This window comes from Phasianus colchicus, chromosome Z (genome assembly GCF_987193195.1).
Source record: "Phasianus colchicus chromosome Z, bPhaCol1.hap1.1, whole genome shotgun sequence".
NCBI classification, from domain to species: Eukaryota; Metazoa; Chordata; class Aves; order Galliformes; family Phasianidae; genus Phasianus; species Phasianus colchicus.
In genome coordinates, this window is record NC_143476.1 from 69,810,051 (window position 1) to 70,098,408 (window position 288,358).

The 288,358-nt window shown below is 41.3% G+C and overlaps 7 protein-coding genes and 3 long non-coding RNA genes across 26 annotated transcripts; 3 read left to right on the forward strand and 7 right to left on the reverse strand.

Annotated features, from left to right (window-relative positions):
- Nucleotides 1–27,104: 27,104 nt before the first annotated feature.
- LOC149913064 (uncharacterized) lies at nucleotides 27,105–31,890 on the reverse strand. 2 transcript variants are annotated; one of them, XR_016462258.1, is made up of 3 exons: nucleotides 31,709–31,890; nucleotides 28,210–28,297; nucleotides 27,105–27,265 (listed from the first exon to the last, which is right to left on the reverse strand). It is a non-coding gene; the product is annotated as an uncharacterized LOC149913064 (long non-coding RNA). The 2 variants fall into 2 exon arrangements; XR_016462257.1 differs by lacking the exon at nucleotides 27,105–27,265 and adding an exon at nucleotides 27,349–28,081.
- A 13,171-nt stretch (nucleotides 31,891–45,061) lies between these two features.
- On the reverse strand, nucleotides 45,062–56,048 carry MTX3 (metaxin 3). Of its 4 annotated transcripts, none has more exons than XM_090130876.1 (9): nucleotides 55,876–56,048; nucleotides 55,240–55,309; nucleotides 53,703–53,779; nucleotides 52,032–52,124; nucleotides 50,886–51,068; nucleotides 50,671–50,747; nucleotides 49,679–49,836; nucleotides 49,173–49,261; nucleotides 45,062–47,729 (listed from the first exon to the last, which is right to left on the reverse strand). In XM_090130876.1, exons 1-9 carry the CDS (start codon nucleotides 55,954–55,956, stop codon nucleotides 47,655–47,657), a joined length of 903 nt encoding a protein of 300 aa, XP_089987002.1. In that variant the 5' UTR covers nucleotides 55,957–56,048; the 3' UTR covers nucleotides 45,062–47,654. The 4 variants fall into 4 exon arrangements, with proteins under 4 accessions (XP_089987002.1, XP_031466019.2, XP_031466018.2 ...); XM_031610159.2 differs by having other exon boundaries at nucleotides 45,065–47,703; nucleotides 53,703–53,776; XM_031610158.2 differs by having other exon boundaries at nucleotides 45,066–47,703.
- Nucleotides 56,049–57,842: 1,794 nt separating this feature from the next.
- On the forward strand, nucleotides 57,843–99,571 carry THBS4 (thrombospondin 4). 3 transcript variants are annotated; one of them, XM_090130875.1, is made up of 22 exons: nucleotides 57,843–57,928; nucleotides 64,934–65,137; nucleotides 69,683–69,930; nucleotides 70,921–71,026; nucleotides 77,829–77,911; nucleotides 78,344–78,395; nucleotides 79,756–79,928; nucleotides 82,830–82,967; nucleotides 83,355–83,432; nucleotides 86,126–86,278; nucleotides 87,706–87,810; nucleotides 88,028–88,135; nucleotides 89,042–89,201; nucleotides 89,844–89,962; nucleotides 90,706–90,758; nucleotides 92,817–93,010; nucleotides 93,266–93,444; nucleotides 94,390–94,438; nucleotides 94,538–94,734; nucleotides 95,202–95,374; nucleotides 97,306–97,445; nucleotides 99,365–99,571. In XM_090130875.1, exons 2-22 carry the CDS (start codon nucleotides 65,119–65,121, stop codon nucleotides 99,424–99,426), a joined length of 2,589 nt encoding a protein of 862 aa, XP_089987001.1. In that variant the 5' UTR covers nucleotides 57,843–57,928; nucleotides 64,934–65,118; the 3' UTR covers nucleotides 99,427–99,571. The 3 variants fall into 3 exon arrangements, with proteins under 3 accessions (XP_089987001.1, XP_031466024.2, XP_089986999.1); XM_031610164.2 differs by lacking the exon at nucleotides 57,843–57,928 and adding an exon at nucleotides 61,077–61,217; XM_090130873.1 differs by lacking the exon at nucleotides 57,843–57,928 and adding an exon at nucleotides 61,979–62,862.
- A 2,677-nt stretch (nucleotides 99,572–102,248) lies between these two features.
- On the reverse strand, nucleotides 102,249–144,737 carry SERINC5 (serine incorporator 5). Of its 2 annotated transcripts, none has more exons than XM_031610187.2 (12): nucleotides 144,583–144,737; nucleotides 129,799–129,966; nucleotides 122,957–123,135; nucleotides 122,607–122,689; nucleotides 120,057–120,150; nucleotides 118,672–118,883; nucleotides 117,674–117,769; nucleotides 113,416–113,542; nucleotides 111,792–111,858; nucleotides 109,723–109,762; nucleotides 108,928–109,075; nucleotides 102,249–108,623 (listed from the first exon to the last, which is right to left on the reverse strand). In XM_031610187.2, the coding sequence occupies exons 1-12, from the start codon at nucleotides 144,607–144,609 to the stop codon at nucleotides 108,476–108,478; spliced, it is 1,389 nt and encodes a 462-aa protein (XP_031466047.1). In that variant the 5' UTR covers nucleotides 144,610–144,737; the 3' UTR covers nucleotides 102,249–108,475. The 2 variants fall into 2 exon arrangements, with proteins under 2 accessions (XP_031466047.1, XP_031466048.1); XM_031610188.2 differs by lacking the exon at nucleotides 144,583–144,737 and adding an exon at nucleotides 132,046–132,215.
- LOC149913065 (uncharacterized) lies at nucleotides 132,351–138,451 on the forward strand. 3 transcript variants are annotated; one of them, XR_016461900.1, is made up of 4 exons: nucleotides 132,351–132,512; nucleotides 135,722–135,896; nucleotides 136,577–136,623; nucleotides 137,202–138,450. It is a non-coding gene; the product is annotated as an uncharacterized LOC149913065 (long non-coding RNA). The 3 variants fall into 3 exon arrangements; XR_016461901.1 differs by lacking the exon at nucleotides 136,577–136,623; XR_016461899.1 differs by having other exon boundaries at nucleotides 132,428–132,512; nucleotides 135,722–136,623; nucleotides 137,202–138,451.
- A 1,327-nt stretch (nucleotides 144,738–146,064) lies between the features above and the next one.
- Nucleotides 146,065–187,651, reverse strand: CDK7 (cyclin dependent kinase 7). Of its 8 annotated transcripts, XR_016461897.1 has the most exons (13): nucleotides 186,913–187,651; nucleotides 186,736–186,795; nucleotides 185,621–185,654; nucleotides 183,910–183,977; nucleotides 181,809–181,877; nucleotides 180,007–180,117; nucleotides 178,438–178,556; nucleotides 177,322–177,421; nucleotides 173,972–174,058; nucleotides 172,162–172,311; nucleotides 170,433–170,580; nucleotides 153,946–156,430; nucleotides 149,167–152,613 (listed from the first exon to the last, which is right to left on the reverse strand). XR_016461897.1 is itself a non-coding variant. In XM_090131754.1 (12 exons), exons 1-12 carry the CDS (start codon nucleotides 186,970–186,972, stop codon nucleotides 149,125–149,127), a joined length of 1,041 nt encoding a protein of 346 aa, XP_089987880.1. In that variant the 5' UTR covers nucleotides 186,973–187,651; the 3' UTR covers nucleotides 146,065–149,124. The 8 variants fall into 8 exon arrangements, 6 of the variants coding, with proteins under 6 accessions (XP_089987880.1, XP_089987879.1, XP_089987882.1 ...); XM_090131754.1 differs by lacking the exons at nucleotides 149,167–152,613; nucleotides 153,946–156,430 and adding an exon at nucleotides 146,065–149,159; XM_090131753.1 differs by lacking the exon at nucleotides 153,946–156,430.
- A 2,503-nt stretch (nucleotides 187,652–190,154) lies between these two features.
- Nucleotides 190,155–197,428, reverse strand: KGD4 (alpha-ketoglutarate dehydrogenase subunit 4). Its single transcript, XM_031610179.2, has 4 exons — nucleotides 197,320–197,428; nucleotides 196,762–196,825; nucleotides 191,532–191,734; nucleotides 190,155–190,292 (listed from the first exon to the last, which is right to left on the reverse strand). The coding sequence occupies exons 1-4, from the start codon at nucleotides 197,356–197,358 to the stop codon at nucleotides 190,275–190,277; spliced, it is 324 nt and encodes a 107-aa protein (XP_031466039.1). The 5' UTR covers nucleotides 197,359–197,428; the 3' UTR covers nucleotides 190,155–190,274.
- Nucleotides 197,429–197,518: 90 nt separating this feature from the next.
- On the reverse strand, nucleotides 197,519–205,297 carry CENPH (centromere protein H). The gene is made up of 9 exons (XM_031610152.2): nucleotides 205,163–205,297; nucleotides 204,966–205,060; nucleotides 204,687–204,729; nucleotides 204,217–204,288; nucleotides 203,493–203,549; nucleotides 201,180–201,243; nucleotides 200,862–200,913; nucleotides 199,717–199,877; nucleotides 197,519–198,259 (listed from the first exon to the last, which is right to left on the reverse strand). Exons 1-9 carry the CDS (start codon nucleotides 205,261–205,263, stop codon nucleotides 198,158–198,160), a joined length of 747 nt encoding a protein of 248 aa, XP_031466012.1. The 5' UTR covers nucleotides 205,264–205,297; the 3' UTR covers nucleotides 197,519–198,157.
- Nucleotides 205,298–206,195: 898 nt separating this feature from the next.
- SLC30A5 (solute carrier family 30 member 5) lies at nucleotides 206,196–229,805 on the reverse strand. The gene is made up of 16 exons (XM_031610153.2): nucleotides 229,579–229,805; nucleotides 229,275–229,397; nucleotides 227,670–227,736; nucleotides 226,636–226,721; nucleotides 225,230–225,317; nucleotides 223,226–223,313; nucleotides 221,945–222,021; nucleotides 219,508–219,678; nucleotides 217,635–217,923; nucleotides 217,052–217,260; nucleotides 215,296–215,453; nucleotides 214,523–214,652; nucleotides 213,109–213,334; nucleotides 211,476–211,702; nucleotides 210,083–210,211; nucleotides 206,196–209,547 (listed from the first exon to the last, which is right to left on the reverse strand). Exons 1-16 carry the CDS (start codon nucleotides 229,650–229,652, stop codon nucleotides 209,377–209,379), a joined length of 2,313 nt encoding a protein of 770 aa, XP_031466013.2. The 5' UTR covers nucleotides 229,653–229,805; the 3' UTR covers nucleotides 206,196–209,376.
- A 3,672-nt stretch (nucleotides 229,806–233,477) lies between these two features.
- LOC149913066 (uncharacterized) lies at nucleotides 233,478–238,785 on the forward strand. The gene is made up of 3 exons (XR_016461720.1): nucleotides 233,478–234,958; nucleotides 235,635–235,685; nucleotides 238,206–238,785. It is a non-coding gene; the product is annotated as an uncharacterized LOC149913066 (long non-coding RNA).
- Nucleotides 238,786–288,358: the final 49,573 nt, after the last annotated feature.

Below are 288,358 nucleotides of genomic sequence, written 5' to 3' on the forward strand. Positions count from 1 at the left end.
CATCCAGTGGCTTTCAGAGTTCCCAAGAAGGACACCTCACAGCTTCTCCAGGCAACTTTGTGCCAGCACTTCTAGTGTCCACCAGAACCCTCAGGCCTGTTTTTGCAGAGCTGTTTTCCAGCAGCTGGCTGCTCCTCCCCAGCTGTAGGACTCTGTACTTCTTGTTGAACTGCATGAAGTTCCTGTCTGCCCACCACTCCGTCCTGTTAAGGTCCCTCTGGATGGCTATATAGTCCTCTGGTGAGTCAGCCAGTGTCCCCACTTTTGTGTCATCTATGAATTTACTGAGGGTGCATTCTACCCCATTGCCCAGTCCATTAATGAAGAACAGTAGTGGATCCAGTCCTGACACCTGGGTCACACAGCTAGCTACAGACTTCCAACTTGACTTAACACTACTGATCCACCTGTCAACAAATCTTTCCTTCCTGACCCCTTATGAAAAACAACATTATTATAAGCTATTGCAGTAAAACTAGCACATCTCAGTGGGATGTTTGAGCTTCACCATGACATTCTGGTGAAGCAGATCCCCTAGATTTTTGTGGAGATCTAATGCCCACACAGCTACTGCTTAGCAACCAAGTTCTTCTTCAGGAGAAAGCAAATCTTTTCAGCTGGGGAGATGGTTGCTGTGACGGTCATGCAGGAAGGAGGAGGAGAGTTGAAACTGTGTGAAGTGAGTGGCTGTCAGCACATTCATCCCTGAGAAAATACCAATGGCATTATTCCTCAAACTATAATCTCTTACTATCTGTACCCACTGCAGCTCAGAGCCAACCACTGTCTTGCAGAGCCCCCTGGTGCTCTGAGAACAGAGAGCTCACCGCTTCTTTTCTCTAGAAGGTTGTAAGAGGAGTCCTGCTATATTCATTTCCTCCATGCAGGTAGTCTTAGTCCATCTTGAGAAATGGTCCCCATGCACCTCATGAGGAAATAGAGCCAGATGAGGCTCAGTACCTGCTTGGTACAATGTCACCCTCACAGTTAACACAGGAGACTGCTCTTACTGTGCAGCGTCTACAGATTTTCATCCAGAGCTCTTGAATCTTGCAAGAGAATCAGACTAAGGAGCAATTGCTAAGCCACTCTAGGAAAAATGGCTGTTTTCTAGTTAGTTTTGGGCACATGCATTGGTGTCTGACACAGTCCTTCAGAGAATGTTCCTGTTGCAGGATCACTGGAAAAGAGAAGCAAAGTACCAACTTGAGTCCAACTTCAGGTAGGTTATCAGAACTAGCTGAAGTTGGACTCAAGTTATACTTTGCTACTCTTCTGGAGCATAAAGAATACATGCTTTCTCTCATTCCTTATTATTACAGCCTTCTAAATCTTTCCCTGCGAAGAAAGTAAGACACTGTATATGGGGAGGAAAAGGGAAAAAAATATCCTTTGTAGCTGTGTTTCAAATGCTCTGTGTAAAAGCTGACTCAGTTCTAATAGAATACTATTTAACATCTCACACTCTCCTTTTTTCTATCATTTTCATCATCTTTTAATGAATCCATTCTGATGTGTGATTCAAACTGTCTGGACACTACTTTGAGTCCTTTCTGTAAATTTTAATAAGTTATCCTGGAGTTCCTTCTGTAAACATTAAGGCAGTGTTAACCAGCATTTCATATGGTCTCTGTGGCAACATTTCAGAGCTATTTTTAGGCCCACAGTCTTGAAGATTGGTGTGCAGAATTCATCATCACTTTGCTCCAGGAGGTTTTCTTGTCCAATAAGATTTTAAATTCTACAACCTCTCCGACAAGCAATCTGGTACTTGATGTTCCTTATGACTCCAGATTTTTAACTTGTGCCAAATGTAAATGTTCCTTGCTATGATATAAGCAATGACCTTTCTCACAAATGGCATGCAGAAAGATCTGTTTCCTTCTAGTTTGCAGATTTGTTTATTATTATTTTTTTTTACATTACTGTGCTTCTGTTCAGCCTTTTCTTCACCTAAGTCTGATTTTTATTCTGTTTTCCCAGAAGTCATGTTTTCAATACATCTGAATAGTCTCCTGTGCCTCCTCTGGATGCTCTCCATGCTCTTCAACTGGTCTTCTCTTTTCTTTTTTTTTTTTTCCCTGACATCTATTATATAATACAAGAAATGGATATTGACTAGTACTGAGTCAAGAGGAACTTTTTCTCTAAAGAAGTCTTGATATTGTTTATGTACTCCTATAAAATGTTATGTACTCCTACAAAATGTTTGCCATTTTTGCAATAGCACAGTGCTGCTCAGCTTATGATTGGATAACACCTAAGGAACCAGACCTGAAAGATTTCTGCAAAAACAATTGTTCCTACCTTACATGTTTTACTTTATTCTTGCTCAAGTCTGGAGTATTTGTACTTGTTCTTTAGGAACTACATGCTCTTCCTCTTGTCAAGGTTACTTTGGACTCTGCCTTCCAACAGTTCTGTGTCATCTGTGTCATTCCTGAACTAGTGTCATTGGTCTCTTGAGTAAATTCCTGTTACAGCACCCAAGCTACTGAAATTTGTCTGGAACAGCACAGGACTAATAATGACTCTCCAAGTCTTGCTTCTTACAAGAGTTCATGTTCCATCTAGATATTTTTGAGATGAGAAAGGTGTATTTTTGAATTAAAATAAATATGTATATAAATAACGTGAAAGTTTTTTGTGAGAATCTATTTTGTTGCCATTTCTGGTCACCTGCTGTCCATAAGGGGGCAATATATGGCCAGAAGAACTGATCTCCTGAACTGCAAGAGGGTTTTCAGGATGCAAATTTCATCTATCTTTGCCTTTCCTACTAGAGCACCTCCTCATCACCTGAGACTGAATGTGAAGGATTCTAACCCTGCAGCACTATCGTTTTCAAAACAGCATTTTTTTTTTTTTTATGACTGCTGAGAAGCTTATTTCATTTTGTACAAATTATAGTTTTGATTGGGGCAGTGGTGCTATATTTAGCTTTTGCTTTCCTGTAGAGGATGAAGAAAACAAAGGGCAACAAATACTGTCTTTCCAACAAGTTGCATCAAGAACCAGTATAAAAATCCTGTTCAGTTACAGTTATATAATTTCAGTAGAATACATTTATCAGAACTGAATGAGATTTCAGGTGGAATCTCCTCTCAGTGGTAATAAAGGTGAAATTCTAGATTGGCTTACCAGCCTCTATGCACCTTTGCACTCTCACAGTGGCACTCTGTACAGTTCCTATGTGACTCTGTCATTCCTTGACAGAGAGATTAGGCTGACCCTTCACACAAGGTGAAGAAACCTGGTAGCCAGTTCCTCCAGTGCCCCCCAGATGGTATTAGCCTGGATACGATGTTATGGCCACAGCCTATTTCTGTTACCTGTACCATGGTCTCAAAGAAGGATATAGCTGTGCACTGCCAACAGCACTTAGGGCTTCTGCTTGTGCTGGCCATGGTTTTTAGGTTGTTTTTGGTGTGGTCCTATGCAAGAAAAGACACTGTGATGTAAGACAGTGAAGAAGGAAAGTTCATGCAGAGGAGGTCCCTGCAGTCTCACCCTCTTTTCTATTAGGCACCATCTGACAGATGTGACTTATAAGTCAGTCTCCAAACAAGTCACTAAGCTGAGGACAGTGAAATGGAAACCAGGAGTTGCAGCTATTGAGCGAATTTCTCAGAATCTTTGGTAAGCTCCATATTCTACCATATGAAAATCCACTTTAAACAGGTCGTACTATTTAAGTATCTTGGTGGCATGGTACTGTTTCTGCACACACACCAGTAGTAAAAAATAACTTCACAATGCTGGTGACTAAAAGTCATTATCTTCTATAAAGACCAGCTTCCCAATATCATTCAAACACCAGACTATCAGAGTCATCTGTCAATATTTCTTTTGGGGAAATGAAACACAGCATGACACAGGAATGGTGTTACAATAGTCTTTCCATGGAGCTCATACCTCGGTATGTGCCATAGCACTGGTTCCCTGGGCCTGGGATGGGCTATCCAGCAGCTGTCAGTTTTATGCCCCAGGGATTCAAGAATGTAAAAAAATATTTACCTCCACAGTGTATCTTATCCTCTCTGTACAGCCTCAGCCTCTTTTTCTGCTGTACTCCACCTCCTTTCTAAGCAGCAGCAATCACCACCAGTGGAGTTCAAACTTACTGTATGTGACTTTTCTCTTACTGCACTCATTTCTGAATGGTCTCAAAAAATCAAATTTTAGCTGAGGCAGGGGGTATACTCTGTGCTGGCAGAAATTGAGTTCTGTTGTGATTTTGGCTGAGATAGTTTTCTTCATAGTAGCTGTTACAGTGCTGTGTTTTGGATTTATGAAGGAAATAGTGTTGTTAAGTTGTTGCAGAGCAGCACTGCACAGAGCCAAGAACACTTCAGCTTCTCTTGCTGCTCTGCCAGCAAGGGACTAGGTGGGCACAAGTAGCAGGGAGGGGACAGAACCAGGACAGCTTACCTAAACTTGCAAAGGCATGTCCTGTACCATGCAGTCATGTGGAATGATTAAAAAAGGAGAAAAAAAGGAGGAAGAGGGCCTCTTGAAGTGATGCTGTTTATGTTCCAAAGAAATCACTAGGCACCATACTTTCCTGAAAGCACAATCTCTGCTGATGCAAAGTAGTAGCCTTGCTTTGCTTTGCTTGAATATGTGCTTTAACCAGCAAACTGCCGTTATCTCAATTCAGGAGTTCTTGCACTTTAACCTTCCTGTTTCTCCCTCATCCCACTGCTGGCAGTGAGCGAGCAGATGTTGTGCTGAGGGGCCTACCAGGGCCAGCCACCAAAGCCCCCAGGACAAGATGGGGATTTATGTTCTCCTGGCTCAGTCTGATCCTTTAGCCCCAGTAAAATCCTACGCTGGGAACTGTTCCTTCTCAATGGGCCTCACACCTTTCTCTATCTGCACATGGGAGTCCAGATGTCAGGCCTCAGGAGTGCTTGGCCTGAGATTTCTTGACCAGCCCAACATGCTGCCCCTGCTTTGGCTGCAACAAGCCATAGCAGATGCTATGCACAGCACAGAAGATGCTTTCAGCATCTGAAAGTGTGTTGTTAAACTCTGATGTGAGTACACACAGTTCCCTAAGTGGCCTCATAACTCCTCACTTCAACACACTCTGACCTTTAGGGTCAAACATGGCTTTAGAATTAGAGTTAATAAGAAGACGACTAAGAAAAGGGAAGAGGGAGATAGAGTGATCTAAAATTCTAAAACTGAAAAGACTCTTCCCTCATGAATTTGATATGCAAGATAGATGATTCTCAAAAAAAAAAAAAAAAAAAAAATCAGATAAAAGAAAGTAGCCTGGGATGAGTCTGTAGCCTGATGCACTAGAACCACAAGCAGGTGAGAAAGGATAATACAATTGATTATTCTGCCAAATAGAAATGTCCATCCTTTAGTTGTGCTGCTTGCAGAGAAAACAGCTGTTTTTTTGTTGTTTTTTTTTTTAATCAGAGTTCCTTTTTTTTTTTTTTTTTAAAGTCAGTAACCAGCATGACACAAATTGTACTGTTTTTTGAACTACTCACATTATGTGATACTGAATAACCCAGCCAGTAGAAAACCACAGGCTGACTTCTTAGGGAATGTCTTCATTATTAATCTAGACAATTTCTCTCTAAAGAAGTTTATAATGGGATTGTTCCTCAAGTAAAGCAGTGAAGAAGGCAAGCTGCAAGACTTCTTATTTTCTTGACCCTAAAATATATTATATTCTCATCCCTCCAGACATTTTTTAGCATCACAGTGTGGTTCTAAACATCTGAATTGTTATTCTCCAAAACTATCTTGTTAAGGCTCAGTTGTTAAGTAAAAACTTAGCCTCCTAAATGCAAAATTATCTAAAACCTTAAACTCCTAAGTGCAAAATCCACTGAAATCTATTGCGTTTGACTTACAATAAATTATTTACCTGCTTCAAAAAACAACTATTTCTCTCTCCTGTTCTCTAACAATGCACAAATGATAACTGATGCAGTTATTCTATGAAATCTCTGCTAAACTTTTACTGAAGTCAATGTACTTCCTGCCTTGATGGGCACCCCAAAAAATAGGTCAAGAGCCAAAACCACCTTGTCCTCTTATTCTTCTGTATTTATTTATATATAAATATATATGATGTGGAATACCGATAGCAAACATTTTAAACCAAGACAAGTGTCCTCTTAAGCTGCTTTCTAATCACCTGTGAATCATTCTGGAAGTGGAAGCCAAGTAAGTGGCTTTCATGTCACAATTTATTTCACGTAATAGGGTTATTAGCAATTTATGATATTCTTGATCTCTCTTCATTCTTCTGTGGCAGGCCTATGCCACTGTATTTACAAGGAGGGTTATTTCTAGATCTAACATATAAAACCATTTTAGGTTGTATCACTTAAAAGGTTAGTGTTTACCAGATGCCAGAATATTTTGAGAAATTTCCTCCCAAAGAAAGCTTTGGCCCCCTCCATCACACAAATCAAAAGATGCCTCCTCAAAGAAAATGCTTTCTACTCTGGCTTTGGTATTACATTTCATATTCTCCTTTCCATCTGTTTCACTTGGCATTACTACAATTATAGGCCAGCCATGAACATATGTTCAGCTGGGCCAGAGCACAAAGGGTAAAGCATAAGTTTTATTGAACTTCAGGAAGCATTTTCATGAATGATCATCCTTGTTTCTGGCCTTGAAACTCAGAGAAATGACAAGGCACTGTTTTTTTTTTACTACTTCTGAGCCACGTGGACCGATCACTGTCATTTTGAGGGGAACAAAAGAGAAGAAGCTCATTTCAATCACATGGCAAACAAAAGAACGACCTCACAGTTTCATCCAAGAGGTTCGTCTTTCAAAATCAGACTGAAGCCATTAGAGAAAGAGCTATTCAGAAACTCTTCCCTCTCCTGCAGAATCTGTCCTCTAATTGCTTGTATCTCCTTTAAGCCATAGTAAGACCTTGATAATAACAGACTAGACTAGCTCCTGTTCTAACCTGGCGTCAACAGCACTCTATTCCCAAATGTTCAGACATTCAATGTCTACAGCAGGCAGTACAATAATATTAAACTATGAAAATAGTTAGGAAGTATCCTACCAGCAAGAGCATTTCTTTGAAGGTAGACAAGTCTGGCTTTTGCTGAAGAATAGCTTCTGTATTTTCTGTGATTTTTACCCTTTAGTCACTCCAACTATCTGTATGAAAAGGGCCTTTTCACTGGAAATGGAGTGTTCAGAAACTGCACTTCAAAACATTATCACAAAATGTTTCTGTATACTGTAAACATTTCCAACCCGCATACATACATGCTGCTGCTCCTGCTTTGTAATAACTTCTGCATGAGGAACGCCCATTTTTGTAAATAAAAATAACACTTGCACGTGAAAAATATTTGCTATTTTTTAGAATATTTTGATTTCTGGAAACAGACTCCCCGCTGCATAGGGCCTTCAAGTCTCCTAGCTAACAACGTCTCTCTCCCCTTGGACTAATTTTAGCTATTGTCACTTGAAAGTTTTAATGGGTTTCAGCCACCTACTGCCTTAACGCAACTTTTCCAGCCCCTCTTTACCACTCTGCCTGTTCATACATCTGAGGAATATAAATAGTTTTATTTGGAAGATGGTCACTGGAGATGGAGGTGGAGAGACTGGAATCATCTGAGAGTAAATAGATTGTTAATTCCCTTCTGAGCACTGAGCTGCTGATTCACTCCCAATCAGATCCCACACAGCCCGGTCTGAGTCAGCCCAGAGGGTGTTGAATAGTCAAGAGCAAAGACAATTCAGAAGATAATGGTTCTGCAAAGACCAAAACAGCAAAATGATTCAGAAGGGGTACTAAAAGAAGAAAAACATATACTGCAGAGAGGGGGAAAAAAAAAAAAAAAAGGAAATAAAAATGGAAAAGCATCCCCTGTGCTGCCGCCCTGGTGTGGGAAACAAAGGTGTTCATGGAGCTCAAAGAAGAAACAGGTGAATGAAAGGAGTGGATGGAAGAGGAGAAAAGACAGAAATAGTGTTAGAATGAAATCATCAGGGAAGAACCAAAAAGGAAAAAGAGCGTTGGCAGAAAATGGGCTCAAAGCAAGGAAAACTTCCAGGTGTCCTCAGTTTAGCCATCAATTTCCTTTTCACATAAACATGCACACAAAAACTCATAGCCAAAATTGTTGTAACATACATGTCCATGGGGAGGAAACAGCAGATGTGTGGCTCCATGGTCAAAGACTTTCTAGCCTTTTCAGAGCAGCAAGCATGAGATAAAAAAAAAAAAAAGTCGAATCTCATATGAGAAACAGACACCCCAGAAAGCACATTCACCCAGATTAAAATCAGTCTTCTCCCTTTGTATTTCCTGAAAATTCAGCAGGGAGTGTAAATCTCCTGACTTGAATGCTCTGAATCAACCTGTGGGACACTGCCACAATGTTTGGCAGCTGTGTCACTTCCCTCCCTCCTCACACCTCATTCATGCAGAACAGGGTAAGATGCTGCAGTGCCTCCTGCGGCAGTGAGCTCGTGCCTTGCTTGGAGCACATCTCACATCTCTAGTACACCCTGCCACAGTAACACAGCCTCTCTAGAGCTTCCCATTTTAAAATAGTTTGTGTATATTTAATCTCCTTAATTTTAAGGAGACCATAGTGAAGGTCTGTCAACAAGAAGACAGAAGCAGATTGTTAAAGAGAGAATATATTGACTTGCACCCTGCAGATTCAACACACAGCAGTGGTTGAAATATAAGCACATGTTAGTGGTGCTGATCCCAGAGACTGAGGACAACATAATTTAAAATTATGTCCCTGGGTACTATTGTCTGTGCAGAGCTTTATGATGATGCAAGGCCTATATGACCAAAGTTCTGAAGCTCTCAGGTACACGTGGGAAGAGTGTAGAAAAGTGGTTACCAAGAGGATAATTCAGCTTTCAGACCTCTGTGTGCTCTCCTCAGTCTCCTCAGTGACCAAGGAGCCACCACACTTGCCTCCCAGCCTTTTCTCCTCAGCTGGATGATTAAAGGTAGGAGGGGATGAGCCCAAGTCTACATCCTCAATTTAATCTGAAATAGGTGTTCAGGTTAGGTTGCATGAGCTCTTCCAAGTGTACATATTAATCATTTATACTTGAACACAAATGGCAATTTCAAGCAGTGGAGATGTGAATGCCTGCATAAAAATTAATCTCACCTCATTCCTCTAGGAAGCTAAGATAAACTAAGCATCACATCTAAGTCTACAGCGTACTGTTCTAACACCCCAAACTGATGGAAAATAAAATTACAAGTTCTGGAATAACATACATAATGTCATCCTCTTTGACAAAGTTTGTTCAGGTGAGACTGTTCTGCTTTGTTTTTGCTATGTATTCCCATTAGAAGAGGCAAACTCTGCTCTTCACACTTTGAACCTTGCGATGGCCTAGACCTCCTCATGACTGAGGAACAATTTCTAGGGTCTCACCCCAGCTTCTGTGGAAGAAGTATCTTGTGTAATGGAGAGAGTTATTAAATCACTGAGGCTCCAAAGTAGGCATCCAGAAGGGATACTGACAATCAACAAGCTTTCTGTGCCACCAATACAGTACCTGCCCTCACGCACATCTGTGTTTCTGAGGTACGATTCTCAGTGGAGGGAGTTAGTAGCAGGGAGAAAGAACGTAGCTCTTCTGAGGCGATCCTAGTGCTCATTTCATGGGACAGTCACACCTAAATCATTCAATATCTTTATCGATGACATAGACTACAGAATCGAGTGCACCCTCAATAGATTTGCAGACAATACCAAGCTGAGTGGTGCAGTCAACATGCTGGAGGGAAGGGAAGCAATCCAGAGGGACCTGGACAGGCTGGGTAAGTAGATCCACGTGAAACTAATGAGGTTCAACAAGGCCAAGTACAAGACGTTGCACTTGGGCTGGGGCAATCCCAGGTATTTATAGAAAATGGGGGAAGATCTCCTTGAGAGCAGCCCTGCACAGAAGGACTTGGGGGTCCTGGTAGAAAAGAAGCTGGATATGAGCCAGCAGTGTGCACTTGTAGCCCGGAAGGCCAACTGTGTTCTGGGCTGCATTAAAAAAGGGGTGGCCAGCAGGGAGAGGGAGATAATTTTCTCCCTCTACTCGGCTCTTGTGAGGCCCCATCTGGAGCACTGCGTCCAGGCCTGGGGCCCCCAGCACAGGAAGCACATGGAGCTTTTGGAGTGGGTCCAGAGGAGGGCCACTGAGATGATCAGAGGGCTGGAGCACCTCTCCTATGAAGAAAGGCTGAGGGAACTGGGCTTCTTTAGCTTAGAGAAGAGAAGGTTCTGGGAAGACCTCATTGTGGCCTTCCAGTACTTCAAGGGAACATATAAACAGGAGGGGGAATGGCTGTTTACAAGGGTGGATAGTGATAGGACAAGGGGGAGTGATTTTAAACTAAGACAGAAGAGATTTAGATTAGACATTAGAAGGAAGATTTTCACACAGAGGGTGGTGAGGCACTGGAACAGGTTGCCCAAGGAGGTTGTGGATGTCTCATCCTTGGAGGCATTCAAGGCCAAGCTGGATGTGGCTCTGGGCAGCCTGGTCTGGTGGTTGGCAACCCTGCACATAGCAGAGGGGTTGAAACTAGATGATCAGTGTGGTCCTTTTCAACCCAGGCCATTCTGTGATTCTGTGAAATAATCCTCTGAAGAGAATTTTTTGGGATTCATGTTGTTCTGCAAAAACAGAGGGTGCTGGAGGAACAAAAGATTTGAAATAATGCACTGCAGATATTGGTGAGGAGTTTCTACTGAAACACTGTCATTGTCTGTGACATTTCTGGAGGGTGAATATTGGTGCAAAGAATTGAAATTCATAATTTGGCAAATAAGGGCTACCATCAGTAGCTTCACAACTCCGACATGTAACAAGCTGTCAAGGCCTTCCCTCATCCATCACCACCTCCTGTGCTTGAGGAAGTCCACACCTATACATGTTACTGTTCAGAAACTACAGCACCAAATGACTGCATATATGGAGCCTAATGTTTTGAGGCTGGAAGAAAATTCTGGTGTGGGATATGCTAAAGATGCACAGTGAAGCATATCCGCCTAAGAATAGAAAGACTGAAATTGTAGGTGAGTTTGGGAAAGCATGGCATCTCTTAATTGCTTCTGGCACACGTACACCCATTGCTAGCCCTACTGATGGAGACAGTGAGTGTGTTAACTGCAAGGAGCACTGTTCCTGATCCAGCAGGGTTAAGAAGCCACAGTGGAAGAGGTCTACAGATGTCAGAAACACTGGGCAAGTGTCCAGACAGTGAGGTGCCATGGAGCACAGGCACTTGCATGCTTCAGCCACTTTGGGGAGCAGCCTTGTGCTTGAGTGCCTTCAGAGGCTTCATAGCCTGCCAGAGAGAAACACGTGGTGAACTTGGTGATGCTATATCTTGAGTTTTGCTGGGTAAGTGGAGGAAAAGCTGTCCACAGATTTAAGGGGTCAAGGAGGTTCTTCCTCTCCTCCCTCTTCTGAAAATGAGTGAGACAATGAAGAGTGCTTTCAGCACAGTAGCACAGAGGAAACTACTTTTGATTTTAGACATCCTATTTTTACCTCTTTCTGAGAACACCAGTTAGATCAAAATTACTCCAGGGGATACAGCAGTAGAGACAAATTTTCCCACCCCATAAATATCAAGGTGAAAAAATAGAGCTAACACAAAAAAGACACAGGAAAGTGCAGGACAAGTGGTAAAAAAAAAATTTTTCCCTCTAAAAGATACTGATTTTCACTGGCATAAGAAAAGCATGTTTAAAATGAGCTATTTTGTTCAAAATGTCTTATTGTGCTCACATGAGTATTTCTGGCAAATTAGGGCTTTTAAAACAGTGAATTCACTGCACTTCATCTGGTATCATCTAGTAAGTGGCTGATTGGTACAATGAAGGAGAACACCAAGAAACACATGGACCATAAAAATCTCTAATACAGCAAATATTACCTATTTTTACATGACTGCTATTGCTCGTAGGCTGGAACCTGCCAGAATTAATCACTCCAAGGAGAAGATGAAACATTTCAGCTCCTCTTCTTTAGAAGAAAGCAACAGGAGCCTGCTTCAAGCAGTTTTCACAAGAAAAAGACACACAAAGGTGGAACTGCCCTCCTTGGCTTAGGACTGCTGGCTGCTGGTGTGGTGTCACAGAAGCCCTCCAGGCCATCATGCTGCCTGTGTCTGCAACAGACAGAAGGGCAGCAGATTGCTGCTTGTCTCTGAATTCAGATAGAGATGACAACTCTTTGCAGACTACCCTCTTCATGCCTTACTGCTCTACAGGCCCCGTGCAGTCCTTGCTTATCTTATATGGATGGCTCAGATCCACAAGGGCAGTACAGGGGCTCTAGTGGTGCCTGGGCACCTCTCTCACAGTCACATTATATGCTTTGCTCTGCTGCCTAACCCCTTGCTCCAGGACCTGAAGAGATTTTTCTTGGATGCTCTGCCTGCAAAAATCCTATGCATTCACTCACTGTTAAATACAACTTTGTAGCTGATACAGGAAAAGAAATGGAGGTATGTGAAGCTTTTGAAAATTCTACAACAGAAGGAAACACACTTGATTTTTTTTTCTTTGCTTCAGAGTGCTTTTGGTTCTACATTTCTTACATTGAATATGACATCCATTTTGTAATTTACATGCACAAACATATGCCTTACTTCAGTGGACTGTTTCCACTAGAGTTTTATCTGTGCTTTAGCGAGTTGCTTAATCAGTGGCTGAAGGTTAATACAGAAACACTGATTCATTATATAAAAATAATCACTAAAACCTTAGCAAACTAAGAAGCTGCTAATTGGTTTCTGCCTATTTGCGCAGATAGGATTTAAGACAAAAACTGTATATTTGCAAAACATTTTGCAATTATTAAGAAGAAATGACTGGACTTGCCTTAACTTATTATGTTTCACTGCAGAAATGATGTTTGCCTTTACTGATGTTGTAATTGACTGTGTCCAGGTTAGGTGCAAAGATTTTCCTGGCAGTAAATAGCTTAATGTGTTGGCAAAACCTTACAAGCATGATTTTCAGCAGCGCACAGTTTGGTGACATAGTTTTAGTCTGTGTATATGCTTGACAGATGTGGACCTGGAATATTACTGAGTTTTTATTTGGAAAAAAAAATATTAAGAAGGAATAACAAGCAGATTTTTTTATATATATTCTGCCCAGAAGGCAAAAGGATTTTGTCTGCTAACAGCATTCATTTTCTGAATCAAAATGGGCTGCCTCAGGAGAGGACAGGAATGCAGATACCACGTGTAACTTGAGAAGCTTGCGCCTTAATGTGAAGACAAGTGGAGATCCAACTAAGGCTTGGAGGCAGGAGAGGCAGCAGAGAACTCTACAGGAAAAAAAGAAAAAAAAAGAAAAAGAAAAAAGGGGGAAAAAAAAGGGAGAGAGAAACAGGAAATGAAGGCTCAATCAAGTTCATAAAATTAGTGCTTTGAGAAAAATCCATATCTATTATGAGCCTTCATCCAGAAAAGGCCAATCTCGAACATGTAGTCCAAGTGTCTCTAGCTTGGAATTTTAGTTTTGTTGCACTGATTAAATCCATTATACAGGGAGGTTGTCTTATGACATGAAGTAATGCTTTACATACCTCTGGAAAGCAAATGATTGGCTTTTAGGAATCTGAATCCAATAGGTGCAAGACATTTGATCATCTAGAAACTTCAGTAGAGAAAAGAAAGACAGATTTCCTTCCTTCTACTGTATAATATTTCAGTATGCTGGATACTTCTCAAGGGAAGATACTCAAGGTTGGTGCTATTTCTAGCAAAGTATACTGGTTAATAGGGCAGTCTCAAATGGGAACACTCATGGCTCTTGCTTGTCTCTCATTCCTGCTGGTGCTGCTGGTCCTAGAAGATCTTGCTCTCTGCTCCACAAATGTCAGCTCTCCAACATGCCTCAACTCTGAGACAGGCACAAAAGCTGCCAGTGCAGCTCTTGCTTGTATTTTCAGCACTGTCTGTGAGTGCTGAGCCACTGTGCTGCAGATGAGAAGGGAAGTCCTCATCTCCTATTAGATGGGGCTCCCTCACAACTTCGCAATCACTGGAAGAACCATATGCCAGTAAGTCAACAATAGAGCTGCTCCGAGATGTATTGTGCTCTCCCTGCATACATGGAGCATGGGGAGCCAGGGGCCACTCACAGGCTGTCCCTCCTGCTAATCTAGTTGCACAGATTATGAGCACTGCCACTTTTCCACGCTGTTTTTCTTTCTAGTGGGATGTTTGGCGTAGGAAGCACTGTGAAGAATCTGCGTGGCTTTGGAACAATTCCTTCTTGCAGCAATTTCACATCCAGTTCCAGCTCTCCCACTGAGATCAGCCAGCTACCCCACATAGCCTGAATCAGGTTCTAATCCTGCCACATCATCAGTCTAAATGGGGAGAAAAGAACACGTACTGGATTGGCTAAGCTGTCAGTTGAAATAGATGGAACACTAGAACATTACAAATGTTTAAGCAGTAAAGTGAGGACAGGATAAAAATGGTTTTAGAAACCAGTGCTGAGAGAGAAAAGGAGCCCTTAAAGAACCCCAAGAGCACAATACATCATATCTACAAGGGAGAAAAATAAGCTCTAGGAAAGGAAACCATTTCATCACAATGATAAAAGCAACTGCATTAGCGTGATTGTCTGCAGACTTCAGCATCAAAATTAGGCCAAATCATTTCTTCTACCAGGACTGTGAAAGAGTAGTTTCCTCAACAAGAAGAATATGTTTACCTAGTATTCTTTTGTGATGTTCATTAGTGAGCCATTACAAAAAAAAAGAGCACTAATTTTTTTTTCTTTAAAGCCAGCACTTGCCACTGTAATAGCTGAAGCCTCCCATGAGCCATCAATTAGGAGGTCAGCACATTAGCAGAGAAATCCAATTCTTATAGTCTGGTAATGCTCCTGGGTTTGCAGAAATGTGCAAAGCATTTCCTCTTCACTTGTGTTCCCAAGTGGCTAACCTTCATAATATATGTTACAGGTTGTTGAGAGCTAGGAATTTGTGCTGGAAACTGAAGTTGGATCCTCTGTAGCAACATGGGGATGTAGCAGCCTCTAACAGCTCTCTCATTATAGGTCATGGGATTGTAGCATCCAGATGAGATTCCTCAAAAGAAAGTGCATAAATAATTGGTTCAGGAGACCACTGAATAGCCCCTGCCCAGCAGAGCAGACTTTGAAGTCTAGACATAAATAATCTGGATAGCTAAATGATACTTAATACGACTGGATAATCGTTTGCATGTGTACAGCAGCTCAATATGTGGATAGCTTTTACTTTCAGAAAGCAGTCTGAATGTACCAGAGCTTCTGTACCACATGCCAAGCAGTGAATAGATAAGGCTGAACAGCTGTAAGGACTGAGAAGCAAATGTGCTTGAACTCCACCAGCTCCTGCTGGTGGCCACCCAGGAGGACACATCAGAGGATCCATGGGAAGTGAACAAGGAGAAAATGCCTGGCAAAGAAGTAGAAATATGATAGTAAGTGTGTTTCACACAAGGAGGTTAATATGGTTAGTTGTGAGTTCTCTGCTTTACCTAAATCATCACATTGAAATGCTGTTGCATTGAGCAGGACTGCTCCAAACTCCTTACTAAACCCCAGAATTGCTCATGTTTTTACCCCCATAGTCTGGCAAAGCTTTGCAAACAGTAGAGCTGCTCTGAGTATGAACCTCTCCCTGCATACACGGAGCATGGAGAGCTTCCTCACATCTCTCCTCATTCTGCAAAAATGCATCTCTTCCTCCTTGTGAGTTCAGAGGTTGATTTTGTTAGTTTGTTTTCCTTTCTTTCTTGTCTCTGATTTGCCCGAAGAAAGACACTCTTCTGCTGCAAACCTCTTTGTGCCTTGGATACTACTGTGGATTATCATTTTCTTACACATCCAACTAAGCCAAGCAAAAGCAAGAACTGAGGAATGGGATCATACTGACTTTCTCTACTGAGTCACGAGGAAGCAGTGACACGGCTCTTTTAGATATTAGCCATCTGCTTCATCCAAAGCATTGATTTTGGTCTTTTAACTTAATTTCCCTGTCCATGATTGGAAATTTTTCCAATCCATGATAGTGAAATACTCTTGCAATAATTGAAGAGGAAAATAGAATTTCAGTTCTTCTTTCAAACAGACAGACCACATGCATCCCCTTTTGCTTCTGCTTCTCTGTGTCATGGCCAGCAAGTACTATTCCACTCGGAAGCCGTGCTCTGAGCACAAGCAGGAGAAAGAGCCTGAAAACTAAAAATTTTACAAATCTTCATACCATGGAAAGGGCACCAGCCCAGACTCATTATAACTAGAATATGGATTAGAACTGAACATGCCTTAAAGTGTTAAGATCAGCATCTTCTATTTCTTGTCCATTTAGGACAGACATAAATTTGTTTAATGTCTACAGTTCAACATTTTGCTTCCAATTTTTGAGGGCACATTACACAAATCTTTTTCTTTAGGAATGCATCAACAAATTCAAGCCCTATGCCTTCTCTTAATTCGCTCCCTACAAGAATGTTCTGGGCTTTCAATTATTAACTGGCTGTTGGCTGGATTTCCTATCTGTGTCCTTTGCTTCTTGCCACATAAAATTCTCCCTGATTGTGCACCTGAAAAACATTGTGCTCTGCCAGCTCACAGAGAAAGTAAAAACATAGGAGAAACTAGCGACTTGGATTTACAAGCCAACAGAGAGAGATGATGAGAAGATACTTTAAAGAGATAAACATCTATGCAAATAGTATCATGGGCCTAAAAGATAGATGGATTTTGTCTTCAGTAGCAGCTGATCTCAGTTTTCATTCAAGTAGTTGGAATTGATAGTATGGAGAAAGAAAATTGGAAGGACTAAAAAACATGATTTTTTTTTTTTTTTTTTTTTTTTTTCAGTTTGGGCTTGTAAAATCTGTAGAGGGTATCAGAAAGATAAGGAAGAGGAAACATTTTGCACAAAATCAGTTTTTGTACCAGACTTGAGATAAGACCAGAATGGTGAAGAGAGTCTATATATCAAGAATATGCAAGAGTTCCCCAGGAGCTGAAATTTAACTGTGTAAGTCTGACAGCAAATAAAGTATGTCCCAGAAATGACTGTGCTAAAAAGAGCACCAGTGAGAATTCCAGATACTACAAGATGCTAGAAAAATATGTATCACTATTCAGGCTTAAAGCAACAGAAGCTGAGATTTTAAATCTGGATATCCTTTCAGAGCCCTAGGCTTTACTGATAGAGACCTAGGGGAAAAACTGGGAGGTTATCAAGACTGTGGTCTGGAACTGTGCTATGAAGCTTAGCCATAGTATTTCCTACTTCTCGGTAATAATTGCAGATGTCTGTTATCCACAATGGCACTTTATTGTAAACTATGGGTGCAGTTAATTCAGTTTTATTTGTTTCTGTTGTCACAAGTCTTCATCTTTTGGATTATAGAATATCCGCTATTTTTAATACAATCTCTAGAGATTCTGTTCCTCTCATAGCACACAAATATTGCTTTTAAATAATTTTAACACAAATGCTGTTCTGTGTTGGAAATATGAGAACAGACACTGGTAATCATAAATAAACTCACAGCATCCCAAAGAAAGTTTAATGAGTGTTTTCTACATGCAGAATCGTTTCCACGTCTCTTGAGCAAGACAGTTGTTGGGAAGATTGTCTGAACACCTTTCTGCAAGTTCCTAGGAGTCAGGCCATAAGACTGTCAGTACACTTTCTGATATTTTATACCCATATTTATGGAGCTGGACACATATGCTGTCCAATAGGAAGTAACTCTACTGGTAAACAAGAGGAATTCTCTGGATTGCTTATTTTCTCTTTTAAAATGGACACACATTGCCCTCTGTAGCAGCCCCTTTACTTGTAGGTTAGTAGAAGGTTATACAAGATAAGTACAGCTTCTTGTATCTAAGCTGTAACTTTCATGTATCTTCTAAATTATTCATTCTGTAGAATTTTTGTGGTCTGTTAGTGATTATGAAGATGCTGAGAAACTACACTTCTTTATCAAACTGAATTTTCTTGAGCGCCTGTTGCCCAACCAAGCCTTGATAGTCATCCCAGCAGTTTGTTTCGGGCACCCATTTGTTTCTGAATAATGTGTACTGAACTATCACCTGCTGACACCTTCTGCAATGGCTTTTGGCTTGGGAATGAAATAAAATACAGCTTGCATAATGTGGTCAGGAGAAATCCTCACCGGCTTTTCTGGGTCCTCTTTCAAGAAACTATCCTGCAATTATGTTAGTTGTGGCATTCCTCTGCATGTGTGTCAGATGGGGGACTTCTTCAGTCCTGACATACTGTTAAGGGTGACATTTCAAGTTAGTGCAAATTTACTTTTATATATTATATGCCCTAAGAATTGCAGCTGGCTTCTCTGATTATGTGCATTTCTTTGATTTGACTGCCACCAATTACAGAATCACAGAACCAGCAGGGGTTGGAAGGGACATCTGGAGATCATGTAGTCCAACTCCTTGCTAAAGCAGGTCCTGTAGAATAGGTTGCACAGGAAAGCATAAGTGAACAAACTGCTGTGATAGGAGCATTTGGTATGAAAATCAAACCTGACTTAGCAATTGCCACCAATTTGTGTTGCATCCAAACCACAACAGGCAAAAAAGTATCCTTCCAAGTTTCAAAAAGTGTAAACAGTTCATGGAAGATGGATTACTGTGGAGATAGTAATCACACAATTTATATTTTCCCAAATATATCACCATTACAAAGGAAAATCACTGAGTGATAGAAGGTGATGGAGGCACAGGCTGGAGCCCAAATACATTCAGTGATGGATGGGCTGTGAGGTTGCCAACCAAGGGGTTGTGCTGTCAGATGACAGTGACCTTGCTGATCCCCAGTGTATAAATTCAGATGCTGACAGAGTCCAGTGTGGACTTATGCCTGGACTCCAGTTCAGCATATCTGCAAGACATGGAGAGCCAAACAAGGCTTTGTTGAGTTGTGTTGTGGAGCTGCTGGCAGCAGTTCTTGGTGCCCATCCCACGGCAACACCAGCTTTTCCCCAGCCCTGCTGGCTCAGGCAACTGGTGCACTTTCAAACACAGAGGTAAGTGGTGTCGAGACATGGCCCTGGTCAGCCAACAGGGAGCAAAGACTAGAGGGGTTTGCTGCTGAGAGACCAGGGCAGCAATGCTCTCTGCCCCTGGGACAGTTAGTGGCTATGGCCTTTCTCTCTTTTGCAGTTTGTAACACATTCTGTCCACCACAGCACCGGTGAGGGGAGCAGCTTCCTACTCAGTTCTCCCCTGCACACCTCACAGCTAAGGTCTGTGGAGATGCCATCGGTCTGAACTTGCCCATCTGTGGACAGTCAGGATGATGTGGTGTACATGACCTCCTGTCTCCACCAGCATTGCTATGGATGCATGCTCTGGTGGGCAAGGAAGAAACCGAGTTGTGCCATATGCAGGCAGCAGATAAAAGATCATCTGGTACTCAGTGAGATCAGACAGTGATTAACTCCAGTGTCCTGTCTTATGATTCCTTTCCAGATTTTCATATGTATGCACGTAGGCATGAGCATGTCCTAGAATTGTTACCCTGGAAGCATGGAATAATTCAGTATCATTTTAGTATGCAATGACCTCCACAGTCTTAGGCAGGTCTGAAAAAGAATCTCATGTAGCTCAAAACATAAGTTATTGGACTTGAATGTTCTCAGTCCTAAGGAAATGTTCTGCAAAGAGTTCTGGTGCCCACTCCTTCAGCTAAAAGGGACTCGCTTATGCACGTGAAGAGTTATTGTGGTTCCATTATTTTCAGTTTATTCTTGGAGGCTTACTTTTCCTTGTTTGATATTTCAGCAGTCATTTTCTCTAATTTTACCGGAGCTGAACAGATTTAAGAATATGATCCATACTGTGCACTGTGCTCACCTGTATGCTGTAGTGGATAATGCCTCACACAGCCATCATAGCCCTTTGTCCTGTGTTGTGGCTAAGTGCTGATACTCTCAAAAGCTAATCTGGGGGACATGAAGCTGATGTCTCCAAGCTCCCTTTGAAGATGGATTCTCCAAAAGGCAATTCACAGCATCCGCTGTGAACTGAACCCCAAGGTGACCACAGAGAGAGCTAAGAAGCTGAGCAAAGCTGCAAATTTTTCTGCTGCCTGCTCCCCCATCCTGTATCTCCATTATCCATGTCATTATCCAAGAACAGAGGTTTATTCTTTCTCAAATGTCACGAGAATGAGAGAGGCAATGTTTGCCATCATGGGGCTAGCTATAGAAACAGAAATAGGAAAAACTCATAAGCTCATGGCTGCTCCTCTGCACCATGCTTTACTCCAGTAGGGGCTGTCCTGCTTACAGGATCTTTTTCTGCCACTTTCCCCTTCTCTAGAGCCCTGGGCCGGAAGAAGAGAACTTCAGAGGCGCCACTAAGCCATGGGAGAAGACTTCTGCTGGGACAGGGTACAGCACTTTATTTTCCCAGCTCTTTGTCCGATGTGGAGAACACCAGCTCTCCAAAGAGGATTCACTCCAAGCTGCTGTCATCAAAGCCCTTTCTTGTACATGTGTCTTTTAACCATGTGTTACAGGTGTGGTAGCTTCCCTTACCTATACATCATGCATGCGGAGTTCCAGTTCCTTTTCACAATTTCCTTTGAAATATTTCTGAAGCTCATTTGAAACACAGTAGAAGGTTATATACAGTGTTTCTTTTCTGGGTGCTCCTGTCAAAAACGCAGAGAAGCACAGTTAGGCAGTGACAAGATATCCCTTAAGCTGCTGTCATTCACTGTAATACTGGTATTGTATACCACTGCTGTTCATACTGTATATGTAATAGTTAATCTCAGTTCTGTTTCATTGGGCCCATTTAAATCTGTACAGATATCATGCAGGCCAAAGCAGCTTCTTACCTTTGTCTCTGTCAAGGGTTTTATATCATCTTTGGTCAGTTATCTGCCCTTTCATCTCCTGGAAAGTGACCTTAAGTCATTCTAGCCATGGGCTGAGGTTCTTCATTGGGCAAGTTTCCAAACGTACTGTTAAATCTAACAGGAATAAGCTTTCATTGAACATAAAAAAAAAGTATAGCAGATGCTGAACTATAGAGGCCATCACTCATGAGTTCTGAAATTAAGTAATGACTTCAGGAATGGGGCATTGCTATCCTTTCCTAGGGAGTTACTTTCTGTGCTTTGATTTACCTCTTCTTCCACTGAAAACTGTTCTTATTTTTATGGTGATACGGCAGATCTCATCTTTCTCTGGCTGTTCTTTTCCATAATTCCCTCTTCCCTGGCCACAGATTCAAAGCACTTCTCTGCATACGTCTCAGTGCTAAGTGAATTAGATCCCAGACACTTCCTCTCCTAGATCCCCCACCACCTCCTCCAGACTACCTGCCCCACTGTCAGCAGAGACATTTCTGTTTATTTTTCTGAACTATGGCATTTTTCCCATTTCTTTATAAGCCCTTTTTTCTCCACCTTTGTACCTCCAGACCAGTAATGAGATACATTGTGCATAAAGTTTGGTTTTTGGCATGTTATTTATTCTCATTTCATTCAGTAGCTGTTTCCATTAACTTCAGGAACACAACTCCGTGCTCTGGAATCTTTTCTCTGTTATTGCAGTAACAGTATCCCACCCTGTCCCCTCTCCAACCTCTTCACACTGTGAAGCTGACTTTTCCCTCTAGCTGTTTGTGTTGGCACTTCAGGCAATGGCATTTCAGCCCCAGCATTCTTTCCAGATCAGGAACAGCAGGAAGTTTTCCTTCTGACTGCTTCTGGTAATTTTGTACAAGGTGAAAATAGAAGAGAGTGTGCTCTGAGCTCCCAAGCCAGCACCAGCACTGATTTACATGCTCAGAGTTATAGGTATAGACAGTCATTTGACAAATAGCATTTTGAAAATGTAAATATGCGCTTTTTTTTTTTTTTTTAACCCACCTTCTGTCATCTTTGAGACAAACAAAATGTCTCACAGGTGAGAGCTAGATCCCATGGCCTCTAGGTACATTAGGCTGTCAATCATTGTTTTTTGACATCTGCTGGTGAAATGTCAGTGAAAAAGACAGCTACCTCTTAGCAAAACATAAGGGATGGGCTCCTTTAGCTGAGATTCCCAGATTCCCAGCTGTAAATTAAAGTGTTATTTACTGTGTAGGATAGTAGAGTAACAAGATAGTGCACAACACTCTGAAATGGAATTGGGAATTTATTTTGTAGGCCTTGAAGCTGTTCCTATCCCAGCACTCCCACATGTGTGTATTCCAAAGCATCAGGATGTGTAGGCAAGTTTCCTGATGACTTAGCTTCCCAGTTTTGTGTATCTTTGCAGCTTCAGGCTGTTGTCCTGTTGAGAGAGTTGGAAGAACAGTGGCACATGCACAAGATAGTACTTCTGTTGTATTCCTCCTCCTACCAGAGAATGGGTCTTCAGTTGATGAGTCACCTGCGATGCTGTGGCTTTATCAGAGCATGGGATCTCTGGTATTGTAAACAGCACGTTCCTCTGTTTTTACCAGGTCTATTACTTACAGTTGTGTCCTCGGTTATGGATACAGGACACTCTTTTGACCCTTGCTCTATTGTTTCTTTGCATGTTATTGCAAGCATGTTTGCATTAACACTTCATCTCAGAAGTGTAGTGTATTTCTGTTACAGATCTCTGCACCTGTCAGTAGGTATCAGGATAGTTTGAGGGCAGTGATTTTCAGAAGCAACCATATGGTAGACTTTCTTGCTGCCTAAATGTAAACCCATGTCACATGCTAATGCAGCCCTCTTCTATTTTCATAAAACACTAAGTAGTATTTTATATTCTTTAAGAAGCCATACAATCTTAATACTTGTAGAAGGTGCTATGTCTGGAGAAGGATGGTATCCTCTGAACAATTGTCAAAAATTAATTTGGAGTAGTACCCTATTAGTAAACCACAGTTCTTGCTGGTCCACTTGCTGTGAAAAGCCAGAAGTGGCTTCTCTGCTGGGGCTTCACCCACAGTATAAAGCAGACATGTCTGCCTTTGAGATGAGACATGCCTGTACTGAAACCAACAAAACTCATTTCACATGCATACATAAGCCAGTAGTCCCTAGAGGGATAGGCACACTGGGCCATATGATGTCTCCAGCACAACAAAGGAATGCAATCATTTTCAGCAAACAGAAATGCCGGAGTACTGCAGTGAGTGGTAATACTTTCAATCTGTTAGCAGATCTTTCTTCATTCCTTAAGAAGATCCCTCTTTTTGATCTTCTGCTTTAAGCTTTTGGGAATTGTCACTAGGCCTCTCTTTATCTGAAAGCTGTTCCTTTTTTGCTGGTTTGTGTGTAAAAGCATATTTCTCGAACACTGAGCTCAAAAGACCTCATCTATTAGCTGCCAAGCTTCCAGAAAGTTTCATGATGAAGTCCTTGTGAGACATATGCTCCAAAGACCTTACACGAAAGATACCTGTTTTCTTTTACAACAGATAAAGGTTGTAGAATAAGTACTCTGACATTAAATATAGTGTAAGTAAATGAATTGCATGCAAAAAGTTTATAGAAATGTCATATTTTATTGTTTTATACAAAAGCATATTATCTTTATTAGTTGTAAATACAAAATTAGAATCATCTGCAGGATTTCACAGTAATTCATTTAATTTCCTGTTTTCTGTGTTATTTGACTTCTGTAGTACGACTATTAAAAGAGGGAAAAAGCATCAACTGCTTTTCTTTGAAGATGGTACAAGAAACTCAGGAAACTTAAATTTCAAAGATTTGCCAGTTCATAAGGGGAATATATTTTACCCAGTCCATCTACATTCCAAATAGTGAACTGGCTTTCAACAAAGCCATGGTGACAAACAGCCACAGTCTTTTTTTTTTTTTTTTCTTTTTAAAGGAAAGAAATAATGCTCTTTCCTTATGTTGAGGGCCAGGAAAAAGCAATACGTAATATGATTGTGTAACAGTGTCAGAAAATAGGCACCTGGTACCTTCAGTGCATCAAAATAGTTGAGGCTTTGCCCCTTCCCCTGCCACTTTCTTCCAGTCCCACCTCTACCCCAAAGTAAAGAGCAGGTCTTCATTGGTGAGTTCTCCATTAAAACACTGCAACAGTTTTACTTCCTCCACCCAAAATCTAGAGCAAGAAACCTTTTCTGCAACGAAGCACAAGTATGTTACAAGGGGCAGTGAAGCCATCATGTCAATTTTGCCCTCTGAAATATAGGAAAGGTTTTAGCTTGCAGCACAGAGACCTTCAGCAGTTCTGCCCTGTCCATGTGGAGTCCTTGGGCCTGTACGAACCATACTCTCACCCCATATAACACGAGATTGGGATTCCAAACATGCCTTTCTCTGGCTTCTGGAATGCCTCAAAAAGGAGGCAGTATAACTTCATTAACATGAACATCCATCCTGACAAAGCCATTTATATGGATTCCTCTTAAGGGCTGGATCGATTAGATGTCCATGATACATATGGCTTTATTTCTGCATTACCTGCTACCAGGGCCTCAGTTTTGTGATCCACATTTCAGAGTTAGGAAATAAGAATATGAGCACCATCTCACAAATATCATTCAGCTCCCCTCCATCTGCATAACAGTTTCAGCAACGATCCTAAGTAAAGAAAACCTTTCAGGTGCTAAGTCAGAAACTACCCAATATTGTCACAGCTTGGGATGTCAAGGAAAGCCCTAGCTGCCCTTTTCAACAAATGCCAAACTCTTACTCAAAACACATTCTTTCAGTGTGGGCCTTGTCACTGCTCCTGGAAAAGTAATGAAGGAAGGGGAAGTCTCCACAGAGAACAACTTTTATCTAACCTCAAAGACAAAAGCTTCACAAAATGAGCTCATTAATAAATAAATTGCATGCAGCTACAGACAATAGCAATATCTGATTTCAGAAAACTATTTGATTCCTCTCTTATTTGTAGGCCAGATCCCCTGAGCTGTCTAACACTGTACAAGGCATCCAAGGTCTTCTTGGACCAATCCATAATTGTATGGCCGAAGCTTAGACCTGGCACATGCAGATGAACTATACTTTCAAAAACGTTGATAGACTGAGCCAGAAACAAGTGTCTCTGCACTGAAAACCCAAAAGAAATGATGTGACAGAATCAGAGAATTTCTAAAACTTGGAGAAGGGTCCTGAGTTCATTTCTGCTCGTGTTGGGAACTGACCAGTTGGAAATACAACCCTCTCAGTTTTACAGTTCCATCCGGGTGGGACCACCACAGCATTGCAAAGAGGTCCCAGGAATTAAATATTCTCCCTGTTAAGAGTATCATGACATACTTCTGATTGAGTTTGTCACACTTCAACATCTGGCTGTTTTATCCAATTACAATTTACTGCCAGAATGATGAAACTTTTAATATCCTGTTTCCACGCCCCTGCTAGTATTTTTAGACAGTTACCAATGAACATCCAAACCACTTGTTTTTGTTGAACTGCATGGTTGATCTCCTACAGTCCCTTATTAGGAAGCATATTTTGAGCTTTAATAATTTTCTGATTCTACTATGACAGCCCTGAGTTCACCAGCATCTTTCTTGATCTGTGGGCATCAGTGAACTGTAGAGCACTCCAGGATTTGCACTGACATCAGGCAGGCATGCAGCAACTTCCCTTCAACTTGTTGTAGAAGCATTTTTACGTTCTGCTTTAGCCTTTGTGGTACTTGTGTCCTATGGGGAGCTCACAATCACCCAAGTATCTGTTGAACCCACATCCTTCTTAGACCTGCTGGATGAGCTCCTCTATCTTGCAAGCCTACAATCTACACTGTATTCTTCAATGGATCATTTGCCATTTATCTGCATTCTAATGTACTCTGCTTACCCTACGCAAACAGCATGTCTACATTCCACATGGTTGTATCTTTATTTTGCACTCCTTTCCATTTGGGAGTATTTTTTACCATCTGTGCTGCTAACAGGCAGTGTGATAAATATAAAAAGAGTATCAGTTATTCAGTCCAGGAACAGCAGGGAGAGTGACTACTCTTCAGCTCCCTCCTTTCCTCCTTTCTTTTGCTGTCTCTAGTAGCCACTGCCATTTTGGCTGAACATAAGGACTATCATAAAAGAGGACAGAGCATGGCAATGCAAATTGAGGAAACAGTACTCTAGATCACATCAAAAGTAGACACAAGCATATGGGATCTGCTCCAGAGCCCTCTCCCCTGCACTCACCTCTGTGAAGACAATGAAGGAGGTTATGGATGGACATGGGAATGATGGCATTAGCCAACTGCAGCATTTTAGCTTCCTTCCTCCACAGCCACACAGGAACACCTAAGCTCATTTTAAGCTCTCTAACAGATTATCCCCTGCAGCCCTGTATAACATGGGCTCAACACTGCCATGCTTATCCAGGCTTACTAGCAGGCTCTGTATTGCTACTGCTGTGCTCACAACATCCAAGCCCATCCTTGCAACTGGCATGCTCTCAGCTGTATTTTAAATACTCAACTTACTCCAACTTGAGTAATGTTTTGTTTTCAAAGGTGCTAAACATCTTGCAGAATTAGAGCCTGTACAATATACATCTGTGTATTTTTTCGTTTGCCTTTTGACTAACAAAGGAATCAATATCAACATGAATGTAAGAATTAAGGAAAGCAGAACCAGTTATATGAACTTGATCAAGTCTCTTCAGATTGCAGAGGGTTAGAGGCTGTTATGTTCTCAACAGAATTCTTCCAAAAGCTATCTTTCCTTTGCTTCTTTCAGAAAGCTACTACCCCTGTGTGCTTAAAATGATACTGTGGATTTGTTGTTCATCTGAGCTAATTAAAGCCTGTGGGCTAACAGGCACATTTTGCTCCTTTTTCTATCAACAAATGCTAAAGAAGTGTTATGTGCAAACATGTGTAAGAAATCTTGGGGATATATTATGATAACCTCATCTGCATAAAAGGGAGAGCTCTGAGCTGGTACACTCTGGAAACTGATTTTAAACATCATTTTTTATTTTGATTTTTCAGTAGTAACAATTTAAATTCAAGGAATTGGGAAGGAGGAACACTTTTCAAAGTATTTCTAGTCTTACAAAACTGTTAATTTTTAATAGGTCTATGTTAAGAGTTGATTTATTAACTCTTCCAAATATTTTCTGTCTAGCTCTTGCACTAATTTTTTAATTAAAATCTCTTTCAGTTATATTTGAAGAATGCTTGCCAGGCATTTATTGCATCTTGGCCTTCAAAATCTCCAGTGGCTGGCTGACTAGATGCATGGCTTTGAAAACTCTTCTTATTCTGCATAATGATCTATTGAGTAAGCAAATAAAATAAATGAGAAATCTAGTCTGGAAAGTGTATCCTTATGTACTGTTCTCATTTTTCGTGGTTGTCACTGCCTTCACAGAATACTAATATAAGATTGCAACAGTTTGAGTGGAAATACATGTGATACATACAGGCTATTTTAACAGCCAAACCCAGAATGCTGCACAACCACGTTTCTGTTGAGATTTAAGGAAACTGCTCCTTAATTTTTCTTGTGTTTAAATATTGTTCTGCCTATGTATCTGCAGTTGTGTACAGTTTGCCCTGTGGGCTGCAGTGCCTTTTGAAAATAAAGTGCTGTTCTCTGTGTGGAGCATGGATCAAAGAAGGCTGTTCTCATTGTTTAGATTAAGACCAAATTGAAATGAAATGTCTGCGTAACAAATCAGATTTATAGACAGATGAACAAGTTAGGCAAATAGATGAACTGGATAGTGATCCAGTCCCAGCTGACAGATGTTGAGTGAATATTAAAATAGCTGTGTTAAACCATAAGGTCTTTGCAGTGTGTATGTTGACAGGAGACAATGAGTGAAGAATGAAAGTAAGCATTTTTCAAAGCAAGCTAATGAGACAATTTCTTCAGTGATGATCTCCATAACACAGAGACATCTGTATCCTGAAGTAGACAGCATTTGCCATTCAGGAACACACAGTAGCGGTACAGGTTTTCCAGGTTATCTTGTAAATCCAGAGTGAATGGTAAAAAGATGAAGGAGGCCGTTGTGCAGAAAATCGCATTGCTTCCAGTGCTGAGAGTAACTGCTGTGGTTGGAAGAGATCTTCCTTCTGCCCTGGCTGAATGTGAAGGGTTGAGACAGGTGGATTGAAAGAGGTGCCACAGTATAGACAGGGTTGCTTGGCACCAGCTGTGGGAGCAAGATGCATGGCCACATAATAATGCTAACATCACTACAAGCTCTTACCTGTCTGAGGAACATGTCTTGTTTCTTTGTTTCAGCTGGGATGGAACTGTTTTCTTCAGAGTGTTTGGTATGATGCTGTGTTTTGGTTCTAGGAGAAAAACAATGTTGATAACATATCGATGTTTGTAGCTGCTGGCAAGCAGTGTTATACAGAGCCATTCCCAGGAAAGGGCCCAAGGAGCTGGAAGGGAACAGAATTAGAACAGCTGAATTAAATTGGCCAAAGGAATACTCCATATCATATGACATCAAGTGGAAGGAGTTTTGAAGGGGGTGGGAGTTCATCTGGTTCTTTTCCGCTGCTTGAGGGGCTCGCTGAGCATCAGTCGATGGTTGTGAGCAATTGCTTGTGCATTACTTGTTATATACATTCATATATATTTATTGTCTTAGCTATAATCCTTTTCCTTTTCTCTGTCTTAGTAAATAGTTTTATTTCAATCCATAAATTCTAATTTTTTTTTTCCCAATTCTCTTCCTCATTCCACAGGGAAGGGAAGGGAGTGAGTGAATGACTGTGTGGTGCTGAGCCACCTGCCGGGTTAAACCACAACACTCTTTTAATGAGAATCTCCTGCTGGTACAATGTTATTCACAACATCTGCAAGGCTGGGGTTCTTTTGCACAAGGCTGTAGCAAATTACAATCCCAGGGATTTATAGCCCTCTCCTGTTGTTCTCAAGGGGAACTGTCAGAAGGTGTCAGTAGGAATAGTAGCATATTTTGCTGTATCAAAGCATGGATGTCCTTTGTATTACAGCTCTCTGATACTAATGCATTGTCTGGAACTTAATATCAGTAAGATAGGAGAAATCTGTGATGAAAAATAATCAGTGGCTATGCTAAGGAAAAATTAAAAGCTAAGGAGCAGAGCAAGAAGCAGTAGATCTCTGAAGATAACCTTAAAATACTGGAATGTTTTTGCATTGATTTAATAGGACTGTAAAGAGTTTCCATCAGTAAAGGTTTGGATCTTGAATATCAATTTTTCTAGAATAAAAAAGAAACAAAAACAAAACACGAGAACAAACCAAATACAATGAGCCATAAGTCATAATGAATAGTTTTCTGGATTTGTAATGCACAAGCAGTATTTGTTATCCATCATTTTAACCACACTCCAACACTGAGCAGGTTATTCCCTATTTTCCCTTGCCCCAGGATCACAAATCAGATTTAAAAACAGACCTACATTGCCATTTGGGTATTTTACAGACATCTGGTGGTGATCAGAAGGCTCTGTGCCAGTCAATCCAGCTCATATTTGGATTAATTCTAAGAAAAATAAATATCTTCCATGGCTATTGGACTGTTGAACGCAAGAAGCTGGCTGAAAGCAAAGAAGATTCTTATTAAATTATCTCCTGTCTTATCAGCTGGCTATGCCACACAAAAAGGACAAATTCCCAATGCCTTGGCTCTAGATGAATGAGGTGGCTTCACTTGGGCTTAAGCACTCAGCAAGTGCCACATCACAGAGCACTTGATAGCCCAGAAACCACTTCTGCTGCACATCATCATGCTCATGTAACCTTTCTACACCACAGCACTGCAGACTCTGGAGATAATTCTGGATCTAAGAAAACAGGGAAGACTTACAAAGAGCAAAACAGAAATCAGTACATGAAGGACAATCATCACCCACAGGAGAAGCAGATTTCTGAGGCCAGCCATAGATTAATCTTCTTGAAAAAGCCAAGCCTGGAGTGAATGAACTTGAATGCTGAGCTATGAGAACGACCTACCTATAGCTGCCAGATTTGAGTATCTTCTCTGGATTATACATCTTGGAGCAAAACATCTGGATGGCCAGAGGAAGATGGGATCTCCACACTGAGCAGTTATCAACTGTTATCTCAATGGTGCTTTAGTACTACTACAACAAGAGCTTAAGATCGACTTTGTGAAATGATGAGGATTTCTCAGAACTGGTTTTATTCTGTCAAGATGGAACTAATACTGGGGTGGACTTGAAAGGCCTTCTTAGTTTACAGTGTCAGTCTTACCCCTTGCATCATTTCCTAGGAAGAAGCTCAGCGTTGATACAGATGATGTAAAAATGTGCACCTAATAGCAGATGAAGTAAAAAGCAGCTAAGTGGAAGAAAATGGGGAATTACTGTTGACTTTGCTGAAGTAGCCACCAGGAACTTCTTCTAGTCAATGCCAAGAGGAAATTTCAGCAGAAGAGGCATGCACTCACTTTCTCAAGGCATCTTGATTATGTGACAACAATATCAGACTACTATTTTTCAGTCTATTTCATACTGGAGAAACTCTTTAGTACAGTACAGACAAATAAGACACAGCATGCAGAGTTGTTGAGAAATACAAGCATGACTGAGAAAAGGACATAGCCCAGTGTAGGTGACTTACTGTGCACAGGTGTATGTTTGACTTCCTAATGCAATTTCCAAACTATGGGGTCATGAAGCAGCTTGTTAACTCAGGAGATGAAAATACTTAAATGCTGGTGTTGATGGAAATGATTGTCATGTAGCCATGTTGACCTATGGCTTGTAAAATCTAAGATCTTTTATTTTTGACTGTCTCTATGCAGGGTTTTAACAACATGAGAGCTAATTAGAAGCAAATATGGAGAATTTCTCCATCTGCTCATATTTTAAAAACACAGTTTGTCAAGCCAAGCCTTCTGAATTTGCAGTAGGTTTTACTCTCTGCTAGGTACAGTACAGTTCAGCTAAAGCCCTGGGGAGAAGGTATGCAGGAGGAGGCACTGAAATTGATATAGCACTGATCTCAAACCCCAGTGCTCCTTACAGCAAGATGAATGGCAGGTTAAATCCTGCTATTGTGAGGGTGTTTTCTGGCAATGAAAATTGAGCATCTCTGCTGTAGGAGGGGATGGGGAGCTCTCAGCTGGGAATGAAGAGATGCATGTGGTGCAGGAAGAAGACTGGTGTTAGTATCTGCAGTCACAGCCAGGCAAGACAGGACACCATCAAGAGATCTGCCACGTCACCTTCCTCTGCTGCTGAAGGACTTGCTGGTGCCACATTTTATAAACTCTCTGCAATGGCATCCAAAGCAGTCCGGACTTAAAAAGGAGTATTTCCCTTTCCTTAGTTCAGCATCCTATTAGGTTAACTAGACTGGAAATATAGTATTGTCCTGACAAATACTGACCTGTATTTCTGTAAGAGAAATGATAAGGGTTAATAATGCAAAGTCATATACTAAAATCACCTCATAAAAACACTTTCGTTCCCTTTTAAGTTAGTGTTAACTTTCCAGAATTTTTTAAATTGCTGATGTTTGAGAAGTATGATGTTCTTGCCCGAGGCAGGGACACAGCTGAATGGTTTTGTTTACAGGAAGCAAAGGGTTTTTGTCAGAAAATGCTGAGTGTTTATACAACAGTCAGCCCTGCTCAGATGGCACATCTGGTTTTTCAGATACTGGCAGAAATGCTGTCATAATATCAAAATTTTGTCCCATGGAAAAAAAAAAAAAAATAAAGCCCCAAAGCTAGTCATTACCCCCATCTGGAGGGAGGCGGCTGCCTGAAACAATCAACTCTTCTGAGGCTAGGAGTCCCTTCCAGTCCAGGTCTCTGCAACTTTGTTCACATGTAGAGCATGGCACAGATCACTGCAAACAGTTCCCAGAGCATGAGGAAGTGACCAGATAGACAGAAAGGAATTGACCGTGTTGGCCAGGAGAACCAGGAGAGCCAGGGATTGTCAGTTTCAGTTGTGATGTCATTTGGGCCTTAACTAGGTAAGGAGTATAAGCAAGCATTGTGCCAGTAAATAACAAATAACTTCTAAATGCTCTGAAAGATCTCTGGTTTCTAAAGGATTTCAGTAGTAATGGAGCTTCTGTGTTCCCCAAGCACACATCTTTCTACTTGATAAATTTTTCTCTATTTCTTTTCTTTATTGTATTTTTTCCACTCTTTTTAAGTCTACAGGCTGGCATAGCAGTAGTGTTTATAATTTCCCACCTAAGCACATTACCCTCATGGGAGTTTGAGCCCAAGATCCTGCAAGCATATGTCAAACTTTGCTGTGCTGCAGACTGTTTTGCCCGGGGTGGGGGGGGAGGTGGAGGAGTGAAGCCCACAGACTAGTGTTAAATGCTTATTTGCCACTGAAACATTCCTCAGTCTACATAAAAAAGGGTGACTAGGGATGCTATTTGGTCAGAGGCCTGGTCTGGGGAGGATGGAAATCCCTGTCAGTCAGAACAGCATCAGCTGAAGAGAGTTAAAGAAAAAATTCTTAAATTGCAATCTAACGATCCATGAAATGCATCTTCCTGTAACTCACCAGGCTACCCATGCCTTCCTGACACCACAGGCACTTCCAAATGATGGAGCTGGGCCTTGCAATGAGGAATACACATTCTGTGCACAAACCAGCCAAGTTCAGTAGGCAGCTAGGTTAGTGCTTGGGTGAACTGCAGCTTTTCTGGGAAAAGCTCAGAGGAAGATCAGTCCTTCATCTCATATCCAGCTGGGATGACACACTGTTTCTAAGGAAAACATGTTGCAGCGCTTTGTGTGCTTTCAGAGGTCCTCACCAGGGAGATGCCAGGAAGACTGCACTCTGCAGCGAAACATGAACCTTGCTATTTTCTGCCTCTGCTGTCTTGAAGGGGATCACTTTTCTACTTGCCTGAACATTTTTAGGAGTTTGGAGGCAAACTGAGAAGCTGGAGAAGTGTAGGAGGGACAAGAGTCAGAGATACTGCTTTCATTTCCCAGAAGGAAGTCTACAGAATGAACTTCAGTCGTGCCTTTGCACATGTTATCATTCATAATATTGTTTTGAAATACTGTGTGTCAGGGCAGGTTGGTCACTTCTCTGAAAAAACAGCTGTGCAGACTGGAGGCTCAGACTCATGGAGGCGCATGTGATGGCTGGGTGGCCTGAACTCCAGTAGGAGAGATTCACAGTCTGGATTGCAGCTGCATACACAGCACCTGCCTATAATTAAACAGCAAGCCCAAGCTTTGCTTTTCCTATGAGACAACCTCCAGAGCTTACCAATACCTCAGCTCCCCTGTACTTACAGTGTGTGTCTTGTGGCTCTCAACCATACATAGAGTACAAGCCTACTGCTTGTGTGTGCTGTCATGGCTATCATTTAGTTTTTTTCCACTGCTGGTGGGGCAATAAATTTAGAATCGAGGTTAGATGAAGATGAAATAATAACCAAGAGACAAAGCAAGAGCATCTAAAAACACATATTGCAAATTATTTTAGCTGTGTGCTTGAAGCCACCTCACATAGTTGGCAGATTGAACATAGACATAATGGACAAGAAATTACTGTCCTTGTGGTTTCCAGAGTATAATGGGGATAATGTAAGCAACTTCATGGAAAGGGATCTCGGAGTTCTGGTCGACAAGAAGTTGAACTGAGGGCCAGCCATACCCTGGTGTGCATGAGGCCCAGCACTGGTGCTGGGCAAGAGCACAGGTTTTCCTGCTCTGCTCTGCACTGTGTGTCCTCACTTCCAGCACTGGGTGCAGGTTGGGCATCACAATATAAGGAGGACATAAAGCTGCTAACAGAGTGTCCAAAGGAGGACTGCAAAGATGGTGAATGGTCTAGAGGGGAAGATGTATGAGGACCAGCTGAAGTCCCTGGGTGTGCTCAGCACAGAGCAGAGGAGCTGAGGGGAGGCCTGATGGCAGCTGCAGCTCCTCACGGGGAGTGGAGGGCGGCACTGAGCTCTGCTCTGAGTGACAGCAACAGGGCCCGAGGGAACGGCATGGAGCTGTGCCAGGGGAGGGCAGCTGGGGGTTGGGGATGGGGTCTGCACCAAGAGGGTGGTTGGGCACTGGAACAGGCTGCCCCGGGTGGTTGGCATGGCACCAAGCTGATGGAGTTCAATAAGCATTTGGTGGTCCTGCGTGGAGCTTAGATGCTATGATCCTCATGGATCCCTTACAACTTGTGATATTCTATGATTCTTTGGATTTGGAAGACCACTGGTCTAACCCCCGTGCTTAAGCAGGGACACCCACAGCTAGTTGCCCAGGTAGCCTCCTCCTACATACAGACTTCCTCAGGTAGTGCTGCACCCAGGGGTTTCCTCCTCCTCCATCTTCCAGACTGGGAGCTATTAGAGTCTGAAATTTCAGCTAGATTGCATTTATGCAAGATGGTAATACTTATGTCAACAGCAGCCACACTCCAGCATTTGTCTTCTGCACAAGAAGCAGGATAGTATTTGGATGAGGTCTCCAAGGATGACCTGTATGTTGCAGGTTTTAGTGGCATTAGCTAACTAAGCAAAGTCAGCTTTGAAGTAACATGATGAGAATGAGAAGCAAGTGATGCCAGTTTTGACATAAAGAGTGAAAGAGAAGCCTTCACTGCTTATTGTTCTCATTTCAGGAATGGTTTTCTCTCTGAAGGAATGGGCAGCTAGTAAAGCTTTTGCATTAGGATGTTAACTTGGATTTACTGAGTAGATTTGAACACAGGCTATTACCATTTACCTCTGCAAATTTTTCATGCTGCTTCAGTTGACTACAGAACAATTTTTCATGTCATGTTCAAATCTGATTTAAATAGTACTTCAGACACTTGAACAATTCCTTTATTCCACTCTTAGTAATGAAAGGATGCTACGTAGCATATACTTGTATCAACTTCAGTGAAAGCTATTACCACCACTACTGAACAAACTATTGTCAACACTGAACAAATCCATTTTTAAGGGAACAAGCCTGAAAAAAAATTATTTGCAAAACTTTGCGTAGAGCTTACAGTGTCCTACTCAATATACCACCAGATCCTGACAGAAATCCATAGCAACTCCAATACTTTATTAATAGTAAATGGGTAGTTCCTGAAAAAGTTACTTGTTCTTACGCTTACCGTAATGTGATATCTCTTCCCTGAAGAAAAGACAGTGAAACACGTAACTTAGTTTCCGTGACAGTGTCCAGAACTCATTCTAGATGCCTGCATTTTTCTGATACCCTGAGAGGCTCCTTCTAAGCTACTTCATTTCCTTCATTTCACCAAGAAAACTTTTTTCATCTCTTCTATTCCAGTTGTTCAAATTCGTCCGCCACCCTCTGCTCAAAACTATTTATCTCTTTTCCTCCCACTTTTCAGAACTGTCATGGTTATCATCTCAGAAATGTGTAATAGATTCTGAAGATCTGATGTCATCTTGCTTGGCATATGTTACTCCCGCAAATAAGCTGTTGTGCTGAATAATGTACCATATGTATATTTGGAAGGTCGTCCTAGAATTGTGAAGTCATATCGCTGCTCTAATGGTGTGCTTTTTGGATCAGGGCTTTTGTCCTTTTAGACCTTCCAAATATGATGCTACCAACTGAAATAAAATCCTCAGTTCACCCTCTCTTCTGTGGAGCATACTGCTCTGCCTGTCACACCCTGAAAATATGTGCTGGGAAAAACCTACTGTGATGATCTGTTGAGGAAAGAAATTTTGCTTGCTTGTAGACGCCCACTTGTGCTGTAACACTTGTGTTTTTTTGTGTGATGTTTTTGCTTACATGTGGTGCTTGAGGGTGTAGGACAGGTTGGGAGGTGTAGTAGGAAGAAAATACAGCAGTGATTTCAGCCTTCCACAGGAAACTCACCAGAAAGAGATTAAAACTCCACATGGTCTTCTTGCAGGGGTTCAAATGGCACTCAAGGAAAGCCCCTTTCAGAATACAGTGCAGAACTAGATCACATCACAAAGAAGAATGTATAGCCACTACCTTTGAGGCTCTTGAGGACTTGGCTGGATACAACTCTATCTGGCCCATCATCAGCATCAGGCCTTCTTTGAGTGAGAAGACAGACAATACATTTCTAGCAGTCTCTTCCAGCCAGCACTATAGTGATGCTGTGTGCTGGAGGAGTCTGTCCCCCCTGGTCCTGGAGGCTGCAGCCCATGGCCTGGGAATGAGGAGAGAACGAAAGAGTGTCCAGGGCACATAGGGTGGTACCTCAGTGATTTTGTTCCCAATCTAGGTAATGGTTTCTCCACCTCTTAGAGAAACTTCTGTAACATCTTTTCGTGACAAAATGCAATAATTAGGGCACAAAAGAAGCACTCTCCAATTGTTAGTGAATAGGAGAATCAGCTATAATGAGCCACTTTCACTTTTCAGCCTTAATGCTTTTGCATGCATGTTACCTGCATTGTGTGTTTAACTGATTCAATTTTAAAGACTTCAAAACCATTAAACTGAAGTTTGATCACCATTGTGGTTTCTGTTATAGAATTAACAAAATGTTATTTTTTCTAGATCTCATTTGGGAAAACACTAGGAACAGATGGTCTACTATCCAGATTTTACAAGTGGTTCAAACAGGAGCAGGCACCCTGCATGCTGCAAACATTTATAGAAGTTAAGCAGTTCTTGCTAGTCCCTGCCAGCTGCATTAATTACATGAGTGATGAGTATGGGGAAAGAGCCTAAGGAAATATAGTTTTATGAACATATTACATTATTTGATGCAGTATTTAAAATCACAGCTGAAGAGATGACATAGATGAAAGACTCTCACATCTAGAGCAGAGAATTTAATTTTTATGTTAGATTATTTACTGATACTGATGTGTATCAAAATAAATCTTTGGTTTCATTTTACCTTGCCAGTGGGAAAGGCTTTTACAACAGTTGCTGGAATGTTTTTTATTATTTCTGATCAATTAGTAGAGAGGGAAAGTAATGGCAAGATTTTGTTTGCACAGTAGTTCTTTGGGGCAACTGAAAAGAAGAAAGTGTTAGTATTCTTGCTTTGGCCCTGCACCACTTAAACTTTACACCTCTTAGCTCAGTCTTCTTGAGCAAGACTCTGAGAGACATACTGTTCAAGATTTATAAAGCACAAGCCTGTTTGCTGATAAGGAAAATTAGGACTCATCTTTGACTACACCTGAAGTGCAAGCCAACAAAAAGGTCTTTCTTTGCTCAGCAATTTATACCAAGTACACTGTTTGGTTTCTAGTTACAGTTTTCAAGTTCAGCAAGAGCTGTACAGCCAGTAAAACACACGGCTTGGTAGTTTTCTTGCTTGCTTGTTCAGAGTGAAATGTCTAATGAGTTGCACACCTTTCCTTACAGGGGAAATATTTCCATTGCTGAAAATGTGAAAGAGCTTTATTCTCAGTCTGTTAAAATCAATATAATGATTCATTTAATAGCCCAAACAGATCTGCTTAGAAATCACTACTAGTCATGAATATATAAGGTGTAAGTTCTATTCATTATTCTATAGGGAAATGGACCTGCAGGAAAAGATTTCATTTTAAATAAAGGCAGCTAAGAGCACCCATGATACAAATGAAGTTATAAAGTCAAAATCTGATTTTGTCACACAATCTTTATGATGCATTTTTTAAACTTAGCTATGGGGGTTAGTACCTATAAAATGTTCTATCGGTGGCATACAGATAATTTATAGTTAGTGGTTCAGGAGAAAATAAGTCTTTTTTTCCAAGGCAGTACACTTTGGTTTACTTCTAAGACATAAAACCTATGACCTGGTCAGCTGGCCCCATCTACATACAATAGTAGATCTTTGTTTAACATGCACTGAATTTTAATATGACTGAGAACATGACTTCTGGAATCTGAACAGAAGCAGAGTGTGATAATTGCTTGTATATGACAGCCAGCATTTTGTTTCCTGGGAAGATCTGCAGTCATCGTGCTCAAGGCTTGCTGAGAATTCAGAGTAGTTGTTGTGACAAGGCATCATCAGGTTTGGCACTTCCACAGCAACCAAAGTTCTGCTGTTCTTTCCAAAGCCTTAAATACTTTTAAATATCTTCTGGGAAAGAAAAGGAAAAAAAAAAAACAGCAAAACAACCACCACCACCACCACCACAACAAAAAAACACAGTTCAGCCTCATGCATTTGAATCCTCATAGAAGTCACAACTATGTTCAATTTTGGATGAAGGAAGAGGTTTGGAAAGGGAGGAAAATCAAATTCTGTTATGCTCTATCAAAACTAATTTCATTTGAAGAAATTAAAAGGACAAGTATTAACTCATTATGAAGTAACAAGATAAATGCTTCCATGAAGTCATAATCCTTTTATTTCTTTCTCTGAATCATTTTGTCAGAAGCCCTGGGTAATTCTTGCCATTAAATGTTCTTGAGAAAAGACTTAATGTATGAATTCAACAGAGAACAAACAGTTTAGAATATATACCTGTGCCATAGTTCCGGCCCTGGCCTCTTTATGTTCTGACCCCTTTAAGAAATTAAACAAAATTTTAACTCTCCAGTACTCACAGTACCTTTGCCTTGTGCTGAGGCATTTGAAGAACGATGACACTTTTAATGCAAGGTGCTATAGCACACCTTGGAAAATGTGGACACTGGCATTACGTCTAGTCTGACTTTAAGAGGTGAACAGGTCCTTGAGCAGGATCCTGTCCTCATATTTACAGACATACTCCTTTCTGATTGAAGGTTTCTCTGTCACCATGCTCCCAGTATGGTAGCCTTCTTTAGCTCTTGCACTGTAATTTCTGAGTAGCAATAGTGCATGCTGTAATTTTTTTTATTATTATTGATTTATTTATTTTGCTTTCACCAGTGCTGCGTACAGTTCAGATAGGGTTAAAGTGATTGGCCCTCTGTGGGCTACATGGGAGTCAGTCTCCCAAGTGCTGCAGCTGCACACCATGCTAGGAGACAGAGAAGTCAGCCTTAGAAATACCTTCTCACAGTACCCAGCTGATAGCTCCTGTGGCTCAGAAAGACCTACCTAAGCCCAGAAGATTGTTCTTTGACCTGTTTAAATGTAAAAGTGCATTAGGAAGAGGTGTTAAAACACAGCTAAATATAACATAGAGAAGTCCTTAGTGCATATTGTTTTGTAAGGGTAATAACATTGCAGCTGCAAGCAATCATATTCCCTTTCAGAAATCATCTCCTGAAGCTTTGTGCCTAATGTCAAAACTTACATCATTTTACACTGAGAGTTAAACAAATTAAGTGCATTCCTTTATCTGCAAAAACAGTTTTTAGCTCATTACAACCTAATTTGCATGGTGAAACGAAGAGCCTAGGAATATAGCTGATTCTCCTCCTAAATGCAACACCCCACCTACAACAGTGGGGTACATTTCAGAAATGTACCTCAGGTTACTGGAAACTTCCTGCAGAACTCATCTGTTGAGTAACCATGAAGGTGCTGAAAACGGGCAAAGATCGAAGGAGCAAAAGCAGCACAACACTTACACCACATCAAGCTATTTTCGTTTATTTGAAGGCAGTTTTAATACTTTGACCTGTAAGAGCACTGAAGGCTTCTTCAAAGAGCCTAGGAAAAACGAATTTTGTAAAAACATGGAGAAAGTAGAGGCAAGCTAATATATGCTCAGATGTTGTCAGAAGAAACAGGCAGGCAAATCTTTACAGTGAATATACATCAATTCTTTAAAGTGTGTGCCACCTCCATATGCTGACTTACCTACATTTTTGTGGGAATTACCTCAAACCAAGCCCAAGGGAGACATCTGGCATCCTACAACGCAAGGATGTATTACTAAAGCAGAAAACACTCAAGAAAGTTATTAAAATCTCAGACCACACTGAAGTGACTGAAAGAGAATGCAAAGGGTATCATTATTGTCAAGAACTAGCAGCTAATTGCTCAATGAAAATCAGATGGTTTGCATCCTGTGGGTAACTTCCAGGAGTGTAGCCTATTTTATTTCATTCAAACGGTCTTTGGAAGAAATGCGGTCTGTTTTGATTCTGTACCCTCCCCCTTGTGGTATTATACAATTTCAGTAATGGTTTAACAGAGCAGCAGATGCAGTGAAATAATGTAGGCTCTGAGACTGTCAAAAACCTTTTATATAGCTTGACAATTCATAGAGCAGATGTCATTCTGGCATGTATTGTTTCTTTCTCCAAGTGCACATTTTATGATACAGGAAATAAGATGTTTCCCTTTATTCCAGCGGACAAATTTCTTACTCAAATGGTGAACAAAGCACCCCTCAAAATTGATTTTTCATTTATATCAGACTTCGCAAGGCATGAGAAACCAAAAGGCATGCAAGAATTTGGGATGCCCGAATTGTGGGTTAAAAATTTGAGTGTGGAAAAGTCACATGCAGGCGTGGGCAAGAATTTGCTACAAACACATGCCCTTACTGTGAAGGAGGTAAGGAAATCATCCTTTACTCTGCCAGATAAAACAGCAAACTCATATTCTGCCAAGGATCTCCAGGCTACAAACCACTTTAGAAACTCAGTATGTGCATTCATCCACCCCTTGAAATCAGCCCCCCTCATTCCTCAGGAACACCCACCTCTTCTGCAGCCCCATGAGTCACCCAGCCTTCAGCAGCCCCCTTACAGGAATCTGGCCCACTCAGGAGCCCAGCCGTGAAGCACTGACAAGAACAAGTGCAGAGATCTTTCACCATCTTCATGACAGGGAAAACATACCAGGCAAATATTCTTTTCAACATCTACACTTATAATTGGACACAAGTTCCTAAAACTGCTATGGATTCTCCTTGAGCTAGTTTCCTTTATGAAATATACAGGTCAGTGCTCTCAGTTTCTGTCACTGATACTCCAGATTCTCTCATTTAAACAACGTGACAAGATTGGTTCAGAGGTGGTGCTTGTCATACCTGTGGGTGAATTCTGATACCCAGAGACAAAGGATATCTGTATTTGCCTTCTGTCTAGCTGCCTATTGGTCATGAAATTTCAGGCAAAAACTTTAAAAGTAATTATCCCAACATTCATTAAATCTTCCCAAATCCAACCCAAACACCAATAACATGGACAGCTTGCAACTCCAGGTCTTCCTCAGACTAGTGAGACCTCAGCAGAGCAAACAGGAGCTCAGTGCCTGTGTAAGGACACGCTACCATAAGTCAGGGACCTTCTACATCAGACTGACTTGAGCAAACTTGACACGATCCAAGGCTAACAAGAGAGAAAACAGAACAGGTAACACAGGAGAAGTGGGATCGTGACTTGCTTTTTCCACTGTCATTCACTGTGGGACTGTGAACGCAGCAGCCCTCCTTGCTGGAGCCTTGAGTGGCATTTGACATGCATTGGGCAGAGCTGCAATCACCACAGAGACCTCAAAGATGACACTCACGGCCTGAACCACTGACTACAAAACATCCTTCAGGAGGAAGAAAAAAGAAAAAAAAAAAAGAAAAGAAAAAAAAACAAGTGGAAAACAAAAGCAAGCATCTTGCCTGCTTCAGCCCTTCTGAGTGTGTCACTTTGTTCTGTGGTGCCAGTGATTGCCAACACCATTTCAGCACGCACTTCTGGAAAGACAGCAGCCAGATTCAGCTAAAACAACATGGCTAGATAAACAGAATAATCTTTGGGAGCCACTAGGAAAGAAGATAGAATAGATGAGAAACTGCTTTCTTTCCCCATGAAAGTCTGGGGTATTTCCAAAATTTTCACATCCTGCACTGGAGAAACAGTGTCTTTCAAAAATTTGGGGGAAAATAAGGTATCACTGCCTATCGCAGAACAGCTACTAGTCCATCGGCTCATATGTTTGCCTAGAGCCATGAAGCAGTCTGGATAAGTTCTCATCTTCCTTAGCTAAGGGCAGAGCTGAAGTCCCCCTCCCATGTGATCAATCACAGAGCATATCTACTCCAGACAAACTTAGACCTGTCCCACATCCATCAGTTCCCTTCCTTGTCAAATTCCTTTTTGGGTATGAGCTGTCTTTCCTGCCTGAAATGGTACTTCTTTTTTCTGAAGAAGATCAAAAAACATGCTTTTTCCAACAAAAGTTTCAGCAGAAGATCCATTGCTGGCCTGGAAGAGTTGCAGCTCTTCCTCCTCCCTGTGGCTGCTGTTGAGTGGTAGGACATTCTGCTGGAGGAATTTCTAAAGATGCCTCTCATTGTGACCCCAGCTAAATGTAAATCTTATTGGGAAATCCTGAGCTGGACATACCATGGCCCAGTTGTAGTAAGTATAGATCTTGTCTTTCAATAGCGAGAAGAGAAGAAAAGCTTTTTAAAGCTTTCTCTCTCTCTCTTTTTTCTTTTTTTGGCATGCATGTGTGCATGCTCTTACAACTGTTAAAACAAAGACACCTCATAGCTGGAACCCACAGAGACCTAAGGATTTTCCCTTTAGCATATGACTCTTTAACACTACAGCATTCAAAGGCAAGGTAAATATGCTGCAGGAATGGGGAAAAAAATGGAGAAGTCATATGATTTGAAATAAAAACAACTAGAAGTGGTATAGGGAAACGAAAATGAGACAAATTTTTTTGAAGTAATTACCTACATAAGCAAGTAGTTGCAAGTGCTGAAAACCCTGTAAGAACTTAGGTAGGCAGTAACAGCTCTGTGGAAGTCAATATGGAGTGATGTATCAAAGTGAGAGGGCCATCAGGGGGATGGTGTTTACAGCACAGTATGGAAAAACAGTCTGTTCCTCACCTAGCAAAGGGCAGTTCCCAACATGGCTGTTATTACCACTTGCACAACTGCCATTGTGCCAACAGATAAATCAGCTGGCAATAACTGATAAATGATCACCCACTGCAGCAAAAAAATACACAGGAATCTGGACTTCCATCTCCTTTGCTTAAAGGTTGCTCTGCATAGGTCATAGCTTTGCAGACTCACACTTTACTGTGCACAAACTCCCTCCCTCACCTCTACAATCCTGAAAACAAATCTGTGAGGTGTTTGTGAGGATTGACATGCTGCCCTATCAAAATGCCTTGGCAAATGTGAGCTGAGAACTGGCTGCTTACAAAGGGACTGCAGCCTCTTAATGAGCCTGCTTGAAACCCAAGGTATGCAACTTCTCTGCACTCTTGCTTTAAATTAAGGACCTGGAACACTCTGTACTTTGGTAATAGTAGACCACCAACAGGCTCACATACAACACTTTGACATTGTAAAAATGTGGAACACTGACATTAATGATGAAAAAAAAAGCACGTAATGAGAGGGAATGAGCAGAAGGAAGCTGAATAGCACTGTGAACAGTCTCTTGCCATGGGCACATTTACTGCAAGATCTTATTTACTGTGGCTCCATCGTTAATTCACACTCTCAGCTTAGCTTTCAATGAAATTTACAATAAACCTAGCTCATCTGGTAGTGCACTAGATCAGACTGGTCTAATGCATAACAAGTCCTTTCTTTGTTTATTTTTCAAAAGCTGCAGAAAATCATGGACTCCTCCACTACTCTGCCCACTGGAGGCTGGTGAAGATGAGTTTCATAATTCCACTACCTGCCTACACTCAACCACTTCTCACCTCTCCCACCAAAGATTCATATGCCCACTCTCTTCCATGCAAAGTCACCTGGGGATATTCCCTCACGTGGCCTGGGGTCAAAGCGCTCAGTAAGCTGAAAACTGCTTGCTGCTCAGCAGGAACACTCCAAGCAGCTTCCGGCAGCATGGAGTGGTGCACCTGTGATGGTGCCTGGACCAGCAGAAGAGAGCAGCATGTCTACTGGCCCAGTTGGGGCTGGATGAGAACAGTATTTGGATTCTGAGTGGAAAGCTCTTGGTCACATGCTCTGGTTTTGATCAGCCCAGCCCACTGTGGGACTTTCTAATACCACCTGTGGTGTTCAATGGCCTGATCCCAGAGTCATACATATCAGGGCAAGTAGCGCATGCACCAAAATTCATCACCTCATGGGCAGTGGTTAACACAAAGAAGGATTATAGATTCAAGCTAACCACTAAGCAACAGACTAAAATTATTCGTGAAACTGGAGGCTTTTAGCTTCTTGTTATTTGCTGGCAAAACCAGCAAATATTTTTCAACACCGTGTTTTGTTAGTTGACACGGTCTGTATGTTAGGACTTCTATCAACAGCATAGACCAGACAGATATGAGCTACATCATAGTTTGTCACACTATTTAAAAGGCTACTCAGCCTTTCTGTAAAGGGAAAAAAAGAAGAAGAAAAAAAAAGAATGATTCCTACTGCAATGCCAAGAACAATCCAAGCAAGAGGAGAAACATCCTCAGTTGAGTCCAGAAACTGTTTTAGCCAGGAATCAAATGCAATCAGGTTATTTTTTTTGTTAATGTAGTGCTAAGCTTCATTAGCAAAAGCGATGTTTTAAATGTATGTAGACTAACATATCCCAACAATATTTTAAAAGGCGATAAAAAGAAATTTGTAAAGGTATCTTGAAAATATTAAAGGCATCTTGCCCATTCCCACAACCAGCTTATGAAAATACACAGAATAGACCTAAAGACATCCACACATAAGCTTCAATACAGGATTGCCTACAAGTAGAAGTGTTAAATTTACCACCTGCCAAAGCAGTTCACCTCGCTTAAAACTAACAGCCTTTTCCACAAGAGAAAGTACAGCAGGCTGGATGAGCTGCTTGAGAGGTTATTACCTGTGCCAGCCTCCACCTTCCAAGAGGAAGGCAGAGATAAGGAGGCCTACTAGCTACTGTGGTAGCATCAATACAACAGAAACACAAAGGTATGCACTAACACTGTGCAGGTGTGCACACAAGAAAACCCCCACAATTGGTATTTTCTGAGAGTGCAGGGCTGCAGTGTGTACAACAAGCAGCTGCTATATACAAAAAGCAGCTTGCATATGATGAACTCAGGGCTCCACTACAGCTTGTCCAGAAGGGCTGACTGCTTATGCCTGCAAACCATCTGCAGTCTCAGATACTGGAAAGTCAGTCACTGCAGCTGGTTTTCACACAGTTTTGTAAGGATCTCCATCTAAGTAGGAAGCTAAGGCTTCCTCTACATTCAATAGAGATTCACACTTTAAAGACTTAACTCACTTAGCTATTTTAGGTATCTACTGTAAAGACACAATTGACAACTAAACACCACCTTTATCCATCCATTAGCCAAAGAATGAGCTTTGGCTTATTTCAATGCAGATAACTACATTTATTCAAATGGATCCCACTTTTGGCATCCTAACTAACCAGCTTCAAAATACAGCAGTAATCTAAAGGGCGAGTCTGGGTTGTCAGACCAGAGATTACACTTACGACATTAAGGAGTCTGATGCTGAATTCTGCTTGGATGAAAAGAAATGAAGTACATGGCTGTGCAACCACACAGGTTGTCTGGGATTGTCCCAGAACTGCATGCAATGCATTTCAGTGAATGAAGCTGTTAAGCAGATTGTGCTGTCACACTGGCTAAGGCTCACATTTAAAAGATTAGAAAACCTATGTTTCTTAGTATCACCAGAAAAGCAGTTGTCTTGAAAGGGTTACTACTGAGCTGTAACTAATATTAAGTTACACATTATGAATACATTAGATTGTTCCAAATTCTAACAGTCAGCAGTTTACCTTGTCCATAAAAAAAAAAACACAAAACAAACAAACAAGAAAAACAAACACAAGAACAAAGCTTTACGCAAGGTGGGGAGGGAAGGGGGGAAGCCAAAAACCTGATAATCTGCATTAAAAAATACTACCAAAACTCCAACAAATGTCTAAAATTTTAATCTTGGAACAATGACCCTTTTACAAAGAGATTTTAAAGACTGAGTGTACATATTCACAACAGCAACAGAATAAGCCATATTCTCCATATCCGTGTTCATAAATAGAAGACATTGAAAAGCAATGTGACCTGATCTCATTTAAACCTGTCAAGCAGTAAAGATTTCAAGCATTTTACTTACTTTTATACATACTACATTGTCAGTTTATTCAGTTATCATGAGTATGTGCTAAACTCATTTCAAAATCATTGAAACAAATATTCTAATCCAAGCAAAAGCTTAAACCTTAAAGTGCTCATTAAATACCCAACATTTTAGTTATAATTAGGAAATGTTGAAGATTACAACATTCCTTAAACAGAATTTGAAAGAACATTATATACACAATCTACAGTCATCAGTATAAATAGTAAATAATTTAACTTTGTATCTCAAATGTGACTAATAGCAAAGGGATTCTAAGAGACCCTGATTCTGCCAGAAAAAAAAATAGAAATCAGAAGAATCATCCCATACAGTCACAAGAATTATGTATCCCCAGTGCTGCCATTTTGGTCAATCTTTGTGACTAATTCTGAGTACATCACTCCTGAAGCACCTACCACTACATTACCAACACAGCATCACAGCAGCTTTCCTGTGACAGAATAGACTGGGACAACTGAACAAGAAACGTTGCTACTAAGAAGTGTAATGAGACTCAAGTTCCTCAATTATACAGAATAACTATGTATACTACAACGCATTACAGTTTGCAGAGATAAAAGAACTCTGAACTACACTGTCAAACAATAAAATTTAGATGTCCTGTATTATCATTTTTCAATGAACCATAGCGCTTAGAAAACAAGTTAGAGAGGTATCTGTGACAAATCCTAAACTGGCTGTTTTACAAAGTCTAACTGGTTCAATTTAATCCAGATCCACAGTATATTTACTAGACAAGTCACTCATCCTAACAAGAGCAAATCAAACTTCTTTACCTCACCACCAGTACTATGCAATTTTGACTTACAGTTTTCTGTGGTATTATCCTGGACCAGGTTAAGCCAGTTTCACATAGAACTAACATGAGTTCACTGGAACAGGATGCCCAAGGGTTGTGGATGCCTCATCCCTGGAACATTCACGGCCAGGCTGGATGGGCAGCCTGGTCTGGTAGTTGGCAACCATGTACATAGCAGGGGGTTGAAACTAGATGATCTTTGTGGTCCTTTTCAACGCAGGCCATTTTATGATTCTATAAGTTATCTGTAAAAAGTTAGAACTCTCTGTCACTGTACTCTTCGTGGCACACAAGCTTCTTAACATTTTATGTTAAAGTACAGCTCAACAGCTTTCAAAAATGCAAACGCTCTTAAAACACAAACACAAGAGTGTTCACGAATGTACAAGAAAGAGTATATAACTTCCTGTCATTGCTTTTCACTTCTCATTTCAAAGATGAGAAGTTCATCTTTCAGTCTCTTCACCAATTCTACAACTAGACTTTGTAGCTTTTGGAAAGATACAACAGTATACCCACTAACATACAATAACGTGATTACAGTAAATCAAAAGCCATAAACTAAAATAACAGCGAAACTTCTATAAATGCACTGGAATTCTGTAAAAATTGCATTTTAACTTTTGGTCAATATTCCTGCTAAAGTCAAAGTCTGCTGTACAAAATCATGTTAATGTCTGCAGGAAGAAGCCTCTAGTTTAATACTTGAGTTTTAGCTTAGTGTGTAGTAAACCTGAACTACTAGTTTTCTTAAAAATAACAGACAGACAGGACATTGTAAAGCTGTGTCTCTTCCATACATGAACCCATCTGTAGATTCTTCCCTTGTAAAACCACATTCATGAGAAAAATTGCTGTGATATTCAGAAGAATTGAAGGCAAGCAAATGTGGGTGTGCAACAAAAGCTGTCAAGGTGACAAACGATTCAGTGGACTGCTTTCTTCTCCACCTGCAGCAAGCTTGAGCATTGTTATCTTCCGAGGGGGGTGCTGAGGACTCTTACGAAGATTGTCATCCATCTGCAGAGAAATAATGAGAGCCGGATCTGGCAAACGGTAGAATGTAAGTTACATGATTAGTCTATTTGTCAGGACTCCTATCAAGAATTCTGGTTTGTTGTTTTGTGGTTGTTTTTTTTTTTAACCATATTTTCTTTTAGCCTTTCTCATTTGTACCTAAAACAATGTATTGGTTCCTTTCTTCTCCCAAAAATCTGCTTTTTTTTTTAAGTGTTGCTATTCATTCCATGAGCATATGACAAATTAAACATAAAGCAAACGGATACACTTCTGCTCTGCTCAATTCATTTCTTCAAGATTACCAAGGATAGCAACATTGCTGCCTTCTTCTAAGAGGTCACAGTTTCAATTTTGTACAATAGCCAAACACTCTATAAAGCAGATCAAAAGTCAAATTGCTAACGTAAGTGGGTATTTCTGCATGCTCAGCACCTTTCAGGAAGAAATCTTTTTTCAACTTTGAAATGATTTGGAGATGCTAAATGAACTTAGATCAGCTAAGATTTCAAAAACTTTTTAATATAGAGATTATAGTATGATCATTTCAAGTACAAGTTAAAATTATTCTCTGAATGTAAACATTTTACATTTTTCATAGGATAGCAATCTAATACCCTATGTGTACAGCAGTATTAAAAAAGAAGAAAAGATTTATTACTACAGAATAAGCAGAATCACAGAAGACAGCACAGGAGAGATCTCCAAAGGTTGTCTACTCCATCCTACTTCCTCACAGTAGGATCAGCTTTGCCTAAACCATGGCTGATAAATGTCGACTTAGCCTATTTTTTAAAACTTTCATAGCTGCACTTCAATACCACAAAGAGATACAATCAATACCAAATGCAACAGAAGCAGAACGTAACTGATGATCCATCTGATACACTGATCCTTTTTATAAAGTGCATTCTGACCTTCCAGTAAGAGTTTTCTTGCATCAGTAAACTAATTATTTTTAACATAAATTGCATAGCTCTAACAGGTGCTGAAGCACAGCCTTGGAAACATTGAATAAAAGACAGACACAGAAGCAGGAAAAGGACTGTACATTAATGACTGCAAGAAATCAGCTGGGAGCTAGGAGACCTGGGTATTGATCTCAACAAGACCAATTTCAGAGCTTTGTTTATAAATTTTCTTGCTGAGGTCTTGCAAGACCATTTCTAATTCCGATCAAAACATTTGCATTCCCCCTCGCGTGGTAAATGTGCTTGTTGAAAGACAACCTTCTACTGTTTATATGTGCATTTGCAAGGGCATCACTGACTGTAGTAAAAATATTTTACATATAAGGCTTTATCAATGAACTTCTTTCAAAACAGATAATTTTCTTCTCTTATCTCTATACAAATGCCTCACTAGAAAAGAAACAAAATAAAATGTTCATTGTACAGTTGCAGTAGTAAGAGTATTTGTGAACAAATAACCACAAAGAAGCAGGATAATAAAGAGACTGAAGCAAAAGTAACCTTTTCAATCAAGTTGGATTCCTTATTTACAAGCTGTGTGAGTTTCTGCAGATTAGCATCTGCTGTATCCTGTCCAGATGGAGAATGGCCTAGAGAGTGAAGGCAGAAAGATGAAGACTGAAAAGGTATTTACAAAAGCTTTTACATTCTTAAAAAGAAAGAAACAAACAAATACTGGAAGAAAAGTTCACACAGTGTTTTTTATCCTAAGATAAATTTAAGTGGAAAATTCATTTTGTCAGAGAAACGGAAACACTAAGCATGAGCCATAGAACAGATACTAGTAGATTTTGCCAAGGCATGACAAGCTTGAAATCTGAGAATTAAACCTTGTCTTTAATTTTCAATCCTTTCTACACAACCATGGAAGCTTCTCTACATCATTTCCCCACAGAACATCCAGCACAAATTTATAAAATCTTACGCTTTTGCTGAAAAGTGGAAACCACCACTACTACTTCAGACAGATTATACACAAGGAAAAGTGGAAGAGAAACACGACTTACCTGTAACAGTTAACTTGAAATAGCAGGTTAAAATATCATCACAGAACCGACACAGGTTGGTAAGCTGTTTCAAATGCTCTTGTAATTGTACTCTAGGGAAGCACACCTTATAAACTGGTGCAAGGAAACCAAACACAAAGGCATCCAAGGTAGTAGGTCTGAAAAGAATGGCAAAACAGAGCAAAGCCCGAGCATGACTGAGGTAAGACATCAAGACCTCCCTGAACGTAACCAGTTTCTGTGTATATCAGACAAAATTTAAGACAGAATCTTCTAATATTTTCAGGCACTGTATCTATCACATATAAAAAGACACTTTGAATGGACTATCTATTGATTTCAGTACCTCAGAATTAGAGACGTACTGGTAAACTGAAATAGTTGTTTTAGCATTAAATCATGTATCATGCACACTGATAAGCAATCCATTCTAGAATACATTTCTAGCATTACAAAAGCCCAGCAGACAAGATGCATTGCCAGTGGAGCAGGATCCTTTCACATGAAGAAGTCTAACTTCACTGACAAAGGGAACAGATTGTCCTTCTTGGGTGCTATCTTGGCAATATATGCTTCCTGTTCTATGCACACAAGAGCAGCCTTCTCAGACCTATGCCATCTTTCCAAGGAGCTAGTGGTAACACCTCAGGCTTCAGGTATTTTTTCTACAAGCAACCACAGGAAGTGACATTCAGTGGCTAGAGAATAATTCTCTAGCAGAACCCTAACTCATTAAGCATCCTACATGAGCTGATGTAGGCAGGATCTGGCACCCTATGGAAAGATGCAATATAAGAGACTCTAGACTGATTGCTTCCAGGGATCGGTGAAAAAGCAGGGTGCAAATCATGGAACTACTGTACAGCACCTTCTAACATTCTAGCAGATTAAAAAAAAAACAAGTGTTAAGCATTCACGGAATCACATGACATCTGTTTATTAAAAATAACAACAACAAACACCATCATTAAAAACTAAGAAAGCACACTCACGTATTTCCAAAGAAAAACTGAGATGTTCCCAATCTCTTCGACAGGAGATTTAGGCACTCCTTGGCATCCCTGTATATCTGATGAGACACAAAACTATTTAAGAGCCCTAGCTGCAGCAAATAGTAGTATACACACTATCATACACCATTATCACAGTGTGCTAGCTTATTTCATGACAGCACCAACTTACAAATTCTTTACTACACAACATGTACCTGTGCTTCCACCTCAGTGAGACTGTAGAGAGGAGGGCCTCCTCTGGTCAGCAAGATCCTGTTGAGTGCTTCCCTGGACATCTTTCCAGGCAGATACAAACTTAATGGGAAGGGAATCCTTGAGGCAAACCATGGTTTTGTTACACTGCAGTAATTTTCAGCCTCAACCCAAAAAGTGTGCAGCTATATCAACACAAGGAAGAGTATGACTGAAATTTGAGTAAAAACATTAGACTTCTCTTAAAAGAATAATGTGTAAGATTTGTCACAGGAGAAAAGGCTCTGCACAGGATTATACTAATCCTTTGAGTTTAAGAGTATATCATTAAGGACACAGAGCTACCTTCAACCTAAATAAAAAGATAATGCTTATATACACATGCACAAAATTGCATAGTCATGCATACCCATGCACATATACACACATGCATACACTGTACAAAGAAACTGTATTACAACATAAGTTGTAAATGTACAGGATCATGTTTGAAATTTTTGGAATTTTCTTTTGAAATTTTACATACAATCTCAAATGAAAATATGTTAGGAAATTATGAATCTGAAAGCTTTGCATGATAACTGAAGAGGCTACCTGGTTAAAGTACCTTTTCTTGTACAAATTCAAGTCAAAGGTATCCAACAGATCACGTGCTTGCAGATTTTTTTTATAGCTATAATATACTAAATTGGTGAGGGCGTGTAGCCATTTGTCATTTACTGAACCAAAATATGAATTAGTGGTGGGTATTTCAAAAGTTCCCACTTAACAGCTCAAATGGCTTTCAGAGCTGTGCACCCCACAACAGCCATACAACATTACTCCAAGCTTCTTCAAAAAGCATCATGAAACAAAGAATTGCCAGAATAAGCTGTTTGCGGGATACTGTTCCCAAAAAGCATCTATGAAAAAACACATTCAGAGATGCCATTTTAAAAGTCTTTCTTAAGTTCATTATTATTACTTCACACCTCCCACACACTTTTTTCTTTTTCGAAGTTGCTAGGCAGTCTTTTCAAAATTGGACTAAGAACGCAAATACATTCAAGCCAGGACTGCGGCTGAGAAACTTCTCTGTCTCTCACACTGGGCACCTCTTACAACACCCATAAAATTCCAGCCATTATAAAGTATTCACTAGTATTTACCAGGGCAGGAAGCAGTTTCTCTTCAAGTAGTGCAATATAAGCCAGTGTATCAGCTCCTTGTTTTGCAGACAATTCATAATCAGCATTGTATCTCTGTGAAATTAAAAACAAAACAACAACAAGCAGAAAACAGTCACCAACCACCTCATACTATAAATAGCGTTAGATGGAACTTTCAGAAAGATGATCAACACAACCCAAAATAACCCCAAACTTAACAGCTACCAGGTTATTAAATATAGAATATTTTTCTGGACAGAAGACATGCAGTTTCTGCAGTTGTTCTCCTCCAGTTCTTCAGATTAGTTGTATTACAACTCCTAACATTTTTCGTTTCTACTTTCCCATTCTAAGATTTTGGGGTCCTCTTACTGCCAAAATAACTCTTGCGCCTACTTCCCAGTGCTTTCCAAGCAGCTGTCCTGTAACAGAGGCAATTTTTCAGTATGCAGTGCTGAGGCACTTGCTCTGGCAAGATACCACCTGTATTTCTGAGGACACATCTATCATGTATATTGTTATAAGCATTTAAAAAAAAAAAAAAAGAAAGTACTTCTATCTTTTAATTACCACTTCATACATTTAAAAATTGAATGCTGACAATAAAGGGGATGAAATGTACAGCTAAACTAAAGTCGTTACGACTACCTAAGCTTCTGATTCAAACAATGAATCCTTTCAAAGTACACTGAAAGGGCTGGAATTTCACCAATTTAGAAATAGCAAAAATTGGTGTTGATCTACCTTATTTTTAGGTATCTTAAAAGCATGCATATTACTGGCATACTTTGGGGTTAAATAGGGTGCTCTTTTTCCATCAATATAGTATCTTTGGTATTCAAATGGATAGGAAAATGCAGAATTTTAAAAACATTTTCTGAAATCTCAACCCAAATGCTCAGTTTTCAGATACTGTTTTTCTCCAGAGAAAGATTTCAAGTTTCACTAACATGCCTTTCATCAGACAGTTTTCTTAACTAGGCAGGAACAGAATTTCTAATGTAACGACAGAAAAGTGGGCTGGAAGACCATCTTAGAAATTAAATTGATGATGCCATGCTTTATTAGACATCTTTATACTTGTGAAAAGAAGCAGCAGTATAGCTTTATTCTTTTTGAATAAAACACTGAGAGATCTACAAAAGGCAAGCAAGATTTGATTACACAATAACATGATTGCATCAAGAAATGCCTACAGACGTTTTTATGCTACAAGCTACAGAAAAACTACATAGATTAAAAACAACACCATGTGTTATACTTCAGAAAAAAAAAAGGAGAAAAAAAAGAATACACCAGGAGATGATTACCCATTTAAACAGTTAAAACTACACTTCCCTAACTGTGATCTCCTAGGTCTGCAAAGCTGCAATGACGTTGAAGTGTTATAATTAACAGCATGATGAAACTCAGTGAGAAACTGCTCAGTTGAGGCCAGCCTGTTGGCCTTTTTCAATGAAGAATCTTCTTGTGCCTATTTTTAAATTTTTCATAACAACGAACTTTTAAGCAGAAATCTGTGATCCACCATTTTTCAATTCTCACGTGTGTACAAAATACAGAAAAGCAGGAAGTCAGAACTGGTTTCCAGATTTTAAGAAGCCTATATCAATCTGTGTGGGGGATGAAAAATTCACTACAAGGTAGAAGAATCTTCTGAGAGCAACATACCTGCTTTCTTAAGAAGTTTAGTATTTTTGCTGGCTGAGAAATAACAATGTCTTCTGATATCAGGACTGGTACATCTGCTAGAAGGAATAAATAATACAGTCAACAGAATTTATATGTAGCAATTCTAATGTAACTGGAAAGTGATCGATCAATTCATCTGTTTTCCTTTCCTCCACTGGATGCTCTGACCTTCCCAACACATATGTATAAAGTAAGCTATATATAGTTGATTTCCACCAAGATCATACACATATTTGGCATATGGTGGCCTTTGCTAATAATACATTAAAAAAGGCCCAGACTGAAACCAATGTCATCTACTAGATATCTGATACTTTGAAATCCAGGCTACTTGTCTGGACTTCAATGAGAATATCTCCTAGGCCTTTTTCATCCTATTTTTTCCTTGTCCCTTGTCCTTTCTAAACCATTTTTACCATCTCCAACCACTGATTAAGCTACCAGTGCCTAAAGAAGACCTCCTCCAGAATCAAAGAATTTGCTTCTCCCAGAAGCATATTAGTCTGCTTTTACTCATTAGATTGTAGAATTAAAGACTGTAGACTATACATCTCTTTAACAGAGGCTGCCTCATAGCACGTTTACAAGGTACCTGCCACAGTGAGCCTAACAGGACTATTAAGCTAAGTACTACTGAAATATCAATTATAAAATACTTGATTTTTTTTTTTTTTCTGGTAGGGATTTTAATTATCTTGCCCATGAAGAAAGCCACAGAAATTATGGAGAAGTAAGCTAAACTAGTTCTTGGCAGTTCTGCTAACAGAAAGCAATATACCAAAGAGTAAGAATGAAAGGTGCAACAACAGGTGGACACAATAGTGTCTAAAGACATGGTAAGTTTAAGTGACAAACTACTTCACCTTGCAGTGACGTTACTTGTCTGGAATACGCCAACACAATGACCTAAACACTGAGCAAACAGATAAGCAGTATGTAGAAAGATCCAATGTAAAGAAATCCTCTGACATCATCTCTGACAACCCACTTGTCAGCCAGCTTTCCTGATTCAAGCTCTGTAACTTAGGACAGTACCAAATATCCCATCTGATGCAAGTTACTCTTTCAGGCTCACATTATACATCCACCCACAGAAGTTTGTTAAATCATGTGTAATTAAAGAATGCTACTTCCATTATGCAAGTCTAGTAAGTACTGTATAAATATTTCCATGCAATTGCCTTCAGTGTATCATCTGTTCAGACTGCCTGACAAAACAGGTGTGTGCTTTTGCATTACCACTTTGTTGACTCTTCTTTGCATCACCCATACACATTTTACTAAGATGCCCTTTAAGGCACTCTATTTATATCTTCTGTTACTTGTCCCTTGCAAAATCATCACACTTGATTCTGTAAAGATGCTTATTAATATGTAATGGAAGCAGGTAAGCTGCACAGGGACGGATAGAACGTGAACACAAAACCAAAGGAAATGAAGAAAAAGAAACTTTGGGGTTAGAACCCACACTTCTAAAGCGATGAGGATTAAAGTAATAGAAATGCAAATAAGGTACCTTTTGGAGTGCTCCAGGAATTATTTATAGTATTCACTGTCAGAGGAGCTCCAGCGAATTTAGCATAAGCCTGCAACAGATTGCAGAAAATAACCTAGTTAGCACATGTAAGTGTAAGACAGCAATTCAAAAAGCAGGCCTGAGCATTCCGATCAGCTGCGCTGGGTTAAATAAAAATAATTATTTAAAAGTTCACCACCACTACGCGCACCTGCGTTTCTGAACCAGGAGCAGGCTCCTACTTTTGAGGGTTCTGGTCAGAGCTCATTGCAGCGACGCGCAATAACCAATAAGGACAAAACTTATTTCAACGCTCCGGGCTGCTTCGGTAACGCCGGCACAGCCGCCGCCGGCCGCAGCGCAGCGCCGTCCCCCGCCAGGCGGCTCCCCGCGGGCACGCCCGGGCCCCGCTCGGCCCCGCCGCCCCGCAGGCCGTGCCTCGCGGCCCCGCGAGCCGCCGCCGTGCCCCGCTGCCCGCTGCAGGCCGCGCCCGGCTTCAGGGCGCCCCTCGGTGGCGGCGCCGCCTTGCCGGCGGGAGCAGCCCGCCACAGCCGCCCGGGCGCGGGGCAGCCCGCGGCACCGCGCCTCCCTCCCCGCCGCCTTCCTCCCGGGGCGGGTGGCGGCCCCCGCCGTTACCATGACGGTCAGAGACTCCGGATGAAGGGACGGCAGCCCCCAGTCGCCTCCCCAGCAGCTCAGCTCCATGGGAGCCGCCATCTTGTCCGCCGGCAGCGCGGGCCCGGGGAGCGCGCCGCTGCTGCCCTCGCATGGCGGCGCTCGAGCGCCCCCGGCAGCGCCGCCGGGAGGGAAAAGCGGCGGGCGGCGGGAGCGCCTCGGGGGCCGTTGGCTCAGAGGCTTCTCCCCTCACGCGCCGTTCCCGCGGCCCGGCGCCGAGACGGCTCTGTTGCCCGAGGCCGTCACCCTGCTAAAGCTGCCGCCCGCCGCGAAAAATTTACCGCTTGGAATGAGTGCGTGGCTGAACCCCGGCTCTGCGGGGCTCGTTGTGCTCCCGAAGTCACGGCTTTCCACAGCAGCGACAGCGACGACTTTTGAGCAGCCATCAACAGTTTGCCTTTAAAAATATGGAAATCTGATTGTGTGATACCGTTTTTGACCAAGTAATTAGGAGAGCTCGTGCAGTGTGTGTTTTTACTGAGGACGTCTTAAGATAACAGCCTGCTATTCTGCAGCACACAAAGATGAGGAGAGTAAGGGCTCTCAAGGTTTCTTCCTCTCTGCATCATCAGATCTGTGGTTTCAGATCTGCGTGAAAGTTGTGTCACAAACATCCATTTCTGTATGGAGGATAAACCAGCTTAGCACTTCCTTATGACAGATTGCAAGAAGGCTTAGACTTTCCTTGCTCTGCCTTGGGCCCAGTTCATCTCTGTACCATTATGGTGTCCAGAGCAAAGATGGAAAAGGCAATATACGTCTTCCCTACCTCATCCATAGACTTTCCATCTCTCGGTTGCCTGAGTGGAATTTCTGTTAGTAACAATGAAATGTAAATACGTGCTCTGAGAATGGATGTCTGCCTCGACTTGAAAACGTGGAGCTTCAGTTTGTGACTTCTGAAAAGGCAAAACTTGCTCTGAAACCTGTGTTTGAAACCTTACATTCTTTCTACACATCCTTGCAATGAAAATGTGGCAGGATCAAACTCCTAAGTGTTGACAGAAATACAGAAGGATGTGGTTTAGAGCTGTACTTCACTGAGATTTCACTTGCATTAAGGCTTCTCTTGTTTCACTTCTCATTAAGGCTTTTCCATGCACCCTGGTTTTTAATCATCCATAAAATTCCATAAAAACAGTGAGTCTCCTCATGGATATTAGGAACAAAATATGAAACCTAAATAAAGCAGCAGGGATTCCTTCCTAACTCCTCAGCCACATTACTTGGAATTTGCACAGGCCATGAACAAAATCTATCAAATTGGCAGCTACTCTGTATTTTCTACATCTACAGTATTATTGGTTTACATAAAATAAGCAGAACAAATATTTTAGCAGTTGGAGTTTATTTGCATATCTTCTATTAAAAAAGTGTTAGTCTTGCATTCCTGTGAAAAAAAATCCTTGCAGAGGTTTCCTGAAGGTTTTTTGAAAACATAGTGCCCAATAACCACTTTCTGATTTGTATTCAAGATACCAACCTCCAGTAAGTTAAGCTGGAGTTTGTACGTCAGAGAAAACACAAGAGTGAAAAAGAAATAGCTAATATTCCATTGTTGTTATTGAAAATGATGGTTACAAGGTCAAACAGGTGGTTACAAAGTCAAATAGTCCCATCCAGACAGCAGATAAACGCTCTGCTTTGTAAAAATCCCTTAAAGAAGGTTTTGCTTGAACACAAAATCTCTTCCAGTCTGTAACATACTCCAATAATAAAAATGAAAACTTGAAAAATTGCAGTAACCTTTGTGTATACTGGCTAACATAATTTAAACGTGATCATAAATTTCTGCTTATGTATTTTGTGAACTTGTTCTGTTTTGTTTTATTGTGTGGCATGCTCTTTTTCCCAAACTTTGCTCTAACATGCGTGGTGAATAAGCACAACGAGTAAGCAGGCAGAGGAAGAACAGAATTTGGGGCTCAAACGTCAAATAGCAAGAAGAGTAAAATGCCACCAACGAGATCTTCCTCACATTGAGTTGATTAGTACCAGTCCACAAGACTTCACTGTAAGTAACTCAGAAGTGAAAAACAAGTCAAAACGATTTATTCAATAGTTTAGGAAAGGGAACTTTCTGAGAAAATATTTGTTACATTTTGTTAAACTCAAAGAAATTACATACGTGGATGCAAATAATTGTTAGCATTCCTCCAGATAGGCAAACACAAAACTTTTCCATCTAATGTCCTTTTCTTTTTTATTTGCAGTAGTAACTGAATACTTTACATGAAGCTGTGATGATTTTGCAGATCTTCATAATGTTTTTGTGTTAGGCATTTAAACCTAGTATCATGGATGGAAACAACTATACTATACGCTTCGCTCATAAAGAGAAGCAGCGTTATATAAGCAAGATACAATGTAGCAATCTAACAGCACCTTGAGAAGATTGGAGGTGGCTGGATACACTGCATAGAGGGTAGGGTTAAACACTTTGGTATACACGACTTCTTTTGAGCCTCAAGGCTCATAGCAGACTCATTTGCTTTCTAAACTTGAACCACAGAGGTAAGGAACCAAGGTGGACCCACAACCAGACGGTCTGCAGTTTATGGCTAAGAAACCATATGTGCACAGCAAATCTAAGACACAGTCTTAGAGAAGCTAAAAAAGCTTAAAACAAACAATTAGTCACTTTGTGAGGATCTCTATCAACAAGGTATCTTAATGTCAAAGTGTAAGGGGTCTATCTCTGCAGAGTGTAACCTGTTAAGGCTTCTCTACTTAAAGGGAAATCTTGACTACAATCCACTACAAAGCAGGTGAGCTCCCGGAGCTATAGGCTGCTTGTTATTTATGGGGCAAGATGGTTGAGTCATAGTCATAGTTTGTTCTTTGGTTCATGCTCAGTTGGCTTTCAGCTGTTGAACCAAGTGTCTGCTACCAGTTATTTTAGCCTCCCAACTTTGAGACAGATTTGGTGTTGTTAATTTTTCTTAACAAGAGCATTAAATCTGGTGCTCCTGTCCTCCTGTGTGCGAGACCAGGCCAAAGAGGAAGCTAAGGAACAAGAAGGGGAGGGGGGCACACTGTCACGTCTATGTTGTCAAAGAATGCTCTTTGGTCACAAAAGGGTTTCCCCTTCATGCTAACTGATTATAGAGCAGTATCTCTGCTGCTGTACATCCAGGCATTAGCCTCTGCTAATAACCTGTGCTGTCACCACCATTGTTAGGGACAGGTTCTGGGCTGAAACTTACTCCTAGGATACATGTGGCTTTGGTTTTCTTTCTCTTTGTTCCACATCTTTGCCTCCTGCTATCTCCCTTTCAGCCTCACTTTTCTTACTGTTTTGTAATGCTCTAAGCCCACTGCTCTGTTTTCCTTTCTCTATGGTGCAGCACTCTGCCAGCCCATTGGTATCACTGTGCCACTTTCCCACTTCCACGATGAGCAGGGGTGGTGAGAGTGAAAGTGAGGCATTTTGTGTTGTGTGCAGATACACATGAGACTGTAGCACAATGAGAAAGAACACTGTTCTGAGATACACTCGATATAAGGGAAGCACTCTCCAGTCTCTTAATAGGCAAAGAAAGAAATGTGCAACTGAAGGAGTGGGTCATCACACATACAGACAAGCGTGGGTGTTCTGCGGTATTGGGGATGTACCATGGGGGAGATTATCTCAAGAGCAAGCAACTACAGGCCAGCAGAAGGTATTTGAGAATCCCACCGCAGACACATTGGAGATGAGCCCATGCCTGCGCCCTGTGTGGCTGCAGGCTGTTCTAGCCCCCCTCCCCTTCACAGTATGCTGGCAGTCTCAGCCCTGCAGCATGTTGTGTCTTGCCCTGCACACAGGTGGTCCTCCTCAGTGCTCATTAGTTGTACGCCATGCCTGATGTGCTGAACATTAATCAACGCCACTTTGCTCATTTAACATAAAATTTTCCTGCTATTGTTGCTCCTGTTTTTATGATGTAAATGATATCAGACATCTCCAGCTATTCCAGCTGTGCGCTGGGCTGCAAGCTGGCAGGGGAGCAGCTACAGCTCCCTGAACTGCTTCTGATGTGGCAGAGGTTTGTCTGTGAGCTGGGGTGAGTGGAGAGACACAGGATGAGGAGGGGAGTGCAGCAGGTTGGAAGCCTGTCAAATGCTGCAAGCCCCTGATGGGAGAAGCTGGTCTCTGGTAAGTAGGGTGCAGGGGGGCACTGCAGGCGCCTTCCAGAGGACATGGAGCAGACTGGCAGCACAGCCCCAGAGGGTTCACTCGCTTGTGTCTTTCTTCTTCAGTGTCAGCAGAGCTGAAACTGGGACCTTCTGGAGGACAGAAAATGGAATAATTAAATCTTGGGAGTACATCAAGTACTGAAAATCCATGTAGTTAAGAGCTGAAGTGTTGGGGTTTTGTTGTTGTTATTGATTGTTTTTAACTGAACTTGATTAAGTCCTTAGGTCTAGGAGTTTGTTAACACAAGCAACCTTTTCTAGTAACCCCAGTCCTGTTGGTTTGAGCTCTTCCACTCTCCCTGAACTCTAAGAGAAATGGCAGATGCCAGACTCCATGTTCCTCACGTAAGGCTTCTAGAAACGGAGATCTTATGGGGAGCGGCTGAGGGAACCCAGATTGCTCAGTCTCAAGAAGAGGAGGCTCAGGGGAAACTATTGCACTCTAGAATGACCTGAAAGGAGGTTGGGGTGAGGTGGGCATTGTCCTCCCAGGTAACAGTGATAGAGCAAGAGGGAATGACTTCAAGGTGCACCAGGAGAGGTTCGGGTTGGATATTAGAAAAAGCTTCTTAGAAAGAGTGGTTAGCTATTGGAACAGGCTGCCCAGAATGGTGGTGAAGGTCAAGAAACGTGTGGATGTGACACCGAGGGACGTGATTCAGGGGGCATGGTGGGAGCGGGTCAGCAGTTGGACTAGATGATCTGAGGCATCTTTTCCAACTTCAACGATTCCACGATTCAGTGAAACCTGGTTTGCTCCGCACTGCAGTCTGCACGACAGCTTTCAACGGCATTCATCAGCTACAAAAAGCTGGTGAAGCTAAATTGGAAGAAAGACCACGTCCCCACAACGCAGCCACCTGCGCCACCTCAGACGGCTGCGCCCTGCCCCGGCTCAGCCCCCACCCGCCCCCGGGCCAATGGCCTGCCGCCGGCCCCGTCCCTCCCCGGACGCGGGGCAGCCCCCGTTAAACGCGGGCCCCGAGCAGAGCGGGGTGGCGCGCCGTTCTCTCGCGCTGCCCGGCCCGCGGCCGTCATGGGGTGCGAGCGCGGCGCCGCCCTGCTGCTGCTGCCCCTTGCCCTGCAGCTCTGCCCGGGCCGTGCCGCGCCGCCCGCGCCTCGAGGTAAGGGCCCCGCGCCGCCCCTCTCTGCTTTAGCAAGCTGTCCTCTTTTTCCATCATTTTTCATAGAGGTGGTGGCGGGTTTGGGACGGGGCTGCCCTGAGCAGGAGGGTCGGGGCGGCTGTCTGCAGCGGGAGGAGCGGAGCGGGCAGCGCTGCCCTGCCGCCTCCGGCCCCGCTTTGCCTCCTCGGTGTCGCGGCTTCGCTGATCCCTCAGCCGAATTCTTCACCCGCTAACGTCGTCAGAAAGCAGCCTGTTTTTGTGGGGACCGCGAACATCCGAAGAGTGCTTTGCAGCTGCAAGATGCAGGCTCTCATAAATGAGAGGTAAAGTGCTGAGCTATGGAAAATCGTCGAGAAAACTCCACTGCGTGAAGTAGGACTCGAGTAGGAAAAGTTGCATCTGTACGGCAGCGTTATGGACGCAGTGAGCCAGCACCTGCTTTGTTTTAGAGCGAGGGGCACCGCTCGGCAGCTGCCTGTAGCTGTAACACGTCGTGCTGCTCTGGAAAGCTGCTGCGCTGCTTCTCGGGTGCCCTAAGCCTCCATTGTCCTGCGGAATGGTGTTTGACGATTTAATCGGTTGTTCTTTGGCACATGATAGTCTGCAAGAGAAGTTAATTTAGCTATGTTTTCTTTATTAAAGTCCTTCTCGATTGAAAGTATTTCTGAGAATTGTATTGTTTAAAAAAAGAAAAAAACAAAACAAAACAAACAAACAAACAAAAAAAACAGAGACAGAAAAAAGTTCAACAAAAGGCAGACTTATAGCTTAGCAGAGGCAGCAGCCAGGGAAGGACCCCGTTCACATCCTCTGATATTCCTGCACTTTAAAATCAGGGGCTGGGTTTCACTCCCAGTGATCAGAGTGTCATTAGCCATCTTGGGAAAGCGTCAAGCAGTAGTGAAGTGCTGTTTTCATACATATGGCTATAGATAGTTGAGACTGGCGAGGAACCTTGGAAGGGTTCTGAAAGCTGGTGTACAGTGTCAGCAGAAATAAGGAGGAAATCTTTTGTCTCGTGCGCTCTTCTCTCTTCTGTGACTGATTTAATTCTCACCCCTCCTTAAGGCTTTCTGTCATATATTTTAGTTCCTTCCTTAAGTATTGAAGTTTTAGGACCTATCTACATAGAGTGCCTTGCTACCGTTTATCATATGCCATTTTCATGGAAGGTTGAACAGGTCCCTTCAAAAAGCAAAAGAACAAAACAGGGAAAGCAGAGGGGTGAAGACTCCTGGGCTATGCTGCAAATGGGCTCATTTCAGCTTGGTGGGAATGCATGCGTGCACTTGTGCTTGCAGGCATGCCCAAGTCTTCCCTCCTAGTGCGCTTATTGAAACCAGATGCTTGTGCCTTCCAGCTTTGGTAATCCTGTCCTATTAGTTTGTTTTCAAGTCTCTCTTTTCCAGGAGTGGAATGAAAATATGTGATTCTCCTTAAAAATGAAACCTGAAATCCTTGTAGATCTCTCTTTCATGTCCCACTCAAACAAGAAGTTGTCTGTAAGGTCTAAGAGTTGTGTACCTGCCAGCACTCCTAAGGGTGGAGAATGAATTTTCATAGCATCGCTGACCTTCTGTGTACTTCTGCTGACACATATGTAGTTGACATGACGGGATGGATTCTGACACATGCATTTGTGAAGGTACTCCAAGAGAGAGTTCGGTATTGTGCTGCTGAAGGATTGTGGAATGCAAATACCAAACAAACCAATGCGAGTATTCATTTATAAATACAAATTTAAAGAGATCCAATAATTTTTTCATCAGGTTAGACAGAAGTTTTGTCATAGTAGTTATTTCACCAATATTTTGGTGTTTGATATGAAGTCAGCAAGCAGACCTAGGACTGAAAAAACCATGTAGTTATTCACTGGTTTTTCACTGTAGGAGACTTCAGTGCTGTATTCCAGTGATCCAGTTGGATTTTAAGAATAGTTATTACCTCCAAAATGTTGTTGTACAGAATCATGAGTTACATTTCAGTTTTTTTTTTTTGCTTGACCAGTTGCTTTGCTTTCTGTAGATCAAAACTGATAAAATACTCAGCCTTTTGCCACTGCTGGTTTCAGTGGCAGCAGTGGTTGTCCTGGGATGCTAGTAAGTCTCAGCTGTGAAAGAAAGGGAATTTGACAAGTTAATCTCAGATGTTTGTTGACAACAGCATTACAAGTGCATGCAAGTCAAGTGCCTCATTGTTTCTGCATACTGTAATCGAAGTCACCAGCAGAGCCACAAGATCCTTGGAGTCAGTAAGGGTTTAGACACGAGCTATGATCTAGATTTTGTTGCTTTTGAGAGGTGAAGGGAAAAACATCTCTTTTTTTTTGAAATGACATCAGTGTCCAAATGGGTGGATGCTTCAGAATGAGCAGTGGAAGCAGCATGAACCTAGGCTGTCATTTGAATGAACAGGGTTTACTATGTGGCTGTGGGTAGAACTATCTATGTGTGTGATTGTGCAATGGGTGCTCTTGAGTCTCCTTCATCTAGTGGGGTATGGAAAAACTGTCATGTTAGGATGGCCTTGTATGTGGAGTGATAGTGGTGTGCAATGGCTAAATATGCCTATATATTTAAGTAATGCTTGTGTGTAGTCATTTATCAGTCTTCCTTGGAAGGTTGTAATATATATACTGCTCTGACAGCAGTAGGCTCCAATGGGAGATCACTAGGGTTCTTAGTAGAATAGTTTGAATTTGGAGACATTGTGGATTTAGAAACACTGAGGAAAAACTAGCTTGTTGTTTTAGGGCCATAAGAAGGCTGGTATACTTAGTAGTATAGTATTTAGACACTTTGCTGCTGCACCATGCAAAAATTAAAAAGAAAAATTGGAAATAGCTTTCACTCTGCCTTAGATTTTTTTACTTTTTGTCAGACCTGTCTTCATTATCTGTGCCAGAAGGGAAAGATGAGTTTTATTTATATAACATATCATCTGAGAAGTCAGTGAAGTGAGAAGGAGGTTATGAATATCATATTGCTTACCTGGTTCTTCAGCACTTTAATTGATGCCCTGCAAATGCCATCAAAATAATTCTTAGGATAAGCAAACCAGAAATCTGTCTGAAAATTTTGATGCTGGATTATGAATGTAATTAAAAAGTGACAAAAATACTTCTTTTAATTTATGAAAGGAGGAATAGTTGGAAAAGCTTTTATGTTGGGGTGTGTCTCAAAAAATAACAAAAGTCTTAAGAGATCTACCTGAAATATTTGAGAACCTCATTTTGAAGACTAAATATTTCTGTTTTAATAAATTATCGTAGAATAGAATTGCAGAATGGCTTTGGTTGGAAAGGACTTTAAAGATCATCCAGTTCCAAACCTCTGCTGTGAGCAGTGTTGCCATCCACCAGCCCAGGCTGCCCAGGGCCCCATCCAATCTGAATGCCTCCAGGGACGGGGCATCCACAGCTACTCTGGGCAGCCTGTGCCACGGCCTCACCACCCTCTGAATGAAAAAAATATTCCAAACATTTAATCTAAATCTCCCCTCTTTTAGTTTAAAACTGTTCTACTTTGTCACTATCAGAATAAGTAAAAGGTGTTCTTGGTCTTGTTAGTAAGCTTTCTTTATGTACTGAAGGCTTCATGAGATCTCCTTGAAGCCTTCTTCAACACATTTCAATAGTGGATGAAGTGGCTTCAGAATACATTGTTCTCAGCTCATTATTGTATTTAAACTACTGTTGAAACTGTTTTGTTTTTCAGTTATTGATCTTCTTTCATATGCCAACAAGAGAGAGGTAACAAGCTTCCTGCAACAAGCACTTGGGGATTCTACGCTGAATGAAGTGTTCTTGCTTTCAGCATTCGAACTGCAGCCAAAGAGCACAGCCACCGTATTTGGCCTATATTCACCAGCTGATGACAAGCAGTATTTTGAGTTTACAGTAATGGGACGGATGAATAAAGGTGAGTTGTTTGTATTAAGTTGGGGAAAACTAGGACTGGGTCCATTCTTATTGGTATGTCACAGAAGAACTTGGAAAATGATGTAATTAACCTTTATGCTTCAGTCATTCTTGTTGCACATTGCCATCTCACAAAATAAGAGTGCTGGTAACATCCTCCAGCTCTGCTGCTTTGTCCCACTCACAGGATGTTGCGCTCTCCTGGCCAGGGAAGCAGACCCCACAGTCAACTGGTATCACAGAGCTGGGAAAAAGGGTGGGGAAAAATATCAGAGAAAGGAATCAATTTGTTTTTCTTTTTTTCTTCCCCTGGAGGACAATCACTGGTTCTTATTACTGAGGAATGTGAGGGACACACGCACATACTACCTCATGCATATGAAAGGCTTGCTCTTGTTTCATTGACCCTGGAGGTTAAATGTGACTGTGCAGGACAAACATTCCTAGCACTTACAGGACTTTTTGGGTAATTTGCTCTTAATTTATTGAAATTGGTTCATTAGAAATCAGAGTAGAAACTTGGGCATGTTTTTAGAAATAGAGAGACCATGTCCATGTAAATAAAATGTATTGCAATGTTACAGTACAGTAAAAAATTAAAAAAATTGTTGTAAGTTATTGTTGCTTCTCTGACTTCACAGCTGCTATTTGCTGTTGCCATTATTGTAGTCAGAAAGCTGTCTAAGCCTAACTATGAGAAACTCTACTGAAAAATTTAAGTTTAGCTGTAGGTGAACTATTCTACACGCTGAATAAGAGCACAGCTTTTTTTTTTTTTTTTTTTTTTTTTTTTAAATGCAGTGAAGGAAGTTAGTTAAAACAGTGACATTTTTGTCATGTCATCCAAAATCCTTCTGAGGTCAGAGAATAAGACTTTTTCTGCTATGTGTCTTTTGAGACTGGGTGATGTATGGCCATACAGTTGTATCAGTAACTGCAGTACAGTTCCTTATTAGTTAATTGCTAAATAAGTGATGTATCACACATACTTTCTCTGTCCCTCCCATCACACATGCACACACAATTATGCCTGTAAATGTTATCTAGAAATACTAATGTATGTATTTGTGTGTGTAAATAATTTTGATCTCATCACGCTCTTGATTTGCAAGAATACCCACATTCCTGACAGTTACTGATGTACTTTAACTAAAAGACTTGGTGAAGCTTTCTGATGGAAAGTTGTATGGTTTCTTTTAGTTTTGTCCTCAGTACGTTAGTGTTGTATTTGAGAAGTGTCCATGACAGGGTTGTGGTATATAGATGAGCAACACACAGAAATTTGTACTGTTGGTGACTAGTGACATTTTTACCTTTGGTAGTTGCAGGAGTCTTGTAACCTACATGTTGTAAGGGCTGATGGATCAGAGAGAGGCTTTTCACAGCAAGTCTTTTTCACAGAGGTGTCTTCACCTCCTTGTTATTTTAATGCCCAACCCAGTTTGAGATGTATGATCCTGAGTGAGTAATAAACAACGTTTCACAGTGATTTCACATGCAGTTTCTCTAGAAATGTCAGGTATCCACTATGACTACTTCATACAGTCAATGAAAACACATCCGGGAGATCGTTGAGCAAGTTGAAAATATAGAGTGTGGGGGCTGTTTCTGATCTTTTCAAGGTTGGAGATCATCACGTCAGTGGTGAACCAAGATTGGTGTCTTATCAAAGTGTAATGTCTAAATATGTTGAGGGTACATATGTGCGCCTCTGCATGGTGAACTCTCATCTGAGTAGCTCAAACCGAGCATTATCTACCTTTTACAGTGCCACGTTTATTTGTGAGCTGCAATTCCTCATGGTTTGCTGATGTTTTATTCTTGTTGTGGTAAAGTTGATAGTAAACATACGCATAATATGAAGTGTTTTTTAAAGCATGCATTTAACGTGAGATTTTTCTTCTCCTTTTGATCTGCGAAGTCCATATTGAGGTCTTGCCTGGCTCAAGATTGACATATCCACATTGTATCCATTCAGTTTATGTAAATGGTTCAACTGTCTCCTTTGTGTAGTCTTATTGATGCACAGTGGATTGTTACATGCATGAGTTAAGGAACTGCTGGTCAATTTAACTTGTTTTGTCCAGTATATTTTTGGAGTCAAATTGCAAATAGTCCTTAGGTTGCTTATCATTTTTGAACAGATCCTTTCTGGAACAAATATTAGTAAATGCATAAAACTGATAAAATTTAACTAGTCAGTTAAGTGGTCCCTATTTACTGTCAGGAGTAGTAGTTCCATTGAATGTTTCTTAAACAGTGCAGATGAGATGCTTACTCTCAGGAATGTCAGTGTAAGATGACATAGCATTAAAATGAATTCAGGGTCTTGGATGGGTTAAATTGTACAGAGGCTGTGATCCAGCAAAATCTTCCTTCAGAGCCTACCGTAGTTTACCAGATGGGTATTTGGCTTTGGCTATGGAAGGAATACTTTATCCTTCATCCAAGCCAGACTGCTGCTTGTCTTGAAACTATTCTGGCAGGGTCTGTTCAGAGCCCTGCCGCCATCTCCTCCTCCTTTCTCTAACTTAATGCTGCATTTGGTCACTCTGAATACAGGGCCTAGATCCAAAGACCCTGCTATTTTATGATGCAGCATGCATAATAATTACGTAAGTAAAATGCTTGCAACATACTTTGTCTTGCCAGATCTTTGAGCTGGCCAGCAAATGCTAAATTTTAGCAAGTTACTGGTGACCTCATGCACCTTTGCGGAAATCTCAGCACTGGCAGCATTTTGACATAGATAACAGTGAAAACATTCCTGATATTGATCACAGCTGCTGAGGCTTTAGTGCTAGTGTAGACTTAGAAGATGGAGATGTACTCTGCACTATTCATGCTGGTATAAAACTGGGTTATTTTAATCACTAGACTAAGCAATTAGGAAAATTGTGAGGAATCTTTGAGTTACTAGGTATGTGCCTGTTACTCACAGAGATATCACAGCTTCAGAGAGCATTAGTAGTGGAAAGTTGATAGGAAAATTTGTTAACTGAATACAGTGAATTCAGTGTTAGACCCATGGCCTCTCTGAAGTTGGTAAAAGCATTTTCGCTTTACTGTCTCCATAATTTTTAATTGTCCTTGTTTCAATTTAGCTGTTCCTTGAAAGTCAGAGTATGTGTAAGCTCTTGCTTGATGCAGCAGTGGCAACTCTGTGCTTTGAGATAGATACTGAGAAGAGCTAGCATTTCACTGCATAGCCCCCTAGAGTCTGTGGCTTGACTGCTTAGAATTGTAGAATTGGTCAGGTTGGAAAAGACCTTAAAGATCATTGTGTCCAACCACATCCTAACCATACTACCCTAACTCTAAAAGCCCCCTGCTAAATCATGTCCCTGAGCACCACATCCAAACGGTTTTAAACACATCCAGGAATGGTAACTCAATCATCTTCCTGGGGAACCTATTCGAGTGCTTAACAACCCTTTCTATAAAGAAGTTTTTTCCTGGTATCCAACCAAAACTTACCCTGTTGCAACTTAAGGCCATTTCCCCTCATCCTGCAACCAGTGAGAAAAGAACATCTCTACTTTCACTGCAATCTCTTTTCAGATATTTGAAGAGAGCAATAAGGTCTCCCCTCAGCCTCTTCTTCCCCAGACTAAACAGCCCCAGTTCTTTCAGTCTCTCTTCATAGGGCACATTCTCCAAGTCTTTCATGAGCCTTGTTGCCCTTCTTTGGACCTGCTCCAGCACCTCAATGTCCTTTCTGTACTGAGGTGCCGAAAACTGAACACAGTACTCGAGGTCTCACCAGTGCCAAGTACAGGGGCAGGATGACTTCCCTAGTCCTGCTCACCACACCATTCCTGATACAAGTCAGGATGCTATTGGCCTTCCTGGCCACCTGAATATGAGCCAGCCACACTGCTGGCTCATATTCAGCCGACTGTCCATCAGTACACCAAGTCCCTTTCCATGAAGCAGCCTTCCAGCCACTCTTCTCCAAGCCTGTAGAGTTGCTTGAGATTTTTGTGACCAAAATGCAAGACCTGACATTTCCAATTTGTTACCCTGAAACACAGATTACATGCTCAGAATCATACTTCCTCCCATTGCTTTAATGATGCATTTGGATACACGGTCAGATGGCTTTGCTGAGCGCAATAAATATCACTGAAGTTGATTTTCTAGCTGTACGTTTCTGCTACAGGATATTTCTGGGGCTATTGGAAACATACATGCAACAACACTGATAGCAGGCTGTCAGCTACACTTGTTACCCTTATCACCATTTTTTTAGAATGTTATGTAGTTTAAGGTGATGTGTCTTATTGTTTTAGCCTATTAAAAAAAGCCTAGAGAAAGCAGTGGAAAACATTCTGCATTACCATACAAACCAGGAGCTGCACAGGAGTTCTGATGCTTCTGTTCTAAAAGTCAGTGTTCCATTTATTCTTAGCATTTATTTCTGCATTTATCAAAGCTGGTATGGAAGAAAAATACCAGAGCCAGTACAGATTTCCACAGAATTTTGTTTGGTCAGACATAGATTATCTGTCACCCTCTGATAGTCATTCTCTGTATTTTGTTCCAGTGGTGCTTCGCTATCTGAAGAATGATGGGAGGTTGAACTCAGTGATTTTTAGCAACGTACACCTGGCTGATGGGAAACCCCATGCTGTCATCTTATGGCTGAGTGGCCTGCAGAAGGAATTCTGTACAATAGAGTTGTATCTGGACTGTCTGCAAGTAGGTGTCATTCAGGACCTGCCAAAACCATTTTCATCTCTATTGGAGAGATCAGCAGCAGTAGAGTTACGCACCTTCCTGAAGAAACCAGAGGTGAGCAGGAATGCTGGGAGCAGGCTGAGCACTTAAAAGGACCAGCAGAGATCCTCTGGATTACTGAATCCAGACTCTTGAAATAAATTTAAGTACAAGTTTCTTAGAGAACAGCTGAAATCTCAGCTTCACTGAACTGAGTAATCTACTATTCATTTTAAATGTAGTTTTTAGCTTATTGAAAAAATAAAATAAAATTGCAGTTTGTCACTTTTGATGTGAAGTAGTTCTTGGGGACTGAACTTTTTATAAGTTCTTGGGCAGTACAACAGATGCAGCCCTTTGTGACCATTTTAAAAGAGCTCTTGGCTTATGCATATATTTTTTCTTTTAATGGTGATCCACATGGACTAAGACAAAAGAAGAGGCAACTCAAGTGGTAGTAGATATGTCAAAATATCATCTGTTTGACTACAATTAGAGCTTTTCTGCCTCTCTCTCCCAACCAGGGATTGTCATGGCCTTCTATCATTTCCGTATCAGTAGTCCAAGCTAAACAGTATCTTCCACAACCATCTTCCATTGTCCTTAACGTGAAATGTGCATTAGAAGGTGAAAATGCATTCTGCCCCTAGGCTACACCTTTGCTTTGTTTCATTGCAGAGTTGAACATGGGGAATCAATAAGGTGTCCACTTCCTGATTTGAATGTAAATCTGTTTGAGACAGGAAAGATTTATTTGACTTTTGTATACTGCAAATGTAAAAATAAACTAAAAAATCTGAACCTCCTGGTATGTTAGATCACATGAATTGGAATAGTAGGGAGAAAAAATAAATAAAATCACAACTATATGAAAATCTGTGAGGCAGAAGTTTGAGATTTCATTACAGTTCAGATGGTGATGGGTGGTCCCAAAGCGACAGCATAGGAGCCCTGCATGCTAAGGAAATGGAGATCTCTATGAAAAATTAATCTTTCTCTGATATTTCATGTTACTCCCACTATTGTAGTCAAATCATGAGCTCTCAGTTTTTCTTCTCACTTCAGGATACACTGGATGAGCTGAAGCTGGTAACTGGAGGAACACTTGCCCAGGCAAGAAACCTGCAAGACTGTTTTCTTCAACAGGTTGAATCTGCTCCTCAGTACACTGGTAAGGCCAGCAACCTGTTCATTCACTTACCAGTGCAGAAAAGCTGTGGTGGTGAATAGTAAAAATGTGAATAAGCTCTACAGACAAGTAATGATGATTATTTTACTCAGTTGCATCCACGATAATATCCTGTGAATATTCTATAAATAGCTCAGTTTGGAGAAAAAACAAACACAATTACCAGTGATAATGCAAAGTGCTGTTAATTTATGAGAGGAGGCTGTCTGATTAAGTGGCTTTTCAGCATAACTTCATAAGATCATACTTCTGTTACTGTGGTCTGTTTGTGTCAGGTTTTGTTGGCCATCTGAATGTCCTGGACATGGTAAGGATGAGAGATGAGGAGGAGCACAGGAGGCTTCAGGAGATGCTGGTTGCAGCAGTTATAGTGCCTGTGCATCAGTTTGGGAAGAAACAATGAAAGTCAGACATTATAGTTCTGCCACAAGTTATCTGGCACTTCTGTTCATCTGCTGGGCTAGAAATTGGATGCAGGACCAATTCCTTGTCTTCCTGTGCTATGTATTGTGAAGCCTGAGCTGGGAGTGGGGAGAAAAGAAAGGGGGCAGGGGCTGTTGGAATTCCTGCAAGGATGCACTTTGGCAGGATGCAGTCCCGTGTGACAGGCAAGTGTGCTTTCTGATCTCTCAACACAGCAAACCTGGGCTGGACTGGCATATCTGAACTTTCTAGTCCCTGTTAGTCTACTTTCTCACTGAAAGGTAACTGAAGGACTTCACACTGTATTTATAATATTTACATATGTGACTATGGGGGAAGGAGGAAGACAGGGGGAGTGAAAGTGAGTTTGAGGCTTGAAATAGGATTCAGGAAAAACTCATTTTCTCATCCTTTCCTGTTCTCTGCCCTAACCCTGTGGCATTGCTACTTTAGAATAGATTTGATGTCACTGGGAGACAAGATGCGCAATTTGTGTGAGAGCATCTTGCCTATCTTATGTGCATGGAGGAATTGGTTAGAATGAAATCTTTTTTGGCTTGTAGCTAAATAAATTCTCTGTTGAGCACACTTTTGTTTTCTTGCTCTTCAACACATGTGTCTAAACAAAAAAAAAAACAAAAAAACCCACAGCTTTATTTTCAAAGGTCTTTTTTTGCTTTCCTGCAAATCAACAGGGATTTACAAATACATAGGAAGGGTAATTCAGTGATGTATTCTGGAAAAATTCTCTGCGTTCTGAGCAACATTATCAGATTGCAGATTTGAAGCTTTCTCAGTTGTCTCTTTTTTTCTCATTATAAATAATATGAACTGTAGTAGTACAGAGAAATATTGTTTCTCCCTGTCTGCATTCAATATGGCTGAGCTATTTGGACTAGCACTCCGATTCTGTTGTTTATAACTTTTGAGTGTAATTAGTACCATATTAAACCTAATATTAAAGAAAAAAAAAATCCCTCACAAATTTATTCAAAGTCTCTATAGTCAAATCTAGTGAAGGAATAGATGCAAACATTCCAACAGCAATATTAACTCAGCTGCCTTACCCTTTGTCCCTTCTACAGGAGCGATATATCATATAACTGCAATTTTACCTTCAGCCAGAAAAAACAGAAATGTAAATACTTCCTCCATGGATGTATAATACCTATATGTTTTGGTAAAAACATGTTTTCATATTAATCAAAATCATTGGAGGAGAGCTTTTGACTTGAAAAACTGTGCATGATTTTGACAGTTTGGTCATTGTTCACTACTGTAGCAGTAGCATTCCTTAGTGCTCAGCATGGGAGACTGAAACAATTAGGCAGTATAGCTAAGAGCTTACAATGTGATGGTTGGACAAAGGCACCAAATTCAAGAGTTTTTTTTTAAACCTAACTATGGTTAAAGACAGTGTGGCAACACACAGAGAAGCATATGAGTGAGAGAAGTATAGTTTTCCACAAATTGTCTAGCAGTAGTAAAGAGAGCTTTGGAGGCTTTGTACTTGATAGAGGTTTTCTTCCATGGATTGGTCAGATTTTGAAGATACTGTCTTCTGGCAAGAAGTTTATAACCTGTGTTAGGAGATATTTCCTTCTGTTTATTTTAAACCTGCATCTCTGTAGTTATGTGTGTGATTTCTGTATGTATCTTCTCCGTGTAGCAGACTGACAAGAAATCAACTACTGAACATCCCTCAGTCATGGCTGGTTTCTAATTTTGGCCTAGTAACCAGAAACTCTCTGAACAATGCTTCAGGACTAATTTTGCTGGATTGGTCTGTAGTGAGGTGCTTAAGCCAGTATCAGCTCCCTAGAGAGCTAGAAGAAGGCACGATATGTATGAGGCATTTCAATGGTCTGAAGTCATACAACCTAGTGTTTGTGTCAGTCTGCCTGGTCTGATTAGCTGAGCAATGAAGCTGGCCAACTGCTCCAAATCCAAGGACCTATACAAGATCCAAAGAAAATATGGGCAAATATATTCCAGTCATAACCTCAGGCTTATGGAGAAGGGCCTTTGGTTGCTTGTGGACAGTTCTTCAAATCCTTCTCTGAATTCAAGTGTTGATGAGGGATCTGGAGCACAAGCACTATGTGGAGTGGCTGAAGGAACAGGGATTGTTTCTTCTGGAGAGGAGCAGGCTCAGGGGGAACATTGCTGTCTACAATGACCTGAATGGAGATTGTGGTGAGGTGGGAGTTGGCCTCTTCTCCCACGTAACAGTGATAGAATGAGAGGGAACGGCCTCAAGTTGCACCAGAGAGGTTCAGGTTGGATATTAAGAAAAATATCTCCTCCAAAAGAGTGCTCAGGTGCTGGAACAGACTGCTCAGGGAGGTAGTTGAATCACCATACATGGAGGTGTTCAAGAAATTATTAGATCCAGTGTGTCCAACCTACAGGCCACATGTGGCCCAGCACAGCTTGCATTGCAGCCTGTGCCACCTGCTGCCACATCATCATGATGGCAGCTCTGTCGTGGGGCCTGGGGAGAGTGCAGTGCTGACATAATATGACATTATGCTTAATTTGCAAGGAAAACTGTCAGTTTTCAAATATTACATTTTGGAAGACATTATATGCAGGAACATGCTGCGAAATTTGATGCGTATCAAGGAGTTTTTCATAAGGATGAAATAGAGGAACTAAAAAAAAATTATGTTGGCTCAACAAAATACTTTTTCAAAAAAAAAAGTTAAATGGACTCTATTATAAAAACTAGTTAAGTGAAACCAGATCTGATTGCAAAAAAACCAAAACCATTTCCTGATGGTGAGTTTGTTAGCAAACATATGGAAAGCATGATGGATATAATGTCCTGATTAAAAAAGAAAAGAAAAATGGATGTTTCTAGAATATTGTTTGTCTCACCAGTCTATAGCCAGGTAGACTGAAGAAATAGGAACAATGATCGAAAAAAGTTTAGAGAGTAAAACTGCTAATTTCAAGTTTTACACTTGGTGATAAATGGAAGTACTGATGGTGCAGATACAGCTCAACCTGCCATTTCATTACAGGTGTTGATAACAAATATAATGTCACTGAAGAAATGCATGAGATGGAAAGACACAACTACATCTGTTGATTTGTATGAAACGGTTAAAAAAAAAAAACACATTAAATTATGAAACTTTTCTCTAACCTTTGTCAATCTATCTGGTATAGCTACAGGTGGTGCCCTGGTGATGATTGGTAAAAAGGAGGGACTTAAAAAAAAAAAAAAGAAAAAATAGAAGATGATGCAGTTAACACCAGTAACTCACATTTCATGAAATATCACTGCACAAGGCATCAAAAAAATCTACGTGCAAAAACTTTAGTTAATGTCATGCAAGTAGTCATCAAACTCTGAATTTCATAAAGTCCAGTTCTAGAAGTTCCTTAGAAGTATGGCTGCTGATTATGGGGTTATCATTTACTTATCTGAAGGAAGGTGGGTAGGTAGGGGTAAAATGCTAAAAATGTAGACTTCATGATTTGCAAAGGGAAATCAAGTCCTTTTATGGAATCAAAAGGAAGATGTGTGCCAGAACATGAAGATTAAAAGTGGCTCATAGATATAGCATTTTTGATGGACTTGACCGCTCACTTAGTTGAGTTAAACACATGTCTTCAAGGTGAAAATCGCCTTGACTGTGCTATGTTTCAGAAACAACAGCATTTTAAATGAAACTTAAATTACGGCGTGCTGAAATTATGGCAAAAATTTCATACATTTTCATACATTGACTGAACACAGTTCTGTGACTGTCAGTTAGTGAACAATGAAAAATATGTTTTACATTTTGATGCAGGAGTTTGAGAATAGGTTTCAAGATTTCAAAAAAAGTCATCGTTTTTTTTTGTGTATTTGCAATTCTATTTTCATTTGACTTAAATGCATTACTTGCAGATTTTCACATGGAATGTACAGAGTTGCAATGACACATTCAACTCAAAGAAAAATTTGAACATGTCTACTTACCAGGCTTTAATAAGATCTCTCCTAGCAGAGGAGAATATCTCTCGCTTCACAGTCACGCCTGATTCATGTCATAGCTTTTTGGCAGTACGCACATTTGTGAACAACTGCTGTCAAGAAAGAAGCACAGGAAGGGTAGTATTTCATCAAAAATCTCTGGGCACATTGAGAACTCAGTAGGAGGGGCAGCCACTGCCTTTGAACTGGCCTGATGCACTGTCAGTTTCACAAAAAACAAGGTCATCAAACTAGTTTTATGTCTTTGTTGCTCCCTATTTTTTATATTTTAATAAGAAATTCATTTTTTAAAATGTTACTTATATGTATTAAAATTGTTACATATTTTATATGCGGCCCAAGGCAATTCCTGTTTGCTCTGTCTGACCCAAGCAAGCCAAAAGGTTGAACAACCGTGTTTTAGATGTTGTAAGAGACATACATGGTTTAGTGGGGAAATGGTGATAGGTGAATGGTTGGACTAGATCTTGGAGGTCTTCTCCAACACTGTGATTTTATGATTCTGCTATTGTGAAAGATATTCTGGTAGATTGTTACTGACTCAAAATACAGATGTAGACACTAGCTGTCCAGCACTAGTACCTAAGTTGGCCAGTTATGGGAGAGACCGTGTAGTAGGACTGGATAACCATTTACCTTGAGTGTGTATTTGTGGCTTACCCTGCTTGCTCCCAGGAAAAATGCCACTCCCCAGTAGGTTTCACAACATGCTGTGTCCCAGCAGCACCCTAAAGGACCTCTCCAGGTTTTTACCATGAATCATCAGCTATTCTGCTACTAGTAAGGCTTTTACTGTAGGACTTAGCTTTATATGTAGGAGGAAAAAAATACTACTGTTGGTCACTTGTTTATGCTTTGCTATCTATATTTGCCAATGGGACACACAATTCATAGAGTATAACACGTTTAGTCTACCTTAATAGTGGACAGTCCACAAAATTTAAGTGTGAAAAATAGATGTGCTTTTTCATTCAAATGCTAACCAACAAAGAAACATCTGAAATCTTGATTTTTTGCTGATTTCAGTCAGTAACGCCAAGAATATTTTATGCTTAAAAACAATACAAACAAAACAAGAACAAACTCCAATATCTGGTCTGACAGCCTGCATGCAAAGTTCTGTTATGGGATTCTGAAATACTCATAATATCAACTTTTACCACCTTCTTCCCTAGATAAAAATAAGAAAAGAATGGGACTTTCAGAGGGGCAGGATCTTGAATAGACTGTTTCTGAGTCTTTACACTTGGTGAGAAAATCTGAAATAAAGAAAAAGTAGCATATGTGTAATTGTACAATTTGCACTAGAATGTTTGGAAACACTGAGAAATGCTCTGAAGTACCAAACAGTGAGATAAACATTAAGAAAAGTATTTTTCATGCAAGCTTACAATACTCTTAAAGAAACACATGAATCAACTTCCCTGAAGCCATTGGATATAATATCAAAATAACCAGCCTGCTTGGAATGCGAATCAGCAGTTATTTGTTGCATCTGTTTTGGCACATAGACTTTGAGAAGCAAATAAGAGGAGTAAACAAATAGCTGCTTGAGAAAGCTGCAAACTTCTAAGTGAGCTACAGACTCAAACTAGTGTCCTAAACATACTTTTTGTTTTTTCCTGGCATTGGATCAAAACTGATGTTTTGTTTAACAAATGTGAATCTTGTGTAAAAATTATAGGTCAATTCTGTTCCTTTCCTATAGTTCATTACAGATGCAACTTTTTTTTATCTAGATATTAAAAAAATATTATAAAAATAATATACAGATATTAAAAAATCTCAGATTTTTTAAATTATTTTTTGGTATTGAGAACTGTCTGAGAACTTGTGGCCTGTTGAGTAGCTATTTTCTGCACCCCTCTAGAAGAAAAAGTGACTGTGGAACTAGTGCACAGAGCATTGAGTAGTCTTTTGGAAGAAAAGCCAAGTGACTGCACAGGTACTGAAAAGGCTGTTTTGGTCAGAGTGACTGCATGGTTTCATTTAGGGTTACTGGTCTCAGGCTGGTGGCATTAACTGCCATTATTGTTATTTTTTAGCAGAGAGTTTTGATGCTGATAGAAGGGTAGAAAAATCAGACTGATTGTCTCTTTGTGTGAGAGGGAAGTTTGTGCTTTCTCTAGTTGTTTCTGTGGCTTACTGTTCAGTTTGGTCCAGTAGAATCTTGTTCATGCAAATCCCTCTGTAACAATTAGAATTAGATACTGTGTTTGCTCTAAGCATAGCTACAGGACTTAAGCAACAGCAGTGTGTGGCCTTCTTGGCTTTCAAGATATTTCCATCTTGCATTTCAGAAACAATAATGAAAAAGTGAAAAATGATAAAGTGTTATGCATTGTGTACTCTTCTGTTGCTGTTTCTCTACAGGTGATTTTAATAGGCAGCTGATGAATCAGATGGTGCAAATGAACCAGATACTGGGAGAGGTGAAAGACCTTCTCAAACAACAGGTACTGTATGAGGACCTCATTAAGGAATATCCCAAGCTTTGTGACTTCAGTGGGGTCAGTGGAGAATTTGTGCAAGCAGTGAGCTTCTGCACTGAGCTCATTGCCTCTGATGCATGACACAGTGAGAAGAAGCAACCTGATGGATCCTGGTACAGGTATATCTGAATTGAACGTAAATTTGTTCCAGTTGCTGCTTGCTCTCAGTACTGGATTTAGAAGTGCGTAGCTGTTGTTAAGTTAAACCTACTGAACTGAAGTATTACCATTACCACTGTTCTTAACTTTACAGAGAACAAAGAGCAACTGATTTCAAGATGATGTATATGTTTTGAGTTGTCTGAGTGGCATATTGGGAAAAATTGTAACGGTTCTACTGGCAGCCAGATACAAACTACCTGTATCTAAACAGTGTTTATTTTCTGTATTCTTAAGGTCAAGGAAACAACTTTTTTGAGAAATACCATAGCTGAGTGCCAAGCATGTGGTGAGTATTCCTGCACTGCTTGTAAAAGAAAACTATATGAGATGTACATTCATTTAGAAACTAACATCAATTTTACTTGGCGTCTTAAGTACATTCAGAAAATCCTGTATCCAAAGTTTTTAGATATGTTGATCACAAATTTAAAATAGATTTTCATTAGAAAAAAAGTTTTATCTAATAATCGATTATCAGATGAAAAAAAAGTTTTTATACCTCAATAGGGTTATAAAAACCCTGTAAACAAGCCGTACTGCTTGTTAGTAACAGTGCTGTCAGTTCTTGCTTTGCCATGATGATGTACCACATATTCCAGGGGAAGGAGACGCTGTCAAATGCCTCATCATCAGTCTTAGTGGGAAGACAACTGAGGAGCCACATTCTGCACTAGCTGTTGAATGTCAGTCTGAGGAAAATCCCAGATAGTCTGTCTGGAAGTAGTCTGGTTCTCTGCAGGTTGTCACTGGTTAACAGCAGTAAGATCCAAAAGAGAGTGTCCATCTTTTCACTAAATGAAAGAGATATATTCCTGAATGCTACAGCATGGCCCTTTTACACAAGCGCAAGACTCATATGCTCTCAATATAGAAACAGAAAATAGTCCCTCAGTGAGTGAAGTAAAAGGCCTTATGGGTACCAAGTCTTTTTGATTGTTTCTTCTGAACTATCCACCTTAACAAGATTGAGTTGAGCTCCAACCAAGTTTAAACTATGCTAGTGCTGAAGAAAAAGTCTTTAATCTTGCACAGATGCAAAGATGTAGTCCACGCATTGGTACCAGGTGTCAACACCAGCCAGAGCCTTGGAAAATCTTACTTTTGCACAGTGCTGGTCTCTGTGTCTGACCCAGTGTGCTTACATGTCCAGGTGTGCATTCATGGGCTGCCAGCTATTGCTTTATTCCCTGTACTTGTCAGATATGTTTTTATAAAATCAAGGCATTGTTTTTTTTACAAAGTAGTGATGCTGCTAAGTGCCCAGAAGAGTACCTCATACCTTCAAACTTTAGTCTCTTGGGCATTTTTTGGTCATCTGAGGATACTGGCTTTCACCATTTTCTACCCTGGCCAGCAGCAGAATCTGTACTGGGACTGACCTAGCAGGAGGGTACCCACATGTAGCCAGGAGCAGCATGGGAACCTAACAAAGCAGCCTTAATTTCCCGCGTCTAGGGATGAAACACCCTGCTGGGCCGTTGCCAGCATAAAATCTCTTCAACCATAGCACAGCTGGTAGCAGTGTGTAGAAACGCGAAGTCCCAGCTGAGCAGCATCCTGGGGATCTTTTCAGAACATTTGCCAGCCGAAAGCCATGATTGATGTTTCTCTCAATTGCTAAAACTGCTCTTCTTTCTGCATTGAAGGTTTGGGAATGGTGAATTTTCCAACTCCGCTTCCTAGGCATAGCAAACCCAAGTGTGAAACAAGTTCCTGCTTCAGGGGAGTCAGGTGCATGGAGACAGCTGAAGGAATTCAGTGCGGCCCGTGCCCTGACGGATTCACAGGGAATGGAGTGACATGCTCTGATATTGATGAGGTAAAATAGTAATTTTCACTGAATTAAAAAAAAAGAAAAACACCTGTTTCATGTACAGCAGTGGATTGCTGATGCTTGCTGTTCATAGCATTTGCTGACTGTTTGCATAGTGCATATTAATTCATTCTGATTTGATTCTACCTCCCTGTTTTGCTGTTGCTGCAACTGTATGGAGATAAATGTGTGAGAGCTTGAAATACCCTGTTGGGATGGGAAGTTAAAGGAGTTAAATCTATTCTACAGAAGATTCTGTAAATTCTTACATGTGCAGAGCAGCGGAAACACTTCCTGTTGACATGGGCTTTGTATCTTCCAACTGTAATGATCCTGATCTGCCCTTGGAGACTGAAGCCCTCTGTTTATCCCTAACTGTAGCTGTGTTTTCAGCCTAACCTTTAAGATCTATGGCAGCAAATAACCAATTATTCCTTCTTTTTTTTTTTTTATTTATGGCTATGATGAAAGCTGTTTTTTTTTTCTTGTGCTACATGCTGGCAATTCAGAACTTGCTTGGATTGAGGACTGAAGTAATAGATTTACAGTATCTTAAATGATGAAACAAAACCTTTATTAAGTAAAATGTGTCACTTAACTCAGAACTTACTTAATTCAAACAACTGAAACACCTACAGCTTCATGTGCTTCATGGTTTTTCTGTATGATGATTTTTGCCATTACCCTTTAGTGATTTTATTCTTATTTTTTTCCCTCTGTAAAAATGCCTGGATGTATTAAACCAGGGAATTGAGAGAACTAGGTCATTAATTGTGCCTGTGAATATCACAGTGCTATCAGTGTACTTCCTAATGATGTCAGATAGCAAGAGCAATTCTCCTTTTTCACTTTCCTGGCCAAAAGAAGATGTCCTTTGACTGCTTGTTTGGTTTACTCTCTCCTGAAGACCATCAGCAGAAAGGCTGCTTTGTGCCCAACTTATCTTTGTGAGAAAAACACTGGGAAGAGAAAATGGGTTGAGTGTGGCAGATTCTAGAGTTGTAAATGTGTCTTTATTTTGCCTCACATGTGTTTGCTGCAGCAGAAGGTGCAAAAAAACAGAGGTAAAGCTCTAAAATGTGAATGCAAGAGGTGAACTGGAGACAGCTGTGATGTGAATTCCATGCCAGGCAGCCATGGTGAGATACTTAGGCCAGGTGACATGGAGCCTGTTGGTATGGAAAGGGTCAATTTCTTGAGCTGCACCCAAACATGCACATAGCTCCTCTCTGCTGTTTTCAATCTTGGAGCAATTCTACCCATGATAGCAGTGTTGGGAAAACAAGCCAAGACTGGTGTGTGATGTCCCAGTGATTAGGCTTCCCTGAGCAATCATGATGTACCACCACTCTGCATGACAGAACTGATTACTAGAAATAGTGAGGAATTTTACCTAAATGATATCATACTCAAATGACAACTTGTTTGGTGCATTTTGTTCATCAGAAAATAGCTCCCGTAGCAACTGGATTTTCACTTATGGTAAGCAGAGTGAGAAAAGAGATGATAATGTTGCCTAATAAAAGGGTCTTTGTCATGTTACTTGTTTTCCTGGGTTGGCTGAGGCTGAAGTAATTTATTTTTAAGGTTCTCTAGGAATCTCTCCTAGTATTATAGCTTTCTACTGAGTGAACTATTTCTGTACTTCATAAAAATTGGCATTTAAAATGGTGCTTTAAAGAAATCTATGGAATTGAGGAAGTTTCTAGGTTTCTTTAAGAGCTACTGTCATTCTTTCAAAGACTGTTAAAATATCTGCAACAAGCTCCCTTTTTTACCATCTTAAAGACATTACTTTCATAGGCTGTATTTGAGCTGCAGCTCTGCTCTATTCATGATGTAATTTGAGTGCCCTCTCCTGGATACAATAAAAAATCCACATTAAATAATTTCCTATGCTAATTGCAGACACAGTTCCATTGAATTGTATGCTCAGTTACTAGTCATTAACTGCACAAGTTTCATGTTTGTTGTTGTTTGTGAATGTGCTCTGGCATGTTCTGCCTTCATTTTAGAATTTTTTTGTTGTTATTGTTAATTATGGAAGGAGGAAAGACGCATTCTTTTAAACATTTTTTTTAAATCCTGTGTGTTTTTTATGTATTGTCTCTGAGCCATAAGCAGTGTGATGACGTATTAATGTTCTCAGTTCTTCCACAGGCACTACTTAGTGGCTACTGTTGATACTTGAGAGGCAGCAGTACAGGGATATAGTTCCTGAACTGGCACCCACAAGGCCACTGAAATGGAGTTAAAATCATTCTGTAAAACCACACAAGGCAGTGAACTAAATAATGTCTTTAGTCTAACGCTGGTGCTGTGAGTGTGTGGTATTTTGGGAGAAGTGCTGAGGGTTGCCCGTTGGCTTCTGGTCTAGAAATGTGTGGGTGCCACCGCCGCAGGCCTGTTCATCTGGCTTATACATTGTATTCGGTTTACTTCTGACTATGAGATTTGCCCAAACAAAAGAAAATGCCACGGCTGCTTCTGTATGTACAAAACACAATTGAGAGACCATTTGTGGGTTGTAACCTTGCTGCTTTCCTGATAGTGTCTGGGCCCCTCCAGTGATATTCTCTCTCCACAGAAGATTAACTTGCCCAGCAAAAGGAAGGATGAGAATCAGAGCTCAGGGCATCAACTACTGGCGAAAATGAAAGAATGAAAGATTGTGTCATTTAAATTACAGAGTTAGCTGAAGACAAGCTGGAGTCAAACATACCTGAAACTTTTCTCTGCAAGTCAGCTTTTTAGCAGAACATAGAAGAACATTCAGACATTTGCATTTAACATTACCTAGGCAGGTTGACTGAGAGGTCTATGTGCACAGTCAGAGTCTGAACATTACTGAAGTACAAACAAGTGCTCATTTGATTTTTTTTTAATTTTTTTTTTTTTCCCTTCCAGTGTCATTACAGCCCCTGCTTCCCTGGAGTGCGTTGTGTGAATACAGCTCCAGGTTTCCGTTGTGAGACTTGTCCCCCAGGATATACAGGACAAACGTTGCAAGGAGTAGGACTGAGCTATGCCAAGAACAACAAGCAGGTGAAAGACAGTATTCTTACAGTAACTTCCACTGCGTGATGATAGCTTATGTTAATTGTGTATCAGTATTGTATTTTATTTATGTTTTGGTCATTCCATAGTTGCCTTAGAAGATCTAAAATTGTATTTTCCTACCTTTGGTGAGTATTAAAAGTTTAATAATTAGGAATAGTGTGCAAATTCTCTGTATCTCACAGTATCTTTTCTGAATTTATAAGTGTTTGGAAACTTGTTTAAAAATTAAGGAAGTGGACATGTTTGCCATTCTAGAATTGGTTTCAAGAAGAGGCTGTGGCACTTCACTAGACTTAAACTTTGGTGGATTTTCTTCAGACTTAGATCTCAAGCTGACCTGTTTTTTATTACGTTGTTTTGCTTTATTGCTAGGTCTGCTTAGATATTGATGAATGTCAGAATGGTGGGCACGGAATCTGTGTTCCAAATTCTCATTGTATAAACACTTTGGTAAGCAATTTTTCATTTCTGACCTTTTTTTTTTTTTTTTTAAAATGATTGTTTTAAAATTCCTTGAGGCTAGAATTGGATTTGTGGTTCTCACTGAAGAACTGAATAATATATTCTGCTTGTCGGCTGCATCTAAACCAAAGAATCTCTGCCCCTTTTTGTGAATAAAAATGAAATAATCAATACTTGATTTGGCATTCGTATGTCTGCCTGAGTTGTATATGTATTGCTTGCCACGAGGACTGGTAATAACTCTTCTTTCCACATCCTCCAGTTATGTGTACTTACGAGTGTGTTGTGGCAAGGAACCTCCTTTCAAAAACTTAATCTTTCCTTCCTCTCATCTTTTCCCGTAAGGAATTGCTGCAAATAAACTTTCCTCAACAAGCTTTCATGTAAGAAGTCTCCACTTCGTAAGGATATTTATATGGTATTAGGTATTGCTCTATATAATCATGAAGAAAAGGAGAGCTGCAATTAATAAAGCACATTTAATACAGCTGGATATTAAATCCAACAAGTAAAAAGAGTTTGAAATATGTTAGGATCAAATAGACTTTGTGTATAAACGTTTTAGTGCTATAAAGCAATTTGGACCTTTCACTTCACTTATGCTACTGTCAGTTGTTTTTTTCCTGCTACACCTGACTGCACAGAGCAGACTTTGTTCGTAATAGGAGAGGGTTTTAAAAAAACCTGCAGGTTAAAACAGGGTCTGTTTTGCAACCAAATACTGTTGAGGCTGCCAGCAGTGTTCCATGTGGTGTGTTTCCCTTGCAAATAGGGACTGCACTCTGCTCAGTAAGTTTGTCTCTATGCATAGGTGTTTTGGTGTCTGGATTGCATCTCTTGCATGTTACAACATGTACTGCATGACTAACCTTCTAGATGCTGTCAGGTTTGGTTAGCACAGGCCAAAAGGAGGCCCGCCAGCTGTCAAGTGTCAACATGTGGATTTTTGTTCCTGTGTTGTTTTAAAAAGAATTTGGTCTGGAAAAGCTGCCTTAAAGGCAGTTTAACTGCCTAAAGGCGGTTTAACGCATACCAGGGCTTGATATAGACAGAATATACTGAGAAAATTTCGCAGATTCCAAACCATGATGTCAATTAGAAAACATGTAGACTGTTACATTTTATAAAAGTGTTGCCATTTGCATAGTCAGTGATCATGTGATCATGTCAGAGATCAGTCATCTATATGTTTCAGACTGAAAGTATGCAGATGGCACAGAGTTCAAATTTAGGAACACAAGACAAAATTTGCCCAGTTGAGTTGTAAATTCCTCTCTGTAATGCTGGACTGGGACATTGCAGTAGACTTTGTGTGGGAAGAGCTAAGTTGTCTGGAGCACCTTAATTTCAAAGGCTTAAGTTTGTTGAAGATCCATCTACTTCTTTTCTTTGACAGAAGTAACTATTGTCAGAATCAAAAATATCTCGAGTTGGAAGGGACACACATGGATTGTGTCAAACTCCTGGCTCCACACAGCACAGCCCAAAATCCAAACTCTAAGTCTGAGAGCATTGCTCAGAAGCTCTTGAACTCTGGTGGCCTGGTGCCTCAGCACTGCCCTGGGCAGCCCATTCCATGCCCACCGCCCTCTGGTGCAGCCCCTGTCCCCAGCCCCCAGCTGCCCTCCCCTGGCACAGCTCCATGCCGTTCCCTCGGGCCCTGTCGCTGTCACACAGAGCAGAGCTCAGCGCTGCCCTCCGCTCCCTGTCAGGAGCTGCAGCCGCCATCAGGCCTCCCCTCAGCTCCTCTGCTCTGTGCTCAGCACACCCAGGGGCCTCAGCTTCTCCTCGTACTTGCTTTTCACTGTCTTTCTAGCCCTTCTTTGAATGGTCTGTAATAGTTTCCTGTCCTCCTTATATTGTGTTGCCAAGTTCTCTTTAAGAAATACATATCTATTTCAATAAACTTTTACATGAGAGACAAAGCCACGTTAGATACCTAAAGTTAACCTCTTCTCATCAGCATTTGTCTGCTTATATCTTTTACTGTGAGCACAAACTGAGACTCTTTGTGAGATTCTCTGGCTTCTTTTTTTTTTTTTTTTTTTTCCTAAGATAGTAGTACAAATACAATTCGTAAAAATGTATTTATGCTTCTAAATAAACCATTGAAAAAGCTTGCATGGATGTTCTTACTGCCGTGTGAATGAGGTTTTCAACTCCTGAATTCCTTTCCGAAGAACATGATTTATCTCATATTGGCTTAAAAGCATCTAAATTAAAAAATAATAATGGAGTAAATACAAGATAAGTCTTCTTGACTTTCTGTCATTATTGTACCCCGTTCAGCTTAGATAAGAGTTGGATCAGTCTTACACTGAAATAAGAGCATCCAGTCTGAATAAACAGCAGGTGCTTAGAATTTTACACAGTTTTGACCATTTGGAATTAGCTGATAGTGATACTGGTTGAAACAATGCACTGTGTGGAGCCTGTTGTTGCTGCAGGACTTTTCTTTGGCTAAACAAAAAAACTGGTCTTGACAGGTGTGAATTGAGCTTGTTTTAGAGTTTGTAGTGTGGGAGAAAAACCTGATTTCTGTGTGAAAAGTCTGTTCACTGTGCAAGAAGCCTTAGTGAGTGAATTTGCACAGAGTAAGCAGTGTGACATGAGTCTTGCTCACACACTTGCTTTAAAAAGTATGTTAAAAAGGGCTTGCAAGTAACATTTTGTTCTTACAGGGCTCTTATCGCTGTGGCCAGTGCAAATCAGGATATACAGGCGACCAAATCAGGGGGTGCCAGGCTGAGAGAAGCTGCAGAAGTCGAGCCCTCAATCCATGCAGTGTCCATGCCCGGTGTATTGAGGAAAGGCGAGGAGAGGTGACATGTATTGTGAGTTCATAAATTCATTCATTTGTACAATTAATAACAGCTGAAAGTAAGCAAGTCTCTGTGGTCATTATATCAGTACAGTTGAGTAATCAAACTAGCACACTGGCCCAGACCAGTTATGAAAATAACCAAATTGGGTCTATCTTGCAATTTTTTTTCCCTCCTGCATCACTTCTATAAGGCAGCCATACTCATGTGCCATATTTGCTTTGTGAGCTACGTACATTTGTGTAATTACAGTTTTTTGGGAATGGTTTTTATAGACCTTCTGCATTCTCCTCAGAAAGGACTCTCTCTGCAACCTACTGCTGGGAATGTGCTTTCACAGAGGGGTTGGAGTAGGTGATCCCCAGAGATCCTTTCTAATGACTGCAATTCTGTGATTCTTTGTGATTCACTAGTGTTGTTGTACAAAATGCATCACAAGGGCAATTCCCTCTCTTGGTGCTCTACTGAGTGAGGGGGTTTTTGGCTGCATAACCAAAACTATGGTTTCTGTCAGCATACCCACAGTGCTTGTATTTGTCTGCTGATAGAGATGGTAGGTTTCCAAATGAGATCACAGATTCTATGCACAGTATAGACTGCATTGTGCTTTCCCTCCCTGGGAGCAGCTGGGCACTAAGTGACATATGACTGTTTATTATAACAGTCTAATTGTATTTTGTAGTTTTTTTGAGGTTGCAATGGGAGAAGAGAGTCTAATCCCATGCCCTGAATTTGGATGCAGTACATGCTTTTGCTGGTGCTTGCTTTGGTCTCATTTTAAGGCCATCTTTTTCAAAGAAGAAATGAGGCTGTTTTAAGGCCATGCAGTAATGGAAAGATACCTAGATACTTGTATCAGGCAAGTCCTTGCTTTCAGGAGAGGCCACATGAATTTCTCTGCGCGTATGTTCAGTTACAAATTAGAGTTTGCGTTGAATAATGCCTATGTCATTGGCTAGGAGGAACTTGTGTGCTGATGTACTTACGCTGATACAAACTCAGTAACCGCCAGAACAGTTTTCTATTAAAATATTCTCTGATCAATGAAATACTGAATAAAACATCCAGCTGATTCTTGGTCCCTTGCTGCATCGAGGCAGAACATGCACATAGCACCTCAGCATTTCTTTTTTCGAGCTGCAGGTAAAGAACCAAAACTGATTCCTGTTGATTACTGTAAAAAAAAGTATAACTCCTTTTGAAATCATTAAGTGTTGCAGCCAGACAGTCCATTTAAAACAAAACCTTAGCTTATGCTAACTGTTCCTAGATACAGAGAACTTGAATTATAGTTTACTTTCCACACTGGGAGATGCTAAGGTGTATTTCAGTATACTACAATGCCTGTTTACGCCTCTTCATATATTAGTATTTTCAAAGTTGATATTACTGCATTGATCTATTAATCTTTTGGTAGTACTGCCTTGTTTTATTGATAGTGTGGCATTGGCTGGGCTGGTGATGGTTATATTTGTGGAAAAGATGTTGACATTGATGGCTACCCTAATGAAGAGCTCTCTTGCCCTGCTGAAAGCTGCAGAAAGGTAAGAAATTCTTTCTTAATGCTCTACTAATTCTAAGATTTAGGGGATGAAGAGGAACATAAGAACTGTGACAATATGTATTCATCTTTTTTCAAGTTACTGAATTCCTGTGAATAAATTCTATCTCATTTAAATTAAACAATAATAGAAAATCAGATACTTTCATAATTTTAATGACTTCGTCTCACAGTACACCTAACGTGTCTCTCTTCTTTAGGACAATTGTAAGTTTGTACCAAACTCCGGACAAGAAGATGCTGATGATGATGGGATTGGAGATGCCTGTGATGAAGATGCAGATGGAGATGGCATTCCCAATGAGCAGGTACTCTGTACATATTGGGGTACAGAAGTCTATGTAGACAGAAGGATCTCAAATTACTGCAGTAGGCAGTGAATTTGGAATCTAGTTCTCTTCTATTTGCTAATTATTCAATGCAGTTCACTGTCAGCAGCTTTTTAAATTCCACTTCCTTTTTTTTAAAATATAAGACACCCATTTGTAAGACGCGAATAAATAAATAAATAAATAAATAAATAAAAGACATGCAAAAAAAACCCTAAGGCTGCCCAACCAGCCTTAAGTCCCACCTGCATATGCTCCATTGTTATGTGTTAACATCAAATTCTACAGCTTTTTATTCACAGAATTTGTTGCCTTCTTTCACTGTCCCTTAGCATGACCTTTAGGTACATTACTTATATTACTACCTTTCTTTTTTAAGAGCAGTTTGACCAGACATCACAGTCAGTGGGAGATACAAAACCTGCAGAAATCAATGGCTGTCTTGCCAGTAACTTGAAAAAGCTTTGGATCACATTCTGAAAGAGGTTTCCATGTGGGGACATTTCTGCAGAATATATCAGAACAGAAGTTCAGGTTGTGATTTTCCAAGTATTTTAGCTTTATTTTGAGTCTCTACCTGAAGATGGCCATCACCTTTCATCGAGAGCATTTACAGACCTTGACAAATGCTGCTGAGATGCAGGTTACTTATGTGGACCCATCCAAAATGAGAATCAGCTGTCAAAGTTATAAATAAGTCTTTATGATACTCAGTGTTCATGTTTTGTGTTCCTGCGGTGTGTAGAACAATGCAAAGCTCTGAGAGAGAGGTAGTGAAATCTGGTCCAGAGCTAATGTTCATGTAAAATATGAAATGGCTCACTGAACTGGAAATGCAAGATTCACTGCTCCATTATATCTGATCTGGATCTGTGTCTTTTGCAGGATAACTGTGTCTTGACTCCCAATGTTAACCAGAGAAACAGTGATGAAGATATCTTTGGAGATGCCTGTGACAACTGCCGCAGTGTCCTAAATAATGACCAGAAGGACACAGATGGTGATGGGAAAGGAGATGCTTGTGATGATGACATGGATGGAGATGGTTGGTAACTCTTCACTTACAGCTTTTCTGATATTCTTGAAATTTACCCAGAAATTGTTGTGCATTACAACAACTTTCTGCCAACAGTTCCTGTCATGTAACACGTTGCCCTTTTTCATGAAATCTCTGCTTTAAGTAATTTTCTTTTAGATCAATTTATGCCTTTTAGCCTCCATCTGAAGTGTCAAACACTTTATAATAGATAAACATGGTACAAAACTTGGTTTAAGTTAAGATCATTGGTCCTTCAGTAACCCCTTAAAGGTGCTAACGTGCCATAGATTTATCCAGGGCTATGTGATGTATTATGTTCATTGCTGTCGGAATCTTGAAAGAAGTAAGAAAAGTCACTGTCTTTCAGGAATAATACTGAAGATAAAATATTTCGTTCTATAATCTGACACAGAGAACGTGACAGAATGAAGTGTGTGTAACTAATGAGAGATGTGTGATTGGATTGAAAACTGTTCTTCAGCAAGATGTTTCTAACAGTGATTAAATGAATGGATACACATAAAAAAGATTTGCTGTGCATATTTATAATGTTATGCAGGATTAAGTAGTTATTGAAAAGGAGCAATGTATTTTCTATTCTTGGTACTGATTTTTTTTTAAATTAACATCCTGTTTACTTTTTGCTAGGTATTAAGAACCTTTTAGATAATTGTCAGAGGATCCCCAACCAAGACCAGGAGGACAAGGATAACGATGGTGTTGGTGATGCCTGTGACAGCTGTCCTACAGTCAGCAATCCAAATCAGGTTAGCAGGCAGAAGGAATAAACATTTACGTTTAAGGAGAGGGACTGCTGAGATCCAGAAAGACCTAAGAGAATGAGGCAACCCAAGCAGACAGTGTTTCTCTTTTGACAGTAGGTATTCAGGAAGGTTTTGCAGAGATGGGAAGCCAACAGGTATATTCTTGTATCTTTGGATGTTGCTAGCATCACTTCCCTAGCACTATCACCAGTGTCTTCCAGTGTCATGCTCCATGTGAGCCTGCTCCAGTCTGACAGAGTCCACTGCCAGACTCCCACAGTGGTGTGATTTAGTTACAGTCAGTATTTCTTTCATGAGGACCTAATCCTGATGTCCTTACTTAGCAAAACTTTCATTGCTTGTAGGTAAGAAGTCAGTGACACTGACACAGAAACTTCTGATTAAATCCTTTGTAACTAACTTATGCTGGAAATTTGTTCACTTAAGAAATGAACCTAGGTTAAAAATGTATGGTATGTATCTCTAGAAACTGAGGAATTTTACTTGTGTTTCGCCTCCTAAGCTATTCCAATCCTATTTAAACCTGCTTTTTCATCATTCCGTTTTTTTTCTGTAATAAAGCAGAAAAAAGAAATAAGATGCAAAGAAGGAAATAAGTTTTACAAAGCAAATGTTTTTCCATGTTTTCATTTTAATTGCATGTGATTTACTTATGTTTTATTGTTGCCATTTTAATAGATGCTTTCCGCAGCTGATATGGGAACTACCTTTGTTTTCTTTTGCAGTCAGATGTTGACAATGACCTGGTTGGAGATTCTTGTGATACCAATCAGGACAGGTATGCTGTATCATGGTTTATAGCAACAGAAGGGAAGTGGAAAAGGCTAGTCTTGAGTTGAAGCATGGTAGTGATTCCTGGAGCTGTTATCCTTCATATGAGACTGGATTTGATTTCAGTACCTTCTCAAAAGAATATAATTAAAAAAAAAAACGTTGTGATTTGTAAGCCTTCTTTTTTCACTTTCCTGTAGCAATACAGTAGAGGAGCCCTTTACCCCTAGCCGCATGTTCACACATACTTCCTATTAGTTCCTGTGGAAATGATATTCATAACAGTTCTCTCTGTAAAACTCAAAGCGCTGCTCAGAGCTTCTTGGTGAGGGAGCTTGCTTTTTTCTGCTTTTCTTTATTTTTCATCCCTTTTTTTTAATGCTTTAGCAGAAGTTTCACATTTAAGAGGTATGTGTTTTTCCATAAGAACAGTGTTTCAGAATTTTATTATCATGTACAAAGCATTTTCAAATACAACCCTTTGCTTTAGTACAGCAAGAGTGACAAGGCTCATCTGCAGTCTTCATGTTCAGGGGAATGTGTCCTGTGACAAATTGCCTTCTGCCTGGCTGGAAGCATGTTCTGCACAGCACACTCTGAGGGTAGCAGGGAAGTGCTCATTCCAGAACTGACACAGCCAAACTGTGGAGTCTCATCCTGTAGGCATTGGTGGGTGCTACGGTTCAGAATGGCGAGTGCAGGGGAACCTACTTTACCACATCTGCTATGAGTTTTCCCAGTCTTGGTGTAGTAGCTGATGGGGGGCCCTCATTGTTTGAGAACAAGATAGGCCTTGTTTATTTCTTGTTTTCAAAGAAGGACATTTTGTTCTTTCCTGAAACTTAACCAGTGTATAGGAAATGTCTTCTGTTAGACCACATAGACCTGAGGTTAACCATGCAGTAGTAGATAAATGTATACAGTCCTCACTGCATTTCACCCTAAGAACTTGCAGGCGTTGGTTGTTCTTACCTAAAATTTTAGCCCTGCTTTTATCAGGGAAAAACAGGTGGGAATATGGATACCTGTAAACTGTAGTGCTGCTGCACTTGCAAAAAGCTACTGAAAGGAAACATCCACACTTTCCAGAAATTATTTTGGTTATGATGAATGTATAAAACACATCTGACTTCAGGACACTGCTGTAGCTCTTGGCATAGATCTGAAGTAATCTACCCCTATAGCTCTCCTGGGGAATGGAATCTCATCAGAGCTGTGCATCCACACTAGAAACACAATAATTGTTGTTTCTTGGGTTAAAAAAAAAAAAAAAATCTATTGAAGACAAGAAGTGAAAGCCTTTTTTTTTTTTTTTTTTTTTTAGTTTTCCTTCTCCTCAGTTATTAGGATATACTTAATCATACAAATTAAGAAACAAGGCAGTCACTCCCAACCTTCCTGAACTTATCTATAGTCTGTGTCCCTACTATGTGTACTCCATTACTTCACAGCTGATAGCACCATGAGTTGGTGTGGCATGTGGGAGCTGCAGAACTCACCTCCTTACTGTATGGTCTTATCAGGAAAAGTAACATAACAAAACTCAGCGTGCTGGAGGTTGAAACTGTTTATTTTAAAACAAGTCTGATTTCTGGGCTCGTGCAGATTCTCCTGTGGATTTCTCTCACACTCACAGTCAAAGATTCATGAGCTCCAAAACACATGTGGACAATGGACATGCTTGCCGTTGACCCCTTGTTGTGTCGCCTTTGTGACTTCTGATTGGTGACACCACAGGTATTGGAAGCACACACTTGTAAATGTGTAGGAGTAAATGTCATGTGGAATCCTGGGCTGTTGTATCTTTCCCCACTCCCTGTGAGGCTTCCTTTTATTTCCTTATCTAGGTGTTTTTATAGCTTCAGGCCTAGTTCTGCCAGCTTATTTTACAGCCTCCTTGACTCCTTGTTGCCCCGCCACCCCAGTGATACCAGGTTACGGTGTCCCGCCTTTTCAGTTTCCCAAGCTCCTGTGGTGCCTCTCATGGATCCCATTTAGGTACTGGTGTTCTCCCTATGTAGAGGTGGGAGCTGATGCCTCTTTCTTTTTGTCTCTGTGCTTTCAGCGATGGCGATGGGCACCAGGATAGCACAGACAACTGCCCCACCATTATCAACAGCTCCCAGCTGGACACAGATAAGGACGGGCTGGGTGATGAGTGTGATGAGGATGATGATAATGATGGCATTCCAGATCTCTTGCCACCAGGCCCTGACAACTGTAGGCTAGTCCCCAACCCAGGGCAAGAAGATGACAATGGTAAGTCAGGCCTTCAGGAGTGGTTTTGGTGCTTGCACACCACATCCTTCCCCAACGCATATGCTGACTGAGACAGTTGCTATGTGCATGCAGGGGCCCTTGGGCCAAGGCAGAGCTCCTTATGTCCCATCTGCAGACACTAGCTGTCAGAACAGAAACTGTGCCCGCTCCTTGGACATCCACATTCAGCAGTTATGTCTGTCCAGTGTGACTTGCTGCACTGTAAGTTTACTTTCACTTCTCTGATGTGTTCAGGTGATGGAGTTGGGGATGTGTGTGAGTCTGATTTTGACCAGGATACAGTAATTGATCGGATTGATGTCTGCCCTGAGAACGCGGAGATCACCCTGACGGACTTCAGGGCCTATCAGACCGTGGTGCTGGACCCAGAGGGAGATGCTCAGATTGACCCCAACTGGGTGGTTCTAAACCAGGTAAAAATACATGGGTTTTTTTTTCTCACATGTCTAAGAAGGACTGTTTGAAAAGCTCTGTACTTGTCAAACCTTTTGCAAATGAATGAGAAGTGGAAGCTGCTGTTTTGTTGACTCTTGTATAGGTGTTAACAGTGGAACAGTTTTCCTTCAGTGCATGATAACTTGAAGCTTGATGCTACTTGCTTACTCTAGGGAACCTTTTGCAGGGGGGTTGGACTAGGTGACCTCCAGAGATTCCTTCAAACCCCTACAATTCTTTAACTCTGTAATGAACTAAAATAACTGTAGACTGATTGATTAATTCTAGATGTGTTTCACTGCTGCTAGAAGTCAAATACAGGACAAATACTAATGACATAGTAAAATTTCAAGAGTTCTTTCTAGAGGTCGAAGGTCTTGCTATATAGCAGAGCATCTGCTCCTAAATGAAGTCCAATAAATGTTGTTTATACTAACATATTTTAGTCTTCAGGAGGAAAGCGTTTTCAGAGTCATAAGAAATGGACATTTCACTCCCATTGTTAAAGTCTCTGCCAAACCAACTGAAATGTATAAGAAACCTTTCTCTGCCTAGTCCTGGCAGTCAGTTTAATCCTGAACTGTGATGAAATTCTGTGAGCGAGGCCCTGCAAAAGCGCTCATCTCCCATTTGTTTTTTCCATCTCATCTCCCAATCCTGGCCAGATTCATTGATTTCAGAATAATTGGGGCAGGGAGGGAAAGAACACCAGTAAGTCCCGTTCTCCAGAAGAAAAATCATTCTGTGCACACAAGCAGATGAAACATGAGGATTTGATTGTAGCTTTCTTTTTAATTCAGAGCTGCAAGTGTTACAGAGAGGAAAGGCATGGAGGGTGTGCTAGCAAGAGGCCAGAAAAAGCTGCTAGGCTTAGCCAACCCTGCTTGTCATGCACACTAATCATCCTGAATTTAATCTTACAGGGCATGGAAATTGTGCAGACTATGAACAGTGATCCTGGCCTTGCTGTTGGTATGTGCACTCTTCTGAGATTCAAGTTTTACAGCAGAAAATCAAGTAGCATGTGAAGGCCTTTTCTGCAGACTTGATTTTAACCCTGCATCTCCTTAGGTTACACTGCTTTTAATGGTGTTGACTTCGAGGGCACTTTTCACGTGAACACAGTGACAGATGACGACTACGCTGGTTTTATTTTTGGCTATCAAGACAGCTCTAGCTTTTATGTGGTAATGTGGAAACAGACTGAACAGACATATTGGCAAGCAACTCCCTTCAGAGCTGTTGCAGAGCCTGGCATTCAGCTGAAGGTATGCTCGTGCCTCCTAGCTGGGGGTGCAGTGGTCATTACAGCCTGGCTGTGGGCTAAGCCTTCGTGCCAGGCACTGGCCCTTCTGCCTATGGCAAAGTCATCATGCTGTGTGTTGGCAGTGCTGCTCAGCTGCTTTCTTCTCCTGGCATTGGGTACCAAAACTGTTGTCAGACAGCTGTCACTCAGCCTTTTTAATCAGCACACTTTCTTAAGGGTTTTTATTGACAGTCCTCTGCCCATCAACTGGAGTATTTAGTCCCTGCTCTAGTTGTCACATTGCCTGCTTCTCTTTGTTCCTGGATATTTGATTATTTTTCTATGTAAGCAGTGGCTGCAGTTACAAAAGAAATTGTGGGTTTGTGAGTGGGAAGGAGGGAAGTTCTGCAGACCTCCTCACTACGAAAGACAGTGCTGCTGGAAATTACATTTCTTTGTTTTCAGCATTTGAAAAATGTATTTCTGCAGGCTGTGAAATCAAAGACAGGCCCAGGTGAGCACCTGCGCAACTCCCTCTGGCACACTGGGGACACCAGCGACCAGGTCAGGCTGCTGTGGAAAGACCCTCGAAATGTGGGATGGAAAGACAAAGTCTCCTACCGCTGGTTCTTGCAGCACAGACCCCAGATTGGATATATCAGGTAAGAGTAAAGAATAGATAACGTAAGTACAGATATATGTCTGCCTAAACTGTTGTTTCTCAACACTTTTAAAATAATCAGAAAATCTAATGGTGTCTCTGTGCTTTGCAGTTAGGAAGCTGTAAGAGTTTAGAATTGTGAACTTCCACCCGCATTTCTTTTCCTAGGGCAGACAGTTGCAAGCTAAGTGTTTTGTTACTGATGTTTTCTACCATCTTTGTTTTAACTGCCCAGCACTACCAAACCACTTCATGGCTATGATACCTTGTTTGCTCAAAAGACATTTAAAAATGTCTTAATGTTGATCTTTTAGTTTGAATTGTAATTTTATTAGTTTTAGTGCTGTTATCACAGAATATGTAATCAAAGTTGTCCATGTCATGGCTGTGGTCCTAAAATTAGTAATCATCACGATGATTTGAGATCACAGAGAATGTGTTCAGAAAGTTTATTTGTTAAGTACAACTACATTCAAACTAGTCTTATTTTTTTAATTTAGAAAGAAAAGTTATTTAGAAAAATAATCATTCAGAAGGGTTTGATTCTGAAAAAATAAAACAGCAAAAAAACTGCTATATATTCTCAGCACAGATTTTGCAAACTTGTGATAGAATAAACACAGTAAAGTGGATTGTTCTTCAATAAATCATCACCCTGCAATTGAGATGCAGTAAGTTGGTGCTATAATAATTCATTTTTCTGGTGTACATCATCAGTGGAGTGAGTGTGTCTGACTTTTAGCTGCAATGGATTAAGAATGTTGGTATCATCGATGACTGTGTCCTAGCCACTAGGTGGCAGATTTTTGGCTTTCCTTTAGATCGAGATGTTCATGAAGCTGCTTCCCAAGTGTGGTTGCAGTCTCTCTAGCCAGCCTAATTTACTTGCAGCTGAAGAAAGGGGCACTGTCAGTATCACAGAATCCTTCAAACCAAAGGCAGGCAGGCCTGAAGTGAACCTCTGCCAACACTGCCCACATCTTGCTGTGGTCCATTTAGGCCTAATGCCACAGACCATAATGTGTCTTACAGAGATATTCCAAGCCCACAAGGATATCCAGGAAAAAGGCACTTGAGTGAGCAACAAGCTCTATTCATTGTACACATATTTCTGAACTGCCTCCAGAAATCAGGAAATAGGCATAATGGGAATTATTTTCTTATTTTATGAAAAGACATAGGAACTTTCTTTCCCTTCACCACCGTTTTCTTGCATGTCACACTGGCTCCTAACACAGTGGTATCCTTGCCCAAAGCAGGATCTGCCAGGTTCATCATCCACTGAGCTGTTTGCTGGTATCCAGAGGCTGAGGATGTGGTACATCTGGTGCTGTGATAGCTCAGCTATCTGCAGTGTGGTCCTGCTCAGACCCCCAGGACAGGGCATGTGCTTGGAAATTTGGCAGGGCACAATTATTCCCAGAGTTATTTGGGAATTTGCTGACAGCTTTTGTAATAAGAAAGTGCCAGATCATCAAAACTGTTCCTGGAATGAATCATCTAAACATTTTTAAAGAAATCCGACAGTCAGGAAAGCGACTTTAAGATTCCATGCAGTATGTTTGAAACTTTGCCTATTTAAAAAAAAATAGTTTAGCTTCATACTGTATGAGACAAAATCCATCTGGCATTCCTCAGCTGACCTAACCTGATTCTCCTTTTCTCCCATAGTTACCAGTTGTGGACTGATAGAGGACTGAGGGCAGGATCAAGCAGCAGCCACCAAAACACAGAAAACCTCCTCTCTGCTGAGCTCTTTCCTGAGTGCAGCATTGCTCCAGTTACCACAAAGGAGCTATGTCTTAACTTCTTTTTCTCCCCTAGTCTGGCTGCAGGCAGAAGGCTGGAATCAAAGCGGATAAATGAAACTACTTTTATAAATGCTGCAGATTTAAAAAAGACTTAACGCAGCTTCTGTTTGCTTTCCTTAAGGGCAAGATTTTATGAAGGCTCTGACCTGGTGGCAGACTCTGGTGTAACTATAGACACTACAATGCGTGGAGGACGGCTTGGAGTTTTCTGCTTTTCTCAGGAAAACATTATCTGGTCCAACCTGAAATATCGCTGTAATGGTAATGTTTCCTGTTTTTTTTTTTGTTGTTTTTGTTTTTTTTTTGCTAATGTCTAGCAAGTGACCAGAAAGAATATTAATCCAGCTTTTGAATTAAGCCATCTTTCATCTTTTCCTTTGATTTTCATTTACAAGTTTTTTACAGCTGTTGAATGCCTCCCCTGACACCAGAAAGGCACTGCAGCCCAGCCAGATGAGAACTAACACCCCACAACTGCTCCTCCCAGAGCAGTTGCTGTGCTACAGAGATTGTGCTAACTAAGTAGTATAGCTGTCATCAAATTAGAAATGTTATTTAAAACCAGCCAACCATGAGAGTTGTGCATGCACGACATAATGAGGTCATCATGTATGCACGGTGCCTCAAGCTTTGAAAACAAGGTGAAGCCAATCTGGAGATCTGCTGGGATCGTATGTGTACTGCTGGTTGTTCCTGTTGTGCTGCTGATTGCTCCTGTCTGTGAGAGGACAGGATCCTAAGATCCTGGAGTCCTCAGATTGTGGGTACATGCTGGCTCTCCACATAGGGTAAAATCCTCAGCTCTGACCTGATCTCTCACCATATTGTATAAATCCTATCATGTTCACTCACACAGAAGCTGGTCATGTTGGGCTTTTTCTGCCCCACCAGCAGTTGCAGCTTCAGGTGGAAATACCAGGGGCTGACCCTTGTCTCGGCATCACCCACTGCCTGACCAAGGCAGCTATAGTAAAATAAGTTACCAGCCAGCCTGGCATAGTTTCTTCACTTTCCATGGATCTAGGAAGCCAAAGCTGAGTCTGTGATGGACACAGATGCTGTACAGAAAAGCCCCCAGCTCTGCACCTTGGTTCCTGAGCACTTGAGCACAGGCTGGTATTTGTGAGTGACAGTTAAGCAGATGCTAACAATTAAAGATTACTTGATAATTGTGTGAAACAGTATGTGATTTCCCAGAAAGCATACTCCAAAGCTCTCACTGAAGATACGCTTGCAGATACTTTTCCTGGCAGTGAGCAGGCAGCGGCTTTGCTGCAGATACTGCAGTGGTTCAGTGAAGTCCACACAAGGAATTCTGTGGAGTTTTCAGCATTCCTTTCATACTTTAGTTGATGTCTCATCATTTGTGAAGAAATCTTGACAATAATTCTTGGTGCTCAGGAAAGAAGTTATCAAACCAACAGATGAAAAAAGCAGAATACTTGCCACTTTTTGTCCCTAAATATTGTTTGTTGATGAAATTATTTCCTTTTCTGAGTTCAGAGATACCTGCCCTGCATCTGAGTGGAAAGAATGAGACCACAGTTGGAATCAGGTAGTTCAGCTTCACTGCTGAACTCTGCTCAGCTGCTCCTTCAGCTCTCCTGTTTGCTCTGTGGCTGCCTGGGTGACACATTCTGGCACCTGGCAAAAAGACCCTGCAAACTCAACATCAGCCACTACAGCTACTCTTACAACACTGACCCATCTGCAGCTTCCTTTGCCAGCTTTGAATTTGTTTTTGCTGCTGGTCCTCAGATTAATGTTTCCTCTTATGGCTTTTCATGCCACCATGGGGAAGTTGAACTGGGAAATAGAGGAATTGGTACTGTGCACATCCCTGGGTTACAAAGCAAGACACCAATTTTTTTTCCACCTTTCCGGTCAGCTTTTTACTGTCACAGATGTAACAGTAGAAGCTACTAAAATTTTTGGTGAAAAAAAAAAAACAAAAACATCTGAAGGGTTATAGCAGTCCAGTTGAGCGGACACTGTAGCATGCACTATCCTGTGAGCCCCTTTGCTTTTCAGTGGCATACACTAACACTGAGAGCAGTCCCAGTTCATTCTTAACATGTAAACAAAAGACCAGGCTTTAACTAAAGACATGCAACTAAGTAGCGTAAGTTCTTCCTTTTGTCATAAGGAGACTGATCTTTCCTGTATTTTCCTGCTTTCAGATACCATCCCAGAGGACTTTCAAGAATTTCAAGCTCAGCAATTTGGTGTTGGGGATATTTAAGGAGTAAAAGCAAACTAGTATTGCTTTATTGTTTGCAATAACAATGTATTTTAAATCCTTATATGATTGTTGTAAGAGTTCACACTTCAGCTTGTTCTTATTGATGTGATTATGTCAGACTTTTTTGTATAAAAGTGAAAATAAAAAGGAGACAAAAACATTCTGAGGCTTTGCTTGTTTTCAGATTTGCCCAAAGACCTAGGGAGTGGCAGGTAATGTAATGATGCCTAAACCATTCTCAGGAACTGTTTGATTCTGTTGCCATTTTGGATTCAGTATTAAACAGAATCAGGGAGAAAGTGCAATTTTGTCTTTCTAACTTTATCTCTGGTATGTGTCAGAAACAAGAGTTTGTGTCCAGCCTGAAGTAGAAGTGATGGGTGCTGCCAAGATCATGTGCTTCTCCAGTCCTGATTACACACAGGTCAGAAGCTGTTCTATCACCTTTGGAGCAGATTAAATTTTCTGCAGCCCGTTACTTTTGGCAAACTCCTCCAAGAACTGTCAGACTTTCCTATGCTCCTGCTTCCAGAAAATTATGAGTACACTTATAGCCTGTAAAAGCAAAAAAGCTGACTGCAGGGAGTTGTAGTCAGATCTCATCACAGTGCATGACTTGCACATGATTTAAAGAGGTGAAGAAGCCATAGAAAGTAGTCCTGCCTCACATACCTCAAGCCAGGCTGAGAGCTGACCCTGCTCAGATCTAAGCTCTCTCAACCAGTACTACAGTAATAGTGATTATTTAAGTTAAAAAAACACCTAAACAACCATTGAATTAATTGTTAACAATCATTAGGAAGGGGATGGGTAACAGAAACCAAAAAACAGTATTCCAGTGCATGGTATCCAACTCAGTAAGGTTGGATACCGTGTGTGTTTCTGCTGCATCCTTTTCCAATGTAAAGGCAGTACAAGCTCCAAGGACAGCTGCAGAGAAAGACATTGCAGGCTGCAGTGCTGTTACTTTTCATAAGGATGTGAACAAACAGTGCCCACACCACAGCCAAGCTCTCCCTGCTGGTACACAGACTGAGGCAGGTAAAAGTGAGGCAGGGTCTGGCTCTGGGTCTTCTGGAGGTATGTGAACAAAGCCACAGCTGGCAGCTTCCAGCCACCCGGGGCAGAAGACCGCATCTTGCTCAGCTGTGGGCCACAGTGCTGGTAGATCTGGCAATGTGATGCCAGAGCTCACGCTTCTGCTGTGCTGACACCGCATAACCCACAAATTCAGAATCTGTGAAGTTAACTCTTTCTTGTGGACAAACAAAGATGTGCTGCAAGGTCATACTCAGGGCCTGGAAACCCTGTCACCCATCCATCAGACCTGGTGTGTGAGTGCTTCACCACCACCACTGTTTTCCAGCCTGTTGTGCAATGCAGAGCCCCATGCATGGCCATTGGCCAACAGAGACACTGCGATCTCACATCTCTGAAGTCAAGTGTGTCCATCTCCCTCACCACCCCTGTGCAACTTGAGTAGCAGCTGCAAATGCTCAGCAATGCTGGGGCTGCTGCCTCCCACTCCAATTCCTAATCAAGGGCTACGGACACCATGAACAAGCTTCAAATACTGCTGCTGCCTCATGGCCATCTCCTGGAGGGAATCACCCGAAGATGGCAGCATTCTGCGAGGCCCTGATGCATGCAGATGGGTGGAAGTGGCTGGTTTTTGGCTCAGCCCAGCAGGGCCACAGTTCACCCCATGCCTTGCTCACTGCCCATGGCCTATAGCCTGGCACCAGAGCTGCACAGGGATCAGCAGCCATCACACCATGGGGGCCTCCTCCTGGCCTCAGTCCCCACAGTTCTACTTACCTGTATGACCAGATCCACACAATAGCATGTATGGAGAAGCCATGTCCTATTCTCGAAGTAAGTGTGACTGTGCAGCCCTACACCTGAATTTATATTTTTTATTTTTTGCCATAATGCTGCTCAGGCTATAATCACTAATTTAAGCAGGTAACTCTAGGTGTAGTCACGATGGCTGCATTCTTGGATTTTGGAAATTCAGGTAACAGGGCCATAGCCAAGGGCTATCTTGCACCATAACCCAAGATCTCGCTCAACTGCTACCAATGGAGCACGGTCCATCAAGGCAGGGTTGGCACACAAATGCAGCTGAATCAGCCAGCTTACCCCACAAATAACAAGCAGCCTGTAGCCCCTGGAGCTCACCTACTTGGCATTGGGCTGCAGGCAGGATCTCCACTTGAGTAGACACACCTCAAGAGGTTACATCTGTGCAGACAGATCCCTTATACTTGATGTCAAGATATCTTGCTGATACAGAACCACAGAAAATGACTGATATTAGTTTGTTAAGCTGTGGGAGCTTTGTTAAGGTTGTATCTTTAACTGCACACAAATGAACCCTTAGACATAAACCACTGACCAAGCCTGGGACCAGGAATGGGTCTGGCTGTACCTCAGCTCCTTACCTTTGTAGTTCAAATTTGGAAAGCAAAAATATCCTTTCTGAGCCTCATGACTTGTCTGAATGAGGGTGGTTAATGCTAATCTCTGTGCAGTAAATAATCAAGTGCACCTTGTCTTGAATCTTCTTAAGTGGCTGTTTTACAATTAAGCTGTGTTAAATCACTATTTTCCATCAATATGTTGCTGTTTCTGTCTTCAGAGTGAAGTGCATAATGCCATTTGTGACAACATCTTTTTTTTCTGTTAAACAACATCCAAATGTAGTGGGGGGAAAAAAAAATCAACCAATCCTGCTAGCTCAGCAGCTGCTTATTTCATATCTTAATACACGCGAATTTTCTCCTGAGTTGACTTTTCAACTTTTATATAGCACAAACAACTTCATCTGTAAGAAAAACTTTATTGGTCCATTAAACATTAAACCTATAACAATACATTCACTCAGTATACAAAAGGAAGTGTCTGTAAAAACCATTAGCATGCTTTAAAAAGACAAAACTATTTTACAATGAAGTTCTTAGAATTCTGAAGCCTTACCAATCCCTAAAAGTCAAAGTGTTACAGTTACTACAGATCACAACACTCACAAAAATGTTAAATAAAACTAGCAAATCTCCACTTCACTGGGCTATAGACTAATAAAACTAAATTACACAAACACATGAAAAGTTCCCTTGAGATATTAAGAAAAGGACTAATTGAAACCGCCTCACCATTAAGAAAAAGTGTTTATATTTTGCCTAGTTTGCATCCAGTTCTCCAACGTGGTATACATGTGACTAATCACCATTCATTTCTGGCAAATAAAAAGCACACAATGAACCATATGTTCCTTGTAAGTATTTTCTCAGCTTGTATATGACAAGTTGAAAATTGTTCTCTGAACATCAATTTTCCCTGCTTTAAGACTGCGTGGATGTCCAACGACACCTAAGCACCTGGACAAGTCTCAGAAAGAGGAAAAATAAAGCTAAGGCATGCGTAACAGAACATTATTTTCTTATAGCTTTCCAAAATTTTCCTTGGCTTCGGGCTGAGACTTCTTTGGCAAAAACACAGCCCGAGTGCTGCACCCACAGCTCTGCCTGGCGCAGCTGGAGCTGCTGGAGCCACGCAGGGCTCAGCTGCAGCCCCTCTGAATTACACGGCTGTGCTGCAGTGGTGGGAGCTATCGGAGGATGGCGAACGGGGGAAGTCAATGTGGTTTGCATTTGAAAAAAAATCTGACATTTTTAAGAAAAAGTATCACTGAGCAGATGTGGAATGATTCTACACCAGGACTGGGAAAAACAAAACAGAAGAAATGGATTTGTGGCCTACTTGAAACTTACAGAGTTTCTTCTGGCACTAGAAGGCCACCATCGCGACCCGGCAGCCTCCCAGCCCATAGCCCACAGCAGCTGCACCAGGCACCGTGCTGTGCGGCTGCATCCCCTCCCAGCACCACACCTTCTGCCTCCAGAATGCTGGAAATGCAGCTGCAGCCATTCCCAGGCTATGTGTCCTGCTAGGAGTACAAAGAACCAAAGCTTTCCTTGCGCTCGACCCCTGGCAATCCCTTGTACAGTCATATAAAAGACTGAGTTTAAATTACTGTTTACAAAACTGAAAACACAAAGTAAAGTTTCACTGCGCTGATTATGTGTTTTCCTCCAACAAGAACTTGAAGGACAACTCAAGTAAACAAGGATGCATTTTCCATATAGGAAAGCTGATCTATACACAAAGCTACAACCCTCGACTTTGCTTCAGCACTGCAGCGCTGCTCTTACAGAAGGGCAGGAATCAAGCAGACCTGGCAAAGAAGTCAATTTCTAGGATCAGTGACATCGCCATGCAGCAGGATGGGAGTTATACAGGTTTGCAGTGCTTTCAAAAAATGAACTCAAGGAGAAAAAGGCAAATAAAATGAAAGGATACAGCCTGCACGGAGAACATATTGCTTCTACAGCCCACAGAAAGATAACAAAATTTTAGCTGCAAATAATCTTGCTCATTTAGCCACATATGTACAATCTCGCAATTTTTTTGCATCACCAATGCATTTAAGAGAAAGGTGTAATAGTCCATAGCATAAACTCTTCATTGCATGCTTTAAAGCCCATCAGTGGATTATTTTGCTGCCAGTTTGCTCAGAGATCCCCATGACACTGCAGGCTGCTTGCCAAAGTTAAAGCAGCAGTATCTTGAGTTCCTAGATTTCCCTTATGCATTGGTCAAAATTAGAGAACTGTTAGGAACCAGATGTTTTTTTTTTCCCCTCTCTCTTCAAATGCAGTGGTTCCTCGATCCATAGCCTTGCTCTAGCCCAGAAATGGCTGCACAAGTGGCTGGTGAAGCTGTTACAGGTGCATAGCTTATACTATCAAAGCGCTTCAAGACTTGAAAAAGGTGCTAAAACACAAAATAAATAAATAAATAGACATGCAATGTTTATGATTCTGTGAGGGATAAGCCCTCTCTCTGGACTACACGTGCATTATCAACACCAAATTACCCGTTTCAGACAAAAGTGGCCCAAACCCAGCTAGGATTTATCAGAGTAGCAGGGCAAGTACAAGCTTTTTGACCCTCGCAGAAATGCTTGAAGTACGAAGCTAGAAGCATCAGAAATGCACAACTGATTTGTGAGCACAGTGAAGTTCCTTACTCAGCATCCAGCTGCAAGGGCAGCCTGTGCGCTTGGAAGAACGAGTGGTAAACAGCAAACACATCCATCTGCTTTCCGTATGTTCTTCATACGGTTTTTGTGGTCTCATTTGTTAGTCCAGTATTTGGATTCACAGACTTGCTCTCTGAGTTTATCCTACTGGTTTTATCCCCAAATAAAAAGCAGTCAACATTGCTTCAGTTCTTGGTTGCTGTCACAAGAAAAATGGCTCCAGTCAAAGACAGCAGTGCAGCAATGAGGTTCCAAGTAACCCTTCTTCTGATTGCAATTTTAACAGGTAGAAAAACACCAATACGCTGTTTCATTTTACTAGCAGAACTAACTTCAGCCAATGTGGACTGACTCTAAGAGTCCTCTGAGCAATGACACTAGCTCAAACTCAGGTTTAATTAGAGGAAACGTAGCACAGCCTCCAGTCTTCCCGTCTAAAAACAGCAGCTTCCTCACTTTACACAGCTCAAAAGTAACAGGAACCAGAAATGCTGCAACGCTGCCTTATGCCTGGGAACAAATTCAAAGAACAGCCACAGCACAAGGTGAGCATCAGTGCAGGACAGACTCAGCATCTGGCCAAGCACAGGTTATTTGGTCTCCCACACGCATCACAGGCATCAACACATCTCGTATGCAGCGCTGAAGGCAGCAGCACCGCTTTGCAGGCTCAGTTCAGGTTTTCCAGTTCCAGTGCCACTGCTCTCATGGCAGTAAGTCTGAAGGCACTTGTTAAAAAGATTCTAAAAGCCCATCTCTGTGAACTGTTAGCAACCAGTGATTTGAGCATTTGAATCTTAGACCCTAGCCCAAGATTTTTACTAAGTAGTTGTGTGTGCAAAGTTCACAGTACAGATCTCACAACAAATGCTAAGGCTGAAATCTTTGCCTGGCCAGCAAGAGGTTGTGCCTCACTGAGGCTTTGTGTATCGAGGTGCCAGCGATATTTAATTCTTTAGGAAGGCCTGGAGACCCAGAGTCAGATCTGGGGTCTCAGAATTATTTCCAGGGTCTTTTCCCCACAAGGCTTGCTCAGATGCAGACAGAACAGCATAGACTGGCACTGCCCTTTTCCACCCTCTGTATACCCACAAACATATAGTTCACCAGTCAATAGCTGGTGAAAGGGTGAAGGAACAACTCAGCAAGGCTAATCTGTGTAAGAAGAATGAACTCAGGCCTCATTGTGGAGTTTCCTCTTACAACCCTGTTTCCTCTGTGCAAAATCTATTTCCCTAAATACAAGTTATAAAAAGTGCGCACGAGGAGGTGCATCAAGTCCTTATGTAGGCAAATACTACCTACATAAAATAAGCATTTTTATAAGCAAATAAGAATGTCTGTTAGCCAAGATACATATTAAAATCATCCAAATTTGTGACCAAGTTCCCTTTCATCAGATTCAGAGAACAGCTGCCATTCACCGACGTACAACCTGACATAATGCATGCCTGCTTCTGTAGAGCATCTTGCCCAGATTGTTCTGCTAGAATAACATTGCTAACTTTAATAAAATAGGTTTGTTTTCTCATACTGACACAATATAACTGACACTAGAAGGCAACTCCCATGTGCCTCTCTATATTAGAGAACGTAGCAAACATTCACCAAAGGAGGACTGCAGGGCTGGACTATCTCAGCTGCAGCTCACAGTTTAAGTTCTGGATAAAGATTGTTTGTCAGAACAGCTGCTACTAGTAAGGCGATACAATATTCATCACTGCAAAGTCCATAAGCTCTTATCTTAGAGACGACAATTAAATGCTTCCTGATTGCAAACACAGTAACAAATGCCTTTCTGCTGCAGAAGGATCTGCTTTGCTAGATTCCAAATGCAGCCAAGCATATGGGCCCCCTGCTAACAGAGTTCTTAACAAGACCAGCATCTCCCAGCAGAAGCAAGAATGACAAAAACTGGCCACGAGCTTTTAAAGCTCTGAAGCTATAAGAGATTCCTCCTTTCCACAGTCTTCAGAGGCATTTTGAGGCTCCTAGTCACTGCGGTAGGTAATGTCCAGGACATCCATGCCTGCAAATTTTCCTTGAGGTAAGAGTGTGAGAATTTGGGAAGATAACAGCACTAGCAAATTGCAAGCAGGACACGAGCTCTAGGATACCTCAGCAAAAAGACATCTGAAAATGGCAAACAAAACAAGAGCAGAACTGAGATGTATTACATTAGGATCAATCACCAGATGTGCCTTAGCTATCAGTTATTGCAACAGAACAAATAAGGCATATAAATATTTTGGCCATCTCATTGGCCTCTGTGTTGTGCTTTTGTTTTGTAGAAAGCATTGGCTGAGCACTTAAGGCTCGATCATGTTTTCAAATAAAGAAAACAAAACAAAGCAAAGCACCCTATGCCTGCTAAATTGGTTCTTTTGGTTTATAACTTGCACGTCGCATTGTATATATGTATATGTGTACTCACACACACAGAAAAAGAAGAAAAAAACCCTTGGGGGTAACTTTCAGTTGTAAATTTTTCCCCCTGATAAGTAGATAATTTAAGTAGATTCAGCCTTATTTAGAACTTGAAGCATTTGAGTTGTCCAACCACCAAGTTGTTTGCTAGAAGAAAAAAAAAGATACATATACATATATATATACATAAACACACATATATGTATATGTGTGTGTGTGTGTGTGTGTGTGTACACACATATATATAGATAGTAGGGCTTTATGTTGTCAAGTCAGTCATTTGTACTATGGCAGCTGCTGTCACACTTGTGTTTTCTGCTTTTGTTTTCCTGACTCCTTCTCCCACTACTGGAAATAGGAGCACTCTAAAAGAAGTTCCATTCCCATTAACAGATCTGTTGTCTGTCTCCCATTGCAACAACAAAACTAATGCCAACAGAGAAGTATAAAGGTATAGCAGTTAGGAAGAATGCTTCCAAACAACACAGGCAGAAAAGGAGGATGACTATAGTCTTTTTTCTGACTATCACTCTATTTTCAAATCAGTAACGGAAACAAAACTGAAGACCCTGGGAGATGCTTAGACACAGAGACAACAGGATAGAAAACTAACTGAGCACTCCACATTTAAAGTTAACAGCAACTGACAGTGCTCTTGTAATTACTATTTCCTCAGCAGAAAACATTTTGAATAAAGACTGTACCGTATCTTAAATCGTTGTACAGTACACAAAACTTGCAGTTATTAATCTTAATCTGGCAAAGCAAAATCAATCAAAGTCAGAGCTGAAGAATCTCTGTGTGTAGAACTCCCCACTGTTAATAACTGGATAAGTTCTGAATTGCATAAAATGTTCAGGTGCCTGTTAAAGTTACAATAGGATAAATACTCTATTTTCAATGGCAGATTGCTTTCTCAGTCTAGATAATATAGTCATTTATAATATATTTAAACAATGTTTGGCAGTCAAACTTTTATATATTCTCTATTTCTACAGAAGTATTTAGGTATGTTTCTGGAAAAAAGGGATTTGTGTACTACTTACAAGAATTATAGGCTGTACAAAACAGCAGTTCACATCATCATTGCAAAAGACATGGTTAATAAACAGTATAAAAAGGAATGTGTTTTGCTAGAAGATGTATCTTCTGTGAATGTTTGATATCTGCACCATTTTTTTTAAATTTTCTTGCCAATAAGGTCAGAGAAAGATTGTCAATTATTCTAAAAGCATTTCATTTACTTCTATTCATGAAACAATCATGTTCTTTGCACTATGCACATCTGTCTTAAAAAGTTTTGGAACAGAATCATCCCCTTGAGCAACACTTGCTTACAATTTAAAAAAGGTTAAAAAAAGTTTTCAATTATTTTAATCTAGCTAAAAAGTTACTATCTGGTATATTATGATAAGGAGGCAATGCGTGTTTCCTCACTACAAAGTGACCACTGAACTTTATTTGTAACAGGAAAAAAAGAGGAAAAAAAAGATAAAACACTCAGAAAGTTCTGAGTGTTCACACTGAGAACTGTCTGGTTGGGCAACAGAGAGGAGCAACAAGAGTCCATAAATAGAGAAAGACACAAAACCAACAGGAGACCATCTTAATCCAGAAGATGGACCAGGTTCCAGTGAAGAATTTCTCAATCTGGGCACTTTCATAGCTGTTAAAGAGAAGAAGGAAGAAAAAAAAAAAAAGCAATAAACTCACTGTTCATATCACAAAGTGTAGTAGCCTCTGTTTCTCCAGGCGGGTCACACACTTCAACTAGGCTAACACAGCCACAGGGAAAGCAGTTATTTGCAGAGCAAGAGCTCGCTCAAAAATACCCCAGGAAAGACTTAAACCCTCTCTTGCAGCTTCCCACTTTATGAGAGGAGATCACTAGCAGCAGGCACTGCCACACAGATCTCTCCTCTCAGTGCACACAGACATTAGTTTTTTGGCTTTAAAAGAAATGCACTTACTGGAACCAATGAGTTACTGTCATCATTACGTAGAGTGAAGCCAGGAAGAAAACAAAATGGAAGAAGGTATAGCTGTACACTGTGCCTTTCTTTTCATCATAAATCACAGTCTGGCCTCCCCTTTTTTCAACACGCTCCTCAGCATCAGCTGTAAGAGACAAGAAAGAAGAAAACTTCAGCAAATTTAATGAGAACTGAAAATAGTGGCTAGATTCATGAAAAACAGAACAAAATGTCTAGTGTGATTCTGCAAACTAGGAGACAGAGCATTTTCCTTCCCTCAGGGCATGGGCCTAAGCCTTCAGTAAAAAAAAATTGGGAGTGTCACTGAAAGGCTGCCCTGCATCCAGTTGCTGGTACTGCCATTTTTTTGAGTGTCTGGACTATGTATTTAGTGTCTGGGTCTACTTGTAGGATATTCTCCTGGCAAGTCCAGGTTGATATCCCTTCATGTACCAGTTCTGCAAACAGGACACACCCTTCCTGAACTCCTGAACCACAGTCCCTGTGGTGCTGCTGATCCAAAAATCCCACAGTCAGTCACACCCATGTTCTTTCTGTATGTTGCATTATCAAGTCATTCGTTAAGGAATTATTAACTAGCCTGTGGTTTGAAGACAGTATTGATATATGTGCTACTTTCCTCCTTAGTCTAACACTGAATACTTCAGATGTTTCACTTTAACATGCTACAAAATAAGGATACAACAAACTTTCTGTGCTTGTGCCTTTAACTCTCTTAGTTTGACCTGAATCCACTAGGCTGGGTAAATTTTGCAGTGAAAATGTAATTACCATCTCCATCAAGCACGCAGCAAAAGCAGCAACGAGCTACCTGTGGAATAAACAACAGGAACGGTGAGAGCCTGTGCAGGAGCAAAGAAGCAGAACAACTAGTGAAGAAGGCCCTTTTATGTCCAAGTTACATGCACTAATTTAGAAAAATCTGGTTTGTTTTTCCAACCGGCACAAAACTCCAATTAAGATTTGCCAAGTTGTTTGTAAGAGCAGCTTCTAAGCTTTGGAAAAACGTACTCAGAAAGAGGTGGGAGCAAATAAATCAATCTTTAGGAACTAATCTCTTTTATATAATTCAAGATCAAATATTGGCAGTGTTACAGCGTAAACTATGACAAAATGGTGGAAAAGCTAATGTGGTTGCACATTAAGGATTCAGAGGGACACTCAGACTCACATGTAAGTGTCATTTAAATAAATTCTTTACAGAAATGAAGATACAAGGAACTTGCAAAACTGCTTCAGGCATTGGGAATAACAGAAACGCAAATGTACTTATCTTTAAAAAAATTTGCTGAAATGGAAAACAGACTGAGTACAAGCAGAAAGTTGTTTTTACTGCTTCATTGAAAAGAACATTTTTTTTAACTGATGGAAAAAGGAAAGCTGAAATTGTCTATTGAGGGGTCAGACACTCCCTGTGTCGAGAGTTAATGTAAATGGAAAAATGGTGCGGAGAGAACAATAAACACACAAAAAGGTACACTTTTTGCATGAGACCACAGTACTGTGTACTGCATCACCTACATTATTTTTTTCTGATAGAATTCCTCTCTAGGATTTAACTTTGTTGTTGTCTGATAAAGATAGCATGTAACTTCTGGAATGCGTCAAGCCTTCAGAGATTCCAACGGAAAAAAACTACAGCTTTCACTCTACATACCCGTGATTACATATACTCATTGGGTTCATAAATTCATGAGAAGTCAAAAAGCTCATTCTTGTTTCTTAAGTGACTGGTCAAGAGTTTAAGGAAAACTCTTATTCTGTATCTCAACAAATTAAAGGGCTTTAGCTTGAGTTTCCCTTTGGCTGTATTAAGATTCTGAAGAAAATCCTCCATTCCCTCAAACCTTTTAATGAGTTTCATTTGTCAGAACTTAAGTCCTTGCACACACACAGGGATGCTAACAGCAACGCTGGCACACATACAACTAGCCCTTCCGAACACTCAACTGTCTTCAGCATGGACACCGAAAGACTTTCTGTATACCACTAGCAACTGTAAAGCTATGCTTATATTCATGGTTGGGAAGACAAAGGACCTCTATTACAGACAAAACAATCAATGCAATTAGTTGCTCTCTGTCAGTCATTTCTTTACATTTATGTTCAGTGGCTCTTGTACTGCTCTTTAAAACCAAATGGTGCAGAAATAACTATGTTGGCAAGTGCTGCTATGCAAAAGCTGAGCCTTCCCAGTTAATGGGCTGCATCCAGCAGCTTGTGCTCCTCCTGCAGCAAGGCACACGTCAGCCCCAAAGCCATGCTGTGATGCTACAAAGTCATGGCTTACGTGCTTTTTCCAGAGGTAAAGAGAAACTTCTCTAGCATCTGACATGCTCCTAAAGCTAAACATATTTTGCTTTCTCACATCTAGGTGCTGCAAATATCATCTGCATTTCTGGATTCCCACACATGCTTTGAGCTTTGCACCTCTGTTTTTCATTTTTTAATCAAAGTTCATGTGCACAACAAAAGCAATCAGGATTAATAATGTTCAGGAATGTCTTTAGTTTCTCAGTGCCCAGTAGACCTTTTCTTGCAATGAGAAAACAAGCTTGTGAGAAGCAAAAGATTTACAAGAAGTCTGCACAACGCTATGCAAACTGCTAAAATGCAAGAGCGGCAAATTATTTTACTACTTGAAGGCACTGCCAAGAGACCTGCAACAGCTGCAGAAGGGTCAGAGTGGACACATATTCATAAAATTCCAGATCCAGAGTAGGTAGCATGTGTGCTACAAACATTCTTGTGTTTTTTACCTAATTACAGACTAGTAAGCCATGAAAACAACTGCAAGAAAAGCACACAATGAAATCTGTGCAGACGAAGCAGGAACTCACTTCAGTTTCAGGTGCTGCATATATTCCTCTCAGTGTCTCAGAACTTGCACGTGTTGTTGAGGTCAAACTAAGAACAAAGGAAGACAGAGTAAGAATCCCCTGCATAAGCCTACGAGGGTGATTTTTCACCACAGGAAACACAAGTGCAAAGCATGTGAAAAGTTTCTTCTGCACAAGCATAAACCCGCCTACAGATGGCCACAGGCCAACTATGAATGAATCAGAAGCTTAAAAGTAGGTCACTCCTGAAAGGCAGTGAATTCATCACCTGCAGACAGCAGCAAATAGCTCAGCACTCCAATCTGCATTTCAGACAAGATCTTCCCTGCTGTGCTCAACTAATGTTTTTATTCTAATTTCACAGCCATTGCTTGGGCTCAGCATTCATAAAATGCTTCTCTGCAGGCTTTGCCAGTAAAGAAACCTGGCGCTGGCAGCAGTCAGCTTTCAGAGCAGATCACCAACTGCTTGTCAGTATTCCAGTCGCTAGAAATCACTTTCTTGCATGACATGAATCGCTGGGGAAAATCTCTTCTAGTTTTGGTAAAAAATATTTCTTATCCAGCCAGCCTTCCCCTCTCAGGATTATAAATCGAACTTCCCACAAAAAAAGCACGCTAACTGCTCTGCATGCACTCATCCACCATAAGGAATAGGTCAGAATTCCCTCTGAATTCCCCTTGACAGCCCTCATCTTCCCAAATACACGGCGCATTTCCCCAGCAGGTTGGCTACCTGAAAGTTACTCCCCAAACACCCTCCATTTCCTGATGCACTGGAAAATACTGTTCCATGAAAACTAGATCCAAAGTACAAATCCATATGATGTTTGATATCAGAATTAAATGGACAAATATCCACATTTGATGACGGAGGATTTGCTGCGCTACTTCTTCAGAATGCCTCTTGTATTCACTTTAGAATTATTAAAGTTTCAGTACACAAACTCTGGACTCATTCAGAAGCAAAAACTGTTCAAAAACCTACAACAGACAGGCAGAGCTCTTTCCTGACAACTCACAGTCAAAACAGTAATACATTATGTTTTTATTATCAGCAACTGCCTTCCCCCTTGGTCTATGATTTAATTTATTGATGCAAGCTGCAATAATTCTAGGTGAGCATCACAACACTATAGGCAGGGACAGATTTCAGAGAAGACATTGCTGACAAATGCTGATAGCAGTCCTGTGCTCACAAGTTGTTCAAAAGAAGCCCTGAACTGTCCCACACGTGTTTGTTTATTTATTTACTCCAAAAACACCAGGAGAACAGTGATAGCTTCTGCCAGGATATTACAGAAATTTCAGACAGCTTTCTTAGACAGACATATCTGCATGGAGTTATTCCTACAGGATAGTAAATACAGAATCAAAGCACCTTGAGACTGATCACCTTCATGGACAGTGTAAACTTTTTCCCTCCACCTTCAGATGTAAATTGCTCTATTCAGTTTTAATGAAATATGGTTGTTTCAAAAGTTGTTGGGCATTTCTGAAATTAAGGGAATAGGAACCTTCCATCAAATTTCTATTTCTTGCTATTACTTTGCTTGAGGACTGCTATAAGCCATCATTAGATAGACAACATTGCATTTATAGCAAATGTAAATGCCAAGACTTACCAAGAATATAAAATGCAGCCAAAGAGAATGGTAGTACCCAGGCCTGTAACCAGGTTTTCATCTCCATGTAGTCCTTGGCTAAATTCAGGCACACATATCGTGATGTTCTGATTGTTTTCATCCAGGACTTCACAAAACAAAAATAAAATGAAAACAACAGTTATCAACGCTCACTTCACTGTATTTCAAAGTACTCTTCTGCACAAAGTTTTTCAGGAAACTTTTTTTTTTTTTTTTTAAACTTCTGATAATGAGTAGATACAACTCAGCAGCATCCTTCTATGTTTCAGAAAAATAATACTGATTAAATTCTGCAAACCTAACTTTACAGATCAGCGTTTTGGAGAAAAACAGTGCAATTTAGTAGGGTAACAAAGCTTGTTATTCACTCAAGCTGACAAACAAGACAACATACTGTTGAAATAAGAAGCTGGAAGTTTCCCAATACTTCACCCAACACTACAAAGCCATACAAAACCAAGATAGCACACATCTGAGATAGTAATTTTTTGTGTATGCAAGGGTGCCTTGAGGACAACTATGAAACTTACACTTGGTGAAAAAAGTAACTTGCTGTCTGGTCTCAAATATGTAAAGAAAAAGAGATACAATATTTGCAAATACTAGTTTTAGATTCCTGAAATGAAATAAACTACCTACTTTGTAGGAATGGAATGTTGTTTCTGCATTAGATTTTAAAAAAGGCAATCAGTTTGAAGAAGTAGAACATAACGTATTTGTATTCTGTAACTTATCCTTGGAAATAGCTGATCTAAAAAGTAGAAATACTGTATGTGTTAGCAGCATGTTTTAGAAACATTATTACTGAATTATGCGATCAATTCTTTCTTGCAAAACTGCAGTAGTTGTTAAATGTTCCAAACAATGTGGGTATAGTGTTAGGGATTAGAAAACATATTGTAGGGTTGTTCTGTTAGGATAAGAAATTCCCAGCAAAACAAACATTAAATAAGCTAGGGCCTCTACACAAGGCCGGACTGTCTCACTCCATGAGAAGGTTGGGATGTGACAGGCAGGCATCAAGATACTCCGCTCTATCCTCCTGAGCTTATCTCTATGCAAGGACAGATGGATGACCAGAACAACAACCAGTGTACAGGGCACAAATGCTAGGGGGTAATCAAACAATTAAGAGGTTATGTTTATGTTGTAAAGCAGACATCCAAAAGTTATGACCAGATGTTTGTTAAGAAAGCAATTGTTAGAAGGAAATTAACCAATTAAAATATTTGTGTTTGGGTGGCAAGGATTTGTGTTTACTTTGTATTTGTATGATTAGTGAAGCATCACGAAAGAGTGTGAACTTGCAGTACTCAGCCAAAGAGGAACCAGGGGAGAAAGAGATAAGTGTCAAGCAACAGGGGATAAAAGATGTAACACTGCTTTCTGTGTGCTCTCCTGCTTGCAGGAGGCCCACCACTGCTACTGAGAATAAAATCTGCTTTTATCAGAGATATCATCCTGATAAATTATTTGGATATTTCCAACACCTACTGGAGTCAAAGCACAGTAACAGTCTGCAGCATAACCCTAAAGCATCTGATTACAGCCGCATCTTATCTCAAACTTAGAGATTTTGTGCCAATGCACTTCCAAGCAAACTGTGTTCCTATCTCTCCTTTCCTTCTCCAGTGTGGCAATAGAACTGTTTGGAAGGCCAGAGGGCAAAATGCAGCAAAGCCTACATGCAGGTTAAAAATAAACTCAAAGACCTGGTTCCATGTAGAGCTGCATAAAATCATTATCAGCAGATGACAGAAAAAAAACCACACCAGGAGCAAGGAAGGGAAGACAAGCCTCTAGAGAATATGTTGGCAAGAGATGTGCAGAATCCCCCACCTGCATCCATCACAGTTGCAGCAACAAGGTAGATCACTGTTTGGCATGCCTTTTAGCTCAGCTTGGCACCGAAATCAAAGGCACGCTGTGATAAGCAGAAGTTCAATGGACATTTCCTTTTGTTTGCCTTTTACTTCTGACATTTGCAACCGTGCCACATGTTGCAAACAAGTATTTTTGGTGTGCGTTTTCTTCAGGTCTGGTTTGCACGATGGCTGAATTGCAGGTCCCTGCTCGATTAATGTGTCAGCATTAAATCAGTGCATGGCAAATCTGAGTGATGTGGTACAGGACAGCTTAGTAAGTGTCAGCTCCAGCATGTACCACTGTAAAAGCTGCACAAGCCATTACGAGAGTTAGTTTGACAAAGACTGGGATGAACACAATAAGAAACATCTGATTCAGGGAGTCTGAAAGAGCATGCCTGATGCAAACTCTGCCAAACGTAATAACCACCCTTGCAATGCGTACCAGAAGAATCAGAGCACTCATTCACTAAACTGCTAAAAGCTCTGATTGTCACAAGCATGAAATAACACAAAACTAATGATTTAATATCATACATCACTTTCTTCCCTTTCTCTTCTAGGACAGTGTCAAATCTTATGAGTAATTCAGATGCCATCTAACTCAATTTCTATACTCATTTAAAAACATTGCTTACATTATTAAATACATCTTCCACTAAAACAGTCTGGTTTTTGTTCTTAGCTCTGGAATATGTTTATGTTACATGCTTGTGTCTACACAAGTGTGAGAGATTTTTCCCCTCTCTTTTATTTTCCCTCTGGGCAAATGACTGTAAAACTTCTAATTTCTGCCACTGGGCTTCTAGCTATCACTGCTTTAGCTTTTCAGTACTAAAAGCTGAGCAATAATAGTGGCTTTTTTCATTAATGATCTGAATCCAGACAAGTCTTCTGTAAATGAAAAGAATATTACCCATCCAAACAGGTGACTCTAATTGTTAAATGGGAAGAGGAAGCAGGTTGAGAAGAGCATAGTGATGCTGAGAAATCTGACAGTAATTTGACGTGCCAATGAGTTATGTCAAGCAGGTATTTCTTTAATACAGAACTGAGTGCATGAGGGATCACTCCATCAAACATGCCCACCAAGGAAAGAGGCAGCTATGCATTTACAGGCATAGCGTATACATATTCATTACATTTCTGAGAAATTGGTTACATATGCCCTGAATTTAAAGGAACCTGTTACCATATCATCCCACCCTGCTGAGCATGCATCCTAAAATGTGGGGAGGGTCTCTGGGCCCCATCTGGTGGTCACTGGATGAAGGCTATTAGTCATCCTCACAAAAGCTCGAAGTCTTCCTCACTGGGAACTTTTAACTTTTAGGGGGGTTGCACTGTGTCACAACACAACCCTGCCTCCCTATCTTCACAGGACCCTCCCCACTGAGTTGCAAACAGAAACTTTGCTTATCTTCATTGGACCCTTCACTTTGTTCTAAATAGCAACTCTGTATCCTTATCACTTCCAAGGATCCTTCATTGCCTTGCAAACAGCAACTCTACTTATCTTCCTGGAACCTAATGTTCCTATGGTTTCTGTGCTCCTTCCTAGATTTATCTGCTTGCGCAAGCTATGAGGCCTTGTTTAAACAAGGCTATACATTGTCTCCTTGATTCATTGTAAAGTCTTGCTGTGTTTTTGCAGCATAAAGGACATAGTTAAAATGCGCGCACTACAGGAACTCAGCTGAAGAACAGCATGACTTCAAACAACCAGGGCATAACTCAGGTCTTTACTCAGAATGTTTCTTTTCAAAATCAAAGATGAACAATTCTCAAGTTTTTGTTCAATTGGATAGTAAAGGCTATCTACTGTAATAATTCTAGGAGAAACAAAGAGATTTTAGTATCCACTCCAATCACCAGCACAGCAAAATAGAACAAAGCCATGTTGGTACAAGGCACCTATAAACTGGTGTGGATCTAGTAAACTTTGGGGTTGAGCTGGTGACCTGACCTCATGTAGAGGTAGTTAAGAGCTTCTGTCCCAACTCTTTTCCTATCACGTGATCAAAGATATGTATTTAGTTACATCCTATTATAGGAGCACGTGCACTTTCCACACTGATGGACTGCAGGACTCCGGGAAATTTATCAGTAGAAAACAAGCTAGAATGACTCTCATGCAACAGATGCAATCCAAAAACTCTCAGTTACACTCCTCTGGACCAAAGCATTGACACTGCAAGGAGAGCACTTACAATCTCTTAAACGCTGCCCACATGTATTATCTACTGTTTCTTTTGTACAGGGCAGAGCAGATAAAAACCAGCACTCCTACGTTCCTCACTGCTAAGCTTTCCTAAAAGCCTCCTCGATTTTAACACATGGTTTGTCTGAAAGGATTTACATGTAGCACTTACTGGTTTCTGGGGGCTTGCTGGATAGCGCTGAGAAAGTGAGGTACATGACGTAGCAGCTGATTACCCCTGACTGCAGCAAACCAGAATGGGGCTGGCCTTTAGAAGAAAGAGAATAGAAGATCATTTTTGTAGATATTAAAACAATCTGAGAAACAAATTCACATCCCTTAAAGAACAGCAAGCACATCAGTGTCTTTCAAAAGAGGGGAGTACCATTTACTTTTTATTTAAAGCAGTTTGTAAGTTTAGATATCTTTCCTCCAGCAAGTGAGAAGAGTTGGCTGTTTAGTTCTGGTGGCTGTTTTAGAAAGGCATTAAAGATACCCACATAAGAAATGAATCATCTCTTTGCTCTTGCCAAAAGCACCAACTTTCCAAAAAGCAATTTACAGGGTGCCAAAATAGATTTATTTGCCCACAAAACTTGTTTTGGAGCCACTTAAATTACTACTTCCAAGTCCAAAATATGCAAGATATTAACAGCATACATTGAACATACAAAGAAGAATGGGCAGCCTGGTCTAGCATTAGGTGGGATGATTGGTGGCCCTGCATGTGGCAGAGGGGTTGGAGATTCATGATCCTTGAGGTCCTTTCCAACCCTGGCCATTCTGTGACTCTGTGAAATACTTTTGTCAACTACTTCAGGCCCAAACTTTACAGATGGTAAATTGCAAGTACCCAAAAGCTAATGCTAAGATAGAGGTGAAAGAGTATTACTGCCATTGCCTCAACTGCTAATGCTACGGTGTTATGTAAACTCCTCTACACCTTATCAGCCATCAGCACGGGAGCATTCTTCACAGTATAGGGGCCTGATGGTGTACCCAAAATATCTTACATCTCTGTAGTTTTAGCAGCTGAACTGGTAAGCAACAACAGCACAGCATAGTGTTGATAAGGAGACAGGGATAAGAACAGCCCTAGCCCTGAATTATCATGTCTCAAGGTGCACAATTTCGACAGCACTAGAAAACCAGGAGGAGGTCAGCACTCACGATTCTGGACACAGGGTGATATGGCCACCAGTGACACAAAGAGGCACAAGCCACCATTGACACCAATCAGGATCTTGTTAGACAAGCAGCCCTCTGAACGCGTGTAGAAAAGAGCCATGAGGACCAGGGCTGCCACAGCAACAGAGTACAAGATGAGCGTGACCAGGGCGAGCAAACCACTCCACATCTGCTTGTGATTTGCACTTGCAGTCCTGGGGAGACAGAGACAAGCACCTTACTTCATCTCCCAAAAAATAAAGTTCTAATAGTTGAACAGTTCATGCTATCAAACACAAAAGACAATGCTTATATTCCTGATGCGTGTGTATACCAGTACACTAATGGAAGCCCTTGCTAGGTTCCTACCATAAGATTGAAGGAATCTTTCCTTAGCATTAGTACTTTTTTCTTCTGTGGAAATGAACATCTATTGTAGAAAGTGCTAATGCTAAATGCTGATACACAGAAAAGCAGCTGTTGTAATTAGCTGTAAAAATATCTGCCATGTAAGATCTCAACTCTTCCTCCATGAAAATAGATATCTAAGAAAGGTTTGCTAAAACCCTTCCTAGCAGTCAACATGCTAAATGAGACAAAAGAAGACAGCAAGGGCTGTAGTGGAAAAAATGGAATATAGAAAAGTATAGAGGAGTGAAAGTTCCTGTATATACATAGGAGTATACAATTTAAATATTTTAATCCATGAGCAGAGGCTAAAGACTGGAAGCATAGTATCAAACTGAAATTAAGTCAGTGCCAAAACATGGTATATGTGGGTTGACAACGGAATCTTGCATGCTTAGATGAAAACAAAGAAGTTAGAGAAAGCAGCAGTTCTCACAATCAAAAATACATAAATAACTGAATAAATCATGCAATGTGCATTATGTTGATACAAAAAAAAAAACAAAAAACAGGATTTACCAGTTTGTACCACGGCATACAGTTTCACTGCTACACTTTGCAAATCCTGTTTTATTCTCTTGCAGCACTGTTTTCTAGCAAGTGTATTTTCACAGAAAACTGAACAGCTTAAAACAAAGTGTTTGCATCCCAACATGCTACTATTTATTTGAAGCAGAATGATTGAGGTTAAGAACATATCAGCACGGAGTAGAATAAGAAGGAAATACTTCCTTTGGGAAAAGACAAAAGCGGACGAAGAAAGATGCACAGTTCTAAACGTCAACATTTATACCACTTTCAAATGCTTCATTTCCTTTTTTCCAAGGGATATGTTGTTCAGGAGTCTGTCATAATATTATATATTACACTATTACATAGTATATATTATATATTATATAGTCTATATAAATAGTAGAGTATAATAATATATTACATACTATTCAACATTATATACAAATAACTGTTTGTGCAACACATACCAATTTTTATTCCATTTGTGTGCAAACTCAACAAGCAGAATGAGTTGAATGGCAATGAAAAGGAAACCTCCTGCTGCTCCTACATAGCGCCAGGCTGCAAGGGCAGAGAAACAGAAAATTGGTCAAAACTGTACCCACCTTTTCCCCAAGAGAAGATGAAATTGTTGTCTACAAGGTGAAGACATACAGTTTGAATATCTCAAGCCCACAGATACAGCAAGAGATGAGAGGTTCTAGCCAAAAAGCCAACTCAGCTATCTCAAGATTAGCTCTCTGTTGAACTCATCTTGCAAGCTATTACACACTCAGAAGAAGCCTGTTATGACAGTTATTGAGACTCTGTAGCCCAGATTTTTTTTCCAGACACAAGGTTACTATAATCAGACAGAAAATACTGAAACTTTTATTTGTGACTGGTAAGGGTGGAGGAGTCCTGAAGGCATTTTCCTGAAGCCTAAACCCTAAAATTGCAAGGTTCTAGAACATAGTGCTAAAAAAGGCAACTACTTCCCTTGATTCCAGTACCACTGGAAAATGAAGGCATGGCTCATCTATTTACAAATGCTGTCCTGAGCCACTCCCAAAGGAACAAGAACGCTAGGTATTTATCAACTAGTTTTAAGACAGGTTATTTGACTGCTTAACCACTGACCTACTATACTGTACATGGGTAACTGCTTGAATACTTTGGACAACAAATCTCCCATGAGCAATACCAAACACTCAAGAAGAAAATTAAAGAAACAAGTGTGAAAAAAAAAAAAAAAAGCCAACCACCACATTAAAATAGAACATACTTAGAAGAAGTACTGAAGGAAAAAGCAGACCACCAATGCAGCAAGTAATGACATAGCCAGACTCAGTAACAATCTCTTATTGCCACAGACAGGACAGTAGGGCATGCTTTATGGAGCCATCATAGACAAGGTTGGCAGGCCAGTGCTACAGCTCCCACAAACACAGTGCTTGCACATAGTGCCCCTCATTTATAATTAAAATCCTACACATTCAAAGAACATTCCACATTTTTTAGAAAAAAAAAAGCTGTATGTTTCTTGATAGCTAACAACAACAACAACAGAAAAAAGAAAGAAAAAAAAAAAAGAGGGAAAACAGAACCAGACAATGCTGAGACCCTTTGTGTATCTCTGATTTGGGAACTTCCTCAGGAGCTTCCTAAAGAATAGCTGAACAGGATATATAGGATACTGCCTTACAGAGAAAAGCCAAAAAGTAATTTGGGGATGAGAACTTGTTATGCTATATTTCCACACAAGGTTAGACTGTAGTTCCCATCAGCACAAAAAAAATTGCTTCACTTCTTCCCCAAATACTTCTTGATGACTTTTTGCCATGGAAAAAATTACTCAAAAGATGATAGGGTGTCTAGCTTGCTTGTGGGTGTAACACATTGTACCATGTCAACCAAGCAGTGATTATAAACTAATGACAATCTCACACAGCCAGCACGTGACTCTGTGGGAAAAAAAGGAATATGGATAAGGATCCCTTGACCTACGAAGCACCAGACTGAACTAGGATCAGACATAAACAGCCAGTAAGAGCAAGAAGTTGAAATAAGCCTACCTGTGGTTTATCTTGAGCGATTTTTACCTTAGATTCCCAGAGTGGCATGTTCACAGTATGTCTGTCCAGTGTACTCTTTTCTCCCAGAGTTACTCTTTCCTTTTACTCTATTACAAACACCCTAGCTAGTTATAAGAGAGAAGACTGGGGGAGCTGAAAGCACACACAGTACTCAGTGTGCTTCAGTGGAAGCAACTGCCCAGACTCGACACTTTAAGGGCCTACATGCACTTGGCATACCAAAAAGCACAAACTCACCCTGGTGTCATCACCAAGTCTGCTGCTGCCAGCCCATCAGGCTCCTGGTGTACCCCACAGAGGTAACACTGAAGCACTTGACCAGTACTAGCAGGCCCAAGTTGCACCAGAGTCTTCCAGAACTGAAAATGCATTGGCCACAGCACTCCTAGCAGCATGCTTTTACAGGCTACAAGAAGCCTAGCTTTACACTATTATCTACTTATTATAATAGCATCCACACAATCAGCCTGAAAGCTTGTGACATCCCACATTATTTTATGGCACTGCATGCTTCCAGGAAGCCAGTGCCTGCAGGCTGAAGGTTACCCTGTCCCTGATGGCACTTCTTTATCACATATCAGTCTCCAGCCACTGTGCTACGCAGAGCTACTTGCACAAACCTAACTTAGACACAACTCTATGCTCTCAAGTGAACAATTTCTTCTGCATTATTGTAGTCTCTGCTTCTTGAAGAATTTGCACAACAGCTTCACAGTAGTATTTTACTAGCCTACTTGGTCTCCTTGTGGTTAGCATCAACAATGAGAGGTTATTCTGTGTGTGGTCACCCCCATACAGCTTCAAATATTCTTTTTCTCCTGGACTACACTGGATTTACTTGAAGAAGTACAGCCATGTTCACACTGAGCAGACTTCCAGGATTTATAACCACCCTCAAGGCAGTACAGAATAAAGCAGCATTACAAAATGAGAAGGACGTACCATTGAGGAAAGTATCCTGATCAGGAATGAAGAAAGCTCCTGAGCACATTGCTGCCAGAAGTAGAAGCTTTAAAAACCAGAATCTGGATGAGAGAAAACAAAAGAAATCATCTGGTTACAATAGCAATTAGAGGTCTTCAGATCAAGTATTATGAAAAATGTCTAACCCAGAAAGACAAAAAACCATCTTTATTGATTGACTGCTATTCTTTGCCCTTGACTGCTTTATACCCAACAAAAGTAGTGAAATCAATCTTTTTTTTTCTCTTGCTTTTTGCCTTGTACTACACTCAATTGGAAAGTAAGCAACACAACTATACAAAGAGAGTGGAAATTAAACAAATACTCACCCATTATGAACATATGCTCGGCAGCTTTTGCTGTTGTTAATTTTGATGGTAAACAAGCAGAAGAAAAAGAAAAAACAGGCCATTCCAAAACAGACTTTGTACACCGCAGAGTATCCCACCAACTTCTCACACATCTCACCCGCCTGAATGCCCTTGCACATTTGCTCATAGAAGGGAAACTGAAAAATAAAATACATTACAAGTTGTTAGACAGGACATAAAGCACCTCACAACTACACCTTCATAAGCTGGTGCACCACTGACTTTTCATTTCTTCGTTTAACACTGACAGCATCCATCGATACCTTTTGCTGATACCCCTCAGCCTGGATTTGACAGTTCAAGGGATACAGGACAGTGTAAAAGACAAATTAGAGCTTTCCAGGACCTCAACTGTCAGCTACTTCCAGATGGCTTTGGGGTACAAGCCCACCCCACTTCCCTTCAGCTGTCGGCCATAGTCATCGCAGTTCCTAAATACTTATTTGCCCAGTATGGGACCCTCTCTCTTCTTCCCATGTTTTACAACAATAGATTCTGTTTCAGTAATCCAGCTTACATAAAGCCATATTGGCATTTTCACCAGCCAAAGGGGCCACAAACAGGACGGGAAGCTCTACCTCGTGCTGCCAGCACACCCAAGCAATATGGAAACAAGTTCCCTCTCTTGCATCACAGTTTCTGAAAGGGAGCTGTGCCAGTTACCCTGATTTTATGTTAAATTAACAGAGAGGGTGGAAAATTCCACTTCTTGACTTGTTAAATATTTGCTCTTGAGGCTTTGTGCTTGGCTGTAAGGGGAATGTAAACTGCCACACATTTTGGCCTTGGTTTCATCAGGTAGACGTGACTCCGAGTGCCCAGAAAGCAGGACTCTGTAGACAGGACTGACTCCTGTGTGGTGTCTTTGTGGAGATCAACCCCTGCCTTCTCACAGCCAGGGAGTTGTGCAGAAGTAGAAGCATTTAATTAGAGAACCACCAACTATTTCAAAGGAAGAAGGGCCTCTCTGTATGCACCAAGTGCTCAGCCAAAGCTAGGAAGACAAATCAAGCAACCCATCAAAACTTTTGAAGCTGATCACTGCTATCTGCACAGGTAACTGACAAAATCAGGAAACAACACCTGCTAGGACAAAACACTGTACAAATAAATCAAGCAGAAGAAATGTGAATCAGATGTGAGAAGAATCAAGCCAGGATGATTTTCTGGGAGAAAGACATGCAAAGATTATGGGTAACACCATCCTTGAACATTTCCAAGAAAGAAGAGAAGATGCCTACTTCCTTTAGCTGACTGGTAAGCCTACAAAAACAGGACTTAACAGAAAGGGATCAGGCAGCGTTCCCAGCTGGGTAGAGAGCCATCCAAGATGCAGGAAATGTAAGATTAACACATAAGCTCTCACCTTCCAGCTGTAAGGCTTTGAAAGCATGCTTTCCACAATGCATGCTGCACAACTTTCAATTGCATTCAGTAACCCAGAACAGTCAACAGCCTTCTTAGCAGTTTCCCAAAAGAAGTATTTCAGTAGCTCAAGGCAACACAGTTAAACTGTTGCTAAGTGCAGCACAGGAAAGCCAAACTATGACACTGAGCTAATCCTAGGTGGGCTACAATCAGGGGAGGAGATGAAAAGCAGGTTTCGGCACAGCTGCCCAGCGTTACAGAAATGAATTCAAGCTGTGCCACCCTGAGATGCTCTTTCAGAAGCAACTCAAAGGAGTAGCCAGGTTTTGAGAAGCTGCACAGTAAACAAGTAGTTGTGGCACAGCTCGCATACAAAAAATTTAGAGGGCTAGTAAGAAAATGTGTGGGGCATCAGCAGAGCTTTTTCTTAAGTCTTGAAAAGCAATGAAATGACAAACTGGCTGAATGTGCCAGCATTCCAAATGAGCACATGGACTGAATGGAATAATTATGAGACCTATCAATATCACACCACTGCCAGGGCAAGCCATGGGGCCACAGCAAAAACAGGGAAAGCAACTGGGCTGACGGCTAACCTCACAATCCTTTGCTTGTAATTGCCACCCATCAGCAAGTATTGCTGAACAGTATTTCTAAGACAAATCAAAGGTTTCTTTTTATATAGATGATCGTACTGATTATACAGAGTTTCCGTTAGATCTAGACTTGGTACCAACTAGCATTCTGATTATACAGAGTTTTAAAACAAGAACAACACCAAGACACTTGACTAATTAGCTAGTTAGTTAAAAACAGATCTCTAGGTAGCTATAAATGGGAATCTTCTAATTGCATGGAATTCTACCGAGGTCTTGATGGAATTCTTAACCCTCTATGTTTTTTTCTGTATCTTGCAATAATTTATTTACAGATCAGGCTGAGAGAAAACGGATGGATTCACAAGAACAACAGCTTACTTTGTGCCTACACGAGCAACAAAAACCTCAGCACTATATAGGATGCACAACATTATATACTGATAAATGATGGCCAGGAACACTCCTGTGCAACCAAAAATCTTTTTCAGAGACCAGTGATCCTGAAGTAACAAATCCAGAAGAAAACCAAACACCTGGGGACCCTCGCAGGTAACAAACACGAGTACATTGCTGGGGACAAAAGGGTTGATGTAATGAAAAGGGCATCTTTTCACAACAGGATAAACTACTGCTGTGAACAACTTATAAAGCCTTACAGGTATTCTTAATCACTGAAGGTTTAAAAAGACAGTTTTTGTTTTGAAGTTTTATCTCTGAAATACACTCAGCTGCGAGCACCTTGTCCAACCCAAGTTTTTTGTTACGTTTTCTTTCCACTGGATAGTTTTGCTGGCTATTAAAGTCAGGGATTACTTAGCCAAGCTTGATGAAATACTTACCTTCCTCCCTTTAGAAGTAACATAAGCAAATTCCCTGGCCCCTGCATAGGGGACAAAGCATTCTTACTGCAAAAACTCAGTCTCTTCTTGGATAACTGCATGTGTAGTTGCATGTGCTGCTTCAAAGAGAAGGCTGAGGTACTGAATGAGTTCTTTGCCTCGGTCTTCACAGGATTCCAGTACTTCTCATGTCCCTGAGCCCTGCATCCCTAAATCTCTAGTTGGGGACCGGGGTGGTAAATCCCCCCCCACTGTAAGGACAGAGCAGGTCCAAGACCACCTCATGAGACTGAATGTGTACAAGTCTATGGAGCCGGATGGCATGCATCCCAGGGTTCTGAAGGAGCTGGCTGAGGTGGTTGCCGAGCCACTCTCCATCATATTTGAAAAGTTGTGGCTGTCAGGTGAGGTCCTGGATGACTGGAGGAAGGGTCACGTCACTCCCATTTACAAGACAGGGAGCAAGGGGGACTACAGGCTGCATCTACAGCTTAATTCTTGTCAGAAGTAGGTAACAGGCAGTTTAATTTAAAAACTTGGGTTTTGTCGCAAATTTACGTTTTAACAAACTGTAATGCAGTTATGCCTGGGGAAAGGAGTCTGAAAATATGCTCTACCAGAACATATAGCCATCCAGAACTTAAATGCTTTGGCAATAATGAATTGGTTTTTGCAAACATTTCTTTTCCTGAAATCCTCCTTCTGATTCTTCTTTCATTATTTAAGAAGGACGTGGGTACTTTCAGGATGAAACCAGTAGTTTTGAAACAGCTTTGACATTAAAAAATAAATAAATTTAATAAAAATTAACAGTTTTTTAACAAACCAAATATTATCTTCCTCCTTTTGCATCAACCATAATTTCAAAGCCTGTGAAATGCAAGGCCATGCTTCAACAGAATGTTTGCCAGTATAAAGCTGTAGCTGGTTCTCACCAGAATAACTGGAAAAATATATACATGGATCCCAGAAGCCTTTCTTCAAGTTGAGTCCTGCTTTGCTTCCTCTTGGACCAAAGTCAAATTTTAAAACCAACCTGTATAACTATATTGTCACCATGTGTGCTTCGCTGCCCATATTGTTAAAGTTTTCACATCTTTATGCTGTGCCCCATCTTTTGCCTTGATACCCACAACCTTGCTCCTTTGAAATCTATCCTACTTGCTACAGTTCGAACTATTGTCCATGGCAATCCACTCCCTCCCTATCTGTTTCGCTCCCTATCCACTCCCTCACCATTGCTTCTCGCTTCCTCCCCAGAGATCAAAGATAAATGCCATGGTTTCGCTGCACATTTTTCAGAATTTAACTCTTCGAGTCTCTCTCCCTTTGTGTCTCATGGGCACAGGAATGCATCAGATAAGAAGGAAGAATGAAAAGAACAGAGAAAAACCTACCAAAAAGAAATCATGTTTACTCTGTTCGAGCAGGTTCCCAACTCTGGGCTGGCACCTGCAGAATTTGACAACACAGGATCTAAAAGTCCTGTCTGAAAAATATATTAATAGACTGAAGGCATGACAGTGGAGGCAAATGAATTATTTTAAAACAAACATGTTTTTTTAAAAATCTTTTTATAGTGTCCATAAAAGATGTACACTGCTGCTGTTTCCTCTCAAAATAACTTCAAAGATCCAAAGGCTACCGGGCTACAATACTCTGAGACTTATTTCAGGCTTGGGACTTTGTAACCAACCAACAAAACAATCAAAATTTCTTCACTAACAAGGTGAGATTCCTTTCGCATAACATCAGTGCGACTATTAGATATCTAAACTGATAAAGGTGAGATTCCTTTCATGTAACATCAGTGTGATTATTTGATTTCTAAATTGGTAAAGCAGATTCATGGTTTCCTGGCAATGTGATGGCTCCATAAAGGACTGCACTGAAATTTTAAATATTTTTTAACGGAGAAAAATAAACAAATCTAGTTAAAATGAAATAAAATTTTGTCTCCCTTTAAGAAAGAGTGCAAGGTCCTAAAAGCATTCTGTAAAGTATTTGCTTACAGTCTGGCTTCAGGATTTAAGAATACTCTGTGATCCAGCCAAAAGCAAAGGAATCAGTAAGTGCCCTGCACTTTCAAAACACAGTTCATCTTTGGGAAGCCAAGACCAGTTTGTCTGGATAAATATTTTGAAGGTGCACTTTACTAGAACATGCTTGAATTAGTTTCAACAGTCTGAACAGCCCAGAATTATTAAATTAGAGAGGAGAAAGACTACTTTCAGATGGTCAATTTCCTATTCAAAGTCATCGAATGCTCTAAATTAAGATGGTAATTATCTTTCTACTTCACACTAACAGCTACTCTTCGTGCCATTTCTTCCTACACTGAGCTTTATGACTACAAACTGGAAAAGGAATTTGGCAAGACTGAAAAGCACGCTGTAGAGGCCTGCTTGAATCACTTTTCTGTTGGACAGGGAGACAGTTTTTTTTATTAGGAATACAAACAGCATCAAAACCACATTACTCATGGAAAAGTGACTTTATGAAATCTGGATACATATTAGCATATAATTTGTCTTCCATATGCTTCAGTTCCTTGGATTATTCACTTTATTGCCAATCTAAGCATCCACTAAGTCAAAGTAAATCCTGGCAAGAAACTTAAGCATCACGTTGAAAAGCTTTTGAGGTGCAGCTCACAGTCACATCTCAGTGTACTAGGCCAGTGTAGTAGGCACTCTTACAGAACTGACTGCAAGTTCTGGTGACCACAGATAAGAAGGCAGCATTGTGATAATCCAAGCAAAGCAATACTAAAGAAAATTAGAACAGAATGTACAAAAAGGGCACAATGAAGTTCAGCGGCACCAAACCCTCAAGATAGACCTATGTAATCCTGTAGTTTCACCTTTCTTTCAGTTACAGGATGTTACCACCAGCTTCTGGCCCAGGCTGCTTCAGAGGGATGTTTTCCACACTAACTGAAAGCCAGGGGCAGAAGTTAAGTAGGGCACCAACTCAGCCAACAGTCAGTAAAACAAAGAAATGACCATCACCATGCACCCTCTGGGACTCCCTCTTTGGGAAGGAATATGGAGAACTAGATGCTCAGAGCAACTGAAGTATTCTGAATCTTCAGGGCGAGTACGGTGACAGCCTCAAAGCAGGCCTTATGCCAAGCTCAGGGCAGGAAAGTTTCAGTCCCACATTGCTTAATTTTTAAAATGTAAATGGTCCACCCATTGTTCTCTCTACTTAAAAACAGACTTATTTTCTTGAAGCTTGTAGAGTGAGAGAAAGAATTTATGCTACTAAGAGTAACTTGGGTGGCTTAAGAAATGAAACCAAAGATGAAGTACAACAGGTCTAGCATCTGATCTCAAGCAAGCTGGTAACATTTACCTCAGGAAAGTTACGTATTAGGATTCTGAAAGAAATTTGAATTTTATAATCTAGTTTTAGCCACAGCTCCTTTAATGCTTTTGAAGCTTTTTAATTAAAAAGACAATTAGAACTGAACAATGTCTGCTGTAGTTAGAGGCCATGTGAACATGATGACTCAACACACATGGAAGAAAATGCACTGCACAGGATTTACAGCATTGTGCTTTGTAGTAGTAGTGTGTCATATAACACAAAGGACACAGAATTAGTATTATAAACAAAACTCTTGAAGTGCTGTTTTCTAGCTGCTTCTTCTGCTACTAAACAAGCTACCAAAGAAACTCAACATCAAACTAAAGCAATTTATTCTACTACAAGATGTCTTGAAACCCACACAGTAAACTTGGCATGAGTTTATAGTAGTGGGTTTCCCTACAACAAAAGAGAAGGCAGGCCACTAGTTCCACAATCCCTGACTCTTGCTGTTGTGAAATACACTCAGAGTGTAAGCAATTGACAAGAAGGTGCTGATGCGCAGTCCCCTGGGTTTGGAAATGGGGGGGTAGAAAGAATGGACTGCCTTTTATACAGGAGGAGAAAAGAGAAAGATGGAGCTCCATCTCCCCTCAGAAGCAGTAGTGCATATCTTACTTACATGTGTTTTCATTTCATTAGCTACCGTCGTCGACATCATGACACAGCAGATAATAGTCACCAGGATGAAGTATAGAGCATACATGAAGCGGGTGCTTGTTGACTGCTTTATCTTGGGGCAGCATTTGCAGCACAAGGAACAAGCAGCAGTACCACAGCAGCAGGCCAACTGGAAAGGAAGACAAAAATCCAAGTCATTCCATTATCACCAGTATGTTTCTACTGCAACAGTCACATGGCGAAAGTGAGAGACTTCCTACAAACTCCACAATTTCTTTAGTCATCTCCTTTTAGCACATCAATATTTAAGTAGAAGTAGCTTGTCCTCTATGTCAAATCCTTAGGTCCAAACACACCAGTTTCTAGCTTTCCCACACACAAAGGATGAGTGTGAGAAAGAACAGCTCCTGATTTCTTCGCCTTACTCTCTGCTGTCTGTGCACAGCTCACCGTCTTGTAACATTCCACCAAGCAGAACAGGCATTGCAACAGTAAGCCTCTACTTCCTGCAATACACAATTCCCCTTACACGGTAAAGAAACAAATCTGGAGGAGAAGAGCACAGACTCAAAATCTCTTTGCTTTTAACACACAGAACACATGAATTTTGTTCCCAGGACAAGCTGGAGATGGGTTTTGTTTCACAAGAAGCTGTACAGACCTTATAGCAGAGTCTGCAGTAATAGGTCAAGGGGAAATGATTTCAAACTTAAACAGGGTAGATTTAGCTTGGATATAAGGAAAAAGTCTTCTACAGTCAAGGTGGTGAGGCACTGGTTACTTAGAGATGTGGTGGAAGCCCCTCCCTAGAGACATCTAAGATCAGGCTGAACCAGGCTCTGGAAAACCTGATGTAGCTGTAGGTGTCCTTGCTCACTGCAGGACTAGATGACCTCCAAAGGATGCTTCTAACTCTAAGGATTCTATGCTTTTCAGTTCACTGGAATCACACTGCCCTCTTAAAAGAAGTCTTATTCCTGGTAGACAAAGGGAATCATTATTCTGCTACAGGAATTTGTAAACTACTGAAGATTTTAAGCAAATTTAGATGATGAAGAAAAGCTGCTTAAGAAACACCTTGGGATAGTTGTGCTTCCAGCTTGTTACAGCAAAAACAAGCAAAATCACATTTACAGTTCTAAATACTCTCTGCAGTAGAGAAAGCCTTGAAATACTTCACTTACTGCAAACAAAACAAACAAAAAAACAAAAGGCTGACACTGAAAGACTGAAATGTAATAGCATAATCTTATACTGAAGAACTGAAGAAAGTCAGAGAAGAAATCCAAACTCACAGTTGTTTAGAAACATTTTAGCAAAGATTAAATTAGTGATTTTCATCTTTGCAAAAATAAGAGATTAGAAGGAATGCATAACACAGCTACAAGTAAAACAAATACCAAGTCTTACTTCAGCTGATATTGTCTGTAGTATTTAAATGCTATTGAGAGATGGAATTGTGTGTATGTTTTTATTTCCTTTCTTCCTGCAACTATGTGAACATCCAAGATAAAAACCTAAAGGATTCTGAAAAGCATTCCAAAAAGCAAATAATTTCTTTATTCAACCGAGGAAAAGGTACAAAATAAGTCCTGTGAAGGATTTAGCTTGGGACTCATTATTTCCCTGCTGTTGACAATATCATTAACTTCCAGATCAACTGGATTCACCTTCCCTTCCTTCTACTTTAGGAGAAGTCACAGGTAAAACTACAAATGTACATGTTATTTTTGTACACAAGGCTGTTCTTGGCTGGGACTTTCATTGCAACAGGAATCAGCTTCATATGGCCCCATCCATCTTTCAGCAGAAGCAACCACAGGAGTTTCTGGACATCAGCAGGCACTCAGGTACAAGGAGCCTCTCTTTCAGGCCCTGCTGCAGATCCAAGCACCCCCACTTGCCTGCACTCCTGATTTTGGGCTGTTGGTGGCCAGTATTCAGTACAGGAACAAGCACTGGATGTGTCAGGGGCTCGAGAATACCCATAGACACACATGCCCTGCAGTTCCTCAGCCCTCTGATGGGATCACAGATGGTCAGAGGATCTCACTGCTAGCTAGCAAGTAGCTGCAGACAGCTTTTCTTAGCCCTTGCCAGAGGCTTCAAAATGCACTTATTTGTCACCAAGGTATGCTCTAAACAGCAAATGCTGCCTTTGAGTTGTCCGGGCACACACACACACACACACACACACACAGCTTTCCTCCTGGGACACATCCTCCTCCAGCAGCGAAGCCTGTCTGACCTGGAGCAGCAGGCATCCCATGTGTTTGCAGACCTGTGTCTCTGATGTGATCCCACAGTGTGGCCCCTAGACTGGTTGATCAAAGAGTATCTGATCAAGGCAAAAAAGAAGGGTTTTTAAAAGACTTCCAGCTTGCTGTTTCCTTATCGCTGTTATCAGCTGCAACACTCAAGCTCAGACTTCCTGTCCTCAACCCGTGCCTCACTCCACAGCAGCTGTGTGTCTCACACAGCAAAATGGGGACAGCATGACCCATTCTGCCTTGCTCTGGGTTCACTGCTGCGCCTCACTGCTGTCTTCTCACTAGAGAAGACAGCAGCCTCCATGCAAGCAGCTTCTAGAACTGCCACTGCTGGGGAACAGAAATCCTCCCAGCAACACATGGAACTTAAGCTGTGGGGGATAAACAGAATGGGCTCATGTTGGCACCAAAGTTGTTAATTAAAAACACAGTGTGCATAAGCAAGGCAAGTACATTTTGAAAAGACAGCTGAGTGAAATTATCTTTTAGTGCACCAACTACAAATCCAAGAAATAACCATGCTTTGGTGATCTATTTATTGAGCAAACAAATGGCAAAACGGTACTTCAAAACAAAAATATATCCAAAAAACATCATCTATCCACCTCAATAAAAAAAAAAAACCAGAAGAAAAAGATTAAGACTGAAGGTTCTTTCAGCCTTTCAGTCTGTATCAGCCAGATCCAAAGTATCTAGGATGTATTTCAACGGCTGGCTGTACTCAGCATACCATTAAAAACTATAGTGAAGAATGGAAAAGTTACACAGCTTTAGCATTTTTAGGAGTGAGAGTGGAACATCATTTTCTTAAGTTCTATAGAGCTCTGCCAGTGAAACTTCATCTATGTCCAGCGACGTGTCTGCTATTCCAGTCCTGGGAGCCCTCCAGTCCCAGGTTGCTATTTAAAGCAACAAATACTTAAATAGCACATGCAGTTCACTAGCACATTGCTTCTCATTATTTAGTGAAACTCTTTAATGATAGCTTCTAATAGTCAGCATGTAACCTATAAGTTGACAGTATTTGTGAAAAATAGCAGTGCATCCATCTTATTTCAGACACACTCCTCAAGACACTCTGAATACTCATGGAAACCATAGAAAGCTGGTTAGGTTGTTCAGCCACAGCCCCATGTTTTTAAAAAAGAAAAAATAGAGTAACTCTGGTTATGATTAGCTACATTCCAGAGTGGGCCACAATGAAATAGGTGTTATCCAAAAATATATGAAAACAGCCTCTGTCCCAAAGAGTGAGATGCTGGCTGGCTGTGAGCCACTGACCTGAGAGGTTTCAAAGATGTTATCTTTGGATGGCAGACTTCAAAGTCCAGCTCTGCAATGAGCTCTCTGTTCAAACGCTGCTGCAGTGCACAGCTGCACCACCACTGTCTGATGCCACATGCCTTACTAGGGGCATTGGCCATCTCACTTTCTTCTGCCTTCTGACTGCAGTGAGGGTCTCTCCAGGGACTCAGGACCCACAAATACAGAAAGCCAGCTACAAATTCTCATTGTGTTAAACGAAGAAAAAAAAAAAAAAAAAAAAAAAGGAAAAAGGGGAAAAAAAAACACCAAAAACATGGGCAGTGAAAAAAACAAACAAGCAATGACATAGAACTTTTACAAATCTAGCTTTTCATTAAACAAAAGCTCCTAAAAAGGCTTTGCTGGACAAAGGCACTTTGCAGTTCTCTGATGAGAAACAAGCTAGATAACTCAAGATCCACAAGCTCTGTAAGCAGGCAAGTCTCAGGACTCCTGGTCCATACCAACAGTGCTCTCTCACAGTGCTGTGACCCCTCCAGCTCCTAGTTCCAAGGAGCCCAAGGCAGCAGCCCTGGGAAGTCTGCTGTGGCAGGAGTCTGTCACACGTGCAGTGGTGTCTGTCTACAAATCTTACAGGTCCAAAGACTGCCACAAGTCAGGCAATTACCACAAGGACATGTGGCCACCCGGGTGGCAGCAGCTGCAGACAGCAGTGTGGGAAATTCTTCAGTTAAAAATACTCATGCACGGTTCCACAGACATTTCTTCTGCAGGCCAGGTTGGCTCAGCAGCTGCTGCTGCCCTAGCCCCTCTTCCTGTACCCCTGCTGGCAGCTAATCAAACAAAGGAGCTAGGTGGTTAAAAAACAAAAGAGGGCAGAAACAAATGCCTTATCAACCCTCCTCAGCCGCCTGACAGGATGTTCTGTGCAAAGGCAGAAACAATTTATCCTTTCTTCTGAGGGGCTAGCACACACACAGGAGGGCAGGGCAGAGGTGAGCACTCCACACCATTCCCAGTGACCCACACACTCTGCCCCTCTGAGCAGGTATTTTGGTGGTAGGAGTTAAAGGCACCAAGTCTACAAATCCATGCACCAGCTGCTTGTTCCCTGCAGCAAACGCTTCACCAACGCACTCTGAACATCTGCTCTGCACGCAAGCTTTGGTCATGGCAAGATCCAAGCTGATCCAACCTGAGAAATGGCAGAATTTGAGAGGGTGGTAATGCTGAGCCAACACATGGCTATTTACACACACGACTAAGAAGTGAAGTGGCCGTGTACTATCTATTGCATTTATAGACACAGTGACATTTTTAGAAGGTATGTTCCAGAGATGTTTCCAAAAAAATCTTGAAGGTTGTAGAAAATATGTTCCGTAGCCATTAAAACAAAGTGTGTATCCATGAGGAGTTTCAGGCTCACTGCCCAAAATAGCCCACGGTATTTTTTAAATATACAAGCCACAGGGAAGTACCAAACTTGTCACAACAATGCTCTCTTCCTTTTGGGAGACTTCAGCAGAAACTGTAAAAATCAAAGCCAAGAAGATCATGTTAAAAAAAAAAAAAAAGCACATTCTTAAAGAAACGAAGACCTAGCAGCATTCTATCTCTTCCTGTGAACAACCACCCAGCATCTTGACAGAGCATCATGCTTCCTGAATCAAAGAAATCCATGAGAAGGGACTTAACAGCAAAAGCTTTGTTACCATTAAGCAGGTATTCTTACTGGCAGCACTGGGTGCATAGGGGTAATCCTCCAACCGCACATCGCTTATACAAAGCATCTTCAGTTTATATACATTACTTGTGTTACACATGCAGAAGTTTCCCAAAAGTGTGTTACACATTCAGTGACTACCAGCTGATTTGAAGAAGTAGAGCACGAAGTATTTTGTAACTTGTTTTTAGAAACAACTGATCTGAAAAAGTAGAAATGCTATATATTTTAGTATCGTATTTTAGAATATAGTTGTTGCATCATTGTATTGTGTGATTAAATCTTGCTTGCAAAACTGTGATAACTTTTAGATGCTGAGAATACTACAGATGTAGTATTGCAGACTAGAAGGCATGTTGTAAGTTTATTCTGTTTTGGTAAGAGACCCTCAGCAAAAGACACACAATAATGAAAGCCAGGGCCTCCACACAAGGCCAAATTGTCTCACTCTGGGATTAGGTTGGGATGCAACAGGCAGACATCAAGATACTTCCCTGTATCCTTCGTATCTTCCACACCCCAGTATATATCATTAAATGACAGATTAATACCCCAGTATACATTAAAGGACAGGTTGCCAAACATCTCTATCCATGGATAAGTAGATGCCAAGTGCTGAGTGAGCAAATGTTACAATTTTGGTACTTATCAATTACTTATAATAGGCATTCTCCTACTGAGCATCTGTCTATGAAGAAAGTTCATCTAGAGGACAAGCGAGGAATATCACTGGATGAAGTAAAAGACTGTCAGTTGTTTTGTCATGATGCTGAAAGGATGCTAGAAGGTAGAAGAGACCACTGAATAGAAGACCGAAGACCTCATAATTTGCTACCTGAGGTAGGCATGTATATGTTAATTGTCTCACGTGAAACTGATGAATATGTACTGTCTGTGGAAATATAATGGACTCTGAATCATGTAATATTTGAAGCACTTATGGTGGAAATATCCCCAGTGCTTCTGTGCGCCGCTAATAAAGAACACCTGACTTAACAGTGACAAAACATTGCTGTTAAGTTTCTATGTATGAATTTATTCGATGCATAATCTATATCAATTCCAAGCAAGGCCCCCTATTTCCTTGAGACAAAGACTCAGCAAAGATTCCTTAACCTTAACCTCGATTCAGAGACACAGCTCTTTCTGATATCTAAAGAAAATGACAGCAGGGGTGTCCATCAGGAAACGCTAGCAAGCTTAACTGTATTGATTCAGAATCAACACGTAGAAACTTAACAGCAAAGTTCTGTTACCATCAGGCAAGGTGTTCTTTATTGGAAGCACTGGGGTAGCTTCAAGGTAACTCCCCAAGAATGCTCCACCAGTTGATCGTTTGTGAACAGGCTATATTTTCACACATATTACATATTTATTACATTCACATTAAATTCATTATCCTACCCACCCCCAATGACTTTCTAACAGACATAGGTTTATTTGGCAATCTTCAATGTCATTTAATATGCTCCATTGTTAGTCCTTGCTTACTTCCTCCCAACACTCCTTTTGTCCCAAAGATTTCTGGTGGAATGCAAGGAAAATGGGGAAACCTCTGCACAAACAGGTAAGGAAGACCAGCAGAACAACTGATGCTGTCATATTTTGCCATTTCTCTTGCCTTGTTAAAGCAGACCAGCCTTACATGTCTCACAATCTACAATACTACACCACAGTTATCATCCGCTACATCTAAAGACTGCCATGGTGTTGCAAGCAAGCATTAACAGAATATTTTGTGTAATTACTTCTTCAAATCAATATTGTTATAACTTTTATCATGTTAAAGCAGAACAGTCCCACAACATGCTTCACCACCCACAGTGCTAAATCACAAGTACCGTCCATAACATCTAAAGGCTACTATGGTGTTGCAAGCAAGCACTGTGTATATTTTACAACAATTCAGTGGCTACGATTATAAGGATATATTAACAGAATGTTTTGTGTAATGACTATTTCATATAATTCCTGACCATGCCACAGAGCTGAGGAATGTGCTGCACTGAAGCTTCTTTTCAGTTGGGCTGACAACAGCTTAGCTTTCATACAGTGATTACTTGACCACTAGCATTACCCTGGTTGTAGGGTTTGCAGATAATGTGATCACTGATCTGTTAAAGTCTGCCAAAAATGCCCCAACAGCCGCTCACAGCTGCATGAAGCATCCCAGCAGGCTGAACCAGCAACAGCACCAGTCCGGCACAGCTCACAGCTTCAGGAAGGAGTGAAAAAGCAAGCAAACCTTTATGCTAGCACACTGTCTCAAGATGAGGTGTGCAATGCCAAGCAGGCTAAATTTAGGAGCTGGGATCACTGAACCCTCCAGCAGCTACGCATACGTGTTGCAAAAATGTCTCCAACTGGCTGCATGGTTATGTGGTGATTGGTTTGCCCCTGTAAAGCTGAAGCTTCATTTTCTTCTTTGCCCACCTAAGATGTCTTTTCACTGCTGCTTTAGTGACCATGTGGCTCAAGACAAGAGGTTCAGCAACTAGTACGTTAGTTAACTAATAACCTATTTTTAGGAGCACACCTCACATTGGAAGTTGTGCAAAACTACAACTGACTCTAGATATATGTCCTGCCAGAATGCTGCTTTCTGGTGAGGCCTTCTTGCCCTGAACTGAGGCAAAATGGAGGCTCACGCCCTGCACCATGGGGTAGGATCACCATTCGGCCATGAAACAAGAAGTAGAACAAAGCCTATTGGAAGAAGCAGTGTCTGGGCAGTCACACCAACAGCTAAAGCACAAGCAAGCTGCTGACAGACGCTGACAGAGCAGAAGTGAAAAACTTGACTGGACTGATTGGCTTTTGTCTTTCTGCTCAAATGGTACTAAGTGGTGACTCAGCTCAACATTAGCAAATAACATCACTGCCAAATTTCTGAATTAAAGACTCTGCTGGTTATGGAAAATTCAAGGCAAATGTTTAGTCTGACCCGAGCACTGCAACGCATCACATCACCCAGCCCCCCACTAGCATAGCTATGTCTCAGTTATTAAATTTAATACAGAACATCTCAAAGGAGATGGGCAGTCCATTCCTCCGAGTCATTACTTGCATCTGTCATTAAAAATAACAAGGAAAGAATATATTTATATGCAACAGTTCCCTGGTTCTCACTGAGGCTTTTTTGACTAGCTCAGTGTGTCTTTCAAACCACAGAAGCACAGAATGCCTTGTGTTGGAAGGGACCTCAAAGCCCACCCAGTCCCAACCCATTGCCACAGGCAGGGTTGCCACCCACTAGATCAGGCCGCTCATAGCCCCACCCAGCCTGGCCTTGAACTTGGTCTTTTCTCCCTGCTCACCAAAGAGGGAACCAAACCACCTACCTAAGTTTCTCATCCAAAGGCCCTAACACATTTCCTACCAGCAGCATAAGGCTGTGTTTCTCCCTGGATCTCCTTGCTTCCCCAGCACCTCCTCCATAGCCATGGGCATGGGAACTGCACCCTCAGCCTGAGTGCCTGTCACAGCAAAAGAGCTACTGAGACAGCAGCTGGGTAATGAAAGACTTAGCAGCAATGGCATCATCTGTACATAATTTGAGGCTGTCACTTCGTAACAGCGAGCACTTTCTCTCCATGGTATCTCCTGTATCTGAGACATGTGGCAGCACAGACACAACACGGTGCATCACTGGGCACAGAGAGAGCTACGGGTTCAAATCAATGTGTTTCACAGGAGTGAAGAAGCAGATAAAGTGAAATTTCTTCATGTAGTGATTTACAAGCATGTAGCTGGAACAGCTGCTTCACTTCTGAACAAATGGACAGCTCTGAGCCGTCCCACAAAAATGCTATGCCTTTAAAAAGTACTCCTGCTATTAGTTCAGATTTTAAGGGGGAAAAAAAAGATTCTAACACTTCATATGAAGTGATGAAAGACAATAAACTGTACAAAAGATTAACTGTTTCTCATCATATCTTATATTAAAAAAAAAACAAAAATAATCTAATTGCTCACAACATTGCTAAAGACATTCCAGTTTATATCGGATTCAAAACAAGCACCTGCACACCCATTTCTAACCAGGCAGATTCAAAATGGAGCCTGCTCACGTCTCCCCATCTCCTACTTTCTAATCAGCATTTTTTAAATACCATCACAATGGGCTTCAGAAGTATGTTGAATAGCACTCCCAAACCACTGCTTTGCCAGTGGCAGCAATACAAAGGGACAAACATGAGGCTAGCTTCTTCAGAAACTGTTAGGAAGATTCCTGTTAAAGCCTGGTTTGAGAGGTGACATAGTGACACGCCTTGTGTCAGTTCTACTGCACAGAAAAAAAAAACGCAAGAAGCTTTTCACAATCAGGCTATGAACTCTTTTATATGCTTAAATATTTGCACATACACTGTCTCTAATTGCTAGGAGGTCCATCACAAGCTGCAAACAGCACTAGTCCTAGCGAGTTGTGCAAGTGCCGGGTGTGTCAGACTCGGAAGAAAGGCAGCGACTTGCTCCTGTCGCTACTGTTGAGACAAACACTGTTCCCAAAAGCTGCCCTCCCTGCCGCCCCACGCCTTGCACTGCAGCACAACACAGCCTGCAGGCAGCCCTGCACTTCAGCTGCAGAGAAGCGACATGGAGGATGCATTCAAGATTACAGAGATTATCTCAGATTAATGAGTCCAAATGAGAGACGTCATTGTCCTTCCATCACAGCAATTCAAGGACATCCTCCCTCAAAACAAAAGTGCTCAGACTGCTGGTGTTGAAATCTGTTTCCTGGGTGACCTGAGCAATGCAGTAGGTCAAAGCCAGTGGTCAGAACAGTCCATCACGTCCTAGAAATCTAGGAACATTTAATACGTCAGGACATACTACAGCCCAAATGCCATTAACTCAGATTTAAGAAGGGCCTTGGAAGCAACCTGAAGCCCAGGCACCTTTACACAACCAAGCTGCAAACCTGGAACGTGTCTAGGAAGGCAGCAGACTCCAGCTTCATGCAGGACCTCCAGCTCACACCCATACTTACAGCCAAGGCTTTCACTCAGCTGTTCCCCAAAACAAGCACATCTTGCACTGGCAACTGTGAGTAGATCCACTGCAACAACAGTCTCAGTAATGAAAAAAACACCCTGAAATAACAACACGTGTGAATAAAATAAATGCAGCGATCAGATGCAAATCCTTTCACAGAAAAGTACTGCCACTCTTGAAGGTGCGTTCTAAGGTAGCCTTCACTCCCTTGCTGTATGAGTATGGGTGTTTAAGCTGTTTCTTTAAACACACAGCACAACCAGCTGACAATGTGGGATGCAAGAGGAAAAAGACAAAAAAAAAAAAAAAAGAAGAAGCGGGAATGAGAAATTAAGCAGGAATGAGAAAGCGTATTGTCTGCCTCTAAGCACTGCCAGGGAAGGGATTACTTTGAATTTAAGCTAGCAGTGCAAATGTAAGATAATACAACGCTTACACGACCTCACTGTCTTTTGGTTGTTGTCAGCTCTCTTCCCATTCACTTCTGCATCCATCAGCAAATTTTATTCAGCTACAAGAGGGCAATGGGGCCTCAAAGATACTACTTTCTCACTATTTTCATGAAAATGAAAAAAGGTAGAAGGGCTAGCAGAGAAAAACAACGTTTGAACCCTGAACAAAGACAAGGCTGCAGTATTTACTAGAAAAGGAAACCAATGTAGGATATCAACCTCAACACACACAAAGCCGTAAGAAAGCAGGCTTCGTTAATTCTATTGTTTGGACACCCATTTGCCTTAAAGCAAAACCTCCACATTTTTACAAACGAGGGATAAGAAGAGGAGCAAAGCCCTGCTTTTCATGAGTGTACCTGTGGTACCCCAAACCAGACCTCAGGTAGTCAGCTGTCCACGAGTGTTGGTGGCCCCCTCCCTGCCCCAGAGGCCCCTGACACAGGCAAGTATGAGCATGGCTTAAGCCCTGGATTTGAATACGGCATTTCATTGTTTTATTTAAACTTGAGTTAGAGGCCTGGGCATGAAAGAAAAATCTCATATTCTATTTATGGCACATATTACCACGTTTACTACTTGATATGATTTCAAGTACTGAATAGCACTAAAGACAGCACTTGAGATTTAACAGACCTACAAAAATAGCTTTGAACGCTTTATAAGCTCTAATAACTACCAATTCTAATTGAAAAATCCATCTTCTTTAGCAAGCCAGCTGCAGCACAGTGCCCCCTACAAACTAAACAGTAACTATTTAAATTACATTTATTTAACTTAGGAAAAAAAAAAACGTATTCATTGTAATAAAGATTTTCCACAACAGCTGCTTTTCTTAACCATGATCTCAACTCAATTCTCTTGAGAATAACTACTGAAGAAAAGCCAAATGTAAAATCCTGTTTCCTGTCAATTTAAGCAGATGTTTTTATGTAATCAAAAGCATTGCGGAGGTCCAAGCTAGACTGTATTCTTGCTGCATCCTGAAAATGGGTCTACCAAAGAAATACTTGCAGAATAAAAAACACTAGCGAGCCCATTAGAGCAGAAACACCTGAAGATTGCCATTTTCTGCAAAAGTCAGTTTGCATGCTATGTGACAAAAACAGCTGTTGAAACTGAAGTTTGTCAATGGCCAAGCTCCTTGAGAGCAAGTTCCCATGGTCTGTTTGGCAAGGATGCAAGTCACACAGCGATGTTAATTAAGATTATCTAAAATAATTTTTAGTGCACAATCAGCATAACCAAAGTACACTAAAGTTTGGCAGCTAGCCACTATATGCTTTAACAACAGGAATTTGGGCTGGGAAACCTGAATAAGCTTATTCAGACAGGCATAATCAACTAGACACTGAGTACAGTTTGGTCCAGACCCAAAAGAACTGATAATCATTGTCTGCTTCATATTAAAAGAGTTTGCTGGCACTCTGAGAAAAAATTGATAGCCAAGTGATAGTAACAAACAACAGTATTTTGATATTGCCTACAGACAATAACATAGAATCACACAGAATCACACAATGGCCAAGGTTGGAAGGGACCTCAAGGATTATGAATCTCCAACCCCCCTACCACATGCAGGGCCTCCACAGTTAATGCTAGACCAGGCTGCCCAGGGCCCCATCCAATCTGGCTTTGAACACCTCCAGGGACGGGGCATCCACAACCTCTCTGGGCAGCCTGTTCCAGTACCTCACCACTCTCTCTGTAAAGAACTTCCCCCTGACGTCCAACCTAGATCTCCCCTCCCTCAACTTAAAACCATTTCCCCCCCGTCCTGCAGTTATCTACCCTTTCAAAGAGTTGATTTCCCTCCTGTTTGTAGGCTCCCTTTAGGTACTGAAAGGCTGCAGTGAGGTCACCCCGCAGCCTTCTTTTCTTCAGGCTGAACAAGCCCAGCTCCTTCAGCCTGTCCTCATAGGGGAGGTGCTCCAGTCCCCTGATCATCTTTGTGGCTCTCCTCTGGACCCTCTCCAACAGCTCCCTGTCTACAGGGGAGCATGTATAATAATAACATATGATACTTGCACCCAGCTCACAAGGAGAACACCAAACCTCTCTAGTCAGTTCTTGCAAAGCAGAACCACAGAAATATAGCACAGCAGAGAGTGCAGGGCCAAAACACTTCCTAACAACAATAGGAAAAAACCCAAACCCCTGAAAAGAACAAATACCATGGGATATCAAACCCATCAAACTAGTATTTCGTAGACAGGAAGGAGAGACCAACATAAAGGCTGTTTTTCAGAACCTACTGCATAAAGTCCCATCTTTCCTTAAGCACTTCATTACTGTTTTCGTAGGCAGGGTTATATTTTGGTGAATACAAAAGGAGAGGACAAATTCCTTTCTGATTTTCCAGCATGATTAACAGTATTCTTAAAATGCCTGAAGAAGTTGGGTTGAGAAAGAGGAATTTCTATCCCTTTTATTTTTGTGTATTATTTACACTACACCAACATCCTCCTCTCCATCCAGGTTGGAGTTAATCTAGCTGTGAACTCAAAGACCATTTTCCCTTTAAAAAAAGTTACAGTGCACATTACTGAAACATGTTTTATATCATTTATCATCTTAATCTGTAGAAAGGTTATCCACACTAAGTTTGCTTGTGTAAATCCAGCAACATGCTGTATATATAAGTTTCAGAAAAAAAAAAAAGTTTCATCCAGCAGAATACATTTCCCTAGGGTATTGCATAATTTTGGCACTATGACTGCATCCACTTTAGGGCTTTTGCTTAGGCTCCAAAATCATGAAGGAGTTCAGTTTCTTTCCAGACTCTGAAGTGACACATCAATGTCAATAAAACACACTACTACACTAGGAGATATTACTACATAGGATATTAAGAGTGGTTTCAAGAATTCTTCGAAGTTCAGTTATGCTAAAGCAAGCCATTCGCCATGTGAGCCTCAAAATGCTTTTGTCTTGCTTTAAGCTATTCCTCCAAGAGATACACCAAAAAAAAGATAGGAAAGCATGAATAGCCAGCAACCACCTAGCAGTATCTACTACCAGCACTCTGTTCTCTTCATTTCACAGAAAAGACCAAGCAGGTCAGCAACTTGCTTCACGTGCTGCAAAAATGCAGGTGAGGCAGCAGCCCAGGAGCCCCTTTTTCAAGAGGAGCATTACCAAATGCAGCTCCTGCTAACACACAGGAATCTTGGTGTGGCACAGGGCAGCGTTTTGTTTGGAGAACAGATGTGTGGAGGCACACTGAACAGTCCTGCAGCCCGCTGAACACTGGAACAGCCACAGGACCAGATCTAGACTGGGCTCTCAAGCTGCTGCCAGAAGCTGTAGTTCACTGCCAGACGGCTGACAAAAGCAGGAGAATAATCAGAAGCTGAGGGTGGGCAGTCGCCAGTGGTGCAATACTAACAGAATTTGGGCTTTACGGTGCTTCAGTATGTAAAAGCCTGTTGTAAACCAACAGAATTAGCCTGCTGCTGTCAGGACGAATAGCAACGGGTTAATGCGGCAGAAGTGAAGGTCTGGGAAAATTAAGCAGAGAATAAAGCGCCGGCGGGGTGAGCGCAGTCGAAAGGAGCCTAAAGACAAGGGGCACAACCGCCGTCCTTCCCTGCCCCGCGGCAGATCTGGGCACCCCGGCTTCAGGACCGCTCCGATGCCGAAGGGCAGCAGCCCGGCAGCTCCCACTGCGCCGGCACCTGCCGAGCCCTTCCGAGCGGTGCTGCGGGACGGGACAGCACCCCGACCCGCTCCGTGCGCCCTCGGGCAGCGCCTGCGGAGCGCTTCCCCGGCTCCCCGCCCCGCTCCGGCCCGCCCCGCGGCACAGCGGACCCTTTCCGACAGCCGCGCCGGAGCTGCCCCGTCCTCCCGGAATGTGCGGGACGCTGCAGTACGCGGCTTTCCCTGCTACGAACGCGAAGCTGTTATGAAGAGGCACCTCTGCGGCGAGAGGCAGCACGGGGAGTCAGGTGCCCTCAGCGAGCCGGGCCGGGCTCCTCCGGCCGCGGGCAGGGACGGACGCACCGCGCGCTCCTTCCCTCCGCTCCGCTGCCGCGGCAGGCCCGCGCAGGACGCCTCGCCGGCGCCCCGAGTCCTACCTGGCCGGCGCAGCAGGGCGCGGACATGCCGGCGGCGCGTCTGGCCGCCTCGCTCGCTCGCTCGCTCACGACAGCGCGGTGCGCGGCGGCCGCCCCATGCGGGTGCGGGCTGGGCCGGGCCGCGCAGGGTACCGCCGCGGACGGGCGGAGCCGCACCGCCTCTGCCCGCAGCCCTCGGCCCGGCCCCGCCGCGCGGCTTCCGCTGTCGTCAGGGAGCGCGGCCCCCGCGGACGGCGCTGGGCCGAGGGCTCTGCGGGGCGCGGCGCGGCGTTCCTCGGCGGGAGCGAGGCCTGCTCGCGGCCCCTGCGCCTTCCGCGCCCGCGCGGCTGTGCCGCGGCTCCCCGCGGGCCGGGCCGCTGCTTCGGCGCTGCCCGCCCCGGGGCCCGGCGGCAGCGCGGCCCCGCGCCCCGGCTCACCCCAACGGGCCGAGGCGGTGCGAGGCCGCGGGCTGCCCCTGCGGCAGGTGCGGGGCCGGCAGTGCGCCTTCAGCCCGCGTGGAACGGATGAGGAAACCGCGCTCCGCCGGAGCGTGAATGCGTGTGTCACAAACGTCTGAGATAGACAGTTTTTAGGAGACGGGATCTCTGGTGAAGCAGTGCTAATTCGCGATTGCAGTGCCGGCCGTCCCGCCAACAGGAGAGCACCTACGGAAGCAATATTGCAGCTTTTGTACCTTGTCTCCTCCCAAATTTACCCCCTCCCCCGTTTCTCCATCGGCTGGGTACCGCAGGGTCACAGTTTTACCGAAGGCTTACATGTGTTAATTACATTCTGACAGCTCTTAGTTCAGATTCTATCTTTTCGCAGCCGTCCTGCTGTTCTTACTGCATTGACACGGTGATTGTCTCCGAGGCCTCTTCCATTCCGCCCAAAGGACGCTTCCTTTGTTAAGCAAAGAGCACAGGGGGGAGGACGCCAGGTCCTCCCGATGCTTCTTCAGGCAGGCATGTTCCACTTGCCTTTACTTCCTTGGGCATGTCATGACTTGTTTTCTCGTTTGATCGCTGTCTGCAAGATATTCTTGCAGCATGTATGAGCATGTGACAAAATATTACACATGTATGTTCGTACTGACTGAACATAAATTGTTGCTAGCTATACATGTGTATTGCTAACTATTCTCCTTCTTAAATTCTCTATCGCTCAGGTCTCATCTGTCCAGAACCAAAAATTAGGCGTCTTCCAACATGAAAAGCCTCCTTATCAAGGGTTTTTCATTAGTAAAGCATTATCACACTATTTAGGAGTGCGATATCTAACTTTGTAGGAATGGAATGTTGTTTCTGCATTAGATATTGATTTGCGGAATCAAACTCTATAACCCAGAGTTAGGTTATAAAGCAGGTATGTTTTATTCAGCATTTGGCGCCAAGCTGGGTGCAAGGGGGATAGCTCCTCCAAACTTGCACACCGTAAGGAAGAAGCTTGGTACAGATATAGGCCGAACGAATACACAGTCAGTGGAATTCACATGCATATTCATTACATTCCTGACTTATCAACATATGGTCCCGCCATGAGCAGTGGGGGTCTCCTTTGCATGGGAGAAGATCCATTGTCTCTGACAGAAGTAATCCAATCCTGACCCATTCCTTGTGTCAACAGAGTTTCCAGATGCCCTTTTCTTATCTGACCACACATCCTGCTTACCTACATTCCTAAACAAGAGTTAATCCTTATCTTGTCCTGTCCTTACTCAATATTAAAAAGGGCAATTGGTTTGAAGAAATAGAACATAATGTATTTATGTTCTGTAACTTATCCTTAGAAATAGTTGATCTAAAAAGTAGAAATACTGTATGTGTTAGCAGCATGTTTTAGAAACGTTATTACTGAATTATGTGATCAATTCTTTCTTGCAAAACTGCAGTAGTTGTTAAATGTTCCAAACAATGTGGGTATAGTGTTAGGGATTAGAAAACATATTGTAGGGTTGTTCTGTTAGGATAAGAAACTCCCAACAGAAGAAAACCAGATTTAACAAACATTAAAAAAGCTAGGGCCTCTATGCAAGGCCAGACTGTCTCACTCCATGGGAAGGTTGGGATGGGACAGGCAGGCATCAAGATACTGTCCTCCTTCTGAGCTTATCTCTATGCAAGGGAGGACAAGCAGATATCCAGAAACAATGACCAAGTGTGGAGTGAGGGTCAGAAGTTAAATTAATTAAAAGTTTACACTTAGCCAGCAAAGATTTATATTTGTCCTGTGTTTGTATATTTAGTGAAGTGTTGAGAAGATTGTGAACCTGAAGCACTCAGCAATGAGAAAGCGGGGGAGAAAGAGATAAGTGTCAGGCAACAGGGGACAAAAGATGTAACACTGTTTTCTGGGTGCTCTCCTGCTTGCAATATTTGGATATTTCCAACAACATGTCTTTAACTCAAGGCTCAGAGGTATTCCAGATGGCTAGAGAGACAAGAGCTGCAATCTCTGTACCTATAAGTTACTCCATCTTCCTAATCTCTGTGACTATAAATTATTTCATATATCTGCTGAGCATGCAGAGATTATCAGAAACCCCTGATAAAATAAAAAGACCCCTCCAAAAAGAACTATTTGTAAAATATCTTGTTTGTTCTAATGCAGAAACAATGTTCCATTCCTGCACTCCAGATGTGAAGTCCTGTTGAGGCTCCAGAGGAGGTGCTATGGACTGACTTGTTCCTGGATCTTTTGCTTTACAATTCTGTGCTTTTTTGGTAGGCTTACTGAACCCTCTCCATTTACATATCTTCCATAAGTCGTGTGTTGGAAAACCATCAATCTTATCATGAGACATACATGCCGTCTGTTAATAAAGCTGCAAATATATATATATATTTTTTTTCTCCAGAAATCCTGTTTTCTCTGCTTTGAGGATTGTCTTGAGTGTCTTGGTTTTCTGCACTTCCCCAGGAATCCCATTCTCCAAGGTCATCTAGATGCTGTATTTTTTCAGTTATCTTGTCAAGGAGATTTCCTGTCTTGTTAATCAGGTGTGCTATAATCACATTTTTATATGCTGGTGCAGTAGTTTTAATCAGTCTATTTCTCATACAAACAAAGCATTCCACATCATAGCATCAGCATCTTCAGTAAAATGGTCATTTTCATCCTCTCTTCCTTGACTTGTTGCACACAGTCTTGCAGAGTATGCCACTGACATTCAGATCCTGGCCAGTCATATTCTGTAGGCTATTTAATATTACATCCTTGAGCTGCTAAGACTAACAAGTTAGTATTGTAAACATTATTTCAAAATGCATCTTGCACAAAGTAATCTGAACTCACAATTAAAAACTTTTCAAAACTTTATCATACAAATACATTGTCCAGGAAAGCAGAGGCTCCACTGATCTTTGTTTAAACTCCTTCTTACAACATTTTCTCTATTCTGAATATAATCCTCTATCACATCCTACCTCACCTGTTAGCATCTAATTGCATTTTTCATCCTCATACAGGTTTCACACCTACAAATTCATCTAGGAGCCCAGCCTCATCAGAATCCATAGAATCCCAAATAGCTCTATTCCATCTGTTGGGATCTCACTGTACGCCAGCTTCTGCTATCACTAAATGCACATTCCTATGATTCACTCATCCTCTTTTTCTTATATCTGTACTGCACAACACAAACTGCAGTCTTTTCGGCTACAGTCTGACAAGCATCCAACTTATTGACAAGCAACTGTATTTTGACATTGTGACATTACAGTTTGATTCCACAGATCACACAGGTATTGCTCCATGGGAGAGCATTCTGATAACTGCTCTATCTGTTGGTGCTGTTTCCTGTGTGCTGTGTGCTATTAACAGGGTCCACCTCCATCTTCCCAAACACACTATTTCTTTTTACAACAAGCAGTTTTTGGATACATTTCAATGTATCCAACAATTCAGCTTCTTTCCACTGACTTTCCCATTGTTCATACCTCCAGCCTTAGCCCACTTGAGAGTCAGAGAACTATAGGGAAGGTCTCTCTACCTAGGAATTTCAGATGGAACTGAAATTTTGCAGTGTTTGGTTCCAATCCTGCCTGTGATGTCAATTTATGTTTTGCCAATGGACAGGGTCAGCATAAAGGACAAAGGCACCAAGTTAAAGAAGTGAGTTTATCTTTTCTTATGTTTAAAGCAATAAAATTCTAAGTGAAATGATGCAGCAAGAATAAAACAAAATAAGGTAATGAACATAATTGTTAGTACATAAGATTAACTACAGTGATTAAGAACGATACATCACTGATTGCCCTTATGCTTTACCATCATCCAGACCCATAATCGCTCGGGAGCCTTGGTTACAGCAAGGATTTAGAGAACCTTCTCTGGCAATTGTGAGATCCTAAGCAGTTTGTCCAGACATAGATGAGGTCTCCAAATTCTCTGCCAAGGGGTCCAATTTTTATACAGATGAATAAACAAGTTGACGGAACTTCAAATACAGAAACATCTTGTTTCATCCTTTTGGATTCTACCCAAAGCCTGAGCAGATCACAAGGAGGAACTGGAGGAGCTTCCCTATCTATTTAGGCTTTAACCACATGTTTCTCAACAAGGTCAGATGTCTGGTTTGAGGGTCTTGCAACATGCCCCTAAATAAAGATCCACTAACTGTTACTGTTCAACAAAAAGCATTACAACAGATCTTTATGAACTGCCATCAAATATATATATTCAGGTTAAAACAGCAAGATAGATAAATATCGCATTTTAAGTGTGGTATAGTGTTTGGTTGTGAGGTTCATCTAGAGGTCAGCTTTGGGTGAGGGCCTGTTGTTCAGGCTTCAGTACCTCAGGCCTTTCAGCATCTAAAGGGGGGCTATAAGAAAGAAGGGAACAGATTTTATCTGGGTCTGTTGTGACACGAGAAGACATCTAAGACCAGGCTGGGCAAACTTTGAGCAACCTGATCTAGCTGTAGGTGTCCCTGTTCATAGCATGGGAATTGAACTAGATGACTTAAAGGACTCTATGATTGCATGATCTTCTGAGGCACAGGGGTGGTAGGCTATTAGTTTCCAGTGTACTCCTTCATACCCTTTTAAAAATGGGAGTGATGTTTTCCTTCTTTTCCTTCACTAGGGACTTCAACTGACAGCCATGACTTTTCAAATATGATGAAGAGTGTCTTGGCAACGACACGAGCCAGTGCCTTCAGCACCCTGGTATGCATGTCATTAGGCCCAGTAGACTTCTGTATGTTTAGGTTAATCGGGTGTTCTCAGCCCCAATCTTCACTTACAGAGGGAAGTGCTTTGCTACCTCAGTACCTCCCCTAAGATTCAGAGTCTTGAGAGTTGTAGGGAGACTGCCAGTAAAGACAGAATCAAAAAAGTTTTTTGAATATCTCAGCCTTCAGTGTGTCTGTTGTCACCGGTTTGCTCCTCTGGCTCCTTCTTTTCTGACCAATGTATCTGTAAAATCCCTTCTTATTATTCTTTGCATCCCTTGCCAAGTTCAGTTGCATCTGTGCCTTATCTTTCCCGATCCCATCTTTGACAACTCATCCCTGCCTCTTCTACCTTCTTATCCCTTATCACTTTGAACAGCAGGTCTTTGTTCAACCACACTGGCCTCCTTCCTCCCCTGCTTGATTTCTTACACATGGGGATGGAGAGCCCTTGCACTCTGTGAAAAGTGTTCTTAAAGAGCTGCCAGCTCTTTAAGTTAGCTCCTTTATCCCTAATGACAAAGTGGATCTCATTCACTAACTCTTTGAAGAACTGGAAATGTGCTCCTGTAAAATTCAAAGTCTTGACTTTACCCTTTGCCAGCCCCATATCTCTCAAGGTCATGAACTGCACACCAGGGCGTGATCACTGCAGCCCAGATTACTTCCAATTTTAACCTCTTTAATTATTCCTTCTGTTGGTGAGCGCTGGGTCCAGTAAAGCTTCTCCTCTTAATTTCTCAGCTTTTTTATATGATTTCAGGCTATCTTTGATACTGCAAAGTCAGCAATAAGTACAAACAAAGTAGCAATAAGGTTCCCTGTAGAAAGACTCCCTCGCTTCATCTGCTTTATCATCTGTATTTGTGTGCTGTAATATTTAAGATAACTATTTAGAACCTTATTTGTAGTCTTAATATACCAGAATCTTAGGAACTCTGTGACTAAGGCTATTACACTGTGTATATGTGTAGATAACATCAAAAAAGGAATCAGTATGGATTGCAGGATGTATTGCACCAAACCTCTTCCTCTTGTGAGTGCAAACAACAAATTGATGCTCTAGGTTAAAAAAATAAAATAATAATTTTTAAAAAAGCACATTATAAGATGAATCAGTGTTAAATTTGGTGTTCTGCTGGGAACTGAAGAGCCCAGAATTACTCTAGGAGTACAGTTTATTAAAGGCATACAGGTGGTGCTCTGCCATCTGTGCATATTGAAGTTAGAGCTGCGGTACTTGTCACTGTCAAGAGATCATTTCTGTCAATCAGATGGTTATTTAGTTGCAGAAAACACCACCTCACTGGGATCTTGGGGGATCCCACTGCAGTTCAGTCACCATTGCAGCTGAGACTTTTTTAGAGGAAGAACATCAACCAGAACCTCAAGGGAGGACTCCTCATGTCAGGGGTGGTGGTAAGAGTCTAAACACAGGTCCTCTAATTAATGCTCCTCTCCACAAAGTCAGCGCTGAAGAGAAAGAATAAAGAATTGAACTGCGTGCAGGAGAGCGGTGTGGCCAGCAAACACACGATAGTAAACCACCAATGCTTTTAACTTTGAAACAGTCAGGTTCTTGGATCGTGTGGTTTAGACAAGCATCACAGAATATGTTCATTTTCTATTTCTGTTCCAGACTTCTTGTACAATCCCAAGAAGCAGGCTGGTCATGGTTGGCTTAATTTCCACACATGCAAAATTAACTCAAAACATGGAAGAGGTTTTATAATAAAACTGTCTTGCAAGGGGAGACTGGGAAAGGATGACGTATGAGTATGATGGGAGAGTACAAGCATCAAGAGTTTGGTGATGGAGAGAAAAACTTTCCTCACATCATGCAGTCTTTTACTGTTTTGAGTCACCCTTTCTTCTCAACTAGCATTAAGGCCCAGCTGTATCCCACTCTGGGCAAGACAAGAGAGAGTCAGATAAAAGGGAAGAGAGACAAAGAACTGCCCGTATTAGTGACAGGCTTCAAACTTACATCATCGGAGACTTCTTGCAGCATCCTAGTGATACACACTGCAATCTAGCAGCTTACATCTGCTGTCTAACCCAAAGTGTTAGCTCATCGTACTGCCCCTCCTCAGTGCTCTCAGAAAAACTTCATGCTTTGCGATAGCAGCAAGCATTGTCTGGGTGGGGAAAACCATTAACTCAAGCTCCACACATGCCTCTTCATGCCAGCACTGTTATCCTTATGTCAGTGATCTGACATAAATAAATCCAGCCTCTTCACTGAAGAAAACTGTGAAGCTCTGTAATGGACTTGCCAATTAGTTGGTCAGAGCCTTGGGATGTACTCTGTGGCTTTTTTAATGAAACATTTGTCACAAGAAAGGCTTGAATTTTCCTGCTGCGTTGATGGCAAGCATTAAACATGGTAATAGCTAAGGGACAACCAGATGTTACTTTATGTAAGGAACAGTTGCTCTGAAACAAACCATGCGTTTAGAATAAGGTTTACCCATCATGTGTAGATTCTGAAATCAGATAATACTGTTGTATTCCCCAAATCTGATTAACTGGCCAAAAATCTTCAGCCAGTAGTTCCTACCTCAAACCATTCCTGTTGGCAGGATAAAGATCATGTCTTTGAAGAACTGCTAAATCTGATTTATGACTTTTGAGTGGTGGGAAATTCACAGAGAAAGGAAAAGTGCTTTGGTCTTCTTTTGTATAAGAAATTTTAAAAACATAGATTTACTGAGATTTAATGAGTCAGGACAGGAAAAAGACATACATGTAACAGCAACAAAGATTATACTGCCTGAACCTGTCAGACTGAGAGGTGAGAGGCAAAGGAAGGCATCAGATGGTCAACTTGGGGAATACTGAGGAATAGACTTCAGGCTCTGGTCTCAGTTTGGATGCTGAGGAGCAAGGAAAGAAGAAAAGTGCTTGGTTAGCAGTTGTAACTATGAAGTTTTTGCCAGGAAAAATGCTAGTAAGAAGCCAGTTATTCTCTGGGAGCAAACCAATTTCCACTCTCAGTAAATATACAAACAGCATAGTGGAACATGAAGCCTTAGAAACATTTGCCTTTCAGCCACTCACCTTCAGGCAGCCTTACAAAACTGCCTGCAAGATTGCTAACCCTGTTTCATATGCACTAGTGCCCTTCTGTGGCACATCAGCTTTGCTCAAGCTGCCAAGAAAGGCATTACCCTTGGATCCCAAGTGCAGTTTCACTTGCAGATATTGCACTTTAACATGCGTCTGCTTTGCTTATTCCCAACTACATGTATCATTGTTGCAGAAACTGGGACTCTCACTATCCCCCTTCACTGTGTGAAGAATGCAATATTACCAGTTCCATAGAGAACTCAAAAGCTGTTTAATGGTGAAGCAAAAAGCTTTTTGGCAGGGGAAATCATAGCTGAACAGGAATGCTCAAGGACTCTCTGCTTTTGAGGACTCACACAGTATGAACCAGCTCAGTGTATTTTATTGTAAGAAAATTACAAATTGTGCCATTTTTGTTCACACCTTTTGAAATGAAGCTGCAATTAGGAATGGTGTTTTTTCTGTTGTGAAATTCCATGACTTTTCAGTAATTAAAAATAATTTGGTCTGTGCCAACAAGCAAGGAGAAGGAGAAAGGCTGCATGCAATGAGAATAAATTTACTGCTTGGCTGTGATTCAGGTGAAATGAAATACATAAAAAATTTTCCAAATATAAATGCAATCAGAAAGAAAACAAAACCAAGATCTATTACATGTGGTGGTGACGCATACAATTTGTTCATTTTTTTATAGTGTAAATCTATGCCTTATATGTCTATTAACCTACAAACAATTTTAGATTGCTTTTTAGGTAAAAGTGTGCTTTACTTTTTAGCCTAGAAATTAGACAGCAATCAAAACTCTGTTTATGGGAAGGAGGAGAAATATGTGTGCACAAATGCACGTGCACATGTTCTGGAAATTACCACTCAGATCCAAATGGGACCTTTTACACAGTTAATGACATAACCGCTGCAATGTTTCCTAAAATAGTTTCCTGTGGAAAACTTATTCTGGTTAAAGGGAGCACCATACAAAGGTGCCAACAGACAGCAAAAATAATTTATGTACAACCTATGAGTTATACCTGTGTGCTACTGCACGACCATCCCTATCTCACAGTCTGGACTACTGCAGCCCATAATAAACACATACATTCCTAATTTTTTCCTAAGTGTGCACCATCACTTCTTTTTACCTGGAGAATACTGAGCACTTCTTCCCAAATCCTCCTAAGTAGCCAAGAGCTTCCAGAACACTTGGAAATGTTCTAGAAGCCAGTGCATGTAAGAATCATATCAGGATCATTGCCACAGCATAGTTCTGTTGTAGATATGACAAAAAGCCAGTGGAAATAGCTCACTTGAACACAAAGGTAAGCAGTCATAGCATCTTACTTGTTTTAATGCTTGGCTCAGTGCAGGAAGCCCAAGAGTGAGGTATGGCCTATTGCACTATTTGCCAAGGGCACCAAAGTTCCTGGCTGATCTTATTTACAGCTTTGGAAGGAAAGAAAAATGCAAAAAGGGAAAAATCAAGAAGGAAAAAAAAGCAAGGGGAGAAAGAACATTACAATAATTGCTCCAAAGGGTTCACTGGCACTTGAAAATCATCTAAAATTTCTGTTGTCTTCTGATGTATGAGCTCATAGGAACAGCTTTTTAATCTGTTTTAAGGGGCTGGACACATTTTCCAGAAGCAGTTTTAGGAAAATCCTAGAATCATTGAATAGCTTGAATTCGAAAGGAACTCAAGGATCATCAAGTTCCAACTGCCCTGCCACAGGCAGGACTGCCAGCTGCTGGATCAAGTACTGGATTAGATTGCTCAGGCCCCCATCCTACATGGCCCTAAAACCTTCAGGGTCAGGGCATCCACAGATTCTCTGGGAGCCTGTTCCAGCATCTCACCACACTATTCGTAAAGAACTTCCACCTGACATCTAATCTAAATCTCCCCTCCCTTCGTTTAAAATCATCCCCCCTTTTCCTATCACTATTTGCCTGTGTAAGCAGTTGATTTCCCTTATGTTTATAAAATCTCTCTAAATATTGGAAGGCTGCAGTGAGGTCTCCCCACATCCTTCTCTTTTCCAGGCTGAACAAGCCCAGTTCCTTCTACCTATCTTCACAGGAGAAGAATTCCAGCCGTTGGATTATCCTCTTGGCTCACCTCTGCACCCTCTCCAAAAGCTCGACATCTTTCCTATTCTGAGGGCCCAGATTGGATACAGTACTCTAGATGGGGCCTCATGAGGACAGAATAGGGGGGCACCATCACCTCCCATTCCCTGCTGGCCACCCCTTTTCTGATGGAGCCCAGGATACCATTGGCCTTTTGGGCTGCAAGTGCACACTGCTGGCTCATATTAAGTTTTTCATCTGCCAGGTCCCCTACGTCCTTCTCAGCAAGAGTACTCTCAAGGAGTCCTTCTCTCAACTTGTACATATATATGGGATTACTTTGACTGAAGTACAAAGCCCTGCACTTTGCTGTGTTGATGGGACAAGGAGTAATGGCCCAAAACTTGAACATAGAAAGTTCCATACAAACATGCAGAAGAACTTCTTTACGGTAAGGGTGATGGCGCACTGGAACAGATTTCTCGGAGAGGTTGTGGAGTCTCCTTCTGTGGAGACATTTAGGACTTGGCTGGATGCCGACCTGTGTGACCTATTCTAGGTTACATTGCTTTGCACTGAACTCTACAGTTGGTTTATGTGCACACTACTTACTGACACCTTTTAGTCCAAAACCATGTAAAACCAAGAAACACTTTATTCTTTCTCACCTGTTAGCAAGTATATCCAGTGTAGTTTTTAATTCCTAAATCAGTTATATGATATCTCAGGTTACTTAGTAACTTACAAATAACTATCATCATAGACATTTAGCACTGGTAACACTAAGGACTTAGTGCTAGTAGGAGACAGCAGAGTTCCCATTTGCTCATTTATGGCACTTAGATAACCAGTCAGCAGCTGGAGTCTAGTGCTACCTTTTTAAGTTTTATTGGAATTAATCATAGAATCATAAAAATGACTTGGGCTAGAAGGGACGATAAAGACCGTCTAACTCCAAGCCCCTACCATGGGCAGTGTACCACCCACCAGATCAGGCTATGCAGAAACCTGTTCAACCTGGCCTTGAGTACCTCCAGGGATGGGGCATCCACTGCTTCTCTGGGCAGCCTATGCCAGCACCTCACAGCGCTCTGAATGAATTTTTTTCTCCTAGTATCTAATTTAAATCTCCCCTATCTAATCTAAATTTCCCCTTATGCATGGAAGACAAGAAGCTTGCATGCTCCTATGTATTACCAAATAAGGTCGGAATAAGGGGTCTTATTATATAGAATCACTACAAGAATATGAAGTTAAAGGAGGCATAAACTACATGCTGAGCTGCAGGCCAATTCTCTATCTTCTTCAAGCTGGCAATGAGGACTCAGGGAGAAAAGTATTATGTTAAGATCAGACTGTCAGAATTGTTACCTCATTCGACCATCTGCCTTATTTCTCTGACAGACACTGCTTCCAGTGGCAGAAATAAAACACATCTGAAAATACATCAGCTTGACTCCTGCAGTTAAAGCCTGACAGATTAGAACTGTTTTCTACCATTACATACAAAAAAAAAAGATGGCAGCCGTGGCTATCTTCTCTGTTGTCTTCCTCAGGATGCTGACATGAAAAAAAAGAAAAAAGAAAAAAGAAAAAAGAAAAAAGAAAAAAGAAAAAAAAGGCAGTAAGTTCCACGTGTATTTCGTAGGAAGATAAACTTTTACTTTTGTCAAATCAGTAATAGACTTCAGAACTGAAGAATTTTCTGCTTAGTTTTCTTTGTCAGTGAAGTCAGAGAGAGAGAAGACAGAGTGGAAAAGAAAAATAGAAAGAAAAATCTGATTCGGGAATGGCCTATGCATTCCTTGAGATTACCCCCCCACCAGTCTGGCCCGAACTAGAGATTCTGCAAAAACAAAGTACTTAGTTCATGTCCCATTGTCAAAGGTAGGTCAGTGTAACCATTAGCATCCCTACTAATGTGACACAAATCTCGTGGAGTATGCAATAAACCCCATTCCATGAAACATATTCAGATCAAAATGCCTCCTTCTCCCCCTTCTTCCCTTACAGGCCATTCTTTTTTTTACTATTGCAATGGGTGCTGTTAGTATTTTGGGTTCGGGGCACAATTTGAAGTGATGCCTCTAGAAGAAATAGTTACAACACTGCTAGTATCTGTGAAGGCCACATAGCAGGATTCTCGGAAAGTTCTCATGCAGGATCTGCTTGTTTGATTTGATTATTGGAAGGAAGAGACAGAACTCCTCAAGTAATCATTTGAAATAACAAAGAGACAATAGTTTTCTGAATAAGTTGCCCACAAATGCTGTTAAAAAAAAAAATAATAATAAAAAATGGGGTGAATGAACATAAGCAGCAGGAAGACACTTCAATAGCATCAGAATTGAGATTTTATTGAGCTTGAAAAACAGGAGGATATTGGCATTATAAGAGGAACTAAGTTTTGCCATTTTGGATTTGTTAGAAAAATGCAAGCCTCAGCTCTCAAGAAGTAAGAGCTAGCAAGAACAGAGCTGCTTCTGGAGCCTTTATGCTGCTGATAGTGGTTTATAGGAAGAACAGATCTATTTCACAGCAGGCTTTTGTGAAGAATCAACAGAAGGTTCTCCTATGCACTACTTTGTGCTCTACAGGACTACAGCCATACATGTATCTTCCCTAGTCCCTCACACTACTGGATACAAACAAAGCATACATCATTAAACCTGTGAATAGTGTTCAATTTAGCTCTCCAAGAAGTTTCCCTATCTCAACCCGAAAAGCTAAATCCAGACTTATTCCTGTTTTATCCTGTGATTTTATTACAGCCATATGGAGAGCACACTTTACTTACCTCAGACAGAGTTCATGTAATTGATTAAGAAATGTAAGAGGGAACAGAAGGATTGAAAGAAAAGCTGCTCAAATTACAGTTTTTTGTAGAATTCCTCCCCTTCCTCAGAGAAGCAAATAAATGTTAAGAAGCCACTGGTAAAGCCGACTATTGCTGTAGAGATTTATAAAGGAACCTTTATATTGGAGTACACAAAGCATAAGTGACCATGCACCACCAGAACAGTCAAGCAGAAGTTAAGAGGACAGCAAGTCAAGAGAAAAGGAAGAGCCACAAAATGTAAGAATGAGCACAGGTAAAAGGAAGAACTAGCAAAGCTCCCTGGAGCGCTAACAGAACCAAGGCAACAGGACGGGTAAAAGCATAGGGCAAATGCAGAGCATCAGTGTTACTATTCCAACTGGCTCTAAGCTTGTTTATCAAAACAACATGAAGACTGGGAGGAGATCATACAGCACTGGCACTAATGAGGAATTAAGGAGACAAGATGAGGACGCAATAGCCAGCAGTCCTGGTCCAACTCACCACAAGAAATCCCAGTTTCTGCGAAAAAAAATGCAATACTCTGTTTAAAACAGAGCTCTTTCTCCTTCTGCATTTTGTGCTCTTAGAATGAGTTTTGCTGCTTTTATTTAGGCAATATAGTGGAAGAAAGAAACAGTTTCAATTAAATTATACAAGGAATATCAATGCAATGCATAGGAGTTTCTCAAATTCCAGTATCAGTAAATCTCAAGGTTTAAATCTCAAGAACTATCAAGTTTGCAAAGGAAAGTACTAAAATTCAGGAAGAAACAGTAGTGATTCACAACTAAGAAAACAAACATACAAGCAAACAGACAGAGAATAGGAAAATGGTCTCAGTCCAAGAGAGGAGGCATTTAGATTACATTCCATTTTGAACAAGTGTACGAGATAGACCTTTGTATAAGCAAGCGCATTGCAGGCTCAAAATATATATTTTATATAACACCTATTAATTGTTGCCATTCTGAACAGAAGCCAAGCAGGTTGCAATAGCTACATACTCAATGAGCTGGCATGATAAAATATAATTAAGGCTGAAGCATGATTTGCATAATTGAAAGCTTGCAAAGCAAGCTTGTCACAAACTTGTCACAAAGTATCCAGATGACTAATTGCATATTAAGCTATAGCTACCAGATGTCCTAAATATTCCTTCCAGAGATCTGATTGAAGTCACAAAAGCTAAGTCAAACTATTCCAAAGCCTGGAATAAAAGAATAACTAACAAAAACCCTAGTGTTGATGCTTTCTCTAATCTTATCTTATTGTGGTGTACATATACTTTATCTCACCAACAAAAGCAAGGCAGTTTTTGTTCCTTCTGTGACACAGAAGGCTTTGTACTGGAACAGGCTGCCCAGGGCAGCTGACAAGTCTCCTTCTCTGGAGACCCGCCTGGACACTTTCCTGGGCAACCTACTGCAGGGAACTGCTTTATTAGGGGTTTGGACTAGTTAGAATCACAGAATCATAGAATGGCTTGGGTTGGAAGGGACTTCAAAAATCACATAGTTCGAACTCACCTGTCATAGGAAGGGTTGCCAGCGACTCAGGCAGCCCAGGAACCCATCAAGCCTGGCTTTGAACTCCTCAATGGATGGGGCATCTACAGCTTCTCTGAACAGCCTTTGCCTATGCCTCACCACCCTCTGAGAATTTATTCCTAACATTTAACCTAATCCTCCCCCCTTTCAGCTTAAATCCATTCCCCTTTGTCCTGTCACTATCTAGGTGAGTAAAATGTTGCCCCCCCTCCTGCTTGTAAGCTTCTTTAAAGTACTGAAAGATCACAGTGAGGTCTTCCTGGAGTCTTCTCTTCCCCGAGCTAAACAATTCCAAATCCCACAACCTTTCATCGTAAGAGAGGTGCTCCAGCCCTTTGATCATCTATGTGGGTTTCCTCTGGATCCGCTCCATCAGCTCCGCATTTTTCTTTTGTATGAGACTACAGGCCTGGACACAGTACTTCAGATGGGGCCCCATGAGGGCAGAGTAGGGGGGGGACAATCACCTCCCTCTCCTTGCTGGCCACTCCTCTTTTGATGGGAAAAGTTTTGATGGTCAAAGACCTTGCACAAGTCTTGGTAGATCACATCACTTGCCCTTCCTCGGTCCACTGGTATCGTCACTCCATGACAGAAGGCCACCAGAATAATAAGGCATGATGTGCTGTTGCTGAAGTCATGCTGGCTGTCTTGGATCACCTCCTCATCTCACATGTGCCTTAGCATAGCTTCCAGGAGGATCTGCCCCTTGACCTTTCCAAGCACAGAGGTGTGGCTCACTGCACTGTAGTTCCCCAGGTCTTCCTTTCTCCCTTACATAAAAATGGGAGTGTTGATTCCCTTTTTCCAGTCACTGAGGACTTCACCTGACAACTGTAAGTTTTCAAACATGACAGAGGGGGACTCAGAAATCTCCTGCAGGACCCTGGGATGCATAACATCCAGCCCCACAGACTGGTACACATGCATTCTCGTGAAGTGGTCTTGGACTTGCTCTTATCTTACACTTGGAAAGATTTTGATGCTCTGAGCCCTCCTTGGAAGTTCAGGGACACAAGAAACTTGGGGAACCTGATTGACAGTGAAGACTGGGGCAAAGAATTCATTAAAGTACTCAGCCTTCTCCACAGCTGAGGAGGCTAGATTTCCCTTTTCATTTATCAGAGGGGGTGCACTCTTCTTTGAGTGTATCTTGTGACCAGTGTACGTAAATAAATCCTTCCTGTTATTTACAGCCTTTGCCAAGCTTAATACCATCCACACACTGGCTTTCCTGATCCCATCCCTGCACATCCTGACAGCATCCCTGGATTCCTTCCAGGCCATCCATTCCCATTTCCACTGCTTCAGCTTGTTCAGCCATGCTGGTTTCCTGCCTCCTCTGATTTCTTATGCTGGTGCTTGGAGAGCTCTTGTGCTCTCAGGAACATGAACAGAGCATGCTGCCAGCTTTGTTCCTTTCCTTTGTCCCTAAAGACAGTTTCCCAGGAGATCACTTCCAACAATTGACATTTGTAGATGCTTGCTGAATGTTTATGGAGACCCATAAACATTCCACTGATTGGAAAAGGGGAAGAATAACCCCATTTTCAAGAAAGTAAAAAAAAAAAAGGAAGATCCAGGGAACTACTGCCCAGTCAGTCTCATCTCTGTGCCTGGCAAGATCATGGAGCAGATCCTTCTGAAGGCTCTGCTAAGGCACTTGGAAAATAAAGATGAGGTGATTGGTGGTAACCAATACAGCTTCACCATGGACAAATCATGCCTGACAAACTTGGTGGCCTTTTATGATAGAGTTACAGCATCAGTGGGTAAAGGAAGAGCAACTGACGTCGTCTATCTGGACTTCTGCAAAGTGTTTGACGCTGTCCCGCATGACATCCTGCTTACCGAACTGGAGAAAAATAGATTTGATGGATGGACCACTTGCTGGGCAAGAAATTGGCTGGATGGTCACCCTCAGGGTGTTCAATGTCAAGTGGAGACCAGTCCTGAGTGGCTTTCCTCAGGGATTGGTGTTGGGATCTGTGTTATTTAACATCTTTGTAGGTGACATGGACAGTGGGATCGAGTGCACTGTCAGAAAGTTTGCAAACAACATCAAGCTGACTGGTACAGTTGACATGCTAGAAGGAAAGGATGCGATCTAGAGGGACATGGACAGACTTGAGAGGTGTGCCCATGCCAACCTCATGAAATTCAACAAGGCCAAGTGCAAGGTCCTGAACCTGGGTTGGGGCAATCCCAGGCACAGACACAGGTTGGGTAGAGAATGGCTTGAGAGTAGCCCTGAGGAGAAGGATTTGGGAACGTCAGTTGATGAAAGACACAACATGAGCCAGCAATGTGTACTTGCAGCCCAGAAGGCAAATTGTATCCTGGGTTGCATCAGAAGAAGTGTGACCAGCAGGTTGAGAGAGGTGATTCTATCCCTCTGCTCTCATGAGACCTCACCTAGACTGCAACCAGTTCTGGGGCCCCCATCACAAGGACATGGAGTTGTTGGAAGATTCTGAGGAGGGCCACAAAGATGATCGGAGGGCTGGAGCACCTCCCCTATGAGGACAGGCTGACAGAGCTGGGGTTCAGCCTGCAGATAAGAAGGCTCTAAGGAGACCTGATAGCTGCTTTCCAGTACCTGAAGGGGACCTATGGAAAGCTTGGGGAGGTGTGGGGGATGGAGAGGTTGGTTTGACCTCTTTGAATGCCAACTTTCTGGGAAAGGGAAAGAGGGAATAAACGTGATGTTTTGCAGCTAAGCATAAGATAAGCTCGCTGCTGTTATGAAGATTTGTTATGAAACTTGCTTGCTTTCTAGCCACTGGATTGTTAGTGGAAATGTACTGAATAGATGTTGGAATATAAAAAGCTTGCTTGGGAAAACAAAGCAGAATCTTTTGCACAAGAACTCTGTGTCATGTTGCTAGCCTGCAACAATGAGGGACTTTTTATAAGGGCATGTAGCAACAAGACGAGAGGAAATGGTTTTAACCTGGAAGAGGGTAGATTTAGACTAGATATTAGGAAGAAATCCTTTACTGCGATGGTGGTGAGACACTGGAACTGGTTGCCCAGTGAGGCTGTGGATGCCCCCTCTCTGGAGGTGCTTAAGCCCAGGCTGGATGGGGCTCTGAGCAACCTGGTCTAGAGGGAGGTGTCCCTGCCTATAGGAGGGAGTTGGAACTAGGTGATCTTAACAGTCTGTTCCAAATCAAACCATACCATGATTCTATGATTCTATGATTGAATAGTGGATGTGTGCACAGTGAAGTGGTGGACGGTGACTTTCAGCATTGGTGACAGTGATGTGAAAGGCAAGCCACATTCCAGACAGCCTTGCACAGCTGCCATGCCACAAAATAACGAGCGTCTCAATCAGCTCATCCACTCAAATTGGTGGATTATGACCATGGAACTGGTCCGAAAATTGGCTTCAGTGTGAGTAAAATGTAGCTCCCCCTCTTGCTTCAGTGTGTTGAAACCAGTGGTGGCAACACTGGAATGCAGATTCTTGTTCATTGCTGGTGAAAATGCATCCCAGAGATCCACTGCACAATGGTGAGCATGCAATTAAGCTGCATCAGCAGCACCAACTAGCTTGTTTCATTCCTCAGGAGAAGTCCAGTTGCCCAACACTTTGCAATAGAGCTAAACTCAGTCTATGCACTGTGAAAAATGTTCAACAACCATGCATCGACAGGTCTGGTGTAGTTTCCCAAACTGGGCCTCCCTCTATCCCCTACTGCAATCTTGGCTGCGAAGAAAACAGATTCATATGCTCTCAGGCAATCTGTTCTGGAAGACTAGAATGTGTGGAAAAAAAAAATAACCCAACCACTTCACAGTCATTCTGAGCATTATATTGTTTTCAAGACAGTGAACATAGCCTTTGAAATTCATAAGGCACATTGTCTGAGAGAGCACATGCAAACTACGTTGTTATGCTGGCATGAACTGGAACAAAAAGCCTCCTGTCTCTCTTATACAGTTTTTCCAATACACATTATGAGGGCGGGCAGACAGCCATGTACATTTAAGCTCCAGGTGAAGAGGCCACATTTGCCATCTTCCTCCAAAGGGTGGGCCTCCGTAAAGGACAGCATGTGATTCAACAGAAAGGGACTACAAAATTGGTCTGTGTGAATCAGCAGTATGCAGCTGGTTCAGATGGGTACCTCAAAACATGAGTCAAAGCAACGAGACAGCAAACCAGAGAGAGACCATCTTATTTTCTTAAATAAAATGCTACTTAAAAAAAATTAAAAACTTCAGTTTTACTAATAAAATATTACATTGACATTTTACATATCAATACATTCTAAAAATAACCATCCATTGGCTATTACGGTGTTTTTCATGGTTGGGACTCAGGTCATTTGAGCTCTCATTTTCATCCACCATCCGCAGCAATCAAAAAATCAATTTTTTTGGTAATCCTGAAAAGTGTAAATAAAATTGTTACCACAGTGAAGGGATATGATCAATCATCTTTTTCACACAGTACTCTGTGGAAGCAAATGTTGTTTCTGCATTAGAATTGGATAATATTTTTTTTTATTTCAGGATCTCCGCTGCCATAGTTCTTTCTGGGAGTCCTTCTACTTAACTAGGGGAAGATCTCTGATAGTTGACATCATTTATCCTCTAGATGAACCTTCCCAGGAATGCATACTCTGTATTTAGGTGTATATATGTATATTTTGTCATACAGATTGCAAGAATATCCTGCACGAGACTGATCAAACCAGAGAACAAAAAATGGCATGCTCGAGGAAGCGCCTGAGGAGTCATCGAAAGACCTGACATCATTCCCCCCCCCCTTCCAGTGCTCTTTGTTTAATGAAGACTTTGAAGGAAATCACCACATCAATATGACAAGAAACATCTTGGAAACAAGAGAAAGACAAGACTGACACCAGATAACAAATAAATTAACAGGTAAATAACAAATGTAAACCTTCTGATAAGATTGCGAACCTGGAGTACCCAGCCAGTGGGGGAATGGGAGGGGGGGAAGGCAAGGGGGAGAAAACAGGGTATAAAGATTGTCACCTTGTGTCCATAGCTGCGCTCCTGCTTGCGGGACACCCACCATTGCAATCGCGAGTAAGATCTTCTTTTATCAGAGATACTGTCCTGACAAAAATTATTTGGATGTTTCCAACAATTTGGGGGCTCATCCGGGATTATTATCGCCTCTCTGGGGGTTCTTCCACTGCCCCGGGCAGGATAGGTGCACCCCGCTGATTTCAGCAGTCCTGTCTGAGTGGTGAGGTGACTCCTTGGAACGGCCGATAAGAAACTGAGACTGTTACATAAAGGACGGGCTCTGTGAAAGCCAAGGGGCAGGTAGGCAGGTGTACTGACCCCTGGAGACCTGGTAACTTTGTGCGCGGACCAAGGTAAGGGAATTTAATACTTGCCTTGGGGGTTGGCATGAGAACACATCCCCTGCGCTACCCCTCCCACCGTGGCTTGTAAGAACAACTCGGAGTAAGAGAAAGAGCTGGGGGCCAGAGCCTCCCACTGTAACTGTGCGGGGTGTATTACTTGTGAATGGGGATGGGACACTGAAAGTAAGAATAGCCGTCATCTGCAGAGATCTCAGGAAACTCGATATCCCAGTGACAAGCACTGGAAGCCTGGGGAGGGGGTGAAACAGAAATTATGAACGTCATATTTCAGTAACGATGAAAGTCTGGAAAGTAGAAAGGGTTTGGGAAAAACACCGGCTGAGGAAAGCAAAGTTGAGCAAGGTGTAACAGGAATATCCTTACCTAGAAGAAGAGGTAAGGGGGAGCCTGGAAGGGCTCAGGAAGACTTCCACCCCCACTGGACTGAAAGCAGCTGGGGAAGCAGGGTAAAGAGGCTTATTTTCTGATATGGGTGCCTCTTACTCTGTGCTATATCAAGAATTATTACTCACAGATATTTTTGTAATATTTGTAGGAGCTACTGGCAAGAGAAGTTTACTTTTTGGGAGACCAATTAAAGAAAGGCTAGGAGAACAAGTAGGAATATATAAATTCTTGTACATGCCAGGTTCTCCAAATCCATTACTTGGGCACGACATATTAGAACAGTTGAATGCAGAGATTAAATTCAGCAGAGAAAAATGGAGCTAAATGTCAAGCAAGAGCAACTGACTGAAAATTTTAAGTCTGGCTATAACACAAACTTGAAAAAGCAATGTTGTACCCCCAGTAATTATGTAAATCCTAAATCAGGTATACACAGGATTGCAGGCATCAGGAATGCCTGGTAGAGCCAAAAATGCAGCCCAATAAAAGTTAAGTTAAAGACAGGAGCCAGCCCAACCAGGGTAAAGCAGTGCCTTTTGAGGATACAAGATTGTAGGAGGATAAAAGAAATAATAAATAACTTTTTGGAATTTGCATTATTAATTGGATAGAAACCCAAATACAACACCCCAATCTTGCAAATGAAAAATTGGATGGAAAGAGCTATAGTTTGGTACAAGATCTGAGGGCAATTAATAGAAATGTTGAATATATACAACCCATAATGTACATCTTTATTAACCAAGTTAAGGAATAACTAGGTGGAGTTTACCATTCTGGATTTGAAGTACATCTTTTTCTGCCTGGTTTTGCCAAAGAAAGTCTAAAATTATTTGCCTTTGAATAGGAAAACTCCAATATGGGGAGAAGGGAAAAAATAATAATTAAAAAAAATAAAATAAGAAAAATTCAGTTAACCTGGACAGTGATATCCAGAGTTGTGAGGACAGCCCAATGATTTTTGAGAACTGGTCAACTTGTGAGCCTGAGATTTGGGTTCCTCCATCTCACAGTGGAACTTTAGTACATGCATGCTACAGTACATGGAAGCTACAGTAACAAAGGAGGACTGTGTACAGTGGACTGTGAGTTTGCTGAATTTCTTGATTTAAATGGCTATCAAGTTTCTCAACAGAAAGCACAACTGATCAAAGAGAAGGAAGCAATTTGCTGAACACCCAGAACACCAACACAGAGCTACTTCCAAGCCAGCAGTGTGCAACTGCATGGAGACTGTCTATGCCAGTTGGTCAGACCTACAGGAGGAACTGTTGGGTGATGCTGAGGATTCATCAACAGAAGCAGTTTTGTGAAGGAAACTGTAAGGCAGGATATGCAGTAACTGCTACTGACAAGGTAATTGAAGCAAAACCATTACCAGTGGGGACTTCCACTCAGAAGGCTGAAATAACTGCCTTGACAAGAACCTTAAATATATGGACAGATGCTAAATATGCTTTTGGGATGGTACCAACTCATGGTATCATCTGGAAAGAGCGATGGTTGTTTACACACAAGGAAAACTAATTCAGCATGATGTAAGTCTATCAAAGAGCAGCATGCCTGTTATACATTGTAAAGAACATCAGAAGAGTGACACTGTACAGGAAGTTGGGAATATGATGGTGGATCAGGCAAAACAGGCAGCTGAAGGAGAAGAAGTTGGTGAACCGGTTTTAATTCCAGACAGTAAACTTTAAATATCTGAACCTTAGTCAGAACCTGTAAGTATTCTAGAGAGGATAGGAATCTAATGATTTAGAAGGGAAGAGAGCAAGCTGACAGATGGGTGCATACCCAGATGGACACACTGTTGTGCCATTAGCATTTTATAGAATTTGGTTCTAAGGGAACATAATAAAACATATGGGAGGAACAACACCAGAAAGTAACTATACAATCCTAGTACCAGGAACAGGGTACAAGTGGGGCTTGTTGGGAAAGGGAACCTTCCAGGGCAACAATCACAAATTGTTTTTTGTTTTTTTTTGTTTTTTTTTTGTTTTTTTTTGTTTTTTTTTTTTAAGAACTGCCAAGAAAAAGGAGGGTTCCGGTATATGCTAGTTCTAACCAATACCCTTTCAGGGTGACCAGAAGCATTTCCTTGCAGGACCAATAAAGCCAGAGAAATAACCAAGATATTGTTGCAGGAGATTATTCCAAGGTTTGGGTGTCCTGCAGTAACACCCTTCAACCAGGGGACTCACTTTATTGCAGAGATTGTCCAACAGGTCAGCAAGCATTGGGAATAAACTGGCAATTGCACATATCACACAGACCACAGGCAAGTGGTCAGGTGGAAAAGATGAACCATCTAGTTAAATCACAGGTTGTAAAACCAGGCCAGGAAGCTGGACCTTCCTGGCCACAGTTGTTGTGTTTGGCTCTCCTTAGTAGCAGAACGAAACCTAGAGTCAAAGAGGGGTGAAGTGCTTTCAAAATACTGTACAAAAGGCCTTATGTTGTACAAAAGAGGGGGTCTCTTCCCAGGTAGGGAACGAAATACTGAGCACTGAGGCATCTTGGAAAGAAGGGGGAGAAAACAGGGTATAAAGACTCATCTTGTGTCCATAGGCGCGCTCCTGCTTGCAGGACACCCACCACTGCAATCGTGAATGAAGTCTGCTTTTATCAGAGATACTGTCCTGACAAATTATTTGGATGTTTCCAACAGTACCCAGCAGAACTGTCTTTAGGAGGTAACAGTTAAGTCTGTGACTCATTCTTCAACCACATTTCTGTTAGTATCAACTGCAGAAATGAGGGCAGCAGCACTTCTGATAATAATGCACCTCTTGTCCTCTAATTTATTCATGTACTGCTTATTTATAATCTTGATAGAATAAACCATAGCTGCCTTCTAGAATGGATACAAAGTTCTCTACAGAAGGATCCAACAATTTTTACATGTCCTATAAGCAGGTGTTCTCTAATATAAATTAACAATGAATCATTCCCACAAACCTTAAGCAAACACCCACACTACAGAAGTGCCTAACTTTAGATATTAAAAGGCTGTTTTGTTGTTTTTTTTTTCCAAGCCAATGTAGAATAGCTCAGGAAACCTGCCTAATCTCAGATCTGTACTATCTTAGGAAAGATGACTGCTGTATCTTCTGTATTCTCAATTTTATGAGCTTACAGCTCTGTAGAAATGTAAATTAACAGGACTAGAAGTTTGTTCCTGAGGAAGAAGTGCTCCATTTGATTTGATTGTTTTCCAGAGTGGAAAAGATGGACAATCAGTAGACATCAGCATCTCCACTCACCTCACTGATTAGAAATAAGTGGCAGAAATAGCCAGCAATTATGTATGTTTAATCCTTTTTTTTTTTTTTTTTTTTAAAACAGGCACTCATCCAGGTACTGCTAGTTTTCCCTTGGCAATAGAGAGTTTTTTTTTTTTTGAAAAGTACAGCTGCCGCACATTTAATTTTGGTGAGCATTCCCCATGGTTACAATGTTTTCTTCTTGTGAAAATGCAGCACTTCATGGGGATGGCATAAATATACTCTTAGCAGCCAGTCTCTGATACCAAGATTTTATAAGAGGTCACCTACTGCTTCCCAATTTAAGATCTCAGTTTCTGCAGTGCTACCTCAATGGGTCTGAGATAGATGCTGTGCAAGACATAAGCACAGACAAGTCTGAGAATTTCAAGGGATTACTTACTTTGAAATGACTTTTGTACATTTCTACCTTTAACAGCAATAAGAAGATGCTGTACTTCTAATTCTTTTCATAAAAAAAGACTGGTTCTTCCAATATTCACTTCAACTTCATTTTAACTTCAGAAGATTGTGCCACATAAGGATGTCAGATGAAGTCCAGGATAGCAGATCTGTTAGCTTGAATACTGGCTCTCTCTTTCTATGCTGGTTGGGACTATTATGATCTACACTTTTGACACATTCAGGTTCTGTCAGCAACACAACATAATTTTCTGATGTGCTTCAATAAGCACTTGAAGCAAATGATACTACTTTTCATGCTGACAATAAGATATCTCAAAAAGTAATGCTGAATTCCTAAATGCCTTATTTATATCCAAACTCTGAAGTCCTAGCCTTGTCCAAAGTCTGAGGCAGAAATCTGATTTCCCCTTGCTGAAGATCAGACTTTTGTGATGTTAAAGCAAGTTCTGATACAGCTTTGGAAACTGCTCACTGGCAAATGCAAGATTTCAAGATTTTTTTTGCAAGACTGCAAAACTCAGAAGCTTTCTTCCTCTTTCCTGTTCTTTAGCTAACTGTATATTCTAGGGACAAACCTGTATATTCTAGGGACAATGGTGTCTCCAACAATGGTGAGCTTCAACTAATCACCTTTAGTTAATTACCTATGGTACTTGACAAATTCCCACATGCCAGCCGACCTATGGTACTCAGGTAAGCAAAGAGCATGCAAATAGTTAACAGATTAAAGATTCTAATTTCAAAAAGAAATTAACTCAAACTAATGCATTTTATTTGTAATTTGACATAATCTAAAACACAATGGGTCAAAGTGCTTAAACAGTAAGATGAACTTAAATAATTTAGTTATCCATCTGAGCTCATGAGGAAATGCATTTTCATGGAAGCATCTCCATTCCAGCAAGGTATCACACTCTTGTATTGAAACAGCCTCATCCTGGTAAAAACAAAACTGGTATTAACCTACTATCTATTAACCTAACCTAATTGCTACTATCTAGCAAATTCCTGCTGCCAAGATAACAAACTCCAAGCTCAAGAATTAATGTTTGTCTCTCTGCTAGAAGGGCTGACAAGTTTAGTGTCAGATACAGCTATTGAGTCCACAAACCTTTTCTTGCTAAGAGGGTATGAAGTACTTGCTACTGCTTGAGGAAAACTGGAGGTTCCATATGGAAGTAAAGTGTTAAGGGACAGGCTTGCTTCTTAAAAGGATCACTGTAATGTACTGAGATCTTCCTTACCCAGCGTAGTCTTAATTTGTTTGCTTAGTCCAAAAGAGATAGCAGAAATCCCTCTAAATATGATATACGTTCTCTATCACATAAAAGAAATACCATATTTCTTTGTTATTTCTCCTTTCTTTTTTTAAGCAATACTAAGTTGATTAACTCACTGAGAATTTTCTTGTTTGCTTGAGAAACAAGAAGAAAGTCTGATAGCCTCTCATTTATTAGATAATACCACACTCCATTAAAAGATTAATGGTATTAGAGATTTCTTCTAATTAACAGATCACTAAGCATAATAAAAGAGCCTTTTGGTTCCAATTCTGTTAGATCATAGAATTAAGCCATTCTCACCTTCAAGCGCTTATCCTAAAACACAAATCCTAAAGGGCTCCAGACTGGTGCCCAGGGTTATTATCCATTCAGAGAATTTTTATGTTCTGAAATACTGAAGTACAGTTTTTTCTCTGAGTTCCCATTTTAAACAGGTGAAACATTAAGAGTTTACCTTGATCTACTCCCTCTCCTCGTTTCCTTTTCAAATTCAAAAGTGTGTGTTGTTGCTCCTTTACAGCTTCTGCAGCACAGTTGGGTCTGGGTAGCAGATATCCTGGAGTGGGTCCTGGTCGATTACTGAAATACTTCTGTTTCAATGCCTTGATAGTAACAGCAGAAAAAAAAGTATAAGCATCAGAACTTCACATATAAAGAGTCTGTAATTAAATAAATAGCATTTAATTGCTATTTCAGAAACTACTGAAGCATCTTTGTACTGAAAGATAGCAAGATTTAACAATCTCAGTGACTACCACGGTACTTTGTTAGCTAAGAGATAACTGCAAGCTCACTTCTAACTAGAATTCAAACATTCTAACAAAACTCTAGATGACAATGCAGGATATCAGTGAGTTTCTAGCTCTGAAGAACTTACATTCTGAATAAAGAGAACATGAGTAAAGATGGAAGTTAGAAAAAGAGAGATTAAAATAATGTGACCAAAGTTCTGATCAGCTTTGGGACGTGAACACCATTGTTTTTGCTAGCTTTTAAGACAGGTCTTCCTATTAATTAACTGTGCTGCTTCTACAGTGTAAACTGCAAGACGACGTAGTTTGAATGAGAGAAGACGACAAACACATGTAAGCAAGATTAACTTGATGTAGTAGAATTACCCTATTTTAAATTTTAGCGGTTCCACAGCTTCCATTTACTATGCTTTATGGCTTTACTTACATAGTCTGTTAGCTCTTCAGTACTTTTGCTTACGCCAGTTACAAAGTATTCAGTGCCATGTATAAATCAAGACAATATGGTATGCAAAAATTGCTGCCTGCCTTACACTGTGGTGATGTCATTAAAAACATAAGACTAGAAAAATCATATAAATTCAAGTCGCCATCTTACAATATGCCTGGAAAATGACTTCATACATATGAATTAATATAGAAATGTCTCAAGCATGCTGCAACTAATTACTTGGGAACTTACATTTTTAGAGATGGTGACTGAAAAAAAAGAAATCCTTCAATATGCTCTCAAAAAGTTCTTTAGTACAAAGGTATCTAACACGCACTGGGATTTGCCTTGTCCAACAAACCATGAGGGAGTCCCAGCCTTACAGTCGGAGTATGCATGCTACCCGGTAACTGTCAGGTGATAAATATTTGAATTAATTGCTGTGCCTAGCCAACAACAGTAATCCTATTTTCAACTAGAATGGAACATTTTGCAAGATTTTAATTCAAAGTCTTTTATTTCTACCCAATAAATAGTAGTGAAACTGAGATCAATTTTACTCAAGCAAGATGGAAACTGAAATTCAGATCAAGACAATGGCTTAAACTGACAGATGGTCATTTTAAAAGGAACCAAAAACATTGAAATGAAATCGGAATCCGGATGAATTAAGGATGAAAATATTTTAAAAGCAGGGAATAAAACATATTATGTTACGATTTACTTAAAAGCTTATGTAACTGAGTTTTGAATGGTGACTATGATTGTCTGGCTCATACACTTTTTAGTTGTCTACCTTGACTACATAGTTGGGAATGGTGATTATCACAAAGCGTTATTTCAAAGTTCTCTGTATAAAACATGGGAAACATGCTTACAGTATTTCACAGACAGAGCTATATAACATTCCATTTCAGACCTGGCTTCTTAGCTTCAGAATGCATTTATCTGATGTTTTGACCATGTTAATGAAGATTAGAACATAAACAAGTGTACTATACCTGAGAGGCTGTAACTCTAGAACAAGGATTAAATGTAAATAATCCTTGTAGAAGACAAAGTAAATCATCACCAGCTGCACTGAAGATATGCTGAAGAGACATTCCAGGAAAAGACTTAAACGTGACGTAATCTGGAAGATTTGTCATTCCCTGCAAAGACACAAAAATGGGATGTCTATTTCTCAAGATTGAAAGACTTCAGCTTTTCACAAAAATGAAACTTCATATAGCTGTATCCACAGCAGAAGCTAACTGTTCTTCAAGAAACCCTGTTAATATCTGGTCATTGAGCGTAGGAATAACAGGTCATAAAAATTACTCTAAAAAAAGAATTGACACAGCATCCATTACCAAGTAATCTTTCACCCTCTTGCTTCAGTAGTGAGTAGTACAACAGGAAACAAAATTAACAAAGGAAGCATGGGGGAACTTCACAGTGAGCGCAGACGAAGTAAAACTAGCAGATGGTAGAAAAGACAAGATATGCAGAGGAGCCAATGTGCATTTCCTCCTGGTAATATACTGCCCTCTTCAAAGTTCGTCGTTCATCATTAGCATTTTAGCTACTTTTTGAAAGGCATGTTTTATTTATGGGCTACAGGGAAGGAAGGAAAAAACAGTTAAATAAAAGAGGAATAGCATTTTCCCCCCCCTTAGGTACAAAAAAAAAAAAAAAAAAAAAAAAAAAATCAAAAGAAACCCCAACCAACCAACCCCTTGAATTCAAATTTCACCATAAAACTAAACCAGTTACAGACTATTACCTAGATGTTGGTAAGTATTTTAAACCTTTAAATCAACATATTTGTAAATCTGTTCAGTAAGTTTATTCAAGTTAAATAAAACACTAACACTGTAGTAAAAAACATGTGCAATCAGTTACAACTTTGTAAAGGTTTCAATATTTGAAAATCATAGGTTTGGAAATAAATTTGGGAATGCATTATCTCTGCTGTGCTAATGCATTTCCTGTCCTCTCCTTTTCTCACCGCCTAAGAAAGAAAATATCACTACAAAAATCCCCCTCTACTTGGCTCTCGTGAGGCCCCATCTGGAGCACTGCATCCAAGCCTGGGGCCTCCAGTACAGGAAGGACGTGGAGCTCTTGGAGAAGGTCCAGAGGAGGATCACTAAGATGATCAGAGGGTTGGAGCTTATACTGAAAAAAAGCCCTGAGATGACTGCCAACACCTAGCTATCCAGATTGAGCACAGCTAGACAGGTTATCATTCATGTTTTAGACATAGCTTGTGTGGCAGATGAAGGCTTAGGGATACAGTGTCACTGAAAGCCAGTGCCAATCAAAAAAAAAAAGAGGGTCCACTGGGGGGACAGACACTGATTTCTGTATATTGTCACAGAGTTACTCTGAGAAACCATTTCGCCTCAGAACTGTTATTCTGTCTTTTAATGGATCCCAAATCAAAAACCTGGACAGCCCAATTTAAGGTTCTATAAATTGTTCCCAACATTGAAAGCAATTAAAGCCTTCTGGGTTAAAACATCAATATATCAAGAACATTAAGCAATCAATATTCATTTCGTATCAATAGTCATAGTAAACCAATGGTCCAGGAAAGGAAACTGAGACATCTCTTAACTGCTGTGTGATGATAAGAACACTGTTGTAATGATTAAAGATTTGCTGAGATAGAAATCTCAGCTGCTTTTTCTCTTCCTTTGTGAGAGGCAGCTGCATTTTGAGAACTTAATCAAATATTCTGATAAATTCTTTAAATTAATTTCCAAAGCAAAAGTAGAGATTACATCAAGTAAAATTAAAGTCAGAGTGTTAAACAGTAAGACTCACAGGCCACTGTTCTTCTGTTGGAGTGCCGAGTGTTTCAAAAATCCTTGTCAGCTGGTCAAGATCAGAGTCTCCTGGCAAGAAGGGAACCTGGAGAAAGGCAGCAGCTCTTTTAACTAAATTGTAGACTTAATTACTACTTAAGAAAGTAACTTAGAGTGGCTCCTCATAATTGCATTACATATTCAAAGTGAAACATCTTTGTATACCATGTGCCTACAACAAGGTACACTGAACATTTAAAGCTATCTAGTGACACCCATATAGATTTTGAACGTTTCTTGTAACCCAGGTTTAGTATCACTGACTTGACAGAACAGAACTAAACATAACATTAAAACCACTACAGTATTAACGTAGAATTATTGAGCTTTTATTGAGCTAGGTTGTTTTACACCTGAGCTGTAAATTTACAGTCTGTTGATCACAATAATCTTTCCAGCACCAACAACCCCAAGATAGGTGACATTACATGACATGATATATAAACATTAATGTGGATTGCAACCGCATTACAAAAGCAAGAATTAAGAACAGTAGAATGAAAGAGCATCAAGAGAAATCCTACTGACTCATATCCATAAAGAATTCAACTGCCTAACAAACATCAGATGTCAACTGAGCTAGGCAGAAGACAAAAAAGGGCATGTCTGTCCAGTTTGAGTTGTCATTCATGTAACAGGCACACAGTGAAAGAAAAAAAAGGGACTTTGTGAAAAACAGTAAAGTTAGACGCACTATTTTAATCATAAGGACAGAAAGAGCATAATGAACACCCTTGTAAGGGAGAGCACTAAATTTTGGTGCCCTGGAAGCCCATTGAAGATCTTTGAAGAGCTTTTGTAAAGCTCCCAGAAATTTCACTGTCCCTCAATCCAGTACGTCCAGGAAGAAGAAGAGACAGATACATTTAAAACTATCATAGTGATAAAACCTTGCCATAAAAATTATCTGCTTTGTAAGAAAAAGAAATAATTTAGTAGAATTAGATCATATCTTTGCTTTCTAACTTTTCAGGAATGTACACAACTTCAGAAGGTCTAATCCGCACACATCCAACCTGCAGCCCACACACAGCTTGGCCCAGCCTGTCCTGCAGCTGTTCCCTGTCCTGCACCATCACAGCAGTAGCTCTGCCCTCCCAAGCAGCCCAGTCCAGCCTCCAGCATGCAACCACTGCCCACAACAACCAAACAGTAGTGTGCAACTGGCACTGCCTTGGATGAAATCAGGGCATGATGTAGATGCAGTGCAGTTAAGGCTCAAGTTAACTCAAGTTAAGGTAAACAATTGTATGTATTGAGATACATTGCTTAAACACAGTCCTGTGAAGAGCAAAAAAATAAAAAAAGGCAGCTGTGCTTTCCATTTTGATTAAGCAATTTGAGAATAGGTTTCAAGGCTGCAGGAAAAATCACCAATTCTTTGGTATTTGAATTAAAGTGTGATCACATCTCTCTGATGGACCTCTATAAGCCCTATTTTACCAAAGAGGATTATCTTCACAAATCTTCACAATCACACCTCATTAACATGTCATTACTTTTTGGCAGTACACATTTGTGAACAACTGTTTTCAAGGATGAGGCACGGAAAGAGTAAAATTTCATAAAAGTTTCTGATGAACACCTTGGCAACTCACTAAGAACTGCAACTGTTCCTATCAAACTAGGCTAATGCACAAAAGCAAAGTTAAATGTTTCACAAAGTCTATGTTATTGCTGCTCTTTTTAGATCTTAATAAGAAACACTACAGAATAAAATAAGTTTTGTTACTTATGTGCATTAACAATATATTTTACAGGGGTTGCTCCAAAAATAATGCCTCCTATTTTGTTATGTTGGCCCACGCTGTCAGAGTTGGTGGTATGATAGTAGAGGTAGAACCTTCCCACCAGTATCCCATCCCATGTTGTTGCCATGTGACAGATGGCAGCAGAGGGGCACTCTGACAGAATGGCATCTGACATGGAAGTGCAGATGAAGCAAGAGGTGTCTTACTGAACTATTCCACATGGAAAAAAATGGCATGCACTGACATCCATCAACACTTGCTGAACATTTATGGAGACCAAACAGCAGATAGGAGCACAGTGAGGAGGTGGATGGTGCACATCAGCAATGATGTCATCACAGCAACTGTGGAACAGTGATCACCTCCACAAGTACAGATTTTTATAAGCATGGCATGCAGACTTCTGTTCAACACTGGGAAAAAAAACACAGCTAATAGTGGTGACTACATTGAAAAACACTGTTTTGTAGCTGAGAATTTGCTCTATCAAATAATTATTGTGCTATTTGTATTTGTTGTTGTTTCCATGGAAATAAATAGGAGTCATCATTTCTGTAGCATTTCACCATATGCACAGTCCAAGATTATTCCTGTTCACTCAACATGGCCCAAGCAAGCCAGAAGGTTGGACACCTGTGGCCTCATCTATGTTTATGCATGCACTACTGATGCTTCTTAAGCAACCACTCTATATTTCCATTCTGAACTTGTATTGTCACACCTATATGTATGATAAATCAGACAAGGCAAATGATATATTCCCAAGTGTTTTCAGACAAACTAGTTCCCTAATCTGATTCACAATACAGCATACACTTAAAGTAAAGTGCATAAATCAGGCAGAACCTGCTTATTTTGGAAAGTTATACTGCAGGCTACTTCATGCTTTCAGCTATGCTTGTACCCCCTGCCCTCCACTTCCTACCTCCTACTTCAATGTTTTCAGAAGAGCTACTTCTTGCTTGCTTCCATAAAGCATGTTTATGGATGATTACACCTGTATATCTTATTGAGGAGTGACATAATGTAGTCTTGACTATCTTCAGCTTCACTCCAGTCTATTAGCTAGCCACAGTTACAACAACAGTACATTTTCAGCTTACTACAAATAAATCCACAGTTGGTGTATTGGCGGTAATTATTCCCAATTACTGGGAAACAACTGATAAAGAATAGAGTGTACATGCACTTAGGCTGCCAAATTTTCTGAAAATAACAGATGATAACTGAGGAATGGCTGTGTGAAAGGAAAACACTGAGAGGACTGGAAGAGCAAACTACTTTTCTGCCTCAGGGAAGGTGAGTACTGTTGTACTTTTTTGCCTAGCTATTTTTTTTAAGGTTTCCAATCTTTGCAATGGTTTTAGAACCTCAGCTTATTAGAAAATTTCCCTTTCCTTATAGGTAGCAAACTTTTGGAAGGTATTCCTTCCCTGCCCCCTTTCATTACCTCCTAGGAAGTAGCCTAACTTTTTACTGATGATACTACTGCAGGACAGAAGCCCACATCTAAAATGCACTGAAGAACAAATACAAATGCTTACATTTGAAGACTTACCCTGAGAAGCAACTCGGCTAGAATGCAACCAACAGCCCACATATCAACACCAACACCATACATTCTAGCACCAAACAGTAGTTCTGGGGATCGGTACCATCTGAACAGAAAAAACATTTTAGGAAAACCTGGTTTTACTCTATGTATGCTGCAGCAGTGCGATGACTACAAAAAGAATTCTACACTTGCATGTATATTTTTCAAACACTAAAGAACCACAAAGTGGTTTTTTTATTTTTTATTTTTTTATTATTATTTTTTTTTTTTTGAAGTTTGAAAAACATTGCATTGCACATCATGGGGCTATGTGTAACCGCAGTTTTACTACAGTTCCAGCTGAGCTAACTGGCAAACAACAGAACTGCAGATATGCAAAGGAAAAAGTATATAACAGGGAGGCTTGCATGTTACAGACCATTGTTTTCTTTAAATTTATCTTCAATAAATGGTACTTTAAGACAGAACTCCTTTCAGCTTTCAAAAACATGACTAGCAACAGACTTAGAGATTTGGTGCAAAATACATCTTGGCAGCAATTATTTGAAGCTGTGGGAAAGATTTGATATACACTGCATTTCAAACAACTGTATCACTAATGCCTTTTGATTGAATGAAGATATTAAGCAGTTTTGCTTACAGTTTTAGCATTACTGTAAATCAAAGGAAACCTATTTTGCAGTAATCTGCTTTTTTTTTTTAAAAAAAGTACATGTCTTAAGTAAGCACATTAAAAATGATACTAATAACTTAACTGGGTTGTGCTTTCATATCACAATAGTTTACGTGCCTCATTTCAAAAGACTGGTAGGTTAATGATCAGCAGCAAGTAACAATTCTCTCTAAAAGCTTGATTTATAGGTAAATACATGTTATTTTCATGTGCTTCATAACTATCATACCATAGAACAACATTCAGGGACACAAATTCTAATCATTCTTAAAAAGATTATGCTAAAAAGCATTTTATTATGCTTTCTTTATGCAAAATGATGAGACTTTTTGCCGCTATAGTCATAGCGTTTGAGCTAGAAATCAAACTTGAGATGTGTTGCTTTAACTTGATGTATTCCACAAGGTAATATATAACATTTACCATCAATCTAAGAAATGTCTTACCTTGTTACTACTTGGTGTGTGTAAACTCTGTTTGGGCTTCCAAAAGATTTTGCCAAGCCAAAGTCAGCCAATTTCAAAACACCACTTTCATCTAACAGCAAATTATTTGGTTTAAGATCCTGTCAGTACAGAAAGCAAAGAAGGAATCCTGTCATTGTTAATAAAAACAGACATACCGAGAACATCCCAGCAAGAGTATAGTAACAGAATTCTAAAACCCAGTCTTCTAAGTACATTTTGAGTTTTTACATTGTGATGAAGAAAACAAATGACATCACTTTCACATAAATGAAAATAAAAAATAATCAAACATCTCAATTTGAATTTTATGCTATTTAATTTCCAGAGCTCAAAACCACAGATTTGTGGTAGGTTTTTGCTTTGCTGCAAGAACATTAGTTCTGTCTTACTGCACTGCTGAAAAAAGAATAACATAATCGCTAATTTTTCTGACAGCTGGAGAGATTATGGGACTGGTATAGTTTAATACAGTAACAGTGTTGTGGGCTGCCAGCAGCCAGGAGGCACGTAGCCATTTACTTGCACTGCCATTTCCTCACACCCAAGTGAGACAGGAAGAGCAAGAAAATTCATGGACTGATATAAAACTGATATAAAGGGCATTTAAAAGGTGAAAGAAGGAAAAAAGCCCCCAAAACAAAACAAAACAAAAAACTAAACAAACCCCCCAAAAACAAGGGACTCAATGGAATTCACTTATCACCTCCCACAAGCAGGGACTGATGCCCAAATAGCCTCTGAGCAACAGCCAACTTGGAAGACAAAATATTTCCTTATACCCCACTTTTTTATTTATTTATTTTTTTACACTGCTGTACCACAGACAGCATTTCTCTGGGCCACTTGGGTCAGCTGCCCCAGGTGCTGCGTCCCTTCCCAATCCCTGGCCTCCTCCAAGCAGATTTGCTGGGTTAGAGGCAGAGCGGAGAAAGGCTTGAAGATGTGCAAGCAGTGTGGAAAAAAGCCCACTGTTCTAACTGTAAATTTGAAATAGAGCATTATGCCAACTCCTATGAAGAAAGTTAACTTCATCTAAGCCAGACTAGACCACAATCCTAACCAAAGTCATGAATCATCTGAGACACTTTGTCAAGGGCTGCTCAGAAAGTAACACCTCCTGTTTTGTATGTTGGCCCACAGTGTCAGAGGCAAATGGTGATATGGCAGTAGAGGTTGAACCTACTCACCAATATCCCATTACGTTCTATTGCCATGTGACAGATGGCAGCAGAGGCAGTCTAACAAAACAGCATCTGACATGGAAGTGCAGATGGAGCAAAGCTGCAGAACTGAGTTCTTCCATGTGTAAAAAATGGCACACTGACACTCTCGCTGATATGTTTATGGAGACCAAACAGTGGATGAACAAAGAGAAGAGGTGGGTGGTGCATTTCCGCAGTAGAGACAGTGGGTGATGTCTGCTGAGCTGACTGCTCAACAGCTAGTGCAACCCTATGCATCGCAAACCAATGAAAGTTATTTTTCAAACTCAAATTCAATCAAAATTGACATTTTTTATGGGAATAAAGGCATTTAGAGCATGCTTACCCTGTGTAGAATCCACTGTTGATGTAAATACTCTAATCCTTGAAGTGTCATCAGCATATACGCTTTGATATGAGCTTGTGTTAACACAATACTAGTATCCTTTATAATAACCTGCAAGTGTTAGATTGATAGTGGTAGATTAATAAGCACAAAAGCTTATAATGCAAAATTATTTAACTCCAGTTCTTTCAAAAGTTAGCTTATACTTTAGGATAAAGTTGAAATTAGTAGCTATACATACTCTGTATATGTATATATACATACTCAGCTGTACTGTTCCTGCCCTTTCTCCAAAAAAAAAAAAAAAAAAAAAGGAACCCCCCTCCCCCAAACAACAAAACAAATAAACAAAAAACCCCACAGGTCCATACTGATCTAGAGATCAGAACTGGAGTAGGGAATCCAGATGTTCTATTGTAAACTTGGCATAAGCAGCACATTTAGAAAATTGGCAGGAAACATGATTTTATTTTATCTTCATTCCAAACATATCCATTCTTACAAGTCAAAGAAGCTGTACACAAAAATAACAGATGTGTTAATAAACTACAAGAAATTATATTCCTACATGTTCATTTGTCCTCAGTGCAACTTAAACATCTAATCTTTGTTAACAATCGGTTTCCTTTTTTCCCCACAAAGACAGAGAACTATAGCCATGACACAATATTTTAACAAACCTATGTGTTCAACACTGCTTAATTTTTAACATCAAAATTCTAAGTGAACATCCTCCTTAAAAATATTTTCTAAGTTACTCCCTCAAAATTGTTTAATATTACTGTTCAGTTCATTAGTACCATTTCCCAAGATTTAAGTTGTTTGAGATTTACAAAGCAACAGCCTAAAATTAAAGAATTTCTAATATGCAGCATGTGCCTAATCACAACAGGCTTTAGTCCCTAACAAAGGCATTTGAATGATACCACAATGTGAATAACTGCTCTGCATTATGTTACTAAGTATTTAATTTCTCCTTGTACAGTGTACCTTCTTGATTTCTAAACACCGCATAGTTACTAAGTAAATAGTGAATGAACCCTCTAGAAAGTGTACTCATTAAGTCTATGAGCAAAAAAAAGAAAAGCAAAACATTAGTCTTGTACTCCTCTGGGTTTCAGAAAACTTGTCAATGTTTTCCTTTAATATTTTAAATGTGAGCTCCAGTATCCCATGCCATATGTAAAATGGGTTAATTTCTTCCAGAGTATGGATAATGTGGGCACATACAGATCTGACATGAGAGTCATCCAAAATGTCTTCTCAGCAGTGCTCCAAAATGAAGCATCTCCACTAAAGTATTTGATAAAGATTTTGGCAAAAGACAAACTAATGAAACATCTGTAAGAGTCAGGCCTGCAAGCAAACACCACTGTCAAATTTAAAAGAAGGGTCCAGGAGTATGTGACTTCTAATCAGATAATTACTTAGCATACTTTAATAATATCACACTTGTGCATGTTTTACATTACAGTGCTTAGCAATTGCATTCTGAGATCCTGGCTTATGATCAGTGATTCTATGTTCTTCCTGAAGTCCTAGAAAACTACTATAGTAAACGATCTGTTTCCTGATAACAGTGCTGACAGAAAGTACTTAAAAGTAAAGGCATTTTCAGTTGAAATTACACAAACTGTCACACTATTCCAACTCTTTTAGAGGTATAATCTTAATCAAGTTACATAATGAAAGACACCTTTATAAAAAAGAAAATTAAAAAAACAGTAGAAGTAAGGCTATGAAAATGTTTTTCAAAATGCATTTGAAGATAATGAAATAAGAGATATCTTAATCCATCTTACCTCAAGGTCTGTTTCCATGAAATCAAACACCAAGCTAATATTAGATTTGTGTCCAAATGCATCTAAAAGCTGTAAAACAACATATGTTATGATGAACTATACTCCCTCTGTTCCAGTTTTCTAAAATTCCACTCTACTTTGCACGTGCACTTTCAGTTTACTGGCGGGGACAGACAGGCACAGGGCTACCTATGGCCTAGACCTGACCATCAAGAGGAAAGTATGGGACTGATCTCACAGTTCTGTCCTGAATCTAATTTTCTTTAATGTAACCCCTACGAAATAGTGTTGTAGCAGTTCTCCAACCTGCAACACAAAACTTATTACTCAGTTTAGTTCTTAACTCAGTAGCCAAGAAGTCCATATTATCCGGTAACATTTTACACAACTACCTCTCCATTCTAGAGAGAAAAATCTTGAGTTCATAGAATCACAGAATTGTTTGAGGTGGTAAGGATCCTTAATGATCACCTAGACCCTCTCCCCTACAAGGAAAAGAGACAGAAACCTGATCTGGCTGTGTGTAAGAGCCCATTCAGCCTGATTTTGAATGTCTCCAGGGATGGAGCATCCATCACATCTCTGGGCTTGCAATCTCTGCCAGTCAGTGCCTTGCCACCCTCACCATACAAATTGTTTTCCTTATGTCCAATCTAAATCTCCCCTTTTATTTTGAAACAACTTCCTGTAGTCCAACCACAAGAGACCCTGCTAAAGAGTCTGCCTCCTTCATTCTTACAGCTCTCCGCTAGATACTGAAAGACCGCTATCAGGTGTTCCCAGAACCTTCTCCAGGATGAACAGCCCCAGCACTCTAAGCCTGTCCTCATAGCAGAAATGTTCAATCTCTTAGATATTTTTTTGGCTCTCCTCTGGACAAACTCCAACAGGTCCACATCTCTCCTGTACTGAGGATATCTGGATGCAATACTCAAGGCAAGCAGAGCACAGAGTAGAGCATCAGGATCAGCTCCCCTGCCTTACTGGCCATACTTCTTTTGATGCAGCCCAGGATACAGCTGGCTTTCTGGGCTGTGAGGGCACATTTCTGGTTCACATCCAGCTTACCATCCACCAATACCCCCAAGTTTGAGCTAACTTTGATGGATATTCCAAAGCACACCTTGCATCCTTACCCTCTACCCAAGCTTAACTGTTATATAGAACTTCTGCCCTTTTGGATTCATGAATGATTGCAAATTTGCCAAATTCCTTCTCATACTGATGATATCATCTGCTTCTGCAATGCCTGTGGAAATAAACTTGAGAGTTTCACTATGTTCTGTGTGAAATACATAGATTTTCTTCTACTGCATAATTTACACATATCACCATTTTGTATGGTTTTGTGATTACTTCTCCCTCCCTCGCCCCCCCCCAGTATCAGTTCCACTTTACCTACCAACCAAGTTTAGTAGACTTCTCTGTGTACTGTAATCACTTTGAAAGTTCAGTTCACAGTCCAGAAGAACACTGTACCTCCATTCCAAAGTGCTAAATAAGAACTCCAGAAAATTCCTATCTGGTCTAGTAGTTATGGCAAAGTTTTGAATGACCTACATTTGCTAATTTTAAAGTGTTTTCAGCTCCTGCTAAGTATCTGTAGACAGAAGTCAATTTAAGTAAGACTGAAACAATACAGAAATCACACTAGCCAACAATGGATTTAAGTGGCAGTAATAAAACCTAATAAACTATGTGAATCCCACTTTGTTGTTATTTATAAAGCCTGCTTTTGGCTGCCACCAATTTCCTCTGCAACTAGCCAGTTCAGGTAAATTTAACACTGCATTCGCTTGCATTTGTATTATTGAAATATTAAAAAAAAATAAAATAAAATCAGATAATCTAAATTTCTAGAAGCCTTCCCACCTTTAATTTCCATGACCATGAGCTAACTAATAAAAGGATTTTTAAATAAAGAGACTTAGCATTTATTAAGAAAACAGATATTTTGCTGTAACAACTGTTTCACTGTTCACCTCGGGCAAAGAACATCTACAATAAAGTAGCTTTCTGAATACTAGTTTTAAATTTCAGTTTGAAACTGTATCAACAGTATTTGGGAACTGATATTAGAAGTAGCATTCATTTTACTTACACCAATAACATTCAGATGGCTTAGCTCCTGTAACAACTTTATCTCCCTGAGAGCTGTTCTGTTAATTCCTATATTGAAAAAAGTAATGAAATAGAATAAAATTAAAAATTTCAAATTAAGTTCCAGCAAAGAAACCTCTTATTCTGTTGTTCATTGATTATTTAACATTACAATCCTTTTCCTCACCGCTCATCTATTTGTTAAAGCCAAGCAGACTGCCACAGATATGTAGATGGCTGCAGACAAAATATAGGTAATAATTAGAAGATACAGATTATAAAGTAACGTATACATCTCTTTGACTAAAAAAGTCTGTTCTACAACAAGCGTAGAAAAACAGTTTCCAGATTATAACAAGCTTTGATTTTGTTTTAAAGTAAAGTTACATCCTGGAAATTTCAGTTCTACACTGCATCATTTCCAGAGGGAGGCACAGTGAACATGATTTTTGAAAAAAAAAAAAAAAAAAAAAAAAAGGCTATTTCAGATAGAAGAGGTAAGAAAATTTATTTCCTATAGTTGTATTACAACACAAGAAGTAGTGGCCAAAGCCTGTTCACCCTAACACAAATTCTGTAACAGAGATTTCATAAAGAAAAGCCTGGGGCAGGAACTTTGATGATCATCCATATTACATCCCATCAAACCCTGCACACTGGTAACAACTCCTCTCTCAAAAACACGGTATGCATGCTCATATGCATGGCTCAGACAGCTTACTGACAAGCAAACACTACTGCACTGCATTGTGCAAGAAGTTGCAACTATGTGTGCTGAAAAACAGTGTTATCCCCACCATGTTTTCATTCAACATATAAGATTCTAGCAAAGATTCGGGTGCAGTGATGGATTACTACACTCTCATTTCACCTATTTTAATTCCTTCTTTAGAAACAAACAGAGTGTCTGCTTTCATGTTGGCATATTTTTTATATTCAGAAAAAAGTATCCCAAGTATGCAACCGGATGAGCACAAGGAAACCAGACACGATTGCTCTTTTTTTAAAGTGTGGCTGCAGGCCATAAATGATGACTGCCCTTAAAGGACATTAGTCTAGTGAAGACCAGATGAATCACAGCTCTGTGGCAGCTGACACAACTGGAAGACTCCAGAATGTCTAGTTCTTCCTTAGAATGGAACTGAAGAATTTTCACAAGAATTTGGTAACCTGGTGCAGGATCCCTGAAGGATGGCAGCTACGCACAGACTGCATTCTATTGCACTAGTTAAGCAAAAAGCAAAGACCAAGATTATTGGGTTGTAATTGCAACATCAATGCCTGAATGCATGTGGCTGGTCAGAGCACCTGATCAAAAGAAACTATTGCACAAGTATAATTTCTCAAAACAAAACAAGCAAGTTTACACAAAGAAAAAAAAAAAAAGGTATCTTGTTTTTACTTACAGTTTTCACGTAATATCTTCTGGGAAAAAAAAGATAAGCACTCTCACCTCCCTTGCACAATTAAGACACAGAGGCACACCTAAGTGTCAGAAATATTATTATTCTATGCTATACTCATGTTTGGGTTGCATCTAAACTGAGAAAGTTGACAGTCATCTATGCACAGTTAGACATATAGTATGAGAATACTGTATTTTGATGTTATTTTTTCTGTCCCCCTAAGTTGGGAAGGAATCAATCACCCAATTTGCAGAAACAAAACCAACAAAAGCAGCTTATATAGCATGAACTCATTTTAATACTTACCATCTTTAGCTTCTGATCGGTGTCCCAGTTTAATCTGAAAAATAAATGTTTCATATTATATAAGGTTAAGCCACAGGCCCCAGCAGTACAGGTACATTCTTTGGTGTTATTTTTCCAATACAGGTTGAGTTTTAAGACCACATTTTCAACTACAGGAAGTGTAAAATTTAACAAAATATCTCTGATGAACACCTTGAACCCTCACTAAGAGCTGTAGCCACTGCCATCCAATCAGACTCATGCATTAGTTGCACAAAAACCAGGTGAAATGTCTCTCTAGTTTTATTTTGCTATTGCTCTTTTAGTGCTTTAATAATAATAATAATAAAGTCCATTACTTCTATATATTAACAATATTGGATATTTTACAAGGGCTGCTCTGAAAGTAATGCCTCCTATTTTATTACTTTGGCCTATTATATCAGAGGTGGATGCTAGCATGGCTGCAGAGACTGACCCTTCCCATTCCATGTTGTTGCCATGCAACAGATGGCAGCAGAGGGGTCCTCTGACAAAATGACATCTGACACGGAAGCGTGGATGAAGCAAAGATGTGTTGCTGAACTCCTCCATGCAGAAAAATGGCACCTACTGAGGTTCATCAACACTTGCTGAACATTTATGGAGACCAAACAGCAGGTGTGAGCACAGTGAGGCAGGCAGTGACGCATTTCAGCACAGGCGGCAGCAAGAGCAGGTCAGCTCCACTGGTACAGATTTGTGTCAGTGCAGCACGCAGGCTTTTGCTCACTGCTAGTAAAAATGCCTAACTAATGGTGGTGTCTCCGCTGAAAAATAATGTTTGGTAGCTTAGAACGCGTTCTACCACATAGTGTCACTGTGCTCTTTGTATCTGCTGTAGTTTCCAGAGAAGTAAAATGGAGCCGTTGCTTTCAGTCCGGCCCATGTAAACGTGGCCCAGGACAGTTCCACCTCGCTCCACGTGGCACAGACAGGCGAGAAGGCCGGGCAGCCACGGACTACGCGATCTCCGTTTTCTTTTCCAACACAACGACTCTAGGAACGCTCACGCACTGCCCACGACAGCCGTCCAGAGAAGCACCGCTGCAGGGCAAGGCGCTCAGTGACGCAGCAGGGGATGCTCCGGCACTCACCTTTTTGATAGCGACGATCTGCCCCGTGACCTTGTCCTTCGCCTTATACACAGTGGCAAACTACGGGGAGAGAGAGACACGCGTGACCACAGCGGCAGGGCGGCCCGCAGCCCCGAACACTGAGGCGGGCGGCCGCGCAGCCCGGCCGCCCCTCGGAGGGACCCAGCAGCCGCTCACCTGCCCTTCCCCCAAGAAGTCCAGTTTCTCGTAGCGCTTTGCACGAGCCCGCGCATCCATGGCCGCCGAGCGGAGAAGGCGAGAAGAACCCGAGGCCGGGGAGACGAGACACGAAGCAGAAGAGGAAGGACGCCGCTTTATCAGCAACCGCGCCCCGCGCCACCTCAGGCCCGCCGCCCCGCTCCGCGGGCTGCCGTGACGTCACCGCGCGTCCGCCGTGGCCGCCTCGCGCCGCTGTGGCGTCAGCTCGGGGACGGGCGCTGCGCCGCCCTGACGGCTGTGTGCGATTATCCGCGCTGCGGGGGCGGCGGGCTGTGAGGGGCGGCGGGCTGTGAGGGGCGGCGGGCTGTGAGGGGCGGCTGCCGGTGTAACCGCCGCAGGTCGGAGCGCGGTCAGTCGCGGAGAACGCTTCGCGGTGGGGCAGGCGGCACGACTGGAATGCTGCAGTCGAGGGCTGCGTGGCTTGTAGGAGAGAGAGACAAGGAAGGAGGGGCGGGGGAGTTGCGCTCCGCCTTAAGAAGCGGACGGGGATTGTGGGCGTAGATTGTGGAGAGCTGCCTGCGAGACACAGCCGGGGTCGGGTGGAGAGCTTGTGGGCAGCAGCAGGAACTGGTCCGTTGGAGGACGTCTGCTGGGTGAGGTCTACCACTGGCTGCCTGATCAAGGGGAGCCTGTGCGCGAGGCCTTCTTGCTACGGAAGGCTCTCATCCTAACGGTATTTCAACCACCCAGACGTCTGCTGGGGAAACAACACGATGGGCTGCAGGCATTGCAGGAGACTCCTGAAGTGCATGAAGGACAGCTTCCTGACCCACGCATTGGACAGAACAACCAGCAGTAAAGAGTCAATGGACCTGGTGCTCATCGATGCAGACGAGCTCATTAAAGAGGTTAGGGTAGCAGGCACTCGGGCTGTAGTGACCATGGCCTGCCTGAGTCTGTGATCATGAGGAACAAGGGCCTGACAATGGGTAGAGTCGGGATCCTGAACTTCAGGAAGGTGAACTTCTGCTCAAGAAGCTGTTGGATGAGATCTCCTGTGAAACTGTTATTAGGAGCATAGGAAGGGAACAGAGCTGGCAGCTCTTTAAAGACAACTTTCTGAGAGCGTAACAGCTCTCCATCCCCCAGCATAAGAAGTCAGGCAAAGGAGGTAGGAAATGGACATGGCTGAACAAGGACCTGCTGTTCAAACTGAGGGATAAGGACATGTACGGGAAGCAGAAGCAGAAATGGGTGGTCTGGGAAGAGTACAGGGATGCTGTGCAGATGTCCAGAGGTGGGATTAAGATAGATGGAAATAAAATTGGTGAGGCATTTGAAAAATAACAAGAAGGGGTTCTGCAGGTCCATTGGTCAGAAAAGACAGGGCAAGGAGAGTTGTTCCCCCTCTGATAAATGAGAAGGGAGAACTGGCTACAATAGACATGGAGAAGGCCAAGGTTCTTAATGAGATCTTTTCCTCAGTCTTCACTGGCAGTCAGGTTTTCCCTTGTCTCTAGCATCTCTGAACCTCTTTGTGGGGACTGGGGGAGCAAAATACCCTCCACTGTAAGAGAAAAGCAGATCCAAGACCACCTCATGGGACTGTATGTGTACAAGTCTATGGAACACACATCCCAGAGTCCTAAAGGAACTGGCTGATGTGATTTCTAAGTTACTCTCCAGCATACTTGAAAAGTTATGACTGGCAGGCAAAGTCCCTGGTGACTGGAGAAATGACTCCCATTTTTAAGAAAGTGAGAGAGGAAATGAAGACCCAAGGAACTACAGGCCATTAGGCTTCATCTCTGTGCCTGGAAAGATCATGGAACAGGTCTTTCAACACATGTGAGATGAGATTATCTGGGAAAGCCAGTTCAGCCTCATCAAGGGTAGATTGTGCCTTATCCATCTAGTGGTCTTCTACAATGGAGTGATGGCATCAGTGGACAACAGAGCAACCGATGTCATCTGCCTGAGCTTGTGCAAGGCCTTTGACAGGGTCCTACACCACATCCTTATCTTTAAATTGAGGTGGTTTTGTAGAGTGAAGTATTCAGTGGATAAGAATTGGTTAGTTGGATAATTGCAGGCAGGGAGTTATTGTCAATGGCTCTACGTCCAAGAGGAGGCCAGTGATGAGTGGTGTCCCCTTCGACTCTATCTTGAAACTGGTGCTCTTTACAAATTTATCAATGACATAATTAATTGACAGTGAGAATGAGATCATCCTCTGCAAATCTGTAGACAATACCATGCTGAGTGGTGCTGTTCATATGACAGAAGGGATGCCATCCAACAGGACCTGGACAGGCTTAAGAAGTAGGCACAGGTGAATCTAATGAGGTTCAACAAAGCACTGCACTGATATGTATACAGACAGGGAGAAAAACTCGCTGAGAGTTCACAGAGAGCAGCCCTGGAGAAAGACTTCAGGGTTCTGGTAGATGAAAAGCTGGACACAAACCAGCAATGTGTTCTCGCTGCTTGGAAGGCCAAATGTATCCTGGTCTGGATCAAAAGCTGGGCGGCCAGCAGAGTGTGGGAGGTGATTGATTGTTTCCCTCTGCTCTGCCCTTCTGAGGCCCCATCTGGAGTACTGTATTCATGCCTGGGGCCCCCAGCACAAAAAGATGCAGCAGAGCTGTAGTGCATAATGAGGAGGATCACAGGACCTCTCCTATGAAGAAAGGCTGAGAGAGCTGGGCTTGTTCAGCCTGGAAATGGCTCCAGGGAAACTCCACTGTGACTGTCCAATATTTAAAGGGAGCTTATTATAAACAGGATAGAGTAGGACTTTTTATACAGTCTGATGATGACAAGGGGAAATGGTTCTAAACTAAAAGAGGGAATAGTCAGATTAGATAGTGGGGTAAATTCTTTCCCGGGGGGGAGCAAGGCACTGGAAGCATTTCTCCAGAGAAGGTGTAAATGCCCCTATTCGTGGACTTATTCAAGGCCATACCAGATGGGGCCCTGGGCAGCCTAATCTAATGGGTGACAACTGTGCCCTCAGCATGGAAATAGATGGTCTTTAAGGTTCCAGCCAAATCAAGCCATTCTATGAGTCTATGAGTGTGCGTATCCTGCCTGTGAAACCAGCCTTGAGGAGACCTGTTAACAAGGAAAATAAAGCAACTCAGTTTGTTCTATTGCCAAATTCACAGAATGGCTAATTAGAAAAATATTCTAATGATGTAGCCATCAATTGCTATTTGTCATCAACAGAAAATTAATAGTGTTATGTCAACCCTTACATCTTTGTTTAGGGTTTTTATTAAAACTATCAGCATACTATTATTTATAATATTAAGGAAAAGCTAATATGATGAATACAATACTTCTTTCTTCAACAGTGGTGAGCAAATTATCTTCTGTGCTTATTCTGGACCTCCACGCTGTAAAGCAAAAAATAGACAGGGTTAACTACTTTCCACTAAAAGAAAGGGAAACTGAGATCCAATCTTCTTTTGCAGTTACAGATTAACAAACAAGTCCTAGATTTAACTTATTTACACTTTGATTTTTAATCTATAATGGATACATTACATGTCAGAAAAATCATTATAATTAACAGATCGTTTTCCATATGGAATAATATAAACAATATAAAAACTTTTATATTTGCAACCTATATTTGCAACTGTTCCCTATTCTCTCAGTTGGAAGAAATATGACTTTACTCACTTTAGAAAGGTTAGACAAACAGCAGTAGTAGTAGTTTCAGAATTTTTTTTACTGCCCAAATTCCAAAGGGCAAAGTAAAAGCAAAGCCCAGGTAAGCTGCTATAATCTTTATGAGAAAACAGAAATCCGCTATTTTACCAAAGTTGTTATTTTACAGCTTGCCTCATGGTTTAAAGAAAGAAAGAAAAAAGAAAAAAAAAAAAAGGAAGTAAAGAAGTATGTAACTACAGGAAAGAGATCATTTTATTTCAAAATTAAATACTCAAAAACCACTTTCATGCTGAAAAATAGGTTTCCTCTACTAACATTGTTACCCTTTAAGTGTCCTTATCATTTAACAAAGCTACTGTCTAACTCTTCAAATTCTGCGCATTCTCTCTTTTTAAGTAAAAATCTTTACATTTGAAAACTCTTGCAGAAGAAAAGCAGTTCTTTCTTGACTTTCCCATATAATGCTGCAACTGCAAATATTTCAGGAAATATTTCCATCAAGCTTAACTAAAATGTTCCTAATTATTAGAAGTGCAAAAATTAACTTCCTATTACATAATATTTTCCAAACTAGTTTTTATGAATTTTGTACTTCAGTCACCTGGCAAAGGCTGGTCCTCGAACAGAATTCTGTTCTCCCATCCAACTTATTCACATTATACAATAAACAACTGTTATAAAACAAGAAGTGACTATGCTTAATGTAGGCTCTACCTATTACTACCTGTCTGCCTCTGCTTTAAATCTGGATCTCGCAGTGACACCACAAGCTACTAATTAGTAAGAGCTGGGAACACCTGCACCAAGAGTTTGTAGTTTTGGTATCAAAGCTGCAAAAGCTATTCTTAACAAAAATTACAATGTATTATCTTATGTGAAACCTTAAGAACCTGCAGAAGTAAGAAGAATAAGGTATTATTATTGGGTAAATAAGAGAACACACAATTACTGAGACTTACTTGAATATATTCAATCTCTTCAACTGACATAAGTTTCCTCCTGTATTTTTGAGGTAAGATTCTTGCTAATTCAGAAGTGTCTGGTGCACCTTGTGCCCTACTAGCAGGTGAAATATTTTGAAAGGCCAGTGGTCTCCCTCCTATGGACTCCTGTGCACTTGAATCATGAGGTGACGGAACACTTGCTTGTAGAGATTCCTGTACTGAAACCCAGATTGAAAAGCAATGTAAAGAAATACAACAATATTGTACAATTAATTAGATGAGCGGCAAATATGTCACTGACAAGTACTTTTGTCCTAACAGATATTAATATACTCAACTGATCACAACCTGTTTCTGCTGTCACTAAATACATCAAAAGCACAATGAAAATACTCTGAAATTAAGAGATAGTATATTCAAGTGGAAGAAGTATTAATATGGAAACAAAAATGAAATCAGTATATATCCTAACAAAGGCTTTTTTTTTTTTTAAGTGGGAAGCTTTCCTTGCAGAAAAAGTATACAGTATCATAATTGTGTTGTGGAGAGGGTAATGCAGAACGACAATTAAGATGAATAACTGAGATGATGCTTTTGTTTACTGCTGCTGTAAAGAAAGACAGGTGAAAAAGAGCTAGAGGTTTACAGAAACAGTGACAATACACACAACTCTGCACTTGTTTTTAATATTATACGACAGGCAGTGTAGTATATCAAATTATGTCAGAATGAGGCTCACATATTGAGTATCAGCAATCAAACTGTTAATGAGATGTAGTGACCAAGTAGCATTTAAATACTTTGTAAGTGAGGTCAAGGAGCAAGTCTTAAGGAATTTGCATGAGGGAAGCTGCCTCCAGTTTGAGAACAGGAAAACTGATAACAAACGGGCACTATTACCAAAATCAGCATTTTGGATCTCAGGTCTGTCCCTCCATGTCAGGTCTTACAGCAGAAATACAGTTACCATACCAGGCAGGACTGAGTCTCATAGCTATATGTTTATATCAGAGGTATTGAAGACCTCTGTATACAAAGTTAAGAGACCTGATCAAGCAGAATGCTGCCACAGAAAGTTTTTCTCAGTGCCTCTGAAAAATTATCAAGAAGAACACAACATCTAAGTGGCTGAAACAGAAGTACTCAAAATTATACAACAACCAGCGTCATCAAGACTGAGCAAAGATGTTAAAATGCCTCAATACTGTCTGCACCTCTCCCTGCTGCCTCCAGCGAGATTGGTAAAGAGAAAGGAGGAGCTATAGGATGTCTGAGTCATTTGGGATAGGAATGAAAACCAGCTGCAGCAAAGTCATTCAGCAACTGTTGGTAAAAACAAACAAATCCCACCCCCCCCCCCAAAAAAAAGCCCCACAAAAGCAACAAAAAATATAACAGAAAAATGTCATTGAGAGGTCTACCAAGAAGTTCTCACTCAGAAGACTGTACCTGAAAGCTACAAACTGATCAGTTGGTTCAGAAAAGGAGGTCTCAAACAGAGTGAGGAGGAAGAGAGCCCATCAACAGGCACACCAGCCGAACAGAGGGTATGCCATTAAGATGAAATTCTAAAATTTAAGAGTGAAGGCAAAGGGAACAGAAAAGGAAAACAGAAAGAAGAGCTGTTTGCCAGATTTCATGCCGTTTTGGCCAGTAGTGCCTGGAATATATTTTTGTTTCAAATGATAAAATATATGAAAAATGAGAAACTTTTTTCTTTTTTTTTTCCAAAAAGCTAGTTTTATACAGCATGAAAACATTTAGAGATTTGCCTGAGATTCTCCTCTGTCATACAGTTTCAAGTCTGATATACAGCTGGAACAAAAGCATTAGTCAAGTAAAAACATGAGAACTCAGTACTGAAAAGTATCAGACCTAAGCTGCAGTTGCTTTAGCTCATACACTGTCTACTGGTTTTTTTTCCTTCCCTATGTTTGACAGCATACCGCAATAGTAATAGCGGTAATAGTAATAAAAGAATTTGACTGGCCTTTCAGCACAGTTTCGGACAGCACAGCCTTGATCTGCAACATTCTGCTTGGCTGTGCACAAGCAGCAGTCTGGTATGGTAAAACACAGTTACTGCTGCAGCCTTCGAGCAAATAGACAGATTGCAATTTTTGAGGTGACTGAATACAGGTAGAATGGTCTATCATAGAATAAAAGTGTATAGTGGCAAAATTCTTCTGGTGCAGAGATAAACAAGATGTAAGTAACACGCTTTTTATGCCTCTGAGAAAGCAGTTCACTAGCATGAGAGGCGGTATGAGTGACAAAGTTATCTCAAAAAATAGTTCCTGACTAGTTCACAGGTATGGCAGAAGTGGCACTGATGTGCACTGTAGATACTTTGTAATGTAAATGGATAAACTAGCCTTACAGCTGCATTACAGATGTAATAATGCTATGACAAATATATGGAACAGTTGCTCATCTACTAAGTTGCTTCCAAATGTTCTTTTTACAGAACAGTCATACTTCACACTTCAGACTGTTTTCCAGAATTAGGGGTCTGAAGGCAGTAGTTTCTCAAATTTAAAATTCATGGTTTTAGCCATCAATATTTGAACATCAGGAAGAAAAAGAAGAATCCTTAGATGTCTAAGCAAGTCTTCCAGGAGATAATTCTGGTGCTGAAAATTTTTGACCTGACTATTAGGAAAATGAATAAATAAATAAATAAATAAATAAATAACAATCAGTAGTGAACTAAAAAAAAAAAGTCAAAACAACCATAAATTCTGAACAAATGAGAGCAATGTAAGACAGCTTTGTAAGATATTTGCTATTTTAGTAAGACATTTGCTATTTTAGTTTCAAATGCTTTGTTGACTCCAAAGAAAAACAACATTCACCTTACATAGCTTTGATGTCTAAATATAGCATCTCCAGTAGTTACAAACATCAACGCAGCTATAGGTATAGATTGATGTCTCAAAGGTGGCCACGGCACTAATTACTAAGACCAGGAAACACTTCTTAAAACGTACAGTGGGATAGCTCTGCCACCTGCAACCAAGGTTTTAAATACCACAAACATTAAATACCACAAAAATCAAGAAAAGAAAAGATGAGGAAAATGCAACAGCATTTCTGCAAACATCACTGAATGCTTAAAGCTGACCTCATATTCAGGTGAATATGAGTATGTGCAGAAAAGGGACTTTGTGTAAGTAAATCTTAAAGAATCTGGCCTGAACTAGAAACAGATGCAAGAAATAGACATGCATGCATTATTTGTATTCCTCCAGTTTTAGAGGAGACATCAGTGAGTTATTTCAACCTAAGAGCAGGGAACACATGGATAAACTAAAGAAGAAAAGAAGAAATTGAATGTGGAAAAGGGGCCTGTCCACCTGGGATAAATATAGGAATGTTGTCAGGGCCCAGGGATGCAACAAAGAAGGCTAAGGCCCTCTTGAAATTAAACCTTGCCAACAAGGAAAAGTATAACAAAAAAGGTTTTTTTAAAGTATGTCAACAGTAAAAGGAAGATGAGGGAAAATGTGGGTTCCCTACTAAAAGAGATTGGTGCCCTGGTAAAAGGGGATGGTGAGAAGGCTGAGGTTCTGAATGCCCTCTTTGCTTCAGTCTTTAATGCTAAAACTAGCTCTCAGGTATCCCAGATAAGAGAGAGAGTCTGGGGAAAGGAAGAGTTTCTGTAGGTCGAAGTGGATCTGGTCAGAAAGCACCTAGCCAAAATCCAACAAAACACACATCTGTGGGCCACAACAGTTTGCACTCAGATGTGCTGAGAACTGCAGAGGTGATTGCTGAACTGTTCTCTATTGACTTTGAACGGTCTTGGCAAATGGGAGAGGTACCTGCAGACTGGAGGATAGCCAATGTCAGTCTTCAAAAAGAGAGGAGGAGAATCAGAGAAACTACAGGCCAGTCAGCCTCACCTCTGCCCCTTGAAAGGTGATGGAACAACTTCTTCTGGATGCCATCTTCAAGCAATGGGAAGAGAAGATTATCAGGAGGAGTCAACATAGATTCACCAAAGGGAAACCAAGTGATAATGTTCTATGATGTCATCAATGGCTAGACAGATGGGGAGTGAGCAACGGATGTTGTGTACCTTGATGGCAGCAAGGCTGTCTCCCACAACATCCTTGTTATGAAACTTAGAAAATGTGGGATAGATCAGTGGACAGTGAGGTAGATTGAGAACTGGCTGACTAGCAGAATTTTGAGGGCTGTATCAGCAGCACAGAGTCTGGTTGGAGGCCTGTAAGGAGCAGTGCTCTCCAGGGGCCGGTGCTGGATCCAGTCTTGTTCAACATTTTCATCAATGACCTGGATGAAGGGATAAAGTCCACCTTCGAGAAATTTGCTGATGATACAAAACTGGGAGGAATGGCTGAAGGCTGTGCTGCCGTTCAACAAGACCTGGACAGACTGGAGAGTTGGGAGCAACATGATGAGGTTTAACAAGAGCAAGTGTAGAGTCTTGCACCCAGTGAGGAATAATGTCATGCATCATTACAGGTTAGGGATGACCTGCTGGAGAGGAGTGAAGGACCTGGGGGTCCTAGACAACAGGTTGGCTGTGAACCAGCAGTGTGCCCATATTGCGAAGAAGGCCAGTGGTATCCTGGGGTGCATTAAAAAGAATGTGGCCAGCAGGTTGAGGGAGGGAACCCTCCCCCTCTACTCTGCCCTGATGAGGTCAAAAAAGGGAGTCCAGTGGAGGGCCACAAAGATGATTAAGAGCCTGTGCGAGGAAAGGCTGAGTAACCTGGCTTTGTTCAGTCTGGTGAAAAGAAAAACATGGGGGGACCCAATAAATATCTACGAATATCTAACTGGAGGTGGAAAGCAAATGGATGACGCCAGGCTCCTTCGGTAGTGTGTAGCAAGAGAACAAAGAGAAATGGCCTAAAACTTGAACACAGAAAGTTCTGTACTAACATGCAAAAGAACTTCTTTACAGTAAGGGTGACAGAGCAACTAGAACAGGCTGCCCAGGGAGATTGTGAAGTCTCCCTCTATGGAGATATTCGAGACCCACTTGGACGCCTACCCGTCTGACCTACTGTAAGGTATCTGCTCTAGCAGGGGTTTGGACTCATGATTTCTTGAGGTCTCTTCCAACCCCAATGATTCTGTAAAACAATCCTTTTTCAGAAACCTTATTCTGAATCAGGGGAACCATTTGGCTGAAGCAGAAAGTGCATTCTGGTACAGAACTGGTAAGGCAAAGAGAGCTGGGGCCTGCTGCATCCTCAGGCAAAACACTTACTTTTAGGCCTGGGACCACTTTTTCTGTCCGGAAACTTAATCAGCGGAGTATGTGGCTTCACTACCTGCAACGTAACACGGCAGAAGAGGAAATAAGGTGAACAACGTGTACCTCCGGACAAACATTAACATCGCAGTAATACAAAGTGACACGCACCGTTATACAACCCCTCCGTGCCGCTGCTCTGCGCACTGACAGTTTGACCACCTCAGCGGCCGCCGTTTCGCTTCCACCCAAGGAGGAACCTCACCCTTGAAGGTCTTCCTCCGCCCTCGCGTCCCAAAAGGGCGCCGCGTCCCCTTCGCCTCCCTCGGCCAAACCGCCGCGCGGCTCGGAGCCCCGAGCAGCCCACAGGGCGCCGCGCACCGCAGGACCCGCTGCGGGCCGGCCCCGCCGCACGCCCGCTCCCCACGCCAAGGACACCGCCGGCCTCCGCCTCCCCGCCGCAGCCCCTGGCCCAGGCCTCTCCAGGCCCCGCCGTCCGCGAGCGACGCCCGCGGGCCGCGCCGAGCTGCCGGCCCCGCCGCCGCGCCGCTCCCTCGCGGAGGGCGCCGGTACCTGCACGACCCGAGTGGCCGCCGCCATCTTGCTGCCCATGGTGACCCCCGCCGCGCCCCGCCGCCCGCCCGAGGGGCAGCGCCGCGCCGCGCCCCGCCCCGCCGCGTGGGCAGGGCGAGCCGAGCGGGCGGGGCCGCAGGGCGCCGGGCGGGGCGACCGCGAGGAGAGACTCCGCCCTTTTACAAAGCGGACACCGTAAGCAGGAACGCAGCGCTTTATTTAGGCCGTTAGACGCGGACGGGTTTAGCCGGTCGAGTACAGGTTAGGCACGCCGGTGTTGAAGGAGGCAGGGCGCTGCTCGCACCGCAGCCCGTATCTAATTCCCGGGTGCTCGACCTAGCTCATCACCGCGCAGTGCAGAAACACGCTTCAGAGCGTGCAGAAAACGTCCAGAGCTTAAAATATAACCAAGTTGTGCAGCTTGAGCCCTGCATGGGGTGTGGTGCCCACAGCCTGGTGGCACCGGGCCACGCGGGACCTCTCCTCCGTGCAGGGTGGTGGCAGGGCCGCACCGCCAGCCCCTCTACCTAAGTGATGGTAACACTCAGGTTATTTCTTATACTGTTGCTGCATTTCATGGGGAGATGAGTTCTTGGCACAGCACAGCTCAAGCTGGCTCTTCGGCTCCTTCTGTCAGCTCTGCCATAGGTACTATCACACCTGCTGTCTACCAAGTTAGAATATCATTTTGGAAAAGCGACTGGCATGGCTATGTTCTAAGCCTGTACATAAGAGAAACTTCAGAAAGGTTAAAAACTCAAGTTGAAAGGGTGATTTCACTAAAGAAGATACAACGTATTAAGTAAGTACAGTCTACAATTAAACAACATCTTCCCAACTACAAGAGATTTTGAATGGAGATATCTTTCTCAAGCTGTAGAATAATTGCTTTTAAAGATGGATCTTTTGCCCAGCTGATTTGGCATCCGACTATGATATTCTGCAAGACAGAAAAAACATAGTTTAAAAACCACAAATGTCTTCAAAAAGAAGATCAAAAGGTAGAGTTGGCTTTTTTATCTGCTTTTTTTTCTTTCCAAATTTGGAAGTCCAAATTTGGAAACTCATAGCATAATTTTAAATGCCAGGCAGGACTAGAGGTAGGAGGTGATCTTACTGTCAATACAAGGGCAAAAAACAAACAAACAGAACAGCCCTTTAGATTTTCTGCTGGTGCTGGCACACTATTCCTATTTTAAAAATAGCAATTTAAGAGGTTTGTTTATTTTTCTTTTTAACCACAGGAGAGAAAGTTTGCCTCAACATACGCTGATAGTTTCTGACATTCTCACTTTGCCATTCTGGACTGAACATGGGAATTCTTAAATTTAACCAAAAAGATTTGTCCATTTATGTCATTTAGTACATAAATAGAACTAGTTAAACGTAACACAGAACCCACTAAAACATTTAATTTCCCATTCTTAGTGAGATGAAACATATTTCAAACCACTGGTAGACAAAGCATGCAACACAAAAACACGTGGCTTCTTTTCTGTTCTTGATATTTTTCTGAGCAGATGAATTCACAGTTTATATCCTGTCTTCCATCTAAACACCTCAACATTCACACACATATTTAAAGAAACTGTGCATTCTTCACTGGCACGTCATAACTAATTAGACAAACTCATAGCTCCTGCAATTCACTGTGCCTCTCATCTCTGTATTAATTAGGTCACCGATCTGCAAGGTAAGGTGTTACAAGCAATGCTGTGAAAAGACAAGAACCAGCCAGCAGCAGAGGGTATATGACCTTTAGTAGAGCCCTTCTAAGCACAGGATGTTGCAGGATGCTCTCCTCCTGCTCAAATCTTGCATCAGTTGTCTACCTTACTTTGCAGATGGCAAACTCCAGGAAATCTGCCAGCCAGTTGTGCTAATACAGACTATTCAGCAGAAGCTGACAGATGAGTAACAAAGAGCACGAAGGCTACACTGATGGAAACATTTAAAAACACTTTCACAACACTGCGAAGGGCAACATGTAATTAGAAGCAGTCTGGCTCACTGGTATCACGGGTTTAAGACCTACTTATTTGTTCTGGTTTGGCGGGGTGTAGGGGTGACTCACAGTGTAAGGAAATATGGCCTCTGCCATAATAGACACACTTCTGGAAAATGTATTATCTCTGTAGTTTTAAGGGAACAGAGGGATGGAACAGAGGGATGGACATTGATAGACTGTTTCTAAACTCTGTAAATCATTATTCCATACTAGTTTCTAATGATTTAATACTTCTGTTTTTTAAAAAAAAAGGTATGTCTTACTGCAGTTTTTTAATTTGATGCTATTATAAAAAGATTTTAGAAAACACAATTCTGTTAGAAGTTACATTCAATAGTTATCTTTTTGTAATGCAAACTACAAACTGCTTCTGAAAGCTATGACATTACCTGGAGTATATTCTGAATTAACGTAATCACCTTCCTTTCATACTGTACATTCCTATGGAGTAACTTCAACTTTTCAGCCATTTTCATTCTTGCTACTTCCTTTTTTTTCCTCATTGTGGTAAAAATTAGTAGCACCTTCCCTTCTTCAGCCTGTTTCAGAACTGTTCCATTATTAGGAAAACAAAGCATTCAAAAATTGATTAGTGGGCAGAAGACCTAAAGAGCTGCTTCTTCCTTATAGACATCTAAGGCAGTTCCATTGTAGTAGATCAAACTCACTCCATTCCTTCTCTCCAACGTACCTTCCATAAGAAACAAATGCTGTGGGTATCTGGTACCAACATACACTGACTGGTTCCCTGGCAGCTAACAAAACTGTCTGCGTTTCCATCAGACATGGATGCTGATTTGAACACCTGTCCCACACCCTGTCTCCATTCGGCACAATTTTACAGACAAAGGCATTTTAGATCTTTTTCCTGTTTTCAAATTTGATGGAAAACAAATTCAGAAGTCATACGAAGAACATATGGACAATACTAGTAATATTACCGCTAGAAAACTAGGCTAAAAGTCAGTATGGATAAGGGAGAGTTCTTATATAGAAAGCATGAACAGGAAGCCCTGACCCAGTATTCCTTCTCTTATTTCTCAAGGTATTACTGAAAAGTGATTTCAACTCTGAATTTGACCTACTATGATAAGCATACTGAATAACAAGACCTGTACTATTACACAAGTTCTTCATAAGTACATCCACTCACTCCTAATTCACAAACCTTTAACAAAAGTACAGTTTGACAAAAAAAAATATCCTTTAGACCTCTAAGAACTGATCTGAGTTCGTGTAAGTAAAGCGTAACTTGCTGGGGAGCTTGTACTAAATACTGAAACATCACCACCATTTTTTTTAGTACACTCTTGTGTCTCTGGCCTACTATCTGACTGGTATATTCTATTGTATCAGACTTACTTATATGTAGACATCATACAAGCTTATTTTTATATACTGCATACACCCCTCTTCAGAATTTTTATAACTGTATCGGGAATTTCATAGTTACTTAATATTTCTAAAAAAGCAGATTAAGATATGAACTGTATTTTTAATTATATAACAAAGCCAATATATAAAAAACACTTACAATATCTTTTCCTTCTAACGTCATTCAAATTCTCTCTAATCACACGTGCTTGCTGAAAGAAAAAAAAAATCCTGGACCGTTATCTCCTGTAAATATTGATGATGCTAATTCAGTCTGCAGAAGCAATTAAGTGCAGCTTTAGAAGCAGACTTTTTTATATATTCATATTCAGTAACCATTTTGCTAATTTTAACACCCCTAGGAACCACATTTGGGCCACATATTTCCTGTTTCCTGCATTCCTGTTACTTGAAACTGTTCCTTTGTCCCTGTTGGCAGGCCTGTGTAACTGCAACAGAAGGTACAATTGACATTTACCTGATGAGCTTGAAATATTTCGCAGTTGAGCTCGATTATGTTTTTCATCGTTTCCATAATTAGCCTAATGAAGGAAATAGTTACATTATTTATGACCATTATGATGTGTCAACAACATAAATGCTTTAACCAAAGTTATTTAATCAAAAAATGCCCATTTATCTTAACACCAAAATAAAGGGTACTATACCAAATATAGTTATAGGCACTAAGTAATCTCCTTGTTTCCACTCAGTTTTGCTAATATTTTCATTTTAACTGAAAATTTGTCTGATACTTCAAATCATAGAGCCTGTGAAACAGGGAAGCCAAACTTGAGAATGGCAAGTGATGGAGCTCCTGAATTCAGGCTTGTGACAGGGACGTAATGGAGATCGGGTGGAATGCCTGTCTAAGAACATGGCTATTCAGGTCTGTAGATGCAAAGAAAGCCAGAGCCTGCTGCTACCGGTAGAGTGGTAGAGTATAGTACCTGCATGAGCTGTGAGCACGTATAAGATCTGCTCAGCCTGGTGGCAGAACTCAAGGAGGAGGTTGAGGAGCTTCAGGGACTGTGAGCAGAAGATAGACTGGTGGAGTAACTCCCTGCCATAACAGTGAGAAAGGCACTGTGGTGATACACCTCAATCAGTAGTGGACTCCCTGCCCTGTCACTGTCAGGCAGAGCGAGGGGACCTAAGAGACAGGGAGGAATGGAATCAGATCCCAGCTCAGTGTCACAGGCAAACCCTGTCCCTACCTACCTCAATTCCCCAGGTACCCCTACATAATAAGTTTGAGGCTCTGGATCTCAAGAGGTGAGTGAGGATACGGTGGAAGGTCCACCCAGAGGTTGTCTAGTGTGAGGCAATCGACTCCATGCCTCAAGACCGCCTCTGCCAAGAAGTAAAGAAGGGTATTGTCATAGGCAACTCCCTTCTGAGGGGAAAGGAAGGCCCAATATATTGGCCCTGATTATTGTCTTTTACTGACAGCTCAGGCTGGCAAAAACGAATTTGCTGAGAGAAGCCTGAGGACTATCAAATGGGATTTCAGGGGGCTGGGGTGATTAGTTGATGGAGTGGGAATATAGATGGTATTTTTCTCTATCCCTTCAGTGGCAGCAAGGGATACTGAGAGGACCAGGAAGTCATCTTATAAAAGCAAGACTAAGATGCTGGTGCCATTGCCAGAATTGGTTTTTTTTTTTTACCATGGGTTGGTTACTCAGCATCTGGCCTGATGCCTGCAGATGGGTCTCATCTGTCTCAAAGGGGGAACAGATCCTAGTCCAGGAACTGGCAGAGCTCACTGAAAAGGGGGGAGGTATTAAAAGAAGGCTTTCTAAAGATGAGCCTGGGGGAAACAATCCTGGGGTTGGGGCAGAGGCAAATGGCAGCAGGCAAACTATGACTTAGTTGCCATTATGGAAACATGGTGGAATAGCTCCCATGGCTGGAGCATTGCAGTGGATGGCTATAAGCTCTTCAGAGGAGATAGGCATGGAAGGAGAGGGGCAGTGGCCTGGCTCTCTGCCTTAGAGAGTGTTTTCATGTTGTTGAGCTCAGTGCTGGGAAGGTTCAGTGTCTATTGGCAAGGATCAGGGAAGGGCCAACAAGGCTGATATCCTGGTGGGGATCTGTTATAGACTGCTTAACCAGGATGAAGAGACAGATAAGGCTTTCTGTGAGCAACTGACAGAAGTTGTGTCATCACCAGCCCTTGTTCTTATGGGGGACTTCAACTTCCCTGATATATGCTGGAAATATCATACAGTGCAGAAGAAGCAGTCTGGGTTTCCAGTGTGTGGAAGTTAACTTCCTGATGCAGCTGGTAAGAGAACCTACTAGGGAAGCACCCCGCTAGACCTGCTATTCACAAACAGGGAAGGACTGGTGGGAGGTGTGGAGGTTGAGAGCTGTCTTGGAAAGTGATCATGAAATGGTAGTTCTCCATTCTTCATGAAGTCAGGAAGGAGCCAGCAAAACTGCTACCTTGGACTTTCAGAGGGCAGACTTTGAACAATTCAGTACCCTGGTAGGGAGCCCTTGGGATTCTGAAGGGTAAGGGGTCCAGGAAGGCTGGACGCTCCTCAAGAAAGAAGTCTTAGAGGTGCAGGAGCAGGCTGTTTTCCTGTGCTGAAAGATGAAGTGGTGGGGAAGAAAACTGACATGGTTGAACAGGAAACTTTTTCTGAGGCTCCAGGAGAAAAAGAGTGTCTACCTCCTCTGGAAAAGGGGACAAGCAACTTGTGGAGAGTACAAAGAAGTTGCTAGGATATGCAGGGAGAAAATCAGAAAGTCGACAGCTAAGCTTGAACTCAAAACACCTTACCGTGTGCAACCATCATTTTGTTTCACTTTCTTTCTCAGAGCATCCATAACCTGGATCCTGGGTGGTATAAAGAAGAAACATACCTCTGATGAAAACTGGCAAGAAACTGAGAGATTTCAGTTTAGGTAAATAGCAGAAAAGAGATTTCCAAGTTATATTTATACCTACTTTGGCTTTAGAATTGCATATTAAGAAAAAACAACAAAACAGCCACAACAGTAACTTTCAAACATCAAACTTGTTAAATACTGAAGCTTCATTCTCAGGACAAGAAAGGTGTAACAATCAACCATTTGTAGGAGTAACAATGCATTTCTCTCTTGACAAATATGCTTCAGACACCATTAGTCCCAGTCTGTAGGAGGGAAGCTAGGCAAAGGTAGGAATTCAAATGAACAGTCATGCAACATAGGAGACACAAAACTATCATAGGAATTTGTTAAATACTACCAACAGCTTTGTTTCTAGACACACACAAACTGTCTTTTTGTAATTTTGCAGGATCTCAGAGGCCTGCATGTGCTTCTTTTTATTTATTGTTATTCCCTATGGTACCTGCCTTTTTGTTCCTGAGGTTTCAATGGTGTTAAATCCCTCATGTTTGCAACACATGCTCCATCACTTTGAAATTCTATTTTAATCAGAATTATGCAATTGTGCATGCATGTGCACACAGATAAAGCAGCAGAAAGCCTCCAACTAAACGGGAAGAAGAGCCATCTACCTTTGTAAGGCTAATGCTTTGCTTTCAAAGGCAATTTTTACTTTCTCCACTTCTTCCATACTTTCTTTGGCACTGAAAAAAAAAAAAAAAAAAGCATGAAAAGAACAAAGAAGTTTAAAAGCAATCTCCAGTTCTTAACTTGCTCTCTGCATGAGTTTTTCCTCTAGGCTAAAAGTCATTCAAGTTTCACATTTTAACACGGTGAAATATGTTACTGAATTCCAGCCACCACCAGAAGGACTGCAAATGTACATGGCAGGAACCATGGCAGCTACAGAACTACACTAGAAGACGGAGAGGAATATCTCTTTGCCATAGTTCCTTCACTCGCTTTAACTGAAGCCTTATGTAGCAAGGATCGTTAACGAGGAGCTCTTACCGAGCAGCACCAAAAGAGCATTTCTGGCGTGTTTTAACTGAAGAACGGTTTGGAACCGAGCCGAGAAGTTTGACCGTAAGGAATCGCATACCTTTCGATGAAGTTGAACTCCATGCCACTGCTGCACTCTTCATCTGCAAAGTAAGAGCGTCAGTTCAGCGCCGCAGGCCGTGCCGGAGCGCAGCGCCGTGCCGGAGCGCGGCTCACGGCGCCCCCCTTCCCCGCCCGCCGCGCCGGAGGCACGGTTCGGCTTTCGAGCGCTTCCATTGCAGCTCGAGGGACGTGCCGACTGCGCGCCTCCGTACGCCGCTCGGCGGAAAGGGACGCGGGGGAAGGGAGCGCGACAGGACCGCGGAGGAACGGCTCACACCTTCGGAGGGCGGGGGGGCGAACCCCGGCGGCGGCGTACTGCGCGGGCAGGCGGTGCTGAACTCCATCACCAGCTGCTTCAGATGCGTCCTCACGCTGCAACGGAGCGAACGACACCATCAGCCCCGCTAGCCCTCCCGCCCGCCGCTCTCAAGCCACCGTCCACGCGGCGCTCCCGCCCCGCCCCGCGGCACGAACCAGAGGTGCTCCAGGACGTCCCGCTTCACGTTCGGATCGGCCGCCTCCTCGGCCTCGGCGCCCGACCCAGCCGCGACGGACTCCGGCCGCCGCCCCGCCATTGCCTCTCCTTCAAACAGCCGCGCTCCCGTCAAGCACCGCGAGCCGCCCGGCCGCGCTCACTTCCTCCCGCGCACCGCGGCCAACGGCGGCACCGCCCCGCTCGTCCTCAGGGCGGAGCGTCGGCGTCTGTGAAAGCCGCTGGGGCGTGACGAGCGCTGCTCACTTTGCGTCACCGCCCGCCCGCCACAGCTCGGAGCAGGCGGGGACGAGGTTGCAGCAGGAAACAACCGTCTTTATTAGTAGAAGTGAAATATATAAGACAGAATAAATAGAAACTGATTGCTGACGCTACTGGAATTCAGAGAAAGAATCCAGCAGAGGCAGGGCGAGGTCGTGGATGAGCAAAGAGCGCAGCTCCATCGCAACGCCTGTCCTGAAGTTTTTGCTCCTTGTTCTTTACTGCCTGCAAACAAACAAGGGAGATGAAGTCTCTGCAGCCCCTGCAGACGGGAGGGGCTGGCGGGGCCTGCCAACCCCCTCCCCCACCTGCAGCTGGCCCGGGGAGTCGGGCGGTTCCACACACGGCTCAGGGCACAGCCAGGCTGTCTTGGGAACGCTGCGTACCGACACAGCGATCACACTGCCTTTGCCGCAGTGAGATTCCTACCGTGTGTTTGACAACGCCTTTGTTCATGAGAACCGCGTTCTTTGCCAAACGTTGCATGGCAGGGAGGAGGTCACTCTCACTGCATAATGGGTGGTGTTGCAGAGCTGATGTCTGAAAAGAAAGGGAGTTGCTAGACAGGCCTGTTAGAACTCGGTGCATTCTTTGACTTTCCAGTCGTAGTCTCCTTAGTAACACAGGAGTGCCACCTTGTCCCCCTGGTACGGGCCAAGGGGAGAAAACACCATGCTAATGTTATCAATTGAATAATAGACCAAACGTCAAGAAGCCAATTATTAAATTTATTAATTATAATGAATAAAGAACAAAGAGGCAATGCAGCGCTGGGCGACAGGGGACTCTGCGTTCCACCAACTGCCGCGAGGTTTGGGTTAGCACGCGGTCCTTTTATGCCCTATTGTGGTGTACTCTGCGCATGATCCGGTTGTTACTAGGGGGTCCTATTCTGCCTCCTGGCGGCGGTGCGGGCCGAAGCAAGCAGTTTTCCTCCGTACCCCCCCTCGGCGCCTTCTGGTGATTTCCATCCACGTCACTCGCACTGGCGAATCTCATTGGCCGCTGTGCACTCGCTAACCCCCAATCACACCCGTGCAAATTCCCCGCCTGCGTGAGGAAACATGAAAACAAACAAGCCACCCGGCAGGGAAGTGGGGGAGCGAACAAAGACCGACCACGTTGCCCCGCCCATCAGCCCTGGACAAACATTCCTCCTCTTTGATACTAAGATGCAGGAGTGGGAAGACGCAGACGTGCAGTTGTCACAGAGCGGTGTTTGAAACTGGTGCACAGATACACCGACCCCACACTCGGGGCGGTGTGGAGAGCGCTTACCCAGGTGCCTCTATTAGCGAGTGTTAGAGCCAAGCAGAAAGCAGCAGCAGCCACGGATGGAGGAAGTGAACCATATCGTAGTCCAGGGTGGATAACTCCAGCGGGTGCTTTGCTAGAAACTGCTGTTCCTCACCCACCTGCAGTAAGTCAGTGTTGAGTATTGGCCTTCTCCAAGGCAAAAGTATCCTGTGAACTCACACTGGTTGTGTCCCAGTATGAACAGCTGAAGCAGGAAATCAGCATTTGCTTAGTGAGAGCCATGACAACCAATAAGGCTTTTTCAATTAGGCTAAGCTAACTTGCATGTAAAACCCAACACAAAACAACAGCATAAAACCAACCAAAAATCAAAACAACAAACTCACTCTTTTCATCTGCTGAGACTGGAGTACTGCTCAGTTTGGTAAAATGCTGTCAATGCCACTGCAATCACTTCAATGCGAGTGGTACATTTAACTGAAGCTTTTTGCTTGAAAATGGTTCTCAAAACCAGAAACCATTTGCTATGCTTCTGAAACAACTGTAAGTGCAGCACAGTTACTGAATTGCCATGAGCCTTGCAGAGGAGAGAAGGTGAGAAAACCACTGCAAAAGGCATGCAATTGAAGAAGCTGAGATCAAATTTTGAGAATTCTGCTGGTTCTGCAGTACTGTCCTGGGAAATAAGGGACTTCAGGATGATCAACATTCACTACACAAACCAGTATAAAAGCAACTCTTAGATGCTTTCTGACCACAGTCTTTCAACTCAAAACAATACCTGCAGTATGAGACAAATACAGCACCAGCAGGACAAAACAGAATGCCAACTTTAACTGTTAGAAGAGAAACATCTCAGTTTCTACATACAGTCTGATCCCAAGCAGAACTGTTCAGGGATATTTCAGACTGCACTGCTGCAATGGCTGATCTGATACAGTAAGTTTAAAACACTTTACCTGATTTCAATAACATCAAGAATTAAGTCTCTTACAACACATAAGTACCTAGAACAAGAAAGCAGCATCACAATATAGGACTGCTGTGATACACAGAATTATGAAATACATACTCACTCTTGCTAACAACTGAATTGGCTCCTGAATTTCAGGGAGAATATTTAAGGACTTTCAGGCAAGAGAAGGTGGTAAAGGAAAATGGAAAGGTAACTGCCTCTGAAGACGTATATTGTGAATGCTGCAAACAGGTTTTCCCTAAAGAGACATTTGTCTTCTCCAAGAACCCAAAATGCATTTATTCTTTCTTAAGTACATCCTTCTTTCCTATCAGTGACTCTTAATTTACAGTTTGTTCAATAGCTTGCCAAATCCCAGACTACTACAGTGTGGCATTCTAAACCTAGACTACTTCCTTGGGTAATATAATCAGTGCAATTTGCTAACGTGCACCTGCAGCTGTTTTATATTACAGTTAAATTTTCAATTTATATATATATTTAAATCCAATAGCTCAATTATGCCTTTATTACTTATCTAGAATGGAAGGCTTTCCCTTTTGATTAGCTATTCTAGTCAAATAGTTATTGATTGACTATATATATAGTCAAAATTGACTAGATATTCAATCACCACAGCGTATCTTGAACAAAATTCAATGAAGATAAAGCAATTGAATAGCATTTTCGCAATGACTGAGTCACAAGCAGAGAAGATTTCACCTGCCAGCTCACTCAGCTGCTTTCCCTAATCTATTAACTGCCACTGTAAAATAGATTTTGGCACAGCCAAAAGCTCAAGAATAGTTAATTATCACAAAGAATATGAGAATATGAAGTCCATCCAACTTATTTCTTCCATATGATAAAAATCAAGCAGATGACAAAATAATCCATCTTGCAGTAGTCAAGATTTGCTGATTATTAGCATGCTCCCCAATTCATTACTTTAAGCTACTAACTACTGTGTTTGCAGGTATTACTTACAAAGAAGTAAATCTTTTTTTAGAGGCTTTTTGATTCTTAGTCCTTTTGGCAAACAAAAGAAAATGTCTGCATTTTTTTTCCCAGTTTCTCACTGTTAGTGTGGATTTATCCCCTTAAGAAGTAACTTGATATAAATTTAAAATGGTAGCATCTATTTGCTCTGATGCAGTTTATAAAGGTTATAAATCAGTACTAGATACGGAGACATAATATAAAAACTGTGTATTTATTATCTAACAAACTCTGCAAAAAACTCGTCTTTGAGTTCAGCTTAATTTTTACTCCCCATAATAAACGTATGAATATTTTTATTCAGTTTTCAAACTACTACTGGAAGAAAGAAAAATATTATTCAGTTGATTTTGTTTGTAGCCCAATATAAACTATTTCAATTTCTTACTGCTAAACTAAATTTATAAACATGATGTCCCATGCTTAAGAGAACATATGGAATATGTATGTGTTCATCCACCAGTGATTTCTGTTTAATGAACACCACACAACATACAGTACTTAGGATTTCCATTATTTTCACATATACAGCAAATATTATAGTCCTTATTTCCTTTACAAAAGCATCTTGATTCAATCTTAATACAGCTACAATGCTTAAAAAAAATCAAGACTATAGTACATTTTTTTCTGTACATGTATGTGCAATATCCCCAGACAAAAATAATACAGACATGGAATCCTACAGATTTACCATCTGCCCCTTGGCTGAAATAATTTTTGTCACATTATGTAAGTCCCATCTTTGTAATATTTCATGGATTCTAGATGTTGAGTCATTGCAAGTACATCCTGAAATCCTGTACTGAGGCCGGACATGTGTTGAAAATAAGCTTCCTTCTCCACTTGGACAGTTAGGTTGTTTACTCCAGCATCTTTCAGAATTGCTGTAACCTGAATACAACATTAATATTACACTTTATAAGCATATCACAATAACTTACTCAATTCTCACTCTGAAATATTGCAAATTAAAAAAATACTATCATAAAGAATTTCAATTTTCTGGCAGAGTGAAGATAACTTCATACAGGATGGCTCTGCAATTTCTGCAAATTTTCAGCACATCGTATAAAGAAATGAACAACCTTAGGAGGTATTTGAGAAAAAAGCACCCAAGGTTGACAGATTATTATAAAGTCAGTAACAAACCCATGTTAGCATCTAGATTTGCCTGTTTTGAAACACGGAACAAACCTCCTCCTCCCTTTCTTACAGCAGATATAATTCTACTATCCATGTTTCCCTCAACTCTTTTTTTTCTTGTTTATTTTGGAACAAGTTTTGGCAAACAACACTTCTATGACAGCAGACCAAGGCACTTACAGCATTAGAGGCCAGCTCTGAAGCATTAAATAACAGCTTACAAAAACAGGATAACAGAGTAAGAAACAATGTGAAAAAAAAGCTTAAAAACTTTGCACCTTACCTGCTGTACAATTCTCTGCTCCATTACATCTGATACCACTTGCACATGTATTGTACCTGCCACAACACTTGCAGAATGACACCAAAAATGAGGATCTCTGTAGGATATGACTCCATCTATTTTCTGAATCTGTAAAGAATTTACATTAGCAATGATTATTTTCAAAAACACATTTTAAACTTGCACATGTACATGCACATTGATAACAAATATTCCACAGGGAAACAAAGCTGCATTTCCAGCTTAGTCACAGAGAAATAAAATAGCACCTAGAGGCCACCACGCTACTGTCAAATACTAGCTGTTACATGTCAAAGGAAAACTGAGCTCAGGGCAATGTGAAAAGAGATGAGTTAAAAAACAAAACTGTTGGAGTCTCAGTAACATCTATGGACAGACCAACTTTGGTCTGGGCTTTAAGTCACTTATAGAGTATCTGTTACATTGCTACCCAGGACAGGGAGCTGTACAGTTACTACAGCTATACATTTTTCAGAAACATATTTCCATAATTCACCATTTTTAGAAATTGATCTTTGCACTGGGCCTGCTGGGGACATGGCAGCCTGGATGATATTCTGTTTTGGATTTGTAGTTAAAACAGTGTTGATAACACACTGGTGTTTTGGCTGTTGAACACAGGTTGTAGATTCTGGGCAACCTGCTCTAGCTTTTGATCTGACATGGAGGTACTGGAGCAGGTCCAGAGAAGGGCAACGAGGCTAGTGAAAGGCTTGGAAAAGCAGCCCTCAGAGAGGCTGAGGGAGCTGGGGCTGTTTAGTATGGGGCTGAGGGGAGACCTTATTGCTCTCTTCCAGTACCTGAAAGGTGCTTACAGTGAGAGCAGGGTAGGTCTCTTCTCACTGGTGACAGGTGACAAGATGAGGGGAAATGGCTTCAAGTTGCACCAACGTAAGTTTAGGTTGGACATTAGGAAAATCTTCTTTACAGAAAGGGTGGTTAAGCACTGGAATAAGCTCCCAGGGAGGTGGTTGAGTCACTGTCCCTGGATGTGTTTAAGAGCCGTTTGGATGTGGTGCTCCGAGATATGATTTAGCAGAGGATTGTTAAGAGTTAGGGTACTGTAGTTAGGCTGTGGTTGGACTTGATGATCCTTGAGGTCCCTTCCAACCTGAGTAATTCTGTGATTCTATGATTCTATGATTCTTGCAAGTAGGTGATCTCTGAGGTTCCTTCCAACCCAAGCCACTCTCTGATTCTATGGTTGTCAAGAGTTCCTCTTTTTTCAGTCCTGATTCAATCCAGCAAGTCTGCTATGCATGGACCAGAAACTGGGAAGAAACACAGCAGGGACAGCTGATCCAAGTGGCCTAGAGAGATGCTGCCTACAGTACAACAGCATAAAAAAACTGGGATAGAAGGGAGTTCTGACCTTTTCTAAAGCAGCATGCAGATCTTTCTCCTGTTCTGGAGGTATCCTCAACAAAAGCACTTGACAGGCATCTTTCAGTAGTGGGATAACACTGAGAAAAATCAATGTAGCAATAAAAAGAGAGCAGAGGGGATCAGCTATCAGCCATCCAAATTGCTGAATAAATGTGGTAGACACTATAACACCCACACTGCCAAGAGTGTCTGCTAGCACGTGCAGGAACACACCTAAGAACAAAACACACTGAGTGATTAAGAGGAACATTTCTGCTTAAGATGTACATAGATGTTCATTAGCAACACATTCACTTTTATGACATTAGCCTTCCTCAGGCCACCTGCCTAACCTGCTGTAAAAAAATGAAACATTTTGTTTAACTAGTATTTAATTAGAAATCAATGTAGGGAAGAAAAAGCATTTTCACTGTACTTTACAACAATCTAGGCAGACATTTACAGATTAAGCCACATACAAATACAGTCTTATTTTGTTAGTGGAACTAGCATAATACATACTCCCTTGAGAAGGATCAGTGCTTACTGATCTTCAACAGAATAGGAAAAGATCACTGTGAATACACTGGCCTGCTCGTACTGACAGGTACTAATCTATCATATCTATCATTTGTTTTTCTGTAGGCTAACTCTGCTCAAAGTTTTAAGAAGACTGTCTACATACTCTATGAATAACTCTTTATATCGCTTTAATGGCTGGCATCATTCCCAGTGTAAAGTCAGACACAGTATGGAAAAATTAATCTCTAATCATTTGTAAGACTAGTACTTACTAACTGCCAGGATTTAAAAGAATGCTGAACAGTTTTAGAGATGCGCAGACATTACAATATAATGCCTGAAAACAGAAGAGTCAACTTAATTAATGACTGATGTAAAATAACCTATGAAATAGGAGAGTCTTAGCTAAAATGCTTGTGTATGCTCTGACAAGCTTACACAAAAGGTCATTCTATTGACTTTTGTATAAGTGATGCAGTTGGTAAAGAACTGCTTTCTAACTGGTAGAAAAGAAGAGTCTAAGAAGTAGCTGTTCTAAAATTTTATGTATATCTCCCTGCTCAGCTTCCAATTTTAGATTTGGAAAAGAAAATTTCCTCTTTACTATCTTATCTTCTGAATCACAAATAGAAGCATATTGCTTCATATCCCAGATTGCTGGTCTACATTTGTTCTTCTGCTTCTTTATCACTTCCCCCAGGGCTTTTACAACCAGCTGTAACATACCTAGAAGTATGGCCATAGCTTTATAGACAGAGACATTCTACTTGCATTTTGAGATGGAACTTAGAAATGATAACTGCATTTTTTTTCAGTAAGGTTTATAATAACTAAGGTTATTAATGTTAACAAAGACTGTAGATTAATTTTTTGTATTGGTCCTTGGGTATCATCCACATCTCAGAAAGCCATATGAAAAAATAATTCAAGTTATATTATTTAAGTTAAACTCACTTATGAATAAACACTTTGAAATAAATGTATACAGTGTTACTTGATTGCCAGATCATTTCTGGAAAGAGATTTCAAGAACAATACATAGTACTGGGGTTTAATCTGAAAAACATCACTTGCTGTAGACCAGATATGTCATTTATGATTCAACAATCCATACTTGCCTCTCATGTTGGTATTCATGCCTCCTCCTGAAGACACATGGGAATGTCCATGGCTGTGCCCATGGTCATTGTGGGAATGGCCATGTCCATGGCTGTGGCTGTGTCCATGGTAAGAATGGCTGTGCTCATGTGAATGACAGCCTCCACGAGAAGCCCCATGGGAGTGTGCATGGCTAAAGGCACAGATACCAACCAGGTTTACAATCAACCCTCCAACAGAGACTGGCTGTAAGAGGGAGAGAAGTGTTTGATGTCACTACATAATCCAACCCCAAATCCCACTCAACAACTGACACCAAAATGCAACACCCAATACCCACATATCATGAGAAGGTGGGTGGCAACTTAAGTTTCAAGGAGATTATTGTTCTTATTTACTTCTAGAAAGAGAAAGTGCTTTGGCTACAAGCTCTGTGTTGCTATTATTCATTGGCAGGAAAAAAAAAGTATATAAATCTATTTAAGACATATATACACATCTAAAATTGCAGTTAACTGAAGACAACAACTACTGGTTTTTTGGTTGTGATTTTTCTATCTCTACCTATTCTTCTACTCTTCTCTTGAAAAACTTGTGATCTGCAGTAGAGTAATTTTACCTAATACACAAATTAAGCAAATACTGCTCAGGGGCCATCAGGCCTTAAGTTAAGTTAGGCCTTAAATCCAGCAATGCGCATATCTAAGTTTACCTACATAAAAATCTTTATTAACAAAATGGCTAGAAGAGAGCACAAATTCAAGTGTATCAGGGAGAATAACACAAATGAAACTACAAGAATGATAAATGGAGGCTTAGACTCTCAGAATTCTATAATTTAAAAATTTGGTTTGAATGAAATAAATGATAAGAGTTTAGAAGAAAGTAAGGAAAGCCTGAAAACTTAATGAGGGAGCCCCTGGAGAGGGCATGGAAGGTAGGGAGACACAGGCACTGTTATCTTAACTACTCAACAGCTTCATAATTACCTATGCCATAGCAAGACAATCATTATCACATTACAAATCCTGATTAACTTTTAACATTTCTCAGAGAAAAATACAAGATTTTTTGTAGTAATTGACACTGGTATACACAATAGCAGAGCCAAGTTTTGTCTTGTACAGATTACTTTCTTAGTATTTTTTGGTTGTTGTTGAAATACAACCATTTAAAAATATCAGAGTTTTAACATCTTTGAAAAAAATTGAAAACAACTTTAATAATTAAATTATATTCAATCCTGTATATTTTCGTATTTAAAATTACTTGTGGTTTGGATTTTAAAATTGTAATTATCCATTGAAGAGCCAAGACACAGTTCAGATCTCTTAAGCATGCAACTTCAGCCTCTCCTTTCTTTTCTTTTTTAAAGATCAGAATCAACAAACAATTAACTGCAAAACAGCTTTCATATGTAACAATAAAACTTACAGTTAGCATATTTGTGTCTATGTCTGGAGGGTCTACCAGTCTGGCCACCGATTCCATGAAAACAAAGAAAGCAATTACCATCAGAAAGAGGCCATTAATAAAACCGGAGAGAATCTCTACACGTCCGTATCTGAAAGACAATATCAGAACTTTTGAAAGCAATGAATGAGTATCCCGCACAAATTTTAAAGTTATAATATAGTAAATTGTAACACATTTAATACAACTTTGATACATTTTTTTCTTCCTCCCTCTTGTGAAATCATACCTTAATGTCTGGGCTATTTATTTTTTACCACTAGGTGGCTAGCTTGCAACTGTTCACAGATCAAGAGCACAAAATCTTAATAACACAAGTATTTTTTAATATATACTACACATGTAGAGTTTCAGACTCAGCAACTTGTAATTACATTAGCGCACATGAAATCCCCACATGAGCAATGATTTTCAATATACTGTTAGAACATATATGTATATGCTGTACATACATACAGTGAGAGTGTTTCTGTATAATATTTACAGTGAACGTTTCTCACACACTTTTTAGCTGGGTAACAGTGAATGAACACGAATGGAATACGGTAACAGGCATGAACAGAAATGCAATAGAGACGAGACGCAGACACATGGATACAGACAAGACACAGCAAAAGAACCAAAGAAGCATGCACGATTAAAAGCATCCTGAACATATCTTTACAGTGGGACATTTTGAAAATAAGCAAGTAGAATAATTTTCAGATTGTCTTTAATGGAGTTAATATACATACCCATAGGAAAATATGCGGGTTGCTTTCCATCTTGTCATGAGAGCTGCAAAAAGCCCCATCACTAAAGCAGAACAATCAAAAAGCATGTGAAATCCATCAGATATAAGACCAAGGCTATTGGTCCATACTCCATAAAAAAGCTCCACAAAAGTGAAAGCCTGAAATGAAAAGGAGTTTAAAGTTTTTTCTGGAAGATTAAATTGTAATTTAATGTCTTGGCAGTTAGCAGGAAAACCTTTTCATGGTATGTTCCCCAGTTTTCAAAAGATATTATTCAAAGTATTTCCATACCATTTTCTTTCTCCAAGGGAACCAACCCTTCCAAAAGCCACAGATGAATGAGTAAATAAATAAATCCGAATTTTCACTTCGAATTTTAAATTACTAATATGAAGACAAAAATGTATTGTCATTAGATAACTACTTTAATCTTACCTATCATGAACATCAAAATCAATGCTGTTTATTCATGTTTTGCATAGACTATCTCAAAAAAAATGTCAGGATGAACAAAACAGGTCTAACTAATGCAGTTAAGTGGAAAACTCATGGCATTTACTTAGAGAATTATTTCCAAGAGCCAATGTAAACAATTAAAATAAAAATTAAAAAGATTTAATTGAACTAGAAAAAAAATTAGTTTTCATAACTCTGTCTAAATTCAAGGGAACACTTTTTAACTGTATTGGTGGCTAAGCACTGGCACAAGATGCCCAGAGGCTGTACAATCTCCTTCTTGGAGACCTTCAAAATCTGCTTGGACACAGAGCTGGGCACATTGCTCTGAATGTCCCTGTTTGGGAAGCATTTGGACTGGATGGACCCAGCAGTCCCTGTCTACCTCAGCCATTCTGGGATTCTGTGATCCTGGCCCATACATCTACAAACACCTGCTTCACAAGTTATAAATATCTAAAGATGGTAGTTGCTCTTCATGTCAGACTAGCCTAAGGACCTTACGTAAAGAATAAAGTATGAGCATCTGAGTGGCTGAAATAAGTAACCATTTACATATTCTAGAAATCGACCAAATTAACTGCTACCAGTTCTCCTACAGATTCCAAAACAGAAGAATTAAAAAAATCAACAAAAAACCTTCTCTGATTAGCTGACTGTTTCAATATTAGAAGTTAGTGTTCAGAAGGATATACTTATCCTTTATTATTCTTTATGAACTGGTCTACCTGTATAATTCTTCTCTCATCTTTCAAATTTCATAATGCAATTCCTTAAAAGTTTTAATGGATACTTCATTTTTTACCCCCTATTCTCTTGCATAACTGGCAGAGATCTTTGCAAATATTATCAGTCTTGCTTATTGCCCAACCCTTCCCCCTTCAAGAAAGGGAGCTAGAAATAAAAACTATTAAAAACTGTCTACACCAAAATTACATTATTCAATCCCACTAATTATTTTGCCATCCCTGGGTATGAAGGCCTCATTAGTTACATCGTATCTGCTGGTAACAATGACATATCTCAGTCTTGAACAGGACACTACTATTCTTACACACATTTACTTGCTGGTAAACACACAGAATCAGTGCTCCACTGTGATAACAAATCAACGTAACTTGCCACTTACTGGAAGGTTAGCATAAGAATCTTCTATTTTAAGATTCTATCTAATGAAACTACAGTAACAAGGACCCATTAAAAACAAAACAAAACAACCAATCAACCAATCACAGGAATCATTTAAAGAGTAACTCTTCATACTGTATAACTGAGTTGAAAAAAACACAAGCAAACTTACCAGATTCAGGCACAAGAAATAGAAGATCTGCCTAGAATCATACTCCTCAAGGATCTGTTTCAATGACTCTTTAATAAAACGTGGTAATGACTGAGAACTCTGCTGTATTGCATCACCCATGAAGTTATATAGAGGAGTGCCTTCAGGAGAATAGCCAATAAGGGTGCCTTTCTGCCCCTTCCTGGAGGGGGAGGACAAGATATTGGCCGCTGCAAGGAAAATATTGAAGTTTTTATTTTTATAAAATAGCTGTGAAGCTTATAAAGAATTTGTTATATCATAGTCATAGATAACATGAAATTACAAGGCAGCAAACTGATTGTCAACTTCATCTTAAGGCTCACCATTACATTTCATTTCTAAGTAAGATTAGATTAATTACTTCTTCAACAGATACACTGCACTGATTTTTTGTTTTGTTTTTTTTTTTTTGTACAGTAAGAGGGTGCAAAGTTGCATGCTCGTTTTATCCAAAAGAATCCACACAAACTCATTCAAACGCATTTTGCATACTGCTATTTTCTCACTGGCTTCCGAGTAATGTGGATAACAGATTTTTTAAAAGAGAAATATGAATACGTACATAAAATGAAGAAAACAGCACTCACTACCACTCCTCCAGAAAGAACGTGTTCTGTGCTCTCATGGTGTGCTGGTTTGTTCATAGCTCGAAGCTGATCTGTTATTGGATGTGTCCAAAAGTTGCCAAAAAGCAGCGCACTAACAAATATAAGAAAGGATCCATATCGAGCACATTTGGAAGATTCCATCTTGACAGAGCATATGGACTCCACATAGAAATCCAAAATCACAACAAAAAAGATGACTGTTATGAAAGGCATGATGAGAGAAGACCAAGATTCAACTTTGCTCTGCAACAACAACAACAAAAACACATTTCAAAGAGGATTATTCACTATTATACCACTTTCATCCAACCCACTTTCATTAAAAGTCCTTTCAGCAGTCCATCAGTTCTTTTGTATTTCAAATTGATCATATAAAACTGTAAAACCAAAAATCATATAAAACATGCAAGCTGTAGAAAGACAAATGTAGGTAATAAGCATTCCTGTATCTTATTTAAAGCTTTCCTATGCTTAAAGACAACGCTGTGTGAAATACTGTGTTTGCATCATTCTATTATCCCTAATTAGGAGGGCACGATGAACATACCTTTTAAATTACAATATATACTACTGGGTGCGGAGTAGGGAAGAGGGGAAAGCCACGCATTTATAGTAATTATTCCTTGCATAATGTTAGCAAAAGAACCCAGGCTATATCTGAAGCTAGAAATATAAAATAATGTTATCACATAAAAGAGGAAATAAAGTTCAACATCTTTATCAATGACACAGACGATGGCACCAAGTGCACCCTCAGCAAGTTTGCATCCAGCTGAGCGGAGCAAACCATAGACTGGAGGGAAGGAAAGCTATCCAGAGGGACCTGGATAGGCTGGAGAATTGGGCTCATATGAGAACATAATGAGGCCAAGTGCAGAATGCTGCACTTGGGCTAGCGCAATGCCAGATATTTATATAATCTGGGGGAAGATCTCCTTGAGAGCAGCCCTGCAGAGATGGACTTGGGGGTCCTGGTGGATAAGAAACTGGACATGAGCCAGCAGTGCAGCCCAGAAGGCCAGCTGTGTTCTGGGCTGCATTAAAAAAGTGATGGCCAGAAGGGAGAGGAAGGTGATTGTCCCCCTCTACTCAGCTCTTGTGAGGCCACATCTGCAGTACTGCGTCCAGGCCTGGGGCCCCGAGCACAGGAAGGACGTGGAGCTCTTGGAGCAGGTCCAGAAAAGGGCCAGTAAGATGATCAGAGGGCTAGAGCACCTCCTCTCCTATGAGAAAAGGTTGAGGGAACTGGGCTTGTGTAGCTTGGAGAAGAGAAGGCTCTGGGGAAACCTCATTGTGGCCTTCCAATACCTGAAGGGAGCATACAAACAGGAGGGGGAACAGCTGTTTACATGGGTTGATAGTGATAGGACAAAGGGGAATGGTTTTAAACTGAGACGGGAGGTTTAGGTTAGATATTAGGAGGAAGTTTTCCACACAGAAGGTGGTGAGGCACTGGAACAGGTTGCCCAAAGAGGTTGTGGATGCCCCATCCCTGGAGGTATTCAAGGCCAGGCTGGATGTGGCTCTGGGCAGCCTGGTCTGGTGGTTGGTGACCTTGCACATAGCAGGGGGGTTGGAACTTGATAATCACTGTGTTTCTTTTCAACCCAGGCCATGATGATTCTATGAAGTCATCACACAAGTACTTACATTAAGACACAGAGGAACTATTTCATACAGAGTTCTCAAAAAAAAAAAAAAAAAGAAAAAAAGACGACGACTTTGGTGGTTGTAAATCTTTCATTTAAAACATTCTTAAGTTGATTTCATAAGAAAAAGAATTACAAAAAACAATCTATTTTTTCTAACATGTGCTTCCTATCTTACCTCTGTTGTCAGAGAGAGGACAATGACCCATGGGCACAACAGAAGTACAGAAACCAGATGAGATAAAGCTTGAAGACGTTTGGCTCCACCTACATCAACAGAAAGCTTTCGAGAAGCCATGTGAAAACCAACCTTACAACACAACGCCAGTACCAGAAGCAGTACTCCTCCCTGGAAACAAAGAGAGATCCTGTCAGTACTTCTCAGGAGCCTAATTAATACTTTACTCCAAACAAATTCATTTGCTTTCCTTATCAACAGAGAGCAAAGACACTATATTTCATCTAATTCATGGATTTCTAGCCTTTTGACTAGCCTTTGTCACATTAAGTGAAGAGGAATTGTCTTGGGCTACATGCAAAATATATAGGTTGCTACAAAATTAATGCCTCCCATTTATTTCTATGGAAACAACAGACTCAGAGAGAATAACACTATTTGATAGAGCAAATTTTCAACCACAAAACACTGTTTTTCAACATAGTCACCATCATTAGCTATGCGTTTTCACCAGTGATGAAAGCCTGTTTGCTACACTTACAAAAATCTGTACCAGTGGAAGTGACCCACTGTCACTGCTGCCACTGCTGAAATGCACCACCCTCAGCATCACTGTACTTATATCCACTATTTACAGATACTTATCTCCATAAATGTTTAGCAAGCATCAGTGAATGTCAATGGGTGTCATTTTTTCCAAGTGAAGGAATGCAATGACACAGTTTTGTGCATGATGTTATTTTGCCAAACTGCTCCGCTGCTGCCATTTGCCACATGGCAGCAAAATGCAATGGAATACTGATGGGAAAGTTCAACTTTCACTGGCATATCACCAGCACCTCCCTCTGGTGTTGTGGGCCAAAATAATAAAATAGGAGGCATTACTTTCAAAGCAGCCCTTGTAAAATATATCACATAATAAGTAACAAAACTTATTTTAGTCTTTTATCTTTTTTGTTAAAGAGAGAACAACAAAATCATAAAAGTAGTGGAGTATCTGAGTTGTTTTTGTGCAAATAATGCATCATCCTGGTTCAGTGGCAGTGGCTGCAATTCTTAGTGAGGACTCCAAGTGTGCATCACAGATTTTTGATTAAATTTTACTCTTCCTGTACTTCATCTTTGGTAGAGCAGTTCACAAATGTGCATACTGCCAAAAAGCAATGAATGAGGCATGACTGGTTGGGGAAGGTTATTTCTCTCTGCTAAGAGAAGGCTTATAAGAGTCTAGTAAAGAAACAACCAAATTTTTAATCAAATATCCGATTGCAATTCTTACATTCCACATGAAAATTTGCAGGTATTTATGTCAACTGAACATGGGAGTTGCAAATATACCAAAAATTGATATTTTTTCTGCAATCCTGAAATCTATTCAGTTTTTTTTTTTTTTTTAATCAAAATGGAGAGCAAGGACAACAATTTTTTGCTGTGCACAGAACCCTGTTTAGTCAGTGCATCACAATGCATACTGGACTGAGCTGTGTTACTTGTGGGCTGTTGGTTGGACAAGCCTGCTATAATTGTTATTCTAATTAAAGCAATAATGCAGCATATATGATTATGTATTATGTATTCACATCTTCCATTATAAAAATAAAAGCACTGAAAGCATACAGTCTCAAAGGAGTCATGTCACTTTGGCTTTGTTCTAATACTTCCACAACCTTTTCATTCTCTTAAATGCATTGTAACATATTTCTTCACAATATTTCAAGACTCTTCTATTAACAAATTTTAAGATACACCACACACAACATCTCTCTTAGAACACAGTTGATTTTTGCAGTTAACCAGTCTCTCAAACATAAAGCTATTCTGACATTAAATCTTTCTCAGCTGTTCTAGATTTTTTTCATCTATTTTACTGATCAATGCACCAAATTTAGCAACAAGACTAAGCTAATAATACAACTCACTCAGCCTAGTCAAACCTGCAACAGTAAAATTCTGATTTATGGTTCCCACTCATTACAGTGGGACAACAAAATAAGAAGTATCAGAACAAGTGTCTTCAAATTCAAGTGTCTAAAGGAGAATGCTCGGAAAAGATAAAGCAGAAACAAAACAGACTGGAAAAGTGAGTAAAAAGTATTTTTATGCAATGCATTACAAAATCCAAAACAATGATTAAATGGAGTGCTTTATGATAATTTTAATGGGACTTTTCAACGTATGTGTTAAGGAAAGTCCTTACCAGCTATACAAGTATATTATAGGGACTGGCTTGCTCTACATTCTTGTTCACTCCTTGCGTGGGTCAGATGAAACCAATCTTGCCCTTAATGAAGATGCAAAATTTACAGGGCTGATTTAGTTCTGATTTATGACTGCAGTGTTGATCCCTCTTTTTTGAATTTGAATTCTGAGCAGCAGAAATTTTTACCTACAAAACTCAAATACATATTAACGTACTAAAACATGATAAGTTATTTACCTTGTGATCAGCAACACCCAGGAAAGCAATGACTGTATACAGAACATGTGTAAGAGCACTGTCGTGATGTCCCTCGGCTAAATAAAATTAAGGAAGTGTTTCACTTGATTTTTTTTTTAATGTGAAAGATGTATAGGTAGTAAAAGATCACTGAAAACAAAAGTAAGCAAACTGAGCATTACAAGTTCGAAAGATCCTTAAAATTCAGGAAAGATGAAAACATTTTCCACAGAAAATAATTATAAATATTTTAAAGCACAAGAACACAGATACTGTTAAATACTGCATAGCAGTCAGAAAACAGAGTTTACATTAATCTCGTCAACTAGACTTAGAAAAATATACTCAATAGTAATGAAATTTAGTAAAAACACTAAAACAGTGATGTGTCTAGAATATGATCTGTACTTTTTTTTTTAGTTTATAAACATTTAAACTTTAGAAAACTAAGAGCAACTGACAAGCAATCCAGTCAAAGCCTTTGGGGAAACTACTTCTAAAGAACCTGAACAATGAATTTACTTAAAATTTGGTTGACTGATCAGTACTATTTCTGAATACCTCACTGGCATTCTTAATTCCATGTTTTCACCCTTGCTCAAAAAAGTTTACTTTCACGTCGTTACCATCTATATGACCATGTTGTTACTTTCCATCCTTAGACATCTTTTTCCAGCACACTTTACAATGATGAGAAGACCTGCTGGAAGCTTACATTAAAATCATATCCTATCTACTCAGTGGCTTTGGAAGCATGTTAGTAAGCTTCCACATGCAGTTTAAACTTCACCATTTCTGGAACAACTGCAGGCTACTTCACATCATTTTTCAGCTTAGAAATGGTACTGACACTTCTATTGTATTTACAAAGCATAAAAACCACTTTTCTGGTCATACAAGAAAGACTTCCAGCTGGACTGCCAACCATATACTGCACACAGTTGGGCTACAGCCATTATGTATACAATTTCCAAAAAATGAAAGCTAATCTAAAAGATGTGTAACAACCCACAGTAGTCTGATATGTGCAAATGGGAAGGTGGCCATTAGTTACTACTGAATTCAGAACACAGCTACAGATTTTAACAACAAAGCAAGCAATGGCATTAATTTGATGACAAATACCAGTATCTATAAGGAAACTAAAATCTTACGCTACAATATTCTCAAACTAAGACTTCTATCAAGAAGAACATAAATACTTGCAATACAGTTAATTTAACTTAATCTACTCTCTCAATTCCATTAGTAATGAACACTTGCGCTAAGCAAGAAGGATACGATGTTCTGCTATTTTAGCCATGAGGTCATCATTATCAAAAAGCAGTAAGCAGATGACAGCGATGATGAAAAATGCAGCACCTCTCGTCTGGAGAAAAAAGAATAGTAAATATATTTGTACAGTCAATGAATATACAGATGTTATGGTATAGCAGAGAGCTTGGCTACGTAGTTGTTACACCAAAGCAGGAAACAGAAATGATAGGTACACTCACCCGTATTCTGGGCTTGCATGGAAAACTCTGGAAAACTGTTATTTATTCTAGTTTTCAGATTTGCTGTATAACTCAGGATAAATCATGACTGTTACAAGCAAGAAGACTGAATCTTGAAAACTTCAAACTTTCTTTCTTAACAGTCTAGCTCGTCCAGACAGAATGTACACCTACTTAAGTCTGATGATTTAATACTTTGTAGTATCAACGAGTTATAAACAAGATCTACTGGATAAGACTGTAGAATTTTGTCTTATGAGAAGCAAAGGCTACAGCCCTGCACAAAGGCCCTAAGAAAGTAGAGCTCTGCAAGCGCTTATATGAGGTAGGGACAAAAGTAATTATGAATTTCTTTACTGCAAGAGTGATGGTGCATTGGAATAGGCTGCCCAGGAGGGTTGTGGAGTCTCCTTCTCTGGAGATATTCAAGACACATCTGAATGATTACATGTGCAACCTACTGTAGGGAACCTGCTTTAGCAAGGGGTTGGACTTGATTATTCTCTAGAGGTCCATTCCAATCCCTACAGTCCTGCGATTAAAAAAAAAATCCCAGCTGCCTGAGCTTTCACTACCCTGACTTTTAAAACTGCAGTTTTAGTATCCATCATCTTGACAAAACCTTGATATCTACAGCTAAAAACAGTTATTACAATTCATCCTCTGAAGTCAAACACAGCTATATCACATTGCTGTTTTGGGAAACCAAGTGACTTCCTTTCACCACAATTCACTCCATAAAGCTGAAACATTCAGAGGATGAGGTTATCAATCCTTTGTTTCTACCTTCTTAGACATGCACCTTAACAACCAAGTGTAGTCTTAGAACTTTTCTGAAGCACTACATCTACTGCTAGAGAGTCAGTGGTTAGAAAAAGATTTTTTCTTCTAGATGAACAGTTTCATGCTGAATGCCCTAAAAGTGTCAGTTTGAAGGGGACAGGGGGCGGGGCATCAAAGTAGTTACCTGGGCTGTTACACTGCTCTAAGTAAAAATGATTAAGGGACTCCAACAGAAGTTACAAGACAAATTGTGAAATTCTCAGTGTGAGGCAGCACTGAAGCCAGCCGTTCTCTAATACAGCAAAAACTCCATTCTCAGGTATACAACATCATAAATAATCTTCTTCCAGTCATCACTGTTTTCAAATTCAGGTGGCCAAGGCTGGAAGGCATTGAGATCAGCTCACTTCATTTAGGGTTGGGCACAATTAGAGAATACACTGTGAAACTGCATGCAATGGAACTCAGACAAAAGATGTCTTAAATATAGAGCTCCAATTAATGGCCAAAAAGTCAGTACATACAGGCTCATACAGAAACAAAAGCACTCAAAACTTTTTGTCAGAAAAATAAACCATATGAAAAGCTACAGATGTTGAATAGGTCAGTTAGGGATCTAAAAGCTGTGATGCTGATTTCAGTGCCTGAAGGCCAGGACTACTATATACATAAATGTCCTTGACATTTATTGGGGTTGCTTGAACCCCAAATGCCTTTACAAAGAATGCTGCAATGCAAAAATCATTCTCAACATTCTCTTTCACACCCAAAAAAGTTCTGATTGCTATCACGGATCTCAAGCAGTCTCACCCACTGCTCCCCCTTGAGTGCTGTATTTCTTACTTCAGACAGTATACTTCAAATTTCACCACTAACAAAACTGAAAAAAAAACCATGCAGTTATGACAAAAACAGGTCTAGAACTGTGTATGTTCTGAGTAAAGTGATAATTTATAGCATTTAAGTATTTTTTACATCTGGCAAAAAAGTCACCATGTATAAATACCTTTGCTGGTCCTCCACCTGAGCTTGTGAACAAGACGCTAAGGAGCGACAGCACAACGACATCACTATGTTCAAACAGCAACAGTGTTCTATTAAAAAGAAAAGAAAATTAAATAAACACTTTAGTCCACTTAGGAGATGTCTGCTTCATGAGCATGATGTATTTCACCTAAATTTCAGTAGCAAAGGTCAGAGATTCATCTTGCTACTTCAACAGCAAGCTTAAACAACTCAAAAGCTGTATATCTATTTGCCTTCACCAGCAAGTATCTAACTGGTGACAGCTAAACATATCACAAAACAGCTTCCAGAGTCAAGTAACAGATCAAAATTTGTCATTTACTGATTAAATTGTTATTTCCTTCAAGTAGTACAAGAAGAACTTGCTCAGGATGGAAATATTACTCCCATTATAATATCTCCTCCAAAACTAAGTTTCTGGTTTCTGGCTTCCAGAAAAAGAGGTCCTGCTCCGTTGCGTGACATCCTGTTTACTGAAGTGATGATCATTCAATAGCTAATGCAAGCTCAGAACCTCTTTACTTCTGACTTGCACACTCCCTCCTTCAGGTAGCAAAAGCTGACTAACAAGCTGCAGGGCAGAACACAAGAAAGACATAAAGGTGAAATCTACCAACCTTCTCTGCTGCTCTTTGCTCAACAATACAACCTACTAGAGACCATATTACTGATTCTTCTTGGGAAGAGACAGTGTTCAGAAAATCATCATAGTATTTCTTAAAGAAACCCTATTTTTCTTAGGTACGCTTTCTGATGTTTAGACAGTAAAGCTTCAAATTCATAAAATTTAAAACTTCAGGCTTCCCTTTAAGTAAAGATGTTTTTCTAAGTTGTTAATCTTTGTTTTTGTCATTTTTTATTGCTACTTATTCCTACACGCTAACAAACAGTATAAGTGATTTTACTTGGAAGACATGCACTAATGCTACCCAGTTCCAATACAGCAGAGGCACAGAATGAGACTAAAACACTGTCCCGAAACAAATGGGTAAAGGAATTCTAGTCACCCAGCAGAGCAATGCAAACTACTGTCACTAGCTGTCAAGATGTGGATTTCAAACAGTTATATACACTAATGAGTTTACTGGTGAGACGAAGAAAACAATGAAAATCACAGTCAGCATTCCTTCTGTCTATCTCTCACCAGCAGTTTCAGCACTATGAAGAATTTCAATGGCATCTTGTCCAACAATGAATAAAGGAAATTAAAAGATGTATAGAAAATTGTCAGTGGTTTTTCCCAAGTGACACAGACTCAGAGGAAAAAGTATAAAGGTTCATTTAAAAATAAGCCATGGTCTGACAGATATAAGCGAAAAACAAAGGCAAAGATCACAGAAATGAGTTCAAAAAGACAAAATATAATTTACAGTAATGGATATTTACCTCAGTGGTCCACAAAGAGTTAGGCCAAAAAACCATAAGAGTGAAATGATACATCCCACGACAGCATGCTTAAAAATTTTGATCCACTACAAAAGAAAGGTATTTTATTATTATTTTCTCCAAAGTTTCAAAAGAAACAAATCAAGATTAACATTCCTTCAGTACAATAGCTGTAGAAATAGGCAGGAAAACATATGCTCTGCAAATTCTGCAAAATGTGGAGTATAATTATTTTCTTCCTACCTACTTTGTCAGGCAGCTTAGGTTTTCTTGCACATATTATGAACCAGATTTTTTGAAAATTTATTTTCTGACAGAGTACTAGATTCTCTGATACAATCTTCAAAAGAATTCTTTAAAAACCCTTTTACACTGACACTGAAAAAATTCCAGGCTATTTACAAAATAGCATTTTGACAGGTTATCTATTGTGCATGATAAACACATATAGCACCAAATAAAATTTCCAAGATAAGAGATTAAAATCTTAATTCTACAAATATTTACCGATGGATTAAATTCCTGTGAATATAGAACAAGTGGAAAAAAAAGTTATTTCTTACAAATTAGAAAGTTGCAAATTGAGCTCTGCTCTGAATTCTGGGGATACTGGGAACCCAGCGTAGCTCAGAGCAGCTAGGCTGGCTTCCCATTACAACATACATCATGCAAAGAGCACTGATGAGGTAGGGGCACACAACTGGAGCACTTCTGGCTGACAACCTGGAAATTGCTGTTTGGAACTGCTGCAGGTAGCTGTGTAAACTAAGCTATTTTCAAAAACCTAGTCCACAAAGCAGGTGCCTGCTAAAGAGCAGACTTTTCACATACTTTCTGCAGGAGCTGACAAAAGCTAAAACGTGTATTGCGTTTTACAGTGCAGGAGATACTAAGTCAGTTAAACACTTCTAGAAATTGCAATGGCATCTGCCAAGTGGAGTAACCTTTGTTCCTCTTTCTGGGTGATTTCTGTTAACAGCCACGTTGTCAAGAACCTCTACAAAGATGTGAGTTATTACTGCATGTCAACTCACCTGACGCTTGGTTACCACTTTTCCAGAAGAAAATGGTTTTTGAAATAACACCATAAAAAATGCAGACCTGTCAAAAGGAGAAAGTTTTCTCTGTTAATATATTAGCAAGGAGCTGTTTATCCAGATCAGTGTTAAATAATTAGGTGTCTCCTCACATCAAGACTACTTTACAAGTTTCCTTTATATTCTTCACTACAATGCCACTTTTGCACGTTGCATTTTCCCTGATGCATTATTTGTGTCAGATACTAGTAAAAACGTGATGATAAGTGGACTTCGGTTCCAGTCAATTTTACATGTACAAAGTCCTGAGCTAGAAGGGAGCCACAAGAGTCATCGAATCCAACTCCTTATTCCATTCATGATGACCTAAAATTCAAACCCTGCGTCGGATAACACTGTCCATGCTCCAGCCTCTCAGGGCTGTGACCACTGCCCTGTGCAGCCTGTTCTGGTGTCCACCTACCTTATGAAGAGCCTTTTCCAAACCCCCAGCTGCCCTCCCCTGGCGCAGCTCCATGCCGTTCCCTCGGGCCCTGTCGCTGTCACACAGAGCAGAGCTCAGCGCTGCCCTCCGCTCCCTGTCAGGAGCTGCAGCCGCCATCAGGCCTCCCCTCAGCTCCTCTGCTCTGTGCTGAGCACACCCAGGGGCCTCAGCCACTTCTCTAGACCATTCTCTTTGTAGACTTCCTTTGGATGCTCTCTAATAGTTTCATGTCCTTCTTATATCATGGCACCCAAAACTACATGCAGTGCTGGGGGTGAGGCAACACGAGTGCAGTGCAAAGTAGGACAAGCCCTCCCCTTGACCTGTTGTCTGTGCTCTGCTTGAAGATGTCTACCTGTGGTTTACGAAAATCAAAACAACTGATCTCAAAGAAGTTTTTAGTAGAAATTTTACTACAGTATTACTAACAGATCTTCTGTTAGCTAGATACATGCCCAAAGGCTGAATACAAAGCTGTGTCAGATATCAGTATTTCTTCCTCAATTGTGATCAAGAGTAAGTGATGGAGAAAAAAGACAATGGTCTTTGGGAACGCTCTACTGAGAAGCCTAGAAACATAAATAAATTGAAATATAAGGGAAAAATGAGGTTCCAAACGCTCTAGTGCTGCCAAGTTTATTACAGAAATGCTCTTCCATATTGTATCAGCTGAACATAAAGTGGGATCATGCAGAGTGCATACTAACAAAGGTTGAAATTCTGTATATTTGCTATCAGTTTCTACAGTTCTCAGTCAGTTAAGAATATCAGTTTAAACTCGTAAGAATTACAAGAATACAGGTTTTAACAACAAGTACTAGTCTTCCACACTCTAAGGGAGTTCAGACACATCTGAGTTTCCTGTACTCAGTACTGTCATAGTACCATCAATTCCAAAGTAGGAAACATTCTGCAATTTCTGAAATGACTTTGAGCACAGAAGAGAAAGAGCAACACTGCTACAATCACAGCATTTCCTGGTTTCACTGCAGTGTCTTTTCCTTCGTGACCGATCCACAACAATACGGTGGAGGCCATCATCTCCACACCAACACACAACTCTGCGGCCAACGCGCGCAGTGCTGCAACAGACAAGGCTTCACCCGCGGCGCACTCACCCCAGCTTCACTATGAAAATAAACTGCACGAGATGGACCGCTTTCAGAAGATCGTAGGATTCAAAGAGGCCCACCGCTTTCAGAAACTTGGCGAAGCACAGCAGCACAACGTACCGAGTTAACCTGTAAAAGCAGAGCAAATCGGCATTCGGGGCGACCGGGCACCGCTTTCCTCACCCACTCGCTGCCCCTCACGGCCCCGCCGAGAGGAGGCCCCGCTTCCCACCGCCCAGCGAAGCAGGGATGGAGGCAGCCGGCGCACCGCGGCCCCCTCACCCGGCGCAGCGCCCGCCCCAATCGTTACCGAGCGCTGGGCACGTCCACGGGCCCCAGCACGCCGCCGCCGGCCAGGGCCTGGCTGCTGTACTTTTCCTCCATGCCGCGGCGAAGGAAGGGACGCGCGGGAAGAGGCCCGCGGCCGGACGCGCGCTCAGGGGGGGCCGCCGCCGCGCCACGGAGCCGTCATCCTCAGTGGGCGCCAAGGCCGGCCCAGGCCAGGCCGCGCACCGACGCGCACGCCCAGGGCGCAGGCGTCGCGGCGGAACGCGCGGCCACGTCCGCAGCCGTGGGAACGGCTCACCGCCGCGCGGCGGGGGGCGCGCGTGGGACGGCGTAAAGGACCGTTCCCCCCCGCTCCCGGCCCGGACAATGGCACCGCCCGGCAGCGCGTCACCGCCGCTCGCCGCGAGGTGGCGCTCTGCCTCCCGCCCCGGGCGCCGTGCCGCGGCTCGGGCTGCGCGCTCAGCCGGGCGGGCGGGGCTGCGAGGTGTTCGGCGGGGCTGCGAGGCGTTCGGCCGGCCTGCCGAAGGCGGGAGGCCATGCCAAGTGAACGCGCTTTTTAGGTGTGGAAGCGCAGGAGTGAAGAGCTTGTGGAAGGGCTGATCCAAGTGCGGATGCCTGAACCAAAATTGCTAGATAAAGAGTTGTCTTTTCTCTTGTGCACAAGATTGTTCATTTTAAGTAGACCTCATTTTTCCAGATATCTTTTTCTCATTTAAGTCACTCATTGTTTCAGATATCACCGTATCCCTCGCCAAGATGATCGGGCAGTGCTGGCAGGATGGGGATCGCAGCACGCAACACGGGGCCTTCCTGCGCCAGCAACACCCAGGGGGGTGGGGAGCTGGCGGTTCTGTGAGAAGAACTGGGAAGACTCCAGTGAGGCCAGGAGCAGTGGCCGCCCTTCTCTGCATGTACAGAAGGCAGCCCCAGGGACTGGGGTGACCAGCACATAGTGGGTCTGATAGAGCCAGGCAGCTTTTACCTGCTTCTGCTCATTTGAGCTTTAACAAGACTACACATTAAAAGGGACTTTACACCTCTTGGAAGGATGTAGAAGAGATCAGGAGTTTCAGTAGTGTTCTCTGTCCTTCTGTTTGGAGGCTGGTACCTGGGAAGAAAGAGAACAGACAGGTGAATGGCTGTGTGGATAATGCTAACGTGGGGCTGTGGCTTCCATGATCTTAGGCCTTTGAGGCGCTCAGCGTATTGACTTCAAATGGGATACAACTGACTGGGTGGGGCAAGAATGTTCTGGGAAACAAGCTGACTGGGCTGATCAGCGGAGCTTAAAACTAGATTGGAAGGGGAAAGGAGGAGGGTTTCAAAATGACAAAGGAAGACTGGGGAACTCTGTCACTTGGGAAACAGTGAGCAGGACTTCAGATTTGTCCCAGAGGAACTCAAAAGGGCTTCCTGAGGAAGCTAATACTGCTGATTGGATGAAGTGCCTCTACCAATGTCAGCAGCATGGGAAATAATCAGGAGTTGGAAGCAGTGGCACAATTAAAAAACTGACCTAACTGCTGTCAAGGAAACATGGAATGAATTGCACAACTGGAGTGCAGTGATCAAGAGCTACAAGCTTTTTGGAAGAAATAGGGATGGAGGGGCAGGGGAGCTGCTCTCTGCATTAAGAAGTGGATAGATTGTGAAGAGCTGCCTTTGAAAAACAGCCACAATCAGATGGAGAGCTTGTGGGCAGCAGCAGAAACTGGTCCATTGAAGGACATCTGCTGAGTGGAGTCTACTACGGGCTGCCTGATCAAGGGGAGCCTGTGCGTGGGGCCTTCTTGATACAGAAGGCTCTCATCCTGATGGGGGATTTCAACCACCCAGGTATCTGCTGGGGAAACAACATGATGGGCTGCAAGCATTCCAGGAGACTCCTTAAGTGCATGGATAAAAATCAGGGATTGGTTCAACAAAGGACTCTGATGCTAAGGGGGCTACTACAGGCTGTGTGATTAGGGGTAGCCTGTGGATGAGGCCTTCTTGCTTCAGCTACAGAAAGCATTGTATTCTCAGGCTTTCATCTTAATGGGGGATTTCAGCCATCCAGATATCTACTAGGAAAGAAGAACAGTGCATTGCAGACAATCCAGTAGACTCTTTTAGTGTGTTGATAATAACTTCCTGGTCCAGGTATTAAACAAATTGACTTGAGGAGAAGTATTACTGGATCTGGTGCTCACCAATGCTGGAGAGATCCTGAATAGGTTAAGATTGAAGGCAGTCTGGGCTATACTGACCATGCCTTGTTTGAATTTGTGGTCTTGAGGAATATGGACCTGGAGAAAAGGAAAGTCAGGGCCCTGAACTTCAGGAGGGTGAACTTCTATCTGTTTAAGGAATTATTAGATGAGATTCCTTGGAAGGCTGTCCTTAGGGGAAAAGCATTGGAGTAGAGCTGGCAGCTCTTTTAAGGACACCTTTTTGACAGCACAAGAGCTCCATATAAGAAAACGAGCAGAGAAAGCAGGAGACTGGTCTGATTAAGCAAGGACCTACTGCAAAAACTAAGGGAAAACAGGGACTCTCTCTTGAAATGTCTTTCTTGAACTGGGGTGCCAAAATCTGGACACAGTACTCCAGATGTGGCCTCACCAGGGCAGAGTAGAGGGGGAGGATCACCTCCCTTGACCTGCTCACCACACTCTTTTTAAAGCACCCCAGGATACCATTAACCTTCTGAGCCACAAGGGCACATTGCTGGACCATGATCAACCTGCTGTTTACCAGTACACTCACGTCCTTCTCTGCAGAGTTTGTTTCCATCAAATCAGCCCCTAATCTGTACTAGTGCGTGCAGTTATTCCTCCCCATGTGTGGGACTCTACATTTGCCCGTGTTGAACCTCATAAGATTCCTTTCTACCTAATTTTCCATCCTGTCCATTTCTCACTGAATAGCAGCACAGCCTTCTGGTGTGTCAGCCACTCCTAGCTTTGTATCACCAGCAAGCTTGCTGAGGGTGCACTTTATCCCTTCATCTATGTCCCTTATGAAGATGTTAAACAAGACCAGATGCAGTACTGAATATGTTAGCTACAGGCCTCCATCCTGTCACCGACCACAGCTCTCTGAGATGTACCAGTAAGCCAGTTCTCAATCCACCTCACTGTCGATTCATCTATCCCACACTTCCTAAGCTTACCTACAAGGATGCAGTGGGAGTCAAAGCCTTGATGGTGTCAAAGCTGACAACATACACTGTTGTCTGCTCATCTATCCAGCTGGTCATGGCACCACATTGATAAAGCATAATTTCTCCTTGGAGAATCCATGTTCACTACTCCTGATGACTTTCTTTTCTTTCATTTAGAAAGGCTTGGATTCCATGCTTGAAGGTGATGTCCAGAGAAAGTTTTCCAACGTACAAGATTCTATGATTCTATTTCTTCATGCTTGCACTATGTTGCCATCTAGGATTTTCTGCTAATTGCCAAAAAGTTTGGAAGATTCCATAGCACTGTGTTTTCGAATTTGTCCTCAGTGAACTGTCTGATACGCAGTGAATTTCATGCAACATCCAGTGCAACATTAGGAACTCTTCTCTAGGACTGCTTCATGGATAGATAATGTGAAACAACAACCTGTATGGTACACGAAGTGCCAGAGTTTGTAGAGGTGCTACAGAAGAGAACAGAGGACTACAATGTTGTGTTGACACTAATGAGAAAACAGAGGCAAAAGATTGGACATGTTCATATTACATACAGACTGGAAGGAGAGGTCCTTGAGAGCAGCCCTGTGGAGAAGGACCTGGGGGTCTTGGTAGACAAAAAACTTAACATGAGCCAGCAGTGTGCCCTTGCAGCTCGGAAGGCAAATGGGATCCTGGGCTCCATCAAAAGAGGGGTGGTCAGCAGGGACAGAGAGGTGATTGTTCCCCTCTACTCTGCTCTTGTGAGGCCCCATCTGGAGTACTGCGTCCAGGTCTGGAGCCCCCAGTACAAGAAAGACAGGGAGCTGTTGGAGAGGGTCCAGAGGAGGGCCACAAAGATGATCAGGGGACTGGAGCACCTCCCCTATGAGGACAGGCTGAGGGAGCTGAGCTTGTTCAGCCTGGAGAAAAGAAGGCTGCGGGGTGACCTCATTGCAGCCTTTCAGTACCTAAAGGGAGCCTACAAAGAGGAGGGGAATCAACTCTTTGAAAGGGTGAGTGACAGCAGGACAAGGGAAAATGATTTTAAGCTGAGGGAAGGGAGATATAGGTTGGACGTCAGGGGGAAATTCTTTACAGAGAGAGTGGTGAGGTACTGGAACAGGCTGCCCAGGGAGGTTGTGGATGCCCCATCCCTGGAGGTGTTCAAAGCCAGATTGGATGGGGCCCTGGGCAGTCTGGTCTAGCATTAGGTGGAATGGTTGGTGGCCCTGCATGTGGTTGGATGGTTGGAGATTCATGATCCTTGAGGTCCCTTCCAACCCTGGCAATTCTGTGATTCTGTGATATTGTGAGCTGACAGCTTTTTTTCCTGTCATATAGCGAACTCCCTTATTTTGGGACATCCTGACGTATGATTTTGATCCCTAGGTCCACTATGAGGCAGGGAATACAAATTATAGAAGTCATCTAAGATATGAAAGGAAGTGAATTAGGGATGGAATGGTACAATGTGGGGGATCAGATATCTCAGAAAGAAGAGACTTGCCTGTTTTAAGTCTGCTGCTGCTAGCATCACATGTTGAATGAGACTCAGCAATAGCCAGTTGCATCTTAGATTTCATCCAAGTAACAATGTAGAGTAGCTTTTGAATGAGGAGAGATGAAGGGATGAGGACATATAGGGATATGTCTGCTGGAAAATGAAAACTTGATTTGAAATTCACTTCTCAAAAATTGGATGTTATTTTAAATTAGAATTATTTTTTATTTGCATGTTTGTAAATTGTTCACAGTTCAAGTGGGGTCCTCTGCCTAGGAGATGTAAACCTATTAAAAGAAGTGCAGGCTCTGCTATTTCAGCTGCCTTTTGCGGATCCCTTAACAGTTTAATTGTCCTTCAGTCCAAAAGCCCATTTCCCAGCCTAACGGTCCCTGATGGCCGTGAGTCAAACCAGAAGACGTTGATGACACTTGCAGGCAAGAAAAAAAGTTTAGGTACATGCTATGTGCACTCTGCCCGGTAGGGGGAGATGTTGCCAAACGGCAGGAATATTCAAACTGAAGAAAACTTCGGGTTGCATAGTCGAAAACGATGAATGGTCCAAGGATCACCAAAGAGGCGGCCCGCTGTGGTTATGTGGTTATCTGTGCATCAGTGGTTATGGGGCAAGAGCCAGCCTGTTGGGTTAGGGCCACGCAGGTGCTGAGGGAATGGACTGGAGGGGCATGGGGGGTGATTTCTGTGGTCACAACTGGAAGAAAGCCCCACACAATCATCCAACACAAAATCAGAGAGGTGAGTTAAATTATAGTATTGTGAAGGCTGTGAGGTGCTGGATTGACTGTTCCATACTTTTTAAGTTTGGGAAGACGTGACATGCTGAAGCAGGTTGCTTCCTATCAGCGTCATGTTTGTGACTTCTGCCTCGTGAGTGCTCAAGGGCCAGTAGATTAAAAAGAAAATCCCCTCCTGGGGGAAGCAGAAGTGCTTTATTTTACGTTCAATGGAGAGCTGCAGAGATAGCTCTAGTCTGGGCTTCTGATCTGTAAAGAAAGTTGATGTGATTTCCCTCTGGATGAAACACAGTGATTGGTGTGGGTGCCGATGCCCAGGCCACTGAACACAGAGGTAGATATTTGGAACAAGCTGTAGACTCCAGCCTGCTGGAAGCAAAGTTGAGACTGTCTATACAAGGAAGCTCTGGCAAAGCTGTGCTTCACATGGGCATTTCTTCCCAGTTGTACTTTCCTTAAGAGTTTTGTTTAGAAAATATCTTAGTAGCTTTGTATTTATTGAGTAATGGCAATAGAGATATCTGTACCATGAAATGCTTGCTGGGATAAACTAAATAATTGGAATGACAAAAAACGTCTTTTCTTTCTGATTCAGCATGAGAAGACAATGACTTTGCTAAGACTTCTGCATTTCAACCTCGTGATTCCAGCTCAAGATGTGCTCTTTCATTTTTCAGATAGCAAAGAACAACTGAGCAGAAAGCAGCATTTCTGGGAAGAGGCATCAGGTACCCATGGGTTTCAGTTCAATCATGATACTAAACTGATCCATGGTGACTCGCAGAAAATTTCAGAATTGGCATTTGAGGAAGGGAGGAAAGAAGGGAGCTGTCTCTGTAATAATGTAGTGACTTCAATTGCCGTGAGTCTCCTCTTCTTGCACTTCTGTGGTATATCACCGTATATCCGTGCATCAGTGTCAGTATACAGTAGGAAAGTGACACTGATAAAAGAGAAAGCAAGGCCTCTATGTTGTAGTAATTCAGAAAAAAAAAAAAGAAATGACTTAGCATGAAAGCCTTATGGTGACTTAAAAAAGGCATTTTCCTGCTATAACGTGCTGGTATCAGCCATGTACCAGGCATGAGAAGGGAAAAAATGCTGATGAAAAATCAGAAAATTGCTTAAAAACAGGATCATTTAGAGGCTATTCTGATTTCCTGTAATGTTGTGTTTTGGCTGGAAAATATGTAGCTGAGGTCAATGTAGCAAAAAATAAAATCAGCAAAAACATACACGGGGTTGCTGTGCTGGAATGAGAGTTGCATTCCTCACCGAGTTGGTCCCAGAGAATGGTGCCTGTTTAAATTTACATAAAACAAATCCTAAAGCATCTGTCATGCCATATTCTAACATGTGTGCTGTTTCCTATCAGTTTAATTTTACATTATCAGAAAGCCTTTGTTTAGATATAAGCAACTTTTGTTACTCAGATGCGCCAGCATGGGGCTTTGCTTTTCTTTCCGCACTGCGGCAGTGCTGGTTGTGGCCTGGGCACTGCCATGCTGACCCGGCTGGCTCTGGAGTGCTCTGGCTCAAATCCCACTGTTCCAGAGGGCATCAGCCCCTGCCTCTGAGCACCCTACTTATGCATGGATTCCCTTGCTAAGAGCTAGCCTGTGGTACTGCTTTGATTTTGCCAGGAAAGCCAAGAAAAGGAAGAAGTCAGTCCTACTTCCTCTGTGAGCCTTCATGAAGGAGCTGCATTGGGAAGACGAGAGGAGGCCATAAACCGAGTGTGGTGTCCGTAGGTGGAGATGGCACTGTTTACTGCAGGTTCCCTTGCTCTCTACTGATGATCTAGTAGTGCCAGTCTCAGTGTCCACTCTGGTTTCTGCCTGGTATTTCAGCTTATGTGGCTGTCATTTGATTGTGCTAGTAGGAAAACACTTGGAGCTGTTATTACTCCTCAGAACTGGAGGTCCATGGAAGGGGCCAGCTCTACTTTGTTGTCTGTCGGCAGGGCTGGTGGGGCTCAGCAGCTGTTTCTCATGTTCACGGCCAAGGAGATTTCCCGAATGGACATATCCTGCTGGCTTGGCCTTGTCATCTTACTAATGAATGCAAGAACTAGTTCAGGGTTTGGCCCTTTGGTGGCAGCAATGCATGCGGAAGCTGAGTATCTCCCAACGTCATGTGTGTGGTTTGCTAAAAGGTTTTGCAGAGGGAATACTAACATAGAGTCCGGCAGAGCAATGTGGTTTTGTAGGGATATGAGTGGTGATGAAACCAGTGGTTTAACCACAAGTCATTAGGACTTTGCTTAATAATAAAATTGAAGTATTTGAAATTGTCTCGGAGAATTTTATGCAACTTTCTAATCAAAATTAATCAGGTCCTGTGAATAGAACACCTGAACCATTGAAAATGATTCACTGCTTTCTTTCCTAAGGATGTAAATCAGGAATGTCCAACCTGTGGCCTGCAGTTTTCAGTTGATCACACTGGTAGTGCAGCCCGCCCAATGCCACTCTCTGTAAAGGCTGCTGAGCAGCCCCAGGCGTGCCCCTATTGCTAATGAACAACCAAACCAACAGTGCACTATTAACAGTACCAGCTGAAACCAGGGCATGGGGAAGTCAGTGCTGTGCAGTGCTGATTCAAACTATGGCAACTAATGTGTCAAAATGCATGCAATTGACTAAATACAATGCTCTGAACAGCAAAGAATACTAAGCCATGCTCTCCTTTCTGATAAAGAAATTTGAAAATGGGTTTCAAGATTGCAAAGAAAAAAAAATCACCAATTTGTGTTTGTGACACCATTTTCAGTTGTTATATATACATTACCTGCAAATTTTCAGATGGAATGTATAGAGTTGCAGTCAGATATTCAACTCAAAAATCTGATCATGTTTTTTTACCAGACTTTCCATAATCCCTGTCTTACCAGAGAAAAATATTTTTCGCTTGACAGTCACACCTTGTTCATGTCATCATTTCTTGGCTGTATGCACATATGTGGGCTGTTTTCAAGGATGAAGCATAGGAAGAGTAAAACTCCATCAAAAATCTCTGATGAACACCTTGAAATCTCTCTAAGATTTGCAACCGCTGCTATTGAAGCAGCGATACATTTGTTTCTCAAAAACAAGTCAAATATCCTGCTACTTTTATGTATTTGTTTCTTTTTAAAAAAAATTAAGAAAAATATTTAAAATTAAAATCTTTTGTTGCTTATATACTAAAAGCATTGTATATTTTACAGGAGCTACTCTGAAAGCAATGCTTCCTGTTTATTTCCATAGGAGCCACAAACAGATATGAAGAGCATGATTCCCAAGATAATTCCTCTTCACCTGATGTGTCCCAGGCAAGCCAAAGGTTGGACACCCAGAACGTAAGTTAATACATGTTCTGTTTTACTGACAAAGTGAATCCTGGCTTAAGGAACTCATGAAGCATGGCTAGTGCGAGTAGAGACAAATGTGTGATGCTAACTTTCCATTCTAAAACAGCAATCTCAGTTAGCTCTTTCTTTATATTATCTTCTCTTCCTCTGACAGCTCTGAGTAACAAGGATCATAGGCTGCTGAGAAGCTGAGCCACACAGACCTCTTTCAACAGCATTTTATTTCAGATTTGCCTCTTTCCCAGAGTGACTGAAGGCAACAACTTCAGAGTCACCATTGCATAAAGATTTGCATTTGAGCCTTGTTCAGGCAGACCAGGCCTCTCTGCATCTGGCCTGGTGCTGGTATGTGCTGTTTATGGCCTATGTTCACTTCAGACCTGTGTTGAGGCACTCCAGCTGATGACTGTGGTGAGCTGCAGATCTGTGGACTTGCAGTGGTCAGTGGGCAAGCCCAGCCTTGGGAACAGGCCTAGCATTGAGCTTGGCTCATATAAGCATATTCAGAAAGCTGTTTCAGAGATAAATGGATGCTGTAAGAAAGTGAGAGAAAGCAGAGTTCAGAATACACTTTATGGGTGATATTCCTTTTCATGTTTTATTTCCAGTTATTTTAAAATTACACAATTTATCTTCTCTGCTGCAGACCTCTGGGCAATAGCCATGCTGCTTCATCAGGATGCAGACTAGAGGATTTCTGACCATTGTTCAGCTTTTGCGTGTGTTTCTGTACTGCTTGAATAGGCAGGTGTTTTCTTTTATGTTGTTCTGCAACATATCGGGCCTTTTTTTCACGTACTATTACTTGTTAACATCCATGCAGGTATTCCTCAGGTCCTAGTTTGACAAGAAGTATAATGGGGTCTGGTCTCTGGAGAGTCAGAACTTATGTTGAGGATACACCTTTGCCCATATTAAAAGGGTTGAAAAAAAGATGTTTTAAAATTTAAAGAATATTTTTATAAAAGTGGTTAGGTAAGGAGGGGAGGAAAGGGAAATAAAAAGTCCATATGAACAGAGGAACATTTTTGCCAAACTAATAACTGGTATGTAGGTTGTCTAGAATGATTTCCCAACCACAGAAACATTAGTTAAGCCAAATTAAACTTTCCTGCTATTGAGGTATTTATAATGGTTTTAATCAACATGAATTCTCTGTGGTCCAAAAGTTTGACCAAACTTATGTGTAAGACTTTTCTATAATAGTATGTCAGTCTGGATTGCTCTTCTCCATCTGGCTGTGTTTTTTCACAAAACTCAAGGAACTGAATATTGCTAAGACCTCTACTATTTTGTCAGTAGCTAAGGCTGTCCAGTGAAACACGTGAAAACATGTTTGGAGGGAATTAACACAAAACTAATTCAGTCATCTGTAGGCACTGCTTAGGAAAATACGCTTATAGAAAAGTGCACATTCAGTGGCAGTGAAACTAGCTGGTAAATTAAACACTGAACAAACCCGGGCATGGGATTGAAGAGTCTGCACTGTGAAATGGCTAGATTAGCTCCTGGTACATGTAGCCCTGGGCATTTTTCATTCTCCAGGAAACTTATCAGTACAGTCTGGGAATTACCACAGGTCAGGGGTGTTTCTGCTTGTCAGTGATAGTGCACGAATCCATTGAGGAGGGAAGGAGACCATGCTGTGGGTCCTGCTGTTCCATCTGGTTGTATTGCCAGAGGGTGGTGCTGATTGTGTTCAGTATACCATGGTGTCTGTAAGGCTGTCTTTGGGTACAGGTTTGGTTCTGGCCCCAAGAAACCAAGTGCTCAAAGCTTATTTACCTGTGAGATTTCATGAGAGACAGGGTAGAATGGAGAGTTGTTGATTATCTCAAGGAGGTGGATGGAGCTGTTGAGTGAAGTATCTTGTATTGCTGCCATGGAAGGAGGGAAGTCTTTGTTAAAGAAGCAGTAGAAATAGAAACCAAAGAAGAAACTCACTGGAGGGTGGCATGGCAAGGAACAGTTGAATTGAGACAGAGGTTCTCTCATGAAATACTTATTTATTTTTCATTCATAATCAGTCATGCGTGCAAATCTAAGTTCATCCTTTTTTACTCCCCTGCTTGCTCTATGATAGTGTTTTCATGGCTGGGCTACTGACTACCAGGCTCTTCAGCACAGAGAATGGCCGGGATCAGGGTTTGTATAGCATTCCAACTCGGCATGTTCTTCTTTCTCCCATTTCAAATCCTTTTGCCTTTTGCTACCCATACTTGTTCATTTCTGGTAGAGCATAGCCTCCCTTCACCATGGTTACAGTGTGGCATTACTAGCCGCATTGCTTCTCTCTGAAATGTACCACGAGTCTGTGATGCAGAGGCTAGAAATTTGCCCTTTCTCACCTGAGAGGTGCAAACCATATTATAGCAGACCCACCTTGCTTTTTCAGCCTGAAGCTCTGCAGCTGAATTTCACACAATCTCATCTAAGTTTCTGCTTTTTGCAGGCTGTAAAAAAATAGCAAGAAAGGACATGGTCAGCAAGACAATTCCCCAGATAACTGCAGAAACATGTTTAATCTTATGTTGCTGTGAGCCCATTTGTTTCTTGATGCCTGTAGACAGAACATTTATCATAAATACTCTGAATTATCTCAACATGCCATGATGTCAGTCTGGCTGAGAGTCTCCCTTTGAAGTGGCCCTCCTTTCAGTAGGTGGATTGAGCAAAGAAAAGGAGAAAGGATTTAGTGAAGGTTACTGGAACAGCTGAGATCACTGAGCTCACCCAGTGCGGATGCTCTAGCATAAAAGATTGCTTTGTGTGCACTCAGACACCAGCAGCTGATAGGGTAGCCCTGTAGGTACATGGGTGATGAAGGGCAAGATTTGGCACTGGCACCTGCAAGTGCAAATCCCTGAAAGTTACTTGCAGTGCCAGGTCTGGATTTGGTAGTGAGTGTAAAGACAAATGGGACATGCAAGATGATTACCGGAATTTGGCAGAAAGCACTGAGCTATGTTGTTTGTCCATGCCCAAGGTGATCAAGCTGTTCTCTATCACCTAATAAACAATTGGAATTACGGGCTGAGGGCGATGTCTCAAACTTGTAATGAAGCCTGTTAGCGAGGCTTATTTTTCTCATGCACTTTAAAAATTGCCGTGATACATTTTTTCCCCCAAAAGAGTGGGCTGTAGTTACCATGTGGAGTGTGTCTATGTCTCTATCTTTGCATTTCTCACCTGAACCTTTGGGCTACTTTGACTCAAAGATGTAGAAACATCAATTTCAAATGATTTTCATGAGACTGACAACCTGGTTAAAGAGAGGAAGATGATGAGGGACTCACTTGAAAGAGAGGCAGATGCATGTATTTATCCTCCATAGAAAAATGACTTAGGAGAGTGATTTTTGGATGTCTCTCATAAAATAAAACTTGGAGGCTATGCCTGATCAGAAAGCCAGCCTTGAGAGACAAAGCAGTGGGAAGCCATACATCAGTAATGCAGAGTTTCTTTGAACTTTTTCTCTGTCCTTTTTTAAGGAGTGTAGGCTCTGAGCCACTACTTTGAGACACTTTCATCCCTAGACAGGCTGTGCCACCGTGATCTTGGTGACTACTGAAATTTTATGAAACCAGGAATGAGTCAACAGTGTCCTACTGACTTGTTTCCTGCAATAAAATGTAGCTCACTGAAGGGCATTGTCCCATTTCTCTGAATGTTTTGACACTGTTAGCTATTAGCAGGTTTTATTGGCGGCTGTCGGGGTTTCATTGGTTCATGAAGACCAAGCCTTCAAGGCATGTGACAGGGGATATGAACCAGAAAAACAAGCAACCCCATACTGTTACAAGTCACGTTTCTTTACTGTAAACATGTAGAAATTCTTTGCTGAAAACACACTATGGGAAAAGTAAACTGATAAGCCTAGATCAATGAATGATCGAGCAAATGCAGATCATTTGGTAATCAAAAAGTAATATTCAAACTGAAGATAGTCATTAGATTTCTTGGCTACCTTGCAGTGATTGGGAATATTTTAATTGTCACTGCAATTACTGTTTATGTTTTCTATAAGGCTTGCAAAGTTCTAGCTAGCCATTAAGATCTCCTTTTTTTTATCTCATTATATTTGTTTTTGGCATTACCAACAGAAGAACTCAAGTGTTATGAGAAAGATTGACATTACTGTATTTCTAGTCAGACTGTAATGAGGAACTTTCAGAATGTTTTCTGAAAGAAAAGGCATGTAATGTTGTCATTTTTCTAAAACAGTTAATTTTGAAAAATTTTAAAACTATGCCTCCATCTACTGGTTGCTCTGCAAATAAAAATGCAACTGGAATATTGAGTTACCTGTTTTGTTGAACACTACATTGTATGTGTAACTATTTTAAAAAGTCTGAATTCTGAGACCGAGCTTCCCTTTACATTGTAGTCTCTTCATCATTTTGACACTGCCAGTGGCTATGAACGTAGGTTGCTGAAAATAATGCCTCCTATTTATTTTCCTTGAAAACTGATACAAAGAGCACAATAGCACTGTGACAGAGCAAATTCTCAGCTACAAAACACTGTTTGTCAACAGTCACCACCATTAGCTATGGGTTTTCACCAGCAAGGAGCAAAAGTTTGCATGATACACTGCCACAAATCTGTACTATTGGAGGTGACCTTCTGTGGCTGTCACCAGTGTTGAAATGCACTACTCACTACCTCACTATGTTGACATGCACTGTTTGGTCTCTATAAATGTTTCAGCAAACATCAATGAATGTTGACGGGTGCCATTTTTTCTGCATGGAGAAATTCAGTGCCAGACCTTTGCTCCATATGCAGTTCCATGTCAAGTGCCATTTTGTCAGTGTGCCCTTCTGCTGCCATCTGTCATACAGCAACAGCATGTAACAGGATTTTGGTGGGAAGGTTCTGCCATACCATCAGCATAATAAAATAGGAGGCATTACTTTTGGAGCAGCCCTTCTATTTAAATAGTCGGAGACTATAAGATGAACAGTGGAGGTAAAAACTATAATAAAGTGGTTTGATTTATTTCTGGGTCTATCAGACACTTGTGCTGATAGTATTTTTATTTCCTTAGTTTTCATTTTAAAATAAACAGTAACACTCTGACGGGAGATCTCCTAATTTCCTGTTAATAGACTTTAAATTGAAAATCATTTTTCAGTGGCAATGCTGTCCATTTAAAATATGGATGGCAATTTTGTTCCATTTTTAAGCTCTCCTCTTTTGGCTGGAGATCCTTGAGTCATAAGACATTTATAGCTTCTTTAACAATACATAACAACAACAGAATTGGCGCTTCTACATACATCTATGAAGATGTTGAAAGTGCATTATGGCTATAAGAGAAAAGGTAAAATCAGTGAGTTATGGGGGAATCTGGTTTTTACTCAGTTCTTCTCCAGCCCTGAAACCTGCAGGTATCTCTTCTGCATGTTGGTGATGGACTCGTGTCAGTCCACAATTAGACAGATTTTGGGACCACGTAAAGTGAAAACCCTTCTAGTTTAGGTGTCTGTACATTCCCACTTTGGTATTAGAGATACAAATTTGTACATACGTATTGACAACCATATCTGCATCCCCATCCGTACACATATACATATATGAGTTGTATTCTCAGTAAAAAGTAGAAATTTATTCCTACTGATGGAACTTCGGAGTTATCTGTTAGACAGAGATTTGGGGATGCAGATGGTGGGCAGTGGTGGAGGGCAGAAGGAGCATCACAGGGCTATGCCATGCCACAGGCAAAAGAAACTTTGAGTGTGAGGTCTTGGCCCTGATGAGGTAAATGGAAAATCTCATGCTGTCTCCAGAGCCAGTATTCCACCCATTTGAGCAAGATATTAAAACTAGAAAGGAGAAACCCTGGTAATCAGTGATCATGGAAAGGAAAACAGGAAAAGTGCATGACATCTTAATGAGGCTGTAGTTTTGCAACACATTTTATTGTCCTGGGGACTGATGTAGTGTAAGAGTGATCCCTCAACTCCAAATTTATCTGCTTTGTTGACTTTGTATCTTGGCTGTAATTTTATCTATTTATTTATTTATTTTTAATAGTGATAACATAAGGAGCCTCTACATCTTGAAACATACAGAAAGTAAGCTTTTCTGTATTCACTTTGCAAGTCAGGCTCCTGTGTTTAAATTTGGTGTTTCAGTGTGCAGTTGGAGGCTTACTGTAGCTTTATAAATGCCATTATTGGGAATATGAATGGGAGAATTCTGTCCTTGAGGCTCATTAATAAGAAGCCATTAATAACAGATCATCACTAGGATAAAACTTATTGTCTCTTCTTATGCCTTCAGTCAAGAAGGACAGTACCTGACTGTTCTAGAGCTGCTATAATCAGAAGAAAAATGCTGCCCACTTCCTGGTGAGTTAGTGCAGTTTTGTTTTTGTAGCGTCATGTTTTCCTGGTAAAGGCGTGAAATCCTGCGGGCTGATGTGTGAGAATGTTTTCCTGGCTGCTCACCAGTTACCAAGGAAATCTAGAGTCCAGAATTTTTTGATGTTATGGTTGTGAACAAGTTGCTTGGAACAGTTTTTCTGGCCCATTAAACTGAAGGCAAATGCAAGAGCAGCTTTTTTTGAAAAAGTGATTTTTAAGCATTAGAAGTGTCAAGAAGCATGTATGTACTTCTGCTGAGGCAGTTGTTGTATCTCCCATTCTCAGGAAGTGCAGGTGGACCAGGGAAACATGTTTTATGGTCTTTGAGTGGGACAAGATTAATATTTGCAATCTATGCTTATAATTTTTGGTGTTGCTAGTCCTAACAGTCGCCGTTTCTATGATTCCCTTCATTATGTCTCCAAGATCCAAATGATTCCCCTTTTATGTATATTTGTATTTAACCCTTAGTAGGACTGGATTTTAAAATATGCATTGACTTTTGAAATGTTACTGATGTTTACATGTATGCTGTGGCAGATATGACCTATAGAAGAGGGAAAGTATCAAGAAAGCTTTATGTGAATAAGCTTGAAATATGGTGCCTATAACATGATCCAGTGAGGTGCACTTAATCCTGATCCTAAGAGATTTTTAAATCTCTTAAGAGTCAGACTTTTAGCCAGTGCAGCTCTGTGCATATCCTTCTTAGGTCTGCAGTTCCTGTTTTCTGTATAAGCCTACTCATCCATGCTAAACTTTAGAGAAAGCCCTCTAGTTTTTCCTGATACCTTTGGATTTCACTCGGTACGGTGTGTTGTAGAAGTGAGACTCAGAACCTGGTTTTCCTGTGCTCACAACGTTCTTGGAGGAGCTGGATTCACTGAATGGCAGATAATCTCTTTCATGGAGGGACAACAGGGAATGTGTCTTCTGTGTTCAGCAAGAATATACCAAGGAACACACTGTGTTTCTCTATGTAGTTAAATTATTTGCAATTCAGGATGGACCTAATTTATTTTATCTGCCACTGTATGATGCATTACAAATGAGTTAGCAATTATCAGTGCAGGGCCTGTTGATTAGTTATGTGTGTGTATACACTATGTTACAGAGTGGAATATGGTTTCTAAGGGATACCACAGCAGGTATGCATCCTCTTCCCTGTTAAAACTGGTTCTCAAATCACAGCATTTTCTGATGCAACACCACATTCATATTGCTGTGCTGGAGACTCCAGACACAAAATGCAGAGCACCATGAGTGCAAGCACACCGTATTTAAGGACACTACTGAACATTCTGTTTTCCATTAAGTGCATTTAAAAGATGATATGTAGTACCACTACTAGACATAAACTCAGCCATGTTTACATTTGGTGATGATGAGAAGAGAGACAGTGTTTCTGATGATAATAGTAGAGATCTGCTGGTAATTCAGCTAAGTTACAATTACAGCACTGTGCACCCTGACTGGCGGGATTCTGCTGTAAACTGATGACTTGCATATCTTTGTGAGTTCATGTGTTGAAACAATAAAGAGCTAGGGTTGCTCTACAAAGTGTTAAACCTACTTCCTTGGCTGCCACAGAAACTCAAGAAGGCAGGAAAACTGAATTTTGGTCTTCCAAGAACTTCTGCATGTGCCCAACATTAAGACCGTGTATGGATCTATTGGTGTTAATTGCACTTCTCAAGAGCTTTCTCCAAGATGACTTTTAAAAGCTTGCAGAACTCTAGACTAATAGCATCCTGATATTGGACCGTAGGAGAAGAATGAAAAAATGTATCATAAAAAGTGCTCTATTAATTCAAGAAATGTATTTAAGTTTTAATTATTTATAACATTTGAGAGTATATTAGTAAATGTTCTAAAGTGTATTGATAATAGTAATGAAGTCTGAGTAATTTGAGATCTGATTACATCATCTTGCTCTTAAGTCCTGCTTAGAATTGGAAAACACTGATATTAGTTTAAATATCAAAATATGATTCAGCATAAAAGTGCTGATTTGACTAGGTTTCCAAAACAGAGTCCTTCAGGTTAAATTTCTGGTTCTGTTAGTGTGTCAGTTTGGCTTGACTTTCAAGAATATTGAGTATGTCTATTTGTCTACATTGACAGGGTTATTTAGGTTAGTTGGATAGCTTGGACTATTGGTTACTATTGAACTATTCAACTTGTTGGTTAAATCGTGGTATTTGTGGTAAGAGAAGCAGATTGTTCTATAATTTGTAGATTTTAGAACAACCAACAAAAACTGGAGGCCTGTTCAACTTTTACTGTGTATACAAACACACAGGAAAATCCAAAGGAGCCAACAAAGGCTCCTTACTCTGCAAAGGCATCTTACTACGCAGATAGTGATAAAAGAAGATACCATATTACATGCGTAAGAATCACAGAATGACAATCCATTTTTATAAGGCTGTTGTGTCATCCTCAGTGTTTCCTCAAAGGCTTGTGGATATAAGAAGGATAGGTGTACCATGACCAGGCCCCTGAGTTATTACGGCTCACACAGAAGAAACAACCTTGAGATTCACAGTGTCTGAAGGATGTTCCCCCTCTCTTTATTTATGGGAGATGTGTCCTTGCCTTGCATGCACCAGACTGGCACAGCACAATGAAGATCCATCATATACAGAATTATGTTTCTGTCACTACAGCAATAACAGCTGGAAGTTGGGATTTAGCAGAGCACACTGCCATTCAGTGCCTAGCCTGAGTGGTCTGTGAGTCCAGAGGGCTCGTCCTGGCTAAGTGAGGAAATGAGCGTAATGAGCAAAAGCTCTCTGCCAAATCAGCTAAAGCTGGATCCTTGAGGAGGCCTCCTGGCTTCTCAGCAAACTTTTGGGGTGGTAAAAGTGGCCATCATGGCTCTTGGATTGACAGGCAGCTATGCCCAAGACGGCTTTCTGTGATCATCTTCTATTTTGTGGTGCTCTCCTTATCACTCTCATGGAGAGACCACCAACACGTACTGGCTATATACAGATCAATATGCCATAAAGGATGATCATTAGGAAGATAAAACCTCCCTAGCTCGTTGGCAATTATTTTATGATATTTCTGATTAATGATTCCATTTTAGCCATTTCAGTGCTCAGCAGTCTTCATTTGCTAGTGTTGATTATAGGAGCCCATGCCTTGCCTGAATCTGAGTAATTTTGACCAACAAATGTGAATTAAAATCAATAGAAATGTCATTAGCATCCCAGAGCCATGAAAGATAATATGACCATTTCTCATGCATTCAGTTTATTAAAATTTGTTAAAGTGTGAAATATGTATGACAAGTAATGAAGTTTTAATCTTTTGCCAAGGTAACAATTGAAAGCTGATTGATTCCATTCAGTAATTATAAAATCAAAATGATGGAAGATTGTAATCAAGAAGGATTCTGTCTCATACTTTGTCATGCCTCCATGCAAGATAAAATTCTCATTTATAACTTCTCTTTTATCTGAAAAGAAATCAAACTGCTATTTGCCCCAGTTTAAATCTCATGGCTGGTTAGATAACAACACCCTGCCAGACTTTTTTTTGGACTTCAATGTGGAAAGGAGCCTGCACCCACAGAGGTGTTGCATCCTTCTGTATACCACAGCTCCTTAAATGTTCTTTATTCACTCTTGGGTGTCCTCTTGATGGACAGGTTTGAGAGGGTGGCTGTGTTGCAGTGCTGAGTACTGGCAGCTATTTAGGCCTTTGTGACAGCTGAACCTAGTCCTTCCTCATTCCCCTCTGAAGAAAAAGCAGTAGCAACTTCTAAGTCAAATCATGGGAATGTCCTTAGAGCACAGTGACCTCTGTGAACAATGTCTAGAGATGAGAAGGCAAGTAAAAACTCAGCCCATGTTCACTTTCCATGTGCCTCCCCAAACACAGGTGTCACCCCATTGACCTTGCCCACATCGCTCTCCATCTCCATCTCTGAACATGAGAGGGGAGTGTGCCCCATTTAGGCCACCTTCACGGGACCTGGAGTCTGGTGAGAGAGTCTGTAGCTCTTCATGCCCCTGCCACAAATATGCCTTTCTAACTGGTCTCTTGATGCCTCACCTGCAGCTAAGGCACCAGCACCTGGAGCATTCTGGCCAAGAGACCGAATATCCAAAACTATCCATGAGCATTTTGCTTGAAGTTACTCCAAAGAGTTAAGCTCTGCACTCTTTTGGTATTTCACTGTTGTAGCTAGGGGTTTGGGAGACCTGGCTTTGTTTCTGGCTTTGCCATTTATCTTCTGCATGACTTTGGCAAGTTCCTTTCCCTTTTCTGTGCCTGCCTTTGCCCACATACTCCTCTTCTGAACTAATCGTGGTACTGTAGCTGTTTGAGTCTGTGTTTTGTGAGTAAATAAACAATAACCGTATAAAGGTTTGATTTTTTAAAAAGATTCTGGTTGGCAAGATCTGACGTTAACTGAAGATGAAAAAGGTTGGTGTCTTGAAGTTTTTCCACCTCTACTCTCTGCTTACCTTGAGTGGAAAATTGATTCTCATCAGCTGAGGAACAGAAATGAGTCCCAGCCTGATAGCACAACTACAGTGTTAGGTAGGAATAGCCTGAAACACATGCAGGGAGTCAAAATAAACTCCAGCTTATCTGTACACTGACTTTAGACAATAAGAGTATGCTGTGGACTATACATCTGCTGAGAGGAGAGCAGAAAGCAAGGTTTCCCTTCTCAACAGCTTACTTTTGACATCCAGATCATGGAAACAAACAGCTATTTGTAAGCACAGAATTTTCTCTACAAAACACTGATGTTTTTGGGTAGGCTGAGTACTCCAAGATTGCATCCAACACCGTGCAGTCAGTGGGTGGCCTCAGACAACTTTGAATGGGCTTTGGAATAGGGCCCAAGCATATCACAAAGAAAGGGAGAAGGAAGCTTTGCTTTAGCCAAATCTCTGAGCATATATTTTACCGTTGAAATTAGTAAGAATTAAGCATATATTTAAGTATTCTGCTGACACTTACCTTAACCACCAAGTAATAAATACTGTCCTGCAGAGACTCCACTTAAATGAGAAATACGCCATGACATTTAAAATAACAGCTTTCTTTTATTTTTTAGTGACATAGCAAAAGCAGTATTTGGCCCTGTGCTCCTTGGAACGAGGACATTTCAAATTATTACCAACTGCAGCTTCTCACTGCATCATTTTGCATTATGCAGTTTAATGGCTGCCTGCTAAGAAAGGTATTCTCTCTGCTTCAGTCATCTAACAGGATTTTTGGCATCCAGCTCACCAGATGGGTTATTTTCTTTAACCATATTCCTGTAGGACTGCATCTTCTAAGTATACTGCTGCATTATTTTGGCACAACCTTTATATATTTTCATCTTACTCTTTCTGGAATTCCTCTTCTCTTTTAATCAAGTGATGTTGCTGCGTGTGCTTTTTCTAACAAATGTTGGTGGAAGATCAGAAAAACAAACAAACAAAAAGGCTAATATATCCTAAGGATTGATAATTTCAGGGTTGGTCGAAACAGATTTTAAGTGCTGATCTTCTCGCAGTCGCTGATGAATCTTTCCGACCAAGCTGGTGTATCAGATCTAGCTGGCAGCACACAGAACACATTAGGAAAACAAAGAGAATGTGAGATTAAGCTGAAAACAAGCAAGAGAGGCATTTTCTCTCTGTTCTGCATGAAGGCAGAAGATGCTTCAAGAGGATACAACCTCGGTTTTCTTGTTGGAACTATGGCCTCTTCCCCCCATCAGATTATTCAAAGGTAAATTTGTTTTTCACTCTCTCAGACAGACCATTTCCCCCTCACTGGTATACTTATTTATTAGTAACATTATTTGTAAAATGCTAACTTCATTGCCTGCACTGTTATCATGTTATCTCTATGCGCTTCTGTGAGAATGTAACAATGTCATGAAGAAAAATGATGTAAAAATGATGTGGGTACATAAAATGGGATTGACAAAATGTAATAAATCACTTCTGGGCTGAAGAACAGAGCTGCATGTGTAATGAAATACTTTGGCATTACATCATTGTTTATGTAACATCTGGCAGAGCCTTGTATTTCAATGCTGCTTTGAATCAGGATCATTTTCTCTCTCTGGGAAAAGAGAAAAACAAGACATTAGGTTCTGCACATAGAAAACTCGAAAATAAAATGGGAGGAAAAAAGAAACTCATGAAATATCTGCATGAATCTCCCCAGAGAAGTTCTGTTTCATCAGCTTAATGCAAAGAACTTAATATGAAATACTAAATAGTTCACATTCAAGCAGGATTTTCTTCAGCTGTAAAAGAGAAATACATCTTTAATGGGAAGGTGATGTTTTTGAGATGGCACGATTCTCTTTTTCCAAAAGAGAGTTTTCTAATTTTCTTCATTTACATAGCCTGTGGCCAGGCTTCTAGCAAAAAAACAAAAACAAAACCAACCTATCAGATGTAAATTATACATACTTGAGTGCTTTCCACAGGGAATTTTTTTCCAAAGAACAGCTGAATTACCTTTTGCCATTGCTGGCTCCTGGTCTGCTGCATGCAACCATGTGGGCTCTCCTTCAGTGCTGACTCCATCATCCCTGACCACCAGCAGCAGTCTTCTTCTCCCTATGATAAATTATCATTGCCCAGGCTTACCTGGAGAGTGGGGCAGCAAGCGGGGCAGGGTGAGCTCGTCTGAAAAACTGAGAGATCTGGTTATGCCTTGACCTGACTGAACTCTGCAGGTCTTCTGCTATTAATTCTAAGGGGATGTGAATATTGCCTGCTGCTTCTGGCCTCTGAGGTCCCCTGGGATGTCCTCGTGGTGGCTGTGGTGCTGCTCACAGTGTCCGCGGGGCTGGATGGTGCCAGTGCTCCCAGCAGTGATGATGATCCTCTTCCCCAAACCTTCACTGGGTGGCAGTCACCCAGGATGGGGGAAGGGGTCATTGGCAAGAACTCTCAGTACCTAAAAATAGGCTTTTTTGCTTTCATTTTAAAATATCCTATAATTCAAGGAGGAAATAGAGCAGGCTGCCAAAGAGAAATCACTATTTGTTTATCTCCTTATCTGTTAAGCAAATATCATGCAGATAAGCCACTCTTACAGTAATTGCTCTTCTCCCAGGGATTTTCATATGGTATATTTATCCAGCAATATAGGTCTGCCTGCTACATAAATAGATCTGGTAGTTACAGTTATTTTACTCCCCATATTTTCTCTGGGTTTGCTCAGAATGATAGATCTTGATGTGTTCTTGAGCGAGGCGTGATTTAAACATTCACTTTTTCATAGTGGAAGCAGCAAGTGGAAGCGGAACACTCTGGACAGAACGCTTACTGCTCCAGAAACCCAGCATGGTATTGGTGTCTGAAGTGCTTTTGCCCTTTCTGAATAATTGTAGAGTTACTGAAAAGTTCATTTGCTTTGTTTTTAAATTAGTGTTTACTTCTATCGATTTTTGTTTTGGAGGAGAATGCTGCTGTAGGGCATGAATGTCACTGCAAGCAGGACGGAATAAAATTGGCAAAAGCCAGAGGGAGACAGTGGCCATAGGATCTGGAGTCAGGGCGTTTTGTTTCTTTCTCTGTTTTTCTTGTAGGCGACCTTGGGAAAAGAAATCACTACCTCGGCTGAAAGCTGGCTTTACGTGGGGCCACAATGACTCTTACTACCAGCAGAGGGAGCAAGGGGACATTTTAGGATGGAACCCCTCTCCATGACCTGAGGATTTTTGGATGAATGTAATTTTCCCTTTTTTCCAGGAGTGTCATGGCACTGTATAGTTGCCCCAGGTATTTAGAAGCAAGAGAAGAAACAGATCTACATCCCAGAGGCATCTCCCTGGTGTTTTCAATCCTGGACACTGCAGGCATGGTCTGCCACACTGGAGTGGTACTGGATAGGAGCGGGAGAAAGTTTGAGGATGAGAAGGGGCTAAGCTTATACTGGGGTGAATTTGTGCACCAGAGCATCTGTATGTTGCCAGCTCAGCCACCTGCCTCCCCTGTGATTAAAAATGAATTGCCATGTTTTGAGTGATGGGCCTTTTCGGTGAGGCAGCAGGCATTTCTGAAAGGTATCAAGTGAGACTGCTAGAGCACTTAGCTGCTGCTTTGTGTTTACAGTTTATACCCATGCTCCTTGTGCCACAGTTTAGATAGGATAATAGAAGTCTAAGTTGTCTCTTGCTAATAAGGTTTCTATCCTTGAAAGGGTTAAAAAAAATAAGCTGACAATGTAAGAATATCTGTGAATGTCAGGGAGAAGTGGCTCTCAAGGAGAAAATAAAACTTTATTTAATAAAATATTGGCCTAATGGTGAGTGAAACATTGTGATCAAGGAGATTGAGCAAGACTGTGAGTGAGTGAGTGAGATCAAAGCTTCTGTTTGTGTTTCAAGGCACCTTGCTCTTCTCCAGAGACAAAACAGGGCTCTCAGTGTTTTTATCACACAGTCAGTTTGTTGCACAGGTACATCCTGAGAAAGTGTTCAGGCCAGTATTTATAGCTCTGGCAGAGACAAAGCAATTGGTGCCTGTCTTCTAGGAGAACAGTGATTAGCCCTTTTCTCACACTGTCCTGACAGTGAGGAAACTTTGGTCCTCTCCTGGCCTGGGCCCAGAGGCTGTAGCCACACAGCATTTGGACATGCTGGTTTAAACCAGACCAGTCCATCAGCAGTTTGGTGACTGGCAATGCTGGCTCTCAGCTTCATCCACATCCTCATAGGACGAGAGCCCTCTCATTCCTTATCACAGACTGAGCTGTATGCCAGTTATAGAGAAGGGAAAGACACTCTCTCTTGCTGTTCCTGATTCTGCCATGAAGATGGCAACCTTCCCAAAGAGGTGGCAGTGGTCACTGCTTGAGGGGAAGATTGCTAAAAGGGGCCATGAACCAATGACAGTGGGGTACGCAGAGCAGCCAGCTTGCTCCTTTGCCAGCTTGGGGCAAGTCGCTGTCACAACCAAGATCTTGAGGCTCTGTAGCAAGGGCATGATGCCCTTGTGGTTGCACTCCACGCAGAAAGAGATAAAGCACGGGGTTTTCAGTTTCTATCAACCTGTGTCCATAATAAACTTCGCAGCTGTGTTGCCTGTTGGGGTTTACATTATTCGCATTTGATTGCATTATGACTTGGCTCAAAAGAGGGGTAAGCCAAAGCTGAATCCAGGCACCTCCAGGCTGGCAACCCTGAAAATAGACTCCTTTCCCCATAGACAGTGTACAGTCTGACATTGCACGAGGTCCTTTGGAGGCACCTGTGTCTACTCTGGAGCCATCACTACCACCACCACCTTCACCACTACTGGCTGTGTCTGCCTATAGGGCTGTGAGTCTGCAAGGCAGAGGAGCAGTACCCAAGTGGCCTTGTGCTATTGCTCAGTGATCAAAGCTCTGAACAATGTTGACGACTTTAATCACCACCTAGGAAATGTTTTCATGCTGGCCCAGTAGATGAAGGAACAGTGATGGCTGCAGGGAAATAATTTTGTACTGAGATGTGTAACAGTGTCATTTCAGCTTTGTTTCTTTTTACTTCTTGACAGCTATTTAGCATTGCACAGACATATGTATCAATAATTTCCCTGTCATTTCTACAGCATGAAGCTGCCACAATATCAAGTCAACACAAAATATTTGAAGAATTTCTGGTACCTAACATTGCAGTTTCCTTGCTTCTTGACAGTGCTAATCATTCATGGTAAACCTTACTGAAGCTGCTGGCCCAGCTCCTGATTTCTCTTCCATCTTTTGTTTACTCAGAGCTGCTAACGTTGAGCTGACACATACCGAGTTATTCCTGATTGATACCAGATGAGGTCAGAATCGGAACCATTATCTGGAAACAAAAAGCCTGGGATATATAGTTTGGGTATATTTTTCCTTTGTTCTTTGTTATTTGGTGGTTTGCTTCCAACGTTCCTTCCTGGTGACTTCCAACAGAGGTTTCTTGCTTTATAAACAACTGGATTGATTTCCAATATGGACTTTTACTTCCTTGAAAAAAGATCTCCCTGGGGGAAATTGGCAGTTTTCTCTGTATATATTTTCTTATTTGCATTTACTCAGAGGGGTTTGGAACCCAGAGACAAGATTTATGTCAACAAATACCTCTCTCTCTTATCCAATTTAGTTGTTTTAACATAATACAATCATTTTCTAAATCAAACTGATGGAGCGGTTCCTAAAGGCATTACACCAACTGTATATCTGGAATCATATTCGCCTTCTTTTATTGCATTAGCACCAGGCATGAACTTTTCCAATTTGTATTGTGCTTTGCAGAAGTTCTCAGGATATTTGAAGCAGTTTATAGCTGGAATCTGGTGTGTTTTAAACCAGAGACCGGTGAGTAAATTATACAACAGAGCTCACATAGAGGTGAACTTTTAGTTTCATGGAACAAGTAGAAAGCAGAATGAGAAAGTGAGAGGAACACTGCATCTGTTAGCTGTTTTTAGAGATACTGCAAAGTGAGTGCTGTGTTACAGATCTGATCCTGGGTGTCTTGCCAGACTCAGTAAGAGGTTTGATTTCCTCTCTTTGAAGGAGGTGCTGAGTAAGGGTATGACTTTATTATCAGGCATCCTTCCTAATATCTGCTTATAAAATTAAAGAAAGAATTTTCAATGACATTAGTGAGAATCTTGCTCTCATCTGTGCTTAATTCATAATTATCCAGAGTAGTGGGGAATTTGGAACAAGCTGGCTGGCTAAAACAAACCAGTGACTAACACATTACATTCAGAAAATAAGCCCAAGGACTTGCAGTGGAGGTGCAAGGGAAAAAAGAACTCAGATGGCATGGTCTGGGGCAAGGCATTGAGCTTTTCTGAGCCACTGGACAGAGAAATGCACTAATGCAGCAACCCTGTGTGGGCAGGTGCTTAGTTTGTATCTGGGATATGGCATTTTTCTAAAAAACAGAGAAATCTGTGGCCTTGCAGCAGTGAATGTTCTGAGGGAAGTGGTTCCCACTGACAGTGCATTAATCCTGGCCCTGCTGATGGCTGCAACACACTACTTGGAGATGTTAATTGTTACTAAGAGTGTTTAATACATCCTTTCAATGTTCACCATTGACTGCTCACATGAGCAATTTTACTTACAGCCCAATCTTTCCTTTACTATTGATTATATTAGGAAAAAGATGAAAAAGATGAAACCAGTGTTGCAGAGAGTAGATCAGTTTATTAAGGCTCCCTTTCCAAATTGGCTGTTTTAAAATTCAATAGATGAACATAAAAAGCAGGTCTGAGCAAGAGAAAAGCATTCATGCAGCTCAATCCAAAGGTAGCCTCTCTCTGCTTTTTACTGTCAGGCTTTTCAGGAAATCCACAAAGCACAAAGTATACTTGACTTCCTGCCAAGTGATCAGGGGTACGTACTTTCCTTAGATAATCATGTTTGAAATGCAGCAAGTCACTACATCTCCTATGTATATTTCCCCATGCTATATATCATTAATGTAGTATTTCTCTGTGCGTTACCACATGGCTTTTAGATCAGTACGTTCACACATGGTGCTGGGGGTTAATGCAACTTGTAAATATTGGAAGTGCTATGTCCTTGAGGAATTTCACCCTCCTTAAGGGCTGTCTGGGAGAGATGTGCCATGACCAGGGACAGAAAATCTGGAGATACCCACCACAGGGCTTATAGTGGTGGTAGAGCAGAGGGTAAGACCTAGTGGGACAGTCTTCCTGTTGAGTGCTTGTGACTGTGGGCTCTTGTGCCTCCTTGGTACTTCACCTCATTGGATACAAATAAAACCTGATATGCCTGGAAGCTCAGGCCATGACTGAAGCCCTGCTGTGTAAGGCTCAATGTATGCACCGCACACGGAGGCAGCCCTCTCCCCAGCGATGTGGTTGCAACTCCATAAAGTGGCCAGGTGGAAAAGCTGGGATGGCAGGAGGACAGAGAGTTTACTCCAGCTCTTCTTGCTTCTAGGATCCTGGGCCTTACACAGCAGGATATCTCTGGACTTGCACCCATTTGCACTTTGGTGGCAAAATGAATGCAGTAGGCAAAATCCCAAGGAGGGTTATGATAAAGCTGTGTAGGGGAAGACAGATGATGACTTTCCTGTGCTGGGACTAGATATCTGCCTGTTTGCAAAGGGAAAGAGCACTGATGACTTTCTAGCCAAAAGCTACTGCCATCCTACATCTACCTGTCTGTCTGCTCATGCTCAGCCTTATTCCAATCGTAAATGCATTTTAAAAGATGATAATACTGAGCTCACCAAATTGATATATCAGTACATCTATTGTAGTATGGCTGAAGTGCAGAGATTAGAGAGAGCAGTATATTAGCATGGCTAACAGCATGATGGCACAAACAGTGGGACAGATTTGTGACTAGAATAAGAGCTTGATATTCACTGCATATACAGCATGCCCAGGAAATCAGTGTGTGTGTGTACAGGGAACGGCAGCCTGTCCTCTGCCCTGCTCCCAGCCTGCCTTTTTTTGCATGCACCAGGCAGCATCCTATGCCTGCTTGCGTTGTAGTGTCACCTCTAACGTCAGGGGGCTTTAATTCAATAGTTAAATCTGCCCTAGGACATCAGCAGCAAACTGTCCTAACTTGATTTCCCTAACCCAAGGACCTCATTCACCATTGTCTTCCCAGCACATGGATTTTCAGATGTCCTTGCTCCTTTAATGCAGTTATGAAACAACACTATTTTCTGTAACCTTATACATTTGCTGACAGGGTAGAAAAGAAACCTAACACAAGCCAAATTTTGTAATTTCTTCTCCAGACAGAAATTAATTTACCAGCAGAGGGCTCTCTTATGATTAAATTTTTTTTTCTTTTTTTTTTCTCTTTCTTTTCCAAGGTTACCGCCAGGTTTAAAAAAAAGAAAAGAAAAGAAAAAAGAATACAGAAGGGATGCAGCTGTTCCCATCCCAGCAAAGCTAGGCTGTGAGGTGGACTCTGGCTCTCTCAGTGTGGCTGTGGGAGATGTGGGCTGCACCTGGCTGTGGGACTCACGCTGATTAAGCCAGGGATGATAGAAGGGATAGGTGGCAGGATTCTGAAAAACACACATGGGGTAGTAACCTTTTCAAACCTGGCTTGGACTCCAACTAGCAGTCTGTGGAGGATTAACAGCACTGCTGGGGAATGCAGAGCACAATCCCCAGCACAGGGAAGAAATGGTGACAAAGAGGAGTGGTGAGTGCCACCAGTAGAGCAAAGTGACCCAGAAAGGGGTGCTTGTGGGGCAGTGGGAGTAGGGATGCCTCTTGTGCCCCCTGAGAGGATGCCCCAGTCCCACTGCTTTCAAGTATTGCTTTCCTTCACAACAGGGTTGGCATTGGCATTGGTCCTCAGTCATCACTGCCTCCAACCAGTCACCTCACCATCTCTCTTTCTGTCTCACAAACCCATAGTGCCAGCAGGTATGTTCACAGGTGTGACCACAGCCAGGCACAAGAGCCCTTTGGTGGAAATCCAACAGCTAGCACTTCCAGCCCTTTGCTAAATATTTGGACAAAATACCTCCACAGCAAATGGTAACAAAAATGCACAGTGAACACTAAATACATTCACAGATTAAGGTTGTTGTGACAAGCTTTTGTTACTGGATTAGCTGCATCCCATTGCTGTTTCCTTGCCTGCATGGTGGGAAGGCTGTCCCTCTTGCCTTTCCCTGCTTCTGACTGCTCATTCTCTTGGTTGCACTGTTGAGATACACTGTTCATAATATATAAAGCATGACAAGTGATTTTGCTGTAATGGTACTGTGTAAAGATCCAGTGAGGCAGCAGCCACTGAGAACCATGTTGGGGTCCAGCTGTTCCCTTTTCGTAATTTAAACACTTCTATTTGCTAATAATATATATAGTGAAAGAAATCTGTACGCAAATGTGATTCTGGATGATTATAGAGGTAATAACTTGTATGAATATGTATGAATCTGTTTTAAAATAATCTGTATGAGTTCTCCATATGAAGAGGGCATCTGGTTTATGTCTTACAAAAGGCAGTGATTCTTCCAGTTGTAGAAGGTGGAATATTTATTATTTCAAATGAGTAGTTAGAGATTAGAAATAAAATTAAGAGAAAAAAATACATTTTTCAACTGTTTGCATAGGCCATAAGATTTATTCTTTTCATGCTGATGGTATAGATAGGCTTCCAGTTCTGTCCTCTTTATCCTCTTTGTACATGTGAAAGTATATCCTGAGTGGACCCAAACAACTTGAATTTATCAAGTAAATTCATACTTCAAAAAAAAAAAATCCTGGTTTAATATTTTTATTTATGAAATGTGAGAAGCAATGAAATGCATTGGATTTTTTATAACATTATAACTCACTTTAGTAATCTCAGAGTCTATCTTAAAAACCTTGGCTGTATAAGGCCATATAAAAGCTCTGTCAAGATATGACCAGTACTAACTACTCAGAATTTTTGGGAGAGGGAGTAAGTTCTGGGCTGGTTCCTGGCCAAATGAGGAGAGTGGGAGCTCTGGGAGCTTTCCTTGCCTTCACCAGTGTGTAGGTAAGAGAATCCCAATCACTAGTTTATTTCATTCTCCTGACATCCTTTTGAGATACTGGCTCTGTTTTCATAGACAGAGAATGAGTCACCAAGCAGTTTGAGCAATTTATCTCCAGGAAGTTTGTGGCTGGCCTGAACTCATGTCTCTACTATGCCAAAACAGAGTTTGAGCCGCTATGGCTGTTCTAAATATCTACATGGTGCCAAAAACACAGTAATTAAAGGCCTACAACCTATACAATGATAATCACTGTTGTTTGAAAACAGTTTTTTGACAGACAATATAATCATAACAAAGTCCTGTTGCCCTGGTGGCCATCCATCTCTACTTGGCATATTTTTGCCAGTAGGGCGCAGGCCTCACCTGAAGCAGATGTTCCCTCTATGAAGAGGCACTTTGTTCCTGTGAGGAAGGGGAACTGAGGGATGGCAAGTCCCTACAAACACATGACCATCATCTTTGCTGTGGCACAACAAGGTCCACTTTGTTGGGAAGACTGCATTTCATCTGGTGGATGAAAATTTGCTGTCTTTGATGTCTTGAGAAGATGTTGTGTTGAGCCCATCCTGAGCTGATGGCTTCTGGCAGTGTGGGGGAATTGGTTGGGGTTGGGCATGGTGCTAGTGAAGAAAAACACCAATATCAGCACTCAGAGCACATCCTGTGTGTGTGTGTTTGCTGAATGACGAACTGCCTCTTATCACAACATCAGTCATCAGAAAGCATTTTATGGTGGTTTGTTTGGTTGGTGGACACTGTTGTTACTTACAGAGCCTTGGTAGCTGTGATAAACCTATCAGCTTTCCTCTGGGGAGTTTCACAGTCTTTGTTCTCTCTCCAAAATACTGATCTGTATGCCTCCTTCTCTCCTAGACCAAACAATACTTTCTGTGAAGAGTTTAGATCAGATTTTTTTTCACTTAAACCTGAATTTGTAATTTGAGTGTAACAAGTCCATTATAGGAACAGCCCTTAACAAATACAAATAATAGTTTAAGTGATAACAACCCCTACATATAATATGAATATGTATATGTACATATATACGCATATATATAGTACTTACAGGTAGCATTTAAAAAGGATATTTATTTCCCTTAATGAGCCTTAGTCATAGTTTGATCTTCCCATTCACTCAAGCTGAGTTATCCAGAACATCTCCAGGCTGCTAAATCTGAACCTTGAGTTCTTGGCCGCCTTGTGCCTATGTGCCTAGGAACATGGAGCACCCCAATACGCTTAAAATGTGTGGCTTGAGTCATGGGGCTGTGCTGACATTAGCTTTTTTTGAATAACTTTTACTTTCGGAAGAAGTGAAACATCAAAGAGTGAGAAAGTGGAATCTCCCCAGCTCTTCCTTACCCAGCAGAGTATGCAGGTACTCTCAGTAAACTGTTGCCTTTGCTGGGGTGGCCTGCCAGCATAAGTGCCCTCACTGCATTGCAAACATCTGTCTTCAAAAGCACAAGCTCCAGGAACAGATTACCACGGGATGAAATCAGGCCTTGTGTGTGTTGGTGCATTGATAATCATCTGCTGCATGCAGACCAGGTTGGTCATGGAGCAAAGACCACAAGGAGCATAACTAAAGGGTGTGGGAAGTAGCTGTGGCTACTTACTGCCGAAATGCCATGGTGATTATTATGTTTGAGATTGGGTGCCTGCAATTCAGCTGTCAAATCCCCAGCTTGCCTGAACCAGTGAAGCCATATATAAGCTAGGGAGGCATTTTAATTTTGTACCAGCCTTGGATTCCCAGCAGGGAATCAAAGAATCAAAACACTATATGAAAAAAAGGGAAGAGACAATGTATTAGTGGGCTTAAGAATGGTTGAAATTTGTCAGGCTGGGAAGCATCCTAGATGCAGGTCTCATTGAGCGGCTGTACAGCCCTCTGGTGTGCCAGACACTTCTCCCAGCTTTGTATCACCAGCAAACTTGCTGAAGCTATACTCTGCCTTCATCCAGGTCACTGATAAAGATATTGAATAAGATCAGACCCAGAGCAGACCCCTGGGGAGCATCATTAGCTACAGATCTCCAAACAGACTCTGTGGATCATAACCCTCTGAAGACTCCACATCTGGATGCAGTACTCCAGGTGAGGCCTTACCAGTGAAGAGCAGAGGGGCAGGATCACCTTCCTTCCCCTGCAGGCCACACTTCTTTTGATGCAGCCCAGGATACGGTTGGCTTTCTGGGCTTTAAGGGCATATTGCTGGCTCATGTCCAGCTTCCCATCCATTGGTACCCCTGGGTCTTTTTCAGCAGGGCTGCACTTAATCTGTTAATCTCTCTGCTTGTATTGGTAGTGAGGATTACCTCGACCCAGGTGCAAGATGTTGCATTTGGATTTGTTGAACCTCATGGGGTTCAGATGGGCCCACTGTTCACGCCTGTCTAGGATGGGATGGCATCCCATCCCTTGTGCCTGTCATCTGCACCCCACAGCTTGATGTCATCCACAAACTTGCTGATGTTGCACTTGACCCCACTGTCAATGTCACTGATGAAGATACTTAAGAGTATTGGTCCCGGCATTGACCCCTGTGAGACACCACTTGTCACTGATCTCCATCCAGACACTGAGCCACTGACCACCACTCTCTGGACTCAATCTTGCAGCCAGTTCTTCATCCATTGAACAGCCCACTCATCTCTTTCCAATTTGGAGAGAAGGATGTTGTGGGATACTGTGTTAAAGGCCTTACTGAAGTCCAGACAGATGACATCAGTGGTTCTTCCTGTGTCCACTGATGCAGTGACACCATCATAATAGGTCACTAAATTGGTCCAGCAGGATTTGCCCTTGGTGAAGCCATGCTAGTTCCTCCCCATCTTCCATGTGCCTTAGCATAGCTTCCAAGAGGATCTGGTCCATGATCTTTCCTGGCACAGAGGTAAAACTAACAGGTCAGTAGTTCCTGAGACCATCCTTTGTACCTTTCTTAAAAGTGGGTGTGATGTTGCCTTCTTTCCACTCATCAGGGACTTCATCTAATTGCCATGACTTTTCAACTATTACTGAGAATGTCATTCTTATCAGAGCACACATCTCATTCAGCAGCAGGGCTGACTTTTCTTAGTCTTCCTTTTGTAATTGACAGACTTAAAGAAGCCTTTCTTATCATCCTTCACCTCTGTCACCATATTTAATTCCAAGGGCCTTTCACATCTCCACATGACCTGACAATGTTTCTATATTCCTTGCAAAGGCTAGACTCCTTTTCCATGCTCTGTAGACTTCCTTCTTCCATCTGAATTTTTCCATGACCTCCTTAATCATTCATGCAGGTCTCCTGCCACCTTTTCCTGACTTCCTATTCTTAGAGATGCACTGATATTGAGCTTGGATGTAGTGGTGCTTGAATGTCAGCCAACTCTCTTGGGCCCCCTTACCTTCCAATGAGATGACAATGCTAACACACAATCCACTGGAATGAAGTTTAGGATCAGTACATCAGTACATAGAAGCAGACAGATGTGACATGTGACATCTTTGCATGAATGGAATGTAGAAATCAGCCTAACATCCCTCAAGTATGTCTACTCTATTTTCTGCAGGGGTTTTAAAAGTGACTCTATGCTTTTGTAGGTGCTGCTACCAACAATGGAGAAATGACAAGGCCATCCAAGAGATACCTACTTTAACCAAACTGTAATAGATGAAGACCAAGACTAAGTATTTATAGAGAGGTCACTGGGTACAGGTTAATCCTAGTCAGAATGACTCCATAGATCTCTCCCTAGTTCTTGTTCTTTTTGACAGTCTTTTGAGAAACAGGATGGGTGCCCTGGATGTTTCATCCATCTAATATGGTTCTTTGGTGTAACATTTGCAATATCTTAAAGGAAAAGTCCAATCATTATTCATAATTCAGTTATTGGAAGCAGCTTTAAAAAAAAAAAGGAAAAAAGTATGTTGTATTTATGAGACCAATCATCAATCAGACAAAGAAAGAACAAAACTCAGCAACTTTGCAAAGCATGAGTTGATAAAGATTCCAGATAAAGTCACTCTTCTCAGTGGGCGGCAAGTTTGATGAACTGAAAAGGAAAGTCCTTCTCATTGATTTCAGTGGAAAAAGTAATTGACTTTGAACTCTTTGAATAAGTTGCAATCTGTATTTAATTTCTTGTCCAATGAATAGAATGTCATTTTGTTTTTCTTGTAGCTCCTATTAGCTTTAATGTCAGTTGTATGATTCCATTGCATCGAGCTCCAAATTTACCCCTGATGTCAGTGTGCTTAGGTCTGAAACAAAAATCAGACTTTCTTCTCTCAGTTGCTTAAAAGATCATGACACAATACCACTTTTATTAATTCAAAATCTCTCTTGTCCATGCATTCACAAATGGAGCTGGCTCTTAAAGGAAAGGCAAAGAAAGTGTAAAGACTGTAATTTAACTTTTAGACATTAATGCAGCCTATTAACTGTAAATATTCTTACAGTTCTAGCAAATGTATACATTTTTGCCCTTGGATTTCCTGAACAGAGAGATTTAGCATTTCAGGCTGTCAAGATCACAGATCCAAATGCCTGACCTTCTTGAAGGGCCAAATTACCTTTTGAATGACATATTTACAATGTTGGATTTGTCATCATTAGTTCAAATGTCGCTGGGGGGACCACCCCCAATAGTCACCGTGGATGTCCAGAGGAGTCATGCTGAAGTTTAGTCATGGGGATCAATTTGGGTGACATCCCATTAGTCCCATATTGGAACAAACATCTGAAGAGAAAGGAAAGGTGCTGTGTGTTGCAGTATGGAGGATCTGATCTGATCCTGCAAAGCCTCTTGAAGTAAAAATCTCACTCACTGATGTCCACTTTGTGTGAATGTGTACAAACAGTCTCTAAAAATCTCAGTCTTCCGAGTTGTCAGATTGACTAGTTTAGCCAAAGATTATTATGAGGAGAAAACAGTTTTGATAATTAAACTCTAATGATTTACACTGTCAGCCAGGGACATTACACTTTCAATCACAAATACAAACAAGAACATCAGAATGCTCATCTAGAATGACATCTTTAGGGAGAAATAATGAGTCTTACTGAATCAGGATTCCTGATAGTTGTGCATGCTAAAAAGGCAGTGAAAGTAGACATGGACCTTCTTGAAAGACCCTGAAAAATTCCAGAAAGACTAAGCAGGCTATTGTGTGAATGAGGAGAAGGACTCATTTGCTTTCATTTTTCAGCTTTTGTTCTGTGAAAAAGAATAAAGGCAATCACAGCTGCACTTCATAGAAATGCTAGACATGAGGGCGGGAGACATGGCCTTCTTACATAGGGCAGAATTCTTTACCTTTGCTTGTGGCTTCACAAGCCTAAGGGAAATGGGAAGAGTGTCTGGGTATGTCTATTTTAAAATGATGCTACACTATTTTTAAGTGTCTCTCATTTTTAAGAAAATAAGTGATCCAAACACATATGCTTTCCAAGAGAATGTTACTCTTTGTCTTGCTAGGAGCAGAGTAGAGAATCAGAAGAAAGCATTCTTTTCCTGAGGTGTTATTTTGCTGTTACTTTCTTCTATCTTGCGTGGATCTACTGATACAAGAAGACAAGCAAAAATGTTGCTTTATGTCAGTGTATGACATGGAGTTAACGTAATTAGAGGAATTTAGTCTCTGCCCTGATCAAGCTGCAAGAAAAGGTCAAATGTGAGTCTTCATGTTTGATCATGGGCAGTCAAAATAATGTTCTTTTCTTTTGTTTCTTGTTTCTCGTGATACAGATTTGCTCTATTTAGGTCAAATTCTGACTTCTCTGGTCATAGAAAGATTCTGCACTGGGCAGAATAGGCAGAATACAGAGTACTGTAGGAGCTCAGCCTTACCTAGGTAAATAAGTCATGAACCAAACCCAGATGGAATTTTTGGATACAAAAATCCAAGGTTCAAGCAACCTGAGGTTGCTTTTGACAGACTACTGATTTTTCTGGAGGATCTTTCCATCTGCCTACAACACCGTGGCCTTCCAGCATTGTTTGTCTTTCAAAACAAGCCTAAAACCTTCCTCCAAAACTAGTGCATTTTGGACCCATCCTTCACTGTAAGAAGATGAACTCGGGGTAATCCTATTTTCCACAACAAAAGCACCTCTCTGACTTGGAGATTTCCTCAGGGTCATTTCATGAAGTTAGTTCTGTTGCAAACATGCACTATGCTCTTTGGACTCTGTGTAACAGGCTACAGCAGGGAGACTTTACCATAAATTTCTAGTGCACAGTTAAGATCTCGTGTGAAGCTTTTTATAGTGTTGATTTACGACTGTTGCTTTGATGACAAATGAATGAATGCTAGTAAACCATAGTTTTAGTCCTTAATGGCAGAAAAGGAGAAAGCTGTAGAAAAGAATGACTGTACATTGGCAGCCTGAGATATGCTGTTTTTTGAAGTGTAACCTGTTTTCTGTCTTATTCCATGTATTCATAAGACATTTCCTTTTTATGACACATATATTATTACAGTATCTCAACACTTCAGCATTTGAGCTGTTTGTATCATCACAACCTGCTATGAAAAGGGAAGCATCTTTATCCTTAAATTTTCTAAAGAATGAAGAATTGCCAGTAAGGTATTAAGTGATTTGCTGAAGATCACAGAGCTATTGCAGATAAGGAAATCCTAAATCTGAAATTCATATGCTAACAATTATACCATCTTTCTTGCAATGCTTTGTAAAGAGACACTTAGTAGAGATGAGGGACAGTCTTATCAATAAATTGATAACGCATGAATGCATTCACCATATTGACCTGATGTGACCTAGCAGAGCACTTGGGCAGTGCTGCCAGCTGGAAGTGTGTGAACACTTTTGTCTTTGGAACTCTGCTTTTAAACAGAGCTCTTCTATGGAAGGAAATCTACATTTTTCACCATGCATTTCCTCATGAGGAAATGTGCTTGGAAGCAGCAAGCAGCTAGAAGAGCTTTGGTGCATTTTGACTGGGGCCTTTCCAGACAGATGTGACACATTTTCTGTGCACTGCATCATATTTGCTGGCTGCTCTTTCATCATCTCCTTGAACAAAAATGAGATTGTTCACTCCTCTCTTGCCAGGAAACAGCAGAAGTGCTCACTGATTTGAATGGTTGCAATTATCTGATGACCAGAGCTGGCTCCAGGAAATGTACCTTACCAAAATTTTCTGGGACACCCGTTGGATGAGAGGACAAGTTTGCCTACAAGGTTCAGCTGTGAAGATGTGATGCATGTGAATGATGCATGTGGCAGCATGGCCCACTCCATCCCTGCAGAGTGGTCCATCGCTCAACAGCAGCCAAACCAACAGATCTTCCTTCTCCCAGTTCTTACCTTTGCTTTCTGCAACTTATGCCATGTGGGGGGAAGTCTTTCATAATCTCTATTTCTATGTCTCTACCAGATAGAAATATCCCTTACTTCATAGTCACCTCTTACTCATGTCATGGCTTTTTGTCAGTATATACATTTGTGAACAGCTGTTTTCAAGGATGAACTACAGGAAGAGTAAAATTTCATCAAAAAATCTGATGAACACCATGAGATCTCACAAAGAACTGCAGCCACTGCCACTGAATCGACCTGATGTGTTAGTTTCACAAAAAAACTCAAAACAGTATACATTTGTTTTTGTTCCTCTCTCTTTTTTAATGTTTTAAAAAAGTATTAAAATTTTACATGTTTTGTTAGTTACATATTAATGATACTGTGTATTTTATGAAGTCTGCTCCAAAAGTAATGCCTCCTGTTTCATTATGTTAGACCATGATGTCTGAGGTGGATGGTGGTGGTATGGCAATAGAGGTTGAACCTTTTCATCAATATTCCATTATTCTGTTGCTGTGTGACAGATGGCAGCAGAAGGGCAGTCTGCCAAAATGATGTCTGACATGAAAGTGCATATGAAGCAAAGATGTGTCACTGAATTCCTCCCTGCGGAAAAAATGGCACCCACTGACATTCATAGATGTTTGCTGAATGTTGATGGTGACCAAACAGTGGATGTGAGCAAAGTGAGGCAGTGGTTAGTGTTTCAACAGGGGAGACAGTGGCTCAACTCCATTGGTGAAGATTTTTATGAGTGTGGAATGCAGGCTCTTGTTCATTGCTGACAAAAATGCATAGCATAGTGGTGACTCTGTTGAAAAACAGTGTTTTGTACCGGAGAATTTGCTCTATCACAGTCTTACTGTGCTCTCTGTATCAGTTGTAATTTCCATGGAAATAAATAGGAGGCATTACTTTCAGAGCAACTACATATATGCTGCCCAAGACAACTCCTATTCACTCACTGGACCCAGCCAAGCCAAAAAATTGACACTCATGCACTAGAGCTTAGAAATAAATTATTATGTTCAATTCACAAAAACCTTTATTGCTGGCAACATCCAATTGCAAAACAAATTGCTTTAAATATTCTACCACCTAGATTTGTGAATAGATTAATCAGTATGCAGCAAGTGCCTGCCCACCTTTCATCCATCAGTCAGGAAGACTCTCCAGAAGACCTCCTGATGAGGTCTCCTGATGAGAAGAGCTGGAAATGAGAAGAGAATCCCTGTCCAGAGGTGAACGAAGGTGACATCTGCAGATGAAGATGGAGGCAGGGAGCTTCTCTCTCTTGTTCAGCTCCTGCTTTGTCCTTTCACTGAGGTGTGCTTGGCTGTGTCAGTGACATGTAATATTAAGTGACACTTCATATTTCCCCCTACACTTGCTGGTATTGCATGTGGTCATTGTGGAAGTCTCCAGGCAAACAAAAATGTCTCAGACAATTTGTTTGTTCTTACTTTCCCTCTGGGCTTGTAAGGAGAACAGAGCTTCTGTCTCATGGAGAAGGCATCTGTGGAGTGACATACTAAGGCACCCAACATAGCAGAGCTGCAGTGCTGTGAAACCTGAAATCAATAACTGCGCTCTTGCTCCAACACTCCTGTGCCTACAGCTGGGCGAAAGGACCCACAGGTTCTCAAACAACCCAGCTCAGGTGGGCAGATAAGGACCCTGCCCTGTGCTTGGGGGAAGTTGGGGCTGCCCATGGGGACAGGAGCATTGGAGTGCACACTGCGGCTCCCTGTACAGAACAACATGGCAGGCTTGTTGCTCCACAGGCTGCCCTGGGGGCATGGAAAGGCATCGGGACCACCAACCATGTTGGAAAGTGTGCAAAATGGCACCCCAAAGACAGCCTCAGGAATGAGGCTTATCAATCATGTTGTGATGGATTTTCCCATCTGCATAAAGAAAGGAGTGATATTTATTCTCTTTTACTGATGCATTTAACTTTTAAATAGAACAGAGCAAAATTTGGTTTTATATAGCTCCTCTCGCACTTCCCTCTTCTAGAGCACTTTTAAAAAGCAGTTATGTTAGAATATAGTGCTGAAAATGCAGTGACTGTAGGCAAATGTGGCAGTCTGAACTGCACCATATATCATTTCACCCGCCTCTGCTGGGTTTGATGTGCATGCTGATTGATCTTTTTTAATAGCTACTCTGTACCTGCCCTTGATTCTGACCGACTAAATCTGAGCTATGAAATCTGTGCCTTGGTACATTTTTTTTCACACCTTTTTAAAAAGGAATGTAGATTAAGGTAGTTTTATAGAATATGCACTTCTTTTCCTAAGAAGTGGCATTCAAAGCTTCAGAAGGCCCATAGGAAGCATTGACTCAGCAACCTAACTTTTCTGAACCTCATCTGTTAGTAGTGCTTTTCTGGGAAGGCTGGACAGATATGTTGTCCTTTTTTTGCGGAAACAGTGTTTTTCTCAGTGACAGAAAAAAACCATTAGGCTCAACATCCCTGCCACAGATTGTCTGCTGTTGCCCCTCCTTCCTCCTGCTGCTGGGAGGTAGGCACTGACAGCAGAGAAGCACTGGGCAGGTCTCTATTACCAGAGCTGCCTCCCCAGCACAAGCACACAAGCACCCTTTTACCTAGCATTTTAATATCTCTGGTGCTTCCAATTAGCAGGTGTTACCTTCTCTTTAAACATGAACTGAGACAGCAGTAGCAGAATAAAGCTTTGTAATGTTGTTCATATAGGAATACTGGTGTGTGAGAGCATTAGTAGCCACATACTGCTAAATGTGCTGCGACATACTGGGTTGTAGCTCTTGTGATTACTCATTTCTAGTATACCCATCCTTGCCTTTACTGTGAAATCATAAAATATTATTTCTGTACCTCAGAATCTTCCAGTTAGCCTTCATCAATTGTTGCTTCTGTCACTTCGAAGCAAATTCTGTAAAAATTATACATATATAATTGACCAAATCCTTTTCTTGTTTCCTTTCAGGCAACATCACTGAAGTCAAGTGAGAACTGCTGAAGTATGAGTAAGAGCCCTGTTTGACTCAAAGGCTACATTATTCTAAGAGATTTCCTGTTCCATTGTAGATTGTAACAAATATTGTTACTAGAAGATATCATGAGCTCATTACATCAAGCTACAGCTACAGCTGAAATAAAAAATTATTAGGGCTTTTTTGGGAACAACATCAACAAAAAATTTAGAGCTGCTATAGAATGGGAAGCTTTCTGTATTCTCGTACAGATCACTAATGGTTAAATTCACTCTGTTCAACTCTCATAAATCAGAGTAGCCCCACTGACTTTAATAGAGTTATGCTGAAATTACAGTGGTGTAGTCAGCTCATTTTGGCCCCAGAAACTTGGCATTTGTCATTGTAGATCTGATCCAAACCTCACAACCCCCCTGGGAATGTTTGTATTCAGATAATGGGATTTGAATCGGACTATATAAGTTTAACACGAATCATAATTATCTCAATTTGGTGTTTGTATGGCTCATAATATAGAAGAGAGCCAGATAAGCCAACTGGAGCATTGGTCTAGTTGCTTAGGAATGGAAGTGAAACTATGAAGTCTTTTACTTAAACCACCTAATTGCAACCAGACATTAACTACTTTAAGTAACTACCCCGCCAGAACCAGCTTGGAGTGCTGATTTAGTATGATGGTCTCTGTCTCCAGGTGCCAGGTCTCCAGCGAAGTGAATTTCCTCTTCTGCTACTTTTAAGTCCTGGCTGTTCACAACATTTGTCTTGATATTGTTAACTACCTTTAATATTCTGTATGCAGTATCTTGCCTACCACATTTACTTAGTTCATTATATACCATGCTCTTAGTGGACAGAGACTGCAGAAGTCATGAAGCCAGATTCTGAATGTATTCACTTTATTGTTGCCCCTGTAGAATTTGACGAACCTTAATGAAATTATTCTTGGTTTATAGCAAAGTGGGATAAATACAAGGTAGAGATTTGCTCAGATTCTTTAGGTATGCTAAAATGACATTGTTCATTGAGGATGAGGGGGAGTTGTGACAGATGAATGTATACATATAAGTATGTTCAGATAATGATTTCTTAAAATGATCAATCATGTTCAAAGGGGCAAATTTTATCCTCTCCGAATTTCTGGAGATGTTCTACTGGTGTCAGTGGTAGCAAAATTCAGTCTGGTTTATTCCATGCCATGAAGTGAAATAACAGAGAACCAATACATGTGTTCCTTTCCCAAAATCTTGCTGGAGAAAATGTTTATTACGTTCTGTACTGGTGCAAGAAAAGCAAAACAGCAAACTGCTGATTTGTACAAAGAGAAGAAGCATTTCTCCTAGTCTTTATCTTGGAGACAAGTAGATATAGAGAAAGGATGCGACTGTATTGATATCATATAAAGGATAATGAAATTGGAAATAGAGTCATGAGTTATTGTCCCTCCAGCAGTACACAAATATATGGGAAAATTCGCTTTCAGTATATACAGTAGATGCTTACATAGCATGACTAAAGAAAGACCCTGTGAATATGAAAAGGTCCAGATGAATGAGGCCTGAAATGGAAAACCTCTATTGCTACAGCAGATGAGATTGTGTGGCTTTCATGTGCATTGCCAGTAATTTGCCAACATTTACATTTGATCTTTGGCTAACATAAACACTGATTTAGAGGCTGTAAAGGCCACTTTCTGTACCTGCCACCTAACCCGAAAGAAAATCATTATGCTGCAACGGTCTCTTTTTCTAGGTGTCAAGCAGGAAAGCTATTATCTTGGGAATGCAGAGAAGAGAAATTGTGGTGTAAATCCCTTGTGAAGTTCCACATTGCTTTCTACACCTGAGAAGATATACAGCCCCTCTTTCAGCCACAGGAGTAAGGTTCTGCTACAATGAAGAGGAGGGTGCTCTATATCAGTTCAGGAATGCAAACCTGCAGGTTAATGGGGCAGAGCTGGACTCTTTAATGTGGCCATGTCAGGGAGAGGACAGCCTCATTTCTGTCCTCACCACAACTTATCATCTTCCCAGTGCTGAGGTTGGTACTCAAGCCCATGGTGTGGTCTGAGCCAGTAAGGCAGTGCTGGCCCAAAGCTAGGCCCCCTCTTTCCAGTGAATGACTCCAGATTTGGTTTATGCTTCTCCAGCTTTCTTTTTCCTTTTCTTTAGTGGAGTGGCAGCCGGAGTCAAAATACCTTAGTGCCTGTGATTCAAAACAAAAATGCAAATGAAATTGCAAAAAGCTACACAAGACTGTTTTTAGCCCAACATGGGACACCACCAGCTTGTTGAAGCTGTGGTGTCTGCCTGTATGGGTGGCAGAAGACAGGCCATGGGGTACCGAGCACGTGTCTGTTTGAGGCCCAAGCTTGCAGCCAGGTATGCAGTGTGATTTCTTTGCCATATTAATATTCCTTGGGTAGGCCCTGGGACTGTATCTCTTTCTTAGATCTCTCCAGTTAATGAAATGGCCAAATACTATTGTCTGACAATAGAATTGCACTTCAGCAATACAAACAAAAAGACCCTAATTTACATTTGTGCCAATACCATTAATATAAATTGGTTATTAGCTATTTATGCTAAAAAGCTGTAATACAAAGCATAAAGGTAGTTTTATTAACTACATTTTGCCCTGTGAAATCCATGCTAGAAGGCATACTTTGCAATCACTGATTTTCTTTTCTCAGGCAGTATGGCATTTGCTCTACCAAATTAACATATTTATAAACAAATTACTATCCTCTTTTCTGCACTTTGCATTTTATAACACATCACTGCTATGAAGTTAATAGGACAGCCATGTGCAATGCTTTTGTAATTCAATTGCAATGTTGGGTTATTCTTTATTCTATCATTCTCATGTATATGTAGAAAGGGGTAATTAAAGAAAAAATGGCATTTACAAACAATTATAATGCACGAATAACAAGGAGGTAAATGGGTTTCAATCACTGCTTTTTAATAGGGATGTAGGGAGGGTTGGGGATAGCAGAAAAACAGAGCAGCACCTGTTCCCCACCCTTCTGTTTTAAGTCTCTTCCTAAGTCCAGGGGAAGATTTTTTGATATGCGTGGGCCAGATTGTCCTTCTTGTGGAACTGTGGTGCTTTTGCAGCTGGAAGGGAGAACTGGCAGTTGCCTTCATGTGCCCTCCTTGACTCCTAGCACAGCTATTTCAGGGCCATCCTGTACTGACAGGTCCCGTTGAAGCCTCACAGCTGCTTGCCCAGGTGCCACATTCCTGATCCACCAGCCAGGCATGCAGACACCAATATGAAGGGATGGGGAGAGGTCAGGCTGCTGGGAGGCAGAGAAGAAGTGGGAATGGCACACTGTTTGGAAAGAGGTCCTGAGATTGTTACTGCCCATAACCAACCCCCTGTGACTGAACTCACTGGGGAAAGCAGGAACAAGAGAGGTGAAGGAAGCTTTTTTGTCTTTTACCCAGAAATGCATGGAGTTTTTTAATTAAAATGAAATTGTAATAGCCCTAAGAGCAACTGTGAATTTGGAGGTCATTTGTGCTATTTCTTACATCTGAAAGGAACACATTCTGAAAGATGAAAATAACTTCAGTTTAATGAATTCACATATTCCAGTGAAAATTCAATCTTTTGCTTCGGTATTAAAAGTTAGCTTAAATTATATCCTTAAATTATAGTGTCATCTAACCCAGTTACATCTGATCTCTTACAGGCTGATATTAGTTATTTTAAGGCACATTAGCTATTTTGGAAAAGACAGAAGTAAATAATTTTCTGTGCAGAGAGATTTATAAAGTTGTGACTGAGTAATAGGTAGCTATGGCTTCTGTGCATAGGAATACTTTTAACCCTGTGAACATTGAGTCCTCCATGGTACCAAATTCAAGAATGTTTAGGAGAATCTGAGCACATGTATCCCATGACAAAAAATTGGCCGGTGCTCTAGTTATTCTCAGAAGAAGAGCGCTAGATTATTTTGTATTGTGGGTCTCTGTTAGAGATTATTTGCACTCAGTGCCCCTGCTGTAGGTTGTTCTTGGAGGGTTGTTTTTGGTAGCCTCGCAGGGAGTGCCACACTGCTCTCCCACCAGGTGGTTGGGAATCATAACACTGATGGCTCTGGCTGCAGGGCAGAGCATGAAAAACAAGTTAATAATTGACCTATGCCCCTTGTTTTCATTCTTAGGCCTACAGATACCATCTGTTAAAAAAAACCCAAAACTTTTTATAATAAATAGAATGTCTTTTACATCTCATGTAAAAAACAACAACAGAAATAGCAGGTCAAGGAATGGGTGATTTACTGTCTGTTTTTAACAAGCATTCTTTAAAGAAGGAGAGATCAGATACTGTTAGGGGAGATCATGCAGCATTCAGAAAACTTTGTGAATCATCCATGATAGGCTGAGGCTGCCATTCTTTGTATGACTTTCCAAGTTCATGAAAAGGTTACATGGCTACCAAGATGAAAAGCAGTCTCATCTGTTTTTTTCTACCACAGCCTTTTTCCATTACTAAAAATGAGGATTGTGATGAATCATGTCTTCAGCTGAACATCAAACACAAGTCTGTAGTCTTCAGTGAGCATTAAATATAGATATGAATATAAATAGAGAAAAGGAGGTTATTATGTAGGAAGGAGGAGGATAATAGCAAGGCACAAGTTAGCTATTTAACATATGCTTTCTTCCCCTTTGGTATCATATGTGCTTTTATCTTCGGAGAAGAGGGCAATGACCCTGTCGTAGGCTACAGATTCTCATCAGAAAATTGGTGATGAATTGTCACTATAATCTTTGAAACAACTGTGACTCTGCTACTATCTGCAAGTATCTGGACAGATATTTCACCCAGCTTTGTATTCACACAGCTTTCTCCAGCAGTATTTCGTCCTGATACCAGAACACAGTGGTGTGGAGAAACCTCTGATTTCAAACCTGCCTCTTTCACTGAAGGCACTAGTTGCAGAGAACCTACAACTACATTCCCTTCAGAGCTGGACAGCTGCCCTGAAGCACCCTCCTCTGCCAGGGCCTGCTCTTCCTCCCAGCGCTCTACAGCTGCCTGCAGGCAGCGCTCTGCTCTCTGTCGTTTGACCCAGGCCGCAAGCAAGCCCTGTTTTCTGGTGTAGATTTGTTCAGGTGCAACTCTTCAACATGCTACCACTGCAGTCTGCAGTGCTGCAATATTTGGCTTGTCTGGCTGCATCTTCTTTGGAATCTGTGACTCTAGTGCTCAGTCCTTGTGCTGGGGCTGAATTTCAGGCCTATTCCCATACCCAAGTTCAGTGACTCTTGTCTCTGTGTGTTCTGGATACAAAGGTTGGGACAAGACCTTGGCCACCTCAGTCATCTGCCTTTTTGTGTATCCTGGTGAAAGCAGTGGGGCTGTAAATAGCCTCTCAGGGTTTGGGTCAACTCCACCATTCCTTTCAGCATCACTTGCAGTTGTTGCAGCAGCTGACTACATTGACTCCTCAGTGCTTTCACAAAGCCTCTGCTATGGAGAACTCCAGATGGGTGCAACATTCAGTCTGTGGAGGGAATCTTATCACAGGCTGAAAATGGGGCCAGCTGTTGGTCCTCCATATTTGGTTTGACAACAGAATCTGTGAGGTGAATTAAAGAAGGTATATGAAGACCTGTGTTTCTACCACGCTGAGGTCAGACCTATGAGCAGCTAGCTTCCACGTGGTACAGAGGTGCTTCTCACTCATTCTAAGAGTCTGATGGGTTTTATTGTATTTCAAATCTGTAATGAATTGCTGCTATCAGTGTAATAGCGCATTTGAGTCATTATTTTCTTCTTCTAGTGAAAAAAATACAAAATGTCCTTGTTTATCTTGTTTATTACATCATCCTTACTAGTCTGCTCACTTTTCAGATTACCAAACTTATACTGTGCTGAAATAACAACGCATTTGCCCCACTGGGGAATGGAGCTGGGAATAACTTTGTGGAGTTTCTCTGATACAAAGTTTTAAATATTTGATTAATCTGGTTGGTCAAAATTAGAAACTTCATGGTCAGATATAATGCATATGGCCCTCAAATTTATAGTCTTCAGTGATTGCAAACACTAAATAACTGTGGGATAAAGATATTCAGCTTTAAAAAAATTGTTTAACATTACATTTTAATTTATTTAACATAACATTTTAACATTCAATTATTAATTATGAAAGAGAACCAAAAGTCATTATTCAGCTACAACCCTTTCATTAATTCCTCTACACATGAAAAAGGTTCTCTAAAAAGTCTACGTACACATGTCTTCAGTGTATGTCTTCAATGAGCAGAAGAGCCCTTAATAATTGGGCTTAATAGTTACTCATCAACACCACTGCACCATCTGTCCTGAAGTGGTAATTTTCTGTGATAGCATCAGTGCTCTTCAGATATCAGGATACTGAATTAATCACAAAGAGGTTTTCATTAGCACCAGAAAAGAAACCAGCTGTGTCAATTAAAAAAACCCCAAACTTTCTTTAATAAATATATGGTCAAGAATCATTTCAGTCTTTCAAGGAAACTGAAATGTATTTGAGAAATTCAGCAGGACTGTCATGCCCTGCTCTGGTTGTGACCTCTCTGGGAATTCCTGCAGCACTGTTCCTAGTCTTTCTGTGGAAATACTTGTTTTAAACTTATAATTTTCTCCCTTCCTTAGGTCTTGAGGTAGGACACAGCATTCCTTCCAGCCCCAGATTTTTATAAAGTCAAATCACTGGTACGTTTTGACACAAAATGATTTCTTGCCAATCATTTGTACTTTCCCCAGACTTGTCACTTGATTTATGTTAATAAAAAACAGAATACTCACCTTTGACGATCTTTGTCTTTTCATAAAAAAGTCAGAACAGGGATGTAAGATTAAGTTGGAAAGGAATACAGAGTCCAGGCCAAATATTCTGCCAGGTATTACCAATACCATCCAGAGGTGTGAAGCTGCTTGTACTGGAGGTCCAAGCTAGCTGGAACATGTCTGAACTCAGAATATCACAAAGGGAGAGCCAGAGGAAATATACAGAAACTAGGGAAAGGGAACATTTCAGCATATAGCAAGAACGTTTCTAGGGGATATAAGTATAACATGGTTCCTTCAAGTGTTTCAACTCCTTTCAAGTGAGACATGTTGAAGTAAAGTCTCAGCATTCTGGGTAACTTATCTGAAATAGACTTTCTGTTCCAGATCTGACTTCAAAGAGATGAGTGCAAATACTACCATCATATGACTTTTATATCATATGGTCCTTCTATGTAAAATGATGATCTACAAGTCTGGAAAGACCCACAGGAGTTCGCCAAGTTTGCCTCCCTCCCTTGGGATGAGTTAGGTTACATCTGTTACTTCCATATGGGGCTCTCTGCAGCATTTGCCTGTGAACTGCTCGAGGACTTTCCTATTGCTTCTGGAGAGCTTCTCATGATGTCTATTTTGCATCCAGCTAGCTATTTTGCTGCACTACGCCCACTCTGTCTGGTCTGTTCCACCATAGACATGGGGGCAGCCAGTTTTTTCTCTTCGCTATCATCTTTTATCTATTTGAAGTTGAATTATCCATAGATACAGTGCTGGTCGGTGTTTTGGAGATAACATTCTGCACAAGTTTGATGCTTCAAGGCTTTTAGAAATGCAACGGAAAACAGCATCTGTCTAAACTCTTCCAGACACTGCTAGTAAACCTCCCACTCTCTGCCCTGAGCAGTCTGATACCACATGCTCTGAAATGTCAAATATGGAAAGCCCCTTTGGCACAAAGACCATCTTTTCCTTGGGTGGATGAGAATGACCGACTATGAATCTGTCTGGGATGCTATAATGATGCTAAGTGTGTCTCTGCTCAGTATAGCTGTCCAATTGTCAGTGTGCACAAGCCTGTGATTTTCCTCTAATCCAGTGTATGAACACATGACTGCTAATCATGTAAATTACTATTTATGTTCTAATTATCATTCCGTGTTGGGCTTTATTGTTTCTGTTGATCAGCTGTCAGCATTTCAGATTTGTTTGCCCAGGAATTATAATGCAGAATTTTCTCTTGTGTTGTCTTCCCCTGCACATGGTGTGAGTCACAATAACATGGCCCGCACCCAGGAGAAATCATTACTGTTAAAAAGAGTGTGTTTAAAGCACTGCCAGCCTACCTCATCTGCAGTGACAACCACCAGGATGAAATTTGAGTGTCTTCAGCACACAAAACTATCTTCTTACTTATAAGTGATTTCTTATTTGAAATCTTAATTTTTAAATGATCTTCTGCTTTATAGTTGAAATCACTTACATTAATAGTAAGATCTAATTGCTTCTGCCCCACTGATGAGACTGGCACATGAACCCAAGAATAACTCTATGCGTGGTGCGGTCACCTTTGTGGTGACAGACACCCTAACAATATTTGTGTTATACAAGGGGAAGTTCCTGGCATAAAAAGTGTATCTGGTTGCAGCCATTACCTAACACTTGAATTCAGTAGGAGCGCAGAGTAACTTCATTATTTTGCTATCAGTGCTCAGCTTGCCTTCCAGGAAATGCCTAAGAAAGGTGAGCTTGAACTCCTACATTCTGTAACAAACGTCCTGGACTCTGAAGATGAGTCCCAGGCACCTTGAGAGTCCACGTGATTTCAGCAGATCTTTCCCTGGAAGAGTTTTCTAAGGCTTATATGAAGCCACTTTGGAATAATGAAACTTGTGTGTTTTGGAGTACCCTCATCATCCCTGTAAACATGGCAGTACTATCTTCACACTGTTCTTAACACACTCATTGCATGTTCTCACGTCAACAGGAGTGACTTATCTGCAGGAACAGAGGGGGAAAGTCTGTATCCCTAGGTTCTTGTATTTGACCTTGTTTGAGGTTAATGAAGCAATTAATTTTATACAGGATACTGGCACATGGACTGTTTGCTGTGTAAACAGTCTGACTCGTAATACTCAGTTGCTCACTGCACCTTTAGGTTAGGCCTGAAAATTAGTAGTCAAAACCCCATGAAACTTAAGTATATTAACTTCTTCAGTAGCAAAGTCTGTTAGTAGCAAAAAACAGCTATATATCATATATATTCATCTTTTCCCTCTCCCTCCCCTCCTACCTTCTGTATTATTACTCTGTAAAAATGAGATATAAAGGCACACAGAATCAGGACCTACTGACTTTTCAGTGTTTCAGTGACATTTGTAAATAGTGGGATTTCACATATAGCCTCATTTATTTCAGCTGCATGTAAGAGTTCAGCCTACAGATTCTTCTCTGCAAGGTGCTTGGTTAACAGCTGCTGGGGAAGCTAAAGCGTATCAGTGGTTGAGAATGACTCAGAATGGGAAATCCAGAGCTATAAACATGTAACTTCCCCTTGGTCTGCAGGAAGCTTTGTTCCCAATAGCTTGCTGCAAATGTCATGCATATATGCATTGCCTGCTGAAATTCCTGCAGTGTCAGTAGTGGTAGGGAAACAGTATGTAATATAGGGAGCATCAAATAAGGAGTTAAGTTGCTGAGGGTGGGGCTGTATGGTTATAGAGTAGCCTGTGTCACCACCCTTGGATACAGCTCCCACTCTATCTTTGACAATACTGGTATCAACAATGAAATCACATGGAAGATATTAGAAAAAGTCAGTTTATCTCATGTTACTAGCCCGTGAAATTCCACACACACTGACAGCTGCATACAGGGAGCAGCAGGGAACCTTCTTGCTCATTAGGGGGATGTTCCTGCTGCTGCTTCATATCATCAGAAAATGTCACTGAAGCTGGTGCCTGGGGAAACATACAGCCTATGTCTTGTTCTGAGAAAATGTGATGGGACAAGGAAATACAGAAAATGTGATCCTTTCCAGAATCTCTATCTATGTGCCTCAGGGTCAGTGAGAGCCCATGTTGATTCATTACTTATGCAGATCATAAAGAGAGAATGAGACAAAAAAAATGTGAGTGGAAAGAAAAATACCTGGAGAGCACCCTATTTCTGTTTTTTTTTTCTCCCCAGATGTATTGGAGTTGGGGAATTAAAATTTCTGCACTCTATAACAGACATACATTTGTTCAATATCTGTGAAAGCATTTCTCATCCTAAAAATGAACACACAGAGTTGTGTGGTGCATGGAAAAAAGAGGAAGGTGGCCTTTTAACTGAGAGCAAAGTGGTAAGAAGGTAGGGAATCAGGTGCAATATGGAAGGAGCAGACATGAGCCAGAGACAATCCCAAGGCTGAGGATACAACTGATGCAAACTGTTTGACAGAGACTGAGTCTGAACTTGTACAATGCTACTAGGGGCCACATGGTTATTGCCATTGGTGCTTCTGTTCTTTTCAGATATTTTTTTTTCTTTCCAGTTTTGGTCCATTTTCTTTTGGTAAAGCTAAGAGAATACTTTGTTTCACCTGCCTGGTGTCACTGCTGGGATATATCATTGTAAATGATAATTTAAAGAAACACACTATACTGCAGGGATTTGATTGTTTTTTATCTTGACTGCTGCTGTGTTCTTGATCTCTTAATATTTAGTCTTTATAAGTGTCAGTGAAAAATGGGCTTGATGCCTAATTAGATAAAACTGACTCCGTGTTGCCAGTCTGGCACATAATATGATGCACTGAGGTGTCATTTCCATCTTTCAAACTCTACTTCATTTTTTGTTAGAGATGTCATATCAAGAACATCCCAACGTGACATCATTTCTAAACCTTGCCTTAAAACTTTCACTATTACTCTTGCAACAGATTATCTTCATTGCAGTTTGTGCTATCTCAGATTTTCAGTCTGAATATTTGCTTTCTAAATTAAAGAAAATTTTGACATTTTGGTCCAGCATTCAACTACTCTGTAATGGAGCTTTCCTTGGGAACTCCTCTGTTTGACCTCAAACTCACTTACAACCCAATTCTACTTGAAAAGGTTTTCAAGCTTTGTTAATTTGTCAGGGAGCTGGGGTAAGATTTGTGTTTGTAATCACACCTGAAGAGCCATGGTAATCTGTCAGGCAAGAGCTCAGGTGTGAGCTTAAATTTAGCCATTGTTTTCAGTGCAGCTACTTGTGTATTTAAAGTTCAGCAAGAGCTGATGTGTTTTCCAGAACAAAGTCCTAATTAGCTTCTGAATTTGGTACAGCTCAGTTTCAGAAATAACATGCCAAAAGAAACTGTATGCATCTGTTCTAAATGAGAATGCATCTTTTAGTTTTCCTCTGTCTGGCAGGACCCCGTGATACAAAACAGTCACATCTGTCTATTTGCTACCTTTCTTCCTGACATCTTAATGAGAACTAAGAGATGCATATTTTCTGTGCCAGCATCACCCTGGCATTTATTAACTGACTAAGGTAAAAACTAACCTTAGACAGAAATAATGAAAACATGAATCCAGTGTGATTTGATGGTCTCCATAGTTAATGGTCTCATTAGTGATGACACTGTTTTAAATTATGGTAGAATAACTCAGTATACACAAATTAATGTTAAGTGCTGATAGATTATTAATTACTCAAATGCTGAACTAAATTCATCCCTCATATAATTCCATGAAAGCCAAGCCATACCAGAAATAAAATTGATCCATGTTATCTTAGATATGATTGTTATGATAAAATTAATACTGAATACCTATCTATACATCCGATAAAAGTTCTGACAGATTTTCTGGAAAATCAGAAAATCATGACATGGGTATCCGGGTCTTACTGAACTATTACAGAGCCGAAGCGTCTCAAGAGGTTATGTAACCCATTTTTCTGTCTGGAAAATAGGAGCAATGATGCCCAGGTTATTCCTGGCAGTTCTTTGTCTAATCTGTTCTTAAAAAGTCTTGAAATATAATGATTCTGCAAACTTTCATGGCAATTTATTCCTGTACTTGACATCTCTGGTGTACGTAAATCACAGGACATTTAGTGATGCTGAAAGGCAGCTAGATGCTCACCTATACAAGCAATCAAAAGATGTTAGGTACTTAAATGCTTTTGATGATTTGGGTCTCTGTGACCCTGGTGTTTGTTCGTTACATGTTCACAGGTCTATTTACTCATCAGATACACTGAGCTACAGTCAAAATTGTATTGTCAAGTATTACCCACTGGATAATGATGTTATGATGTTAATATACAATGAGCCCAACCAGAGTGTATGTCTGTGTCTTAACTAATTATTAGGCAGATACGTGTTGTCAATTGCCTCTTGCTCAGCAGTGATGAAATCACTGAAGAACTCTCATGTAGGAAGAAAAAAAAACAGCTTTATCCAAAAAAGAAGGTTCAGAGGTCTGATTCTGCCAGAATTCCGTGGTTAGAATAAATTAATTGTCTCAATATCTATTATGGAACTAGTATTGTGGTGCTTTAATGATATCTCTGCATGAATCAATGTTTTACACAGAATTTCTTTGACTTTCACAAATATCGAGAGAGTACCTAATTGATTGTCAGACTTCTTAAGTAGCATTGATTTTACTGCTGCAATATTCAGATGATGAGGTAATTGCATTTTATCAGCTTATTGAAAAAGTCTTCTTAAAAGCAGTCAATGGTCATGGACTTCTTCAGCTTCCTAATTTCTCTTTTGTTCCTGTTCTGATTTTTCTGTTTTTTTTTTTTTTTTATATGCTGGATCTGTGCTCTGCAAGGTGGAATGGAGGTCATTGCATTGATGTGTGTCCACATATATCACAAGGTTACAGCTATTAGTTCCTGATCTTGACAAAGATAGCCAACTGTGGTAAAGTGCTTACAAATTCAGGCCTGCAGTGGTGCTCACTGTGGTATACAGAGGAAGACAACAGGAGTTTGACTCAGGAAGGAACTTTTACACACAGATAACTGTTAGATTTCCTGTGCAATGGTGATTTAGTATCTGCATGGAGTGTTTATGCCAATGGATTTGCAATAAAAAGGGGAGTTCTGGAAATCACCACCAGTGTAGTGGTTGCTTGATACTGTGCAACCACACACTTTTTGATATTTGCATTGGCAGGAAAACTCTTAAGTGCCAAACTGACCATGTTAATTCAGGGTGCTTAAAGACATCTAAATGACATCCATAACTGTGCATGCAGTCTGCTAGACCCCTGCCCCAATCTGAGCCATTCTGTATCTTCACAAGAACCTTCCGTATTTTTGGATTACTCCAGCAATCACCTTTCGATCACCAGCCTCCAGAAACTTTAATCCAATTACAGGCAATAAAATTGATTTCTATCTCTGGCGCCTGACTCAGGTTTCAGAGCAAGGGAAAAGTATGACATCACCCTTGCTTGCATCTGTGTTGGGTATCTAATGAAATTACACGAAGGGTTTGAAGACCATTAAAGTCAATGTTGATCCTTATTATTATTAAGAGCACTTTCAAATTTACTGCACCACAGGGCAGGCTTGAAAGCATCATTTTTCAAAGGTGTGTGCATTGCATTGGATAGCAGTGAAGAGCCCTGCTGGCTGTAGAGGATGCTGGCAGCAGAGGGAATCAATTCTGAAATTAATTGGCTAAAAGTCCACATAGCTCCTTTCCTGTACAGACTCACGCATCCTATTATTTGGTGATAATGGGCACAACAGTGACCTTGGTACAAAAAAGCCCCAGGTGGGCCCCTGTGTATTAGAAGGAGACAGTGGTTTGCAGAGGTGTCCTTCTGTGCCTGGTGGCTCTGGGGCTGCCCTGTGGGCAGTACCAACCTTTGTGCAGAGGCACAAATGCTCCTTGTTCATCGTGCTCCAGAAGAATGATTGCATATTTTTTTCAAAGTTTCTATGGCCATTTTGTTCAGATCAAAGACAGTGCTTGATGCCTGCATATATGAAATGCAGTAATAGAGAATAACAGAATCACATAGTGATTCAGGCTGTCATAGACCATTCCAACCCCTCCATCTAGTCCAACCCCTCCTCAAGAAGGTTCATTTGGGGCCGGTTGTCCAGGACCATGTCCAGGGAGCTTTTGAAGATCTCCAAGGAGGAATATCCACAACTCCTCTGGGCAGTCTTTGCCAGTGCTCTGCTCTATCACTTGCACAGTAAGAAGTGCTTCCTGATGCTCTGATCACATCTCTGGTTCCACTTTGTGACCACTGCCTCTTGTACTGATACTGGGCACCACTGAAAAGAGCCTTTTTCCATCCTCTTTACATTCTCCCTTTATGAATTTACAGACATAGAAGAGATCTCCCTTGAGCCTCCTTTTCTTCAGGGTGAATAGTACTAGCTCTCTCAGTTTCTCCTCACAGGATTGGTGCTCCAGTATCTCCATCATCTTGGAAGCCCTCCTTAAAATCCATCATGTCCAGGTGCTCTTGGAAGGGAAGTGGGGAAGAAGAAGGGGAGTTAGAACTGGACACAACACTGTAGGTGTGCACCAAAACTGAGCAGAGGGGAAAGATCACCTCTATTGATCTTCTGGTGATACTCTGCCTAAAGCTGACAAGAATGCCATTATCTCTCTTAACATCAAGCGTATACTGCTGAGTCTTGTTCAACCTGGTATCCACGATGACCCACAGGTCCTTCTCTGAAGAGCTCTTTTCCTGCTAGATGTCCCACAGCAAGTGCTGGTGCCTCGTGCTGTTCATCCCCAGGTGCGGGACTCTGTGCCTCTTGTTGAACTTCTTGAGGTTTCTGTTAGCCCACCTCTCTCTTGAGGTCTGGACAGCTGCATAGCCTTCTGATGAGTCAGCCACTTCTCCAAGTTTTGTGTTATCCATGAATTCCCTGAGGTTGTACCCCATTGTCCAGATTGTTAATTAAGATGTTAGAAAAGACTGGAACTGGTACTGACATCTAGGGTACTCAGCTTGTTATTTGCTTTCATCTAGACTGACACTACTCTATGGGTCCTGCCATTCAGTCAGTTTTGGATCCACTTCTTTACCTGCCCATCCAGCCCATAATACTTTCTCTATGAGGATCTTATGAGGGACAGCATCAAAGGCCCTACTGAAGTCTAAGAAGACAATACTCACTGCTCTCTCTTTTTCAGGCGGGTGGTTTTATAATAGAAGCTTGTTTGGTCAGGCATTATTTCCCCTTGGTAAATGCATGTTGACTACTCCTCTTGATTTTCTTCTCCTTCACGTGCCTAGAGGATGGTTTCCAGGATGAGTTGTTACATCACCTTCCAGAGAATGAGGTGAGGTTGACTGGACTGTCATTTTCCTGGTCCTCCTTTTTGCTTTTTGGGAAGATGGGAGTGACATTTACATTCCTCTGGTCTTTGAGTACTTCTCCTGATTGCCATGATTGATAAAAGATTATAGAGTAGCTTCACAATAACATATGTCAAGAACTCTCAGCACTCATGGATACATCCCATCAGCTAGTGGTTTTATAGATACATAGGTTTGCTCAATTATTCCCTGACATCATCGTCCTCCAGCCATTCAGCTTGGCCTCTGGAATTGGAATTCCTGAAGATTAGTCTTGATAGTAAAGACTGAGAAAAAGAAGGCATTCAGTATCTTGGTCTTTTCACTGTCTCAGGTAATTAGGTCTGTTTAAACAGGACCTTCAGGAGAAGGCCCAAATTTTCTTCAGTTTTCCTTCTGTCATATGTACTTGTAGAGGACTTTCTTGTTGCCCTTGTTGTCCTTGGCAAGATTCAATTCTATATGGGCTTTAGCTTTCTTAACTTGAACCCAAGACTCTTGAACAATGTCTCTGTGTTCCATTCAGGATACTATCATTGCTTATTCTTGCCTATCCTACCCTCTGTAGGTTTCCTTTTTATGTTTGAGTTTGTCCATGCAGGCCTTCTGATGTCTCTGCCTGATTTCCTCTTTGTAAGAGCAAGTGCTTATCTCTAAATTGGGGAGATACGAATTGAAGGCTGGATTATTAGGTGTATAAGGAATTGGTTGGATGGTCATAGTCAAAGGGTTGTTGTCAATGGCTCTGTGTCTAGATGGAGGCTGTTCACAAGTGTAACCTCAGAGGTCTGTCTTAGTACTGAGGTTCTTCAGTATTTTTATCAGTGACATAGACAGTGGAATTGAGGGTATCCTTAGCAAATTTGCTAACCAAGTTGCATGATGTAGTTGACACAGTCGAGGAACATGAACATGCTCAAAAAGTGGGCCCATAAGAATCTTATGAGGTTTAACACAGCCAAGTGCAAGGTTTTGTATCTGGATAGCAAGGCGATCCCAGACATAAGCACAGACTGGGAGAAGAACTTATTGACAGTTCTTCTGATCTGATGAGAAGGACCTGGACAAAAAGCTGGACATGATGAAGCAGTGTGTTCTCGCAGCCTGGAAGATCAGCAGTATCCTGGGCTGCATCAAAAGAAGAGTGGCCAGCAGGGAGACGGAGGTGATTGTCCCCTTCTACTCTTGCCTTCATGAGGCCCCATCTGGAATACTGTGTCCAGGCCTGGAACCCCCAGCACAACAAAGATGTGGAGTTGGAGCGGGTCCAGAGGAGGGCCATGAAGATGATCAGAGCAATGGAACGCTTATCCTATGAAGACAGGTTGAGGGAATTGGGATTGTTTAGCTTGGAGAAGAGAAGGCTCTGGGGAGACCTCATTGTGACCTTCCAGTACTTGAAGGGAGCTTATAAGCAGGAGGGATGGCTGACTTTTTACACAATAGTGATAGTGATAGGAAAAGGGGGAGTGGCTTTAAACTAAAAGAGAGGAGATTTAGGTTCAACGTTAAGAAGAAATATTTTACTCAGAGGGTGGAATATGATGCCCAGAGAAGTTGTGGTTGTGGATCATTGGAGGTATTCAAGGCCAGGTTGGATGGGAATCTGGGCAGCCTGATTTGGTGGTTGGCAACCCTGCCCCACACTAGAGGGGTTGGAACAAGATGATCTTTAGGTCCTCTCCAACCTAAGCCATTCTGTGGCTAACCTTGGAAGAGATGATCCTTAAAAATATTAGCCAGCTTTCTTGTGCCCCTCTTCCCTCCAGGACTTTATCTCACATTACTTTACCAAGCATCTCAGGGATGTGAGCTTGCTGTTTCAGTGAGAATCTTACTCTTGTAGATTTTTTGTTAGTATTTTTGAGAGGTAAAGCTTCTCTTTGGATTTTAGAACCCCAAAAAACTTGATGTGGAAGGAAGAGCTTTTTTGAATGCAGATGTTGATGTGAGTAGGTTAAGCCTCTGGGTATTCCTGAATTTTGCTTAGGCAAATACGTTGTTCAAGCTCAAGTTATACATAGGAATTTTACGAAAGAAGACATAACTAAAAACTGCTTATGTCACATGTGATCTTTCAAATCTAGCTCAGGAAGGCAGCTTATAAGCTAACTGAGCTAACAGAAGTTTACTTCCCACAAGGCTGGCAAGAATGTGGATGTCTTCTCTGAGTTTGGGGGCTTAGTCTATATATCAGTTTGGCGATGTTTCATGGCACAGACTTCCTTTTGTGATGGGAAAATGGTCTCCTTTGCTCCTCTGGTAAGTTTATCACATTATAAAAGGTGTCCCCCACATAGAGGAGCGACAAGGAAGAAGCTAGAGATTCTTCCACTGTAGCCTGGCTTGTTGCTTCATTTTCTCCTATGTTTGACAGGACATGGCAGGACAAAGGTAAAGTTGTTTTTTCTTTTGATCAGGTTGATTTTATTCAGATGATGGCAGCTTCCCAGTATAGAAAAGGGAAGTCTAGCAGAAGAGTCTCAGAAATACTGCACTGCCAATCTTCTGCTCCTCATACCAACAATGCAAGCTTCTGCTGAAGGCTGGCATTAGCTGTACAGCTTGGCTAGACATCTGGGCAGCAGTCAGCCCTGGACTTGTGAAATATTCTCATGAATAGCTGATGCACAATAGCAGGTCTGAACTAAGAACTTGGAAGCACTGGGACTCAAAGGGCTTGGAGCAAAATGTTGCATTTTGAAAATACAACAGTTTACTTGTGGAGATGAAAACTCTGCCCATGCAATTTTCTATCTGTGCCCAGCTGCATTAATGAGGAAAGAATAGGCATATACATAGAAACCCTCAGAATCACAGAATCACAGAATGGCCAGGGTTGGAAAGGACCTCAAGGATCATGAATCTTCAACCCCCCTACCACATGCAGGGCCATCAACCTCCCCATTTAATGCTAGACCAGGTTGTCCAAGGCCCCATCCAATCTGGCCTTGAACACTTCCAGGGACGGGGCATCCACAACCTCTCTGGGCAGCCTGTTCCAGTACCTCACCACTCTCTCTGTAAAGAATTTCCCCCGACGTCCAACCTAAATCTCCCTTCCCTCAACTTAAAACCATTTCCCCTCGTCCAGCAGTTATCTACCCTTTCAAAGAGTTGATTCCCCTCCCCTCTGTAGGCTCCCTTTAGGTACTGAAATGCTGCAATGAGGTCACCCTGCAGCCTTCTTTTCTCTGGGCTGAACAAGCCCAACTCCCTCAGCCTCTCCTCATAAGGGAGGTGCTCCAGTCCCCTGATCATCTTTGTGGCCCTTCTCTGGACCCCCTCTCCAACAGCTCCCTGTCTTTTTTGTACTGGGGGCTCCACACCTGGATGCAGCATTCCAGATGGGGCCTCACAAGAGCAAAGTATAGGGGAACAATCACCTCCCTGTCCCTGCTGGCCACCCCTCTTTTGATGGAGCCCAGGACACCATTTGCCTTCTGAGCTGCAAGAGCACACTGCTGGCTCATGTTAAGCTTTTCATCCATCAAGACCCCCAGGCCCTTCTCTGCAGGGCTGCTCTCAATGACCGCTCCTTCCAGTCTGTATAGGTGCCTGTTATTCCTCCTGCCCAAGTGCAAAACCTTGCACTTTGCTGTGTTGAACCTCATTAGGTTCACCCGGGCCCACCTTTCAAGCCTGTTGAGATCCCTCTGAATGGCATTCCTTCCTTCCACCATGGTCAACCGCACCACTCAGCTTGGTGTCATCAGCAAACTTGCTGAGGGTGCACTCGATTCCATCACTGATGTCATTGATAAAGATGT

What these genes read in the sequence shown, in the direction of transcription:
- MTX3 (XM_031610158.2), bottom strand. Translation starts at nt 55,956, where the DNA reads ATGGCGGCTCCCATGGAGCTGAGCTGCTGGGGAGGCGACTGGGGGCTG. An exon ending in TAAACTTCTTAAGAAAGCAG is followed by an intron (nt 52,125 to 53,702) that starts GTATGTTGCTCT and finishes TTAATTTCACAG; the next exon opens with AGATACAATGCTGATTATGA. An exon ending in TCACTGAGGTGGAAGCACAG is followed by an intron (nt 50,748 to 50,885) that starts GTACATGTTGTG and finishes GTGTCTCATCAG; the next exon opens with ATATACAGGGATGCCAAGGA.
- THBS4 (XM_031610164.2), top strand. Translation starts at nt 61,130, where the DNA reads ATGGGGTGCGAGCGCGGCGCCGCCCTGCTGCTGCTGCCCCTTGCCCTG. An exon ending in CTGCTGAAAGCTGCAGAAAG is followed by an intron (nt 87,811 to 88,027) that starts GTAAGAAATTCT and finishes TCTCTTCTTTAG; the next exon opens with GACAATTGTAAGTTTGTACC. An exon ending in TGATGACATGGATGGAGATG is followed by an intron (nt 89,202 to 89,843) that starts GTTGGTAACTCT and finishes ACTTTTTGCTAG; the next exon opens with GTATTAAGAACCTTTTAGAT.
- SERINC5 (XM_031610187.2), bottom strand. Translation starts at nt 144,609, where the DNA reads ATGTCCGCGCCCTGCTGCGCCGGCCAG. An exon ending in CTAATGAAATGAAAACACAT is followed by an intron (nt 123,136 to 129,798) that starts GTAAGTAAGATA and finishes TTTATTTTTCAG; the next exon opens with TTTCCCTTCTATGAGCAAAT. An exon ending in CGAGCATATGTTCATAATGG is followed by an intron (nt 122,690 to 122,956) that starts GTGAGTATTTGT and finishes TCTCTCATCCAG; the next exon opens with ATTCTGGTTTTTAAAGCTTC.
- CDK7 (XM_090131753.1), bottom strand. Translation starts at nt 186,972, where the DNA reads ATGGATGCGCGGGCTCGTGCAAAGCGCTACGAGAAACTGGACTTCTTG. An exon ending in TCATGGAAACAGACCTTGAG is followed by an intron (nt 180,118 to 181,808) that starts GTAAGATGGATT and finishes TAACACTTGCAG; the next exon opens with GTTATTATAAAGGATACTAG. An exon ending in AACAGTGGATTCTACACAGG is followed by an intron (nt 178,557 to 180,006) that starts GTAAGCATGCTC and finishes CTGTACTGACAG; the next exon opens with GATCTTAAACCAAATAATTT.
- KGD4 (XM_031610179.2), bottom strand. Translation starts at nt 197,358, where the DNA reads ATGGGCAGCAAGATGGCGGCGGCCACTCGGGTCGTGCAG. An exon ending in CGGCCACTCGGGTCGTGCAG is followed by an intron (nt 196,826 to 197,319) that starts GTACCGGCGCCC and finishes GTTACGTTGCAG; the next exon opens with GTAGTGAAGCCACATACTCC. An exon ending in AAGTGGTCCCAGGCCTAAAA is followed by an intron (nt 191,735 to 196,761) that starts GTAAGTGTTTTG and finishes TCTGGGTTTCAG; the next exon opens with TACAGGAATCTCTACAAGCA.
- CENPH (XM_031610152.2), bottom strand. Translation starts at nt 205,263, where the DNA reads ATGGCGGGGCGGCGGCCGGAGTCCGTCGCGGCTGGGTCGGGCGCCGAG. An exon ending in AAAGCATTAGCCTTACAAAG is followed by an intron (nt 203,550 to 204,216) that starts GTAGATGGCTCT and finishes TATACCACCCAG; the next exon opens with GATCCAGGTTATGGATGCTC. An exon ending in CGTTAGAAGGAAAAGATATT is followed by an intron (nt 199,878 to 200,861) that starts GTAAGTGTTTTT and finishes ATAATGGAACAG; the next exon opens with TTCTGAAACAGGCTGAAGAA.
- SLC30A5 (XM_031610153.2), bottom strand. Translation starts at nt 229,652, where the DNA reads ATGGAGGAAAAGTACAGCAGCCAGGCCCTGGCCGGCGGCGGCGTGCTG. An exon ending in GTGGACGTGCCCAGCGCTCG is followed by an intron (nt 229,398 to 229,578) that starts GTAACGATTGGG and finishes CTGCTTTTACAG; the next exon opens with GTTAACTCGGTACGTTGTGC. An exon ending in TAGACACAAATATGCTAACT is followed by an intron (nt 213,335 to 214,522) that starts GTAAGTTTTATT and finishes TCCCTCTTACAG; the next exon opens with CCAGTCTCTGTTGGAGGGTT.